This window comes from Erpetoichthys calabaricus, chromosome 15, assembly GCF_900747795.2.
Source record: "Erpetoichthys calabaricus chromosome 15, fErpCal1.3, whole genome shotgun sequence".
NCBI lineage: Eukaryota > Metazoa > Chordata > Cladistia > Polypteriformes > Polypteridae > Erpetoichthys > Erpetoichthys calabaricus.
This window is the reverse complement of record NC_041408.2, coordinates 55,534,299-55,822,656: the sequence shown is the minus strand read 5'-3', so window position 1 is coordinate 55,822,656 and position 288,358 is coordinate 55,534,299. Positions and strand designations below refer to the sequence as shown.

Below are 288,358 nucleotides of genomic sequence, written 5' to 3'. Positions count from 1 at the left end.
TGCTGAATTTCATCCAGTGGTGCATCAGCCATGTTTCTTTAAATGCCGTTTGGAAGTGTTCAAGGTAGCAGAATCAGGTGACTGCAGTGACACACTGCGATGACACAGACCTTGTCAGTTGTGTCTCTGGAGATCATTCCACTAAATGAAACAAATATAAGTGTGAGGCAGAGATGCTTAAAGGCATCTGACAGAGTTGGAGTACACATGAAGCAGGGGTTGGTGTCCTGACATAACAGAGCGTCAATAGGTCACATCACAGATGAATTTCAGAAATTGGTTTAAAAGCCTTTTAGATAAGTATATTAGAAATGTGAATAGTTTTGGTTAAAAGTAAAATGCACTTACCTGGTGCTTCAATGGGGGTTAATGCAATGGCATGTGGTTTCTCTTCACGGGTCATGTGCAATCGTGGAGGCCAATGGGGAATGAAAAAATCAAACAAGACATCCCCTTAATATCTTTTTGGTTTCTCCTAGACAACAATGAGATTGGAAAGAAATAAAATGGAGATGTTTTCTTTTGTCTCCTGCTGCTCAGATGTTTCTTCTGAGAAAATAAAAAAACCCTTCAGCAGAGACTTTTAGCAGAGATCGCGTGTTTCTTGTCTTTTTTTGTTCATTTTTGTGCCATTTATCAATGTTCCTGTTATTATTCTTTATTATCTGTTTTGCTGTCAATGCCTGTGTGGATTGTTCTCCATGAGAAGGGACCACCTGCTAATCACTGCCTGGAAATTCCCTACACTCCATTATAAATATGGAGGGTCTTCCGTAGTTGCTGGTGGTCCATTTTGAATACAGTAGGGAGTGAAATGTCCACTTGTGTTTTGCTGTGCTTTGTACTTTTTGTGATTTCTGGATTTTTTTTACTTCATTTTGAATTCTGCACTGGGACTGTGTTTGCTTTGCATTACTTTGTCTTCTCCAGCAATTCCTTTTGTGCTCTACGGAGCCTTCTTGTGTTACATAAGATTTTTCTTAAAAATAAACGCTTTATTTTATAAAGGTTTTTCAAAGCCCTTTTTGTCTATAGCTGGGGTTTTGAAGGTAAATCCCCACAGAGTGGGCAACTTTGGAAGTATTTATTGAACTTATGTGCTTTTGGGACTTCTAGTTCATGACAAGATGTATGTCCTCAGGGTGTGGACCAGTCAAATGTTGAGGCAGTCATCAAGTGCTACAAAGAAAGACACTGAGCATTAGTTTAGTTGTCGGCATATGCATGTAAACAAGAACGCTCTTAATGTATAGTTCGTCGTGAAGTTTAGAAAGTTCAGAATTAATTACTGATAGGATTGAATGTGCAACATCCTGGTGTGTAACTGCATGTACGTGTGCACGAATGTGAATGAGAGGAAATAGAGTACATTCACCTGGTCAGCAAGTGAAGTATGGTGGACATCTCTACATCTTCAATGACTGGTTAACCCAAGAAGATGCACCTTAGGATGGCCCGGTGGGAAAAGCTGGCTGTATGAAACTGCTGTGCTTTCTACGAGAAGTCATATTTTGACCATCTTTGGACCTCTCAGGATTCTTTGAGCTGCTAAGTAAAGAAGCAGTAAGGAGAAAGGTCCTTGTATTGTAAATATATAAATATAGTAAGATTCACCTCTGACAGACTGTGTTTTTGTGAAGGTAATGTAGGCTTTGGGTGGTGTGCTTTTGGCATTTGTTCTGTTTTATTTTTGCATTGGATTTTCACTTTTTGATTTTCAGAATGTTTTCCTTTATGCACTTCTTGATACTTTTTTCTTTTAAATCATAGTTTGAGTTGGAAACACTATATATATTGTACAGTTAGATAGATAGATAGATAGATAGATAGATAGATAGATAGATAGATAGATAGATAGATAGATAGGCAGCCTTAGCCATTACCTGGCTGGGAGGCCAATAGAATGGAAGGACCGGGGGATAAAGTGTCGCTAAGGCAATACCTCCTCTTTTTTTTTTTGTTGTTCTTTATTTCACCCTATACATTTTCTTGCATTAGGAATTTGTTAGTTTTCACATACCCCTTTGGGTCAGAGCACAGAGTCAGCCATTGTACAGCGCCCCTGGAGCAATTACAGGTTAAGAGCCAAGGGTCCACCAGAGTAGGATCTCTTTTGGCAGTGACGGGGATTCGAACCGGCAACCTTCTGGATACCAGCACATATCCTTAGCCTCAGAGCTACCACTCCACCCTGTGGTTGCAGCACCATGGATTTCCACAGGGCATTCTGGGAACTGAAGTTTGGTGCAGCCCTGTTGGGTTCCATGGCAGTTGCCGGGAGGAGCTGCAGAGCCATTCAATAGATTTCCACCACACCTAGGAGTGATTCCAGGTAATCCTGATGAACCACCTGAAGCACTCCCAGGTGCTGAATAAAAGGAGCCACCTCACTCCATTTGGATGAACCAGAGGCGGGAGGAGCTGGGCAAAACTTACTGGGAGAACAGTGGAGGCAGAGGAAGAAGAAGGAAAGGAAAAGGACTGTCTTTTGGCATTTGGCACTATGGACTGTATTGTTCTGTGGGGAGTGAGGAAAAGTGCTTCCCAGCTGTGAATAAAACCTGTGTGTGGTGTGGCAAACTCATGTCTCTGACTGTCTGTGTTGGGTTAGGGCGGTCGTACTCGCCCTGGTGGTCACAACAGATAGATAGATAGATAGATAGATAGATAGATAGATAGATAGATAGATAGATAGATAGATAGATAGATAGATAGATAGATAGATAGATAGATAGATAGATAGATAGATAGATAGATAGATAGATAGATAGATAGATAGATAGAAGCAATGATATACTTCTGGGCAGTGGGTAGTGTTGGGACAGTGTGAAGCGTGAGGGCACAAGCTGAAGGATCAAAGCGAGTCCAGAGGATGGTGTGAAGGGGCAGAAGGTGTAGGAGGGAGATGGCCCACCAAGAACGCTTGCACTGAGGCAGATGAAAGTATGTGCCTAACAAGACACAAGGCACATGAACGGTGACACCTACCTCTAGGGAGGAACAGACAGTTTCACCAGAGAGAAGACGCTGGATCCAGAGAGAGAGGGAAGACTCATGAGAGGACCAAGTGAAGCCGGTGGACAAAAAGCAAGCCTTCTGTTGGGAAACAAGCATTTGGCAAACTGTGTGTTTCAGTGGGACAGTTGGAAAATTAACTGTGTTAACACAGCATTCAGCTTGGACTTCACAGCACCAAAGGCTGCGTCTTCCACTGTTATGTTTTAATGGAGTATGGAATGTGCGCTTTTCTTTTTAAAAGGTTTTCGCTCCTGATATTTTTAGATTCTTATGTACTTTTATCTTCTTGGTAGATTTTATATTATCAGGTATAATACAAGTTACTGCTGATTTTCTTGAAATTGCTGCTGTGTCTTTCTTTGTGTGTTTACTCATCACCCAGTTTAAAGAAACCTGCTTGCTATTATCTTAAATTTCAAGAGTTCTCAGACTCTTAATAATTTCCAGTGGTGTAGTCGGATATTTTAACTGTGTTTAGGTTAGATTACCTATCAGTGTGACCAGACACCTGTCACAATTGCTGTTTGTAATAAGTTAAAGTAAAGCATGATTCATTCTTAGGACTTTATTGTCTGGCTATGGCATTCAGGATAAGGTTGTATTGATTAAAATATAAATAATGAAACAAATGAATACTAGTATTATAGTACTGCAGACCACAACTGGTGAATGAAGTAAGAAAACACATCTGAAGTGGAGTTTTGTCCAGTTGGCTCGCTGCTGTTATGTGATGAGGAGTGTGCATTGCAAGGTTGGATTTGCTGTTTGCTGTATTTATTGTTGAGTCCGTTGGCATTGTGTTTGTTTATGTTGGGTTTATTTCTGTGTTTATTGGTTGCACTTTCTGTTTTGTTTCCATACACTAGGCCTGTTTCAAATTTGTATATTGCTTTTGATTTACATTTACTTATTTGGTTTTATCCGAGGTGACTTACAGCATTTATGATAGTGGAGCACAGGCAGGTTAAGTGACTTGCTCAGGGTCACTCAGTGTCAGTAGTGGGATTTGAACCCACACCCTCAGGGATTGAAGTCCAAAGCGCTAACCGCTACACCACACTGCCTTTTGAGTTAAACTCTCCAAAACTTTGTAAAGGTACAAGATTACAGATCACAAACGTTACAATCAAATCTGTTTGAAGCTACTATTTTTACAGGATTCACTACAGAGTGAAGTTATAGTTATACCCAAAATAACCATTATTAATTGTTTGTTTGAATTCAAAAGAATACATTTTCCTGTAAAATTGTGTTTTCCAATGACAATCAAGAAAGCTAAGGTCAGTCACGAGGAAAAGCAGAAAGTGATCTGTGGCAGGAAGGTTTTACTCCTTGGCAATTGTATAGAGTATGATCAAGACTACAGACCACCACTGAATTAGTATTAGCCTGTGGTAAAAAAAGAATACAATTATTTGTAATAGACCAAAAGACACAGTAAGAGTGTTGGGACACCCATGGGCAAACCCCATATAACTGAAATATGTTTTGGTCAAAGTAAAGCACGTGAAAATGCAAAATTGAGTGTTCACAGACCTGAGTCCTATTCAGACTGTACAAGATGGCGGTTCTTCTGGTCATATGGCTGCCAGCCAGGAAGAGGCGGGTCCAGGCAGTCGGACGCTGGAAATGACATTGTTGGAGGAGAGCTGTCAGTCTTCCAGTCTGCAGAGGGAGGAAAAGAGAGAGAGAAAGACAATGAGAGAGAGAGAGAGAAAGAGAGAAAGAGAGAGAGCAAGTGCCATCGCACAGCGCCACCCCTGGATTGGTGGAGAATTACCATCACCTGTGCCCTTAAACTGTCTCTAATGCAAACATGTGAGTGACGTATCCAGAAACAGGAAATTACTCAATTAGTTACATAGTATACTTCTGAAACATCTGATTATCCAATGGCACCTTAACAAATAATTAATAATAATAATAATAATAATAATAATAATAATTATGGGCGGCACGGTGGTGCAGTGGTAGCGCTGCTGCCTCGCAGATTAGGAGACCTGGGTTCGTTTCCCGGGTCCTCCCTGCGTGGAGTTTGCTTGTTCTCCCCGTGTCTGCGTGGGTTTCCTCCGGGCGCTCCGGTTTCCTTCCACAGTCCAAAAACATGCAGGTTAGGTCGATTGGCAATTCTAAATTGGCCCTAGTGTGTGCTTGGTGTGTGTGTGTGTCCTGCGGTAGGTTGGTGCCCTGCCCGGGATTGGTTCCCTGCCTTGCGCCCTGTGTTGGCTGGGATTGGCTCCAGCAGACCCCCGTGACGCTGTGTTTGGATTCAATGGGTTGGAAAATGGATGGATGGATGATAATAATAATAATAATAATAATAATAATAATAATAATAATAATAATATATTTTATTTATATAGCACCTTTCCCATGCTCAAGGCCCACTGCCTTAGGAAAGTTCACAGGCAAAGCCGACCGACACTGCTAGTATTTAACAAATGCTGGTGAATGAAACAGCTGAATAAGACTTTCTAACATAAAGATCTCTGGCTTCAGTGGGTGAGCAGCAGGATCAAGAACAGGATCCTGACACACCCAGACAGCCAGTGAATCCTATTGTCATCAGCGGCACATTGGCACCCCTTGCCAAACGGGGACCCTAAGCGGAATCTTCTTTGGGGCCCGCTTTAGTGCAGTGGTAATTGATACAACGTTAGCTAGCTTACTGGAAGTTGAACAAATTCAGATATCTTAAACACACCTACCAATACAGCATGATCTGCTTCTTCATGCTTTCTTTTATACCTTTATGGTGCTCCTGACTGGTGTTGAGTTGAAGCCATCTTTCTGCTCGTTAAGTGGAAGATTACAACAGATAACTGTCAACGATGTTAATTTGATGATTCCTGAAACAACAATAGACCTGGGGACCTGGGTTCGCTTCCCGGGTCCTCCCTGCGTGGAGTTTGCATGTTCTCCCCGTGTCTGCGTGGGTTTCCTCCGGGCGCTCCGGTTTCCTCCCACAGTCCAAAGACATGCAGGTTAGGTGGATTGGCGATTCTAAATTGGCCCTAGTGTGTGCTTGGTGTGTGGGTGTGTTTGTGTGTGTCCTGCGGTGGGTTGGCACCCTGCCCAAGATTGGTTCCCTGCCTTGTGCCTGTGTTGGCTGGGATTGGCTCCAGCAGACCCCCGTGACCCTGTGTTCGGATTCAGCGGGTTGGAAAATGGATGGATGGATGAAACAACAATAACTTCAATAGAGTCAAGCTGTAGACCTCTAGAGCTCTGCTCCATTTAGGAGGTTGTCACTTTGCATTATACGTCAGGGATGTTACTCGACTATGCTATTGTTAAGATTAGGGTTGTGGATGGAGTTATCTGATTCAAGTCAAGTAAGCCAAGAGACAAAATTATGCAAATCTAATTGGCTATCCAGCAGAGCTCCTGAATTGAGGAGGTCTGCGAACCACAAAGGTGTTCATACAATCACGGGACCCCAGTGCAGTGCATGATCTGCATAAAGGAAAGGGTGGCTCTGCAGTGCTCTTAGGAATCAACGTTGCGAAATCAGCCAGATTATCTCTTAAAATAAAGTCCACACCTTACAATAGAGAATGAGAGAAACACCTCTGCGTCCAAAGGTGGGTGAACGCAGGACAAAGCTTGAGACAGTGAGGTAGAACTGTGGGGTTTGGCCTTAGAGTTCATAGAGGGTGCCTTTTCACGAGCCACGAGCTGCTAAGAGATTCAACGGAATGCACGCCGACTCTTACAGTTTCCATTTGTTCTGTCTGTACAGTCTACTAGCCAGCACACACACTCCAAATGCCAGTATCTGCTTCATGCTTTCAGAGGGCTTCTGAAAACAGGACGAGTTCTCTGTCCCAGCAAGTTTCCTCCTAAATCTGACTGGACTTGCACAAGGTCATAAATACACTGCAGCCCCTGGTGATCATTATCACTTGTTATGGAGACAGCAGTGACAGCTCTAATAGCTGTATATTGGGAAAAAGAAGTTCATATGGCACTCCTAGAGCTTTACTTAAAATGGAATTTACCCTCCCCTCTGGGACCCCTTCACTGACCTTCCCCGCCCCATTCCAGGTTTTTATTTTTAATCAATATTGATGCGTCCAGTTTACTAAAGTTAAAAAATGGTGTATCCCTTCTGGCTCTAACAAGTTGTGTGAAGCCCAGAGAGGCTAACTTTAAAAAACAATCAAAAAGGAACGATTGAAAAGACAAAAATGGAGGCCATTAACAACAAGCCACCCAGACTCCAGGCCAGCACACAATCCCAGACTTTAGCGGTCAAGTGCTGAGCCTGCACCTTAACTATACGATACCAGAGAGACTCTATCGGCCGGTTGTCATTTAGGTGCGAGCCTTTTTACATCAAGTAAGTGTAATAAGATGTAGCACCTTTTCAGCAAATGATCACACACTGTTATAACAAGGCTGTATTTTTTTCATGTCCACAAAATAGTCTTAGAAAACCCTTTGCAATCTTGGGGCGGAGAGGTGGCTCTGAAGCTAGAGATCTGTGCTGCCAATTAGAATGTTGCCATAAATGGCAGAAGTGGTTCCACTCTATTGGGCCCTTAATCTGCCATTGCTCCGTCCTGGCTATGATGTTAACCTGCAAGCAGGTCCTCCGACTGGCAGAGAGAACTCAGAGGTTGGTGGCAGGATTGGCACTCCAGCCACCAATAAAAAACCTCACACTGTTCCACTCCATCTGAACTAGTGAGGTGTTGAGGTGTTGCATGGCTGTGCTTGGGTTCTAATTTGGGATCGTGAGGTGGTTCGTTGCGTGGCGCTGTATCAGTGAATGCTCCTAAACTCTCCTCTCTCTAACCTATAAAGTGCCTTACATGTTGAATCATTGTCTATGTATTACTTTGATGTGTGATTTGAAAAACCATTTCTAGAGCTTTGAGTGTCACTAGGAGCACAATGCACTCGATAATCATGAAATGGAAGAAGTTTGAAACCATCAGGACTCTTCCTAGACTTGGCCAAACTGAATAACCTGAACAAGAAGGGCCTTGAACAGGAAAGTTACTAAGGACCCAATGGTCACTCTAACAGAGCTTTAGAAGCTTCAGAAGTGATCTGCAGAACCTGTCAGAAGAATGACCATCTCGGCAGCACTCCATCAATCAGGAGTTTATGGTAGAGGGGCTAGGCAGAAGCCATTCTTGAAAAACATTTCTATAAAAGCCTATTTGGAGCTTTCCAAACAGCATTTAAGGATCCTCTGGTCTGATGTGACAGCAAATGAACTCTTTAGGCAGAACTCCAAGCACTATGTCTGGAGAGGATCAGGCAGTGTCTAGTACTATCACTATGGTGTAGCATGGTGATGGCAGCATCATACTAATGGGGTATGGGGCGAGGGTTTGCTTCTGAGTGACAGGGACAGAGAGACTAGTTAGAACTGAGAGAAGAGTGAAAGCAGCCAAATACAGAAGAAAACCTGCTCCAGAGTGCACGTGATCTCCGACTGGGGTCAAAGACCCGAAGCATCCCGCCAAGACAACACTGGGGTGACTTCGGCATGGCAGAGCCGAAGCCCACACTTGAACCTATAAGAACATCAGAGGAGAGACCCAAAGGTGACAGCTTACAGATGCTTCCCATCCAGTCTACCTGCCAGGTAGAATGGGCATAAACTGGGCAAATCTAGGTGTGCAAAGCTTATAGAGGCCTGACCAGGAAGGCTTAAATCTGAAATTGCTGTTAAAATATACTTGAAAAACCTACGGAACTTTTGATTTTTAAGAGATTTGCAAACCTTGCTGAAATCATGTATTCACTTTGTCATTATTGGTTATTTTGGGTAGAATTAGAAATGTAGCCATGTAAGATGAAATTTACTACACAATAAAGTGTGCGGAAAATGAAGGGCTCTGAAAGGTTTCTCAGTCCACTGTACATGTTTACATCATCTATAATGCTTTTAACACTTTAAAGCACATGAAATAAAATTTAATAAAACTACATTCCCCTACAGTGACACTCACATGGTATAAATTCATCTGCAGGTTTTGTGGTTAACAGTCTAATGCCTACCCACTGTGCCACGCCAACCACCAGTAAGTGGTGCTGCAGGTTCTCAGATTACAGGGTAGTTAGACAGCAGTTTTTTAACATAAATAAAATAACATATTCAAATGATTCATTGAAGTGTTGCACATATCTTTTTAACTTTTAAGAATATTTAAAAGGGTTAATAACATGCTTTGGTCACAAAGAACCAGGGGTGGTATGCTGAAGACAAGCTGTCGAATTCATTTCATTTTGTGTCTGATGCCACTGATGTCTCCAATGCTCTGTACAGTATGCTTATCCCATACAGACGGGCGTCTCTCATTATTCAGTCAGCTTGGTTATAAATCACTTTGGGTCAAAGGGACCTGATGCTTTTGGGTCAAACTTTTATCATTAATCATAGCAAGAAAAATTAAAGGGGTTTTCTGATCTCTCTCTGTCCTATTCATGAACATAACCCTCTTGGTGCAAAAGTCCATTATATGTACAAAAAAAAAAAAAACGGAGCCCGCCAGCACTTGTCATTAAGTGTCCTTTGGCAACATGCAGGAATTTTTGAGCAGACAGTATCTTCGCAGCTACAAAGTCCATTTGTATGTTTTCCGACAGCCCAGGGGGTGAATAGCACAGCTAGCCATCATTAAAACAGGAGCAGGACAAAAAGTGTGCAGACAGATCATCAGGAAACAAATACATGAGAAATAGGGGACGATCCATCACCACCATACTCAGAAGCTTGAGGTGATGATTGACAGGGCTGCGTGAATATGGTTTGATTATTTCATTGAGGTTTCATTTGGATTTTATGTAATGGAATTAACAATGTAGTCCAAATTATTGATGTGGAATGAAAATAAAATTAGAACATTACATTAGAATATTAGAACAATGTAGACAAGAACAGGCCATTCAGCTCAACAAAACTCGCCAAGTCCTACCCACTTAATTCTAAAAAACATCAAGTCAAGTTTTGAAAATCCCTGAAGTTTTACTGTCTACCACACTACTCAGTTACTTATTCCAAGTGTCTGTGGTTCTCTGTGTGAAGTAGGACTTCCTAATGTTTAAAATTTGCCCTTAACAAGTTTCCAACTGTGTCCCTGTGTTCTTGATGAACTAATTTTAAGGCCATAGTCTCGATCCACTGGACTAATTCCCTTCTTAATTTTAAACACTTCAGTCAGTCCTGTGTCCTCTTAATCTTCTTTTGTTTAAACTGAAAAGGCTCATCCCTTTTATTCTTTCCTCATAATTCCTCCCTTGTAGCCCTGGAGTCAGCCTAGTCGCTCTTCTCTGGACTTTTTCTAGTGCTGTTATGTCCTTTTTGTAGCCTGGACACCAAAACTGCACACAGTACTCCAGATGAGGCCTCACCAGTGTGTTATAAAGGCTGAGCAGAACCTCCTTGGACTTGTACTGCACACATCAAGGTGCTATATAACCTGACATTCTGTTAGCCTTCTTAATGGCTCCTGAACAGTGCAAAATCCTACAGTCAACTCAAGGAGACTCAGGGGTAGTGGATATCTAACCTCTAAGCAGACATTACAGGAAGTACCCAGAAGTCCTGGCAACAGAGTGGCAGGTGCAAGGTGCAAAGGCGGCTTTCGGGGGTTTGCTCATTGAACTGCAGCATTATTCCCTGTTACGTGGTTTTGAGATGTATTGAATTATCTTGACAGAAGGGTGCAACAGCTTGAGATACCAGACTTGGTCAAGAAGGAAACAAGGCATAATGGTAGAGCACATAATATGTGACCATATCATAATGTAATGTATATCATTTGCCTTGCATGTAGCACACTAGTGCCCCCAAAATGATTGATAATGATGGATGGGAGGGACATGCTACACCTACTGGTTACTGTATAACCAAGCGAGGTTGGGAGCATACACTGAGACAGTGCATTGCCGTCCACCACATGACAAACCACCTCAGGGTCCCAAATTAGGACCCGAGTGCAGGTATGCAACAGGTGACACCTCAGCACCACACTAGTTTGAATGGATGGGAACAATGTGAGGTTATTACACTGGCTGGAGTGCCAATCCTGCCACCAACACCCAGGTTTTCCCTGCAAGTTGGAGGACCCGCTTGCAGGGCTGGGTGCAGGTTGATGTCATTGCAGGGTAAGTGCCTTACTCAGGGGAATCACTTCTGACGTTTATAGGATTCAAACGATCCCCAGCCTCAGAGCCACCACGCCACCAGTAGTACAGCCAAGTCTTGATAAAAAGACTTTGTGTTATAAGATTTTGTCATCAAGTGAGGGAAGGACAGAGTTGACAGAAGACATTTTGGAGCACCATCTGGATCACCCTTTTAAATCTGTTGATGGTTCAAACAAAACAAGTGTTTGATGGCACGTTAAAATCAACAAAACAAAGAGTAGCTCTCATGGCTTAACATATCCAATGATTTAACTTTGGAGGAGCTCTGCCCGGTGGTTTGCTTGGTCCAAAATGAGAATCCACCTTCTGGAGACACCCAGACTTTATAGGGCTTGGATAAGAAGGGGTGTGGGTCAGATGGCATCACTGGGCATCCTCTGAGCCCTGTGGATGGACCACATAGATAGTAACAGCACTCCCTGTCTACCATCGATCTATCCATCACCACAATACTCAGAAGAATGATGTGATGCCTGACTGGGCTGTTCGATATGGTTTGATTACCTCATTGAGGTTTAAATCCTACAGCCAATTCAAGAAACCTGATGGAGTGGATACTTTGGATGAGCCTCCTTGGATGCAACGTTTCTTTCCTTTATGGATGTGATTACAACTGATATGTAGTGCTCATGTTCTTGAAAGGTTGTGCTCTTCCTTTGCATCTCATTTCAGTTTCAGTGTGGTCATTGGGTATTGGAGTCAGAGGTGAGGAAGAGAGAAGGCTTTATATGACAGTATGGAGATAACTCTCTGACCTGGATAGGGAGGTGGCCTCGATATACTGGTGCTGATTTTCTAGTGTGTCTCTGGAGTTCTCCAATGTTGGTGCTGAATTAATGTTAAGCTATTGGGACGAAGCCCCAGGCATGTGTAGCTTGTCCTGTTGGAGTAGACATACAAGATAGTTCCTGAACAATACTACAGTCAGGCCAATAAGTATTTGGACAGGGACACAATTTTCATAGTTTTGGTTCTGTATGCCTCCACAATGGATTTGAAATAAAGCAGTCATTACATGATTGAAGTGTAGACTTTCAGCTTTAATTTAAGGGGATTACCAAAAATATCATATGAGCTGTTTAGGAATGACAGCCATTTTTCTGCATATCCCCCCTCATTTTCAGGGGCTCACCAGTATTTGGACAATTGATTGATGTGCTGTTCCCCAGCTAGGTGGGAGCAGGCCCCTCATTATTTCATTAGGTAGAAGGTCTGCAGTTGATTCCAACTGTGGAGTTTGCATTTGGAAGCTGTCACTGTGAACTCTCACTATAAGGTCCAAAGAGCTGTCCATGCAAGTAAAAACAGGCCATCATTAGGCAGAGAAAACAAAACAAACCCATCTGAGAGAGAGCAGAAACACCAGGAGTGGTCAAATCAACCATATGGTACAGTCTTAAAGAGAAGAAACACACTGGTGAGCTCAGACACTACAGAAGGCCTGGACAACCACAGAAGACAACTGTGATGGGTGATTGCAGAATTCTTTCCTTGGTGAAGTAGAACTCCTCCACAACATTTAGCCAAACACTCTACAGGAGGTAGACCTTTCATTGCCAAAGTCTACAATTAAGAGAAGACTTCATGAAAGTAAAGACAGGGTTTACCACAAAGTTCAATCCACTGCTAATCGTCAGGCATAGGAAGGACAGATTCGACTTTGCCAGAAAATATTTTTAAAAATTCAAGCTTTGGAACAATTTTCTTTGGACAAAGGAAACTAAGGTCACTATGTACCAGAATGTTGGAAAGAGAAGAGTATGGAGAAGAGAAGGAACAGCACATGATCTGTAGCATACCACATCATCTGTGGAACATGGTGGAGGGAGTGTTATGACATGATCATGCATGGCTGTGAATGGAAATCGGTCACTGGTGTTTATTGATGATATGACTGCTGGCAGAAATTAGCAGGATGAATTCTGAAATCTGCAGGGTGACACAGTCTGCTCAGATTCAGACAAATGCTGCAAAACTGACACGACAACACTTCACAGTCCAGATGGACAATGAGGCAAAACAAACTGTGACAGCAAACCAAGGGAAAGAATTGGAATGTTTTCAATACAGAATTGTATTTGTCTCCAGTGGGAAATTTGGCTGTAAAGAAGCTCTTTAAATAAATAAATAAACATATATGCACACAATGGTTTGTGAACATAACACAATAATGACTAAAAATGAAGAAAAATGTAAAAAGAAAGAAAACTCCTGGCTTGGCAGTCCCAGTCCCACTGAGGGACTAAAAGCCATCAGCGTGTCAGAGAGAGAATGTGCCTGATTGTTCCTAATGGCACTCAGTTTTGGTTTACTTCTCTCCTTTGCTATGACCTCCAGGATGTCCTGAGTGTGTTCCATAACTGATCCTGCCTATTTAATTTGCTTGTTAATTTGGTGGGCCTCTCTTGAAGTGATGTTACCAGCCCAGCACACCACAGCGTGTATTAAATGTCCCTGAACATCACAGAGTTATAGAAGATGTGAAGGATGTCACTTCCCACATTAAAGGAACACAGTCTATGAAGAAAAAACAGTCCGCTCTGCCCTTTCTTATATGGCTCCTCTGTGTTCTGTGTTCAAGCTGTCATTAATGTGAACCCCAAAGTACTTGTAGGAGTGGACCAACTCCACAGCTACTCCCTGAATAGTGACCAGACATTGAGGCTAATTGGTTCTTTGGTTTTGCTGATGTTAAGTTGCCGACAATTCTTAAAGTTCTCCCTCTGACTCCTCTCCTCTGTCTCATCCCCTTTATTGATACACCAAATTAGTGCAGTTGTCATCTGAGAGATTCTGCAGGTGACCTGACCTGCTATTATGTTTATAGATGGGGTGTATAGAGTGAAGAGGATAGCAGACAGGCCGTGTGCTACTCCAGTGTTCCTCACACAGTCTTTGAGTTCTGCCTGACAGACAGTCCATCATCCAGGACACCACATTCTCATCCACATGCATATCTACGAGTTTACCCCTAAACAGGGATGATGACTGAATGAACAATTCACATCAAACTGAATTTGCAGGGAAGTTTCAGTGTTTCATGTTGGAAAAAACTTGCAAATCCAATTGAGGCTTTCCACGTGGTGTTTGTTCTCCTGTATCAGCATGGTGGTGCATTTTGGTGTGTCTTTTTGTGCAAAACGTTTAAACTGTCATATACTTGAAAACACTCTGCTCTTTTCAGTGGTGACGTCAGTGACAGGCATTCATGGAATTGATTTTTTTCTGCTGTGCCTCAGCTTACATGCATTATGCTGCAGCAAAAATGAAAATGGGTAAACATGAAAGTATGATGGTCTTGTGGAGTAATATGCCTTGTTTTCCATCCCCAAGAAAAACTGTACAATTGCATAATTAATTTTAGTGTCAATTTCACAAAGCTAATTGTCAATCAAAACTCAGCCATTTCACTCATCACTAACAACAAGCAGAATTTTTCTAGGTACAGTAATTACACGGAGCATGTGATAAACAAAATGGGAATAAATACTTAAAAAGGACAAAGCTGAGGGTTGTTATAAACATTAACAATACCATAATACCATATAAACAAGAACAATAATTTGTTATTACTTATTTTCCACAACATCTGGTGGTCCTTAAGAGAGAAACACCACTGCAACAGAGATATGAAAATGCAGGAGAAGACTAAACAGATCTCCTCAGGGACATTTGGCAAGGCCTCCAATGCTAAAGCAGGCCCTGACTTGACCCCGGCATACTGCAGGCTCTCGGGACCACTCACTGCTTTAGTAAATTCTTCTTGCTAATGGTAGTGACAGTGATAAAAATGGTAGGGATTAGAGGTCAATTAACCCTAATTTTAATGGCCTATGGGGAGATGCATATTGTGCAAGATGTTTGAGCTTCACGCAGCTTTGTAATAAAAAAATCACTTGGACAAAGTCAATTTTTAAATGCATTACATGCAATTTTTCAGTTGATATATGTGCTAAATTTTAAAAACATTTTGCAGCTGTGATAGTTTAATAAGCAGTATCAGTAAACAGATTTTTAAAATAAAATGTTTTGTTTTAGGGCAGCATGGTGGCGCAGTGGTAGCGCTGCTGCCTCGCAGTTAGGAGACCTGGGTTCGCTTCCCGGGTCCTCCCTGCGTGGAGTTTGCATGTTCTCCCCGTGTCTGCGTGGGTTTCCTCCGGGCGCTCCAGTTTCCTCCCACAGTCCAAAGATATGCAGGTTAGGTGGATTGGCAATTCTAAATTGGCCCTAGTGTGTGCTTGGTGTGTTTGTGTGTGTCCTGTGGTGGGTTGGCACCCTGCCTGGGATTGGTTCCTGCCTTGTGCCGTGTGTTGGCTGGGATTAGCTCCAGCAGACCCCCGTGACCCTGTGTTCGGATTCAGCGGGTTGGAAGATGGATGGATGTTTCGTTTTCTTTAATTCCTCCTCACTTAATTGGACAGTAGGGAGAGACTCTTAAAGACCCTTGTCTAGGGCAGGATTCTGTCCACGAATCCACTCGGTTATGAGCAAATGGAATCATGGGAAAGAGTGGCAGAAAATAACAGATGGCTCTTGTGCCTTTTATTTATTACAAGAATCAGAAAGGAAAAACACGTAACTCCAGTTCTCACGTCCTTGCATTGGCTCCCAGTTAAATTTAAGGCAGGTTTCAAAATACTCCTTTGAACAGGCTTTAAATGGTCAAGATCCTGCTTACTTATTTGAACTTATTATTACTTACAAACCAGAGCTCACATTAAGATCTCAAGATGTCAGCCTGCTTCAGATTCCAAGGATTAATAAAATAACAGTGGGAGATCGAGTTTTTACATACAGGGCCATGAAGCTATGGACTGGTCTGCCTGCAAAATAAGAGGAGCCCCTTCAGCCTCAGCATTTAAATCCAAGCTGAACATTTCAGGTTAGCATACCATGACTAGAGCTGCTTTTAGCTATGCATACTGCATCTCTGTTATTGGTCATTAACACTAAAATATAAGCAATTTGATATTACTAAACTGTTACTAACCCTCCCTCTGTTTTCCTTCTTGGTATCCTCGCTCTACTGCCAAGTTGTTGGCCTGCCTATGGAAAAGTCATCTTAGTTAAAGGAGCACTAGGAGTACACATCAGGTAGAAGAGTACTTTTATCAGATTGGCCATCCCAGCAATGACTCAGCTGTTGATTGGTCAGTAGGGGGAGGCAGCTGGTTGGCCGAGGTCTCCAGGACTCTGACTGTGTCTGGTTTGTCCAACTCCTTTTCGACAATCTGGCTGTGGTTCTAAAATTAGCTGATGGACAAATCTTGTTGTTTTTCATTGATGTTAATTCTTTTCTACTTTGTTTTTGATGTATTTGAACAAATCTGCATTCTTATATGTGATAGTTCTATATTTAGGGAGTGGTATCATCTATTCTTACATTTTGCGTTGAGAGTTGTTGTGGTGCTCAGCGCCTGCCCTTAGTGAGGAGTCCTGTGCAAGAACAAAGTAGTTTGTACTGTTGTGTTGAATTTCTGAGGTGGCCATGATAGCCTGGCCATCAGCTCTGTGAACAGAATTACTTGTGTTCTGTTTTGTGTCTTGTATTTACCCCATTGTTGTGACACCCATCGCACGCCCAACCTGCCTGGAAGGGGGTCTCAATCTGGAATGCATTTCCCAAGATTTCTTCCATTTTTTTCCTTATAAAGTTTTTTCTTTTCTTTTTTGAGAGTCAAGGCTGGCAGGTGCTGACAAAAAAACAGGGCCTGTTCAAGCCCATTGCGGCACTCCTTGTGTGATTTTGGGCTACACAAGAACTACATTGTTGTTGTTGCTGTTGTTTGTTTGCTTCTAAACCCTAATCTGAAGCTATCAACGCCAGCTGACCTGTGCCACTCAGCCATGTCACCTCCCATTTCAAAGGGGCTTCTGAGAACTTGAAAAATATCTTCTGTAAGAGGAAAAATTCTCATTTCTTAGTGTGTGTTTGTTTTTGCAACACCAGCATGATCTTTGCATATCATCCATCAAGATATCCCATTCTGGAAACCCAACTCTTGTCTTGTTTTGTTCTCTGTTATTTTACACCACATAAGTGGAACTTTTTATTTTATTAACATCTGGGTGTAAAATTTGATCGTTTCATAGAAATGGCAAGGAAGACAACAGATTTGTGTAAAATGGCCACTAACAACTTAAAAATGCATTCAGCCATCTTGTCAAAAAAGTCAGCAAAAGAATTTATCTATAATCATTATTTGGCTGACACCTTTATCCAAGGTGGCGCAGGCAGAGTGGTGGCTCTGAGGGTAGGGATTTGCTAGGCAATCAGAAGGTTGCCACTTCGAATCCTGTAAATGCCAAAAGTGACTCTACTCTGTTGGGGCTTTGAGCAAGGCCCTTATCTGGCAATTGCTCCATCCTGGGTATGATGTTAATCTGTATGTAGGTCCTCCAACCTGCAGGGAAAACCTGGGGTTTGGTGGCAGAATTGGCACTCCAACCAGCATAAAAAACCTCCACTCCATCTGAACTAGTGTGGTGCTGAGGTGCTGCACTTGGGTCCTAATCTGGGATCCTGAGTTGGTTTGTTATGTGGTGGGTGTCTCAACACACTATATCAGATTCATTTATCCAAGGTGACGTATAACATTTGAGATACTTCAGGCTCCATTCTTCTGTTCTTCCCAATTGGAGCACAAGCATTTGAAGCAACCTGATCATGGTCACACAGTGTCAATAGTAGGTCTGAACCCTCAACATCAGAGTTTGAAACACTACACCACAATGCCTGCTCATTCTGTTTCTATCTGTGGAACACGGCACTTTGAAAACCCTCACTTCACTGAATGAAAGCTCAGAACTAAACGTTTGATTCCAAAACTACATTTGTAAGCTTACCGAGTTCTCCTGATGCAGGAATGATTTTTTGTTCCTACTGATCACTGAGTAGGAGGCCTGTTGGCTCAGTGTCTGTTGCTACTGCTTTATTGATCAGGCACCCTGGATTGAAATCCTACGCCTAGCCATTGCCTCTGTGGAGTTTGCCCCTTTTCCTTCCACATCTCCATAGATGATTCTGACTTGGCCCTATGTGGGCGTGCAAATGAGTGAGCCCTGTGACTGACTGGTGACCCCATCCTGTGTTACTATGTAGTGTCTATAAAAGTATTCACTCTTTGGAAGGTAAGAGTAAATCCAAAAGTAAAGGCAATTTGGAAATGATGAGGTGATGGCAGCAGATAGGAGCTGACACAATACATTTGCAAAGGCTTGTGGGTAGTTCAAATGAACACAGTGCAGTACTCTGGTCATAGTCTAGTAGAGGCCAAGGTCAACTGAACATGGACGCTCTGCTGCGGGATTGCACCACGTTGAACAACATTGCATAGAGAGATTTCTTTGTGCAGAGGGAGTGAAATTCACCAAAGTTGGTTGGCTCAGTATGGAAGTGAAAACAGCACGACTCAACAAAATGGGTAGAACAGTTTAAAGTGGAAAGTACAGGTGTAACCAGCCAAGCTTGATGTGGTTGACTATCACCCACACAAGGCCAGATTGTGCCTTCATCAGAGAAGCCAAAACGGATTACGTTGTCCAATGTTGTTGCCCATTTGGATATCAGCTATGGATCTGTACGTGCCATAGTGTATGATGACTTGGGGTACCATAAACTTTGTGTAAGATGAGCACCCAAACAGCTCACTGATCTGCACAAGCCAACATCCTTCAGTGAATTTTGACAGGTTTCACTCCCTCGACCCAAAGAAATCTCACTATGGCGTGCTGCTCTTCAGCATCAATGATAAAACAGATTTCTGCGAAGTAGTCTAAATTTATCACAAAATAATTGATCACACAGATATTCACCCTCTTTAATATGACACCCCTAAATCTTCACTGGAGCAGCCAACTGGTTTTAGAATTCACAGAATGAGTTCACTGGAGATCACTTGCCTGGGGTTCATTCTGTTGTAGTCTAAGTCTAGCATGTGGTAATTCACCATAGCGGCTTAACGTGCGCAATGGACTCAGAAGCAACTCGGCGAAAAGGTGACTGATGAGCACAAGTCAGGGGGCTGAGACAAGAAAATATCCAAGTCATTGAAAAGCCCTTGAAGTCCAGCTAAAGCAAGTGTATGGCACAGAACAGACCATCCACAAATGAGAGAGGCCACCAAAAAATCCACAACATCTCAGAAGGAGTTACAAGCTGCACTTGCTGAGATTGGACAGACTGGGCAGACAGCCAGTCACACCAGGCAATGAGAAAAAATGCATAGGACTTTGCCAGAAGGCACATGGGAGACTCTGCAGTCATCTGGAAGAACGTCCTGCTGTCTGATGAGACCAAAATTGATCTTTCATCAGTATAAATGCCGTGTCACACTGCACGTCATCGAAATGACACCATCCTCACTGTGAAGCATCGTGGTGGGAGCATCTTTCTGTAGGGGTGCTTCTCTGCAGCAGGCACTGGACTTGTGAGGAGAAAATGAATGAATAACAAATTGGGACATCCTTGAAGAAAACCTGATGCTTTCTGCAAGAAACCTGCACCTTGGGAGATTTATTTTCCAGAAAGATAACGTCCCCCAAATATAAAGTTATGTGCGCTTGGGGAACAACACGAGGGCGCTAGGCAATAACACTTTTCTCTTCTCCTCTCCCGTCTGCATGTCTGCAGAAAGGAGGATTGACGTGCTGCCAGTCATGATGTCACTTCCAGGGTCACTCCACCTGAACCCTTCTTTTCCTCCCAGAAACCATCATTACTGGAAGAACAGCCATCTTGGACAGACTCGATCTATTAGGTAAAAGTCTAACCACGCGTTTTTTTTTGTGCCTTTTGCACCAATTCAGTATATGGGGTTTGCTGTTAAGGTGCCCCAGAACTTTTATAATTGTCTGTCTTCTTCTTACAACAGGAATGTCTTCAAAACAGCAACATGAATGTCCCAGAGTGGTCAAGTCAGAGTCCGGAGAAATTGAGAAGTTGTGGCTGGAATTGAAAAAGGCTGTTCAGTCACGATTAACATGCATCCTGATAGAACTGGAGCAGTTGAACAAAGAAGACAAATGGCGGAAAAGATCAATGCTCAGATGTGCAAAGCTGATAGACAGAGAGAGACCCGAGCACACAGACTCAAGGCCGCCATGACTGCCAATGGCGCATCTACTGAATACTGACTTCAAGGGATGAAATACTTAGAAAATCGACTATTGTGTGCTTTTAATTTGTAATTAATTTAGATCACTTTGCAGAGATCTGTTTTCCCTTTGACATTAAAGAGTCTTTTTATGTTGACTATTGTCAATAATGTCCATTTAAATCCATTGGGATTCACTGTTGCATAACCATAAAATGTGAAAACCTCCTGGGGGATGAATACGTTTCCTAGGCCCTGCATGCCTTGTGCCCGATGTGGCCTTGAATTGGATTTAGAGGTTATGTTAGATGATTGCTCCATGTGCTGAAGCGGAGTGTTACCTGGTTTGGCATAACCCAATCCACTTTTTCACTCAGAGCCCGTGGCACGTTGGATTCCAGCAAGTATTGTAGCCAGTAGGCTAAGCAGGTAAAGGGGTGAAACCATAAGGCTGCAGCTTTTAAATCTTCAAATGCTACAAATGCTACATAAAACAGTGTTAGAAAGACAGGGCAAACCCAGGCCATTAATAAAGATGCTATTGTCACACAATGGGAGACGGCCTCAGGGTTTGTTAATTGGTAATTCCACTCCCAAGTCAAGGGTTGGCATTGACACCTAAAGCCTTTCCTTTCCTTTCACCCTCAGACCAGCAGGCCAACCCTAATGTCACTTCCACTTCCACCTACTTGGACCCACCCCTTTCTTACGGGGCCAACATAAATGGGCACCCCCAGAAGATGTCACTCGAAAGGTCTGCCTCTGAAAAGACATCACTTTGGAACTCTGGCTGTTACTTTTCTAGGATTTCAAAGCTTGTTTTATTTTGCCAGCTTTCACCAGTTATATGGGAGGGGAGCCCACCATCTGGTGCCTTGAAATTTTATTGTTGTTCTTGAATTTTATTTCATTTTGAAGAAAAGGACGATTGTTGAAAGGACTACATACAGGTTGTAACCACCAGAGGGCGCCACTGAGTCCCAAAACCAAGACACAGTAATACTTCTGAACACCATCCATCCATCCATTTTCCAACCCGCTGAATCCGAACACAGGGTCACGGGGGTCTGCTGGAGCCAATCCCAGCCAAAAATAAGCAATATTTATTTCTCCAGAATATGTTTCTACAATCCATCCATCCATCCATCCATTTTCCAACCCGCTGAATCCGAACACAGGGTCACCACCTTTCCAAAACCAGATGCATAATGTACTAAAATAAACCATTTTTCTGCCTGTCATCCTCTGTTGAGCATTGCCCACTGCCTCCCAGCTCTGACTCCCTGATGTGAGGTAGTGGGCTCCCTTTTAAGCTGGAATGCCATCAGTGCTATGCCGTGTATGAGGTCCCTCCCCTGACACCGCACTCTATTGGTACCCAGGGATCCCAATGGGGCTGCACTTCTGGACTCCAATTCCCAAGAACCTCTGCGGGTGTCCTGAGTGGGTTGCCATTTGAAGATCACTGCCACCTGGCATATGGGGGATGGAACAGCTCACGACTCTTGGCTTTCGCTGGTCCATCCATTATATCATCTCAGGTAGACACAAAGTTATTATTCTGTCCCGTCAGCCACTTCATCTGTCTTTTGACTCTGGCCTCTTTTGACCATCCTTCTTCCAGGTCAGGATACCCATTCTCCTCCTACAAGGTAAACTTTACATCTCTCTATTGAAAGGGTAGTTTAAAATAAAGGTTACTAATGTTAGAAAGATAAAGCAGATTCAGACCATTTTAAAGGTGCTATATACAGCAGAGGTTTGCTAATGATGCAGACATAACCAACATCAAAGTTGCCACATAAAATAACAGTTATATTAAAGACGCAGACCATAATTAATAAAACCATTTGAAAATAAGGTTATGTATGAACAAGACAATGCACAAAACAAAATGAAGGATTTCAGATACTAAAAGGACAGAGAAGACACTGAAGAGAATGTTCCTTTGGCCCAAACTTCACCCCAGAGACGCCACAACACCCACCAAAGCCAGGTGTCTACGTGATGTCGGACTTGTGATTGAAGCTGTCCTCATTTGATTTGCTAGGTGAAACCTTTATCTGAAAGGTCAAGTCAAGAGGTTCTGGCAACAAGTGACCTTCTGGCTGAAACCTCAGATGCTGACAAGCAGGTTCATGCCTTCGTTATTCTTAGTGAGGAAAGAAGCAATTAATTACATTTCAGCTTTAAATCTAGATGGGTTTGCAAGTGTGTAACACTGCCTACAGCACAGCAAAATGTAGCAAAGTCAACAACAAAGGCTTGTGGTGAAAGACATGCATCTTTGCTGCAGGCCTCACTGGAACTCAGGACTCAGAGTGATGTGGACCTCACCTTTTACTGAAGATAAACAAGAAGATTGGGAAATCTGATACATGAAACTTTTTTTTCCAGTGCCCCAGGTTTGACATTCTTGTTCCTGGCCCTCACAAATCTGATCCCATCTTAAATGTATCTGCATGACATGTGAAATGCAGACAGCCTGAAAAGTTCACGTTTGCTTGGAAGAGGCTGACATGGGTTTACGGGAAAGCAAAGAAACTCATGATGGAGTAAGGGTGTGATGGAAGGGCTGTATTAAAAAATAGAAACCATCGCTATTGAAAGGAGAAAGCACCCACCCTGCCCACATCAAAAGGAATTACAAAGATCACAAGACATATGGTGGAAATCAAAGAAAGGTTTGAAGAGATGGAGCAAGGTCCCAGTCCCATTCCCTTCACCCATGGCATCATGGAGTCCTAGTAGACTGATTCTTGTTCTTCATGGCAGAAGTCAGGCTGGTCTATTAAAAACAAGTCATGGGTAAAGGGTTTGGGGGGAAAAAATAGGTTCCCTAGTCCCTAATAGAGGACCTAAGGTTACCCCAAACAATAAAATGATGTGCACGGCCATCCTATAATTTAACTCTGACAAAGCACCCGAAGTCCAGGCCTGGGAGGCATGTTGGGGTGAAGGTGCGCTGATGCAAGGATGAAGTAATAATAATAATAATAATAATAATAATAATAATAATAATGTCAGTACATTTATGTAATGCTTTTCTCACTACTCAAAGTACTTTACATGGTGAGTGAGGAGCCACTTCAACCACCACTAATGTGCAGCATCCAACTGAATAATGTGATGGCAGCCATTTTTGCACCAGATAGACACACACATGAGCTGTTAGGTCATCAAGTGAAGATAAAGACAGTTAGAGACAGGGGGCAATTAGGTGAGCCAGAAGAACTAGACCATGGTGGGCAGTTTAACCAGGATATTGGGAGACACCCTACTCTTTATGCAGGATGCCCAGGGAAGCTGAGCCTATCCTGGCAGCACTGGACAGAAGTCACAATCCAGCCAGTTCACAGTCTTGCTGGGCTAGTTTACAGTCACCAACTGTTTTATCATTGTGGGGGGTCTTGGGGTGACCCTACTCTAAAACATTTCTGTGCCCAGGGCCATCTCAACATATGGGTACAATGGGCACTGGCACCAGGAGCATAGGGGTCCAGGATGTTCCTGATGCCTGTGTATGTTTCTGTTTTGCTATCAAAACAGGGGCTCCATGATGCTGTTAAGACGGCCCTGAGCTTGTGCACAAATGTATTGCTATGTAATAATAATAATAATAATAAATAATTACATTTATATAGTGGGGCGACACGGTGGCGCAGTGGGTAGTGCTGTTGCCTCGCAGTTAGGAGACCTGGGTTCGCTTCCCGGGTCCTCCCTGCGTGGAGTTTGCATGTTCTCCCCGTGTCTGCGTGGGTTTCCTCTGGGCGCTCCGGTTTCCTCCCACAGTCCAAAGACATGCAAGTTAGGTGGGTTGGTGATTCTAAATTGGCCCTAGTGTGTGCTTGGTGTGTGGGTGTGTTTGTGTGTGTCCTGCGGTGGGTTGGCACCCTGCCCGGGATTGGTTCTTGCCTTGTGCCCTGTGTTGGCTGGGATTGGCTCCAGCAGACCCCCATGACCCTGTGTTCGGATTCAGCGGGTTGGAAAATGGATGGATGGATTTATATAGTGCTTTTCTCACTACTCAAAGCACTTCAGTGAGTGCGGAGCCACTCCTACCACCACTAATGTGTAAAATCCATGTGGGTGATGTGACAGCAGCCATTTTTGTGTCAGTACGCTCAGCACACATTAGCTGTTAGGTGACGAAGACTAGAGAGACAGTTAGCCATTCAGAGACAGGGAATAATTAGGGGGCCTTAATGACCAGGCCATAGTGGGCAATTTAGCCAGGACTTGAGGATACTCCCTAATCTTTACGAAAGATGCTCAAGTACCTTTAATAACAACAGAGAGTCAGGACCTGAGGTTTAGGCTCACCCGAAGGACAGTGACCGTTTTCACAGCGCAGTGTCCCTGCCACTGCACTGGAACATTAGGATCCACATTCAGACCAGAAGGTAATCGGCTTTACCAACACCTCTTCAAGCAGCAGCCCAAGCTTTTCCTGGTTGGTGTCCCAAGAAAGCACTGGCCGGGCCTGAACAGGCTTACCTTCAGGTGGATGACCTCTTCTGAAATGCAGGTGGTATGGCTGCTGGTGCATGCAGAGTTGTAAAGGTGCAGAAAGTGAGAGGAAGTGGAAATTATAAGTATAAGGAAAATGTTTCAGATATCTGACATCTGTAGATGGTGGGAAAGCATTTCCTTCCTGGTTGGACTCACTGCAGGCAATGATGCAGCATTGCTTATTTAATACTTTCAGGGCTCCCTTTGATCATTTCTCCTTGTGGTCTTGTGACTAAACCAGTATGTTTGCACACTGCACCTTTTTTGTCAAATAGACCCACCCTGCCCACACCCCACTTTACATCGAGACATCTGTGTTAGAGAGAGAGAGCGGAAAGCACCAAATTCCTTGGTGTGCACCTGAAAGGGGTCTGGCTGAAGATGTCTAGCGGCAAGACCCCTCTGTGACTGCTCCAGGCACCGGACCCTGCGACATCATTCAGGTGCCTGTGGCAGGAGGTGGAAGTCACAGAGGTTTGGAAGAGTTCACCTTCCAAGTTAGGAAGTAGCGTTGATGTTCAATGTTATTAAATGGCATTTATTTTGAATTGTCAGTTTCATTGCTCCATCTTTTATAGATCAGGGTGTAAGCCATTGTCTTTTTTGTTAGGTTTAGCTGCAGCATTTAGATTGTTTCTAGAATGTGTCAATAAAATATGAATTTGTCAAACATAACAGAGTAAGGTTTAAACTATAACAGTGTCTGAATGAACTATTACAGTATGTGTATTACACTGTGGCAATATATTTAACATAAGAGTAATACACATGGATGCCATTCTTTTTTGTTATCAGGGTTTGTTGCTGCTGGCAGAGGACCTGACAACACAACATCTTTGACCAAGAAGACACATTACTCACATGAAAGAAAAAGACCCTTGACAGAAAACACTACTGACCTAGAAACATGTTGTGCATGCTATAAAAGAGAACGTTCGGATTATTCAGAATATTGTTACTCATGTGCATATGGGGCACAACTTCACTGAAGGGTAATGCCACCCTGAGCCAAGGGTTACACTGTCTTCTAATGTCTCTCCTCTTCCTCTATTCACAACTCAGAAGACTGACAGCTTGAAAGACCTCTGATGCCAATTCCACTTTCCAGTTGCTTGCGCCTGCCTCTTCATGCTTGATAACCACCCGCCATCTTGAGTCAGTCTAACAGTAGACTTGTGTCTACAAAGATGTTACTCTGACGGATGTTAAATCAGTTTTGTTTTTTTTCTGCCAGCAATTATACAAGGATCACTCTTGGTGTCCCAGCCCTTTACAACCTTTTTGTTACAATATTTATTGTCAACCATGTATGCCAAAGGAGCACTTTGGGGGTCCTAATCAGGAGGTAGAAATAAGGGTTCAGAATGATGGGACACCTGACTTAACAGCCTTTTCCTTTTCACCTTTAGAACAGAGGAAGAAAACTAGAAGGAGCAGGGACATCATTTTCGGCACAACACACTGCCATTTAAGAATGACATGGGCCAGACGTCAGGGTTCGGTATTGAACTGGCATCCAAGAAAGACAGAGCAGAGTCCTTGGAAACATGAAATCCAGGCTGAGGAAGTCGTTACTTAGACTATACAGTTGTTTTGTCGTGTTTTATTTTTTATTTTTACAGAAGTGAACTCACAGTTCAATGGGACTCCTCCAGCACAGACCCCAGCATCTCATCTGTGTCACCTTGTTTTGTTGTACCTTCAATGATACAGTGCCCTCCATTATATTTGGGACAAAGACACATTTTTCCTTGAGTTATCCTTCTGCTCCAAAGTTTAAAATTACAAATCAAACAAATCAGACTTTCATTTAAGGTTATTTGCACACATTCCGATCATAGCATGTAGAAATGACAACACTTTACCTACATGGTCCCCTCATTTCAGGGCACCATAATGTTTGGGACCATTGGCATCACAGGGGTTTGTGATTCGTCAGGTGGGCTTCATTGCCTCATAAGATACCTCGGCTTGCTGCTACCCTTTGGAGTCTGTACAATGCAGAAAATGCATATGAGACAACTAGACAGAAACATTTTAAATGGGAGTTGTTTTGTTTTTATTTAGCAAAAAAATTGCCAATGTGGTAAACAAATTTACCTGACAAGATTTCCTAAAGTAAGGTAAAAAATTGTAGAAATACAAATTTTTTGATAAGTCAATAATTCTTACAAAAAAGGAAAACAAGATTTAATGTCATGATTTAAATACTTTTCATTTGCTTAGTTTTAATTTCATGCAGGTAGATGCCATTCTTCAACAAGAGCTGTGCCAATGAAAGTCAAAGATGCCATTATGAAGCTGAAAACAAGAATAAAACCATTGAAGACATCAGTAAAACCTGAGTATGACTGAAATCAACTGTCTGGAATATGTGAAGAAGAAATAACACACTGGTGGGCTCAATAATCACAAGGGGGCTGGTAGGCCAAGGAAGACCTCCACTACTGATGACAGAAGAACCCTCACTATGGTCAAGAAAAAGCCCCAGACGATCATGCACAGTCTTCAGGGGGCCGATGTGTGTGTGTCAGAGACAACTATCAGCAGAAGACTTCATGAACAGAAACACAGAGGAGACACTGCAAGATGTCTGTTACAAAAGCAGGATGGGAAGATTACAGTTTGTGAAAAAGGACTTCAAAGAGCCTGCAGAGTTCTGGGAAAAGCTCTTGTGGACAGACGAAACAAAGATGAACCTTCATGCCTGGTTGGAGACCAAAAGGAACTACTCAAGATCCAAAGCAGACCACTTTATCTGTTAAACATGGTGGTTAAGGTGTTATGGCTTGGGCATGTATGGCTGCCACAGGTCCTGGCACACTTCTCTTCATTGATGATGGAACTGCTGACAGCAGTGGCACAATGAATTTTGAGCTGTACAGAATCATCTAAGTGTCTCTACACTCATTGGCACTTCATCCCACACAAGATAATGAGCCAAACATACTGCTGAGGCAACCCAGGAGTTTTTCAAAGCTAAACAATGGAAAATTCTTGAATGGCCAAGCCAGACACACAATTTAAACCCAACTGAGCAGGCCTTCCATAAGCCTTCTATAAGCTGAAGAGAAAACTAAAGGGGGCAAACCCCCAAAACAAGCAGGAGCTGAAGATGAACTTGATCAGAGTGATGGCAAGAGTAAAGTATGGAGACCAAAACGAACTGCCCAAGAATGAAAGCAGATCACCTCATCTGTTAAACACGGTGGTGGGAGTGTTATGGCTTGGGCATGTATGGCTGCCACAGGTCCTGGCACACTTCTCTTAACTGATGATGGAACTGCTGACGGCAGTGGCACAATGAATTCTGAGGTGTACAGAAACATCTGATCTGCTCAAGTTCAGTAAATGCCACCAAACTCACTGGAGAGCGCTTCATCCTACAACAAGGTAATGAGCCAAACATACTGCTGAGGCAACACAGGAGATTTTCAAAGCTAAAAAATGAAAACTTTTTGAACAGCTAAGCCATTCACCCAATTTAAACACAACTGAGCAGGACTTCCATATGCTGAATAGAAAACGTAAGAGGACAAGCCCCCCGAAAAAAGCAGGAGCTGAAGATGGCTACATTAAAGGCTCAGCAGAGCATCACCAGAGAAGACCCTCAGCACCTGCTGATGTTTGTGAATCGCAGACTTCAAGCACTCATTACATGTGAGGGTATGTGACAAAGAACTAAATATGACAATGGCTTTAATAGACCTGCCATTGCTGTGTCCAAACATTATGGTGAACTGAAATGGGGAGACCGTGTAGAAAAAGTGTTGTTGTGACTGAAATGTCTGCAGATCCCCTTAAATGAAAGTCTGCAATGTGCACTTTAATCACAATGTCTGAATTGTTTGATTTGTAATTTTAAACCTTGGAGCAGAGGGGGAAATGAAGGAAAAAGGCGTCTTTGTCCCAAACATGATGAAGGGTCCTGTACTTAAACAGTCTTTAATGACAGCGCAGTACCTCTTCTGCCTCAGACCCCCCTTAACATTTAACAGCTCTGTCACTTTCTGACTGACCTGCATATTGTCTTTAAGTATATATATATTGTCACACATGTGGGCATGGGAGGTAGCTAAAGGGCTTGAGTGACGGCAGTTCTGAGGCATGCCGGGATGTGGCAGAGCGCACTGACTCTTTTTCTCTCTTCCCTGTAGACCATTCCCGGGAGATTCCATCTGGCTCTTTTGACGTCACTTCCGAGACCGAGCCAATGAAAGGAGACCTTACCGGCTCCGGCCCCTGTGATGTCACGTCCGGGCTTGAACCAATGGCTAAAGAACTTGGGCTCGATCCTTATGACCTCACTTCCTGTCTTCCCCTTTAAAAGCCTTCCCCTTTACCCTATTTGTCAGTCTTGTTTTGGACTCAGTTGTATGCACATCAGTGCTGTTTATTTGATAGAAAACGACTTTGCAGCCAGGATACCATATTATACGGGTGGCTGCCCCAAACCTTCATCTGAGTATGTCTCGTTATTGTGACTATATATATATATATATATATATATATATATATATATATATATATATATATATATATATATATTTCTATAGGCACATAATCAGCATAAACTCCCATCCTCTGTCTCTTGCTCTCTCTATAGGCACACCAATGTCCTCTTCCAAACTAAACATATTCTGGTTATATTTATTGCTGACTCTAAGTTGACCTGTCATGAAGATGTTTATATGGACATAGAATGTTACCTTCAGGACTGGTTCCTGTTTTGTCAGCACCAGTCATGGAAAAGCAGATTAAGAAAATGGATGGATAGATAAATTACAATTTAATGTTACGAAACTAAGATATAAAAGTTCACTTAGCATCTGTTAGGAAGTTTTTAAATTAACTGCTATGACTTCACAATCATAGTTGATGTATGTTTCATGTACATGTCATCTGAGATTGATTTTAATGCATGGTGTTGTATTCATTGTCTCTTGTTTGTATTCCACTTCTGTTGCTAGTCTCTACAAGACAAGAAGTTAAGAATCTCACGGCGCCATGTACTCTGCGCATGATGATAACCATGAACTCGAGTCTGAAGCCTTCTGAGACTCGAAAATCCTCTGTATCCAAACTCCTGCCACACTCCACATAAAAAATAAGCCCACTTGCTTGGACTTCAGGCCTTGTTTATTCTCGGGGTGAATGAAACCTACTAAATTGAAAAGAATATCTGAATTGTGAGGTGTGAATGACTATGTTAATTTAAGTTTGGCTAACACAATGCAGTTGAGTGAGGTGCCCAGTGTAAGCAGTTTTATAGAACCAGAAAAATAAAACAACAAAATACTACAGAAAATAATAAAGTTTATTGGATGTTGATCATTTCTTCTCCTATATCCCAAAGACATGTGTTAGGCTGATTTGAAATTTACTGGTCCAGAATATTTCTACATGGGTTGATCAGATATCGCTAGCTTTACAGTATCAGCATTCTTGTTCCAGAAACGTCCTTCAGCTTCAACGTCAGCCTCAGACATCACAAAGGAGGGACTTTAAGCCCAGAGTTACACGAGTTTTGGCCCTTGATGGACTGGTCACTCACTGCTTTCTGCTTGATGCAACTGGGATCCCTGCGATCCTGAATTAGAATGAATCAATCTTGGCAAACGGATGAGGCTGTGGAATTTTAGTTGAATAATAAAATTATGGAGTAACCCCGACCCATTACCCAAAATCTGCTCAGTTCGTTTTCACCCTGAGGTGTTGCAACACTGAAGGCAGTCAGCAGAGCTTGGTCTGTTTAAAGCAACTGTGAAATGAGCTGCCAATCCCCTTAATCAACCTGGAGTGCCATCCGCGGTGCACATTCCTATTTAAGAGCCATTAACTGTCTGAAATGCAACTCAAGCACATCTCATTAGATTCTTCAACAGATTAGCCCGACTATTAGATCATCTGCTCCTGTAATGACCCCAGAAGTGTGGCGTGAAGCCGAGCGCCCTTGCATGTGACTTGCTAGCTGCTAATTCCTAGATCTCTCTCTCTCCCTGAAGTGACTTTGTCAGCTTAGACTTTGGCAGGTTTACTACTTTCTATCTCCGTTATTTTTAAAACCAATTCCTATTTGTCAGTGCTCAGGCGATAGTCGTTACTGCTTAAGCATCTTTACTCTCACAGCGGTGTGCCAAGGAAGTCAAGGCTGTGTGACGCAGGAGAGGTTGTAACGGCCAGCTACACCACCAAGACCTGTGGCCTGGCAAGCTGAGGGCATTAGACCTGACAAGCTGTACTTCTTTCAAATAAACTTCACCAATTGACGATCAAAAATAAGCCAAACAACAAACTACCGTATATGCTCATGTATAAGTCAGGTCTTGAAACCCGAAAAAACGATCATAAAATCAGACCTCGACTTATATGCTAAATGCTACACTCACTTTATTTTATTTTTTTACATCTTCTTGCCTGCTCCAATCTCGCATCAGTTTCTCAGACACATCGAATTTTGTTGCAGCAGCGCAGTTACCAAATTCTTTTGCTACTTCAACGACTTTTAATTTAAAACCAGCTTCATATTTTCTTCTGATCAAATGTTCCATTTCAGATAAGGGATGCTCTTACGATAAAGGTGTATGAGGGTGTGACACAAACGTTGCTTCGGGTATTCGGGCACAATAGAGAGAGACAGAGAGAGGTTAGAAGCACCGGCTGACACAGCGCATCGCCGCAGCCATTTAGAAAAAAAAGGCCGTGTGCTCCGTGGTTACTCTCTCAGGTGCTGCTGTATATGCTGCTAAAGGGGCTTTTACAAAGTACTGAATGAAGGGTCTGTATACTTATATGAATGTGAGGTTTCAGCTTTTAATTTTTAATAATTTTGCAAACCTTTTCAAAACTTTGTCATTATGGGATATTCAATATGGATTGATGGGCAAAAACGGCACATGAATCCATTTAAAATTAAATCTGCAGCACCATAGTAATAATAATAATAATTCTTTGCATTTATAAGTGTGCAGATAGTTGAAGGGGTCTGAATATTTTTTGTATCCATTTTCAAATCCAAATCAGAGGTGAGGTGGGCTGCCGCCTGTCCCAGCAGCATGATAATGTGAAGATCTGGGGGTACTCGGACTTCACAAACAGTTTGCCACATCACTATATACTTTTTTGTTTTTTAACATGATGTGAATTTTCTTTCTACCTGCAAAAGTAAAGGAGATCAAGAAAGGGGCAAATACTTTTTCACAGGCCCGCCCATAAATTGAACATAATCAACAAAACAGAAAAAACCAAATCACTGAAGCTCAAAAAATGTTGTGCTCATGTAATTCAGTGGGAAAGTTTCTTTTTTGTTTGAGAGACTTGTAAATGCCATTCCAGTGCAATAAGTTCACACTGAATGCGTGTCACTTGGTGAAGGCCATGAGATGCGCTTTGGCTGTTAGAGCGAGAGGCTGATGATATTGGAAGAGAAGGGCTTGCAAGATATGCTTTGTTGTTAAATGGACCGTAAGTTGGCTTATACAGCTCCTGGGGCTGAAAAGAAGGTTGGTGGAAGGAAGTCGGCGCTGACAGAATGGCACAATCGGACGGCTCTTGCCATGGCCAGGCTGGCGTACACTGCCGTGCCCTGCAGTGGCTCTCATTTGGATTAGATTTTCAAATACAATTTCTCTGTCTCTCTGTCTCACATACACGTACAATACACAGCTCCAATTTTCTGCTTCACTGGAGCTTTTATGTCTTTTTCTTGTATTCGTTTCTGAAAGAAAAATACTCACAAACAGTCCCTCGTGTGGGCATTAAAAATGCCTGTGATTGGCACCTGTGAGAGATAGGAGGACAGAGCCATTCTTCAGCAGGGCAAGCTGACATGAGGTTTTGATTAATTGTCGCTGAACAATACCTTCTGGTTTATGCTCCCATCTTCTGATCCCATCGTGTGCAGAAACAAAAGCCATTTCTTTTGAAAACTGGCGGGCCCAATGCCACTTTTTGTTTTTTCTGTGATTCTAATCAGCATCCGATTTTTTGCCAAGGTTTTTACATCGATAGTACAGCAGATCTCTTTGTATCTTATGCTGTGGCTTCTATGCAGAGTTTGCACATTCTACCTTTGTCAACACGTATTTTGGTTTCCTTTCTTATTGAAAATCAAAAACTAAAATCTCTCATTCATTTAAGCATTGAAAGCCTTTGATGTGGCTCTCCAAATTGTGGTTGGGTGCCTCCTGTTTTCTTTAATTCGAACAGTAGAAAAGCATTTGATAAGAACAGGCCATTCAGCCCACCAGCTCACATCGATCCAATCCTCGTAATTCACCCAACATAACATCAAGTCGAGGTTTGAAGGCCCCAGATGTCCTGCTGTCTACCACACTTCTTGGTCACTTATTTCACATGTGTGTTGTTCTCTGTGTGAAGAAAAACTTTCAAATGTTTGTGCAAAATTTACTCTTAACAATAACAACAACATTTATTTATATAGCACATTTTCATACAAATAATGTAGCTCAAAGTGCTTTACATAATGAAGAAAAGAGAAATAAAAGACAAAGTAAGAATTAGAATAAGACAACACTAATTAACATAGAAAAAGAGTAAGGTCCGATGGCCAGGGAGGACAGAAAAAACAAAAAAACTCCAGACAACTGGAGAGAAAAAATAAAATCTGCAGGGGCTCCAGGCCATGAGACCACCCAGCCCTCTCTGGGCATTCTACCTCACATAAATGAAACAGTCCTCTTTGTATTTAGGGTTCTCATGGAAGGACTTGATGATGGTGGTCATGTAGACTTCTGGCTTTTAATCCATCAATGCAGGAACATCATGGTGCTTTTATTAGGTGGTGGTGGTGCAGGTCGCCACCACAAAAAAACGGGAAAAGAATCAGAAGAGAGAGTAGGGGTTAGTACGGATTCTAGAGCCACCATGAATAGTTATTATAATGAATTGAATATACAGAGTATCAGGATTAAATGAAGGTGAAGTTATCAGAAAGCCATGTTAAAATAATGTGTTTTCAGCAGTTTTTTGAAGTGCTTCACTGTATCAGCCTGGCGAATTCCTATTGGCAGGCTATTCCAGATTTTAGGTGCATAACAGCAGAAGGCCACCTTACCACTTCTTTTAAGTTTTGCTCTTGGAATTCTAAGGAGACACTCATTTGAGGATCTGAGGTTACGATTTGGAATATAAGATATCAGACATTCCGATTTATAAGATGGAGCGAGGTTATTTAAGGCTTTGTAAACCATAAGCAGAATTTTAAAGTCAATCCTGAATGACACCAATAACCAGTGTAGTGACATCAAAACTGGAGAAATGTGCATGGATTTTCTTTTCCTAGTTAAGATTCTAGCAGCTCCATTCTGCACTCGTTGCAAACGATTTATGTCTTTTTTGGGTATTCCTGAGAGGAGTGCGTTACAGTAATCTAGTCGACTGAAAACAAACGCGTGAACTAATTTCTCAGCATCTTTCAATGATATAAGAGGTCTAACTTTTGCTATGTTTCTTAAGTGAAAAAATGCTGTCCTAGTGATCTGATTAATATGCGATTTACAATTCAGGTCACAGTCAACAGTTACCCCTAAATTCTTTACCTCTGTCTTGACTTTTAATCCTAATGCATCAAGTTTATTTCTAATAATCTCATTGTATCCATTATTGCCAATCACTAAAATTTCTGTTTTCTCTTTATTTAGCTTGAGAAAATTACTATTCATCCAATTAGAAACACAAGTATGACATTGTGTTAGTGAATCAAGGGAATCGGGGTCATCAGGCGCTATTGATAAATACAGCTGTGTCATCAGCATAGCTGCGGTAGCTCACGTTATGCCCCAAGATAATCTGACCTAACGGAAGCATGTAGATTGTGAAAAGCAGCGGACCCAGGATAGAGCCTTGTGGAACACCATATAGGATATCATGTGTCATAGAAGTATAATTACCACAACTAACAAAGAATTTTCTCCCTGCCAGGTAGGACTCAAACTAATTTAAGACACTGCCAGAGAGGCCCACCCACTGACGAAGGCGAATTCTAACAATATTGTGATCAATGGTGTCAAATACGGCACTCAGATCTAAGAGGATGAGAACAGATAAATGGCCTCTGTCTGCATTTACCCGCAAGTCATTTACTACTTTAACGAGTGCAGTTTCTGTGCTGTGATTTGTTCTAAAACCTGACTGAAATTTATCAAGAATAGCATGTTGAGGTCGTCATTTAACTGCATAATGACTGCCTTCTCTAGAATTTTACTTAAGAAAGGCAGATGAGAAATGGGTCTTAAATTTTCAACAGCAGCGAAGACCCCTGTATCTAATTATGGGTTTACTATGTCAAGAATATTATCAATTAGCACGCCCGATATTTCTTTGAAAAAATTTGTTGGTATTGGGTCAAGGACGCAGGTGGAGGGTTTCAGTTGAGAAATTATTTTATGTAAATCAGGTAAATCTATCCTGGTGAAAGAATTTAATTTGTTTATAATGGAGTACTGGGGCTTAGGAGGATCCGCAGTGTTGGGGAGATATACTATGTTATTTCTAATATCATTAATTTTTTGATTGAAAAATACAGCGATAGCCTCATAGGTTTCACTGGAAGTATTTTGGAGGCATTCCTTTGAGTTACCTGGGTTTAGCAGACGATCAGTCGTTGAGAATAAGACTCTGGAATTACTAGCATTGTTATTTATAATCTTAGAGAAATAGTAGCACCTCTCAAGATGGACTGTGCTATTGTATTCTGTTATTTTAACCTTTAATATTTCATAGTGGATAGTTAGTTTAGTTTTCCTCCATTTACGCTCAGCTCTCTGGCATGTTCTCTTTAGATCAGACACTCTTTGGGTCTTCCGTGGTATAACAATGCTAGAAAATTTTTTAACTGCCTTTTCAGGTGCAACTATGTCAACAGCAGCTCTCGCCTTAGTATTCAATTTTTCCACATTACTATTTACATTCTCCTCGCTATTATAGTTGGCACTATAAACGGTCTGATTGCTTAGAATGTTTGTAAGTTTTAAAGCTGCTGATGAATCAAAGAAGCGTTTTTTAATAATATGCTTCTCATGAATGTTTTCTATCATTATTTCTATATTAAATAGTAAAAGAAAATGATCTGATAGACCATTATCAATGATCTGCTTTACATCAACTTTTAGTCCTTTAGTAATTACTAAGTCTAACGTATGACCTGCTTTATGTGTAGGCTGATTAACAAGCTGTCTCAAATCAAAAGAGTCCAGGATGTTCATAAATTCCTTTTACTTTTTGGTCACACTGATTATTTATATGAAAGTTAAAGTCGCCAACTATTAAGAGTGTGTCATAGTTCGTAATTAAAATTGACATTAAATCTGAGAATTCCTCAAAGAAAGACGTGTTAAATTTAGAAGGTCTATACACGGATAATACTAGAAAGTGAGAATCTCCATGAATAACAACAGCGAGATACTCAAAGGACTTGAATTTACCAAAACTGACATCTTTACACTTTAACCGGCTCGAGTAAATGTTTGCTAGTCTGCCACCTCTCTTTTCTTGGCGAGTAAAACTGTAATCCGGAGGTGCAGATTCTATTAAAACAGCTGCGTCGTCTGAGCTAAGCCACGTTTCACTTAATAAAATCAATTTTTCTATCACTAATAAGATTGTTGATAAAAAAAGTCTTGTTAGTTAAAGCTCTAACATTTAATATTGCCATATTTAATGTTTCGGAGGAGCAGAGATGAATACTATGTGCGTTATTGATGTTTGGAACAGAAACTAAGTTATTTTTATTAGCGCCGCTCTGTGTGCATTTTTTATTTAATCTATAATCTGTTTTTATAGTTTTAATACGTTGATCATCTAAAGTAGTAATTGTAATTAAATTATTGGTGTTTATGCCGCACTGCCTAGATTTTTTACATGCATTGAGATTGGTTATTAGAGTATTAATGTTGTGCACTTTCATGGAAGACTTTGTTAAGCAATTATCATGTCCTAGCAAAGCATTAGCATTACGGAAGGGGTTTAGAGTAGAAATAGACAGTCAAGAGAGACGAATTACCTTAGCGATGTTTTTGGAGAGGACCCGGGCGCCAAACCTATTTGGATGCAGGCCATCCCACTTGAAGAAACGCGACCTTTCCCAGAATAGGTCCCAGTTGTCGATGAACCCGATGTCTTGATTCTCGCAGAAGCCTTTCAGCCAGTTGTTTAATCCCAGCAGACGACTGTAGTATTCGCTTGATCGTCTAACGAGAGGTAGTGGACCCGAAATGAAGATCCTTGCCGATGGGGTCCTCTTGAGAATTTCCGACTGTTGGTACCTCACGTCGTTTACGCCAGCATCTAATATAATGGATCTCACTGCCCTGTTCTTGTGCTTCTCGTAGACTGTCGGCGCATGTCTCATCACATCTCGGACACGAGCACCGGGAAAACAAGAAACAAAAGATTTCCCATTAGGGCATGTGATATTGAGATTTCTTACAATCGAATCACCCATTACGATTACATCACCCGGGGTTGAAGGCAAACTGGGGACGCGGAGAGGGTCGAACCGGTTCTGGGTCGAGATGCTCGCCTGTGCTGATGGAGGTGTTCTAGCCTTGAAACCCCGCCTGCATTGCTGAAACACGCCGAGGTCTTCATCGGTGGCGTTGTCACTCCAATGAGGCACAGGGGTGAAGCTTACTTGTCCTTGGAGGTAAGCGGCACAACGTGGAGTTGATGTTACTGAAACCCGGCGTGTAATGTCGATTTCAGAAGGCGAGGATGGTGTTTCCAGCGGCCTAGCCTTCAAATCCCTAAAGTACCTTCGTCTGGACAGGAGTTTCTGGATCTGGTTGTCAAGAGCCTGGAGTTCTTCTATGACAACAGCAGCAACGTGATTCATCTCACTTTCGGCCATTTTCTGCTACTGCTTCTGCTTCCGCTTCATGCCCTAGGAAAGAATGAGAGAGATTGATTAGAAAGAGTTTCAACAACTTTCCAACTGTGTCCCCATGTTCTTGATGAACTCATTATCCACTGGACTAATTCCCTTCATAATTTTAAACACTTCAATCATCTCTCCTCTTAATCTCCTCCTACTTTAAAGGCTCAGCTCTTTTAATCTTTCCTCATAACTCGTCCCCTGTAACCCTAGAATCAGCCTAGTCGCTCTTCTCTGGACCTTTCCCAGAGCTGCTATGTCCTTTTTGTAGTCTGGAGACCAAAACTGCACACAGGACTCCAGATGAGGCCTCACCAGTGTGTTATAAAGCTTGAGCAGAACCTCCTCGGACTTGTACGCCACACTTCAAGGCGCTACATAACCTGACATTCTGTTAGCCTTCTTAATGGCTTCTGAACACTGTCTGGTAGTTGATAGCATAGCGTCCACTACAACTCCTAAATCCTTCTCTTAAGTGGTACTTTGCCATTTTCAGGCCCCAAATTGTGTATTCAAACCTCAAATTTTTACTTCCTATGTGTAATACTTTACATTTAATGACATTAAATTTCATCTGCCACAAATTAGCCCAAGCCTGTCTGCTGTCCAAGTCTGTCTGTAATGACTCAACAGATTCCAGATTATCTGCCAGTCTACCTACCTTTAAATCATCTGCAAACATAACCAGCTTGCTATTCGTGTTTCTGTCCAGATCATTAATCTTCTTTTTCTTTCAGCTACTCCCATAAGGGGTAGCCACAGTGGATTATCTGTTTCCATATTTTTCTGTCCTCTGCATCTTGCTCATACATTAAAAACAGCAGTGGTCCCAGCACTGCCCCCTGCTGGATATCCCTCTTAACATCAGCCAATTCTGAAGAGGTTCCTCACACCATCACCCTCTGCTTCCTGTGTCTGAGCCAATTCTGCACCCAGCTAAAAACATCACCCTGAACTCCCATTTCTTTTAATTTGATGCCCAACCTCTCATGTGGCACCTTATCAAATGAATTCTGAAAATCAAGATAAATCCTATCATAAGCTCCACTTTGATAGAATTCCAACATGTTAGTAAAACAGAATCCTCTCCTTGTCTAAACCCAGGGCCATCTTAATGTATGGGCACTGGCCGGGGGGCCCACAATGTTTCTGATGCCTATGTATGTTTCTATTATGCACTCAAAATCAGGGGCCCCAGTGCACTACTTTACACAGTGGGGCTATGATGCTGTTGAGACAGCCCTGCACCCATGGTTACTGTTCAGTTAAACTCCTGTCCATGCCATGTGTTGCTCAATCCTCTCCTTAATAATTCCTTCCATTGATTAAAAGTCATTCACATTAAGGTCAGTAGTTACTTGGATTTGCCCAATCTCCTTTTTTATATAATGGAATAATATGTGCTTTAGAATTTACCCAGTAAGCAGTAATTGTTGAAAAATCTTTGCCAAGGGTTAATCTATGTACTCACTAGCCTCCTTAAGCAGATGATCCTTGAGATGGGTCTTGAACTTGATTGATGTCCACCTGTGGCAAACTGAAGTGACTGGACATCATTTAGAAATTCACCCACCTGGGTATAGAAGGTCCCACAATTCACACTGCATGTCAGGAAAATAACCAAGCCATGAAGTCCAAGGAACACTGTGCAGAACTCCACAGTCATATTGTAGTGAGGCCTACAGTAGATGTGGGCAAGGGGATAATCCCATTTGTAAAGTCTGCAGTGTTCCCAAGAGCACAGTGCTCTTAATAATTGTGAAACAAGAAATTCTTCCTAGAATTATATATCAGGCCAAACTGAGTAACCAGGCAAAAAGGGCCTTGACCAGGATAGTGACAAAAATCCAGTTGTCACTCTAACAGAGTTTCAGAAGTCCTCTGCTGTTATGGGAGAACCTGTTTGAAGAAGGACCATCTCGGCAGCACTCCATCCATCAAGTGTTTATGGTAGAGTGGCTAAATAGAATTCACTCTTGAATTAAAAGTCATATGACAGTTTAAAGGACTCTGAGAACATGAGGGAAAAGATTCTCTGGTCTGATGAGACAAAAATTGAACTCCTTGAGCAGAACCTGAAGCACCATGGCTGCTGAAGACCAGGTTCTACCCATCATCTTCCTAATAGCAGCTCTACAGTGAAGCATAGTGGTGGCAGCATCATGCTTTGGAGGTGTTTCTCAGCAGCAGGGACAGGGAAACAACTGGTCAGAAGTGAGGGAAGGAGGAATGTATCCAAATAAGGAGAGGCTCTTGAAGAAAACAGAGTGTGTATGACCTCAGATTGGGGTGATGGTTCACGTTTTAGCATGAAGAGCTACATGCCTACAGCCAAGACAGTAGCTTTGGGACAAGTCTGTGAGTGTCCTTCAGTGTCCTGACCAAAGCCCAGAGCTTCACCCCATAGAACGTGTGTGGTGAGACCTGAAGATGGCAATTTACAGTCACTTCCTATCCAGTCTAATTGAGCTTGAGAGGACCTGCCAGGAAGAATGAAATAAACTGCCCAAATCCAAGTGTACAAAGCTGAGAGTCTTGTAGTGGGGCCACATAGGGGGTTTTATTTGTGTGTACGTATGCCCTGTTGAGTGATTGTTAAACGTGAATAACAACACTGGTCGTGCCGATTCCTGTTTGGACATTGGGGTCGGTGCCTTTAAGCTGGTTTGCACTGATGTGGAGGGGCTTGTGGAATTTCTAGTTTTGGGTTTGTATGCACTGTACTGACAAAAACCTGGAAGAGAAGGATGTGGCGGGACTTTTTTGATTGTGCCATTTTCCAGTCAACTTCATCATTGGCAGCTCCTAAACCTTTTATAGTATTAACTGGGCATTTATAGCGGAGAAGGATGGCACTCAGTCACCAGGACTGTGGTGGGTTCTTTTTTGCCCCAATCCAGTCCACCGATGCTCTTTGAGAAGACCATTCTTCTGGTCTCTAGTGGTAGGACTGGATTCACTATCCAAGTTCTGGGAAGCAGTTTATTAAAAGGGAGTGTTCCGCACATCTTTCCATCCTTTACAATTTCAGAACCACTTCCATCACCTACAGTAAAGACTTTTTCCTGGACTATAAATACTGTATCATCATATGGGGGTTTTGTTCATGGTGGTTGTTTAGTACTTTTGTCATTATTTTGCTTTACCGTGTTTGTAAGCAGTTATTCTAGTAAATAAGGAATATTTATATATTTGAGTGTTGGATGTGTTTAATCTGGATTGGCATGTTCCTGGGTTGCTATTAATGTTTGGGTGTCATGGTGGAAATACAGTTGGGCTTAGGTGTAGGCGTCACCCACTACACCCAACCCAGGTGGGTTGTCATGTGGTGGGTATGGTGACGGTGTGGTGACGCGCTATCAGCACATGCTTCCAATCTCTTAGGTGATGGCCTAATTCTATCTGTCCCTCATTTTTAAAGCCTAGTGGCTTCTTTGCTACATAAATCTGGTGGCAACCTCCTCACTTGCTAGAAGTTGGGGGTTGCGTTACTGCTATTGCTGCCAAAGGATCTTCTATAAAGTGCTGAATTAGGAATCTGAAAATGCATGTGAATGAGAGATTTCAGTTTTTGATTTTGAACAAATTTGCAAACCTTTCTGAAGACATGTTTTGTCATTATGGGATATTGAGACTGATGGGTAAAGATACCAAATGTATCCATTTAAAATGAAATCTGCAACATAATTAAGTGTGCAGAACTCAAAAGGGACTGAAAACTTTCTGAATCCGCTGTAAGTAAATGGCACAACCTTGCAAGCTATCTGCTACTATTGGATGGCATATCTGCGCAGGGGCTGCCCAAAGTTTTACAGATAGGCGCCATAAATACCCGTGAATAGATAATTACAGTTTTATAAAATACCAATGGGTTCCTGATTTTACAAGGACTCTTTCTACATATTGATCTGTCAGCACCCTACTATTATTCATTAAAGATTACTTATTTTCCACATTATTGGGAACTTTTTCAAAGCCCAAAGAATTAATTGTACATGCAAAGAACCCTTCTCAGAATGAAAAGGTTATTTGTCAAGAAAAGGTTCTACAAAGAAACACACCACCCAGTACAGCGCCATTTTATAACCTTTAATGTTAAGAGTGTGGGTACAAATCCTGGATGGGAGATGAACCTAATATCTGCAAACACTCCCTCTCACATTCATCCAACTTTGAGACCCTCACTAACCAAACAGGAGGTCTAAACTTAAGCTGTGAACAATAAATCGACTCCAAGTCAGTATAAAGGTTTGGGGAACAGCCCTGCATATTATTTCTAGTGGACATGTCAAAAGAAATTGAAACAGATAGGTTCAAAATAAACATTCAACAACATAAGCAGGTAAGAAGGGGTATTTATACAAAAAACAAATGGCCACACGAAATGACATGGGTGGAAGTGACATGGAACAGCCATTTTGGGTCCTGGAATGGGGTAAGTATTATTTTTCTTCTTTGCTTCTGAAGAGAGAGAGAGAGAGAGAGAAAGAGAGAGAGAGACATTAGTACCCTTCAGTAACCCTTCATCTCGTCACCTTGGGGTTTGCTGGCTGCCTCCTAATCGCGTGTGTGTGACAGCCCCCTAACGCGGTCATGAACGTGGGCAGAGGGACCTGTTTAGCCCCTAGGAGCCTGCCTTTTGAAGTGTGCTAACAAACCAGAATAAAGTATTTTAACATTTATCATAATGATATTCTTCAGTAAACTATGCATACTCTGAACTATAATATCGTGATAATGATTAGTCAGCTCACAGCAGTTCTAATAATACAGCATGAACTACTGAACATTAAGAAGCCACTAAAATAAGCTGATGCAGGACACAAGACATTGTATTATTTTCTGAATTTTGATCATAGAATATCACACAGACTATGCCTCAAAGAAATGTTTTTTAACTTGTCGCCATTAGGATGTTTTTGCTGTTTATACCAACCTTCTAGTAGCAGTGCTTTGGTGACTTCAGTGTGCCCCCTCCTCTCGGTTACAGTCATTCACTTGGATTATGTAAGATGATTAGAGCTCTGCTGGAGCAGGAGACCTTCTGAGAGCTGCACTACCACATGGGATCAGAGGAGGCATGATGGGATGGCAATGACTTGTTTAAGCTTTGCGGCTAAAGATGTAAAAATAAAAACTGTGGTAAGTCAGGCTATGGTGAAGGAGAGGTTAACCTAAGTAATGAATCCTCATCAGTTTAGGCGCTGTGTATTAATTAAGTTATTGTTCAGTGTTAATTACTTTATTAAGGTGATGTGTTGTTAAGGAAAGGTATTTCATATATCAGAGACTGAGTATGCTAATAGGCCTATATTGAAGTAATTGACCTTTCCCTGTAATTTTAAAACCTTGGAGTTTAGTTTTATTTCTATTGGATTCAATTGCCTTGCATGCATGTAAGTGTTGCATAGTCCTAGAAAACTGTAAGCAATAACAAGGCAGCTCTAAATATGGAATAACCAAAACATGCAGATCATGGGACACTACTACAGTAGTGGCCAAAAGTTTTAGCAGTGACACAAATGTTGTGCTTTGCACAATTTGCAGCTTCAATTTTTGTGGTGGCAATTCACATTGTTTTTATATTATTGTGCAGAGTGATCAGATGCATATTAATTCATTGCAAATAGCTTTATTAGCATAAAAAGTTAACTTTATCACACAAAACCATTTTCACTTATTTTGGCCCTAGCACAAAATGATCAGCTAAAAGCGCCCAGCAAGTGTCAGGATGGTCTCCTCCTGAGGAGTCAGCTACAGAATCGTGTTGCCATCAGTGCAGAGATGGCTCAGTATTGGCAGCAGGTGGGTGTGAGTGAGGTGAAGACTTTTAGACAACGGCCTTGTGCCACGAAGGGCAACAAAGAAGCCACTGCCTTCCAAGAGAAAAATCAAGGACAGACTGAAGTTTTGCAGGAATTACTAGGATTAGACAGCAGAAGACTGGTGTAAAGTTATTTTTTCAGGTGAATCCTCCGTTCAACTGTTTGGAACATCTGAAAAATCGATTGTCCAGAGAAGGAAAAGGGAAACACTACCGTGAGCCCTGTGTCATATGTACCAACAGTGAAGTATCCTGAGACAATCCATGTGTGGGGTCACTTCTCATCCACAGGACTCACATCACAATTCTGCAGAAGAACACTGCCATAAATAAAGAATGGTATACAAAACATCCTCCAAGAGCAACTTCTCCCAACAATCTAGGTGCAATTTGGTGATGACCTGTGCATTTTCCACCATGTCACAAGGCAAAAGTGATAACAAAGTTTCTTGGGCATCATATCATTGAAGGTTTGGACCCATGGCCAAGAAACTCCCCAGATCTTAATCCGACAGAGAACCTGTGGTCAGTTCTCAAAAAGCGAGTGGACAAGCAGAAGCCCAGAAACTGTGATTGACATAAGCATTTTAAAGACAAGAATGAATCACCTTCAGTCAGGATTTGGCCCAGAAGCTGATATCCAGCATGCCACAGCGAATTGCAGAAGTTATGACTAAGAAGGGTCAACACTGTCAACATTTACGCCTTACATACATTTGATGCATTTGCCAATAAAAGTTTTTGAAACTCATGAAAAGTTTATCATTTGTTTTTCAGAATACCGTAGAAACATGTTAAAAAATCTGAAAATGCTGAAGCAGCAAAGTTGGCAAAACATCACATTTGTGTCACAGCTAAAACTTTTGGCCACTACTGTATGTATTGTGTTCGCCGGGCTATGGCAGATTTAGGTATGGGCGACATCTTACGGAGGTTGGCACGGCGCGTTCGCACCGAAAAATCTGCAAATCTGCCTGAGCCGGTCAATCGGGGCGTCGTTTATGAAAGTCAAAGTGCGCGCGCTCTGAGCACCAGTGGTCGTCGTTTATGAATGCTAAGGGGCGCGCGCTCCGTTAATTCCGCGGTATGTATAAAGAGGGGCGCTGTTTATGTAACTGAAGGGGCGAAAAGGGGGAACCCACGGTAGTCGAAGTCTGATACAGATTATCAAGGGGTGCCGTTCCCCACCACAGTTTAGGGCTCTAAATTCAGCATAGCAAATACCTGAAGAGTAAAGAAACTACGAGCCAACGCATTCGCTTTCAGCACCTTGGACAGAACTGCAGTGGCACTCGGACTGCTGCTCTGCTTCACACGTTCTATCAAACATTAGATTTGCGACTTTGAATTACTTAAGGGTATTAAAACTACTGAAGTGCTTATGGTTTACATTGTTTAATTATATTTTTAAATATATAATTTGACTTCGTTATTTTAACAATCTTGTTAACTGTGCAAGACTATGCCTGTGTTACCCTAAACAAAAACGTCGACGTTATATCTTCATTTTTAAAATCGATGTGAAAATGAAACTAGTAATTACTTGCACAGTGGTGCGTTCAAAGGCCTTTTGCACGGACTTCGTATGTCTTTCACACGACCTTAAACTTGCAACGTCCGCTAAACTTCGACGAATTGTTGCTCTGACTTCCTCGAAAAGGAATCGCAGACTTGGGCGACAGGCAAACAGAAACGTCTTTATCTTTATAATATCCGTTTTTGATGCAATATTTGGACTTCATTTAGCTTTGAAGTTCAGTATATCTGCTTGTACCATTCTATTTCGCATAATTGTATGTTTTTTGCGTTTATAAAGCGCTTCAAGTAACAATACACTTAATTAAAACTTTAACTGCACTCTTAAAAATTCTGGTTCTTTAATGTCACTTTGTGGTTCTTTATTGGTTTGAGGGGTTCTTTGTAGAGCACAAGGCACCATTTCAGTCTGGGAAGGGTTTTCTGCATATGATGTTGGTTCTTTGTGTTTTGAAAAACTTCCTAATGTGTAGAAAAAAATCTTCGTGTATGTTAGGCTACCAACAGAGCACCAATGGATAAAGAAAAGCTGACCTTAGGCTGTGTGCTCTTATGTCTCGGGAGTCCTTTTAATATCATGACCCATTGGTATTTCACAAATCTCTGACATTTATTCATGGTGGATGCTATATGCATCTAAATAAATAAAATCTTATTTGGACCTTCATGTGGGAGGGTCTTTTGAGAGTCAAAAATGGTTCGCAGAGGTGGCGAACCTATGGCACGCGTGCCAGAGTGGGCACTCAGAGCCCTCTCTGTGCGCATGTGTGCCGTCGCCCCAGTACAGAGTTCGTTACTAGAAAGCCAGAGGGACTTGGGGCCGGGCTGCTCCTTTCCCCCTCTCCACGCGCGCCTGAGGACATTTCTCACATCACCCGCCCCTCTGCTCAGCAGCCCAATGGGAGCGCTTGCTCCTTCTCCTGTCTGGGGTAAGGCGGAGGGCTCACATGCAGCGCGGACTGCAGGCTGTTGAGTCTGTGGCGAAGGTGATTCCCGTGGTGGGGTTGGAGAGAATCTAGGTTGGAGGGGATGTGGTATAGCGGGTCTGCAGCTCAAAATTGAAAAGGCCAGTTTTAATAGATAATCGCCTGATCATCGTGATGAACGACCTGAAACAAGAGGCTACATTCAGGGAAGAGTTCTCTGTAGGTGACGTTGAGTTTTGAAAAGCACACTCTCACAATTTTTTGCATTCTTTTCGTGCCATAGTGACATTTCAAATTCTGTACCCACATTTGAATTGCGAGGCCGACTCCATAAGCCATATGTTAACAGTGTGCTTTGTAGGGCAGCTTGTGATGGCATTTGCTGTGAATGTCGCTAAATATCCCCTGACTGACCTATTCCGGGGGGTGGTGCAGTGGTCGGGGTGCAGCCTCACAGCTCCAGATACCTTCTTTCTCCCCGATTATGAGTATGTTTGATTCTTCTCGGTGTTTAAGATTCCTTCGTGTGATTTATAGGTCGAGTAGCACAGAGAGTGCTGCCATTGACCTACAAACGGCGCTCCTGATTTGTGTCCATGCACTATTCTCCGGACAGACTGAATCTAAAGCACACTTGGATAGCACGTCCTCTTTGGAGCATTTCTCTTCTATACAGAGAACGTCAAAGTGTTTTTAGAAAAGCACTGCAGTTTGTCCTTCTGCGGCACTCTTCTTATTTTTCACAATGAGTAGTTCTCCTCATTCTGCCTCCTGGTCTCCCATCTGTCGCACCTCTTCAATAAATAAGATTATCGACTCCAGCGTCACGCTAACCTAAATGGAGCACCGTAGGATATTTTAGTTAGAGATTAGGGAATAAGACGGGGTCAAGGTCTGTCTTCGAGTCATTAAAGTCAGAAGGAGGAGGAGGAGAAGGACGCTCATCACTGCGTTCTCAGAGAGGCTTTGGACTCAGATCCATCAAACTGTACATGTGGTCGCAGCCAAATCGAGAAGGAGACCAACATGTCCCTGGCGAACCCTTTGCAACAGCCCAGAATCCCGTGGAAAAACAACAGCTTTGCGCTGTTGAATAAAGACCAGCCCATATCCGAGCAAGGAGAAACCATCATTGGAGCGTACCTCTTAACACTCGGTGAGTAGGAAAGTCCCAGTAGAGAATTCTTCATTACCACAGTGAAACTTCGATTTGTTTCGCAGAAAGCGGGACATTTTAAAAACATCGGTCAGCTCGGCGCGCTGAATAGGTCTGACCTGACCAGACACCGCATTGTCCGATGCGATTTATCGATGCAAGCTGTTCAAGCAAATGTGAAACAAATGCATCGAAGAATGACGTATAGTCTGTTAAATGGCAAACAGCTGGTTATTTGAATATGGCACCCGTATGAGATTTATACTATTTCTTAGTAACAACTTTAATATCTCATTTTTATGTTTAAATTAAAAACGTTTATTACGGTGTTGGGCTGCTCTCTTCAATGTATGTAACTAATTTTGTAATGAGCCGGGTGCTCAGGTTTCGCCACGACGATGTGTTTTAATCAACAGAGCGAGTAAGAAAATTAAAAGTCTTAGCAAAAAAAAAAAATGTCCAGGTGAAGGATGCGTTCGTTTATAAAGCGATCTGAGGTGCAGGGGGTTTTGCATTGACATTTCAATAACATCGGGCGGCACGGTGGCGCAGTGGGTAGCGCAGCTGCCTCGCAGTAAGTCTCGTCCCAGGTGGAGTTTATATGTTTTTCCCGTGTCTGTGTGAGTTTCCTCCTGAAGCTCCCGTTTCCTCCTTCTGTCCAAAGTCATACCGATCAGGTGAACTGATGATGCTAAATTGGCGGGTATGTGCGTTTGGTGTGTGTGTGTGTGTGTGTGTGTGTGTGTGTGTGTTCGCCTGTCCTGGGGTTTCTGCCTGCCTTGTGCCCTCTGCTAGCTGCGGATAGGCTCTATCACCATCTCCATGACACTGGTCTGGGTTAAGCGGGTTAGACAATGACATAACACTTTAATAACACTGTCAGGTGATATCCTTGTCAGTTGTGACCCCCTTAGCTCATGTGAGTATTTGGGATTCATAGTCTCTGCTCAACAGGGGACCCTCTTCATAAATAGCACTTTACTAGGTTGTGTGGTTCCTTGTGGAACCATTGCTTGACAAAGAACCATTTCACTCTGAGAAGATTTCTTTGGGCTTTATAAAGGTTCCTGTAATGTGGACAGAGCATAAATCTTTAATGTGTAGGAGGCTAACCAAGCAGGATACTAACAGATCAAGAAAAACTGACCTTAGTCTGTGCGATTGCATTGTAACTGCGCTGACAATCAGCCAGGGATGAGTCAGCACCACTTTGAGCTGGCATTCCATCATGCCAATGAGCAGCTTCAAGGCCAGTGGCAAGCCTGCAGTGTTACAAAGAAGAGTCCATCTAGTGCGCCAATGGTGAGCAACCCTTTTAAGTGATGAGCAAAAAGTGAATCATTCTGGCACTCGGTGCTGGGGCTATACAGTATTAAGCAAGAGTCCTTTTAAAATCAGGTACCCATTGGTACTTCACAAATCTGTTATAATCTCTGGTGGCACAGTGGTGGCACTGCTGCCTCACAGTAAGGAGTACGGGGTTTGCACTACGGGTTCTCCTTGTGTGAAGTTTGTTTGTTCTCCCCGTGTCTGTGTGGGCTTCCTCCAGATGATCCTGATTCCTCCCACAGTCCAAAGAAATGCAGGTTAGGTGGATTGGTGTTACTAGACTGGCCCTGGTGGGTGTGGTTGGGGTGTGTGTGGTGCCCCGTCCAGGGTTTGTTCCTGCCTTGTGCCCATTGCTACCTGGGATAGGCTCCAGCACCACCCAAGGTGAACCTGTTCAAGACTAAGTGCAGGTTAGAAAATGGCTGACTGTTATAATCTGTTCATTATTATTTATGGGTCCTGTTATGGATCTAAATAAATAACAGCTCCTTCTAGAACCTTCATGCAGATGGCTGTTTTGGGAACCAAATATTGTTTCCCTATAGCAGGTTTTTTTTTTTTGTGACCCAATCTTGTCCTTTTTGATACCCATTTGTCTGTTGAATTCCCTGTGGAGAATCCACCTTGGAAAATTGTGGCCTATCCTCGGATTGGGGTGGGGGGGTGCCCCCTTTTAAGACGCATGAATAATCATAAGAGTGTATGGGGGTCTTGAAAAACACACAAGCATTTTAGTCTTTTTGCCAATACTGCAGACATGTGCACATCCTCAGCTCTCTTTTTATTTTTTCTTTCCAAACTGATGTGGTCCCTCCAGAGGAAGCCTGTGTGGTCCGAGTGGGTCTGCGTGGATTATTGTGCTGCTTGGGCATGTGGGGTTCTCTAAAGTTTATTCCCTCACCCTACTAGCATTTAACTGACATCAGCTCATTTTTTTATTGTCTAGCCTGCTTATCATCCAGTTCAGTTTCTCCGGGGTGCCAGTGCCTATCCCAGCAGTACATGGGCATGAGATGTGTGCCAACCTTATTTTTATTACCACAGGAAGAACTTTTTGCACAAATCAAAAGTAACATTGTGAAACATTCCGGTTCTGTAGAGTTATCTATTCCATTCCATAAGCGCTGCCACTGAAGGAGCGCAGGTTGTTATTCGAGGATGATTGCTGCAGCAATGTCGATTGCTTTATCAACCGATGGTGGCCAACCATGACCCATTACCATTCAATAAACCGTAACTGAGTCATGACCCATAGTTTAAGAAGCCCTGCTGTATGGCATTGTTATGAAAAATCACTTCAGCCCTGTTTTTTAAGTGCACTTAAGGAATCTCGAGAGGCATTTCTCCTGCTGCTTTCCCTTGACACTCATTGGGATTAATAAAGTATCTATCTATCTATCTATCTATCTATCTATCTATCTATCTATCTATCTATCTATCTATCTATCTATCTATCTATCTATCTATCTATCTATCTATCTATCTATCTATCTATCTATCTATCTATCTATCTATCTATCTATCTATCTATCTATCTATCTATCTATCAAATTGGCACTGGTGTTACTAGCATGTCTGCCGGGGTGTACATTTGGGCAGTGTGAGGAAAGGCCGCTAAATCCCAAAAATAAGCTCAAACTTTATTTTGTAATGATTTTTGCAAGTGACAGACGCCACTGATACTTCGATTCTCTTCCCTCGGGCGGCGCGCCCTGTAACACGCGATCTCGCGGGACTCTGAATACGTGATTTTGGATTCTGACCCTGCGCGATCCGTGCTAAGCAGGAGTCGAGCTAATGACTAACCAATCGGTCCTCTAACGCCAAGGGGTCTTCTGCCTCATCGTGGGCTCATCAAACCTGATTCCTGTTTATCGTGTCAATAGGGTTAAAAATGTAGTGTCGCTATGCAAGTTTACTGTCAATTGTTTTTAATAGTAGGCTACTGGTTCGGTCACTAGAAAGAATAAACTATATCGCTCTACAAATGAAATATCTGGATGTAACAAATTATATCAGTTTTTTCCACTAGACTGACTTAAGTACATCAAATTTAAAAAATGCTTGTATTTACTAAATATAAGGTTGAAATGCCTTCTCCCAGTATGTGGACTGTAACACCCGGGGAAATAAGACTATTGATTTACTGTATGCAAACGTTAAAGACACATACAGCTGCCTGCGCTTGGGAAAGCAGATCATAACCTGGTTCTGCTTCAGCCTCACTACAAACCAAAAGTGAGGGTCCTACCTACAACCACACGATCTTTCAGGAAGTGGACCCCGGAGGCTGAGCAGGCTCTGAGAGAATGTTTTGGAACTACTGACTGGGATATCCTGCAGGGATCACATAGTGAGAACATTGAGGAGGTTGTTGACTGCACTACTGACTACATCAACTTCTGTATGGACATTGTAGTTCCAGTAAGAACTGTACGCTGCTATGCTAACAACAAGCCATGGATTACAAGTGACATCAAGGGCCTTTTGAACCAGAAGAAAAGGGCTTTTAAAGGCGGTGATCAGCATGAGCTCAAGCGCGTGCAGAAGGAACTCCGAGTCCAGCTCAGGGCAGCGAAAGAGCAGTACAGGAGAAAGCTGGAGCAGAAGTTGCAGAATAACAGCATGAAGGAAGTGTGGGATGGGATGAAGATCATCACTGGCTGCAGCTTGAAGCAGGGTGCCACCATCGAGAGAGACGTGAAGAGAGCAAACCAAATGAACAACTTCTTTAACAGGTTTGACCACCCTAACCCACTCTCACTCTCACCTCGGAGTACTGCACCCTCCACACATCCTTCTGCTGATACCAGCATAGGAGAGTCATCCCCACCCACAATTACAACAGCGCAGGTGAGCAGAGAGCTGAGGAGACTTTGTGCCAGCAAAGCAGCGGGTCCAGATGGAGTATCGCCACGACTGCTGAAGGTCCGTGCATCAGAGCTGGGGGTTCCTCTACAGCGCATCTTCAACCTGAGCCTGGAACAGGGGAGAGTCCTGAGGCTTTGGAAAACATCTTGCATCACCCCAGTCCCAAAGATATCACGTCCTAGTGAGCTGAATGAATTCCGGCCTGTCGCTCTGACATCACATGTGATGAAGACCATGGAGAGGCTGCTGCTTCATCACCTGAGGCCACAGGTTCAACAGTCTGCAGTTTGCATATCAGGAGAAGGTGGGAGCGGAGGATGCCATCATCTATATGCTACACCGATCCCTCTCTTACTTGGACAGAGGCAGTGGTGCTGTAAGAATTATGTTTCTAGACTTCTCTAGCGCCTTCAACACAATCCAACCTCTGCTCCTTAGGGACAAGCTGACAGAGATGGGAGTAGATTCATACCTAGTGGCATGGATCGTTGACTATCTTAAAGACAGACCTCAGTATATGCGTCTTGGGAACTGCACATCTGACATTGTGGTCAGCAACACAGGAGCGCCACAAGGGACTGTACTTTCTCCGGTCCTGTTAAGCCTATATACATCGGACTTCCAATACAACTCGGAGTTCTGCCACGTGCAGAAGTTTGCTGACGACACTGCTATCGTGGAGGAGTATAGGAACCTAATCAAGGACTTTGTTAAATGGTGCGACTCAAACCACCTACACCTGAACACCAGCAAAACCAAGGAGGTGGTGGTGGATTTTAGGAGGCCCAGGCCCCTCATGGACCCCGTGATCATCAGAGGTGACTGTGTGCAGATGGTGCAGACCTATAAATACCTGGGAGTGCAGCTGAATGATAAATTAGACTGGAGTGCCAATACTGATTCTCTGTGCAAGAAAGGACAGAGCCAGTTATACTTCCTTAGAAGGCTGGCATCCTTCAACATCTGCAATAAGATGCTGCAGATGTTCTATCAGACGGTTGTGGCGAGTGCCCTCTTCTACGCGGTGGTGTGCTGGGGAGGCAGCATTAAGAAGAAGGATGCCTCACGCCTGGACAAACTGGTGAGGAATGCAGGCTCTATTGTTGGCATGGAGCTGGACAGCTTGACATCTGTGGCAGAGCGACGGGTGCTCAGCAGGCTCCTATCAATTATGGAGAATCCACTGCATCCACTTAACAGTATCATCTCCAGACAGAGGAGCAGCTTCAGCAACAGACTGCTGTCACTGTCCTGCTCCACTGACAGACTGAGAAGATCGTTCCTCCCCTAAACTATGCGACTCTTCAATTCCACCCGGGGGGGGGCGGGGGGGAGGGGGAACGTTAACATTATACAAAGTTATTGTCTGTTTTTACCTGCATTGTTATCAATCTTTCAATTTAATATTGTTTTTTGTATCAATATGCTGCTGCTGGAGTATGTGAATTTCCCCTTGGGATTAATAAAGTATCTATCTATCTATCTATCTATCTATCTATCTATCTATCTATCTATCTATCTATCTATCTATCTATCTATCTATCTATCTATCTATCTATCTATCTATCTATCTATCTATCAAATTAGGTCCCGAGTGCAGCTGTGGCATCTGAGGTTTCATTTTACGGTGGCTAGAAGTGCCAATCCTGCCACCAACCCCTCGACAGATCAAGTAAACCTGCACCTGAGTGATTGTAAGCAGCAGACATCCCTTTAAAACAGAAATTTAGGATTTGGCAAATCAGGTATCATCGATTCAGTGTAAAAAACAAAAAACAGGCAAGCAATGGTTCAAGGAGAACCCACACATCCCAGAAAAGTGCCATTAAAGACTCTGGGCACCTTACATCAGCCTTGTGCCAATTTAGGGGTGCCATTAACCTAAGTGGCACCTCTTTGAGGGATGTGAGAGGAACACCAAGAAGTAGTGAATTGAACCCAGGAGGGTGAATCCCAGCCACTCACCCAGTGGCATAGTGCTGCCCGTTTATATTTTTACTTTTTGTTTTTAGCTGTTATTATCCTCAGTGAAAACAAACAAGCATAGGCTGAGTTGTCTTGGCAAGGGTTCCTATCTGGATTGGCATCCTAGAGCGGCTTTCCAAATTGGCATTTGTCTGGATGTAGAAAGGCAGCAGTGTGTTCCAGATCTCTCCACGCAACAGTTGCAAAGTAGAAAGAGAGCGCGTCAAAATGACTAATGGCAGTTTTCTGTTTGATTACATTGTAAGTATGGATTGATGGATTTGCATATGTATGCGAGGTTATGAAAGACTGAATTGAAGAACAGCTGCTGTGGCCATCCGCTTAGAGCTCAGATTAAAGATGTCCAAAGAAGATTTATTTAGTTATACAACAAGCACTTTCTGTTGGTGTTTGAGTCTAATTATTCACGTGTGTGGTTTTTGGGGGGGCTAGCTTAGGCCAAAGCCTCATCTAGTAGTTGGGGATTGGCTGGGTTTGGGTGAGCTTCTTCTGAGCCGGCCTGCTTTTGTGGTACTTTGGGATGACTTGTGCCCATTTTGTCATTATTTTATATACTTTCTCTTTATTGAAAACGTGAGAAGCAAGCATACACACAACTTTCAATGATTGTAAATATATTAAAGTTCAAGGATCAAGAATCTTTTATTGTCATTCCAACATCCACGTGCAGAAGCAAAACTTGGTACTCAGGTCCTGGAAATTAAACAGTGCCTCCGATAAGTATTGATTCTTTTGGCTTTCTGTTTAAAAGGAATGTTTACAGACAACAGGGCATATAGTCCAAAGTAACAAAATGTGTGTTGTAATGGATGGCACACATGGGCTGGCTTCCCAACTAGGAATGAGCAGGGACCCTTACTGGACTGGGAGTCCAGTGCAATGGAAAGACACAGGGAAATGTTGTATTAGAAGGGAAAATATTCACCAGACACTAGATGGCAGCATCCCTGGACTTCGGTACTTGTTTGGATACCTGGAGGGCATGCTGGGAACTGGAGTCCTCCATTACAGTCCTGTTGTGTTCCATGGGTGTTGCAGGGGTTTACAATCCCAGCTTTTTGGGACTCTCACCTGATCCGAAAGTGCTTTCAACAGACTGTGTCCTAGTACTGGAAGTACTCCTGGGACTGAGATAAAAGGAGCCGCTGCGCCTCAAGTCGATGAGCCTGAGTCGGAGGGAAGCGTGCGATGCTCATCAGGAGGATGGAAGGAGAAGGAGGAGAATCTTCAGTTATACTTGCGGGATGTGGCTGGTTGGTTGCCTCTTATTTGAAGCCAGAATTGTGTAGGGCCAGATTGTGTCTGTGGTTTGGAGCTCAGTGGCGCCCCCTTGTGGTCACTGTGTACATGTAAAAGTTTACAAATGTTTTGTTACTTATCATCCTCGATATAAGAATTAGCCAAGTGTACACTCTTAGAAATAAATGTGCCAGAGAACCTTTATTTGCAGTATTTATACCCTTAACAGATTCCATAAAATAACCATGAATAGATGATGGCAGGTTTGGGAAGTATCAGCAGGTGTCTGATTTTGAAAGGATTCCTGCTGTCTATAATCACACAGTCTAAGTTCAGGTTTTCTTGATCTGTTCATATCCTGCTCGGTAACCTACTATACATTAAAGATTTCTGTGTTGTCCTCATGTTATGGACCTTTTCAAAGCCCAAAGAACCAACTTCACACTCAAAGGAGCCTTCCCTAAATGAAATGAATGTTCTTTGTCAAGCAATGGTTCTTTGATGGACCACACAACCCATCTGAAGTGCCGGTAGGGCGCCGTTATTTTTCAAGACTGTACGCCGCACCTTCAATGAAACACTTTTTCTTTTTTTTTCAGGATGGCTGTCATGGTTTGGCAATAGCATTGTGATTTTTGTCCTCTACAAGCAGAGGGCAACTCTGCACCCCACAGACTACCTCACATTCAACCTGGCTTTGTCAGATGCAGGTATTTCCGTGTTTGGATATTCTCGTGGCATCCTTGAAGTCTTCAATGTCTTTCATGACGACGGCTTTATTATCACCTCCATCTGGACCTGTCAGGTAGGTGTGTGCTGCTTCAAAAAAACAAAACAATGGAGGCTGCTTTCCAAAGGCGCGTCTTTCAATGTGGCTGATATGAGCAACTTCCTTTGAACAGGTGCCAGCGACGGCTTCTACTGTAGGTCTCTTGTTTTACACTTTCATTTCCGACATAATTAATGGGCAGTTTCATTGGTGTTTATCAAATCTGAACGAGATACAAGATGGCTATTGAAGCCTGTCTAGTCATCAGCTGTGCAAACAGTTTCCTGTGTAATGTCAGCAGTCATACCACCTGCACTTCAGAAGAGGTCACCCACCTGAAGCTGAGCTTTGCCAGCACTTGGGTGGGAGACTGTGATGGTACAGGTTGGCTCCACTCTTTCTGTAGCATTCGGGAGCCTCTCGAACCTGCTACCGTACCCCAGGGATGAGCCTAGCAAATGAGGTCACAACGCACAAAGCAAGTGGTAGGTGCATAAAAGTGCTTTTATTAAAACAATTCAAATAATAAATAACGCATAAAAACGAATGATGGTGGAGGGTCAGAAAAGTTCCAATAAATAAATCCATTAAAGACCAGAGACAGCATGCCCTTTCAAACCTGGCGCCTCCTCCCCTTTATCGGAGATGCCAACTGACAGGTGCGGTCAGCCTTCATATCCTGTCTCCATTCCCTGCCGCCCTTCAATCGGCATGCATAGGGCAACCTGATGAGCCACCCACAACGCTCACACTCGACCCTTGTGGGAGACTCCATTAATCGGGCCACCTCTTCTCCCCACTGGCAGGGCTGTCTTAACAGTATCATAGAGACGGGGATGCTGTGCTGTAAAAAAGGTGCAGTCGTTTGGGTGAGACCTAAACTGAGGTTCTGACTCTCGGTGGTCATAAAAGAACCCTGAACATCCTTCATAAAGGAAGTCCAGGCTAAATTGTCCAACACGGCCTGGTCATTCTGGCCCCCTAAGCATGCCCTGTCTCTGATTGGCTAACTATCTCTCAGCACCTAACAGCTAATGTGTGGTGAGCACACAGACACAAAAATGGCTGCTATCGCATCATCCAGGTGGGTGCTGCACATTAGTGGTGGCTGAAGTGGCTCATCACTCACAATGTAATAATTATAATAATAACAATAACAATAATAATAATAACAATAATACATTTTATTTATATAGTGCCTTTTCCATGCTCAAGGTGCTTCACAGAGTCTCATAAAGAAACAGCAAGTGTGTGTAACATTGGATGCAAATTTTTCCTGAATAGAACTCTAAAACAGATAGATATAGGATACACAAAGCATTAAACAGAGTAAAAGATAAGAAAGCAGAGTAAAATACTAAATTCGCTTCTAAAAGCAAAGCCTGAACAAATCACATCATTTGTGATATAACACACACACACACACACACACACACACACACACACACACACAGATAATCATGAGCGTCTGGACAGAGAGGTTACCTGAAAGAAGCTGCAGAATGTCAGGGTCAGCTAAACGCCTTTCTGAACAGATGAGTTTGAAGTTGTTTTTTAAAAAGAATGATTTGGGTCAGCTGATCTCATTAATTTCAGGAGGTCACTCCAAAGTCTGGACGCTATACAGCTGAAGGTCCTGCTGTCACCCACAGAGTGCAGGTTAGTGTGGGCCACAACAAGATCAGAGGACCTTAGTGGGAGACTAGCGATGGAGAAGCTCACTAATGTAGTCCAGCGTGAGGCCTTTTAAAGCTTTGTAGATTATTAATAAAACGCAAAGCACTTTGAGTAGTCAGGAAAACCACAATAAAAATGTAAAGAACTGTTATTATTATTAATCTACTACTACATACATGATCCTGGCACAGAAACCCCCTGCTATATAATTCTGAGTCTTTGCTTTATAGCCACATTCATCTTGTTCTATAATGCCAACTGCAGTATAACTGGCTCTCAAAATAAAGATCTACTGATTAAATCACACTTGAAACCCCAAAGTCTCCCCGTCCTGTGCCTGGGTGTGCAGGTTACCTAATGCTTTTCTCATAAGCAGCTTCATGACGCTCTTGCTTGGTTTTTCAAGATAAAAGGGTTTTCGAGGTACGTATAAGCAGCACTTTCTCGGATCGTTTGTTTCCCACTTGTAACAGGACCTCATGCTCTCCTTACAGGTAGATGGCTTCTTAACCCTGCTGTTTGGACTGGCCAGCATCAACACCTTAACAGTCATAAGTGTTATTCGATATATCAAAGGCTGTCATCCCAACAGAGGTAAGAGCTGACTGAGAACCTGAGAACATTAAAGACGACAACATTCTGCTTTCTGATGGCTGCATTTACTGTACACACATTAGGTGTGCATCTCCTTATTTATTTAACATTTTATTGAATTGATTAAAATCAAACAAAATTCCATACAAGCAAGTCAAATTTTACAAAACGTCAAACCCAACCCATGAGAAAAAGAGCTAGGCGATCATAGTGAAACTTTAATAGTAGAAAAGATAAGTAAGTAAATAAATGGAATAAAAAAGGGAAGAGAATCCACCTCCTCAATTTAAATGATTATTCTATAATTACATTATATCTTGCCTGAAGAAGGGGCCTGAGTTGCCTCTAAAGCTTGCATATTGTAATCTATTTAGTTAGACAATAAAATGTGTCATTTTGCTTGGCTTTTCTCTACAATGATTATTCTAAAATGTTATTAATTAGATCCTGCCAGGTTTTAAAAAAGTTTTGCACAGATCTGCTGAGTATTTCATTTTTCTTCCAGTTGACCAAGATAAGTCTACGTGCCAATAGTGAAGTAAAGGCAATTACAGTTTGTTTGTCTGCATCTCTTTAATAGCTACTCCACTAGTTGAGACATTGGATTTAGTGCTCGTAAGAGAATTTTGGAATTTTTCAAGTAGAAATCTTTTCTTCATAATCAGGGTATATATAATTTAACATGTGACACTGCATTCTAAACGTAAAGAATACTTTATACTGTAAAAATGATCAGACCCGACATACTTAAAAAGGTTTGAGGCAGCCACCTGTATAATATCCCTGGCTGCAATGGGTTAAGTTTTCCAGACAAGTGATTGGTTTGGGGTCCAGACATGAACTGACTAAGGTTTGGAAAGATGGTGGTTTTAAATGATTAACCCAGAAGTGATGAAGGGGAACCAGACATGACCTTCTTCTAACGTCATCTTAGGGGTCGGAACAGGAAGTGGTTTCTTTCTGGGGACTAGAAACGGGAGTGATGTCTTCAATGTTGAGTCAGATAGGTTTTCCTGTGGCTGGTGTGCAGAGACAACTGGAGAAGGTTTAGTGCACCCCGCCACCCCCTGGCCTGGTGTGGAATTAACTTTGCTTGGTCAATACAACGTCCTCCTACTCGCATGTGCGTGACAATACATTAAAAAAAAATAATTAGCCTGTTTTTGCATTTTAATAATGAAGCTAATACGTCTCGACGTGGAAACACATTGAAAACATACAGAAAATGTCTTATTTTAACACCCATAAAATGTTACTGAGTATTGATCTGCATGTTGAGATTGCCCACATGCTTCGAAACTGCGTGGAAGGGTGGAAGAAAGATTCTTAGCCCTTGCAATCCATTGGGGTGCCAATATTATTTTTGGAGCATAAGAAGTAAACAGACGCTTGATGGTGCAGACATAAACAAAAATGGCCTCTGTGATTATAGCAGATGATAACAGTCTGGGGAGCTCCGTCCTTCTCAAAGGTTTGCGTTCAAATGAGATGCCGACATTCGGGAGTGTCTCCCTTTTATACTGGATCCACCTGAAGGGGCGTGGTTAGTTATCCTCAGGGAGCGTCTTCTTTGGGCTGAATATGAAGAAGAAAGAGACAAGTCTGTTAGTGGTAGAGCCCCCCTCTTGCCTCAGCGGGGTATTACATACCTGTGATGAGTCTTTGAGGTGTCCCTCAGATGCATATGTGTGACACAGCGTATCCATGCTGTGTTAAAAAGGAAAAAAAAAAAGCAAAAAGCAAAACAGTGTTGCGAGATTCAGCCATTTTGAAAGCAGATTGGCTGTTCAGGCCATTTCGCACAGGACCCTTTCAGCCCCACTGGTGCAGATTCACCTCACCAACTCATTACCATTATTGACTCTGAAAGTTGATGTTCCAATGTGAATTTCTGTCTCTGTTCTGTAGACATTTTAGGTAATAATCACTGAAAAAAGTTAGACGTGACATTGTTTCACCATATGGAAGATTATTTTGTTATTTCACAAAGATATTGCCTGCCGGAATGATAATGCATGTGTATGCTTTGGTGGTCTAGTGAGAGAAAAATTGCAATCCAGTAACAAGAACTTAACAGATGTTACAGGCCTACATTTAGTTTAAATCAGGTTGAAATTAATTCAGTTTAAGTGCAGATGTCTCAGAATAGGCAAAGTGATACCACAAAGCTGTCATTCCTGCCATACAGTGCCAGAGTCATGACTGCACATTCTCTCTGTATATTTCTCATTAAAAAGTTTAAGTCTTAAAGCACAAACACGCAGCTCCTTAGTCCTTTCAAGATCAAGGTTCCAGCCCCAGTGGCTTACAAATACCAGCAGGCTGACATGCCTCATGTGCTTGATGCTTAGCAGATGCTGAAGCTGTCATTCTTCTTTTTCCTATCAGGTACTCATCTTCTGCAGTTTGCTTCACACACAGCAGATGTCTCAGCTCTTCATTTTCTTTCTGCCATGTCACCTTCTCGACCAGTTTCCTTAAGCAGTTTTCCATAGGAAAGATTCAAACCCCACTAGCCAAATTTTTTTCTTCATTAACATGTATCACGTCATATGATTTTAATTAAGCCCAAAATTAAGGTACTAGCCCCAGTGGTTTTTGATATTGTAATATATTTTACCTTCTTCAATGTCACTTTGAGGTCTGTCGTTAGGGTAGCATCCTATGTTTCTAGGGGTGTGACCTAGGGGTTGCTGGTGTGTCAGGATAAAAGGTCAACTCGCAGCGCATTTCCTTATCCGATCTACAGATATAATACCTTTAACTGCTACTCTTATGCTGCCTGTAACATTGTTCAACATGACTGGTTTGGTGGTGGGTCAGTGATGGTCTGGGGAGGCATATCCATGGAGGGACGCACAGACCTCTACAGGCTAGACAACAGCACCTTGACTGCCATTAGGTATCGAGATGAAATTCTTAGACCCATTGTCAGACCCAATGCTGGTGCAGTGGGTCCTGGGTTCCTCCTGGTGCACGACAATGTCCGGCCTCATGTAGCGAGAGTATCCAGGCAGTTCCTGGAGGATGAAGGAATTGATACTATTGACTTGCCTGACCTCAATCCAATAGAACACCTCTGGGACATTACGTTTCAGTCCATCCAATGCCGCCAGGTTGCACCTCAGACTGTCCAGGAGCTCAGTGATGCCCTGGTCCAGATCTGAGAGGAGATCCCCCAGGACACTATCCGTCGTCTCATTAGGAGCATGCTCCGACATTGTCAGGCATGCATACAAGCATGTGTGGGCCATACAGACTACTGAATATGATTCTGAATTGCTGCAATAAAATTTCGGCAAAATTTCTGCTGCATCATTTTTTCACTTTAATTTTCGGGGTGTCTTTGAATTCAGCCCTCTGTAGGTTGATAATATTCATTTCCATCAAACGATGTGGCATCCTTTCATTCCTAACACATTACCCAGTCCATATCAGTAGAGATATCCAGTAGGATTTTTTCTTCCATTGAGATCTGATGTGTTTTCAAAGTGTTCCTTTAATTTTTTGAGCAGTTTATATATAGGCACAATGCAGTGTAATCAGTTCAGTCCAGATGTATTGTTATATGTATAAAGTACAATTAAACTCTTAACATGCACTGTTCTTTACAACGCTGCCACTTGATATGCATCTCACTCTGTAAGCCATGCAAAACAACATCACAGAATATAAGAGGCAAAAAGTAGCAAAAAAACGATCATAAGATTTGCGTGTGCATCTGTCTATTATTAAACACCATGGCAGATCATAACCATGCAAGAAGCAGAACTGCAGAAACAAAATTAGGAAAATGGAAGTGTAGGAAGAAGAATTAAACCTGCATAATGGGGAATTGGATGAGGTGGCACCAGGGTTCCCTTGACCTACAGACTGGGCAGACTAGGCCTGAGGGTGCCCACATCACAGATGCAGAAATGTTTGAACAGCCAACAACCAGTGATGTGTTTGACCAGCTTGGCACATTCACCTTGGCACTGAGTGTGTAGACCAGACAACTGATGCCTCCCACCTGAGCAAACTCTCATCCATTTCTCCCACCTCCCATGTCATCCCACAGACTGGCACATTAAACAGACTCCTCACACTCGTTCAGTTTCTCATTTTTTTTTTATCTTCCTATTTTTCTCACTTTGAGCTTATTTTGTATATTTCATGATGATGATTTTTTTTATTACTTTTATTACTATTACTATTACTTTTTTTTATTACTCGCTTCGCTTGCCAACCCCTCCTCAGCCCCTGTTTGCACTTTGCGCCAACAAATTTGCGTGTATGTCACTCACGTTTGTGGATTTCACTTTCACCAAACAACAAATCTTTTAATTCTTGCAGATACACCTCTTCATTTTGAAGAAATACTACTTCTCCCTGATAGCATCACAAATAAGACAATATACAAGTCTCTGACTTAAAGTTTAAAACCAAACAATATCTACATACTTATGTCATATCACCTATGTCCATATATTTGATCTCTTTTCGCTTTTGCCTTTCCGTCAATATTGCATTGAATTTTGATTCCGTGTTTGGACTTACATTGTGACAACGCAACGTATAACTGCCCGTGAGTGAATATCGTTTCTTTCTCTCTACAAGAATTGGGTCTGACAATAGCATTTGCACAAATGAGAAATGATTGAACCGTTGTGCGTGATTATATGGGCAGGACTTTTCCAAATCTCTTTGCATAAGCTCTTGTCTCGTGGGGCTTGAAATTTTCTCTCGCGGGATTTCACTTTCACCAAACAACAAATCTTTTAATTCTCACTGATACGCCTCTCCATTGGGAAGGAACACTACTTTTCCCTGATGGCAACACGAATTAGACGATCTACAAGTCTCCGACTTAAAGTTTAAATCCGTACAATATATTCGATCTCTTTTCGCTGTTCCATTTTCTCACCGAGTAATCATTTCCGTTTGTTTGCGCTAATGCGATCTTTACTATCATTTTTTTGAGACTTTTGAATTTTCGTACTTCCATTATCTCTAACCTGCTCTGCATGTGTACTGTGCCAATGTTTTTGAATTCTTTACAACGTTCTACTTTGTCATTTACTCTTTGTGGCCGTGGTTGAATCTCCTGGCACAAAGACTCTCAGACATCTCACGGGATGTGTAAGTGTCTCTCTGAGAAAATCACGTATCGTCTCCTTCTAAGATTTGTTTTTATAATAGAGAGACACTATTGTTAATTTTGTTGCATACCCTGCACTATGTCCTCCTTCATCACTTTTTGGTCATTTACCATGTCTCTATTGTCTTTCATTCTTACTCAGATCACACCTAAACAGTGTGATCCAGAATAGTTCCTTACCCGGCCGAAGAACCCATATAGTAGCTGGAGGACCCTGACGGCCAGATGTCTTGACCTGGATGGATGGTGTTCCCTTTCCCTGATGTGACTATGAAATCAAAGCCTAACAGGCCTATATACTCCCCCGAGTAGACTACATGATGGCATCCTTTGGTTGGATCACCCATGCACTCACCCACATGGCGATCTTGGAACTGTAGTCCCATTGGGCAGTCCTGCTGGGTGCCAACAGTGCCACTGAGCAGAACTGTCTAGAATGGGCTTTCCCATTCTACGGGTGTTCCACCTGACCTAGGTGTGCTTCCTCGGTGTAATGTCGTGACACTGAAAGAACTCATTCAGGGTGTCAGGTTTGGGAGAGGAGGAGGACAAAGCTCACCTGAGGAGTTTGGAGGGAGGATTGAAGCATTGTGCATGTGTGTGTGCGTCCATGTGTACCTTTGAAGAAGTCTGTAACGGTTCTGCCTTCAAACCCAAAACGGTATTTGAAGATGGTGCACCAAGGGTCCGAGGTTACAAGATGTATCCCTAGTGTTCACAGGTGACTTAACACATCATAGAATATATCCAGTCTTTGCAACATATCCATTATTTTACATACAGTAATATCTTTATAACAGCAGCCAATAGCACATTACAAGTAGAAATGGTGAACAGGAAGGCTACGTTACTTACACAGTGGCTCAGATGTACAAATGGAATTGACAGCCTAGTGATTAACAGCCCACTTGCTTACCCATCAGCCCACTCTACTTAGGGGTCACAAGCCTTAACCAGGCATCAGGTCATGGATACCTTCTAGGTTAGAGACTGAAACTCCATTTTCAAATCTGAATACGCTTGATTCTCAGTCACTCAGGGCACCAGTGCAAAATAAAGATGCAGTATATGTTTGAAATTTGTTGTGTAAATGTTATTTAATTATTGTGTCTCTCTCTCTTTTTTTTTAACAGCGTATTGTATTGGCAACAGCAGCATTGCAGTTTCACTTGGACTAATCTGGGTAGCTGCCTTCTTCTGGTCTGGAGCTCCACTGTTTGGATGGGGAAGTTACAGAGGTCAGATTTCAATTCTTTGAAACGATTGTTCACCTTTATGGCTTTTCAGGATTGTACTTGTATAGGAAACTTTCATGCTGTGTAATTTCTTTAGAGCAGGAGTCTGTTTCTCCTCGTGCGTTTCTGGAGTTTCAATTTTGTTTTTGACATTTCTGTTAGGATTGCGATTGATCTCATTTTCATCTGGATCACTCATGTCTTGTCTTTGCATGAATGACTATCCCTTCTGATTCTTCAATTTGATTTCTCCCCTTTTTGAAAGGACTGAGATGACTGCTCATTTAGGGCCATGTGCATACTGTACATACAGTATGCATAAAATCCATCTTAATAATGGAAGAAAGTGCTAAATATGGTGCCCTGAAATGGGAGGGACTGGTTAGAAAAAGTATTGTGTGACAAAAATGTCTGCACATACGTACCCTTAAATGAAAGTCTGCAATGTGCGCTTTAATCACGGCTGTAGTTTTAAGCTGTGGAGGAGAGGAGTAAATTAAAGAAAAATGTGTCTTTGTCCCAAACCTTATGGAGGGCACCGTATGTAGAGTTCATATATCTAAGGATGTTAGTATGCCATCTTCTGCTGATAATGTAAAGTGAAGTGTGGAATGGCATCTGATGTGAAAATGTGGACTTTGAACAAGATGGACAGTCCAGTTGTACAGGATAAGAGAGGGGCAAAGATGAGCAGACATTTCTTTATGTGGTTTGGCAAGAGATTTGTTGGCGACTATGCAGAGGTCTGCTACACGGCAGATTGACTTATCTTCAAATCAAAACCAAAAGTCAACTCCAGAACTGTTCATAGCTAAACATTTTTAATTTTTTGAGTACTTGCCTCTCAAGGGGTCTTTCCTTTCAGAGGCTTTAAAGACCCACCTCTCCCCTTCATTTATAGCTCAATAATCTTCTCTTCATTTGAAATATACAGAATTACGGGAATGCATCTTTCCTGCTTATCTTGTACACCACACTATGTTTTCTCAAAGTATTAAAAATATATTTTTTAAAAATACCTGCATTATGGAAGTTTTAAGCATACGAATGGATGGCAGACATGTGGATAGTGCAGCACGAGTTATTTGAGAATTTTTCTTTTTCCTTTTTTCCATGGATACTGCACACCATTTTTTCCATTGTCCAGAGTTGGTCAGTATTGGGTCCCATTTTATCCAAATATTTGTCATGTACTTTCTCTGTGAAAACATGTGATCACCACTACAAACTAAATGAGGTAAAGTAATATAAACAAAAAAAGATCATTTTTGGGTGGAGTATTCCCTTCAGTTTATACACAAGCTGTTGCTGCTGCAGTCTGTGCAGCCATCTTTTAACTCATAGCCGCCATGATAATATGGGTCACGTGACAGGTGCGTCACATGCCTTGCAGCACCATAGCAAGCAAAAGTCATGAATTAATTTATTACCTATATTTTCCTACACTGTTCCTTATCGTTTTCCAAGATCTTGCACTTGTTTTGATGGGCTTCTTGAGTCCTAGAATCTCAATCTGAACCTCTCAATTAAATATTACTCTTGTTATTTCATTTTTCTGACTTTTATCGCCTTTTTTTTTATTCACGACAGCTGCTAATTTGACTTCCCGTTGTTAGGGCAGCCTCTCGCGTTGTTAGGGGCGTGTTCTTGGAGGCTGTGACCTCTGGTTAATGATGTTAAAGGTTAAAAGGTCGTCTTCTGAAGCACTTTGCTCTCCGAGTTTGTGGAATCAAAACAACTAATTTTGTGCCTTTAAATCTTATTACTTTTGCCTCTTTGGTTTTTGAACTTAGTTTGAATTTCTGACTTAGATTTTTGTCTCTGTGTTATCAGTACGGCTGACTTCTCAGGTTTTGATTATTTTTCAGTTTTTCTCTTGATTTTTACTTAAATACTCTTACTCGTTTCCATAGGATAATAATGATTAGGGACACACAAAATGGCAGGCCCAATAAAAAGAAAACCAAACACTCAAAAGGGAGACACAATTACGTCACTGTGATAACAGTAAAATATAAAAACAAAATAAAAATAAAAACAAAAATACAAAAAAGTGTTTGGACCTTTTAGTACTTCTGCAATTTTACCGAAAAACAAATTATGTAGTCATCAGTAAGCAATGAAACTCAAAATGAGTTTAAATGAGTAATCATTTTGTGCTAGGAAATAAAAAAAAATGAAGGAAATATTCTCTTTGCATAAGTATTCAATGTGATATTTCATCAAGTCACCTTTTGCAGCAATATCTCTTAAGGCAGCACCAGGATGCAACCAAATTTGAATGGAATGACCAGGAGATGTCGTTTAAACAGATTAGGGACCGTAAACTGAAGACTAATAGAGAGAGAGAAATCATGAAAACGTATTAATACACAAGCACTGCAGCTGAAAAGCAAAAGCAGTAACTCACGAGACGTGAAGTCAAATAAAGAATTAATGAAAGCAAACATGACAATCAGAACCCATCAAATTCACATAATTACAGTTCTGCTGCCTATGTAAAATGGCTACTGTGATGCAAAATAGCAGGACAGGAAACAAAACAAACAGTGCATCATTTACAAATAATTAATAACCCTATGAACAAGGAAAACAATATTTACAATTTAAAAACATGAGACAAGTCAAGAATCACAACAGTAGCTTCATTAAGTCTTTTTTGTTCAGTGTGTCTTTGTTTTGGCCAATACTCCCACGCAGGTTGGCCCACTTTATTTAAACCGAATGTTGCTCGTGTGCCTGATTTTTAAATAATTCCACAAATGTTTGACATCAGGGCTTTGACTAGGCCACTTATGGAAACTAAAGTTTCAAATTTAAAATGAATTTAGAATTGTGCCCATATTTATCCAACATCTCATAATCACGCCTAGGAATTGCACTGAAAGTCTGACCAGAATAAGAACTTGTCCATCCCCAGAGCAGCACATGAAATAGTTCGCGTTTCAGAATGAATGACGTCATGATTTCATGATTCATGATGACGTTTTGCAGTTTGCATGGAGACCCTAACCCTCCCCACAATAATAATGATGATAATAATGTTTAAAGCAGTAGGAGAAGAAGAAGAAGAAGAAGGTAGGACACTGCACTAAGCTGCATGTAATTTGTTGCAGCATTGCAACAATGTCAGGAATAATACAGTGTGAATCCATGAGCACCTATGTGTTGATACTATGATATCTGTTTGTAGCACAAGTCTAGCATTTAATATAATAAATGCTCCTGCCTTTATGGAGTCATATACATAATATTTATTACAAACAACAGATAAATAAATACAATACAACTAATCGATAGATAGATAGATAGATAGATAGATAGATAGATAGATAGATAGATAGATAGATAGATAGATAGATAGATAGATAGATAGATAGATAGATAGATACTTTATGAATCCCAAGGAGAAATTCACATACTCCAGCAGCAGCATGCTGACACAAAAAAACAATATTAAATTAAAGAGTAATAAAAACGCAGGTAAAAACAGACAATAACTTTGAATAATGTTAACATTTACCCCCCCCCCCCCCCCCCCCCCCCGGGTGGAATTGAAGAGTCACATAGTTTGGGGGAGGAACGATCTCCTCAGTCTGTCAGTGGAGCAGGACAGTGACAGCAGTCTGTCGCTGAAGCTGCTCCTCTGTCTGTAGATGACACTGTTTAATGGATGCAGTGGATTCTCCATAATTGATAGGAGCCTGCTCAGTGCCCGTCGCTCTGCCACGGATGTCAAACTGTCCAGCTCCATGCCTACAATAGAGACTGCCTTCCTCACCAGTTTATCCAGGCGTGAGGTGTCCTTCTTCTTAATGCTGACTCCCCAGCACACCACCGCGTAGAAGAGGGCGCTTGCCACAACCGTCTGGTAAAACATCTGCAGCATCTTATTGCAGATGTTGAAGGACGCTAGTCTTCTAAGTAAGTATAATCAAGGCTCCCATTAAAGCATTAGCACAAATGAACTTTGTAATGTGCAATAAAACCCCACAAACCTCCTAAGAAATAGTGAAGTGATAATAAAATGAAAAAAAAAAACAAAATCAATAAACACTTAGTGCAGCAATAATGCTGGCAAATCAATCTAACAACATTGTTTAATCGAGTAAAGAAAAATTTGACAAGCTCCCATTGTATTTACAAAATAAAACTTACAATTAGTTACAGCACATTGACTCTTAAAAATATATACAAAATACTTAAAATCCTCATAAAAAATAAAACCCTTTAAAATAATTAAAACCTACCATGTAGAAGTCAACATTTGAGGCACGTAGATTTCGCTTCCTTACTGTTAGAATGCCATCGACTGGCAGCTCACACGCTCTCCTAAATCCTGGTGAAGTTAGCAGCAGTTTCCTAAATCAAGTCTCATGGACTAGGAGTCCCAAGCACATAAATCCCAGTAAGCTCCAAAAGCACATCCAAAAATGCCCACTAGAGGGGGATGTCACCATCAAACCCTGGCTATTAATAAGAGCAAGCACTGAATCATTATAAAAGATTCACGCTTCACAAAAAGTATTCCAATCACAATGAAGTTCTGCGGAGCACAAAGGCAAAATGGAGTTACCTGAAACACAAGGCAATCCATGCGAACAAAATTGCAATAGAGAATCCAAAGACATAATCAAAAGGAACAGAGTAGAAGGTCAATTAATCAGTTAATCACAAAAAAGACAATAAAGCATAAATAAACTCACTACTCCCAAGCGCATTTGAAATGAATCACCAGGAACTGTGGGAGACGCTCCTGATTTGTAGGGCGCAGGGCAGTAATTGGGCCTCTTGGAGGACCACCCACAAAAGACATGGAACTTAACACAGACAACTTATAGACAAGATCAAAAATGAAGAATAATGCACATAATCAACAAAAGCAACATTAACATAAATAAATGGAACAAAAAATAACAGGAAAGACATGAAACAAGACTTTGGTATGTTAGATGGCTTTAGGAAAATTGAGGAAATACTGTTACTCCTAATTCTAATATTAGGATCAAATTCACATTACTCTGAGATTTTTTGAGCCAGGTAGGACTGAGCTCCTACTCTGAAGTGCTTGATACATAAGGGCGTAGCTCTTGCTTTGACATTGAAGAGTCTTCCTCTGTTGTTCCATATCTAAACAGCCAAATTAAACCTACCATGTTTCAGTGTTGCAGAACAATAGAACATGAACACTTCCAAGGGGGTGAATCCTTTTGTCTTTTAAGACTTTTAGTGACATAAAAACATTGTCACATAAAAAACATGGGGCCACCCAAACATTGTAAACATTATGCTTTTGAGCACTGGTGAGGCCTCCTCTGGAGTCCTGGGTGCAGTTTTGGTTTCCAGGCTATAAAAAGGACATAGCAGCGCTAGAAAAGGTCCATAGAAGAGGGACTAGGCTGATTCCAGGTGTAGAGTTATGAGGAAAGATTAAAAGAACTGAGCCTTTTATGTAAAAGGAGATTAAGAGGTGACATGATTGAAGTGTTTAAAATTATGAAGGGAATTAGTCCAGTGGACTTTAAAATGAATTCAACAAGAACATGGGGACACAGCTGAAAACTTATTAAGGGAAAATTTCACACAAACATTAGGAAGTGTTTCTTTACACAGAGAATAAGTGGCCAAGTAGTGTGGTAGACAGTAAGATTTTAGGGACTTTCAAAGCTTGACTTGATGTTTTTTAGAAGAATTAAGTGAATAGAACTGGCGAGCTTTGTTGGCCAGAATGGCCTGTTCATGTCTAGATTGTTCTAATGTACTCTGAAGTAAAAGTATTACACAGAACAAGTTTCATTGTTCAGTAAAATTAGACAACAGATTAAGAGCTTCAAAATGTTTGTAAGGCACTGTGAATAACATTTCAAAAATGAAATGAGAATAATCATACCTTCTCATTATGTAATGCATTCCTAATGGAGAGATGCTATATAAACTGAAATGGACATGCATACCATAAGAAGCCCTTAATCATCACATTTCAGCTTGTAATTTCATGTCAGATTTTGTGACAAACGTGAATATGAAAAACACAATACAAAATAAAAATGGATTTGTACAGCTATGTGCCATAGTTAAAACAGAAGAGAAGCAGCTACATGTTCAGTGTGATCGTATTACTTGGTATTCACCATTCCGTTTGTTTGTTTCTGTCTCCAGATCGTGGATATGGAACCTGTGAAATCGACTGGGCCAAAGCCACCTTTTCCACCATCTACAAGTCCTACATCGTGTCCATCTTCATCTGCTGTTTCTGCCTGCCAGTCACTGTGATGATCTTTTCCTATGTGTCCATTATAAACAAAGTCAAGACCAGCCACGCCTTAGCAGCTGCGGGGGACCTTACTGAAAGACAGCGAAAGATGGAGAGGGATGTTATGAGGGTGAGTGAGATACATATGCGTGCAAAATGTTTTTGAAAGAAAGACTCACAAGTCAAAGGAATTGTGGCACATTTTCTGTGGAGAGAGGACAACTTAGTTAGGAGAGTCCAGAGAAAACATTACATTCAGTTAGACCCTAAAAGGTCTGATTGGAAGGTGGCCACCATTTAGGCTTTTCAGAGCCACCCAGTGTTACGAATGTTGGCAAGAAGAGGCCATTCTGTCCACAGATGTGACAGGGCAGGTTAGCTACAATGCTACCAGTTCCTTTGAGGATCCTCTTGAACCCATCACTGTCAACAACATTACTGAGATGAGCCAGGCAAATAAGGACACACACAAGGCAAGGGGTAAGTGTATAAAGATGATACATTGCTTTTATTAAAATCAAATACACAAACACGTCCAAAAAGTACAGTGCTCTCTTCCACAATACATCAATAAATAATCCTTTTAAAGAGTGATGACCTGCGAGTTTAAAATTTAAAACTGCCACTTCATCTCCCTGGGTCCTCAACAACCTAACCCCCATCTTGGCTGCCTCGAGCTGTGTCAGCCAGACCACTCAGGGTCAGTTGTCCTCTCGTCATCCTCCTCACGCCCCTGGCGTGTCACAGATCCGCTTTGATCACACCCTCTGCTCCAGACAATCAGGGGCGACAATCTGCCCATAGAGCGCTGATCCTTTGGTCCATCACGGGGCTTACGACCGCGTTGTCTCTCACACACTGGCTGGTGGGCTTGTCCTGCCTCTCGACCAGGATGCTGCTCTCAAGGCTCTGTTCTTTCTTTCTTTTTCTAGTTTTCTCTCCCTCTTTCTGACCCGTGTAGGCTCCTTATGTACTCTGCTGCCTAATTAGGTACAGCTGCGATGAGTTGTGCCCCCTGTAGCATCATCAAGGTGCCTGACTAATCTGCATGTGGTCAGCCAGCTACGCAATTAACCACAGAGCTAAATGCACTCATGCACACCCGCACCCAACTGCCGCCTGCACCTTCTTGGGGCGCTCTTTTTTATTTAAAATTTACCTGATGCCACGGACCACTTATCACAACAGGGCATACCCAGTCCTGTACCTACTGAGCTCTAATCTATTTCAGAGGAGGCATTTTTCTCCTTCCTGTGTTCTAGTGACTGCTCAGCTAGGTTCTGGATGTTATGAACAGAGTGTCCCAAAACACAAGAGTTCCAAAAATGGCCACTAAAGGGAGAAATATGCAGCTAGATACAGTATAAAGACAATTATCAAATCAGGATCATTATCAAATAAAAAGATGTATTCTTCAAAAGTGCTCTTCAACAAAAATAAAGCTCCATGGAGCACAAAAGGCAATAGTAGTTGCCCAAAACAATAAGGCAATCCACTGCAAACAAAGTACCAATACAGTAATAAAGAGAATGATAAAAAACAGAGCAGAAGACCAACAAAACCGAGTGATATCACAAAAGCACAAATACAGGAAAAAACACAAATAAACTCATCTACACCTTAGTGCGTTCAAATGAACCACAAAGCTCTGTGGGAAAAACTCGCCTTTATAGGAATGAGGACCGTGATGGGCTGGTGGTCCCGCCTCTTGGGGAACCACCCACAAAACACAAGGCACGTAACAAAGTCTTAGAAACAAAATGAAAAACAAGGAATAATGAAAATAAGTAACCACTTAAATAAATGAACAAAAGGGACCTGAAACAAGGATATGAACCCCAGACACTGAAGGAACCCTGGCTGAAATACAACGCTGAGACCATTTTGATCTTCAGCTCAAAGTGTGAACTGCAAGAGTTTTTTTGTTTAATTCCCAAAATGAGAAAGCCAAAACTAAAAAGAACTTTTAAAAAATAACCAATTACTTCAGTTAAGTACTTTTGTTATTAAAGAAAATGATTTGATTAACTTAAAGGAAATTCCTATAATTTACAATACACAATACTCTCTAACTGTCTGCCAGCTGATCAGGCATTTTCACTGGCGGGTTGCCTGCATAATTTTAAGGTATTATAATAACAAGTTAGCATATAATTTTTTGTACTTCTCTCATTTAATCTTTTTTTTGCACCTGGTTTTGTACTTTAACAAATGAGATAAAACATCCATCCATCCATTTTCCAACCCGCTGAATCCGAACACAGGGTCACGGGGGTCTGCTGGAGCCAATCCCAGCCAACACAGGGCACAAGGCAGGAAACAATCCTGGGCAGGGTGCCAACCCACCGCAGGACACACACAAACACACCCACACACCAAGCACATACTAGGGCTAATTTAGAATCGCCAATCCACCTAACCTGCATGTCTTTGGACTGTGGGAGGAAACCGGAGCGCCCGGAGGAAACCCACGCAGACACGGGGAGAACATGCAAACTCCACGCAGGGAGGACCCGGGAATTGAACCCAGGTCCCCAGATCTCCCAACTGCGAGGCAGCAGCGCTACCCACTGCGCCACCGTGCCACCCCGAGATAAAACATTGTCTTAATATTAATCTGGAACAGATTCTTAGATTTTTCTGGTCTCAGATGTTCCGATGGAGGAAGTGTTAATCACGTTTCACTGGAAGGATGTGAACTACAGGATGACAGGAGATTCAGGCCTACAACAGATAATCAAACTTGTTTACGCTCCATCACCAGGTGCTAGGACCACAGCTCTTAAAATGCCTGCAGGGTTACCCTTAAGAACCCTAAGGCCACCATTTCTTACTTGTTTCTCATGCCCATAGTCTTGGAAACACAGATGAACAAGCTGGGTATTCCTCTATACCCAGCTCTAGACATGTTAATATACAAACAACATGGACAAGAATATCATCAATAAGCTGGTTAACTTCGCAAATGATACCAAACTAAGTGGGAGGGCAGATGATGGAGAATCAGCTAAATTGTCAGTGATTTACCCCTCTGCTCCACAGTTTAAAATTACAAAAAAAAACAATTCAGACATAATTAAAAAGCACATTGCAGACTTTCATTTAAGGGGATTTGCAGACATTTTCGGTCACTGCACATTTTTCTACAGGGTCCCCCCATTTCAGGGCACCATAATGTTTGGAATAATTGGCGTCACATGTGTTTATGATTCCTCAGGTGGGTTTCATTCTTGCTTCTACCCTTTGGAGTCTGTAGTAGCCATTGTTCAACATGAGGACAAGAACTGTGCCAATGAAAGTCTAAGAAGCCATTATGAGGCTGAAAAACAACAATCAAACCATTAGAGACATCAGTAAAACCTGAGGATGACCAAAATCAATTGTCAGGAATATCATGAAGAAGAAAGAACGCACTGGTGAGCTCAAGAATTATAAAGGGACTGGTAGGCCAAGGAAGACCTCCACTGCTGATGACGGAAGAATCCTCAGTATGGTCAAGAAAAAGCTCCAAACATCTGTGTGACAGATCATACACAATCTTCAGTGTGTCAGAGACGACTATCAGCAGAAGACTTCATGAAAAGAAATACACTACAAGATGTCAGCCACAAAAACAGGACGGCCAGATTACAGTTTGTGAGAAAGGACTTCAAAGAGCCTGCAGAATTCTGGGAAAAGGTCTTATGGACAGACAAGACAAACATGAACCTGATCGGAATGATGGCAGGCAAGAGCAAAGTGTGGAGACCAAAAGGAACTGCCCAAGATCTAAAGCAGACCACCTCATCTGTCAAACATGGTGCTGGGGGTGTTATGGCTTGGGCATGTATGGCTGCCACAGGTCCTGGCACATTTCTCCTCACTGATGATGGAACTGCTGATGGCAGTGGCACAGTGAATTCTGAGGTGTGTTGAGACATCTGATCTGTTCAAGTTCAGTAAATGCCTCCAAACTCAGTGGATGGCACTTCATCCTCCAACAAGATAATGAGCCAAACATAATGCTGAGGCAACACAGGAGTTCTTCAAAGCTAAAAAGTAGAAAATTCTTAAATGGCCAAGCCAGTCACCTGAATTAAGTCCAATTGAGCAGGTCTTCTATATGCTGAAGATAAAACTGAAGAGGAAAAGCCCCCCGCAACAAGCAGGAGCTGAAGATGGCTGCATGAGAGGCTGCACCAGAGAAGACCCTTAGCACCTGCTGATGTCTGTGAATCGCAGACTTCATGCACTCATTACATGTGAGGGACATGCGACAAAGAACTAAATTTGACAACAGCTTTCATAGACCTGCCATTGCTGTGTCCAGACATTATGGTGTCCTGAAATGGGGGGACCGTGTAGAAAAATGTATGCAGATATCCTTAAATGAAAGTCTGCAATGTACACTTCAATCATGTCTGGTGTTTGATTTGTAATTTTAAACTGTGGAGCAGAGGGGTAAATGAAGAAAAAACATGTCTTTGTCCCAAACACTGTAAGTCCCCAATTCTCTTCAAGCAGATCTGTCCTTAGAACAAAGTAAATGTAATGTACAGTAAAACAACATTTATTTATAAGCATTTTTATACAAAAAGTGTAGCTCAATATGCTTTACAAATAGAAAAAGAAATATTACAATTATGAAAACAAATGAAAAGTGGAAGAAACCCAGTGACCGTAAATTAAATTAACACTGAATCGTCAATTTCTAAATCTCTGATGGTTACAATGGTGAAACTCATCGTCTGACTCAGCAGCTTATTTTATACTGCAACAACCAGAAAAGTGGAAACTCCAACCAGTGTGGAAGGTGAAGAAAATAAACCAGGAAGGCAGCCCTTAATTTGTACATCTGATTTTGAGCCCTATGAACTCCAGGACCTCCAAACGAGCTCAGAAATATTCACATGCATTCCAGGACCCCAAAATCTGCAAAGATATGTGGTTTTCATTTTTTATAATATTAAAATAAACAAACTTTATTAAACTAGGATACTTTTAAAAAGTAAGTGTAACATTACATGTATCTGTTTTTTTACAGAAGTTCTAAACTGCACAATGAAAAAAATTATGGGATAACCCCTATCTCATACATACAGTACATGAAAACACTTTTATGTATGTATGTTTTCATGTACATGCGGGATACTTTCACATATATATGAGACTTCATCTCGTATGTACGTGAAAGTATCTCGTACGTACATGAAAACATCTCGTACATGTTGGATATTTTCACGTATGACCAAGATAAGGGTTAGCCCATGATTTTTTTCATTGTGTGAGTCAGAGCTTCTGTAATTTTTTGATTGGACAATTGAAAAACAAAAGAGTGTGCACAAATCCAAATAAATGGCCAGGTCAGTGGAGTGAAAGAAAGCTGGTTCATTGAAAGCAATGGGAGTAAGGCGAAGGGAACGAAGACGCATCAGACGAGGCTGAGAAGAGCGAAACCTCCAATACAAGTGTGGGCAGTGGAACAATTTAAGACTACAAGATATCCAAGCGAAATGTTCATTCATGCAATAAATAGTAAGCAGAACTGATTTCATGTGTTTTTTATGCAGTGGGCCTGGTGGTTGAAAGTCAGTTGTTGCCATTTTTAAAAACCACACTTTCTCAGTAACTTAATGTGATTTTTCTAATGCCCCCCCCCCCCTCCTTTTTCTTTCTCTAGGTGTCCATTGTCATCTGCACAGCTTTCATTATAGCCTGGTCTCCCTATGCTGTCATCTCTATGTGGTCTGCCTGTGGCTTCCATGTGCCTAACATGACTAGCATTTTCACCAGACTTTTTGCCAAGTCAGCCAGCTTTTATAATCCAATCATCTATTTTGGCTTGAGCTCCAAGTTCCGCAGGGATGTCAATGCGCTACTTCCTTGTACCAAGGAGGGGAAGGAGATGGTCAAGCTCAAACGCGTTAAGCACCTGAAGCCAAAGCCAGAGGCCAACCTCGCACGGCAGGAACGTAAATATGTTGAAAACGTGAAACAAGCACCCAGCCCAGATTCAGGTGTTGGAATTCCATGCAACACGCCTCCTCCACAGAACCAAGAGGTCATCTTCATCCCACTACAAGCCACACAAGAAGCTCCAGAATCAGAATGTGAACGACTGTGAAAATGTGCAGAGAATGTCCTCCAGGGAGTGAGGGTCTGTAGAATCTGCTGGGTGTTTGGTTCAGCGCTGCTAAGAAATCAACTGAATAAAATCATCAAAAATATTAAATGTGTGACATCACTCTGTCTAGAGCATTGGTTCTCAAACTGTGGGGCAGGCCCCCCTGGAGGGGGGCGTGAAGTAACAAAAAGGAGTGCGCAAAGATGTGAAAAAAGAAAACAAGAATCGAAAATATGAAAAATACATCTATTGAAACGAAAACAAATTAACTTAAACTACATTCTGAAACTAGAACAATAAATATAGAATTAGATAAATGTCGATAAAAGTTAAGTAGGTATACAGTGATCCCTTGCTATATCGCACTTCGCCTTTCGCGGCTTCACTCTATCGCGGATTTTATATGTAAGCATATTTAAATATATATCGCGGATTTTTTGCTGGTTCGCGGATTTCTGCGGACAATGGGTCTTTTAATTTCTGGTACATGCTTCCTCAGTTGGTTTGCCCAGTTGATTTCATACAAGGGACGCTATTGGCAGATGGCTGAGAAGCTAGATTGCTTACTTTTCTGTCTCTCTTGCGCTGACTATCTGTGATCCTGACGTATGGGGATTGAGCAGGGGGGCTGTTCGCACACCTAGACGATATGGACGCTCATCTAAAAATGCTGAAAGATTATCTTCACGTTGCTATCTTTTGTGCAGCTGCACGGTGCTTTGCATACTTAAAAGCTCGAAGGGCACGTATTGATTTTCGACTGCTTGTTTTTCTCTGTCTCTTCTCTCTTTTTCTGCTCCTGACGGAGGGGGTGTGAGCTGCCGCCTTCAACAGCTTTGTACCAGCGGTGCTTCGTATACTTAAAAGCCAAACAGCCCTATTGATTTGTTTGCTTTGCTCTCTGTTTCTGACAGCCTGTGCTCCTGACACGCACTCCTTTGAAGAGGAAGATATGTTTGCATTCTTTTAATTGTGAGACGGAACTGTCATCTCTGTCTTGTTATGGAGCACAGTTTAAACTTTTGAAAAAGAGACAAATGTTTGTTTGCAGTGTTTGAATAACATTCCTGTCTCTCTACAACCTCCTGTGTTTCTGCGCAAATCTGTGACCCAAGCATAACAATATAAAAATAACCATATAAACATATGGTTTCTACTTCGCAGATTTTCTTATTTCGCGGGTGCCTCTGGAATGCAACCCCCGCGATGGAGGAGGGATTACTGTAATAAAATATGCATCTATGATATATCATTAATTAAAAAAGAACAAATTGGTATTAGTGGGCTCCTTTCAAAAAAATGTTAGGGGGGGCACGATTAAAACTGTTATGAAAACTCGGGTCACAAATACTTAAAGGCTAAGAAACACTGGTCTAGAGCATGACCATTAAATAGACCATTATGTTCAGATACACAGAAGCTGACTGAGAATATGTGAAAAATTACAGAAGAGAGTGGCATTAAACACAAGGAATTTATTTGATTCTTAAGCAAATGGCCACTGCCAACCTTTGAGACACTAGCTGCTTTACTAATTCATTGGTAAGAGGCCACTCCCTACCCACTGTAGGTGCCATAGAAAATGTTAGTGGTTAGTGTTAACTATTGTTCCAGAAACACTTCCAGAAATGCCCACTAAAGGGAGATATCACCATCAAACAAGGCAATCATAGAGTCTTTAATAAATAAAAAGATTTATTCTTCACAAAACTGCTTGTAGCAAGAATGAACCTCCATAACAGCACAAAAGACAAGAAAGGAGTTGTGTGTAACACTAAAGTCAATCCAAAGCCAACAAGGCTCGACACACATACTCAAAGAATCGTCAAAATACTGAGCAGAGAGTCAAACATCTAAGCACAAGTAAACTCACCACTCCCTGGCACATTCGAAATGAACCACCAGGGGCGGTGAGAGACCCTCCTGTAACACCAAAGTGAATCCAACGCAAACAAGTCCCAACATAACGACTGGGGTTTGGGGATGCTGCACTGCCCCCTGCTGATCACATAGTATAAAACACATGAAGGGGTGAGTTGCATGATCTTTCTTCACTCCTGATTCTCAAACACATTGTCTTATTGTATTAATACATTTTCACAGTGTTGTCATACTTTATGCATTCAAACATGACAATGTTGTACAATATGAATTATAAGCGTGTTTGGTATTTACACATGCATGGATAAGGTGTTCTTATTCAAAATAGCACAGTTACAATGGTGGGTAGTATAAGTACAATAATGAATATGCAAACCTGCTCTGAACAAGTGTGTTTAGAAGATGGATGGATAAATGGATGTGTGTGTGTGTTGCAAGGGACATTCACGCTCAGTTGAATTCACTTCATCCATCCACTTTCAAAGCTGCTTAATTACAGTATATTCAGTTGGTCACAGTCTATCCTAGCAGAATTGGGGTAAAAGACAAGAAATCAACCCAAAGTGAGTACCAGTCCATCACAGGGCGCACAGGCTGAAGTGGTGACTCTGTGGCTAAGGATCTGCGCTGGTATATGGAAGGTTGCCAGTTCAAAGCCCATTACTGCCAGAAGGGATCCTACTCAGTTGGGCATTTAAGCAAGACCCTTATCCCGAAAATTGCTCTAGAAGTGCTGTGCTCTGACCTCCAAAGGTCAGGCAAAATGGCAATTCCCCCCAGGGAATTAATAAAGTACATCAAATCAAAATCAGACCCACTGGAAAAACAGAGAATCACTGATTAACATGTGGATCTCTGGCATGTGGGATGAAAATCAGAATATCCGCCCATCATATAATTTGGAGTGGCAAGGCAGGAACCAACCCTGTATGAAGCGGCCAACCTTACCTGGTGCTTAAGGATGGAAAATAGCACAAAAAATAATAAAAAAGGACAAAAAGAAGAGGCATGTCAAAAAACAAAGGTAGAATCATAACTTCAAAAATCTATAGCCTGATGACAAAACCAAAACAACTATTAAAAATCGAAGCTGAAGAAAGCCAGCGATAAGACCTGTAACCAGGAAAGTATTTTAAAGAAGAACTTGCTAAACAAAGCTTTGCATTTTGTACGCTGTCTTCGATGAGGAGAAGGCATCATCGTTGACCTTTTACCCATCATGTAGACAAAGACACCCACTACTCACTTCCAATATGCGTCTGAGGCAGCTAGTAAACAACAGCCATAAAATGGCGGTGCCCATGAAAATCAAAATGGTGCAAAATTATTTTAACTACTTTCAATTTGAAATGAAACATACACTGCAGTATTTGAATTCTATATATTTCAACCCCTAAAATGGGTGTATAATAGCAAAGCAATTCATAGTAAAAAAAAATAATATAAAAATCCTATAGAACAGAACTAAATCAGAGGACCTCATTGGTGAGCTTGTCTTTGTTCTTTACTGTTGAACAGCACTGTAGTCTTACGACTCTACCCCGATTTCTTAATGATCTATTTAGTGTCTGTACTAATTCCTTCTAAAGTATGCAGTAGAGGAAGACTTAAACTGTATTAAATGTAACAGATAAATGGTAACACCTAAGCTGCCGGTCTGTGACTTAACAACAGCCTTGTTTTCACTCAGACCTTCTCTTCAAAGCCAGAGCTGCATGTCCGCTTTGTGTACTGAGGCTCACTCTTCTGATCTTTTTCGTTTTTTTTTTTACTCTTTCACTCGAGACCCCAGCTTTTCCTTTGCATGCAGGCGGTGTGGTTAACCTCACTGGTAGGGCCGAGGGCCCGACTTTAGGTGAAGAGTGTGTAGCTGCACAATGGGAACCTTGTGAGTCGTGGCTGGTATTCTAAGGGGCTCAGTGACGGAAAAACAAACCATTAGCAATGCCTCCGAGGAGCCAGGCTGAAAACTTCCACATTCCCACATAAATGCTAAACATCCTAATTATCCCCGGCTCACATGCAAATGGAGTCCAATGTCAGCTTCATGCTGAAGCTTCTGCAAGTCCTGATGAGTCTCTTAAATAGCAGGTAGTGGCAGTGCCAAGGTGAGCTCAGAGCACTTCCTGTCATTAATCAGCTAAGACGCTTGCAGTGTGATGTGAAAAGAGCTCACGACAGGCTTGTCATTCTTGTGTGCTCTAAAGTCTCAGACTGGGGTACATGCCATTATTAACAAGTGACAGCCACTGCTTTAGTCATTAAGCTGTGCCATATCTGTGCATAAAGGCTGGCTTTGCAGCTAATGCGAGAGACATCTTTGAGGACAATTTGCTCACAAAGACAATGAGACTCATACTTTTCTATAGGTAGTTTTTTTCTTAATATATATATATTTTTAATTCTCTTAGGTCTGGTTAGCCATTTGACTTTTTCCATTACATGGCAGCAGCATGCTGAAGAGTATCCCACATACATCTAGGAGCTTGACTTTAGACAACATTGGAAAGGACAACTTTCCCTTGATATTCATACACGCGCCCTAACACAGGACAACTCTATTTAAAGATCTAATTAGAGTTAGGGATATAAAGTGAAATCAAAGAAAACCTACGTGATCTCAGGTATATGAAATGAGGGCCTGGATCTATAGATAGATAGATAGATAGATAGATAGATAGATAGATAGATAGATAGATAGATAGATAGATAGATAGATAGATAGATAGATAGATAGATAGATAGATAGATAGATAGATAGATAGATAGATAGATAGATAGATAGATAGATAGATCTTTACAACAACAACAACAACATTTATTTATATAGCACATTTTCATACAAAAAGTAGCTCAAAGTGCTTTACATAATGAAGAGAAGAAAAATAAAAGACAAAATAAGAAATTAAAATAAGACAACATTAGTTAACATAGAAAGGAGTAAGGTCCAATGGCCAGGGTGGACAGAAAAAACAAAAAAAAACTCCAGAAGGCTGGAGAAAAAAAATAAAATCTGTAGGGGTTCCAGGCCACGAGACCGCCCAGTCCCCTCTGGGCATTCTACCTAACATAAATGAAATAGTCCTCTTTGTAGTTCGGGTTTTTCACGGAGTCACTTGATGCTGATGGTCATACAGACTTCTGGCTTTTAATCCATCCATCATTGTTGGAACATCATGAAGCTTTGGGTAGATGGTGGTGGCACACGCCACCACCAACAGGACACCGGAAAAGGAAACAGAAGAGAGAGTAGGGGTTAGTACAGATTTTGAATGAATAGTTATTATAATGAATTGGATATACAGAGTATCAGGATTAAATTACAGTGAAGTTATGAGAAGGCCATGTTAAAATAATGTGTTTTCAGCAGTGTTTTAAAGTGCTCCACTGTATTAGCCTGGCGAATTCCTACTGGCAGGCTATTCCAGATTTTAGGTGCATAACAGCAGAAGGCCGCCTCACCACTTCTTTTAAGTTTTGCTCTTGGAATTCTAAGGAGACACTCAGTTGAGGATCTGAGGTTACGATTTGGAATATAAGGTGTCAGACATTCCGATATATAAGCCGGGGCAAGATTATTTAAAGCTTTATAAACCATAAGCAGAATTTTAAAGTCAATTCTGAATGACACAGGTAACCAGTGTAGTGACATCAAAACTGGAGAAATGTGTTCGGATTTTCTTTTCCTGGTAAGGATTCTAGCAGCTCCATTCTGCACTAGTTGCAAACGATTGATGTCTTTTTTGGGTAGACCTGAGAGGAGTGCGTTACAGTAATCTAGCCGACTGAAAACAAACGCATGAACTAATTTCTCTGCATCTTTCGATGATATAAGAGGTCTAACTTTTGCTATGTTTCTTAGGTGAAAAAATGCTGTCCTAGTGATCTGATTAATATGCGATTTAAAATTCAGATTACAATCAACGGTTACCCCTAAGCTTTTTACCTCCGATTTGACTTTTAATCCTAATGCATCCAGTTTATTTCTAATAGCCTCATTGTATCCATTATTGCCAATCACTAAGATTTCGGTTTTTTCTTTATTTAATTTGAGAAAGTTACTATTCATCCATTCTGAGATACAAGTTAGACATTGTGTTAGCGAATCAAGAGATTTGGGGTCATCAGGTGCTATTGATAAATACAGCTGTGTGTCATCAGCATAGCTGTGGTAGCTCACGTTGTGCCCTGAGATAATCTGACCTAATGGAAGCATGTAGATTGAGAAGAGCAGTGGACCCAGGATAGAGCCTCGTGGAACACCATATAGAATATCATGTGTCTTTGAGTTATAATTACCACAACTAACAAAGAATTTTCTCCCTGCCAGGTAGGATTCAAACCAATTTAAGACACTGCCAGAGAGGCCCACCCATTGACTAAGGTGATTCTTAAGAATATTATGATCAATGGTGTCAAATGCGGCACTCAGATCTAAGAGGATGAGAACAGATAAATGGCCTCTGTCTTCATTTACCCGCAAGTCATTTACTACTTTAACGAGTGCAGTTTCTGTGCTGTGATTTGTTCTAAAACCTGACTGAAATTTATCAAGAGTATCATGTTTATTGAGGTGCTCATTTAACTGTATAATGACTGCCTTCTCTAGAATTTTACTTAAGAAAGGAAGGTTAGAGATGGGTCTATAATTTTCAAGAGCAGATGGATCGAGATTATTTTTCTTAAGTAGGGGTTTAACTACAGCAGTCTTAAGACAGTCTGGGAAGACCCCCGTATCTAATGACAAATTTACTATGTCAAGAACATTATCAATAAGCACGCCCGATACTTCTTTGAAAAAATTTGTTGGTATTGGGTCAAGGGCACAGGTGGAGGGTTTCATTTGAGAAATTATTTTATGTAAATCAGGTAAATCTATCCTAGTGAAAGACTTTAATTTGTTTATTATGGGGTACTGGGGTTTAGGAGGATCCTTAGTGTTGGGGAGATATACTATGTTATTTCTAATATCATTAATTTTTTGATTGAAAAATACAGGGATAGCCTCACAGGTTTTACTGGAAGTACTTAGGAGGCATTCCTTTGAGTTACCTGGGTTTAACAGATGATCAATTGTCGAAAATAAGACTCTGGGATTACTAGCATTGTTATTTATAATCTTAGAGAAATAGCAGCGCCTCTCAAGACGGACTGTGTTATTGTATTCTGTTATTTTAACTTTTAATATTTCATAGTCAATAGTTAGTTTAGTTTTCCTCCATTTACGCTCAGCTCTACGGCATGTTCTCTTTAAATCAGACACTCTTTGGGTCTTTAGTTGTTCTCAGGGGGAAATTTGCCTTTTTACTGAAGCAAAACTTCTTCTTTCGGCTGCTCCCATTAGGGGTAGCCACAGCATATCATCTTCCATATCTTTCTGTCCTCTGCATCTTGTTCTGTTACACCCATCACCTGCATGTCCTCTCTCACCACATCCATAAACCTTCTATTAGGGCTTCCTCTTTTCCTCTTCCCTGGCAGCTCTATCCTTAGCATCCTTCTCCCAATATACTCAGCATCTCTCCTCTGCACATGTCCAAACCAACGCAATCTCGCCTCTCTGACTTTGTTTTCCAACCGTCCAACTTGAGCTGACCCTCTAATGTACTCATTTTTAATCCTATCCATCCTTGTCACACCCAGTGCAAATCTTAACATCTTTAACTCTGCTACCTCCAGCTCTGTCTCCTGCTTTCTGGTCAGTGTCATCATCTCCAACTCATATAACATAGCTGGTCTCACTACAGTCCTGTAGACCTTCCCTTTCACTCTTGCTGATATCCATCTGTCACAAATTACACCTGACACTCTTCTCCACCCATTCCACCCTGCCTGTACTCTCTTTTTCACCTCTCTTCCACAATCCCCATTACTCTGTACTGTGGATCCCAAGTATTTAAACTCATCCACCTTCGCCAACTCTACTCCTTGCATCCTCATCATTCTACTCACCTCCCTCTCATTTACAGCACACACATGTATTCTGTCTTGTTTCTACTGACCTTCATTCCTCTCCTCTCTACAGCATATCTTCACCTCTCCAGAGTCTCCTCAACCTGCCCCATACTCTCACCACAGATCACAATGTCATCAGCAAACATCATAGTCCACAGGGACACCTGTCTAATCTCGTCTGTCAACCTGTCCATCACCATTGCAAATAAGAAAGGGCTCAGAGCAGATCCCTGATGTAATCCCACCTCCACCTTGAATGCATCCGTCAATCCTACCGCAGACATCACCACTGTCACACTTCCCTCGTACATGTCCTGCACAACTCTTACGTACTTCTCTGCCACTCCCAACTTCCTCATACAATACCACAGCTCCACTCGAGGTACCCTGTCATATGCTTTCTCCAGGTCCACAAAGACGCAATGCAACTTCTTCTGGCCTTCTCTATACTTCTCCATTAACACCCTCAGAGCAAACATTGCATCTGTGGTGCTTTTTCTTAGCATGAAACCATACTGCTGCTCACTAATCATCACCTCACTTCTTAACCTAGCTTCCACTACTCTTTCCCATAACTTCATGCTGTGGCTCATTAATTTTATCCCCCTGTAGTTACGACAGTTCTTTACATCCCCTTATTCTTAAATATTGGCACCAGTACACTTCTTCTCCACTCCTCAGGAATCCTCTCACTTTCCAAGATTACATTAAACAATCTGATTAAAAACTCCACTGCCATCTCTCCTAAACATCTCCATGCTTCCACAGGTATGTCATCTGGACCAACGGCTTTTCCATTCTTCATCCTCTTCATAGCTGTCCTTACTTCCTCCTTGCTAATCCGTTGCACTTCCTGATTCACTATCTCCACATCATCCAACCTCTTCCCTCTCTTGTTCTCTTCATTCATCAGCCTCTCAGAGTACTCTTTCCATCTGCTCAACACACTCTCCTCACTTGTGAGTATGTATCCATCTTTATCCTTTATCACCCTAACCTGCTGCACATCTTTCTCAGCCCGGTCCATCTGTCTAGCCAATCTGGTCCTTTTCTCCCTCCTTAGTGTCCAGCCTCTCATACAACTCATCATACACCTTTTCTTTAGCCTTCACCACCTCTCTCTTCACCTTGCGCCTTATCTCCTTGTACTCTTGTCTACTTTCTGCATCTTTCTGACTATCCCACTTCTTCTTTGCCATCCTCTTCCTCCTACTCTCCTGTACTTCCTCATTCCACCACCAGGTTTCCTTTTCCTCCTTCCTCTGTCCAGATGTCACGCCAAGCACCCTTCTTGCTGTCACCCTTACTACATCTGCTGTAGTTTCCCAACTGTCTGGTAACTGTTCAATACCACCCAGTGCCCGTCTCACCTTCTCCCTAAACTCAAACTTGCAGTCTTCCTTTTTCATCTTCCATCATTTGATCCTTGGCTCTGCCCTCACTCTTTTCCTCTTCTTGGTCTCCAATGTCATCCTACAGACCACCATCCTATGCTACTTAACTACAATTTCCCCTGCCACCACTTTGGAGTCTTCAATCTCCTTCAGATGGACTCTTCTGCATAGGATGTAATCTACCTGTGTGCATCTTCCTCCACTCTTGTACGTAACGCTATGTTCCTCCCTCTTCTTAAAATACGTATTCACCACAGCCATGTCCATCCTTTTTGCAAAATCCACTATCCTCTAACCTTCTTCATTCCTCTCCTTGACACCATACCTACCCATCACCTCCTCGACTCCTCTGTTTACTGAAGCAAAACAAATAAATAAATTGTATATTATGACAAACAACAAACCACCTCTCAAGTACACACAGGAAAGAATTTGTGCTGAGCAATATGTTGGCTGAAAGTCCTCAGTGTTGGTGTGTCAGAGAGAGAGGATGTGCAGCATTGTTCATAATGGCCATCAGTTTTCTCCTTCACTACTACCTCTAGCGGGTCCAAAGGGTATCCCATAACTGAATCTGCCTTCATAATTTGCTTGTTGATTCGGTGGGCCTCTCTTCAAGTGATGTTGCCAGCCCAGTACACACTACAGTATATAAAATCATACTGGCCATCACCAAGTTGTAGAAGATGTGAAGGGTGTCACTACCCACATTAAAGGAGACTGTGTTCTCCTAAGGAAAAAGAAGAGCCTACTCTGCTCTTTCTCATATAGTTCCTCTGTGTTCCAAGACCAGTCTAACCTGTCATTGATATGGACCCCCTAGTACTTGAAGCAGTGCAGCACCTCCACATCCATCCCCTGAATAATGATGGGATGTAAGATGCTGTTTGGTGTGGTGAAAGTCAATAAGCATTTCCTTGGTTTTACTGATGTTAAGATGCAGACAATTCCTTCTGCACCAAGAAACAAAGTTCTCCCCCTGACTCCTCTCCTCTATTTCACCCCCTTTATTAACACACCCCATAAGTGCAGAGTCACCTGAGGAGTTCTGTAAGTGACATGACCTGCTGTTATGTTTATAGTCAGAGGCATACATGGTGAAAAGAAAAGGTGACAGGACCGTACCCTGTGGTGCTCCAGTGTTGCTAACACAGTCCTTGAGGCTTACAAACTGTGGTCTACCAGACAGATAGTCCATCATCCAGGCCACCCCAGGCTCATCCATATCTCTGAGCTTACCCCTTAACTGGGATGGCTGGATGGTACTGAAGATGCTGAAGAAATTGAAAAACATCATTGTCATAGTGCTGCCAGCTTTTTCCAGTCTTGTGGAGCAGAGAGCTAATTGTATTTGGCATTCCAGTCTTTGTCTGATATGCCAATTGCAGTGGACCCAGGTGGTCTTTCACAAGAAGACTCATATAGTCCAGAGCCAGGCTCTCCAAGTTCTTCATGACTGCACTGTTCTAGTACTGAAACCTAAATTAAAATGTGAGCTCCATAGATGTCTTGCAATTTGAGAGTGCACCTAGAGGAAGACTGACATCCCAGCCAGGTTGCGATACAGCCATGGGACTTTTAGCATTGGGAAAGGTGTCATAATCTATCATTCCCTTACAGAGCAGCAATGCAGAATAGAGCAAGCAGCCCAGTCACCTAAACCTCCTCATCTGATAGCCGTCAAGCAGATGTTGCCTTTAGCAATCAGGTTCTTACTGAACTAAGGAAACAGATATGCAGGTTGAATTCTGGACTGGCATCCCATTTGCTGTTGGTTCCTGCCATGGGCCATGTACTACTGGAATAGGATCTAAATCCGCTCAACTCTAAACTGGATTAAGAGAGTCTGGGAGTGCTTAACCACTCATTGGCAATGTGGTACAAGGATCCTTGTGAAGAGAACATCATCCTGAACTAATAGCAAAACATCTAATGACCAATTTGTTAGCTGCTTATCTTCAGACAGACATGTCAATGTTTTTCTTAAATATATACCCAGAGAGATATATCTTTATAATTATATTTTGATGGGTGTATCAGTGGCAGAGTGTGGCCAGGGGCAAAATCACTAAGGTTTTTTGTAAGGCTGTCATAACAACAGGAACAGCTGCCTTGATATTCTTTCATTCAACATCCTGGGACCCCATGCTGGGTCTTGTACCGGATCTGTGGGCTTCTCTCTCTTGCCAACAATCCACCCATCCATCCATCTTCTAACCTGCTTATTCATCTGAGAGTCACGGTATGACGATGACAAATTAAGAAGCAATGGCCACAAGGGAAGAGCCACCCTGGATACTGTTTCAGGCACTCCCAATCCACCACCACCGAGACTCTCATATTGACTAGTGTAACTTACATGCCTCTGGAATGGGGGAAGAATGACATACACAGGGAGAACATGCCAACTGCACTCAGGCAATGCTTGGATTTGAGCCATCTGTGCCAAGTACAAGCCTGAACTGAAGTTAACAGGTGAAAAATGGATGAATGGATTCTGAATTATTAATTTCTTAGGAATATACGATGTCTTTACCTACTACCATAATGCTGGGCACCTTCGAATTTAGTATTATTACTAAATAATAATACATTTTATGTGAAACTGCCTTCGAAGGTACCCAAGGCCACTGTTCAACGATACACATAAAATCAAACAGTCCAATATACAAACAAAATTAATGAGAACAACAAAATGCAATATTAAAAAGAAAGGCTTTAAATCTAGATTTAAAAGAGAAAATGAGGAGCACGCACAGAGCTCCAAAGGCAGGGCATTGCATAGCCTTGGCACTGATACACTAAAAGACCCTGTTGGCCATAGTGTGCAATCTGCATAACATAATGGAATGGTTAATTAGGAAAGAGTCAGAAGAACGAAGTGAATGTAATGGAGTATGGGGACAAATTAAAGAAGACTAGGAGCCGGAACATAAAGAGCTCTAGAAATTAAAAGGAGATGTTTATATTGAATACGGAAGGGAACAGGGAGCCAATGAAATTTTAGAAGCATAGGACTAATATGCTACCAGGGTTTTAAGTGGATAAACACCCTTGCTGCTGAATTTTGTACATATTGTAATTTGTTTAGACTCTGAGCAAGGATCCCAAACAGCATCGCATTGCAGCAGTCAAGTTGCGAGGTGACAAAAGCAGGAATTAGCGACTCAGTTGCAGTTTCAGAGAGGAATGGACGCACCCTTGAAATCTGCTTAAGATAGAAAAAGTCAACCATGGGAACATTATTACAAAGGGGAAGTGAAAAGGGGTTCTGCTGTTTGGCAAAATGGCCTGTTCCTGTTAACACTCCTCTTATGTTCTTCTCATCCGATCCTCATGAATTCAAATTAAACATGAGCTCACGTTGGTTCAGCTAAAACAAAGTCATGTGGAAAATGTTGTTTTTGTGTGATCATCACAGCAGAGCTCACATCGCCCCAGGACAGAGAGCAGGAGGCAGAGCTGTCTTCAAAATGTGCAATTCAAAGCTGAAGGCAAAGAAATGTAATTCCAGCAAAGCTACCGACAGGGACGTCCATATAAATGGCTTCCAAAATACATGTTCAGTGTGCTGATGGCAATCTTCCTTCACGTCACAGCTGAGCTGATGTGCAGCCAAGAAGGGTGGCTACCATTGGGACTGTGCTTCTGAGCAGACCTTTTAGATCAGCCTAATTATCCTTTTGGATTTATTTAATTACCCTCTATGTCACTCTTACATATTTACAGACAAATGCGCAGTATATCTCTGTGGATACCAAGGGAAAATGTGAAAATGGACAGGAGGGGTTAATTTAGACCCCGTTGATCAGACGATTTCAATGGGAACAATTTTGACGAGAACAGACCATTAGCCCAACAAGCTCTTCTGTTCTACTCACTGAGATTGTCCAAAATAACATCAAGTTGAGGTTTGAAGGTCTCCAACGTCCTAATCTCCACAGATGGGATTTTTGGTGTGTTTGCCTTGCCTTTTCAGGCAATCCCTTTGAGCTCTTGGGAGCTTTGAGTATTGTAGAGTGTTTTGATTAAATAAACATTTAATATTATAAAGAATTTTCAAGGCCCTTTTTGATGTCTAGTCGGTTTCGACAGTAAACCCACAATCCCAGAGGGCATTTTTTGAACTTTGGTGTTTATGGGATTCCCCAGTCACGCCTTTTATAGGCATTTGTTTTGGTTTGCACCTTAGTTTTTATTTTAACAGGGTTGTTTCTTGTTATATCTTTTTGGCACCATTTTGTCTGCACGTCATCATGTTCCCATTCTCATTCTTGTGGGGGGCCAGATTCGGTGGAGTCACTGGTACTTTCACTATAAATATGGTAGTGCGCAGTAGATTTGGTATTCCTGAGTGGATATTCCAAAACAAAACTTTAAAAACAAAGCAGTAGTTCCCTTCTTTTCCAAGCAGGCCCTAGTGTTAGGATTCTCGCATTGGCTCTGACTTCAGTTTGGTTCTTTCCTTTGTGTTTGTCTTTGCCCATTGCCTAGTTCTGACTGTCATCCTGGCTGTAACCTTTGGGTTCTTTTCTAATCTCATCTTTCACCTCCCAGTTCTTTTATTACCGCTTACATATACCACATGTCGTGGTTAATACGCCTTATCACAGGGCTACTCATTTTAAGATCTGAGTTATGCTTCCACTAGAGAACTAACCAAAGTTCTCTGAAAAGAAATTGGGGGAAAAGACAAAATCGCTGACAAAAACAAACACAAAATACAAGTACAAGTGTAGACCAGAGAAAACTTACACAAAGAAGGTATGATTTGAATAGAAAAATGATTGGAATAAAAAACAGCGCTCAAATCAGAAATTAACTTTTTGATGTAATTTTAAACCTGCTTTAAACTTGTTGCATTGCTGACAAAAGGTACAACCTTAGAGGACACATGTCTAACAACATGGGAAGCTTCTGAATAACAGGAACACAAATTGCAATTATCCTTGTGAACCACTAGGGGGGCGTTGTAGCACCTCCAAACTCCTAACACAGTCTCTGATGACAATAAAGAGATGTATTGGCACAAATACCTTAATGCACTCCACAGCTTTGGCAATATGACTCTCCCCTTCTCCACTCCACCCGAGTGAACTTCATCTGACAACACTCCTGAGGGATGTCACCACCCAGTGTATTGGGGAAGCACATGGCCATGAGAAGCAGTCTTCCCCTGTCCATCCATTATAATGGCCTCAAGAATAGCTAAGGTAACATTAATCAACCTGGTTGAGATGCCCGTCCTCCCACACCCTTCCATCAAAAGGGCCTACCAGCCAAGTAAGGAACCATCCATCCCGGTCTTGGGATGCCATTATGAAACAACAAAAATGGTCCAAATAAATCTATAGAATTGAAACCAACCTGCTAATACCCTAACTCATGGTTCAAATGGATTGTAGTGTATAAAAAAAGTCTAAGAGCTCACAAAAACACAGTGGATTTAATTTAAAAAGTTAAAGATATACTACAGATTATAATATTTTTTTGCTTTGCGCCCAACCCCACCATAACCTATCATCTATGGAAGAGAAACGAAAGCTTTAGAATTGTCAAAAATATCGATCTCCGGTTTTCAACAGATCTCAACGTTTCTACGGTCCCCTGATATTGAAAACATTGATGATGAGTGTGTGTGCCTGTCACTGTCTGTGTGTCTGTGTGTGTCACAGTTTCTTCAGGACAGTCTAGAGCAGGGGTGTCGAACTCCAGTCCTGGAGGGCCGCAGTGGCTGCAGGTTTTCATTCTAATCACCTTCTTAATTAGTGACCTGTTTTTGCTGCTAATTAACTTCTTTTGCCTTAGTTTTAATTAACTCGACTCAGACCCCTTAGTTCTTTCTATTTCCTTAATTAGCAGCCAAACAATAATGAGACACAAACAGGTGACCAGCTAACCACGTTATCTGAACATAAAGAAAGGTGAGGGTCTCGGTAAGGTTGATCTCTCAGGTCAATAATCAGAAACAGAAAATCAACAGTTTGGGAAATGTTTGCTGTAGCAAAATGAGAGCAGCAGCAAGCCGTGGAATTAAGTAACAGGTTTAATTAACAGCAAGAACTGGCTTCTCATTAAGAAACTGGTTGGAGTGAAATTGGTTGGAGTCTGAAACCCCAGTTTACCTGGTCATCTGTTGGCTTGTTTCACGTCTCATTTCTGTTTGGCTGCCATTTAATGAAGAAAAGAATAAATTGAAAGGATTGAATCCTTAAAAACAGGGCTATTAAAATTCTGGGGAAAGGAGTTAATTAGCAGTGAAAACTGGTCACTGATTAGGAAAAGGGTTAGAATGAAAACCTGCAGCCACTGCGGCCCTCCAGGCTTGGAGTTTGACACCTGTGGTCTAGAGCTAAAACGACTAGACGGAAAACTCGAAACTTAAGCCTGTTATGACCTGATGATGCGCTGATTAGTTTTTGAGCCAAATCGTGCAAGAGAAAGATGCACTCTAAAGGAACCCTCAAATACCGTAATTCTGCAATTAATTTATGAATTCTTCTCATCAATTGCTATCATAATGACCTATTTTATGATCAGAAATATCAGAATCAGAGCAGTAAATAGTTACTGATATGTTATAGAATAGTTTGGGTAACTGGGTTCCTAGGGTACAAAGCCTACCGACACTCATGTCCAAATTTTGTTGTCATATCCTTTGTAATTTATTTCTTGGTTCCAACCTTTCCTTTTGCTTCTATTCCATCTCTATCAAATCACAACAATAAATAATACAAATAACAATGAATTAAAGCAAATAATTCATCACATTAATTAACGGGTTCCTGACACAGCCAAAGAGAATGCAGGACACGGAGAGCATGCAAACATCATTCAGACAATACCATTTATTTTTGTATAGCCCAAAATCACACAAGGAGTGCAGCAATGGGCTTTAACAGGCCCTGCCTTTTGACAGCCCCCCAGCCTTATCTGGGAAAAACTCCCAAAAAGCACTTGTAGGGAAAAAATGGAAGAAAACTTGGGAAAGGCAGTTCAAAGAGAGTGCCCTTTCCAGGTAGGCTGGGTGTGCAGTGGGTGTCAAAAAAGGGGGTAAATACAACACAATACACGGAACAGAACACAAGTAACAAGTAATATTACAAGTACAGAGCAGAATTTAACAGTATGTGACATCACATCATGGGATTCGGATTTGTTCAGAGTCCTGGAGACCTCAGCCATTGAGCTGCCCCAAACTGGCCATAGTGCTGGGCCAGCCAGTGTGATGCAAGGACCCCTGTACCTGACGATTCCTGCGATCCTCCATCATGACTTTACCTTAGGCAGACAAAACAACTTGGCAGTAGGGCAGTGGCACCAAGTGCCACATTTGAGCATCAAGAAGAGAAACAGAATAGGTGAGGGTTAGTAACAAACAGTGACCAAGCAATGATCTCAACCCTGCTCCTGAAGCTCAGAGGCGGTTTCCCTAACTGCTGTGGTTAATTACTCTGCCGTTTCAAAGGACGTTAGGGTTAGGGCTGGGTTACGGTTAGCTGATAAAGTTATACTCTTTCATTACCTAACACAGAAACCAACCTCATCTTCAACTAGTAAAATGCCTGAAGGCAACGATTCCAAAAAGCACGGCCTGCATGTCATAAGAGGAGGACTGGCCCATAAATCATGTGCGGTTTTCTGCATAGCTGTGCAGAGCTGGTAATTTGTACAGTAGAACTCTGCTCTACCTATTTTTGAATCTGTCTCTGTTTGTTTTTAACAAAGAAAGGAAAAGTAGTGGATGGAGGTACGGGTGTCTGATTTATGGTCAGGAATGCCAAGGTTCCTTACATGAAGAACGATGGAAATGCAAATTATCCACTTCACATAAACTGCAGCTGTCAGTTTTGAAATTCTTTGTATATAGCAAAGCTACCTACAATTTACTGCACTTTTAAAAATACATCTGGCCCAGAAAATTCATAACTCTTATTGCTACTAGCTGACATTTTCTTATTTTAACATTTTCAATGGCTAATAAAATGGCATTGAAGTTGATGATCAAGAACAACTGCCTTGCAGTGCATGATCTGTTAACAGAAATACACAATGGATGACTGCCTTTTCCAGTAGGATGGTAATCCCACTTTCTATGTTGTCCAGTGGCCTTTCTGACATGAAAATTCTGGTGGGTTCACACACACCTGGGTGAGGGGAGCAATTCGAAGGGGCAAAGCCATCCTGAGAAGCCATGTAGTATGTAGAATATGTGTTTGTGTGTGTGTATACAGTGTGTGAATGTGAGTGAGTGTTCGACCACAAGGTGGAACTGGCAGCATTTTTTTTTTTGAATAACTGACCAGAAGATGAAACATGAGTCAAAACAAAGCAACGTTTGAAACTGGGCTGTCAAAACTATCAGATGTCAACACTATAACCACAGTTTTAAATCACTAAATTCATAGAGTGGTAAAAACAAATCACTCACCAAAATCCTTGTTTTTGTTTTCATGCAGGTAAGTGAATTGCACTGACCTTTAAACTGTCACACCAGTGAGATATGAGTCGCACCCCCCCTCCCCACAAACAGCACTCTAGCAATGTCTTACTGCATCATGGAAATGAATCTACAAAATTGTGGCACCTGAGGGAAAAACGAAATGGCATCAAGGAAGATGCAAAACTACCTTAAAGCTACACTACCAGTTCAAAGTTTTAGAACAGCTCAGGTTTTTGGAGTTTTTATGGAAAAGCATGCAATTTAATATCTTAAAGTTTCAAGAAATCAAGTGTGATGGATAACATTCATCGATGGGTGTCCCAGCCAGGATGGATTATGGTTCCTTAAGTGGACTGGAGGCCAGCCCTACACCACCACAAGAAATAGGGTAAAGATGCCAATGCCAAAGTGGGTACACCGGTGTCCCGGCTGGGTTGAACCCTGGGATAATATCCAGCCGGGATAAGGATAAGGAAGACAACCCGGCAGGACTGCAAGCTCCTTGACAGAATGGGAGACAACTTCCTTGGGTAATGTTACCTCTGTGGATACGCACAAGGCACTCTGGATATTGTAGTTCCCTAGAACAGCCTTGTTGGGTTCTGCCTGGGCCACCGGGGGTGCTTGGTCATAGCCTGATGGAAGTGCTTCCAAGTCTTGCAGAAGTCCCAAAAAAAAGCAGGGATGAGGAATCCCTGTAGACTTCAACTGACACTTGCATTTTTTGACCTGCACCGTTAAGCTGTTGTCCTGTGAGGCAGTGTGATCACGCAAGCTGGTGACCCCCAGAAACTTGTCTTCTGATTGGCTTGTGACTTTGGGTCTGCAGATCTCTTCCTATCAGAGGTTCTTCCAGTTTCCAGTTGCCTTTGAATTGTGTAGGACACCACTGTACTCACTGACACCTTGATTTCTTTTGCAGTTTATCTAAATGAAAGGTCTACACTTCTAAGGGTAATAATGCTCTGCCTCATGTTTTTTGTTAATTGTCATTTTCTTGTCATTACCACTGAACTATTGTCCAAGTAGGACTTTAGAGGGTCTACTAACACAGTCTGTTCCAACTCTGCTTTAAGACAGATTGAGGATTTTTAAGTAATCAACAGAAGTTGGGACACCTGTGCAAATTCTTTGCTTCAACTTGCAAGGCTTCATTTAGTTCAATTGTTACAAAACATCATTTGTGCAGTGCTAGCGCTCCTGCTTTGCAGTAAGGAGATTGTGGGGTTGCTTCCTGGCTCGTCCATTCATGGAGAGCACTTTGAGTAGTGAGAAAAGTGCTATATAAATGTAAAGAGTTATTATTAATTATAGGCTGTAACCTTTTAGTTGCTTCCCGAAGAAGGCCCATTTATCCATACATCCATTCATTATCCAATCTGCTATATCCTAACTACAGGGTCACAGGGGTCTGCTGGAGCCAATCCCAGCCAACACAGGGAGCAAGGCAGGAAATAAACCCTGGGGAGGGCACCAGCCCACCGCAGAGGCCCATTTATAATATTCTGAAATTTCCATTTTTTTCAGTTTTTGTTAACCTAAACTTTAAATTTAAACCTCTAGTAGTCTACTGCTTACCTACTCACCATTTTAGGTCATTCATTGCATTTCAATTGATTAAATTTGAAGAAAAACTGGGAAAATTAAGGTGTTCTAAAACTTTTGACTGGCAGTGTGTGTAAAAAATAAAATGTGATATTTGAATACTTTGAAAGTTAAAATCTCATAATTTGTACTATATAGCATAACCCTCTAAACCTCAGAAAGATACAAATAATTAACTAAAACTGCCAAATTTAACAATGAGTGAATGAGCGAGAGAGAAAGAGTGAGAGATGATCAAGTGCTTAAAGAGCAGCACTTACGAGACTCGCTCCCCTGCTTACATCTATTTGGCTGCCAGTGACTCTAAGGAAGGATCCTGGCTTGGATTGATTCACAGAGCTGGGGAAATGAGTGTAGATGGTGTTGCCTCTCATGTCAGTTTAGAGATGTGACATGAACGTTTAGACAATGGAGGAGGCAGAGGAAAAAAAATCATTGGAGCCTCAGGAAAGGAGCCATGGAAGATCGGAGTGGCTGCATTGTTATTGTACAGTATGGTGGCTAAATAAAGTAAACCACACACGAGACAGACATCGAGTTTCACAGTGTATTAATTTATCAGCACCAGTGACGATAAACTATCAGTCATAACACATCACACCAAAATAAAATCTATCAACATATTATATTGCAAGACAACTACCAAAGGACATGGTTAAGATTTCCTAATATCAACATCAAACACTCAACATAAGAGATCGGAGAACATTTAGAATGAAATTGTTTTGCTTCATAAAACAATGCGAAAAATAAGTTGTGTTTCACTTTCAGAGAAATTTATGCCACTCACACAAGAAGGACGGTGTTTTCACACATTAATTCAACATACGTTATCCTGTCTTTTAGTATTTAATGGAAATGTATTGCTCATGTATTGCTCTTGTCTTGGCTTGGTTAGGAGCTTTTTAACTCACCACTCTAGCAGAAGCCATATTTTCACTATGAGAAGCTGTGGAGACCAGCATGAGTTTGACAAAACCAAACTAGGGAGCAGCTCTAACCTTGCCAGGTCATAAATTAGAATTCCAGTTTACGCTGGATTCAGAAAAGTATTTGGTCCTGTTCACATTTTTCACATTTTATTAAGTTGCAGCTTTATACTAGAATTGTTTAAATTCATTTTTTCCCTACATTAAGCAACACTTGATACCCTGAATGCACATCTGTCTATAGAGGGTGCCACAGCTAAAAACGTGTATTGGAGCAGAAACCCAAGCTATTGATTGAAGGAATTCCCAAAAGAGTTTAGAGACAGGATTGTGTTCAGGCTACAAAAGAATTCCTGCAGCATTGAAGGTTCCCAAGAGCACAGTGACCTCCGTGATTCTTAAATGAACGAAATTTGGAAGAAACACATTTCTTCTAAGCAATTGTGGGAGAAGGGCCGTGGCAAGAGAAGTGACCAAGAACTTGATGGTCATTCTGGCTGAGCTCCAGAGAAACTGTGTGGAGATGGGAGAAACTTCCAGTAGGACAACTATCCTGCAGCACTCCACCAATCTGGGCTTTATGACAGAGTGGCCAGGCAGAAGCCACACCTCAATAAAAGACACATTGAATCCCACTTGGAGTTTACAGAAAGACACCTAAAGGACTTTTTTTATTGTAAGAGACAAAATTCTCCACTCTGATGAAACCAAGATAAGCAACTCATGTTTAAAGGAAATCAGGTTCTGCTCCTCGCCTGCGTAATACCATTCCAGTGGTGAAGCACGGTGGTGGTAACATCATGCTCTGTTTGGCTTCAGGGACTGGGACACTAGTTAGGGGTGTGAGAAAGATGAACAAAGCAATGTAAAGAGATAGTCTTACTGAAAGCTGCTATAGAGTATCTTGGGATGAAGGTTCAATTTCCAACAAGACAAAGATTCCAAGCACAAAGCAAAGACATCATAGGAGTGGCTTAGGGTCAGCTCAGTGAATGTTCTCGACTGGCTCAGCCAGAGCGTGGACTTAAGAACCTCATCAAATGTCTCTGAAGAGACCTGAAAACTGAAGTCTAATGACAGTCTCCAGCCATCCCAAGAGAGCTTGAGAGGATCTGCAGGGAATAATGGCAGAAAATCCTCAAATGCAGTTGTGTAAAGCTCGTCACATCCGAACGAAGAAAACTCCTGGCTGGAGCTGCTGAAAAAGTGCTTCAACTAACCATTGAATAAAAGTGATTTGTGCACTGAGCTGGAAAGTTTAAATAAACTGGGTGTTGTGTGCAAAACTCGTCTCTCTGCCTGTATGTGTTGGCTTGGGGTGGCTGTATGCGCCCTGGGCTTTCACAATACATAAATAAATAAATAATGTATGTATATATATATATATATATATATATATATATATATATATATATATATATATATATATATATATATATATACATACATACACACACACACACACTTACACACACGCAAACACAGGTGTGCAAAAGTATTCAGTCCCCTTGAAAGTCATCATAATGTTCTGCATGACAAAAGATTTGTACACATATTTATCCCTTCATCATTTTGAATGTGAACTCTTATGATGTAACAATACATTTTCAAAATGAAAATAAACCCTTTTTGCTGTAGATGTTTAACTTAATGAGAAAAAACGCCAAAGTGAGTGTTTGCCTAAGTATTAAACCCTTTTGATCTTATACCAGTCTTAAATCTTTTGGGGTATGTCCCAGTTTTGCACTTTGTTCAGCAGTGATTCTTCACCATTCGTCTTGGCAGATTTAATAGAGATCCTTTAAGCTGCTGGGATGGCGTCTCTGGACACCAGTTTTCAAATAGTGCCACAGACACTCTATAAAGGGAGAGATCAGGGCTTTGATTTGGCTATTCCAAAATATCCACCTTTTTGTTTTTGAGCCATTCCAGTGTCACTTTGTCCTTCTGTTCAGGGTCATTGTCATGTTGAAAGATGAATCTTCTCCCCAGCCATAGGTTCATAGCAGACTGGAACAAATTCTCCTGTAGTATTGTGCAGTATTTGTGTTTACCCAAAGTCCCTTCAACTTTGACAAGATTCCCAGTTCCAGCTCAGGAAAAGCATCCCCATAGCGTGATGCTGCCACCACCATATTTCACTGTAGGTATGGTGTTTCTTGAGGTATGGGCAGTGGGGCAGTGTTAGTTTTATGCCACACATACCTCTTTGAAGTCTGGCCAAAAATGCTATTTTCATCTTATCTGACCATAACACCTTCTCTCACATCTTAACTGGGTCTTTCTCATGATTTGTAGTAAATGCCATTCATGCTTTTATGTAGTCCTCATTAAGGAATGGCTTTTCTCTTGTCACCATCCCATAGAGGCCTGTTTTATAGAGAACTCCTGAAATTGTGGACCTCTGCACCTTCACTCCAGTTTCAGCCAAAGAGCATCATGGACTTCTGAGAGTGACTGTTAGATTTTTAGTTGCCTCTCTCATCAGTCGACGTCTTGCTCTGATGCTTAGTTTTGAGGGATGGCCTGTTCTAGTAGGAGTCTGGGTGCTGTGATGAATCTTCCACTTTCCGATGATGGCTCCAACGGTGCTTAACAGGACATCCAAACTCTTCGATATTTGTTATTGTCACCATTTCTTACCTTGAGCATTTCAACGACTTTGTTTCTCACATCAGCAGAATGCTCCTTTGTCTTCATTTTTGCAGTGATTGTCCAACAAAGACTATGGCCCTTTACAAAGGGGGCTTTTTATATCCAGAGAGATAGAAAGGGCTCACAAGTAGGACCTCATTATTTTTAATTAAGGCTGTCAAATAAATGACAGTCACCTTTGTGTCATTTGTGATTCATTTGTGTAAATCTGGAGCTTCTAAAGCACAAAAGTCTAAATACTTAATGCAAACACAAACTTTGGAGTTTTTCTTCTTCAGTTAAATATCTACAGAAAATTGTTTGTTTGGACTTTTGAAATGTATTGTTACAGCATAAGAGTTCACATTAAAAATACTGAAGGGATAAATATATGCACAAATCTATTGTCATGCAGAAAATTAGGATGACCTCAAAGGGGATTAAATACATTTGCCAAACACTATATACTGTACATTTGTTTTTTTTAATCAATATTGCCTTATTGCAAAACCATCATTTATAATATAAAATTAGAAGTGAGGACTTGCTTTCAGTCATACAAGCACATCACCCACCTAATAAGCTTAAAAACAAAGTGTTTCTTCTTCAGAAAGCTTTTCAGATCTACAGTATAACTGTAATCAATCATCCAGTCAACGATTTTAGATTTCACCCGATGTCATCCTAAACAAAATACTGCATACACAAGCTACAAGAAGCCTGCATCAAGCTGGTTTGCGCCCACTCCTCTGTCTCATGAGCCTGGAAGGAATTGAGCCCCCTCATTGCCCTTTGAAGATGGGAACAATTGCCATGTAAACACACTGTGAAAAAGCACAAAACAGCAAGCTCTTGAAAAAGCCACCGTGGAAATGTTTGCCTGCACGCCCCCGCATGGAAAGTCTCTGTCAGTGAATAAATAAAGGGCTCCTTTAGATGTTACTTTTAATGATCTCACTGATGAAAGCATGGCATTTCACTAAAATCCTATGCATCTGTTTTAGAGAAAAAAAAAACAAAAATGCCCAGGCAAGAACAAGCTGACAGACATGTGATAAGACACTCCTTATAGCGAACCATTAATTTTAACATTACATACAAATACAATGTTAGTCGGCACAGCTCCAGGAAAATGTGCGTCTTCTGTTGGGGAATTCATCTGCTGGCAGACACTATGATGAGTAAGCTATCCTAACATGACACAGGGGGCGCTGCTGAGAACCTCTAGCTACTGGAGTACTAAAGTACTATCTATCTATCTATTATATAGTGAACTTTCTTATCTATCTGTCTATCTATCTATCTGTTATATAGTGCCTTTCTTATCTATCTATCTATCTATCTAGTATATAGTGCCTTTCTTATCTATCTATTATATAGTGCCTTTCTTATCTATCTATCTATCTATCTATCATAACGTGCCTTTAATATCTAGCTATAATATAGTGCCCTTCCTGTCTATCAATGTATCACTCTGCAATGAGGTGACGTTCTGGTCCTGGAGCTAAGGTGTGCCTTGTGATGTACAGGTGCCTCAACCAAGTCTCTTTCCTGCCTTCCTGCCTCCAGCCTCCCCTTAACCTAAATCAAATTAAATGAGTTTAAGAACGAGTGTTGTGTTGTTGGGGAGTGAGCCAAGCGAGAGCACAATGCAGGCTATAGCGGGTATGGCTCTCCAGCTGAAGCTCCCATTGGGGAAGGTGCAAGGTGTGTGCCAATGCCACAGTTCTGCACTGTGATTGTTAAGCTCCTTAAGACACAGAGCTGACAGAACAACAGTTGCCATCGATATATAAGGTGTAGAACCGTTTTCTCTTCTTTTTCTTTTTCGGCTGCTATCGTTAGGGGTCAGGGCAGGAAAATGTGGAATTTTCCAAAGTGTACTCTGCTGCCAATATACATCTTCAAGAAAATGAAAAACAGGTCAGTGGATGCTGAAAGCTTTTCTATTAGAGGGGGATTTGATGAAATGGCTCATTAATCTCAGCCTCTTATTTCTATAAAGAGGTTACTGTTTTTGCAGAGCCCATTCCTTTAAACTGAACATTAAGTATTTACTAAAAATGTTCGACACGGGAAGCCCATTCTGCATTTTGTACCTTAGGTGAGTTGTCATTAAAGGTGAAGACATGCAAGTCAGAATCCTGTGCCAGACTGCCATCTATGTGGAGTTTGCATGTTCTCCCCAAGTCTACCTGATTTATTTATTTTTTCTCCAGATCTCTCCTGTCTTCCTCCCACATCCCAAAGACCTGTGCTCTATGTTCCTGTATGATTTTCAGTGTGGTTGTATGATTGCTGATTCCTCCGTTGTCTTTACCTGATGCTGCTACAATAGGCCCAAAGACCCCTTACCATCCAGAATTATGTTTAAAATAGAAACCCACAAATATAGAAAATAGAGTACCAATTGAAAGTACATTTCTGTGACAAAAAGTGTAGGTGCAACCAGAAACAGCAGTCAGATCTGTATAAAAACGCCACCCAACCTCATGTGCAAATAATTAACTTTGTATGATGATGACTGCCACTAGAGGGCAGCACATCAGGCTCACGGCAAAAATTGGAAAAGGGTCAGATTAGGGTGATCTATCTATCTATCTATCTGATTGTGTTTTCATATCTGTCAATAACTGGTTGTCAGTGATAAAAATGACTGGGTGATTCATATTGTAGCACTTTCAGTCACTGAGGCTAAGTGGTTAGCCATGTTGGCCAAAGGCATGTGACAATAAGATGATGCTGACAATGACAGCTGTAGGAAGACACTCTAACCTGTCCTGAAAAATGTGGAAAGTTCAGAGAAACAAATGTGGCTGCTGTCAATGCTTTCTAACATCTTCAGAGAGCTGATGTTCTCTATAGACTGTCAGGTAACAACTATGACAAGTCGTTTTCAGAGTGGGATTGCGTTCTAAGAATCCATTATGGCATGTGGTAGCGGCCACTTGTCATTTGGACTGGAGTCAATCTGCCTGGACTGGTCTCCAGAAAAGTCTTATTTTTACCTTGGTGCTGATCACTTAGAGATACACACATGGAGAAAATACAGGCATGATTTTTAAACACCAGACCCCCCCATCACACACATACACATGCACCATCATGCCCCCAGAAGAGAAAGCACCATCACTTGAAAGAGCTTCTCTCCTTTGCTTCTTGTTTAGGGGCAGTTAACAAGGACATATTGACACTTTTGACTTTTTATGGCAGGACTACCTGAGGACATTTTCAGAGGAGGCAATTCTTAATTAACTGCTATCTGCTAGGAACACCAACATGATTTCAACACACATCCCTGGCAAACCATTTCTAAGGACCTGTCATCGAAAGCACCCAGGTGGATATTAAGAGCTGCTAAACAGTGTGCTTCTGAGATTCATTACGAATATCTGCTGCCATAGAGGATCAGTTCTATAATGCTTGGTTAGAAATGTCACAAGACACTATTCAGATTTTGCATGGCTTTTCCACATGATGCAGAGCTCTCTGTTTACATTCCAAATAACCTCTGACCCTGGGTGTCACTATTTTGGACACAGAGTGACACTCCTGCAGGAAGCATCTTATGTGGTACATTCCCTAACTATCTATGGAGACAGAGCTGGAGGTAGCAGAGTTAAAGATGCTAAGATTTGCACTGGGTGTGACGAGGATGGACAGGATTAGAAATGAGTATATTAGAGGGTCAGCTCAAGTTAGATGGTTGGGAGACAAAGTCAGAGAGGTGAGATTGCATTGGTTTGGACATGTGCAGAGGAGAGATGCTGAGTATATTCGGAGAAGGATGCTAAGGATAGAGCTGCCAGGGAAGAGGAAAAGAGGAAGGCCTAAGCGAAGGTTTATGGATGTGATAAGAGAGGACATGCAGGTGATGGGTGTAACAGAGGAAGATGCAGAGGACAGAAAGATATGGAAGAAGATGATCTGCTGAGGCAACCCCTAACGGGAGCAGCTAAAAGAAGAAGAAGACAGTGCCTTTCATATCTTTCCCTCATTGTATCCATTTCATACAGAGCCCTTGTAGAGACTGCATACCCGTCTGTGTAAGTATCTCTTATAGCGCCTTTCATAAGCATCTGTTGTGTTCCATACCTGGTTTTCCCTCACTCTCACTCTCATATGATGTATTTCATATAGTGCCTTTCACATTTATCTATACATATTTCTATGCCTCATGTATTGCTTTTCATATCTATCCATTTCTTTAGCTCATATACAGTAGTTCCTTTCATATTTGTCTATTGCATTTCATAGCTATCTCTCATATACTGGAGTGTTTTATATCAATTTATCTCATAGAGTGCCTTTCATAGCTAATTATTTCTCACAAAATGTTTACTTCTATCCATCATTTTATCTCATATTTCATATATATTGTACTGCATATCTACCTATCTAAAGCTAATATAGTATTTTTCATATCTGCCTTTTTATCTGATATACCTTTCTTATCTATCTGTCGATCTCATATTATTCCTTTCAAATCCATCTATCTCATACAATATCTTTCAGGTTTATCCATCTATTTATCTCATAAAGAGCCTTTCACTTCTCTCTGTTTGTCCGTAGTATATTCCATATGTAAACATCTTGTATAGTACCTTTCTAGTACATATCTCTCTAATGTAGTGTTTTTCATATCTATCCATTTATTGTATATTGTGCCTATCTACTGCATTTTATATCTGTTTCTAATGTAGTGTTCTTCATACCTGTCTCCCTGCCTCTAATGTAATGTTTTTCATATGTATGTTTCTATCTGATAGAGTACCTTTAATATCGATTCATTAATCTCATATTATGCCTTTCATACTTCTCTCATATAGCATCCTTCAAATTTACTTCATAAAATGCCTCTCACATCTCTCTGTGTCTAGTGAATTTTATATGTGCCTATCTCACATAGTAGCTTTCAAATCTATCCATCTATTTATCTCATACATTACCTTTCTTTTCTGTCTATTGCATTTCCTATCTATTGATCTATCTATCTATAACATAGGGTTCTGCATTGAAATGTTTGTCTCACATAGTACCTTTCACATCAATCCATTTATGTTATATTATAGATATCATGTCTATATTTTGCATTTCATAACTATCTCTAATATAGTGTTTTTCATATCTATCTATGTCCATCTAATACAGTGTTTTTCATATGCATGTTTCTACCTGATATAAAACTATGTATCTATCCATTTACCTCATAGTATGCCTTTCCTATCTATTTTAAATATGTAATAGTTATCCATCTATTTACCTTATAAAGTATCTTATACATTTATCTCTCTATCTGTCTAAAGAATTTCCTATGTATGTATCTCATACAGTGTCTTGGATATCTGTCTGCCTGTGTATCCATCGCCTAATTATTATGCTGGCAGGAAAGAGAAATTCAGCACAAGCACTTCAATACTCATTCATCTTGAAAATGAAATTTCAAAGCCTTAATAAGCCTTGTCCCTTCAAGTATCCTTCTCTGCCACTGGACCATCCTGAATCCCTAAGCTGAATGTGCAGTAAACCACCAAGTCTTCAAGATACCAAAGAGAAGCTTTTACCTTCAGAGTCTGAGCCTGCACACACACTCCCTTCAGCTCCTGCGTCATCCACCGTGACACCCAGTTTAGTTTGTCCCCACAGTGGCGTAGTTGGTTACTTTTTCTCCGTATGGGTTAAACGTGATAAAATTAACACATGCTTACATAATCATTGAGTTCCTGGCGTGAAATGTGGAGGCAAAGTGATGAGCTGTGAGCTTGAAGTAGTTGTACCTGCTCAAATCAGCTGGGCTTCGTTTGGCTTGATGATGTGCTTCTCAGAACGCTGTATTAAGCGTCATTGCGGTTCACTCGTACTGCACACCACAAGAAAACAGTGTATTGTATCACATTAATAGCTAAACGGCACTCTAATTATTTTAAGAGCATGGAATTCTATAACGCTTCAGGCACTAAAAATGTTTCCAGAAGTGTATGCTTTACAAAGGATGTCATTATAATAACAAAATTATGTTACCAGGTGCAATTAGAGATGATTTGTGTTCTAACCAGTCATTCCCGTGTTGCCGTTTTAAGTAGAGCTCACAATTTAAAAAAGGAGTGGAACTGGACCGGAATTCGAATTAAGCGGAGAAGCCACGCCCACTTTCAAGGCGGGCAATCAAGGCGGGTAATCAATACGAGGCCTGGAATGATGGGATTCGAGCTGATCACAGCGCAGAGCCGTGCAAAGTGCAACGTCGTGTACCACCGCCCGTTTGTCAAAGGTAAATTAGCCCGACTCCTAGGAGTCACTGCTGTGAGGCGTAGTGCACAGTAGTTATAAAAGGACATCTGTGGTGCTGGGAATAAAATCTGCAGAGAACTAAAACTCGACGTGTGTCTTAATTCCAATGCAACTGGTGTGTACCTAGAAAGAACCATCAAGTAAATGTAGTGAAAGCAGAGAGGGCTTAAAATATATACATTTCTGTTATATTGAATTGTAAATAATTTATTGTAATGAGCACTATGAAAAATACAGACGAATCTTTCTCTAAATAAAAAAATACATTTGTGTCACTTATGTAAATTATTTCAAAAACTTTGAAATATTCTATAGCTCTGTAGTTAATTCCAGACGATTATGGCAACATGTTAATATTAAAACTTACATTTTACAAAAATAACCAACAAAAACACCTTATATTTATATATATATATATATATATATATATTGTCATGCATGCACGCATGGGGAACAGTTTAAGGACTCGACACACACCACGTCAAGTCGTGCCAAGGGAATCGGCAGCACACTAACCTCTCTCTCTTTCAAAGAGCCGCAATGCTTCCGGGTTCCTTTCTTCCCTCTGGTCCCCATTTGATGACATCAGCTACCCATCCTACACCATGATTTTCCCAGCATCCCACTGGTTAATTTCCAGCCTGTCCTCATAAATTGTCCGTCTTCCCCTCTGTATATGTCTTTGAGTTATTTGGAACTATTGACCTAGCGCTTTTGTTACAGTATACGGGGCTAAAAACCCCAAACCTTTATATGTCTGTGTTTATTTCTTACAGTTGGCATAGGCGGCAAGATAGTGCCCGGACATGTCTGAAGGGCAGGACCTCAACACAGTCCTCCAAACTTTGGCCACTAAGACAGAGCTTGCCGAAACAAAGAGACGGGTGGCGGTGGTGGAAGCAGTGAAACTGGAGCCCGCACTGCCTCCACCACCTCTGATCATACCTCTTACGGATATGGATGATCTCGAGTCGTATCTCAGCATATTTGAGAGGACGGCAACTCATAATCAATGACCACGGGTGGAGTGGGCGTCCATCTTGGCTCCGTACCTCAAGGGCCCTGCGCAGCAGGCCTATCATGAGGAGGAAGCTGCCCAGTACGACCTCTTGAAGGCCGAGCTTTACAAGTGCTACAGCGTAACCTCCGGCCAACAGGCAAGGGCATGGCAGCAGTGGAGATTTGACCCCAATCTCCCCACTCGAATACAGGCATATGAGTACTGGGACAAACTCAGGCGCTGGCTACGGCCAGATATCCACCAAGCCCGCCTGGTGGTCGAGCAGGTGGCCTGCGAGGGGTTGGTCCATGCGACTACCTCGCCCAGCAGGTCTGGAGACACCCGTTCAAGGATAAGAAGTTTTCTGGAGGTCTTGGAGCAACAACTGGCGGTGAACAAACAGGGGCGTCTGAGAAGCCAGCCTGTGGGGTCTGACAGGAACATGTTGCCACCCCTGAACCCACCGATCGTGTTGTGGAGACTCTGGTAAAACCGAGAGACTGGGTGCCCACCCCGCCACGCTGTTTCAAGTGCATATCATTCCCACCTGTTCCCTCAACGTGGAGCCCATGGACTGCAGCTACGCAAAGGGAGGGAGGTACTGTGCGCTGACGAACCCCCTGGTAGTCACAAATACAGGAGTGGTGTTGTTAAATGGGCACTTGGTTGTGGCATTGTATGACTCTGGGAGTAACATCACCATTGTTGCTCACCATTATGTACTACCACGACTGTGGTTCACTCAACAAACGAGTATAACTTGTGTGCATGGGGAGACCAGGTCCTACAGGTCTGCGAAGTGTGTTATAACCTGGAAGGGTCTATGCCAGCGTCATTTAAAAGAGAACAGTGGAACGATGATTCCCTGAAGTTTGCCTGGAATGCCATCATATCCACAGATGACATTTTGTCGCTAGATTCCATACCACCGGGACCCTACTTTGTTTTGGATAATGAGTTGTTGTATCGAGTTGCGGAGCATGAAGGTGAGGTACGGAAGATGCTGTTAGTTCCATGGACCTCTCTTTATTTCCTCAGAAAGAACGAGGCTCCGCCGCAGTAATACAATCCAAAGAGCTGCAACACTTCAGGATTCCTTTCTTCCCTCTGGTCCCCATGTGAGGACATCAGCTACCCATCCTACACCACAATTTTCCCAGCATCCCACTGGTTAATTTCCGGTCTGCCCCCATAAATTGTCCATCTTCTCCTCCTTCTATGTCTTTGAGTTATTTGGAACTATTGACCTAGTGCTTTTGTTGCAGTATACGGGGCTAAAAACCCCAAACCTTTATACATCTGTATTAATTTCTTACAACATATATATATATATATATATATATATATATATATAGTACAACATCATTTATCCCTGCTGCACAAAAAGAAAATAAAAAGGGAAGATGAATTACAATGAGACAGCTAAATAAACATCATGAAGAAAATACCTTAAATATACTGCTTAAAAACATTAAAGGAACCCTTTTTAATCAGATTATAGAATCAAGTTAATGAAACTTCTGGGCTATTGATCTGAGAGGCGGTTGTTAATCAGTTTCAGCTGTTTTGGTGTTCATGAAATTAACAACAGGTGCACTAGAGGGGCAACAATAAGACGACCCCCAGAACAGGAATGGTTTAACAGGTGGAGGCCACTGACATTTTTCTCCTCATCATCTTCTCTGACTGTTTTTTTCACTCGTTTTGCATTTGGTTAGGTCAGTGACACTACTGGTAGCATAAGGTGATACCTGGACCCTACAGAGGTTGCACAGCTAACTTCTCCAGGATAACACATCAATATGTACCATTTCCAGAAGGTTTGCTGTGTCTCCCAGCACAGTCTCAAATACATAGAGGAGATTCCAGGAGACAGGCAGTTACTCTAGGAGAGCTGGACAGGGCCCCTCGTAGAAGGTTCTTATCCCATCAGCAGGACTGGTATCTGCTCCTTTGGGCAAGGAGGAACAGGATGAGCACTGCCAGAGTCCTACATAATGACCTCTATCAGGCCAGTGGTGTGAATGTCTCTGACCATACAATCAGAAACAGATTTCATGAGGATGGTTTGAGGGCCTGGCACTATGGAGCTTGATTGGCATTTGCCATAGAATACCATAATTGGCAGGTCCACCACTGGTGCACTGTGCTTTGCACAGATGACAGCAGGTTGACCCTGAGCAGTGGGTCCTGGGTTCCTCCTGGTTCACGACAATGCCCGGCCTCATGTGGCAAGAGTACGCAGGCAGTTCCTGGAGGATAAAGGAACTGATACCATTGACTGGCTCCCACGCTTGCCTGACCTCAATTTAATAGAACACCTCTGGGACTTTATGTTTTGGTCCATCCAACGCCACCAGGTTGCACCTCAGATTGTCCAGGAGCCCAGTGATGACCTGGTCCAGATCTGGGAGGAGATCCCCCAGGACACCATCCGTCATCTCAGCATATGCCACAGTCCCCCAGCAAAACCTCCAACGTTGTCAGGCATGCATTCAAGCACATGGGGGCCATACAAACTACTGGGTACGGTTTTGAGTTGCTGCAATGAAATTTCGGCAAAATGGACTAGCCTGCCCCATCATTTTTTCACTTTGATTTTCCAGGTGTATTTGAATTCAGCCCTCTGTAGGTTGATAATTTTCATTTCAATCAAAAGATGTGGCATCCTTTCGTTCCTAACACATTACCCAGTCCATATCAGTAAAGATATCAGCAACATTTTTTTTTCCCATGGAGATCTGATGTGTTTTCAAAGTGTTCCTTTAATTTGTTGAGCAGTTTATTATCGTATACATTATGTTCAAACAATAGTAAAATAACTGAAACGGGAACTCACACTTTATGTATCCTCAGCCCAACTTACTCGCGAGTGATGAAACTGCAGGGGCAAAGATCAACAATTACTAAGAAACATACAGAACAAAAGTAATCCGAAATAATTGTATCATGAACTAAATTTAACATCATTTTTCTTGGGGGCGGAGAAATAAATAAGTTAAATAAAACCCCGTTACACTTTGGCCCCTTGTTGCTCGGATTGGCTCCCACTCCGACGACATTAAGGTTGGTCACACGTCTAAGTGTAGCCTATTTCTGTTAAACTGGGTGTCTAGGAGCTGTAGTGTAATGATGAATACTGGTGTTCGTACGTTGTTTGTTTTTAATGGTTTATTTGTATGACATTAAGCAAATCAGATGAGATAAAATCTATCATCTAATAAGTGAAGTTCTGTTTGTGTGTGTGTTTGTTCTCTGTTTGAACTTATCTCTATTACATTTTGCACAAATTGACCATTTGTAAATGGATGGTGGAATGCTTTGTTCCAAAATGTAGTTGGGTACCCCTTCTTGTGTTTTCCCGACATGCAGATCCCCGTTGAATCCATCTCCACTATACGTTTTGCACAGATTCCTCATTTGCACCGGGGAACAAGGTGCATCCTATCTGGATATCCCCTGCTAGTATTGCACAATCTTATGTTTTTTCTTACCTTTACATAATCTAACAAGTCATGCTGAATTCAGTTTAATCCATTACGACATCGACAGCTTTGGCCTCAATGTAGGAACAAGCTTTGGACGGAGCTCCAAGGCTATAAAAGATAGATAGATAGATAGATAGATAGATAGATAGATAGATAGATAGATAGATAGATAGATAGATAGATAGATAGATACTTTATTAATCCCAAGGGGAAATTCACTAATTTACTTACTTAAAAGGACCCATTCGTACAATTGCCAGTTAAGCCTAGGCTTCATTAGAAATGTTGGAGGAAATCCTGAATAACCATTGGAAATGCTGCACACACAGGGGAAAATATGCAAAGTCTACGCAGGATTGGGTCTTGAAACGAGGGTGATGGATTCATGAGGTAGCAGCGCTAACCTCTGCGCCACCCTATATATAAGCTAGCTAGAATGTATTTATGTTAAAAAAAGTTATTTGAGTTGTGAGAAGCATGTGGACCGAAATGGGCGCATCGTTCGATCATTCACGTCCTTGCTCACTCCCTCACATTGCCCCTCATTAGCTCCCTACCTCAGTCACGCACTCGAGCCCAGAAGGCGCGGTTGCTGCACCAGGGTGGGGTGAGCAAATTAAAAAGGCCCCGCCTAATATCCCGTTACAAGTTCGCGTGCGCTCCGCCTGTCTCTTCAATGAGCATTTTAGCAGTCGAAGGTTCGGGCTGCTGCTGCTACGGCGATCTCTCTTGGTCTTAAAAGCCTCTGGACTTACAATAATGACTATGACAAGACTGGCAGTCGCGAGTGTCTGACTGATTAAAGCCACGCCGCAGATCTGGAAGAGAAAGAGTCTTTCTGCTCGGTAAGCGTCCTACTGATTTTTAACTATGTATGACTGAGTCAAGTGCTCGCTAAAGGGACGACGTTCTCCGCCTGTCTGTTAAGGGTTCATTTTGTCTTCACCTGTTTTTTAGAGGAGTCAGAGGCCCCCAAAAAGTATGCACTGCAGCAAAGCAAATAGATAAACGATCGCCCGCTTCTGTCAGACTTTAAGATGAATATATAAACAGCATCTGCCGTGCGCGTGAACAGAAATGCTTAACAAATCATAAGCCTTCATAACTGTAGGGAGGGAAAAAAATCATAGTCAACAGAGAAAATGAAAATGCGGGCTCTGCTCATCTCAAGGTAAGGAGCAACGCATCTTTAGAATTTTGCTGCTGTATAGTGCCCACGAAGAACTTAAAAAGTAAAACAAGTTTTATATAAATATTGGTCATCAAATGAATGTAAAGCTACCCTCAAGTGAACTCACTATTAAGCATCAATGGAACGATGCGAGATGCAGGAAAGAGCCGAATGAACTGCAGCACCTCAGTTGTAATGCTGACTTCAAGGTTCGATCGACCTGCACACAAACGTTTCAAAAAGCGCTGAAAACCATGAAATGTTACATATGTATGTGATGTTAACTAAAGGTGATGCGGGACGTGTTTCAAAAGCTGCGGTAAGCTATGCCGAGGCAGTGTGGCGTAGTGGTCAAAGCTTTGGACCTCAAACTCCTGAGGTTGTGAGTTCTAATCCCGCTACCGACATTTGTGTGACCCTGAGCTACTCACTTCATCTGCCTGTGCTCAAACTGAAAAACAGAAGCAGTGGAGCCAGTTTTATCATAAATGCAGCCAATGTATGTGTATCGCATGTGTGCCTGAGAAATAGGTAGAAATGACCCGAGAGTCCAATAGCGTAAACTAATTGTAATGAATTCTGGGGTCCGGTGAAGGTTTTGATGCTTTCTGCCATGCTCTCGATACTGTGATGGGATAGGAGAGCCTCCTGCGACTTTATCACGCTCTCGGAAAATTCAAGCTTTTACAACTCGCAGAACATTGCCTTCTTATTTTCTACTATTACGGTATAGTCAAACAAAGTATTATTAATAAACAGTTGCGATTACTAATAAAAGATGTCGACATGCTTTATCTCGTGTGGGTTTTTTTTCCCTAATTGGATGTTTACTGCTAACCCCTGAAAGGAGCAATTCATATAAACGGGAAATAACGTCCTTTGCCTATCATTGGAAAATACGTTATGGTGACAAATGCGTGGCAAGGTCGCCCCCTTAAGGACAAGCTGGTATATTGCGTGGATTCCATACGCGTGCATTTCTATCTCACCTGGAAATGCACATTTGTTTGAGGGGAACTGGGCGTTGAAGAAGACTGCTTGCATGACGAGATGTAGATTTAAAAACCCGGCAAATCCGTTTTACACGTTAAATCGAGGCATTTTTACCGTACGCGTCAATACCATTCAATCGTCCATTTTATTGTCTGACAGCGAAGACCAACCGTAAACGAAGCACCGGTCCATGCAGGGCACTGTCATTTAGGGGGTTTCAATAACCGAACACGGACCATTTAAGGAAGGAAAATAAAACGGTCACGGTGACATTGTTCAATAATACAGGAAAGGATTTGGATTTTTCGTTTCAAACGTTGTTTTGCTGTCGTAAAAGCGCCAAAGTAGTTCTTCAGAGCGATGTCATCCATCCACACGAAGCATCCCTAAAAAAGTTAGACTCTTAAAAGGCTCCATAAATAACCTCGAGATGATAACACTCTGGCGAAATTGGTTCGTGATTTTAAAAGTACTCTTCCTGAATAGCTAGGTTAAGATTTTTTGACCCGTTAGTATCTTCAAGGTAGCCCCATATACATAAAAGATTTATGTTTTCTTCACATTTCGAGGCCCAACTATACACTTTTATTATGCCCCAGTACAGATGGTCTACATCGGCAGGTCGCAGCCTGCAATGGCAGCGCACCAAGGAGTCACAGCGGGAGCCACCTTTCAACTTGGCATCAAATTTAAAGTGTGTAGTTGCTTGACGACACCGTCAACCTTATTGCAGAAATCTGGGGGCAGGTGGCCCGATCCATGTTCATGTCTATTCAATCTGTATTGCATAGATATTTTATTAATTGAAAAATAAAGAAACATGCACTGAAATAAATAAATAAATAAATAAAAGCCCAAACATTAATTATTTTTTATACCCACTTGACTCGGTTCAGGTTCGTAGGCAGCCGCTGCCTTAAATATTCTGGGAGGGATATTCTTTAGAAAATGATCGCTACTGTAGACAAAGGGCCGCATAAGCCACAATAAGCCTCCGGATGTCCATGCATATTCCAAACCCAGTTATATGCGGGGCAGGGTCACGGGAAGCTGGAGTCTATCGCAGCATGTTTTGGGACACACACACACCTACAACATCCAAGGAAAAAACTTAGAATCCTCAATCCATCCAAACTGCATGTCTTTGGCCTGTGGGAGGAAAGCCATGCAGAAACGGGCAGGTCATGCAAACTCCACGCAGGGGGTCACTCCTTGAAGCAAGGCAGCAGGGCCATCACTGCGCCACCCGATGTGTCAGCACAAACTGGACACCGTCAACACTTCAGTCGGCTGATTATACTGCATGGTATACAGGGGTGGGGAAAAGTAGGTTTACAGTTGTTTGTAGGCAAAAAGGCATGCAGATTATGGTTAGCTTTATTGGTTCAAAAGAATGTCACAGTGGCACAAGGCACATAGGTTCAGTCTTGTAAGTGCTCAAATAATAATACAAGAATAAACTGTGTTTCGCATACGCCCAAATGTAAACCTGCTTTTGCCCACCTGTGTGTGTGTGTGTGTGCGCATATATAGTCATGAAATATTTAAAACGCACAGACATCCATATAGTTAGCCGCTTGACTTCTCAGGCTCGCAGGGAGTCGGCTTCCTACCCCAATGCCGGCCGCACACGACTTTCATGGTCAAGTGTCCTACGCAAACTACCAGCTTTTGTTAATCTGTTGTTTAGCTGCCCATGATGAAGCTATTTGTCGTAGGAGGGATGAAGAACGTCCAATTACATGTCCCGGTGTCTGTGTACTGAAAGAAGGGCGGATCAGCTGCTAAGGTTCTCCTTTTTTTACACAACCGAGCTCAGGTTTTAAACGCTGAAATAAGTTTAAAAGCAGATGTTTAAATTAATGGTTGATAACGGAAAAGTATTCTGATAATTATACATGGCATGGTAAATGAGACAAGCCTGACTTTATAGTACTACCCGAGGAATTTAGAAGTATTTTGTTTAAGTCTGACATGGTGGTCCTGGACACATGGATTGCTGTAATGCGCAACCCTTATTTTTGTGAACCCCAACACATTCCTACACATTGAACTTCAGCACGTCTTTAATGCTTTAAAAGGCTTGGCCCCCCCTTGTCATAGAATTGCTTGTTTTCCATCAGGTGCTGACTGCGGTCGCATTTGGGTTTTAACATTGCAGACAGCAGACCAAACCCGGCAGCTCCTACTCTGCATGTGGTGCTCCTTCTGGGTCATTCTGTCTTTCCGAAGCGGAACTGGCCACATAGTTCAATTCCAATGCCTCCAGCCATCTCCACGTTTTGTTTTTAGTTTGCTGTTCTAATTTTACGCTCCCGATCAGGATGCAAACCTAATGCTTCATTAAGACAACGGCGTGACCTAGATTAGACCGAGTGGTGCTGTGGACTGTGTCTCGAAAGTGAAATTAGAAGAAACTCGTTGCGGGTGGCACAGCAGACTAAATCCAGCAGCTCCTGAGCTACATGTGGTGCTGGGTGGATTGTAGGTGCTAAATTGGCCCCTGATGGGTGCTGGGCGTGTGTCGGTGTGTTCGCTCTGTGTTGCTCCTGCCTTGCTCCCGATATTTGCTGGGATTGGCTCCAGTGTCCCTGCTCAAGACACGCAGGTTTGAAACTGGATGCCATGAGTGGGGTGATAGCGTTACTTGTGCACCGAGTCTCGCAGTACCTTCATTGGACTGACCGCTTCATTGAATCAAATTAAGAAAACCTTTGATCGTTGCCTCCCCGCTCACCCTGACCTTTTGTTAGTTTGAAGACTTTCATATTTAATTAAATTTGGAAGCGATTAGACGTAGTTATAAACGTAATGACAGGGCTACAACTGCATACTTAATCAAAACGCTCATCCACTTGGCTTTAAAACCGAGGGGGCAGTTCTTGAAGTTTCTCAAAGCCAACTGCTAATCGTCTTGGGTCGATCTTTATTTTATACAGTGCCTTTCACTTCACACCTTCTTCAAATTACAACGTAATGAAACACAACGCTCAACACTCTATTTTGAATGAGCCCGTCGTTGTTTATTTGTATGCCAGGGTCAGGCAGGCGGTTTCATGCCGAATGTTCTTTCGTTTTTTCTGTTCCTAACCGAACCAAACCCCAACTGCCGTCTTCCTCACCTGGTAGGCACAGAGAGAGGTGCCGATACTTGCTGCTTAGTGACCCGAGTGACCCCTCATTTCTCGGATGGATCAGTTTCTCGGCTGTTTGTTTCGGTCGCTCATCGTCTGTCAGTCTGTTCTGAAGCATCTCCTGCCTGTCCCTGACAGGCTCCATTGATCGCTGTGCGTTTCTCCCAGAGGCCTCTTAACATTTCGGCGCCCCAGGCGGCTGCCTAGCTCGCCTATACCTTTTAGCCAGCCCTGCTGGAGTTTTAAGTGTAGTAGAATATTATTTACCGTATTTCTCATTTATTCAATCAGTCCTTCATTATCAGAACTTGTTTACTTAGCGTGCCCCAGGGCCATCTTCAGGTATGGGCACTGGTCCCTGGGGCCCACAATGTTTTTGGTGGCTATCTATTTTTCTGTTTTGCTATCAAAAGGAGGGGACCTACCATACTACTTTGCTGGGGGGGCCTATGACACTGGTAAGATGGCCCTGGGCCAGAACTGGGGCATGTGTGTAGCATGTATGTAGGAGTAATGTGCATTAACTGATGCCCACACGTAGAGCCTGTCCTCATTGGTTTAATGCCTGCTTTGTCTCATCATTGTCAAAGTTGGACCACAAATTCTTCTATGTCGAATCTCTACACATTTTTTTTAAACTGAATTTTATATTTCATAAACATTTGTGATGTTCTTTTAAACATCTCTGTGTAATACACTACATTTATGGATAAACTCTGTGAATGTAATAGTGCATAAACCTCTCAATGTTGCTTTTTGAACAAACCCAGTGCATTTTGTTTGTTTTCTAAGTCCACATTGAGTGTTTAATGCACTTTTACCAGGATTGCGTTACTTCCTCTTATAAACGTCAGGCTCTCTTTGGTGGGGTACATTCTTTTAAAAGTCCTGGTTCTTAACCCTCATCTTACTGACTGGGGTCTTTGGGGACCCCAGAGGTATATAATGTGTTATATCTCACAGGTGCTTTTTTTATCATTCCAATTTTTTTTATGACTTTGCCAAACAGTTTCTTCCTAATAATGTCACATCATTGTTTTCTATTTTGGCTTTGATTATTGCTTTTTTAAAAATACAAATGTCAAAAGTACCCAAAAGTACCTAATCTCACCTATGAAATTTTAAGAAATATATCCATTTAGGGTGGCACGGTGGCACAGTGGGTAGCGCTGCTGCCTCGCAGTTGGGAGACCTCCCTGGGTCCTCCCTGCGTGGAGTTTGCATGTTTTCTCCCCGTGTCTGTGTGGGTTTCCTCCGGGCACTCCGGTTTCCTCCCACAGTCCAAAGACATGCAGGTTAGGTGGATTGGCGATTCTAAATTGGCCCTAGTGTGTGCTTGGTGTGTTTGTGTGTGTCCTGAGGTGGGTTGGCACCCTGCCCGGGATTGGTTCCTGCCTTGTGCCCTGTGTTGGCTGGGATTGGCTCCAGCAGACCCCCGTGACCCTGTGTTCGGATTCAGCGGGTTGGATAATGGATGGATATCCATTTAGTCAGTCACTGTTTCTAATTGGTCCTAAGTTAGTGTGCCACATTATCAAAGGGCATAGGGCCACTCTGTTAGTCATTTAGAAGGAGACGGGCACCGCAACACCTAGAGATCTCCACAGCTCCTCTGTTGACAACTTGAGCTACTGCTGTTCCTAAGGTAAGAGACGTTCCAAGTCTAAAATAAAATTCATAGTTTCATAATGAAATGTTATCATATTACTAAACGAGAATGGTAAACCGGATATGGACGCAGGGACATGGGCCGTGGACGCAAAAGACGTAGTGCGCAGGTGCCACACAAAGCCCCCCTCCAAGCAACGGAAAATAAGAAATGAGGCGCCAGGCCCATAGCACACAAAAAAAAGGAGTCAGACGCAGGCGCCACACAAACCCTTGGCACATAGCGCCACACGAAGCCCATAGCACATGAAACGGGACGCACACAAAAAAGAGGCTTCAGACCCATGACACACAAAGCCCCCCTCCACTAACAGAAATAAGAAATGAGGCAACGCGCCCCTAGCGCACCAAAAACAAAGGAGTCAGACGCAAGCGACAACACAGCGCCACATGAACCCCATAGCACACGAAACGGGACACACACAAAAAAGAGGATTCAGACCCACGACACACAATGCCCCCCTCCACTAACACAAATAAAAAATGAGGCAACTCGCCCCTAGCACACAAAAAGAAAGGAGTCAGACGCGAGCGCCACACAAAGCCCATTGCACACGAAACGGGACAGACTACGGACATAGCACACGAAACTGGATGTACACAAAAAGGAGAATTCAGACCCACAACACACAAAGCCCCCTCCACTAACAGAAAAAAAAAATGAGGCAACGCGCCCCTAGCCCCCCTGCCCAGAGTGAAACGAGAAACTTTGTATAATAATGTTAGATGTTAACGTTTACCCCCCCCCCCCCCCCCCCCCGCGTGGAATTGAAGAGTCGCATAGTTTGGGGGAGGAACGATCTCCTCAATCTGTCTGTGGAGCAGGACAGTGACCGCAGTCTATCGCTGAAGCTGCTCTTCTGTCTGGAAAGTGATCAATAAATATAAATAGAAAAATAAAAGTAGAAAAGCACACATACACATACGGCACACAACCCCCCCCCCCCCCCCCCAACCGCACCAGATCAGAACGGGAGAGACTACGAACCGTCATAGTAGGAAACAAAGTAAAACGTCATAAAGAAGTTAAAGTACAGGGACAAACACATAGAGAGCAGGTTACAGAACAAAGCCCCCCTGCCCAGAGTAAAACGAGAAAGACTGCGAACCGTCTGACATGCCGCAAGCAGGATAAAGCGAGGTCAGAAATAAAACACAGAGTAGATAGATAGATAGATAGATACTTTATTAATCTCAATGGGAAATTCACATTCTCCAGCAGCAGCATACTGATACAATAAATAATATTAAATTAAAGAATGATAATAATGCAGGTGAAAAACAGACAATAACTATGTATAATAATGTTAAATGTTAACGTTTACCCCCCCCCCCCCCCCCCCCCCCGCATGGAATTGAAGAGTCACATAGTTTGGGGGAGGAACGATCTCCTCAATCTGTCTGTGGAGCAGGACAGTGACAGCAGTCTGTCGCTGAAGCTGCTCTTCCGTCTGGAAAGTGATCAATAAATAAAAATAGAAAAATAAAAGTAGAAAAGCACACATTCACATACAGTCATACACGGAGCTGCTGGAAACGAAGTAAAACTTTATAAAGGGATTAAAGAACGGGGACAAACACATGCAGAGCGAGTTACATCCATCCATCCATCCATCCATTTTCCAACCCGCTGAATCCGAACACAGGGTCACGGGGGTCTGCTGGAGCCAATCCCAGCCAACACAGGGCACAAGGCAGGGAACCAATCCTGGGCAGGGTGCCATCCCACCGCAGGAGCGAGTTACAGATGATGAAAACTGAAATGCAACAGCTTCAAAAAAACCTAGGCACGAAACACATGCACACCGAGATACAGAATATAAAGGCAGAAACAACGACAGTTAAACGTCCACACCACACAGCGCAGGCGGACCCGTACTCCATAATGCATAATAGTATGGACGGAGCTCCATTTTAACAGTGGGGGGCCCCAGAGTGACACAGGCAAACGCTCCGTATTAAACGTGCGTCATCCTCACACGTGGCTGCCCAGCGGGCACGGGTTCAAAACGCCGGGGGTAGGCGAGCGAAGCGAGCAGGGGACGGAGCCCCCTTGTAGAACTATAAAATTATAATGTTTCCATTCTATTATAAAAATAATAATGTAAAATAGTTTGCCATGAAGACAGGGAGTGAGTGAGGGGAAAGAAAGAAATTATAACATGTTTTGAGGCTGCAGTGCGGGAAGGAGGTTTCTTAGAGCTCCAAGATGTACATGTCTGGCTGTAATAAATCTAGAATATATCTGTATACAGTAATGTAGATTTTGTTAACACCAGCATTTGTTTTTTCAGGGGATAAATGGCGAGCACATCAAAACAGGCCAGATTTGGTGTTGATGAGGCTCTGAGACACTTTATGGTTCTTTACTGGGTTGTGTGGTTAATCATAGAGCCACTGCTTGCCCAAACACCAATTCAATTCATTCTGGGAAGGGGTCTTTGCATATGAAGTTAGTTCTTTCCACCATTATGTAGGAAAATTTTAAAAACCTGAAATCTTTAATGTATGGTCAGCTGCCTAGCAAGCAGTGCCAGTGTTCGGTTATTTTGCACCCTAGGCCAGGCTGATTAGTGTGCCAATCGACTGTTCGGTAGCTAACTGTGCATTTGGGTTTCTCCCTGTATGATCTGTGCCCAAGGCGTATGCCGAATGTACCTTAATGGTGGCGCCAGCCCTACTAGCAAGCTGCTGACAGATTAAGAAGACCAGTGACATCGTATGCAGCAAGAGTCCTTTTAAAATCCTCACCCATTTAGTATTTCACAAATCTGTTACCATCTGTTCATGGTTATGCACTGAATGGAGCCTGTTACGGCTCTAAATAAGTTAAGGTTCATTCTGGAAACTTCATGTGGATGGGTCTTTTTGGAAACCAAAAATGGTTGTTCTGGAGACTGTTCCGGCACCTTTTCCTTTTAAGAGTGCACAATATTTTCCAGAAGAATGGATGCTCCTCAATAGCTTTTTGTGGACAGGACAGGTGGTCATCAATGTCTGACTCTCCACCTTGTGCGACCGACTAACATGCTTTTGCAATGAGGGAACAAACCTTTAGTCTCATCATTAGGTGTTGGTTTGAGAAATGGACAAGCGTGCTGCCTGAAAACTCTTTTTCTCTTTGGCATGCTTAATTTCTGAGATTCACAGCAAGGATTTGTATCTTCATCTCTGTATTATTTTTGCTTTGTGTCCTCCCCTACCATAACCTATCATCTATAGGGGAGGAGTAAATGCTTTCGATTTGCCAAAAATTTCAATCTCCATTTTTTTTCAACGGATCTCGACATTTTAGGGTCCACTGATACAGAAATCATATCTTGATGGTGTGTGTGGGTGTGTTACGGTTCCTTGAGGATGATCTAGACCTAAAACAGCTGTATGGAAAAGTACCAAACTCAAAACATAAGCCTTTATGAGATGACGATGTGCTGATTAGTTTTTGAGCCAAATCATGCAAGAGAAAGAGGCCCTCTGGAGAAACCCTTAAATACCGTAATTCTGCACTTATGAATTCTTCTCATCAATTGCTATCATAATGACATATTTTATGTCCAAATACTGGGAGTGTAAATGACCAATTGTAGGTGACGTCTGTGATTGACAGTTGTACAAAGCACAGAGGGTGTGGCTTTTCTTTTGTATGATTGGTGGTTTGATGTCTGTGCCGGGTGGGCTATGTCACGTCCGGTCATTTTCTAACCAACTCAGACCAAGATTGAAGGAGTGCTGGAGCCCATCCCAACTAGCAGAGGGTGCAAGGCAGGAAACAAATCCTGGACAGGGTGCCAGCCCATTGCATGGTGACCACACACAGACCACTCCAATTCACCTAATGTGCATGTTTTTGGACAGTGGGAGGAAACGGTGGCAGACACAGGACAAACATGGTCTTCTCAGTCTCCTTAATGCAAGGTAGCAGTGCTATCACCACACCACTGTGCAGCTCATGGGTGGGATATGCTTGCTGCACAATACAACTTTTTTTGGATGGGCAGCCTGTTAAAGCCGGGACATACTATTATCATTCATTTATTTTTTGGGACACAGTCTGAAATAAGGGACTGTCCCGGTCAAACTGGAATGCCCGGTCACCCTACCCTCTAAAAAATAGTTAGCCACAGTTCCTGTCAAAGACAGGTAATGGTAAATATTGTTTAGTTATTCTATCTCTTGCACCCGTCTTCTGTATTTGTGTGTGTGTGTGAACCTCTCTTGACCGGCACATCCTCTCTCACAAGCGTTCCCGTAAAGCCTATTTCTGAGACTCTGTCATTATTCTTGAGATGCCTTTCTTGCCTCCTGTTTCGTTTCACACTTTGTCTTTGAAGGTGATGCTCTCACCATGCGCCTTGTGTGTTTCACATTTCTGACTGATCAGATTGCTCTGAAGGACCAGACACACAGACCTTAATACTACCTGGTTCTTTAATGGCACTTTCTGGTTCTTTACCGGGTTGTGTGGGAGTTCCTCATAGAGCCATTGCTTGACCAAGCACCATTTCATTCTGGGAAGGGTTCTTTGCATATGAAGTTGATTCTTTACACTTTGGAAAAACTGAAATCTTTAATGTATGATAGGCTACCTAGCAGGACATGAACAGATTAAGAAAACTTGAACTTAGCCTGAGGTATTGTAAGCAAGTGTCCTTTTTCACACATGACTCATTGGTATTTCACAACTCTGTTACCATCTGTTCATGGTTATTGACTCTATGGAGTTTGTTATGGATCCAAATAAAGGTTTGTTCTGGAACCTCCATGTGGATGGGTCTTTTTGGTAACCAAAAATGGTTACCCTTGGGCATCGCTCTGAAGAACCACTCTGGCACCTTTATTTTTAAAAGTGTACGCTTGAACTTAAACACAAGGCTGTTACCCACCAGAACAAACTCCTGCATGAGACATCTTCTATATAATAGTACTTTTGAGGTCAGTTAGTCATTTTCAAACAGGGTCATAGGGGGTCTGTTGGAGCCTGTCCCAGCTAGCATAGGGCACAAAGTAGGGAACACACCCTGGACAGAGCGCCATTTCATCACATGGCGCACACACACATACACATGCACAAGGGCCAATTTAGGATCGATAAGCCACCTAACCTGCATGTCTTTAGAACTATGGGAGGAAACCCATGCAGACACAGGGAGAACATGCATACTCCGCACAGGGAGGACCAGGGATGTGAACCGTGGTCCGCATACTGCGAGGCAGCAATGTTAACTACTGTGAGGTCCATAATGTTAAAGACTGTCTCCAGTTCAATCTGGCGGCGTAGCTCAAAGTAGCTCTGCTGTGTCAGCTAATCAGTTGCAATACCAGCATCCTCCTTAGCATTATGGGTAGATTCTGCACCTTTTTATTTCTTCAGTAAAGGATGGCTGCGTATTCTTTTACCGTTTGCTTATCTATTACTTTGTGACAACAATGAATGGATCAACCCAACTATGCAATAAAAGTAGAAAAGCACACATACACATACGGCACACAACCCCCCCCCCCCCCCCCCCCCCCCCCCCAACCGCACCAGAGCAGAACGGGAGAGACTACGAACCGTCATAGTAGGAAACAAAGTAAAACGTCATAAAGAAGTTAAAGAACAGGGACAAACACATAGAGAGCAGGTTACAGAACAAAGCCCCCCTGCCCAGAGTAAAACGAGAAAGACTGCGAACCGTCTGACATGCCGCAAGCAGGATAAAGCGAGGTCAGAAATAAAACACAGAGTAGATAGATAGATAGATACTTTATTAATCCCAATGGGAAATTCACATTCTCCAGCAGCAGCATACTGATACAATAAATAATATTAAATTAAAGAATGATAATAATGCAGGTGAAAAACAGACAATAACTATGTATAATAATGTTAAATGTTAACGTTTACACCCCCGCATGGAATTGAAGAGTCACATAGTTTGGGGGAGGAACGATCTCCTCAATCTGTCTGTGGAGCAGGACAGTGACAGCAGTCTGTCGCTGAAGCTGCTCTTCCGTCTGGAAAGTGATCAATAAATAAAAATAGAAAAATAAAAGTAGAAAAGCACACATTCACATACAGTCATACACGGAGCTGCTGGAAACGAAGTAAAACTTTATAAAGGGATTAAAGAACGGGGACAAACGCATGCAGAGCGAGTTACAGATGATGAAAACTGGAATGCAACAGCTTCAAAAAAACCTAGGCACGAAACACATGCACACCGAGATACAGAATATAAAGGCAGAAACAACGACAGTTAAACGTCCACACCACACAGCGCAGGCGGACCCGTACTCCATAATGCATAATAGTATGGACGGAGCTCCATTTTAACAGTGGGGGGGCCCCAGAGTGACACGGGCAAACGCTCCGTATTAAACGTGCGTCATCCTCACACGTGGCTGCCCAGTGGGCACGGGTTCAAAACGCCGGGGGTAGGCGAGCGAAGCGAGCAGGGGACGGAGCCCCCTTGTAGAACTATAAAATGTAATGTTTCCATTCTATTATAAAAATAATAATGTAAAACAGTTTGCCATGAAGACAGGGAGTGAGTGAGGGGAAAGAAAGAAATTATAACATGTTTTGAGGCTGCAGTGTGGGAAGGAGGTTTCTTAGAGCTCCAAGATGTACATGTCTGGCTGTAATAAATCTAGAATATATCTGTATACAGTAATGTAGATTTTGTTAACACCAGCATTTGTTTTTTCAGGGGATAAATGGCGAGCACATCAAAACAGGCCAGATTTGGTGTTGATGAGGCTCTGAGACACTTTATGGTTCTTTACTGGGTTGTGTGGTTAATCGTAGAGCCACTGCTTGCCCAAACACCAATTCAATTCATTCTGGGAAGGGGTCTTTGCATATGAAGTTAGTTCTTTCCACCATTATGTAGGAACTATGCACACCTCTGTCAGAACGATTTTAAACAATATCTTTTTCTCTTCTGGACAACTAAAAGGCATTTTTATGACCTCCTAACATAAATACCTGGCTACTTGAAGGGAAAAACCCCTGACTGAGCGGAGATATTTCCTATATATTTCTTGATTTTTTTTTTTTTTTTTTTGGGTTGTTTCCACCTCAACTAATATTAATGACAAGGAACACTGCCATTTTTCAGCTGAAAATGTACTTCAAATGATATTCTGACCATGAAAAATACTAATGGCATAAAACAAAATTAATTTCTTTAAGAACAACAAAACAATAGTTTTCAAAATGACTTTTTCCCCGAATCCAACAGAAACCATTTGTGGTAGAGAAGTTCCAATTTCAGAAATGCTTTTAGCACTCCTACATCTAGAAAGTACACTGATTTGTGTGTTTTTGCACAGGGAGGATTCCATTCACAATACCTTCTTGTTTCCGGTATTCGAAGTCCAAACCACAGTCGCCAATGAACATGATTTCTGCTACTGCTCCTCTGGTTGAGTTTTACCCTCTGACTCCATGGCTTCCTTTAATGATAGACCCTGGACTAGTTCTGGAGCCATGGCCTTGCGTAACAGAAGCACTTCCAGGTCCTACATAAGCCCCCCAAAACCAGAGAGGTGTATTCCCAACAGCACCCTCTGTCAGCACTCGGGGACCCCGATGGGGTTGCCTCTTGACACTGAGTCCCAGGTGCCCCCACGGGGGGTCCACACTAGGGCCAAACCTGATTAGTACTGCCCCCCTCTCATACTGGGGAATTAACTGTTCAGAATCCCTGGTCTTCTGCAGTCCCAGAGCCTTCTTAACATAAGGCACGATGGGCACTGACACAGGAGCATAGGGGCCCTCGATGTTTCAGATGCCTATGTATGTTTCTGCTTTGCTGTCAAGACAAGGGCCACAGTGCGCTACTTTGTTGGGGGCCTATGATGCTGTTAAGACAGCCCTACCCAGTCCATCTAGTATTCTTTCATCCTGACTGAGATTAGAATCAATAATCATCCCAGCCAGGTTGTGCCCTTGTGGTATAGTGGGTCCACGGCTCAGAAGAAATGACCAGTTTTAAAATAAATAATCGCTGCACTCGTGGCTTAAAGAGGGAGCATGGTAGTGTGGCTGGAGCGGTTCCCAGGTGAGGTGCGGGCTTATGTTTCCACACTGATGTCCACAGGTGCCTGTGATTGATGCCGGGGCTGCTAATCGCCACACCTGTGCCACGTCCCCATTTTATACATAAAAGGAGTGCAAGTGTGGAAGGGAAGAAAAAAGAAAGTGAAAGAAAAGAATGGAGGTTGAGGGAGAGGAAGGCAGGAGGCGAAGGAGCCAGTGCGTGAGTTAGTGAGCGAGCGAGCAAGAGCAGGCTCACTGTATTAATGACAGGCAGCTGGGAGAAGAGCCCCTTAGTAGAGGGTTTGGCTGACACTCGGGGGCAGAAAGAAGTGGTCGCTCCTGCTGAGCCCTTAAGAGGAGCAGGAGTGACTGGAAGATGGTTGGCTCGCCACATAAGGCAGTGGGAGTTGGAGGCTTGGGAGGTGGAAACGCCAGTGTGAGCACCCTGGTCACAGGGAACCCAAGTCTCAGTCTAGTGAGAGCCCTACGGTGCCAGGGATCGAAAGGCTACCAGACCAGAAGGAGAAGGTCCACTGCAGGTAGGGTGACTCCCCTGGTGCAGGGCCTGCATGGGAGAAGCCGGGGAGCCGCCAGCTAAAGAAGGCACCGGGTTTTTACAGGACTGCTTCCAGCCATTATTGTTGTTTTAACCTCATTTTTAAATGGAATATTTATTGGATTATTTTAACGTCCACTTTGGATCACCTGTTTTTAATGGATTATTTATTTATGGACATTTTGATGCACTGTTTTTTTTTTTGGTTTTTAATAAAAACACTGTTTGCTCTTTGCACCTTCCCCTTACTTCGTTTGGTGTCCTCATTGTCCAGCTCATCCGGTTACATTACTGACGGTGTCGGGTTGAAGAGGCTCCCAAAATTAAGAAGGGAGCATGGAGTAGGACCCGTATCGTCACAGCTCTCCTGTCACGTGGTCTTTCTGTTACAGTCTCCAGGCTGGGCAAGGATTCCCCCATCCATCCCAGTCGAGACTCCAGTCCATCTACAACAGCACTTGCATCAGGCACAGTGATCATTTCTGCTGCCCCTCTGCTCCACAGGCCTAGGTTTAAATTCTGACTCTCCAATTTCTTGGTAGAGTTTGCATGAAGAACTTTCTTAAGTTGATGTAGTCTAAATATTTTAGTTTTAATTTAAGTCCCACACACCAGTCATTCGTAGGTGACTGATGACTCCAGAAAGACTGGTGGCCTACATTGTGTTGGTTCCCAGCTTCTGCAGGTTTTGGACAACAGGTGAAAGTTCATCCTTAACAAACCAATAAGAGTTTGCCTAAAGCTATTTAATTAGTGCATGGAGGCCTTTTGAGGTTAACCTTTAATTTTAGCTTTCCTGATTTGTGATGAATTTTCTTTGAAGTTTCATTTCACTGTCAGAGAGACACACTGGAGAAGTTCTACAGAGTCCATATTTTGACACCGATGAGAGAGCCAGCATTTGAACCTGCCTCCTGTGATAAACACAAGTCCAACCTCAGGGTCTGTTCTTGCCGATGAGGTAGATGAGACCTTTTTCAAAACCCTGTAAAAGTAGGGAAAGATGGCTCAAAGCTTTCTTTGAATATGCCTTCTGGGCTGCTGCCTTTATATGTTAAAGGAATTCTTCCTGCTTCTCATCACTGGCTGGAGCCAAACTGACTGATCAGGCCAACCTTGGACCACTTTGACACTACCACAACCTAAATATTCAGACCTTCAGGACCCCAGTGGAATGATCTTACTGCTGGCGCAACTCATGCAATGCTTTGTTTTCATTTTTGTACTTCTGATTGTTACTGCTGATAGGTGTAGGAATCTGGGCACATCTCATATCGGGTGGTGTGACAGCTTGGAACAAAGACGTATGGAAGGGAAATATTTCACACTATGGGCTCCGTGGTGCCTGAATCTCCTTTCGGACAGAAACTGCCCCTCAAGTTGTCGCTCTCTATTTAAACGTCATTTGAATTAACTTTACAAATGCTGAGCTAAATACGATCTCCAAATTACAATCCACAAAGATGTAATTAATCCAGACACGAGTCTGCTGTAAAGTAACTCAGAATGGCCGGCTTAGGGCTGGCTTATGCTCCTTCCAGTGTTGTGCGACTTCACACCTCACAAGAACTAGCTCAAAGTTCAGTTCACACAGCTTAAAATGAATAAATGCACGTTCATAGTTCACCATTTCAATTTTGAACTAGTTCATGTTCAGTTCATTTTGTATATTTTAAGGGCTCGTTTATACTTCACGTTCCAAACGCATACGCGCACGCATTATGGCTGCCACACGTTCCCAGCATTTGACGCTTCCTCTGAGCAGGTCCTCGGAAATTAACGCAACTCGTGCGCGAGTTGCAGTACCAGCAAAAAGTCTGGGGGCGCAGTATGATAAAAGTTAGAATGTGACGTCCGTGTCTCTGTTTACTGTCCACATGTGACAGAAAGCTGCTTTGAGGATCCCACAGGATCGATGTGCGCACTTCGATGTTTGATGAATGGTTCGATGTGGTGAAGCAAAATGCTGACATACAGATGCATTCGTGGTGCTTTTATATTCAAGCGTGGCATATTCCCCATCATAATGACACGATACATTTTAAAAGTCTCACATACCGTCTTTTGTGCTGTCTTTTTTTTCTGGGGCTTTCTCCTCACCTGACAGCAGCAATCGCCACACAGAACCCATTAAAAGTATGATATTCCAACTCTCTGCACATTTAGCATCCTTAGATTTATACTTTATCACTTTCATGATGAAATACATTAAAGTATGTATGTTACAGATAAATTGTTAATTACGTTTAAATAATGAACATTGTTAATAATTACACACATGGGGGTGACATGGAGGCAGAGTGGTAGCTCTGCTCTCTCACAGGGAGTCACGTCATTGCTATACCCTGCCTGGAGTTTACATGTTTTCCTGCTGCGTTTCCGCAGTGTGCTTCAGTTTCCTTCCAAAGATATGCAGATTTAGTGACACTAAAACGACACAAGTATATGTGAGTGCTTGTATTCACCTTGCGATGAGCTGATGCCCCATCTTGGGATTGTTTCTGTCTTGTGCCCAGTGCTTGCTGGAATGGATACATCCCTGAATTGATAGATTTAATCATTAAACATCCTTTTCAAGGATATTGCGGTAAGGTGTCATCAGAATTTAACGGGTGTTCCAGGCAATTCACAACACAACAAAGCCGAACCTGTTCTCACTGTGATAATATCTCACACTGCCACCTGCTGGATTCTTCCAGATGTACGTAAAATATGCGCGCAAGTACAAACAGTAAAACACTTGTGTAGCAGTAGCATCTGCTGGAGCATGCGTTGTTGCATGACGTATAAACCCGGCCTTATTGAGTGTGAATAAATGACCCATGAGTTTACTTTTTCAATTTCACATGCCTTTTTAGGCTATTACAGTGTTCTTGAATAAAATGCAATAATTATGAAGTCTTTTTTCATTTAAATACACTTTATTAAATTATACCCAGAAACAAGCTTGTATAACCATATATGCTAATATCCTCCTGGTCAATAAAGAAATTAAATAGATGCAAGTATAATATAAATTACTGCTGTTTCCAACCGTATGATATAAATGGTGACTGTCGAACCAGCGTGTAGGTGAACTAACCGATTACGCTGCCGATCAAAATTCGCATCACATGTCCAATGGGGACACATATAAAGTGGCCTCGCAAAGTACGTTTTCCTAAAAGCGAAAGTGGAGCTTCACCAAGTGCTCGTGTCACAAGCACAAGCAGGCAGACACAGACGGGGCCTATTTGATTTTATGTTATTTTTTCTGAATACAAATGGCAAACAATTCATACAAAATAAGCACAAATACGGTATTCAGATAAATATTTGTAAAAATCCACTATTTGGATTCAGCTCCACACCTACATTACAGGGTTAAGCAAAATGTTTAATCTGGACCGAAATCAGGTCCAGAATGTCCCCTAAAACTGAACTAGCTCACGTTCAAGTTCTTCACCTGCAAATAAGTTACGCTACGTTCACAGTTCTTAGAAAAATGAGCTTGTTCAATGAACGCACTCTTTTTTGAACTAGTTCATGCACAACACTGGCTCCTTCATCTCTGTGACTCCACCAGTCTAAAACTGTCAGGCCAAGTTCCTTCGGGCTTGGTTTACCAGTTGAGTCTGCCTATTCCTTCTTCACATTTTGATGGTTAAGCTGGAGCAGTGGTCCCCATTTTTTTTTTTTTTTTTCACCTGTTGCTTGGCTGCATTTGGGTGCTCTGCATGCTCCCTCTCTCTCTCTAAGCCCCAGAAACGCTGCCAACCATCATCCACCACAACAAGGTGTGGATTTCCCCCTTTGGAGAATCACAACTAATCTGCATCAGTGTTCCCACTGGAGCATCACCGATTTGGATCATAACAGATCCATGATTTTTGTTTAAATTTGCTCTCCACAACCCATCTTAAGACGCTCTGCAACCTGAGCGTGACCCAGGTTCTGTTCTCCTTCTGTACCAGTCTCCATGACCCAAATGCACACAACATAAGACCCAAAATGGGTCACGACCCATACTTTAAGAACCTATGTTTTAGAGCATTGCAATTTAGTCAAATCTTACCATTGGCTGTTTTAGTAACCCACTTTAGGGATTACATATAATGCATCTGTTCAGTCATTCTAGTCATCCTATTACACCAATTAAGACAGGTTGAAATCTAAATGGTTAATATAGACCTCAGTGTTAACGTTTCCAGTGCAGCATGCAATGCTTCTCACTCTGTTGTATGCCATTTGGTATGGGAATTGACAAAGCAGTGTTAATGTTTGTGATCCATCTGTTGGAATGACAGAGACATAGCAACCAGAAGAACACACAAACACTTATCCTTTTATTTAGGGCAGGGGTCCCCAACTCCAGTCCTGGAGGGCCGCAGTGGCTGCAGGTTTTCATTCTTACTTTCTCCTTATTTGGTGACCACTTTTGCTGCTAATTAACTCCATTCCCTTTTCATTTTAATTGACTTGGTTTTTTTAAGATTTGCTCCCCTGAATTTCTTCATCATTCCTCTGAATTGCTTCATTTCTTTCCTTAAATGGCACCCAAACAGAAATGAAACATGAAGAGAGTGAACCAACAGAAGACCAAATAAGTCAGGGCCTCAAACTCCAACCAGCTGCTTAATTAGGAGATGATTTTTTGTTGTTAATTAAACCAGTTCTTTAATTCCATGGCTTGTTGCTGCTCTCATTGTGCAATGGCATACAATTCCAAAATTAACGATTTTCTCTTTTCTAAGAGCAGCACTGTTAAAATGTGGACCTGAGCAGATCGACATTTCTAAGACCTTCACCTTCCTTTATTTTCACGTATTGTATGATCGACACAGTATTATACTGGTCATGTTTTGGCTCATTTTATATCTCATTATTGTTTGACTGCTAATTAAAGAAAAAAACAATTGAGGGGTCTGAGTCTTCAAGAGCAAGTCAATTAAAATGAATTCAAAGTAAGTGAATTAGCAGCAAAAACAGGTCTCTCATTAAGAAAAGGGTTCGAATGAAAACCTGCAGCCACTGCGGCCCTCCAGGACCAGAGTTTGAGACCACTGATTTAGGTGGATAAGAACTTAACAGTGGCTTCTTTGGATCTTAACAACACTTACACAGACCGCGCTAAATCATCCCTCCCTGTCCAGGGTGGCATATTAAGGATTATAATGGGTTGGCACCTTGGCCAAAAATTGTTCCAATATGCTTCATGTTAAGCATGTTAGGAAAATGGATAGATGAATGGATATTCTGTCCCACTTAGGCCACCTCAGACCATTCCAAAGTGAAGTTATTTTAAGAGGCCCAGTTTCACAGATGCCTTACCCCACTTTAGTGATGTTTACATGTGTCATTTAGACCAAGAGAAGCCTTTGGTGATGTCTTGTTATATAACGTGGCAAACGGATGATTTATGGGTAGTACCTTATCTTACATTTTTCTTTTTTTCATTCTTCTGTCCTTTGTTGGTGACATGATTACTCCACCATTTCAAATCTCAGTTGCTCTGATGATACACGTCCATGCTGCCACTTGTACTGCCTATAGCTGCTCTATTATGCCGTTGTACTGTCCTCTTGATTTCTTGTTAATGGTGTTCAGTATCTAAAGCCAGCATTGGTATGTTAAAGACTTGCATAATCTTCAAACCATGGGATGTACTGTAACTAGTAGTGCTAATACTGTTAGGCGTACAGAATACAGTGAAATTCTTACTTGAATGTCTAACCAAAATGCCATGAACAGCTATGAAACTGTTTGGTTGGACTATCTATTATTTTCCTAAACCTGTCTCTTCTTGGTCACAGTCTTTGATTGATCGTACAGTACTCCTTTTTTTGTTTGGGAGTCTGGATGCTTTTTAGTAACTAGCAAAAGTGATTTCACCAAGGGAGCTTGTTCTCGATGGACAAAATGTGTATGGAGTTGTGTGTAAGCTGAAGGCCCATGGAATGACAGAAGCTCACATTAGAGAGTGGAGCCACTAGGGGAGGAAATAGTCTGAAACTCTTGACACAAGTTCAAGGACAGAAGTCCTGGGTTCAAATCCTCCCCCCCCCCCCTTTTTTTCATTAAACAGGCTTCTGTCAAAGCTAAATCACAGAGCACAATTTGTAGACTTTTCCTTTCTTCCTCCATTCCTTCCAGGTGAGTTTTGTCCTCTTCCTCCTCTCTCAACTCTGTTTACTTGAACAGGGTGGAGCAGATAATTTAAAGCCTGACCTGGAATGTGTCCAGCGCCAGAACATTGCACTGAGGAAGCACTAACGGTCAGGTAGAACTTCCATAAAGTATGGGAGTCCCTCTGGTGGCACTTGAGGAACCCAATAGGGCTTCCATTAAGGACTAAAGGTACCCTGCAGCCCTGTGGGAATCCAAAGTGGAGTCACACCAGAGGAGCTCTGCCACCTACTATACAGGTGCTGGTCATGAAATTAGAATATCATGACAAAGTTGATTTATTTCAGTAATTCCATTCAAAAAGTGAAACTTGTATATTAGATTCATTCATTACACACAGACTGATGTATTTCAAATGTTTATTTCTTTTAATGTTGATGATTATAACTGACAACTAATGAAAGTCCCAAATTCAGTATCTCGGAAAATTAGAAAATCAATTAAGACCAATGCAAAAAAAGGATTTTTAGAAATGTTGGCCAACTGAAAGGTATGAACATGAAAAGTATGAGCATGTACAGCCCTCAATATTTAGTTGGGGCTCCTTTGGCCTGGATTACTGCAGCAATGCAGCGTGGCATGGAGTCGATCAGTCTGTGGCACTGCTCAGGTGTTATGAGAGCCCATGTTGCTCTGATAGTGGCCTTCAGCTCTTCTGAATTGTTGGGACTGGCGTTTTGCATCTTCCTCTTCACAATACCCCATAGATTTTCTATGGGGTTAAGGTCAGGCAAGTTTGCTGGCCAATCAAGAACAGGGATACCATGGTCCTTAAATCAGGTACTGGTAGCTTTGGCACTGTGTGCAGGTGCCAGGTCCTGTTGGAAAATGAAATCTGCATCTCCATAATATTTGTCAGCAGCAGGAAGCATGAAGTGTTTTAAAACTTCCTGGTAGACGGCTGCGTTGACCTTGGACCTTAGAAAACACAATGGACCAACACCAGCAGATGACATGGCACCCCAAACCATCACTGACTGTGGAAACTTTACACTGGACCTCAAGCAACATGGATTCTGTGCCTGTCCTCTCTTCCTCCAGACTCTGGGACCTTGATTTCCAAAGGAAATGCAAAATTTACTTTCATCAGAGAACATAACTTTGGACCACTCAGCAGCAGTCCAAAGGCGAGATGCTTCTGACACTGTCTCTTGTTCAAGAGTGGCTTGACACAAGGAATGCGACAGCTGAAACCTATGTCTTGCATACGTCTGTGCGTGGTGGTTCTTGAAGCACTGACTCCAGCTGCAGTCCACTCTTTGTGAATCTCCCCCACATTTTTGAATGGGTTTTGTTTCACAATCCTCTCCAGGGTGCGGTTATCCCTATTGCTTGTACACTTTTTTCTACCACATCTTGTCCTTCCCTTCGCCTCTCTATTAATGTGCTTGGACACAGAGTTCTGTGAACAGCCAACCTCTTTAGCAATGACCTTTTGTGTCTTGCCCTCCTTGTGCAAGGTGTCAATGGTCGTCTTTTGGACAACTGTCAAGTCAGCAGTCTTCCCCATGATTGTGTAGCCTACAGAACTAGACTGAGAGACCATTTAAAGGCTTTTGCAGGTGTTTTGAGTTAATTAGCTGATTAGAGTGTGGCACCAGGTGTCTTCAATATTGAACCTTTTCACAATATTCTAATTTTCTGAGATACTGAATTTGGGACTTTCATTAGTTGTCAGTTATAATCATCAACATTAAAAGAAATAAACATTTGAAATACATCAGTCTGTGTGTAATGAATGAATCTAATATGCAAGTTTCACTTTTTGAATGGAATTACTGAAATAAATCAACTTTGTCATGATATTCTAATTTTATGACCAGCACCTGTATAGGCAGGACAGCTGCCAATCTGAGGCAGGGAGCAGCACCCATCCAGGTCAGGAAGCCCATCCTTTTGAGGCTACTTTGGGGTGATCCAACCATCCATTATATTGTCCTTCCATGCCAGCCTCCTAGAAGAGGGGTAGAGTTCCTTCAGAAGATGCTCTTCTATCTAATTACATCTTCTATTTTCATGGTGTAAGGGACAACCTGCCAGAATACCAACCCATCCATGACAAGAGGTAAAGACACTTCAAGATGGAGATGGTTGTCACTATTGAGCACAGCACACCACTAGGTCAATCTAAGTAGTGTTTATTTATAAGTGAGACTCAAGTCTTTCTTGATTTCTTTTGTTATGGCAAATTTGTGGTCAAACATCTGACACAGATTAGAAGTAGTTGTGTTTATGTGGGAATTGTGATGGCAAGATGACTGGGTCAGAGCATCTCCAAAATGGCAGGTCTTTTGGGGCGTTCCTGGTATGCAGTGGTTAATACCTACCAAAAGTTGCCTAAGGAAAGACAACTGATGACCAGATCATGAACACCTGAGGCTCACTGATGTGTGTGGGAAGCAAAGGCTAACCTGTCTGGTCCAATCCCACAAAAGAGCTCCTGTAGCCCTCAAATTACTGGAAAAACATAATGCTGGCCATGAGAGAAAGGTGTCAGAACTCATAGTGCATCACAGATTGCTGCATGTTGAGTCTGATCAGACTGTCCGTGCTGACCGCTGTCCACCACTGAAAGAGCCTACAGTGTGAATGTGAGCATCAGAACCGCACCATGGAGGAAGACCGTGTGGTCTGATGAATCGTGTTTTATTTGATTTTATTAATATCAAATAACATTCCATACAAATAAATCAAGTTTTACAAAAATAGTTTCGAAACAAATCAACCCCCACCCCTGAGAGAGAGAGCTAGGCCAGCAGAGTAAAACTTTTACGCTAATAAAAATAAATGAAAGTAAATAGATACATTTAATAAATGAATAAAGATAAATGGAGTAAAAGAGGGGAGATAATCTGCTTCCTCAATTTAAATGCTTATTCTAAAATGTTATTGATTAGATCCTGCCAGGTTTTGAAAAAGTTTTGTACAGATACTCTAAGTGCAAATTTGATTTTTTCCAGGTTCTAATAGCTGACTTAAAATGGGAGAGTTAGGATTGTGCCAATAGTGCAGTAAAGGCAATCGTGTTTTATTTCAGATCATGTGGATATCCAGGTAAGTGTGTCTGTCCTTTACCTGGGGAGCAGCTAGCAGCAGGGTGCACTATGGGAAGAAGGCAAGTGATGCTCTAGGCCAGGGGTAGGCAACGTCGATCCTGGAGTGCCACAGTATGTGCAGGTTTTTGTTCTAACCCAGTTCCTTAACGAGAACTTAATTATTGCTGATGAAGCACATATTGCTTAAGTGACATTTTAATGCTTCATTTTAGTGGTCTCGCTTGTTAAGGTTCTCCAACCTTAATTGCTTATTTCAATCTTAAACTGCTGCATTCAGTGTTTTAATTGCTCCTTATTAGCAATAAGATGTAAAAGACAAAGCAGCCAGCAGTTCTCCAGCTAGCTTTTTTCCAATTACATCTATGTGTGTTCACATGCACGGTTTGATTTAATAAAACACTTAATAGAAAAATGTGACAGACTGAAAATGATCTGTTTTAGGCTTCAAATCATTTGGATGATATCCTTGGAAAGGAAAAAAATCTACGATATTAAAGCCTTACATTGCACAGACTAATAAGCCATAAAATTAAATAAGGTCTATGATTGGTTTCTAATTAAGCAGTTGGGTTGGAATGAAAACCTGTAGCCACTGCGGCTCACCAGGACCGACATTGCCTACCCCTGTTTTACATCTTATTGCTAATAAGGAGCAATTAAAACACTGAATGCAGCAGTTTAAGATTGAAATAAGCAATTAAGGTTGGAGAATGAAACAAAAAAAAAAACAAAAAAAACATCAATATTCCTGATTGTCGTCCTCTAGTACAATGCACTAGGGTGGCACCAACTGGAAAATTGTGGTCTCAAAATTAGATTGTGGAAAGTCCAGAGATGAGCTACTTGACTTATTCCAGGCATGCAGAATGTGAGCTATGCAGAGAGCTTGAGGGAGGCCAGTCTTATCAATGAATAAACTGACATTAGAAGATAACATGATAGATGTGTTTTAAATTTATGGAAGGTGCTTTCTAGATACTACTAAGAGTTTCTCTAGCTGTGTGAGGTCTTTGGGACAAAAAACACAACCCGAAGACTCCCTAGCAGTTTTAGTATATTCATGAACTTGGAGAGGCATCCACTAACTCTTAAGAATTACTCTGGGGAGAGGTTGCAGACCCACTTGTACTTGTTGCTCCACTTGCTTTCGGAAGACGACACTGGTGTTACAGTATCACTGGAATAGGAGTCCTATTAATCTATTACCCCCATATAGACAATGTTTTTAGTGAAAACATCAAGCCTTGACCTCCATTGCTGAGGTGTTTCAGTTGCACTTTGCTGAGCTGTGGTGATTGCTTCATTTTGATGTTGTTTCTTCATCAGTGTCATTAGCACAATGTTGTCGTTGCGTGGTGGCGTTTGCTGCACGCAGCTCCTTCATAGTGAGAAGTGAGGTGCAAGCAAGCATGCATGTGTGCGTCATCTAGTGGCTGTGGTTGAGCATGAGTAGAGCCGACTGCTCCGTACTCGCATACATACGTCTTTCCTTTATATATGTCTAATGTTAACCAAAGGTTGGATTCTTTTTTGCTCTACCGTGCATGAAATAAGAAGTGCAATAAACAGTAATATTTTGATTAAAACTTGATTAAAATTTTCTAAAAGCTTGATCTACAAGAAAAATTAGTCTCTTTGTTGTGTTTTGGAAAAAAAAAATCCCTTTTATTGTCAGAACAAAGTAAACGATTCACTGGGAAACACATTTTTTGCTGAGTTAGATCTTACACTTGTTTTTTACTAATTAATTTAGGTGGTGAATCCAGAAATGACCCCAGTTTTTTGCTATCACATCCAGTTTTTACGATACAGGGTACCCCCCATTTTTGTCAAAAAACATACAAATTTTACATACAATGAAAAAATAATGAAATAATAACTTGAATGTACTGTTTATTTAAATTTCTTTTGTTCATACAAAGGATTTATTGCTCTCTGACATTTTTTTACAGTAGAACATTTTGAAAATTAATCGGGTAAGCGGTTAAGGTAAAAATTTACGCTTATAGCTTTTCCTGGAGTGTTCAGTGTTAGGACAATCCCGCCGGATGCTCCAACAATAGTCAGCCATCATCTACCCTGATACCGTCATTCCATGACCTTCAAACCTTGGTGGAATCGTTCACCTTGCTCATCACTTACTGCACCAAGGAAGTTAGAAAGATGGCTATGCAGAAAATGCGCCTTAATACTCCTATTGCAACCAAGCATTTTGTAGCTCTCCAAGAGTTTCTGGACAATTTCTGTGTAATTGTTTGCTTGTGCGTTTCCAAGAAAGTTCTCAACATTGGCTTTGAATGATAACCAGCATTCTTTTCGACTTCTGACATTGTCCTTTGAAATGTTCATCTTTGATGAGCTGCCGAATCTGTGGACCATCAAACACACCGACCTTTATTTTTTTCAAATGACAGGCTAGGAAATGCCAAAATGAGGTACTTGAAACAGTCTCCTTCAGTTGGCAAAGCTTTAACGAACTGCTTCATCAGACCCAGTTTCATGTGCAGAGGTGGGAATATAAAATTCTTTCTATCAACAAGTGGCTCATGTAGAATGTTTGGATCACCTGGTTTTAGGGCAGATCTTGGAGGCCAATTCCTTTCCACCCAATGCCTCTCACGAGCTCGGCTGTCCCACATGCACAGATAATGGGGATATTTGGTGTATGTGCACTGCTGACCAAGAAGGAAGCATACCATTTTAAGGTCAACACAGATGACCCAATTGTGTTGGTGATACTGCAACAACTCAATGACTCTCTTTATGTCTGCATATTCTTCACAAAGAGAAACTGAATGGCCAGTTGGGACTGACCCAAATATATTGCCATTGTGAAGGAGGACACGCTTTAAGCTCCGCTTTGAGCTATCGATGAATAGTAGCCATTAATTTGAGTTATAGATTGGAATTCCCAATTCCTCCATTAAACCAGATATGTTATGGCAATACACAAAGCCACTGTCAGTTCTAAAGTTCTGCAGAAATGCAATTTCTCTGGTTCGAAAGTACGATACCTTCGTTCCTTTTTCAAGTAAGTTTTTCTCACACAGTCTTGATGCTAGGAGTTCTGAAGCCTTCTTCGATAGTCACAAATCATGTGCCAAATCATTCAATTGCTGATCAAATCCCTTACGAACAGAGTCCTCTTCAATTTCAAACTCTTCATCATTGTTGTCACCTAGTTCATCATCATAATCATGTTCTTCAAGAGAGGGTAGTGTAACAAAAACCGGCATTGGGATTTCATGTGAATGAGCCACTGGGCGTATAGCCAATGGTAGACTAGGATACTCTATGTTACATTTATTTTTCTTGTTTATATCCTGAAGTTTTCACTATACAAAAGTAACAGTCACTGAAATGATCTCCTGGCTCTCGCCAAACCATAGGTATACCAAATGGCATCTTATCACGTGTTCCCTTTGTCCACATCTGTAAACCCTCAACACACTGTTTGCACACCTTATGAGGGGCCCAAGACTTATCTTGATCACCAAGTTTAACTTTGAAATATGCGAAATAGGCTTGCTCTACAAATGTGCTGATGTTCGCCCTTTGACTGGGAATGGTGAAACTGCCACAGATATAACAAAATAAATCAGGGTTGGTTAGGCACTTACAACGAGAAACAGCAGAGCCAGACATGATCTGAAAGATAGGAAATACTTGTGTAAGTAGAAAAATAGATTTTGCTTATTCACAACGTAGAGCAGCGCACAACCTCTGACCACACTGTCTTGCGTGTAAATGAATAGCCTATACAAATCCACGCTACAGTAATCGCACGAATATAAGCGGTAGAGAAAAAACCTGACGTGATAGAAGAAAACTAACTGCACTTTCAGAGTCCGCATACCTATTTTAGTGTAAATAAGCTTAAAAATTGAAGTCAACAAAAAATTTGTTCAAAATTGCTCTCCAGTGTGATGTTGAGCTGAAAACCTTTTTCTGAATGTATGTGCTTTCTCTTCATCTCCACGGTCATTCTTGCTAGCAGAGTGCACGGTGGAAAAGAGACATTTTAGAAAAGAATATAAAAACTCTGACTGCACCACCCTGCTCGTCACTCGTGGGTGTAGTTAGCTAAAGTTATTTCATCACATTTCCCTCCTGTACGATTTAACCATGAAGAATGGCAAACCTTTATTTCAGAAAAAGGCCTCGGGCACGGATCCTGAATACCTGATGGCTCCTGAGATGTACTTTTAATTTGACAGCCGCCGATGTGCCCAAGTGGAAATGGCCAGCTCACACCTGGTCGCCTCCCAGATTTAATGGAGCCATTAAAACATTACAGCTTGTAAAATCACCTACCCCACAATTGAAAGGAAATGTGCACAGGAGGAGAGCTGCCCCTTTTGCATTAGGGAATGACAGGCATGATATTAACTCCACCTTGAGTGGCTTTATATGATTAGAAATATTTTAGGTGGTGTGTGGGAGGCCACGCTGAATGGCATGCAGGTGGCTCCTTGCACCCTGGAGGTCCGGTTTCCTTGTTCAATTCTCCATTGTTTGTGGTTATCCCTAAATTATACACATTCCAGCTCCACGCTACTGCTAATCTTATTGGCGAGTGTTGGGGCGTACATCTGTATAACGCCTGGTTGGGTGTTCTAACCAGTGTCCATACTAACAAGCGGAGACCTTGACTTGCTTAGATTTAACTAATCTAAAGCCCACTAGCTAAAGAATATTGTTCTTCACAAGCCTCTAGAGAAACGCTCCTGAAAAAGCTCAATAACACTGTTCTAGGTCATGGGTGTTATTAGAAACCACACTGGTGACGTACATTTACTTAAAGGCCGACTTACTGCATTCAGTTCTGTTGAAGTTTAATTGCCCGGAGTTTAAACCCAAACACTTAAGCTGTTCATAAAACTGAGCCTTCAGAATTCTTTCAGTTAAAAAATAATTCATATACTCAAGGACATCAGTGAAAACAAAGGGCAAGGACATGCAAGGAGCAATCCTTCACACAAAGGATTGTGCAATACTGAAAGAACCAAATCATTCAGTTGAAATGAAAAATTGATAGGGTGGCATGGAGGTGCAGTGGTACAGCTGCTGCCTGGCAGTAAGTAAACTGGTGGTTTGCATTCTGGGTACTCCCAGCATGACCGGCGAATTACAGTAGGTGGGATGGCAATGTTAAACCGGCCACTGGTGTGTGTGTGTGTGTGTGTGTTCACTTTTTGTTGGGCTGGTGCCCTGTCCAGGGAGTGTTCCTGCCTTGTGCCCGATTCTTGCTGGGATAGGCTCCTGCTTCCCTGAGTCCCTCCCCCTTGAGGTTTGGAAGATGGATGGAAAAAACTGATAACTCTTTAGCAGTTATGTGGATATGATATTGGGGTAAACTTGAATGTTAGTTAACCAAACAGACCTGATGGACTGAATGGGGCCCCCTCCTGTTAGTTTTATGTTCTTATGAACAAGTTCAGAATCGAGCAGCCTTGGTCTCTATAGGATGTTTAGAAGCCAAACAGCTGCTGGCCTCAGTCATACTGTTGACGTTTAAACAGATTTCCGATTTCTGTTGTTCCTAAAGTGCCCTCGGGTCAAATCAGCTCCTGATAATTGCTTTTAATTGAAGAGGGAGGCTGAAAATCAATCAAACATTTGAACTTTTAAGCTTTTAATCTCCTTGAAAGAGTGGATAAAGTACCTTAATCTCCACTTAAACTGTTTCCTCGATGTTTATCAATGATAAATGATACCTTTAATATTGAACACTATTGAAAAGCCAAGTGGATAAAACTTTATGTCCCTCTAGGAAAATGTTGTTTTTTTTTACAGAAGCTCTTTAAATACATACACACACCAGAATGGTTAAAATATAGAAACTCCTCACTTGGCTGTCCCAGTGAGGTGTTCATTATGCAGGCGTATTGCTGTTGGTATAAAGGACCCCCGTCGTGTTTCTTGACACACTTCTGCTGAATAATTCGTTGGCTGAAAGTCCTCCAGGTTGGTGTGTCTCAGAGAGAGGATGTGTAGCATTGTTCATAATGGCACTCAGTTTTGCTTTAATTCGATGTACTGCCTGCACGAAGTAACAGGAGTTTGAAATGACGAGGGCAAATAACAATATGCTGGTTGAAACTGTGATGATGTGAAATAAGCAAATAAAGCCGGAGAATGTGCATCAGTCATCGAAGACAGGATACAGTGTGTGGAATTTCATAGTGAAAACGGGACAGATAATGAGGACCAAGTCAAACAGACGTTAAATGAAGTCGTCAAAACACGACAAGAATAGGTATCCGAAGTATACTGTTATGAATGAAGTTTTATGTCCATTTTCTCCTGGGCTTTCCTTGTGGTATATAAATCCTCGAGGGGCCCCTTTTGGGAATTCAATGCTGTAGTTAGTTTCTTGACTGGAACCTTGGTTTAAAAGTTAAAATGTATTTAATGTTTTTTAATGATGAGTGCAGGCATTTTGTGGAATTTGCTCATCGTGATGTGGGTCCTGGTTACTACAGGTATGGCATCAAGGGTCACGACATTGTGGGGTCAGTGGTTAAGGATCAAAAAGGTTGTCTCAATGGACATTTTGTATCCAAGAATTGGACAAAAGAGTACGATTGCAATTCTTTGTGTTTTTTGTTTGTTGAAATTATGATGTTCTTGGACTTGGATTTAGTTTTGACCACATTCCTTTTTGACTTTGGGTTTTGACCTTTTTGTCTTATTTGTCATCTCGGTTCTTTCTCCTGTTCCTCATTCTACCTTTTTTTTTTTTTTTTTTTTTTACAGAGGAATCTGTAATTTTAAACAATCAGGGAATTCACATTTATACAGCCGTGTTATGCCCTGTTATTGACGTCACAATGTGCACATTGCCAATTCTCTTGCGTGGTAACTGAATATCATCTGCCAATTTAAAATGACAGCACCCATAACAAAACAATACAGCAACACAGAAGAATTCATTTTTATTCTCATTACGAGCATTGTGAAATAACAACATAGATAAAACATAAGGATTCTTTGGTCTTCAAAGCTGAAACGATGTTGGAGTTGGGGGAATGTAAAAGACCAGCAAAAATGTAAGTTGCCAGCCAAACCACGACACGAAACCAGACTACAGCTATGTAGATGGAGACCTCCGATATACTCCTTCAGATCTTGTCAAGCCCCATTTTTCAATCTTGCTCTCCTAGATCTATCAGCAATGGTGATCAATGGGTCATCCACTTCATACGTTACAAACTTGTGTACTCTTGACTAAATTCTGTGGAGCCAGGTGGCTGATGGTTGCTGTCACTCTCCTCTTCCTCCTGCTTAAATCCTGGCTCGGTTGGGGGGTCTGACATCTGCCCTGTGTTTTCCTCTTAGGTTTTTCTCAGTTTGTTTTCTTTTTATCTTTTTAACAAGAGAAATTTTGTGTGTATGGAATTGTATTTTACTGGTGTTAATGCATATTTATTTTATAAGAAACTTGTTGGTATCAGTTCTATTCCACAATTTTTTTTTTTTTTTAACTTCAATAAATTTTTGATCATAAAAAAAGAAATAGTAGACTGAGATTGAATATGAGAACAACAGAACTATGACAAACGATAGGGGAACCATGTAGTCCATCAAGCCAGTTTGTTTAGCTGATAGGTAAGCTGTCCCAACATCTCATCCTGATTCTTCATAAAGGATGTCAAGGTTTCTGCTTCAACTCCACATCTCAGTAGTCTGTTCAGAGACCAACAACTCTTTGCGTAAAGAAGTGTCTCCTGGCTTCAGTCCTAAATGCACTTGCCCTTAATTTCCACTGATGTCCTCAAGTAGTTTCAAACAAGCTGTCAGCTTTGTAAATTTTGCCAACTCCCTGCATTCTCTAATTGTTGGAACAATTTCCTCAGCAGTCTACCTGCTATCCTGGATCTTCCCATAACCAGTGAATTACACTTGGTGATGCATCAGAAGTGTAATCCACACTTCTGGAAACCTTTCAGCACAAAGCAGCTTGTACTGTAGTCCATGTTACCAAGTTGAACTACTGTAGCTGAACCTCAGTGCCTCTCATATTATCTGGCATTTTAATGTGGTAGATGCAGCTTTTACTTGCTTGACATTTGACCTTACTACTCAAGAATGTCTTGTGTTCTTATTCACATGCTGCCTTCTGTTGCCATAAATGAACTATTAGCATACGCTGAGACGTTTTACATTTGTAAGATTGTATTTTAAATTATTGGTTGTGCATTTAGGGTTAAACACAGAAGTTGAACAGCACTTGAGTTTTTCATACCTGGTCTTGTATGTCCTTGCATTTTGAAGTTTAAAAGAGCAGACTGTAGATATGTGATATTCATAGCTGGACTTGCAGATTTGTATATTTAAAATTTTTAAATTGGCAGATGCCATGTGAGCATTACTGAGCTGCTCATAGCTCTCCTTCTATAACTCTCCATTCATCAGTTAGAAACTGTAAATGTCAGACCAGGATGTTGTTGGCCCTGCAATTAAGTACAGTGAGTAAGTAAGTACAGTGCAAAAGGTTATATAGCGCCTTGATGTGTGGAGTACAAGTCCAAGGAGGTTCTGCTCAACCGTTATAACACACTGGTGAGGCCTCATCTTGAGTACTGGGTGCAGGTTTGGTCTCCAGGCTACAAAAAGGACATGGCAGCACTAGAAAAGGTCCAGAGAAGAGCGACTAGGCTGATTCAGGGCTACAGGGGATGAGTTACGAGGAAAGATTAAAAGAGCTGAGCCTATACAGTTTAAGCAAAAGAAGATTAAGAGGTGACATGACTGAAGTGTTTAAAATTATGAAGGGAATTAGTGCAGTGGATCGAGACTGTGACTGGAAAATGAGGTCATCAAGGACACGGTTGGAAACTTGTGAAGGGTAAATTTCACACAAACATTAGGAGGTTTTTCATTACACAGAGAACCACAGACATGTGGAATACGTGACCAAGTAGAGTGGAAGGCAGTGGGATTTTAGGGGCCTTCGCAGCTCGACGTGACGTTATTTTAGAAGAATTTAGTGGACAGGACTGGTGAGCCGTGTTGGGCTGAGTGGCCTGTTCTTGTCCAGATTGTTCTATAAGAGTACAAAAGAATTATGTCAGGGTGACACGTGGCCAGGCTTATCTCCCGGTCTATGCTGTTTAATTATTCATAGCTAGTTTACAAAGCCTTGTGTTAAGAAGTTAACAACGGTGCATGCATTGACGGGGTTGTTCATAGCATCCCGCTGCCAATTCCAGCTAAACATGGTGGGGGGAATTCGTGCTGCCCCTCTCTGTTACTTGCTCTAGTGGCTGATCAAGCTTCAGACTGCAAGGGTGCTTTTGTTTTGCAGCCTCACTCCATTTGCTCCTCTTGCTATATTGTCAGACAAAAACATGTTAGAAGTTTGTTCCTTTTTTCAATTTCTTTCTAGGTTCTCCTCTATCGAATCTGTTAATCTTACACTCATTTTGAGTGGCTTTGGGTCACTGAAGTAAATTCTGATGTCCAAATTTTTCTATTCCATTTTATTGTGATTATGAAATATTTTTGTGGACAGTTTCATCTGCCATTTTGTGTTTTCACAGTAGCCACTATTTTGGTACCCCGTTGTTATGACTAATGCCAGGCTATTAGGGGCGTGTCCTCTGAGGTTGTGACTTATTGGGTTGAAAGGTCATCCATGAAAACACTTCCTTATCTGAGCGCAGATTCAATACACCAAATCTAAAATCGCTCTTCTAATACTCACTAACTTTTTGCCTTTCAGGTATTTTGATTTTTGCTGTCGTTCTTTTCCTCAGTTTTTGTCTTATGTTTTTACTAAGATGCACGGTATTTTTGATCTCCTAGCTTTGACCCTTTTTCTGACTAGACATACTGTAACAGGACAGTGGCTGCCCTTACACACCCCACAGTATTCATAAGATAAAAATAATACACTCTGTAGAGGAAGGTCTCTTAGGAGTCGTGAACCATTATACTCCAAAAATATGATTTTATTCATTCTCATGTTATTACAATGCCATGGTTAGATGCGGGCCTGCCCTTTTGTAATTTTTTTTTCATAGAGTGGGTATAAAAAAGACCCCCCCCCCTTCAAAATATTTACATTTTTGTTGATTTGCGGCCTGAAATGAAGACACAGCTGGAGAAATATTTTTGTGTGTATTTCCTCAATGCTCATAACAGCCAAGTGAAAGATATAATAGCAACAGTTCAGATTAAAAAAATGAAATAGAATTGCTGAGATGGTTGAAAGATCACCCCCTGTGTCAGCAGTTTGTTGGACTTTAATTACAGCTTTTGAAGTTGGGGGGGGGGGGGGGGTCTTTTCTATACACACTGTACATCACATGACACAAGATGGCAATGTTTTATAGAGCATGGTGGTTCACTGTTTCGAACTTTGAGGAGCATCCATTCTTCTGGAAAATATTGTGCACTCTTAAAAGTAAAGGTGCCAGGTTAGCTCTTCAGAACGCAGCCAAAGAGGAACCATTTCGGTTCTCAAAAGATCTATCTACATGAAGGTTCCAGAAAGAACCTTTAACTTATTTAGAGCCAATGAATTTGCCTTTTGATTTAAGGTTTTTAGTTTGGTATTTATGACCATTTCTTCTTTGATCTTTTGTTACCAAACCCCTACTCATTTTTTGACTTTTCAGTTTTCCTTTTGCGTCGCCTCCCAGTCCAACTTTTAACCGTTCATTTTAGTAAAGATCTTCCTTTTTTCTAGCCAGGTAGCATGTTGGGTTAATCATAGTTGGCTTTTAATGTCCCTGTACTAAGAAGTTAAAGTCCATGGTTTAAAGAAATATCTGTGGTTACTCAGAGCTAGCCTTCTACATCCGTGTCTTGAGATATGAACAACTGCCACAGTTGATAAAGAATATAGCTGGGTTGTTCATATGGAACAAGACAGTGATCACTTTTTGAAAGGGATGAGGACGTCAAAACGTAGCCAGGAGTAAGTAATATAGTCGGGGGGTCACTATGAAGAATGGAAACTAATCGGATGTCAAGTTCAAAATGCAGGGTTTGCCTAACTACCCCCCTATACCACATCACTCACTGGGCTCTCTGTTTTGTTCGTTCTCTCCCTGCCTCTACCCTCCACACTTTACATGGCAAAGTATCCTATAAACCTCTGCCCTTGATTTCTCTTTGGCCCCGAGACCTTTCTCCTTTCTCCTCACCCCTTTCATGGGATGCAGTTTTCTCCAGTGTAAGGTTTTGTTTTAGAAACCCAAACTAGCAGCACACCCGGTTCAAAATTCTACAGAGACTTGATCATACTCCCCTCAAGCAGCTTCTGATGGGCCTCACTGCTGATCCTCTTTGTCATTTATGTTCCCTTGGTTTACCTGGCACTTTTCTCCACATGTTCTGCCACTTGTCTGTTCTTTTTGGACACACGTATGTCACTTACTGTCTTCCTTCCTTTCCTGCAGTATACCTCAAATGTTTCTTCTTTTAGACCTTTCTAGACTTCTGCTCAAACTCTGTGGACACAAGTTATTCTGTCTGGCTACCCTGGCAGACAAACACCTGAATGTGCCACTGTTGACAACTGGCAGTTCTCCTTCTACAACTTAATACGTTTGGAGTTGCCTGTAGTGCGGACTAATGGTGCTTCCAGTAATGCAATTGAGTCCTGGTCTGCTGTGGCTCAGTTGTGTAAATCTCGGCTCGTAACTCCTTTAGATTATTTATTATTATTATTATTATTATTATTATTATTATTATTATTATTATCCCTTGGCTCAGGCTGGGTGTGAGCGGGTGGGTTGGGTTACTTTGTATACTCTGTCCGATTGACATATCCTGTCAATTTGTCTTGTCTTTTCCCGTTTCAAATGATCTTCTCCAATCGGCGAGCTATCGTGACCCGCGTCACTCACACATTCGCTCCTCATTTCGCTCTCAACTGGAGATGATGCTGTGGACTGTGGTCTCGAGGAGTCTAGGCTTTCGCCCCTCTGTTCCAGGTCAGTCTCTGAAAGGCCGTACCTTGAGCTTGAATTTGGGCTTGTCGGTCTGGGCTGGGGTGTAGCTTTAGTTTTCTTTTCCATTTCTTTCTGAGCCCCTTTCTTGCCGACCATGTTTATATATGCTAATAATGTAAAAAATAACACCGCTGCTAACGGAGCTCTGCTTCAGATGTCAATCTCTCGCAACGGACGAGGCCAACGACCTTCTTGTCTTGTCTTAATAAAAAGTTGACCACAAAAAAAAAAAAAAAAAGTTCAAAATGCAAGGCAAAATCAAAGGTCTAAAGTAAGAGACTCGCACGCCAGCCAAACTCAGATATGTAAGGGATGCGTGTTTCAACCTTTAAACAGTCACTCCAGTCAGTGCCGGTGCTAAATTATTTTGCGCCCTTTGGCCAAGCTTATTAGTGTGCTGACTGTACCGTAGCTAACATGTGCGGTGGGGTTCCCCCCCCGGGGTCCCCCCCCCTTATGACCTGCGTCCTAAGCGAATGCCTAATTTCAGTGATGTCTCATGCTTGGGTGTTTCCAAGTGTATCGGAGATAAATCGCCACTCTAACACGATTGCTCCAAAATGGTGCATCCTGTAACATTCTTCAGCAGAATGGTAAACATTTTTCACTTTCTCAAATTGCTACATTGTGAAAAACTGTTATTTTTGGACTTATATATGTTCAGAATCCGTAAATGGATGCATACTTAATGAAAATTCTTCCAGGAACACCTACAAGAAAATTAGTGAAGACTGCTACTCATAACATGGGGTTATTCATAGAAGACGTTATGAAACTCTATACTGAGAAGTTAAAAATGGTACAAGGTGTGTTAAACAAGGAGGGTATATTCATACCTGGGATTATATAACGATGCATCTAGAAGATAAATTTGTGCATGCTATGAAAGAACATACTTTGAGTTATTCAAAGTTGGCTTTATAAACCATTGACTTAAGAAATTTAAAAACTGCTTGCTGCAAAATGACATACCTGGAATTGTCTGTAGCATTTCCATGAATAGAGTGTGGTTAGGCGTGGTAATGACAGTCTCGAAGGCAGTGAAATGTTGGGACACCATCTGGGTTGTCCTTTTTTATTCGTCGAAGGACAAGAAATAAAAATGGAAATAAAATAACATAAATGGCATGTCTTGGTGCTTTCCCTTCTCGGCTTCACAAAAAGGCTCACAGTGGCTTGGTTTTGACTGAGCTCCATCCTGCAGCTTGCTTGGGCCAAAAGTGACACCTCCTTCTGGGACATCTGGGATTTATGTTGGTGGGACAGGAAGGGGCGGTGCTATTTGCCCTCACCGGGTGGGTTTTCGACACCATGTGGGAAGAAAGAGAAGACATGATTAGCGGTAACACCCTCTCTCGTCCTGGTGGGATGTTACATACCTGGACAGAGCCTTTGAGGGAGTCCTCCAGCGCCCATGCGTGACAACAGAAAATGGCTTGCTGGAATGTTTTTTTAGATGCTTTCCCACTGCAGGAATGAGGGAACCCAGGAACTTGTGTAGCATTCCTATTGCAGGAACTCTGGCCATTAGTAGCTCCTGGTATTTTTTAGCTCCTACTCCAGGGTATGTACTTTTTTTTCCTCACGTAGATACTATTGTGCGTACAGCTCAGGCGATGAATTATGCAGATTGGTTGACCATAAGCACTGGCCCCATCTTACAAATCTGTTAGAAGTTTGAACTTTGGAGAGGTGTCGGTTATTGCATCACTGTCCAACCACCTCCCTGGTGTGTCACGCCACACATTGCATTGAAACAATAATCTCCCCCCCTCCTGTGAAGCAATAAAGGGGGGTCCTGTGATCTCCAGATCGCAACCTCCTTCACCCTGTCTCACTCTTTTTTACACGTCACATATTTTGCATAATGATTACACAGTTCCTGCTGTGCAGTTGGAACGCAATACATGAAAGTGGCCCAGGGTCTTCATTCTACAGGAACTCATTGGTTCATTTAAACAAAGTTCCTGAGGTGGGAACCCACTGGCTCTTTATTCAGCAGTAAAAATCTGTACAAGCTGCAAAATAAAATATCGTGGTTTATTCCTAGATGGTCTTACATTTAGAAGTTTAAATAGAAGATGTTCAAAAAGACAATAGTGGAAGGTCTGCATAACACATTTTATTGACTTGCATTAAGATGTTAAAATCTAGAACTTTCACTCATGAGTATTTGGTAATGGCCTTGCACTTATACAGAGAAAATGTCAAACAAGAATGCAAACCGATGTTATAGAAAACATTCTAAGATTATTTTCATTGGGTGTGGAATTAATTGTACAACTTTTTGGGCGGACAGAAAATGCATATAGAACACATGCAGACTGAAAATGTATGTATTTGCTTGCGGATATCCGCCAAAACAATGATAGGTTAGTATTTGTTTCCAAGTTAAGAAGTGTGAAACATGAATGTCTAATTATGAGAATTATTAATTTTGATATCATTTATTGTTTGTAAATGATTTTTTTTCCACTGCTGAGGGTTGATCATTGTCTTCCTTGTCTCAAGAGAAGGGGTCTCCAACTCTGGTCCTGGAGGGCCGCAGTGGCTGCAGGTTTTCTTTCTAATTGTTTTCTTAATTAGTGACCAGTATTTATTGCTAATTAACTATTTTGTGTTCATTGTCAACTGAATTGCTGTTTAAGACTCAGACCCCTTAATTATTACCGAGGTGCTCAGGTCCACAAAACATTTTGACAGTGCTCGGAAAAAATAATCAACCATTTTCAAAATGTCTGCTGTGGCAGAATGTGGCAACAACAAGCCTTTGAATTCTATAACAACTGAACAGCAAGAGTGGGCTTCTAATTCAGGAGCTGGTTGGAGTTTGAGGCCCCAACTTATCCAGTCATCTGTTGGCTCGCTTCAAATCTCAATTCTGTTTGAAGAAAAATGAAAAGCAATTCAGAGGAACAATTTTTAAAATCCATGACAATTAAAATGAAGGGAAAAGCAGTTAACGTATATACTCTCGTATAAGTCAGGTCTTGAAACATGAAAAGTCGATCATAAAATCAGACCCCGACTTATACGCCCGTTCTGAAATACGACACTTAATTTTTTTTATTTTAAACCTCTTCTTGCCTCCTCCAATCTCGCATTAGTCTCTCAGACGAATCGAATTTTGTTGCAGCAGCGCAGTTACTAATTTCTTTCACCACTTCAACGACTTTTAATTTAAAACCAGCTTCAAATTTTCTTCTGATTGAAAGCTCCATTGTAGATAAGGGATGCTCTAATGATAAAGGTGTATGAGGGTGTGAGATACAAAAAAACAGAAATCAGTGCAAATGTTGCTTCGGAATAGTTTGGGTATTACCGAGTGGTCACGTAAGCACAATACATAGAAAAATAGGCAGTGTGTTCCGTGGTTACTCTCTCAGGTACGGAAGCGTATTAGGGCCACGAAGAAGGAAAAAATGGACACAGTGAAGAAAAAAAAAAAGGTATATGTCGAGAATAAAATCGAGGAAGTCCGTTTAAGAAGTGCACAGCAATTAATAACTGGGTCAGGGAACGCTTAACACAATACATTTAATGTGCTACATTACTTATGACGGGGTTTGAGAAAATCTAGTAAATTTAAACATTGATTTAAAAATGATGTTTTACGACATTCTAACTTAATGACAAAATAAACTACGAGAATAAAGTCAACATGTCGACTTTAATCTCGACATAAACTTCGAGATTAAAGTGGAAATACCAAGAATAGAGTTGGCATGTCGACTTTATTCTTGAGATACTTTTTTTTTTTTTTTTTTTTTTCGTGACCCTAATACGCTACTGTACTCAGGTGAGCGTTAGCATATCATAATCTCTTGGACGAATAACGTTAGTCTTCTGCATTTGAATTATATAAAATATCAGACATTATTTGGTAAAATCAAGCCCCGACTTATCCACGGGAGAACTTAAACGCGAGTATATACGGTAATTAGCAGTCACTAAATAAGAAAAAGGTCCAGGACCAGACTTAGAGACTCCTGCTCCAGCTAGTTACACATTTCCTTGATCATTGTGTCAATTAAAAGTGACAAGATGCCAGTTCTTTTCCAATAAAAGCATTACACTCTATCACAGCAATTCAATGTGCTTGAACGAGGTGTGAAGGAAAAAGTGTCTGCCAAACGAGCAAATATATCAATAAGCTCAAAGACTATTGAAGATCTGTTTGAAGAATTCACCTCTCTGCCGTGATGTACTTGTCATGGCAAAGCGACGAAAAGGGCTAGTGGTGGAAAGGAAGACCTCCGAGGCTTGTGGAGGCCTGAGATGCCAATCCTAACATTTGTTTCGAGCCAGCATGCTGTCCTTTGTGTTGAGCTACTGCTTGTTCCAAACGTTTTTACTGATTACAGGTGCAGGAACCTTCCGAGAGGCGAGTATTAGGGCTTGTTGTCACAAGAGCTTGAGTTTCTTTTTTGACTCGTGTATTGACATGCCCCTCGGACTGCCTGTTCTCAGGTTTCTCAGAGTTTTGCCTGCACTCAGCTGCACAGCTTTCATGGTGTCTTGATGACCCCCCCCCCCACCCCCCTTTAAAAAACCAACATTCCTACATGCACCTCGGGGAAGATAGTCTGTCAACCTGATAACTCTAAACTGTGCATGGACTTTGCAGGAATTTCCAAACTCCCTTCACTGAAGTGTTCTCCTTTCATGTTAGAAAAAGTCATCCAGCACTTCACTTTCATTGAAGGGCTAAAGAAAACTGGTAACAGCTTACTGAATAAACCTTAAGAGTTTTCTTGGAAAAACGTTTTAGTTTGATTTCCAATACCAACTCAAGAATGACAATAAAATTTACTGCAGCTGCTTGATATCAGAAATGAGGCACCTTTTAACAGGGAATAGAATGAAAATGAGAGCACAGTAAAGTAAAGATTTGGGGGCATCACTGAGCCCCAAATCCCAGACCCAATAATACTCAACACGGTCACGGGTTCAAATAATGGATTGTTTTTAATCCAACAGACACACAATCAGTGAAACACGGCTCAAAAATGCCTCCAGTTGAGTGTTGCTAAACGGATCCAGAACAGCTTCTGGTGACCTGGCATGACTTGTGGGGAGTGCTACCATGGTAGTGTGCCCCCTTGCAGCACTTCTGGACTTCAATACCCATGAACCCCTGCAGGTGTCTAAGCTGGGACGCCTCCAGCAGACCACTGCCACCTAACATGGAACTGCTCCTGGCCTCCAGCTTCAGCTTGTCCATCCCCGGCACCTTCCATTTTAATCCTGAAGTCATGCCGTTGTCCAGCTGGGATGCCCATCTGTCCTCCATGGCACTCACAATATGTATAATCAGGTGTGACATGTAAGCTTATCCAGCCAGCCATCCATCCATCCATTTAACCAAACACACTTAATTTCTGAGCAGGATTGCAGGGCAGCTGGAGTCTATCCCAGTAAGCACTGGGCACACTACTGGAATAAACCTCTGATAGGACAACAGGGTGATCACAAACAGACACCCAATGACAGTTTAGCACTGCTAGTCCACCTAACCTGTATGTATTTGGTCTGAGGGAGGAAAGCCATGTGGACCCAGAGAGAACATGCAAACGGCGCACAAGGAGGACTTGGCTTTTATGGGTGGCTTTTTTTTTTTCTTTTTTTTTTTTTTTAAATTGTGGCCTTTCTAACTTCAATACTGCAAAAAGTTGTAAAGATAGTTGGAAGAATGAAAGAACAAACCACAGCAAATGCTTTGTTGAAACTGTTTGATTTTAACTTGCATAAAAATAGAAAATATAACAAGGTATTTGTACAGAACAAAAAAAGAAGAAAAACCAAGGAGGACTTGGGACAGGAGCCTTGGCGTCTTTCTTGCGAGGCAGCACTGCACCATTGTGCCACCCACAAGTAGGCTTTATATTCAACTAAAGTCTGGCAGTTCTTTTGTAACTTCCTTAGTCCTAAGCAGGGTCCTGGGGGTCCGCTGAAGCCTATCCCAGTTAGCAGAATGTGCAACGCAGGAACAAACCCTGGAGAGGACGCCAGTCCTGAGCAGGCTCAACATACACACATGCCAATGTAGTATCGCCAAACCAAGTGGTCAAAATAATTATTGTGAATGCTGTAACAACATTTTATTTCTATAGCATATTTTCATACAATGTATGTACTTAAAAGTGCACTACAAGATGTCAAAGAAATCATTACTAATAATAATTCTTTACATTTATATTTATTATTTCTTACTACTCAAAGCACTCTCCACACAGGGAGGACCCGTGAAGCAAACCCACAATCTCCTTACTGCAAAGCAGCAGCACTACCACTGCAGCACTTCTTTAGCAATTACATGCAAAGAAAAACAAAACCTGATAAGAATAATAATGAAGAAATTGTATACAAAAATAAATAAATGTACACTCCCATAAGATCGATATCGAATTCAGATAAGTCAAGTCCTTAAACCTGAAATTGTTCTTTTTTGGTCTGTAAATGACAGTCCATTGATAAGGTGAGATAGTCAGTCAGTCAGTCAGTCAGTCAGTCAATCAGGGAGGGCCGAAAAACAAAATGTAAAAAAGCTGAAGGAAAAAAAAACCAAAATCTGCTCAAGGTTTTAGGCCAAAAGACCGCCAAGCACACACCGAGCCTTCTGCCTAACATAAAAGTTTGGAAGTCGTTCTTTATTGGATTTTTTTACGCTTTGCCTTCGAGAATTTGGCGCCGTGGGCTTCATGGCATTCAAACATCACAGGTGGCTTTACGGGACTTTGATCAGGTGGTGGCAACGGCAGATACGGCAGCTGTACTGCATTATAATTCATTGTTGCACAACTGTAAAAGCGCTCATCTATTGGTTTTAAATCTCACCCTTTAAAGGGTTTCAGACGTGGGTGCCTGGCAGTGTGTCGAGGTCTGTGTTAATCAAGAGTTACTAATTCAGGGAACCATGGAGTTGAGCAGCATCTCGGGATCGAAACAGATCAGTTTGGGTGTCTTCTGCTGCAGATGTACCAGGAACGGCTCACTGCATGGAGGCCTGGGGTTTACTGCAAGAGTTGCACATCTCGGTGGGCGTCGGAGCACATAAGACATGACAATACACTTCAGTTAACCAACAGGAGCTGCAGACCTGCTAGGGCTGAGTTAATTCTGGTCGGCTAAAGACAATTGATGACCACTGCCACCCTCGCAAAGATTCATTGCTGGACCAGTTTAACTCGGTTCAGGGTCATAGAGGCCAGAGTCTATCCCAGGAGCAACTGGCATCATCTGATATAAGTATAAAACAGGAAGACTCCAGCTCCATACTGAAGCAATAAAGGCCAACTGACTTTGAGTCTTTTTATTTTTCCAATGTGAAATGTATCTTTTTTTTATTTACAGATGTATTCTGATACAGTCCATCCCTAACATCTTATCTACTGTGTAATAATACGCTAGCATCTGTGTGTCTGCTCCCTTGGAGCAATCTGATTGGTCAGTTTGGCTTTGGTGATGTAAAAAAAAAAAGAGGAAGTGCAAGTGTGAGACAAACGAGGAGGCATAAAGGCTTAGGGGGCACACTGAGAGTCGTCATTCAAAGAGGTGAAGCGTAAAAGCCGACGGGAGGTGAGCGAAGGCGCCTCAAAATGACAGAGACTGAGAAGCAGGCCTTACTGGAACACAGTCGAGAGGGGGTGTGAACATCGACAGGTTTAGACACACGTGGATACGGAGGAGAGTGGTATACGCAGGGAAAGGGAGATCAAATATTTTATGTATTCTATTACATATGGCTAGGGCCAAATAAACATGCAGTCATGTAAACTTCACATAGCATCTGTTATCATATTTATGCCATAAATTTGCAACGTATCTAAAAAAGCCTAGTGTTTATTTAAACGTGTACAAATAACGTATGGTGTCTGAATGGTTGGCATCAAGAAAGGCACTATAAAAATCATTTTGAAACCTGAATTGGAGAAGTCTGGTCAATTAAAAAAAAAAAAAAAAAGTGACGCCATATAAAAATCTGAATAGCTTTAGAAGAAGAAGAATGAAATCCAACATGCCGCCCACATCCAACACATTTTAAAGCATGCTTGCTATTTAATTTTGCCGTTATGTAATCATTGAAATAATAATAAACTCTGCCAGGATAGTATGAAACCCACAAAATGTAATGCATTCTGTGCAATATTGTGTACCAGTAATGGCACACTGCACGATAACGTGCATTGAATACACTTCAGCATTCCTAGTTTTCATCCTCTTTCTCTGTACGTTTAGCATTCATTTGCTCAGATGTTGATGTGTTTGCTGCTTCCTGAGCAGATCTTCTTTTCTCTACCATAGCGGCCTGCTTCTTCTCTTCTTTCGTCGGCATCTTTTCACGTTAAAACTGATTAAGTCATTGTTTGTATTGCAATTACTTAGTACGTTTTCTTTAATTTTTCCCTTAAGCTGTCACTTAAGTCTTCAATCTGCCTCAAGAATGATTTAAGATATGAAGAGGTAGGGGGAGTGACAGCGAAGGTGGTAGGGAATGAGAATGGCGCCTGTACATGTGCGCCGCACGGCCGCCCTGCTGGCTGCTGATGAGAATTGATTCTACAATTAAAAAAAAATTAAAAGAGGAATAACCTTGGAGGTCAATGAATACAGCAGTAGATGTCACGTAGTATATGTGTACTAAATTTCAGGTCAATAGGTCAAACAGTTTGTGAGCTACAGGTGATTTAAACTCCTGGACAAACAAACAGACAGCCACGGTGGATAATTTACTGACGGTTAAATTCACCCAACCATTTTTTAACCCACTTCTTCAATCCAGGTTGACCTGCAGCCGTTACTGTACGTATCTCAACACCCTTAGACTGAAGGTGGGAACCAGCTTTGGACAAATGACAGTTTAATGTCATACATTTTTATATGCAGTTGTGCTCAGAAGTCTACATACTCCTGGCAGAATTTGCAAGATGTGTACCTTTTTTATTATTTTAAGAAAACACGAGTGATCAGACAAAACACATTTCTTGTATTTTTAATGAGTTTCAAATGGAACTGTTAGGCCTCACAGATCTGACCCTGCACTCTGACCTCCAAACGTCATGCGAAAAGACAATTTCCCCTCAAGGATTAAGTTTATCAAATCAAAATATCATTAAATAGACCATAGCAATGATGGAAATGATAAGATAGTCCTGTTCAAAAGTTTGCATACCCTCAGTTCGTCTTCTTGTGCATTGCTCCCTTTAGCGTCAACGTCTCTTTGCAGGCTTCTGTGATAGTTGTGGATGAGGCCCTTTATTTTCTCAGGTGGCAAAGCCACCCAATCCTCTTGGCAAAAAGTCTCCAGGTCCTGTAAATTTTTTGGTTGTCTTGCATGGACTGAGATCTCACCAAAGTGGCCCAGTGATGTGGAGGTCAGAAAACTGTGATGGTTGACACCACTGAAGGGTCCACTTGAACATTTCATTTTGGACCACTCTTGTGTTGGAAAGTCCAAATGCACCCCATGCATAAATTCTGGGCTGGTAAATATGGATTTTCCTCCAATATTTTCTAATATGATGACACAGTGGTAGCACTGCTGCCTCGCAGTAAGGAGACCTGGGTTTGCTTACCAGGTCCTCCCTGTGTGGAGTTTGCATGTTCTCCCCGTGTCTGCATGGGTTTCTTCCGGGTGCTCCAGTTCTCTCCCACAGTCCAAAGACATGCATGTTAGGTGGATTGGTGGCACTAAATTGGCACCTAGTCTATGTGCGTGTATCTTTGTTTGGCCAGTGATGGGCTGGTGCCCAGTTCAGGGCTTGTTCCTGTCTTGTGCTAGCTGGAATAGACTCCAACACTGCCACTGTGACTCTGATCTGGATTAAGTGGGTTAGAAAATGGAAAAAAATGATGTTCTGAAAACCTGTCGCATTCAACTTACAAACAACTTTGACTAAACTCTGTATACTGCTGTACCTCACGCATCCCCACAATGACAGAGATCCACCTCCATGCTTCATGGTAGGGATGGGGGGCCACAATGACTCCTCTCCAAGCATAGCATTTATGGTTCAATTTTGGTCTCAACTCTCCAACTGATTTTGATTCTAGAAGTTTTGAGACCCCTCTAGATGCTGTCCGGCATATTGAAAGTAGGCCGTTTTGTAGTGTTGGTGCTGCATTGGCTATTTGTCTGGCAACTGCAACCCCTTTTTGTTCGTGTTTCTCCTTAATGTGCCCGCTGATAGAGCCGCACCACTTTGTTCTCACAGCAGCCTGTGTGAGTGTGTTGGAGTGGAAAAATTTATAATTGTGAATTATTATGTGAATTGTGAATTTCCCCTTGGATTAATATCTATCTAACATGGACTTACATGTATTCATTATGTAATTTTTAGTAAAGTTTGTCATTGCATTTTATCTGCACTCAGTGAAGGGTGCTGTACAGTTCAGATGAAGACGCTCTCATTATTGTAATTTAAAATCCAGTAGATTATAACCACATCATTAAATTGGAGTAATTTTATACTTGTCCAGTTAGCTCAGTTTTATTGAAAGTAAATTCTGTACTCTAACTGTACATACGTGTGCATTTTTAATTCAAATCCATTTATGTTTACTTAAGCATTTTGCTTTATTTTGAGCTCTAATTCTACTGACAAAGGTTATTCAGGCGGTACGGCAATGGCTAAAGCTTTAGGAGTCGACTCCATGCAAACCTGAGCTGGATTAGGATTTATAAAATAAAACCTATTGAGCATTCCAAGAAACGGGCACAGACCTGTGTGAGGCCTTCATGAGGGCTACTTCAAAGTTCTGGTGCTACGGGAGCTGCCAGCTTCCTGAGATGGGCCTATGAGCCTCATTGGTGAGGTGAAGGCCCTGCTGATCTAAAGTAGCCATTACGACGCACGTGTTGCACTTGTTTTCATTGTCAGTTTAACTTGTCAGTTGGCATCCAACTGAAATCAGTACATTTGCTCAAGAAGCAATTATAATAATAATAATAATAAAATTTTTTACATTTATATAGAGATTTCCTTGATACTCAAAGCCCTTCAATGAGTGGGGAGCCACAAAAATGTTGCATCTTACCTGAATGATGTGACGGCAGCCATTTTTGGGCCAGTACACTGTCACTTTAGCTGTTAGGTGGTGAAGTGCTGAAAACGATAGCCAATTAGAGAAGGCGGGTGAGTAGGGGCCCAGAATTAACAAGCCACGGTGGGCAATTTAGCCAGGACATTGGGATACACCCTACTCTTTACGAAGGATGCCCAGGGATCTCTAATGACCACAGAGAGTCAGGACCTCCAAAGGATGGCACCATTTTTACAGCACAGCATCCCTGTCACTGCATTGGGACATTGAGATCCACATTCAGACTACCGGGTACATGCCCCCTGCTAGCCTCACTAACCCCTCTTCCAGAAGCTTTAAGCAGATGGTCTCCAATCCAAGTATTGGCTGGGCCTGATCATGCGTAGCTTGAGGTGGAGGACCTCTTCTGAAGTGCAGGTGCTATGGCTGCTGATATGAAAACAGTTAATGAGAACAATGTCTGCATGTAAAAGTGTCCTGAGTCCCAAAGCAGGCCTCTGCACCTACTAGAAGCATGTGCTTACGCATGAAGTTTTGACTTTTTGGATCACATCTTAACCTCCATTCTCTGGTTTCAAGAGATTAAATCAGCACTCCGCACCTGCACTCAGTGAAGAATGCTATGCAAAAATAAACTGAAGTGAAGTTGAATTGTATTATGACAGAAGTCTAGTAACACACGCCAGAGGGATTTCATTAACAGTTGCACAAAGCTGGACATTTGTGTTCTGCGTACAAACAAAGTAAATATTTCTATACACACGCGAAGATCTAGAAGTTTGTTTCCCTGGTCCTCCAGGAAAACTGTTCTGCCCAGCGGCCTGTTCAGGAGGTCATGTGAGGGTTGCAGCCATCATAACTGTACAACGCTCCTCACGTCGTTCTTATCAATGGAAACGCACACAGAAGAGGTAAGGACCTAGGGGCCTCATTTATAAAGCTTGTTAGTACAAAAAGAGGCTTGAAATGTGTGTACGCAACTTCCCACCCAAACGTCAGGAACATGATGGGGTACATGCCTGTATTTACAGCAGCTTTGACTCATCCGTACGCAACATGTCGGAGAAACTGGGAAATGATGACACCCTTGGTCATGTAGGGAAATGCAGCCAATCCAGCTAAATGATGACTCCCATGTATAATAATTCACATCACCACGCTGTTGTTATAATCTGCATTGACATGACAAACGCATTAAAGCCCAAATGTGATGAATATAATGCACAGACTGTATTTCAGTTCCCTTTTAAGATGGCCAATGCTCCATTTTTCCACAGAAGAACTTATATTTTTTTACTACTTGTTGTCACTTCCCAGGAAACTGGCTGACAGGTCAGGAATATCTCCGACTGCCCCACTGTGCTGGAAGTCATTAACTGACTAGCGCGGAGCAGTATCCAGTTTTCATATGGTATCAGTGTACGAACACCAGGACATAACACGTTCTTGCCAACATAAAAAGTCACTTCGCAGCCGTGTCCGTTTCTCCTTACATAATCAGTACCCTTTACTGCCCTCGTATTGCAATGAAAATGGCACCTAGCGAGAATGAAGCTGCTTCTGTTAGCTGTGAACAGTGACATTCCATTAACACACAAGCCATCTGTGATGCCAAGATGAGACTGACAAACGTTGTGACTGAGTGGCCTGGTTCAGCCTGTGATTCATTTATTTTGATGCAAAGTAGCTCCAGCAGATGTGATGGTGCAGTACATGGCAGCTGGCTTGTTGGTGAGGTAACTGGCTGACCCCTCAGTGTTTCATATGGCCTGTACTATTTACTGTAATATCAATTATGTCAATGCATGTGCCAGGTGATAGTGGCTACCCGCTCAAATGCTGGTGGAACCTTACACTTTTTCCTGATCCCCAGAACACAGAGGAGTAGCGCTATAATGCCACACATGCTCTGGCACTCTCAGTTGTGGAACACAGCCAGATGCTTGAATCCAGGAGGCGGGGTCTTTCAATGTGTCAGGTGGGAGGCTGCTCTACCAGCCAATGAAGCATCATGATTGTATGTATGAGGTCAATATGCATGCTCCATATATGGATGTTTCAGTGCAGCATTCGAGGTGCATTCATGTAAACGTATTAACAAAATTTATAAAGTTTAAATTGTGTAGAAATGTGCAGATCACTAAATCTGTGTGTTAATATTAATTATAAATGAGGCCCCAGACGAAGAGATCTAATCAAAACAAAGGTAGGGTTGTTAAAGGGAAAGTGTTGTCAACACCAAACACAAGATGGCTGAGTGGTGGCTCTCGGGCTAAGGATCGGCACGGTTATCTGGAAGGTTCCCAACACAGGGACTGGGGTTTGAGGTGCTGCACCGCCCCCTACTGGTCACATAATTTAAAACACATGAACAGGTGAGTTGCACAGTTCTTGTTCACTCATGATTCTCTTGAATTCGTTTCATCCATCCATCCACTTTCAAAACTATGTAATCATATTCAGTTGGCCACAGCCTGTCCTAGCAGAATTTGGGCACAAGACGAGAAATCAACCCAGAGAAAGTGCCAGTCCATCACAGGGCACACAGAGAGGAGTGGTGGCTCTATGGCTAAGGGTCTGTGCTGGAATCTGGAAGGTCGCTGGTTCAAATCCCATTACTGTCAGAAGGCATCCTACTCCATTCAGCCCTTAACCTGAAAATTGCTCCATGGGTGCGCTGTACGATGGCTGACCCTGTGCTCTGACCCTCAAATGTCATGCGAAAATATAATTTCCCCTCAGAGATTAATACAGTATACCAAAAAAAAAATGAAGTTGAAGATTTAGAGCAAAAAGATCATTAACTAGAAATGCTTTTATGCTTGAAAAGAATCACTAACAGAGGTTAAATATTTTATCCACAAGTAGCGTATCCTTCAACCTGTTGAATTAAATTATGTCAGATGCCAGGATCTCCAAGTCCACAACCTGCCAGCACCAGAGAGCCACATCCTAGAGATGGGACTCACAAAATACCAAACAAAATGATGTCGGAAACGATGCAAAGTAATTTTAACAATTCAAAACAATTGCCAAAACCAAACACTGAACTCTGATTTGAATTAGCCATACTTTGAAACCTATAATTGATATAAAACACAAGTTCAATGTGAATAATGTGATGCAAAAAATGTAACTCCCCTAACGCCTGCTCGCGATACAACAGTAACATAACTAAGAATGGTGGAGGAAAGATAAAATGTATTTAACATTCATTGTCATTTGATATAGTCCCAGGAAAACCTGGAAGAACACCAGACTGTGTGGTATCTGCAGACCTCACTCCGATTTTCAAGGTCCTCCATCGCATCAAATGAGGGGATCTAGCAGACTATAATCTGAAGAGCAGTGTCACTGTACACCTGGTCGAGCCTAAGGGGGTCTACTGGGTAATTAGAGCTAACTGCCGAGTCAAGAACTTCCCACTGTCCAAAATTTTGATCAATTAGATACTACATTTACATTTTATACAAAGTGACTTACTTAAGAAGTCAACCTAATCGAGTAACAGCAGTCTGGGGACTGTTTGGGAACAAGTGTTACAGGACAAGGGTACAGAATTAGTCCTCACAAGTGAAGAGCTCAGAACAAAATATAAGCAAGTTACACTTCTTTAGTCTCATTACCTAACTGCTAACATCAATTAGACAGAAATTCAAACCAAACAAAAGTCTTCAAACGCTTCTTAGACACCAGAAAGGAGTTGGAATTTCGAATGAAAGTGGGCAGCTCGTTCCACAAGCTAGGAGCTACACATGAAAAGCATCTGGGCTGGGATTTGATGCCACCACATGGTGTTCATCAGCAGACCTGAATGGTCGAGAAGGAGCACAGGACCACACAAGTGTTTCCGTATATGCTGGGGCTGACCCACTGACTATTCTGTAGTCAAGGATTTGAACTTAATGTGTGCTGCTACGGGGATACAATGTAGTGATCGGAAGATCGGAGTGACATTTGCCCCTCTTGGCTGGTTGAACACCAGAAGTGCTGTTGCATTTTGAATCCTCTGCAGTGGCTTAGTGACGCACACTGGTGGTTCTGTCAGCAGAGAGTCGCAGGAGTCCAGATGTGACGGGACCAAAGCCTGGACCAAGAGTTGTGGAGACCTGAGGATACTTAGCTAATTTATTAACATGAGATGGATGGACCAAATACTTTGCCTAAGGTTTGGTGTTTGTCAAATAGGAGTAGTCCATTCTAGGGAGGTTCCAGTTAATCTGTGCATAACTGTAGAAGTTTAGAGCTTTTGTTCTTAGAAATTAGGTTAAAATAACCCCAATGTTAGGAAAAGAGGGTGTGGTTAAAAGTTGCTTCCATCCATCTGCTAAGAAATTCTTGGCTGGGGTGGATAAAGCAATTACCTCATCATAGTAGTCTGATCTGCGATGGGTTGGCAACCTGCCTGGGATTGGTTCTTGCCTTGTGCCCTGTGTTGGCTGGGATTGGCTCCAGCAGACCCCCGTGACCCTGTGTTCAGGTTCAGTGGGTTGGAAAATGGATGGATGGATGGATAGTAGTCTGATGGAAAAGTGTGTGTGTGTGTGTGCGGGGGGTACAGGGTGGTGGTGGTGGGAAGATTACTCTGTGGAGTTTTTGCACTTTTGATGTCTGTGATCACAACACGAAATAGAGGGAGCAAGGCCTGGTCTCTAAGATCAGGGGATAAAACATAGCATGAACATATCTGACTGATTAGGGGCTCAACTCTTGGAGCTAAAGCCCCAAGCAACTCTCCACTCCCACCCCACATGATGCCTCTTGGAGAAAGACTAAGAATAATCATCGGACAGGCAGAGGTCAAGTAAGGCAGGAAAAAAAAATTAAAAATGACTGCCAAAACCGCAATTCACAATCCAAAAAATCAAGTTCAAAAACATGCTGCCTCTGGTCTGATTTTTTTTTTGCATACAAAATAGAGAATGGCATCTTGTGGCGGGGTGGGAGGAGGGAATGTAAGGTTTTTGTGTTTGATCGAATATGTGGATATGTCATTCTGGGGGACTAGTATGACGACCTCAAAAAGCATCTGAACATGTCACTAGCAATTGACACTGTCATTACAAACAACCCATACAAAATGGCACTTGGTGACTTCAGCAGAATAATTGTAAAATGATTCTAAATGTCATAATAAATGAGGATCATGCTGTGCCCACCAGGGGGCGCCCCCAGAGCCCAGACACAACTCATCCAAACACAATGTTAGGCTAAATAAAAGGTTGTCTACTATACAATCATTTCCTTACAGGAAACAATAATAACGCACAACTAGTCACCTTTAGTCTCCTTCCACTTCCACCTCTCCTCCACGAGTGTCGCCCACCTCCACCTGACTGTGACTCTCTGGTGCAGACAAGGTGGTGTCTTTTTTTTTTAATGCCGGACCCTGGAGTACTTGTGGGATCCAAGCATTGCACACTGGAAACACTTCCGGGCCAGGCGGGAGTTCCCTAAAGCAGGGACAGCATTTCCCTGCTGCTCCTCCTGGAGGCACCCAAGTATCCTAACAGGGCTGCAGCTCCCAATATGCACTGTGGGGTTACAAATAGGAGTTCCAACAAAGGGGTGCTTCCACCCTGTGTACAGGAGGAATACATGGCCCTGGGAAGCAGCCTGGATGTGGTCATAGTGACCATGAACTGGCATCCATCTCCGCACAATTATCAGTTCACTGCAAGTCTAGTTCCGCCAGTAGTAGCCGCACAGGCTTGATGGGCTGGTCATGTCACATGATCTCGCTAGAGACAATGATCGCGCATACCAGTGGGAAAGTGATGCATACTTCAAGAGAACCAAACCTAAATAGTCAGTTAAACAGGAACAGTACAAACTGATCTAGTTTACTGAAAAGTGTCCTGTGACAGATAATATTTTTTCCAGGACTGACAATGAAAAAGATGGACAGTCCTGGGTAAAACAGGGACAGATGGCAACTCTACCTGTCCTTCTATTATGGCCTACCAGCCAGAATGCCTAGCCATCCACTCCGACACTTCCACATACTACAGAAATGAACCCAAATTGCCACAACCTCCATTTGTTGTTGACCCCATTAAATCCAGATTAAGACCTTTAGAGGTGCCCCCATAAATCTCAAATTCAAAATATGAACTGCAAAATAAAACTTTATTTTTCGAAAATTATTGTATATCTGGCAACGCTGCTCTTTTACTAATTTTGTTGTATTCCCAAGATTAATATGTGTCATTAACCTTTTATTATTTTTATTATTGTATATATGTGTATGCAATTTTTTTATTTAACATTGGAGCCCCCTTTCCAGCTGCACCATTTAGTCCATGGCAAATGGAAAATTTCAGTGGTACCCCCCTTTCCTTTGATGCCCTAAGCAATGTGCTTATTTTACTTTAAGGTTAATCCAGCCCTGAAGGTAGTGAGGGCCATGGCATGTTCCGGAATGTTGTGCCGTTAGTCCATCACAGAGCACACTCCCTCATATGTGCACCCATGCTCACTCTCGCCAGGGGTCACCAACTAGCCTAACATTGCCACCTAGATAAAAATAATCCACACACATGGGGAGAACACGCAAACTCAATGCAGTGGCTAAAATCCCCAGGACTCTGAAGTCATGAAAAAAACAATGCTAACTGCTGTGCCGCCATGCCTAATGTCGCAGCTTATTCTTACTTGTTAATTTGTGCATTCTGAACCAGACTCTGAACGCATGAAGTGTGAATGTCAAGATTCAGCCTCAAGTGTCCAGGGGTCCACCGCTGAGACTCGAGACATAGCAGGAGTCAGGAGTCAGGAGAGATGAAATGAAGCTGAAGAAAGAGCATCCTATGAGTGACCCACGCTAAATGGACATTGCGTGCTGTGCCAAGGTGGTCACCGGCTTCAGTTGGTTGCATTTACCATCTCACTATGTATCATTCAATCATTCACCTTGTCTTTTACTACTACAATTTTTTAGTCATGTATAGTCTGCTGAAGGTCTGTGCATCGGAGCTGGGGGGTCCTCTACAGCGCATCTTCAACCTGAGCCTGGAACAGGGGAGAGTCCCGAGGCTTTGGAAAACATCTTGTATCACCCCAGTCCCAAAGGTATCACGTCCTAGTGAGCTGAATGACTTTCGGCCTGTTGCTCTGACATCACATGTCCATGAAGACCATGGAGAGGCTGCTGCTTCACCACCTTAGGCCACAGGTTCAACACACCCTTGACCCTCTGCAGTTTGCATATCAGGAGAAGGTGGGAGCAGAGGATGCCATCATCTATATGCTACACCGATCCCTCTCTCACTTGGACAGAGGCAGTGGTGCTGTAAGAATTATGTTTCTAGACTTCTCTAGCACCTTCAACACAATCCAACCTCTGCTCCTTAGGGACAAGCTGACAGAGATGGGATTAGATTCATACCTAGTGGCATGGATCGTAGACTATCTTAAAGACAGACCTCAGTATGTGCATCTTGGGAACTGCACGTCTGACATTGTGGTCAGCAACACAGGAGCGCCACAGGGGACTGTACTTTCTCCGGTCCTGTTCAGCCTATATACATCGGACTTCCAATACAACTCGGAGTCCTGCCATGTGCAAAATTTCGCTGATGACACTGCTATCGTGGGCTGCATCAGGAATGGGCTGGAGGAGGAGTATAGGGACCTAATCAATGACTTTGTTAAATGGTGTGACTCAAACCACTTACACCTGAACAGCAAAACCAAGGAGCTGGTGGTGGATTTTAGGAGGCCCAGACCCCTCATAGACCCAGTGATCATCAGAGGTGACTGTGTGCAGAGGGTGCAGACCTATAAATATCTGGGAGTGCAGCTGGATGATAAATTAGACTGGACTGCCAATACTGATGCGCTGTGCAAGAAAGGACAGAGCCGGTTATACTACCTTAGAAGGCTGGTGTCCTTCAACATCTGCAATAAGATGCTGCAGATGTTCTATCAGACAGTTGTGGCGAGCGCCCTCTTCTACACGGTAGTGTGCTGGGGAGGCAGCATTAAGAGGAAAGACGCCTCACGCCTGGACAAACTGGTGAGGAAGGAAGGCTCTATTGTTGGCATGGAGCTAGACAGTTTAACATCTGTGGCAGAGTGACGGGCGCTCAGCAGGGTCCTATCAATTATGGAGAATCCACTGCATCCACTAAACAGTGTCATCTCCACACAGAAGAGCAGCTTCAGCGACAGACTGCTGTCACTGTCCTGCTCCACTGACAGATTGAGGAGATCGTTCCTCCCCCAAACTATGCAACTCTTTAATTCCACCCGGGGGGGTAAACGTTAATATTTAACATTATACATAGTTATTGTCTGTTTTTCACCTGCATTATTATCATTCTTTAATTTAATATTATTTATTGTATCAGTATGCTGCTGCTGGAGAATGTGAATTTCCCATTGGGATTAATAAAGTATCTATCTATCTATCTATCTATCTATCTATCTATCTATCTATCTATCTATCTATCTATCTATCTATCTATCTATCTATCTATCTATCTATCTATCTATCTAGTGGCAGAAATAAAACCTTAGTTTTTACAGCTTGCATTCTGTCACATCTACATCAAAAGGTATTCACGTGTTAAGAAGTTCTTTTTATCGTCCTTTCAGTCACTTCACAGAAAAGTGTATTTATGCTCCTGTCGGCCTTTGTTCACAGCAGAGTTAAAAAAAAATGAGAACAAAAGTATCAATGACGCCGTGTTTTTCTAGAGAATAAATAATAATTATCTCCTAAAAATAAAACCCACAAATCTGGTTACGGCAATAAGTCTGCGTTTGGCTTTAAGCCTGCTCTATAGACTTGAAGCTACAAGCTTGTTCCTGTGCCATTCAAGGAAGGAGCCAAGGGCCGCAAGGGTGCAGCTTTTCAGCTTCTTTAAATGTTGTTGTTTAAGAGGATGAAAGCCGACTTGTTGATGGTTCCTCAGTTCCTTTTTACAGGAAGGACGCGGTAGATTACAGTGATAGATTAAAAAGCTGATACTTATAAAGCTGGGAGTTTGGATTGACAGCATTCTTTTCTTTTATGGCTCATTTATAAGAAGAGCTGGTAGGATGTAACAGTCAGACTAATATGGCAACACAGTGAGGGGCATCAGAAAGTGACAAATGATATTTTTTTACTTTGTGTTGGGTATACAATAAGCTGTGATGTTTAATAAAGTAGACCCCTATAAAGTGATATTCTTTACAGACTGGCTGTAAAATGCAATACATTTTATAAATATATAGTGGATTCACTTTCTACACACTTTGTTGTGCTGTAGATTGAGTTTTAAATGGAAAACATTGTCATTGCTGCCCATCAGTTTACACTCAATTATCCATAATGACAAGTTAATTCCATGTTTTACAAATAGGATTATTAAAAAATCTTTAAACTGAAATCTTTCATTCCTATAAGTATTCAGACACTTTGAAGAAGTTCCTTTGATGACAATTGCAGCTTCACTTTTTCTTGGGTAAGGGTCTACAAGCTCTGCACACCTCGACTTGGCCAGTTTAAATTAATTCTTTCTTCCATTCGTTAGACTAAATGGGAAGAGTCTGTAAACTGCCAAATTCAGGTCTCTCCACAGATGCTCTATGGGGTGTTTGTCCCAGCCAAAGCCCAGACTATCGGGGACTTGTCCTGAAGCCACTTCAGCATTGTTTTGATTGAGTACTTCAGGTCAACTGTTGCCCCAGTCTAAGGTTGTGTGAATTCTTTAGCAGGTTTTCTTCAAGGACCTCGCTGTATTTGACTCCATTCTTCCTTCCCTCAGTTCTGATCAGTCTCACTGCTACTAAGAGGCACCCCAGTAACATGATGGAGTTACCACCATGCTTCACTGTAGGGATGGTATTAGGTAGGTGATGAACAGATGTACTGTAGTCTTGGAGCTCTGCCCAAAGAGTTCAAAGTTTGTGTCATCAAACCAGAGAATCTTTTTCTCAGGCTCTCACAATCCATTAAACTATCATACTCAAGAGTGGCTTCCATCTAGCCACTCTACGACAGACACCTGCTTGATGGAGTGCTGCTGTGATGGCCGTCCTTCCGGCAGGTAATCCCATCTCGGCTGAACACTTTCGAGTCTCTGTTAGAGAAATCATTGGGTTCTTGGTCACCTCCTTGACCAAAGTTTCCCTTCTTGCCCAGTTACTCAGTTTGGAAAGATGGCCAACTCTAGCAAGCATCCTAGTGGTTCCAAACTTCTTCAGTTTCACAATTATTGAGACCTGTGTGCTTCTGGGAACACTCTGTAGAAACACTCTGTTTGCTTCTGGGAACACCCTTACCCTGAGCTTACGCCCCACCACAATTTGATCTACAGAGAGTTCTTTAGACTTCATACCTGTATCTTGGTTTTTGTCTTGGCAGGTCTAGTGGGCATAACTGAGCTCCAACCCCTTGTTCAAATAAGCCCTTTTATTAAACTGAGTACCTTTCCCAATGCAGTGTACTCTTCTTTCTTTTTATTTCTTTTCATTTCCTTTCCCTCCACTTCTCCTAAGAGAGCTTTAGTCTTCTTCCTTCCTACTCAGACTCGCCAAACAAAGTGGAAGGCTCTTTTTATTAAAGCTTACCCGGGAGTACTTCCAGTGCTCAAAACCATTGTCTCCAGCAAACACTTCCAGGTCAGGCAGAACCACCCTGGAATAGGACATTCATCTCTCGATAGGTCCCTCTGGCAGCCTCCCATGGAACCCAACAGGGCAGCCTTAAAGGACCACAACTCCCATGCTGCCATGCGGATGTCCATATAGGAGCTCACCACAATGGATGCTGTAATCTAGTGTATGGGGGGAAATGACCAGTACATGGGAGGCTCTCTCGTATTGTCCCCATTTCTTCTGGCATCCTGACTGGGAAAGGGACTGCTAACTATCCCATTTGGGGTGCTTCTCCACTCAGGCTGTTCACCTACTATGTTAACCTTCCAGCTGGGTAAGAGATTCCTATCCATGGCTGCTGAGATGCCACTCCCAGTTCACTAGCTGCCGCAGTGCCCCTGCATTTCCACCTTCTAGCCAGGAGGTGGAATGTCACGCCTCTCTTCCTGACTATCTGATATAGTGGCCACCCGGCCAGTAAGGGAATCCATTATATTGCATATGAAACACACAGCACATAATTAAGGTGCTATACAAATAAAATGTATTATTATTAGTCACAGTCCATCATAGTTTATCCCCATATCATGCACATTTCACAGAGTGAAATATTTTTTACTTCCATGTTGTGCAACTCTATTTTAAACTTCTCATTGCTGCCACTATGTTGTTTACAGTTGCCATGGCAGCTGCCAGTCACATGATGTGTTTTGTCATCACTACACCCCTATAAAAGATGGTGGGAGGTTTCTCCTTACATCTAAGTGTTTAGAGAATTTGCTTTTACATCCAAAGTCTCTACTACAACTTACTTCATTAGAGAAAGAATTTCTTAAGGACATCTGCTCTCGTGTTTTTCTGACTTCAGCTTCTATATTTCATTTTAGCTTGTTGTCTGTGGAATTTGGCTTTCTGGTTCTTACCTTAGCACTTACTTCATCGACTTAACATTTTGGGTTTGCCCACCAAATCAATTCTATCTCCTAATCGATTTATTTTGCCGTTATCCATCAGGGCCACAATATGAGAGACGAAATGGGGGTCCTGCTGCATCTTTTGAAGGGCAGGCAGCAAAGGTGCTGTCAAGTATGGGTGGCTATTTTGCAACAAGCCCAGCTCTGTTTAAGGGATGAGTCGTTACACCCAAAGACTGTGAATAACACATGAAGACAAAGCATAACGTAATGTACAGATGCTCTTTGTGGCACTGCTACACTTTAGCAGTATATTGAGGCTCAGGGATGCAGGACAGTTTGGTGCCACCAGATAAAGGCCTGTGCAGACAAACTTAAAACTGGCAGAGTGTTGTTAATGAATCAAGAAGCCGCTACAGGGTGTTGCCCCTGGCCAGGCCTGAGGTAGAAAGCTGCCTTGTTCCCCACCGCTCAATGAGCTTAGCATCCGAGAGGGGAGTTGGGGTAAGGGATCAACTGATAGTCAGGATGTTCAGCCAAAGGAGGACAGGGAAGAGGAGTGAGTAGGTGACTGGGAGGGTGCTTTTCTTGGGTTCTTGAACACTGAATTTAGATGATGGGCAAATGGACATACCTGCCCCTCTGTAGTGTAAAAGAAATAATACTGACAGCAGATGGAATGTAACACTGAGAGAAAAGCCAAACCTGTTATTGTTAGGCGCCATTGCATCGATTCTGACTCCTAGCTAGCCTGTGTACAACAGAATTAAAAACTGCCCCATCCTGTGCCTTCCTCACAATTTCTGACAATTTTGACCCCATCACTGCAACCACTGTATCAATCCATCTCATAGGGGGTCTTCCAGTTGTACTTCCTCCAAGACAGACCTGTTTGTTCCCTTGGCGGCCCATGGTACGTTCAATATTTTTCGCCAGCACCACAACTCGAAGGCATCCATTCTTCAACAGTCTTCCTTATTCATTGTCCAGTTTTCGCAATCATAGGAAATGATTTAAAACACCACGGCTTGGATCGGATGCACCTTTGTCCTCACAGGGTACATCTTTGTTTTTAAACACTTTTGGAGAAGTCTTGGAGCGCAGGTTTTCCCAATGCAATATGCTGCCTAATTTCTTGACTGCTGCTTCTGTGGTCAAGTAAGATGAAGGCCTTGACAACCTCCGTCTTCTCTCTGTCTGTCATGATGTTACTTAGTGGTTCAGTTGTGAGGATTTTTGTGTTTCATTATATTTCAGACAGTGTTTCTGTCTGAAACAACGTCTCCTTTGCTCACCCCATAAGGACCTTGCTGCCGGAGGAGACATCCTCCCGACCAGCACAGTCCAGATGCTGCCTTCTCTCCATCTTCCACTTTAACCTCCGATCTTCACATCTTCCTCCTCTCCCCTCTTTACACTTCTAGGGGTGTCAGTGTGCTGCTGCTGATTGGAGCCTCCAGAGTGTTGATTAGGCAATCGACTGAACCGCATGCATGTGCAATTTAATGCATGTGTGGCCAATCACTGTGTCCAGCAGGGGTGCAGGCTCCCTGGGAATGAGTTTTTTTGTAACTGTGGTGTGTTACATAACCCGAATCTATACATATAACATAAAAGGCGATACCCCTCCCTAGTGACATTGTGGTAAGAAATCACGCAGGACAAAAAACTTTGTTTAATGTCGGCATACACTGCACAACAACAGTTTTTGCGGATCGTGACAGGTACCTACCTATAGTTTTGGTTTTACTGCATCACGTAGGAACTCTGAGAAAGACATTTATATGTTTACTGACAATAACGTATTTAGTCGCAATGTTTCTCATAAGCTATTAAATTCAACAGAATTAAAAGTGTTTTGCTCCTGATTTTCTTTTGTATTCAATGTCTGGTGCATCACGTTGCAGTGTCCAACAGTAGTCCACAAGCATTAACGGATTCCAGTTGCCCTGGTACAGTAGAACCTCTGGTCACAAACGTTTCCGAACACGTACAAATCGGGTTACGATCAAAACGTTTGCCAAAATTTTGCATCTGTTCACGACCACACACTCTGGTGGTGAAAAAAAACACTGGTGGCCAGTTTCCCTACGCGAGTTCGTACGCGCCAATAATTGCCCATTCTCCGTTTCCCATTTTCTTTTGTTTGCGTATACAGGGCCTAACACAGCAGCTGATGTTGCAAAAGGAGTTATAATGTTAACCAAGCAGTGGCCTCAAGTGCTGGAAGAGGTGGAAAAACTGTTGCTAGTGTGGTTGAACGAGAAGCAACTTGCAGGGGATAGCGTAAGCGAGCCGATCATATGCGAGAAAGCCAGGAAGATTCATGGCGATTTGCTGAAAAAAAATCCCGAAGGTGAGGAATTTAAAGCCAGTAGAGGATGGTTTGAAAAGTTTCACAAGAGAAGTGGCATTTAATTTTTTTTCCCTGTGCTTAAAACTCATAAAAAAAAAAAAAGTGTTTACAGCGAGTGGTTTGTAAGGGTGTAGCGTGAACTCTTACAATGTTAGTTTTCTCTGTTGTTCATGGTTTTCTCAGTGTTGTTATTCAATGTTTTTACATTTAGTTTACTATTACACTGTGCATTCTATGGTATAATTAACTATTTTTGTGCTTAAAAAATACTTATTTACATACAGTTTGTACAGTCTGTAATGGATTAAATGTATTTACATACAATCTTAAGGGGAAATTACGTTTGGGTCGCGATCAAATCGGGTTGCGTCCAGAGTTTTGGAACGAATTACAGTCGTGACCAGAGTTACCACTATATTGTTTCTCCATCATAGCAATGTCCTGGTGAAACCTTTCACCGTGTTCATCACTAACAGCACCGAGATTTGCGGGAAAGAAGGTTCAAGTGTGAGTGGAGGAAATGAATCTTGAGTGACATGTTGCACTTCATTGTCTTGTATGCTTTGAGAGGTTTGTCTACAAGCTGAATGTAGTTTGGGGCTCTGTAATTGCCCAGAAAATTGTCAACAATGTCTTTGAAGGCTTTTCAGGCAATTTTTTCCGGTCCAACTAACAGATCTTCAAACCGCTTGTCACTCATAACATGTCTGATCTGGGGGCCAACAAAAATGCCCTCTTTGATCTTGGCGTCAGTTATTCTTGGGAACATCTGTCTTAAATAACAAAAACCTTCACCTTCCTTGTTCAGTGCTTTCACGAAATTCTTCATGAGTCCCAGTTTTATGTGAAGAGGAGGCAAAAATATCTTTGCCGGTTTGACAAGCGATTCATGTGCCACATTTTTCTGTCCTGGAACTAACTTTTTACGGAGTGGCCAGTTCTGTCGAGAATAGTGTGACTCTTTGGCACGGCTGTCCCGTTCACAGATGAAACAACAGTGCTTTGTACAGCCGAGCTGCAGTCCTAGTAATAGAGCAACGACTTTAAGATCTCCACAGATATTCCAGTTGTACCTGTTATACTGGATGTGCTTCAGCAACAGTTCAATATTGTCATACGTTTCATTCATGTGTGCTGCATAGCCAACAGGTACTGAAGGATAAATGTTGCCATTGTGTAACAGAACAGCTTTCAGGCTTAACATTAACGAATCAATGAAGAGATACCACTCTTCCGGGTTGTGATCACAACCCAAGGCCAAGAACAATCCTTCAATGTCACAACAGAAACAGAGACTGTTGACTTGTGCAAAAAATCTGGTTATATCATGATGTCGGCCTCGAAACATAGAAATTTTCGTACCTGGAGACAGCAAACACCATTCCTGCAATCTTGAACCCAGCAGCTCGGCTTTTGCTTTTGACAGACCCAAATCGCTCAATTCGGACTGTGTTATCAGATGTGGATCGCCTGATGAGCACGGTTCAAAATCCAGGTCAATGTCACTGTCAGTACCCTGCATTGCAGTTTCTTCATCTGGTTCGTCTAAGGTCCAATCCTCTGGTGGTTTCGGAATTGGAAGACTATCGTCATGTGGCACGGGTCTCATTGCTGAAGGCAGATTAGGATATTCAATTGACTTCTTGTTTTTGGCAGAGAAACCAGACACATTAGTCAAACAGAAGTAACAGTCCGTCACATGGTCTTTCTGTTCTCGTCATATAATCGGAACAGAAAACGGCATCGTCTTTCGAGTGCCTCTGAGCCAGGCTCTCAGACTGACGGCACATGTCACACAGCAAATGTGAGGCGCCCATTCCTTGTCTTGATCACCAATTTTTTGCAGTCGAAACACAGATGATAAGCTTTCTTCACAAGAGCAGTCATCCAACGTCTCTGAGGCGCAAGTGTATATTCGCCACAGATATAGCAGAATGTACTGCGGCTGTTACGACATTGACGAGACATATCGCCCGACACCAAAACGTCTATAGCATCAAGCTTACTTACTGTTCTACTGCTACAGATACTATACTTTACTATACTGATACTTTACATACACACTGACTATCTATAATAACCAAATGAGCAGGATCGGTGTGCGCAAGCCACCTTTACAGCATGCTGAGACAGCGTCAAGCTCGTTCAGACCTGCCCAGACATACCCAGGATCACAACTTCCACAGAACAACTTCCAACCTGGCCTGATTCCATACCTGGACATGCCCAGGCTGCACAAACCGTTGTTGATAAGTCACTTACGGGAGCGAAAATGTTTGGATACAAATATAAGAAAAAATCATGACAAAACCTGAAGACTTCTCTGAAACGCTACATGATGGGTAAATTTTGATGTGATATTCGTGATCAGCACCCAAAAATCTATAAGAAACACCAAACAGTGTTCAAGAAGCAAAAACTTTGTTGTGCAGTGATATCAGACAAATGAAGCCAATGACAAAACCTGATCCGGCAGTGGGGGCCTAAGACGTAGAGTCTGTCGGTGTCGTTGGTGCAGTGGAAGGCATTTTCAGGAACAGATGACAGTATCTCCCATTCGTTCATTGGCTTCAAAGGTGTGCCAGGCAATGTTCCAAGGCTTTATACTTTTTCTTCACGTGCAGGGCCCCCCTTAGGCAAACAAGAGGGTGGTGCTTAAACAGGGATACAATTCCATGCTGACTTAACAGACAGAAACAACACACCATTACAGCATCTCACAGTCTGACTGCACACTTTCCAGTTGTCCCAATGTGTCTTCCGTCATATTGCTTGCCTAGCAGTCTTTTGTAAGCCCCTGTGTTTAATGTGGCTATGGGTCAGCTGTGCATGGGAGCAGAAATTAAATGGATAGATCTGCACAGAGCATAGTGACAGATTAAACTTATGCTTACAATCAACCCATCAACCACCAGAGGTGCTCCGCCGTGGTACCACCATCCACGCACCTGCACCCCCTCCAAAGCCCAAGCACTTCTTAATGTATTCATTTATTTAATAATTGCACAACTGCCACGGACCATGTGATGTGTTAGAGCAGTATATTGTAGGAGAGCTTCTTGTTGTTGTTTGATGGTTATATTTTCTAGTTATAACGTCTCAACCAAGGTTCACCTCCTGACTTGGATTCAAGTTCATGTTTTATGTCTCTTTTGTTCATTTTTGATCCTTAATTTCGATTATATTAATGTTACCTTTCTTAATTATGTGCATTTTTATTCATTTGTTTTTATTTTGTTTATGTATATAAGCTGCCTGTGTTGTGTTCCATGTATTTTGTGGGTAACACCCCAAGAGAGAGGGCTGCCTGTTGATCACCTCCAGTAACTGTTCTTCGCCCTATAAATCCAGAGGCTCTCCCACTGTCCCTGCCGCTTCATTCTGAATGTGCCTGGAAGTGGTGAATTTACTTGTGTTTATTGGATTATTGCACTTCTACATTCTGAGTTGGGACTCATTTGCTTTGGATTGTGTCTGGTGTTACAGGCAACCCTTTTTTTGTCTTTTGTGTTCCTGTGGAGCTTCATTCTTGTGACAAGCAGTTTTGTGAAGAAAAAATCTTTTCCATCCATCCATCCATCCATCCATTCTCTTCTGCTTATCCGAGGTCGGGTCGCGGGGGCAGCAGCTTGAGCAGAGATGCCCAGACTTCCCTCTCCCCAGCCACTTCTTCTAGCTCTTCCGGGGGAATCCCAAGGCGTTCCAAGGCCAGCCGGAAGAGATATAGTCCCTCCAGCGTGTCCTGGGTCTTCCCCTGGGCTTCCTCCTGGTTAGACGTGCCCGGAACACCTCACCAGGGAGGCGTCCAGGAGGCATCCTGATCAGATGCCCGAGCCACCTCATCTGATACCTCTTGATGCGGAGGAGCAGCGGCTCTACTCTGAGCCCCTCCCGGATAACTGAGCTTCTCACCCTATCTTTAAGGGAGAGCCCAGACACCCTGTGGAGGAAACTCATTTCAGCTGCTTGTATTTGCGATTTCGGTCTTTCGGTCACTACCCATAGCTCATGACCATAGGTGAGGGTAGGAACGTAGATTGGCTGGTAAATTGACAGCTTCGCCTTGCAGCTCAGCTCCTTTTTCACCATGACAGACCGATGCAGAGCCCGCATTACTGTGAATGCCGCACTGATCTGCCTGTCGATCTCACGCTCCATTCTTCCCTCACTCGTGAACAAGACCCCGAGATACTTGAACTCCTCCACTTAGGGCAGGATCTCGCTACCAACCCTGAGAGGGCACCCCACCCTTTTCCGGCTGAGGACCGTGTTCTCGGATTTGGAGGTGCTGATTCCCATCCTGGCCGCTTCACACTCGGATGCGAACCGATCCAGAGAGAGCTGAAGATCACGGCCTGATGAAGCAAACAAGGCAACATCATCTGCAAAAAGCAGTGACCCAATCCTGAGTCCACCAAACCAGACCCCCTCAACGCCCTGGCTGCGCCTAGAAATTCTGTCCATAAAAGTAATGAACAGAATTGATGACAAAGGGCAGCCCTGGTGGAGTCCAACTCTCACTGGAAACAGGTTTGACTTACTGCCGGCAATGCAGACCAAGCTCTGGCACCGATCGTACAGGGATCGAACAGTCCTTATCAGGGGGTCCGGTACGCCATACTCTTGGAGTACCCCTCACAGGATTCCCCGAGGGACACGGTCGAATGCCTTTTCCAAGTCCACAAAACACATGTAGACTAGTTGGTCAAACTCCCATGCACCCTCCAGGACTAAGGGTGTAGAGCTGGTCCACTGTTCCACGACCAGGACGAAAACCACACTGTTCCTCCTGAATCCAGGACCCCCGAATAGACTTTTCCAGGGAGGTTGAGGAGTGTGATCCCTCTGTAGTTGGAACACACCCTCCGGTCCCCTTTCTTAAAGAGGGGGACCACCACCCCAGTCTGCCAATCCAGAGGCACTGTCCCTGATGTCCATGCAATGTTGCAGAGACGTGTCATCCAAGACAGCCATACAACATCCAGAGCCTTGAGGAACTCCTGGCGTATCTCATCCATCCCCAGGGCCCTGCCTCCAAGGAGTTTTTTGACCACTTCCGTGACCTCAGTCCCAGAGATGGGGGAGCCCACCTCCGAGTCCCCAGGCTCTGCTTCCTCATTGGAAGGCATGTTAGTGAGATTGAGGAGGTCTTCAAAGTACTCCCCCCACCGACCCACAACGTCCCGAGTCGAGGTCAGCAGCTAACCATCCCCATCATATGCAGTGTTGACACTGCACTGCTTCCCCCTCTTGAGACGCCGGACGGTGGACCAGAATCTCTTTGAAGCCGTCTGAAAGTCGTTCTCCATGGCCTCCCCAAACTCCTCCCATGTCCGAGTTTTTGCCTCAGCAACCACCAAAGCCGCATTCTGCTTGGCCTGCCGGTACCTATCAGCTGCCTCCAGAGTCCCACAGGACAAAAGGGTCCTGTAGGACTCCTTCAGCTTGACGGCATCCCTCACCGCCGGTGTCCACCAATGGTTTCGGGGATTGCTGCCACGACAGGCACCGACCACCTTACGGCCACAGCTCCGGTCAGCTGCCTCAACAATAGAGGCACGGAACATGGCCCATTCGGACTCAATGTCCCCCACCTCCCTCGGGATGTAGTCAAAGTTCTGCCGGAGGTGGGAGTTGAAGCTACTTCTGACAGGGGGCTCTGCCAGACGTTCCCAGCAGACCCTCACAACACGTTTGGGCCTACCAGGCCTGACCGGCATCCTCCCCCACCATTGAAGCCAACTCACCACCAGGTGGTGATCAGTTGACAGCTCCGCCCCTCTCTTCACCCAAGTGTCCAAGACATGTGGCCGCAAGTCCGACGACACGACCACAAAGTCGATCATCAAACTGAGGCCTAGGGTGTCCTGGTGCCAAGTGCACATATGAACACCCCTATGTTTGAACATGGTGTTCGTTATGGACAATCCGTGACGAGCACAGAAGTCCAATAACAAAACACCACTCGGGTTCAGATCGGGGGTCCATTTCTCCCAATCACGCCCTTCCAGGTCTCACTGTCATTGCCCATGTGAGCATTGAAATCTCCCAGCAGAACGAGGGAGTCCCCAGAAGGTATGCCCTCTAGCACCCCCTCCAGGGACTCCAAAAAGGGTGGGTATTCCGAACTGCTGTTCGGCGCATACGCACAAACAACAGTTAGGACCCGTCCCCCCACCTAAAGGCGGAGGGAGGCTACCCTCTCGTCCACCGTGGTAAACCCAAATGAACAGGCTCCAAGTCGGGGGGCAATAAGTATGCCCACACCTGCTCACGCCTCTCACCGGGGGCAACTCCAGAATGGCAGAAAGTCCAGCCCCTCTCAAGGAGATTGGTTCCAGAGTCCAAGCTGTGCATTGAGGTGAGCCCGACTATATCTAGCCGGAACCTCTCAACCTCACGCACCAGCTCAGGCTCCTTCCCCTTCAGAGAGGTGACATTCCATGTCCCAAGAGCTTCTGTAGCCGGGGATCGGACCGCCAAGGTCCCCGCCTTCGGCCACCACCCAACTCACACTGCACCCAACCTCCTTGGCCCCTCCCATAGGTGGTGAGCCCATGGGAAGGGGGACCCACGTTGCCTCTTCGGGCTGTGCCCGGCCGAGCCCCATGGGCGCAGGCCCGGCCACCAGGCACTCGCCATCGAGCCCTACCTCAAGGCCTGGCTCCATAGGGGGGCCCTGGTGACCCGCGTCCGGACAAGGGAAAACTCCGTCCAAAGTTTTCATTCATCATAGAAGGTTTGTTTAACCGCTCTTTGTCTCATCCCTCACCTAGGACCAGTTTGCCTTGGGTGGCCCTACCAGGGGCATAAAGCCCCAGACAACAGAGCTCCTAGGATCAGTGGGACACGCAAACCCCTCCACCACGATAAGGTGGCGGTTAAAGGAGGGGGGAAAAAAATCTTTTTTTCATTTTTTTTTATTTATAAAGACTCGCTGTTTTCCTTCTTACTAATTGAGGTCCGATAGTGATGTCCCCCTCTAGTGGGCGTTTCTGGAAGTGCTTTGGAACTCCTTAGTGCCTGGGACTCCTAGTGTGCTACATTTTATTACAGTATGTTTGTACAGTTCAATGACCTGAAATATAGCAGGGTAAAGTAACGCTGTATTTTTATATAACCACTTGATGACGAAGTGCACATCTTTCAATAGCGCAGAGGCCATTTTATATTATTATGCAATGAAGTAGAAGGCTGCATATTGTACTGCTTATCAACAAAAGCTCACAAAATTACATGGTTGGACTGATGATCCCATGAAGTGAATTAATGTCAAATTCTGTCATGCCAATGCTCTCCGCGTTTATAAAAGACCCCAGCAAGCCAAGTCATCACCTGCATAGATCCCTTTACTTTGGCAGGTGATACTGCAGCATGGACGATGGATATCTCTTGATAAACTGACAGGCTGAACCCTTAGGCAAAGCATATTTTAAACAAACAGTTGCACTAACAACATTTCAATCTTCTGTTTTGACAGCCATTAATCGTACTGAATACTTTGCACAGTCCTAATGTTTGAGGCCTGTAAGTGAGTTGTTGACGTGATTATTGTTTTTTCTTTTGTGAGAGCTCTTAAGAGCAAGAATTCCAAAGGACTTGTTTCACATGGCACAGAAGATTGGTAGAATATGAATAAATATATATACACACACACATATATATATACTGTATAAAATGTGTGTTTGTAACGTAAATATCTAATCAGCTAATGACATGGCAGCAACTCAGCGCATTTAGGCCTGTAGACATTGTCAAGACGACTTGCTGAAGTTTAAACCGAACATCAGAATGGAGAAGAAAGGGGACTGAAGTGACTTTGAGCATGGCATGGTTGTTGGTGCCAGACAGGATAACCGCTGATCCTCTGGGATTTTCACACACAACCATCTCTAGGGTTTACAGAGAATGGTCCGAAAAAGGGAAAATATCCAGTGAGTGGTAGTTCTATGGGCAAAAATGCCTTGTTGATGCCAGAGGTTAGAGGAGAATGACCAGACTGGTTTGAGCTGATAGGAAGGCGACAGTAACTCAAATAAGCACTCGTTACAATTGAGGTCTGTAGAAGAGCATCTCCAAACACACAACACGTTGAACCTTGAAGCAGGTGGGCTACAGCAGCAGACCACCACACAGAGTGCCACTCCTGTCAGCTAAGAACAGGCAAATAAGGCTACAATTCTCACAGGCTCAACAAAATTGGACAATATAAATAACATGCACACACACAATGTATTCAAAAAGTATTCGAACCCTTTCACTTTCTGCACATTTTATTTTGTAGATTTAATTTTAAAATGAACACATTGTTCTCCATCAGTCTACACTCAATAATCCATAATAAAAAAGTGAAAAGAGGTTTTCAGAAAGGTTTGCAAATTTGTTAAAAATCCAAAAACTGAAAATTCTAATTTGTATAAGTATTTAGACCCTTTGCAGCGGCACTCCACATTGTGGTCCAGTGCCTCCTGTTCACATCAGTTATCTCGGAGATGTGTCTAGAACTTGATTGGAGTCCACCGGGGGTATCATTTAGAATGGCACACACCTCCAGTATATTGAAGGTCCCATAATTCACACTGCATTTCAGAACAACAACCAAGCCAGGAAGTTCAAGGAACTATCTATAGACCCCCAAGATCAAATTGTGGTGAGACAAAGATTAGGCCAAGGGTATACAATCATTTCTACAGCTTGTAGTGTACCCAGGAGCATAGTGGCCTCCATCTCCAGAATTGTGAAATGGAGGACATTTGGAGCCACCAGAACTCTTCTTAAGGGTGGCTGTCTGGTTAAACTGAGTAATCTGGTAAGAAGACCCTCAGTCAGGGTAGAGACAAAAAACCCAGTCACTCTAACAGAGCTTCAGAAGTCCTCTGCTGAGATGGATGAACTTGCCAGAAAGGACGACCATCTCAGCAGCACTCCATCATGTCTGGGGTAATGAAGCAATGAAACACACCTGAGACATCACAAACATCTGTCAAGGCCAATTGTCCCAAGCATTATGGTGCTCGAAAATGTGATGGCCATGTATAGAAAGTGCCGTCATTTCTACATTGTGTGACTGAACTGTATGCAAACACTCTTCAATGTGCTCTTTAATCATGTCCACATTATTTGATTTGTAATATTAAACGGTGGAGCAAAAGGGGAAATCAATGAAAAACTTCTTTGCCCCAAACATTGTGGAGGACTCTGTGTTTTCAGGTCTCTGCGGAGATGTTCAAACCCTAAGCCATTCCTTTGTTGCCTTTGCTTTGTGCTTGGGGTTATTGTTCTATGGGAAGGTGACACTCTGGTCCAGAGCACTCTGGGGCAGGTTTTCTGTACTTTTCTGCATTCTGCTTTCCCTGAACCCTGACTAGTCTCCCAGTCCCTGCTGCTGAAAAACAACCCAGAGCAGGATCCTGCCACCACCATGCTTCACCTTTGGAATGGTATTGTGCAGGTGATGACCAATGCATGGCTTCTTCCAGACATGACACTTAGGATTGAAGTCAAGCAGCTCATCCTTGGTTTCATCAGACCAGAGAATCCATGTTCTCATAGTCTGAGAGTCTTTTAAGTGCCTTTTTGAAAACTCCAAGTGGGCATTCAGATATTGTATGGCCGCTGTGCCATGAACTCCAGATTAGTGGAGTGTTGCAGTAGTGGTTGTGCTTCGCATGTTTCTCCACACAGATTCTTTGGAGCCCAGCCAGAGTGACCACTGGGTTCTCGGTCAGCACCCTTACACTGGTCCTTCTCCTCTGATTGTTTAGTTTGGCCAGATGGCCAGCTATATGAAGACTCGTAGTTTCTCGAAATGTACTCCATTTAAGAATTATGGAGGCCACTGTGCTCTGGTTTAATATACGTTCAGATAAGTGAGCAGACCTCGGACATTTAAGGCGTTGTATGTTAAAAGGAGGATTTTGAAATCGGACTTGAGAACTGGAGTTATGTGTTTAGTCTTTATGGTTCATGTCAAATTCTTGTAGCAGTATTTTGAATTACCTGAAAGCTGCATAAAGAATAATTTGAACAGTCCATGAATAACATATTGCGGTAGTCAATTCTACTAAAAAAAATGCATGCATGAATGAATTTCTCAGTATCCTGCATATTTAGAAAACATCTTAATTTTCTAACATTTTTACAATGGGAAAGAGGCTTATTTTGGAGAGTTTTGTGATGTGTGTTTTAAACGATATGTTAGTGTCAGAGGTAATTGCTAAATTGGAGGAGATTCTGTTAAACAAACAGTGAATCCATCTGAGTTTAAAGGTGACAGAATGTTGTTAGGGTCAGCATCATTTCCCCCTATAAATAACATTTATTTCTGTTTTTGTTTTTTTTGTATTCATGGACAAATAGTTCTCATCCATCCACTCTCTTAACTTACTGACACAGTTAATTAGGGACGGCATCTGAGAAATGTAACTTATATAATTGGGTGTCATCTGCATATAAGTGAAAATTAAAGTAAAGTGAAATCAGTAAAGGTTGTGACACTGAGCCTTGTGGGACACCATATTTAAATTCTGAGTATTATGATAAAGTCCTGTCCGCACATTTCTGTACATACTGAAATTGATTTGATAAATAAGATGTAAACCAGGAAAGCACCTTGCCTGTGAAACCGATTGAATTGTCCAGCTTGTATAATAAAATAGAATGATCAATGGTGTCGAACTCTGTGCTGAAATCTATCAACATAACTACTTTGAAATGTCCTTCATCTGAGAATATTAAAATGCCATTTACAGTGCAGGTTAGTGCTGTTTCAGTTATATGACCGATGAGGAATCCAGACTGGAATTTCTCAAATGCATTGTAAGGTGAGAGTGAAGCTGAGTGGTGACTACTTTTTAAAGTATTTTAGAGAGAAATGGTACATTTGAAATTAGTCTATAATTATTAAGTGTATGTGAGTCTAGCTCTGGTTTTTTAAGTAATGGTCGGATAACTGACACTTTTAGGAACTACACAATTCAGTACTGATTATTGCTAATGCTAAGAATGGGTGCTGCCAGAACATTCATTGAGCTTTATACTAGTTATGTTAGGACTGGTCTAAGGAACAAATAGTAGATTTTATTTTAGAAATTAAAGTTATGGCTTCTTGTTTTCTCAACAAATTTAAATTATTAAAGTGGTGCACAGGGTTTGCTAATCTAAGTTTGCAAGGATCTTAAACTGTCAATTTTTCATCAAAGACGTCCACTACTAATGACTGTAGGCATTTTTAGTGTAGTTTAGAATTCCAAATTGTTAGATTTACCACTGTTCTAAACAGTACACCACAATTACAGTATTATTGTTATCTATTAATCTAGAATAGTAGCCAAAGTACGCTATAAATTCAGCTTTTTTTAAAGCTTTTTACCACTCTCTGTCCACATAACATCTGCAGCTCTGTTGCTCTCCATTTACATTCCAGTTTTTAAAACTCAAATATAAGAGCTCAAGTATTCTTATTAAACCAGGGGAAGTTTCTATGCATTTTAATCACTTTGTTTTGATGTGAACTACTGTATCCAAAGCCTCTTTCAAAGTCACATTATAATTTGATGTTTGCTGATCCAATTTGTTTTCCACAATTATGCTTTCTGAAAACATCTACAAATTTTGAATCAAAATTAAATCTAAATGTGTCCTTGCTGTGATCAGTGTGTATACTGGTAATGGCAAAACCGAGTCAAGTGTAATTAAGTAGTGATCAGAATATTTAGCTCTAATGTGTAGTTATAACTATGAGTTGCGTCGTTGACAATCTGGCAAACCCCTATTGAGTTTAACATGTAAGTAAAACATTTGATGAAAGTGTCAGTTTCCACATCAATGTGTATATAAAATCCCCCATCAACACTGCATAAATGCTACATAAATGGTCATTATCTCACATGGTCATTATTTATGGCAAAATCAGATTAAAGGCCACCAGATTCAGTCATGAACATTGAATATGTCCCTGGTGGCCTGTAGACTAGCACTACAATTGTGCTAGAGTCTGTTTCAATATCTACAGTAATACAAGTGCCTCAAAGGATGTGAACTCGCCTAACAGACTTATCTCAAGGCCTCTCAATGTCTCTTGATTTACAAAGGAATGTATAACCATTTGGTGAAGCCCTGGCCAAAGGAACAGAGTCAGATTTACTAAAGCCAGGTTTCAGTAATAAGATGCAAATCAGATTTTGTACTTAAAGCTGCTTCGTTTTACCGACATAATTATTTCTAAGATAGTGAAAGTGTAGTAAGAAGCGTTGTTAACTGCAAGAATGTTTGTGTACTGGTGATGTATTTTTTGTTTAAATTTGAATTAAATTAATAATAAAGGTATCTCCAGTGGAGGATCTGATTTTTAATGCTTGGTCTAATAATTTTCTTTATTCTTTGGTTATCAAGGGATTTATATTTTGCTTCAATGCTAAATATATAAGATGCCCCAGAACAAGGATTCTGAGTAGCAGCTATAGGATAACAACGGGTGGGATAAACAACAGCCTGTGATTTAGGATCATAAGGCTGGGGCCTGGGCTGTGCTCTGGTCAGTTAGTAAGGCTGTTCTGCTGCCATATTTTGGGATAAAACTAAATATCTCCTTCCATCTCTATTGAAAAATTTAAGTCTAAGGACTAAATCTAAACGTAAGGCCATGCTCTTAGATCTTCTCGGTTAGATCTCCTTACAGTTCCTTGTACCAAATTAAAGACACATGGGGATTGCACATTTCAAGCCGTTCCTTCAGGGTTATAGAACAGTCCTCCACTGACATTGAGATAAACTGATCAATAGATTCTGCTAAAGTGTGAATTTGAGTAGCGTTGCCATCTATGGGTGTTTTATGTGGTCCTTGTTTTGTATTTTCTTTTGATATTGCATTTTATTCTGTGTTTTATTGTTCAGCACTTTCTGACTTCTGTCTGTGATAGATGCTTTATAAATGAATTTTTACTTAATTTGCTTTTACAAAAATTATTCTAATTGTTCACAAAGGCTATGCTTTAATTTTTATTTGGATTCTAACCAGCAGTGAAGGGAATGCAATAAGCTATAAATTCCATCCTTTCTATATAAAAGAAAGACTGGGCCAGACAGGACTGATTTCTGACATTTTCTTTAAGCTTTGGTGCATAAAGATATGAAGTTCCTCTTTAATACCTAAGATTGCTGCAAAGTGATACTGTTAGTGAACCCACAATTTTATTAAATAAAAGTTTATTTCCACAAAAATGCTCTGAAGCAAAAGCAACTCCATAGAGCACAAAAGCAAAATTGAGTCACCTTAAAACAAAATGCAATCCGGGTGAACAAGTTTCAAATACAGAAATCCAGAGCAAGGTCAAAAACAGACCAAACAGGTCAAAAACCCAGAAATTCACAAAAGCACAGATTAAGGCACAAGTAATCCCACCAGCAAATTTGAAATGAACTGCTAGGAAGTGTGGGAGACCCTGTGATTCTACTGGGTGGAGGAGAGTTACTGATGGTAATTAGCAGGTGGCCCCGCCTCTTGGGGGACCACCCACAAAACAATTGGAACATAACAAAGGCAGCTTAATTACATAGACAAAACCAAAAAAAGAACGGCGCACATGAGCAACAAAAGTATCAAAAATTAACAAAAGAGACATGAAACATGACTTTCAACCCCAGCGAGGGGAAGGACTATGGCTGAGACATGACGCCTCTCTGCGATGGTCCAGGTTGGCTCCATGTCCTGTGACAGCTTGAGCCCAGAACAGTCGATGAGGTAACTGAGGATGAGCCGGGCAATGAGGACACACAGTACAGCAAGTGGTAGTACTTTTATTACAAAAAACTCATCAGACAAACAGGGGTTCAAAAAGTGCAAAACTTGTGCAGTCAAATCCTCAATAACAACAGGTGAATCAGTGGAGGTTAAAATCCAATAATTCATTAAACAGTACTTAAAATGAGGTTAAAAGTCCAGGCCAAATCTGTCCAATTGTGAGCCACAGTGCTTCCCTCTTAAAACCGACGTCTCCTCTGCTTACCCCCTATGGGATCCTTGCAGCAAGATGAGACGTCCACCAACAGGCGCATGTCAACCGCTAATACTGGCTCAGGCCTCCCCTTTGGCGTCTGTGGGACGCTGAAATCCAGTCACTTAGATTTTAGAGATGGACTTTCAATATCATCTAGACACACAAGTTAGAGGACTGGTTCTGTACAAGTCTTGCATTATGTATGTTGAAAATGTTGCCAGGTAAAATATGACATTTTCTTTTTTTTTCTCCGTAGCTGTGACAGCACGAGGCTGAACTGTCATCACGTTGAATGCTGTGAACACATCCACCATGAGCAAGTCAACTCTGGGAGTGGTCTTCTTCGGTAATCCCTTTAATTTTCTATGAATGCTAATGTGGGACCTTCCTTAACTAACAACACTTTAAATAGCACCTTGCAAGTTCAGGCCTATAATATTAATGGTTTAAATGATTTTTATGACTCGAGGACTGGCTGGTTAATGTTGCTTAGTCAGGGGTACACAGTAAGTTAGAGACCCAGGTTGGATCAGCCTCCCTTATGAATTGAAGCAATGCAATTTGTGGCATAGCTGATGAGGTATAGAGAAGTTGGGAGCATGCGCTGATACAGCACGTTGCTGCACCCACCACACAGCGAACCACCCAGATTGGGACCTGAGTGCAGCTGTGCAATAAATAAATTCTTTATATTTATATAGCACTTTCTCACTACTCAAAGCGCTCTCCACACAGGGAGGACCCAGGAAGTGACCCCACAATCTCCCACAATCTCCTTACTACAAAGCAGCAGTACTACCGCTGCACCACTTGTGAGGATGAGTGACACCTCAGCACCCATCTAGAACAGTGTGCCAGCAACCTCCAACCCCCAAGTTTGAGGACCTGCTTGCAGGGCTGGATGCAGATTAACGTCATACCCAGGACAGAACAAAGGGCATTTGCTCAAGGGTCCAACAGAGTAGAGTCACTTCTGACGATTTACGGGATTTGAAACGGTAACCTTCTGATTGCCGCCGCAGATCCTTAGCCTCTGAGCCACCACTCCACACTCAGGTACACTGAGCAGAAATTTCTGTTTTCTTTGCAACATGAAAATCTAAAATATTCTGAATATTCAATTAATCTTTGTTTTATGTATCATAATTAATAGCATGTAGCTATTTACAATCCCCGCTGAGCAGCTAAATAAAAACATCATAGCAAATGTAAAAAAATGAAACCTGTGAGAGTCTTAAGAACAAGCATGTAAACATAACTGCCTGCATATAACACAGAATGGGCACAGTGGTGGCACGATGTGTCACCAGACTAAAGAACAAACATCTCTATTGATTGGATTCATACAATGATGAGTAGGTGTAGGTGTGGCATGTGATTCTAACTGAATTAGATTTTTTTTCTTTCCAAGAATATCATCTAAATGATATGAAGCCTAAAACAGATTATTTTCAGTCTGTCAAATTTTTATTAAACCAAATAGTGCATGATGAAACATGGAAAGAAGTCATTTCAGTGTCCAAAAAGAGATGGCCAGCATCGATGAATTTCACTAGACTTGATCTTGCTTCTCTATCACTGCAATGTGTTGTTTGAAATTTTCACCATGTTCATCATGACTGCACCAAGAATAACAGGGAAGAAGTCCAAGTGTGAATGCAGAAAGTGAACCTTTAGGATCATGTTGCACTTCACAGATTTGTAGCCTTGTAGTATGTTGTCAACCAGCTGGATGTAGCTTGGTGCTCTGTAAATGCCAACAGCATTGCTGAACGCCGTCCATGCAATTTCCTCAGGCTGCACTAACAGATCGCCGAGGCACCAGGCACTGATGATGTGTATTGATTTGGTGACCCAGAAAAATTCCTTCTTCAGTCATGGCATCAGTTATTTGTTGAAACATCTGTCTCAAATATCAAAATCCTTGAGCATCCTTGTTAATTGCTTCCATAAAATTTTTAATCAGTCAAGTTTTATATGGAGAGGAAGCCAAACTATCTTTGTGGTTTATGTAGCACACCAACCTCCAACCTCATGAGCAGATTGCTTCTCTTTGGTAATGTGTCTGGTATGTGGACCAACAAAAATATCTTCTTTAATCTTGGCATCAGTTATTCATGGAAACATCAGTCTCAAAAATCGAAATCTTTCACTTTTTCTTGTTCATCGCTTTCATAAAATTTTTCATACATTCAAGTTTTGCATGAAGAGAAGACGAAAATCAACAAAATATGGACATGGATGCTTGAGGTACGTGGTCAACCAGCTAGCTAGTTTGGAGGTGACAAAAAAACTCTTAACAACTTCCGAGAATGCCTTCCATGTGATTTCCACTGGGCCTACTAGCACATCTTTGAATTGCTTGTCATTGATGACATGTCTGATTTGTGGACCAACAAAAATTCCTTCCTTAATCTTGGCATCCGTAATTTGTCAAAAAATCTGTCTCAAATATCAAAATCCTTTAGAGTCTTTGTTCATCACTTCCATAATCAGTTAATCACATAGTGCATTTAACCAAACATGTGACTCGGACGGATCCCTCCCCACCTTATCCTAATGGAACTATAAGTGTACTAAATCTTCCTTGTGGCTGTTGTTTATGATCGCTTTGAGATTTGGTTGACCATCTGTCTCACAGGAGAATCTCCGAGGTCATCAGGTGGGGCCCCCTTCTCTCAATTGGTATTTCATAGAATATAAGGCCCAAGACACCGAGAAGGTTTTAACAGTGCGTGTAACGTCTTATACACGCCCCATCCTTTCCTGATGACAGAAGCCCAGCCAATTCTATACATCTCCCTTAGTTTTAATTTTACTAAAATAATCTAAAAACAGTATTACAAAATAATAAAACCAACAAATAAATCCACTTATTCCCATACGAGTCTGCTCCGCCGACCTCGGAGAGAAACTCCAGTTGGAGTCACACAAAACAGGCTTGTACAATGAGGTGAACTCAGATTGGAGTCGTGCTGGACTCACATGTATTATTTAAAACGGTCTTACTACTACTCAATAAGTTAAAACCTATAATTAATAAATAAATCATAAAATTGTATGTCACACAACACACATTCACCATGTCCCTTAAAAATCATAGCTAATTATCACTATCTTAACATACTCTTAAATAATAGTAAAATACCCAAAGCATATTGTAAAACCCATAGCTATTTTGACATACTGTTAACCTCTAAAATACTGTACAGCAAAAACATACATTTAATAAAAAAAACCTAATAGTCTTTTCTCCACTCTGTATTATGCTGCCTTACCCATATCCAGTGGCTCACTTCTTCGACTACATTACTCAGTTTCTACATCTCTTTCTTAAGCTGACCTGATGAAAAGCCGAATTTTCCTGTTAGTGATGTCCCTGATTTTGCTATGAAGCCGCAGCAACTCGCACTTGCGTAACCCAACCTTTCAATTTAGCTTTAGCTGCCAAATCTGCATACTTCAATTTCTTTCTTTCATGTGCTTCTTCTAATGACCCTTCCCATGGAACTGTAAGCTCAATGAAATAAACTATTTGTTTATTTTCTAACCACATATTTGGCCACAATTTCAAATTTTTAATCAGTCCAACTTTTATATTGAGAGGAAGCCAAGCTATCTTTGTGGTTTATGAGGCCCACTATTCTGCTCTTACAGAGCGGCCAGATCTTTTTAATGTAAAGGGACTCTCTGAATTGGCTGTCCCATTCACGGTACTCAGTCCATCCGAGCTGCATTCCTAGTTGTGGCTCCTCGTCTTTCAGTGACCACAGGTGTTCAAGTTGTAGTTAATGTACTATGTGTGTACATCATAAAATTGGCAATTGCAAAAGAATACTATATAACAGGATTGTGATCAGCAGGCCAACATCCATAAGATACACCCAAAAGTGTTCAGGAAGAAAACTCTTTTTCCAGACTGGGTCCTTTGACGCACTTTCATAGAAAACCTTATTTAAATTATATGTGTTTTAATTCTTTTTCTCTCTTTCTAGTTTTGGTGTTGATGTATGGTGAGGGTGCAAAGGAAAATGGACAAAAGAGTAAAAAGCCAAAGCAAAGTAAGTACAAAAGTGGGTTTTATGTGTTTTAAAAGTGTTTTTGTTTGTTTTGTTAATATTTGAATTTTTTCACTGTGATGTACTGGCACCCCAGCTGGGGCTGAATGTTCCAACAATTGTGACGAGGACAGGCTGTTCAGCCCAACAAGCTCATCCATCCTTTTCACCTAGATTGTCCAAAATAAATGAAGTTGAGATCTGAAGGTTCTGCTCCACCTCTCGACTTTGTAATTTATTCCATGAGGTTGTGGGTTCTTTGCGTACAGAAAAACCTTCTAACATTTGTGCAAAATATGTTCTTAAGCTTCCAACCACATCTCCGTGCCCTTACTGGACCTTGCGTTATGTACAATGCTGCCACATGAGTCAGATAAGCGGGTTTCGGAATTTTAGGTATAACTGTGAAGTCATCTGGACCAGGTGGTCAGTAAAGCACTGTGGAGAGCCTTGGCTTGTTCTTAAAGCATCAGGCGCGAGGGTTTGAAGCTGCCTTGGATAGTATGGTTGTCCACTGCAGAGCCCTAACATGCAGACTGTGTGGGGCCAATTTATAATCTCCAAATCACCTTAATATGAGGGAGGATGCTTGAGTGCCTGGGGAAAATCCAGAGAGAAAGTCACAGTGACCAGGCCAAGAGATGAGCCCAGGTTCCGGGAGGTGTGAGGCAGCACTTTTAAACACTGTGCCATCATACCACTCCTCACTTTACCAAGAGCCAGAGCTGGTGGCATAGTGTTTTGTCTTGGTAGAGTAATATATTACTCTAATTTACCTTTTTGTATTATTAATATGGGGGGGTGGGGGGGGAGTGGTGGGCGGGTTTAGAACAAGCAAATTTATAGACTCTCTGTCCAAACCCTACAGCCAATAGGGCATCACATTACTTAAAGGCTTCTGATACAAGCCAATTCCAAACAGCCATACTTCAGACCAATGGGGACACACAATAACTTTCACACCTGCTCCCTAAACCATTTGTTAAGCTGATGTTTACCATTTAAGTAATTTGGTTTTCCTGTGTGGGTTGATTGAGAGAGTCCTGCAGAGAATCACTTGCCAAACTGGTTTGAGGCTCTTCCCTAACAATGTCATAAAATTACAAAGAGACTCAGTCCTAAAAGGGGGTGTAACCATACAAATAAAGACATACAAAATATTTATTAACTTATATGCAAAATTTCACACCACAACACATAGGGAGGAACCAATCTTGGCTGGGGTGCCAGTCCATCACAGTGTGCAGTCACAGCCTCTCCTCTGACTACCAAACCTCAATCTTTGAATGCCAATCAGCCTAACCTGCACATCTTTTAAGATTTAAGAGGAGCTGGGCTACCTGGGAAATAACCAGTTGGGCAGAATGATGGAGCTGGGACCTGAGCACACCACAGTGTGTTGTGATGTCCACTTCCATTTCTTGTCCTCCTCAAAAAAGCTTGGCGATGGCTCCAGTTCTCAATTATTCATCCATCCATCCATATACCTATTTTCTTGCCCAAACCAAACAATACAGCCATTAGGAATAAAACAAGATCCATTTCACAGCAGCAGCCTCACTCATTCAGCAGGACAGGTTAGACATACCAAGTCATCTAACATGGCAGCTTGTAACTCCTTCAGAGTGCTCAGAGGTTCTTTGGTGGCCGTCTTAGTCTTTTGTGCTGTAGGCAGATTTACAGCTCTTCCATGCTTTTTCCATTTCTTAATGATTGGTTTAACTGGACTCCGAAGGATATTCAGATTCAGTTTTACCCATTCATAAAAACATGATGGCTACAGACTTCTCAAATTGTCAACAAAGAGAGCTGCATTCCTCACTCTAGCCGTACTGTGCTGTGAAAAAGTACAAAGGCTTACAGTAACTGGCCATGCATACAGTAGAGGTGCGGACAAGTCTGTCTGGTTTGCAGAGAGAATTAGAGGTAGGTAGCCTTTCTTAATTTACTGTTGTGTGTGTTTATTTTCGAGTTCATCCAGTAAACATTACCTAAGACGCTTTTTGCCATTTAGTTGTGTTGCTATAAGATATTTAGATTTTTTTGAAGTCACAAACGTGAAAATGAGCATAACAACGGCAATACCCAATGTATAATACACTGCAGTCGATACTGTCGTGATCAATTTTGGAGTCCTATTGCTTTTTCTGTATTCCGTGCCATTTTGCGTAAGTGTTGTTAGGATCGCAACCCACATTTCTAGGGGTGTGGTCTATGGGGTCATGACCTCAAGTTCATCAGCACAACGAGATGGAAGGTCAGCAATGGCACCAATCTATTTCCGATCTGCAGATAAGTCCTTTAAACACTAAAAAAGCACTCTTTTTGCTAACCAGTTTTCATGCCTTGCCTGGTTTTGACGTTGATTCTTGCCAATCATCTCGGTTTTCTATTTGTTTTGTTTTGTTTTGTTTCACGCACCTTCAAAAAAATGAGTTACCCATTTCCGAGCCAGGACAGATGCACAATGGAATCTGATGGCAACATCGGAAAATCGACTCATGAGACTGCTCACACAAATTCCTGATGCGACCGTACGATAACTTCAGGCACCACAACCCTTTCATACTTTGCACAAAAACAATGGCGAGGCTGCAGTTGGCGACTACAAATCAGGCCAAAAGCTCCCGGTGTATGCCTGGCATAACAGGACATGCCTTGGGAATGAGAAACCCCTTTCAGTCTCAAGGGATCTATACTTTTGCTCACCTAAAAAAATGTTGTAGTCTGCTACAAAAGGTGTCATCTTCTAAACTATTTTACACATCCGGTTGACAATTGCAGGAAGTAAAAGCTGCAATTCTGAGCTGTTGTCTTGTATTCATCTTTAGAGCTCAAATCCAGATGTCTCCAGTGTATAACAAAAAGTGCTGCTGTTCCAATAGTTTTAGAGCAGATTGTAGTAGCCTTAATGGTTCAGAACTTCCTAAAGTGGTTTACGTAAACACTGCCAGCCATCTTCAAACCAATGGAAGGAGAGCCCAGTAAAATATTCACCTCTCACTATGAGAGCTCCTGTCCAACTCCAGCACAACTTCAGAATTTGATCAAACTCCTGAGCGCCGGTGGGACCAATTCAAATGGTGGGCTTGAGTTCTTGCTCACCATGCACCTCATCTTGTGGAGTCAAGTGTGGTTATTTTATGTATTTGCTTCCTTTGTCTTCACAGACATACCTCAGATAGACTGCGATGTCCGAGCTGGGAAGATCAGCCTCCCAGAATTTCTGGCCAAGTGCCCAGCAGGATGCCTGGAGACAAAAGAGCCGGTGTATGGCACTGATATCTATGCCTCCATCTCCAGTGTTTGTAACGCAGCAGTCCACAGGTCTTGTATGTTTATTCATTTGCATAAGTGTCTAATCTGACCAAACCTCATAGGAGTGGGTCAGTGTAGAAGGAGTAAAGGCTCTATTTTGTCCGTCTACCTAACCAATGTGGCTCTTGACTTGTAACTATGACCTTATTCCTGAATTAGCTGCTTGAAGGTTAAGTGTGTGGATTCCAAGACACATCATTTAAATGGGAGGTCATTCCCAGAGTGTTTGAGGTTCATGTAGCAGCCTTCAATGAATTCACAAATAAAAACGTGGGCAGCAGACCTTGAGTTGTTACAGAGCTGCAGTCGCTGTTTGGGGCTGCTGTTGTAGGACTCTCATTGACTCTTAAATGTTTATGTCACTCATATCTCATGTGCTGAACACTGACTGGCCTGCCTGTGTGTCAAGTCATGTTAAGATACTTGCTGATTGCTTGAGTATCACCTATAGCACTTTTTAGGGATGAGCTCCTTATAGTACTGCCATATGTGCCAGTGACATTCTCAGTTGTGGTAGCACTTGATAAGATCTTTTTGATTTTGGGCAGTTTAGTGGCACAGTGATTAGTGCTGCTGCTGCCTCCTCATGGATCCAGCATCCTGTGTTCAAACGCTCCTTCTCCTCCTCCTCCTGGTCGTCATCTGTGTGGAGTTCTGTGTCTCTGATTTCTCCCTACCACATTATCTGCAGGTTAGAGAAGCGGAACTTTCAGGAGTGTGTGCTCTAGTGGGTACAGATTGCCTGCCGTCTTGCCCAGGACTGTTCCCCGCATAAACTCGGACCCTTCTCAACCCTGCACTGGTTTAGGTGTGGATTTTATGGTTTCAGCTGCAGTGCGTTCATGGCCGGGTTTACTGCTGATACAAGTATGGATTCTCCTGAAATCTGTGGGCAGTTTCATATTGGACGGGCATAAAAGCTCTGCCACCACAGGCAGGGCAGACGCTCATTCCATCTTGGGAACAGCTGGGTCTCTAAGCCTTTGCATTCCTGTGGTTAACCAGTGAATGTTAAATCCCTGCTGAAATGGCACCACCCGAGTCATCAGGGCCACGCTGTGCAAGCCTTAGCATCCACAGATCTCAGCTAAGTGAACATCAATAATAAACAGTCCATGTAACAATTTACAGGCCATGAGCTTCAATGACTCTTCAAAAAATTTTAATGGACTTCTCTTTTATAAATCTTAAAATAGCTGTCAGAGGAGGAAATGATGAATATTCCAGCTGAAAAGGACATTATTATATGTTACTTACCTGAAGCAGTTCGTAGCGATGGTTGAGAAAAATTTTTAATCTTATGTTTTCCTAGAAGAATGGGATCCAATGGTGAGCAACCTCAAACAAAATCAAAAATATCCAGGAAAAAAGTCCACGCTACTCATGTCACATAATCCATACATTAAGTCATCCAGTTGAATGCTTACACGGGTTATTCACATGGGATTGCACTTTTGAACTGAAGACAGGGCCCTTGACCAGTGAATAGGAGGGGTGGGGGCTGGCGGGTCTTCATTTCAAAGGCTTGATTCCATGTGAAGGGGCTTCCTGTTTGTCGAATACTTTCAGCTTCCAGACTTATTTCTTTAACTAGATTATAGCAAAACTGTACGTGTTTTGCCCACTGTAAGCATACATGAGCTGACTGGACAATGTGATGTCCCGATTATGTGATACAAGTAACATGAAACGCCTTCAATAATTTTTGTCACCATTGGGTTTTGTTCTAGCAGAAACTTTTGTTATGCTGTTCTAAATAAAAACATGATATTACAATTTTTCTCGGCCATCACTGCAAACTACACAGGATAGGTAACATATAATGTTTCATATTTGGGTGGAGTATTCCTTAAGGCCAGAAGATGAACTGCTGTGACTGCAGTGCACACACACTACCGGAAGGGCAGCGGGCAGATTTTAGTCCCAAAGCGCCTGCTCGGTAGTTGAGTTCGGTGAAACTCGGAAACCCGAACACTCGCCTCAGCATGGCGCCAAACATCGGGGGTCCACGGTATGTGGACGCTGTAATATTTTACATATTTGGGGGTTCCATGACAGAACCCATCAGGCGTAATTTGGATTTCATCATTTATTTACCTGCTTTTAATTTCATTTGTGCCCCTTTTGTATGTTTACATATTTACACATTTAAATAAATGTATTCATTTTAGTTGAAAGTTTTTAATATGATTTTTTTATATTTTGCATATTTGGATGTTCCATATTAGTACTGTTTGGTTCTAATCAATATTTGTGTTTGTTTTAATTTTGACATCTATTTACATATTCGCATATATAATTACATTGTTTACTTTTAGTTTAATTTTTCTTAATATAATTTTTTTCATTTACAGTACCCTTTGGTTTAAATTACTTTTTATTTATTTTATTTTTGACATTTTTCTTATTTAATTAAATGTATTAGTTTTAGTTGTATTTTTATATGTATTTTTTTTTACCTTTTGCAAATTTAGATGCTCCTTAGTAATACCTCTTGGTTTTATTTACTTTAATGTTGTCGTTTAGTTACACATTTGCATATTTAATTAAATCTATTCATTTTAGTTTAATTTTTGTTCTATTTTTTACATTTTACTTATTTAGATGTTCCATTGCAGTACCCTTTTCTTTTAATTAATATTTTTATTTTAATTTTGCAATTAGATCACAAGTTTAATTTAGTATTTTTTATTTATTTTAGTTTTACAATTTTTTTTACATATTTAAATAACTATTAATTTTAGTTGCATTTTTAATATACTTTTTTTACATTTTACAAATTTAGATGTTCCATAGCAATACCGTTTGGTTTTAATTAATATATGTTTTTAAAATTTTTTATATATAATGCATTTAGTAATTTTAGTTGAATTCAACTTAAAATAATTTTTTCCATTTTGCATATTATAGAGGTTCCATAAATGTACTCTTTAGTTTTTAATTCATGATTTTTTTTTTATTTTAATTTTACCTTTTTTTTATGTTTGCTTAAATGTATTAATTTTAGTTGAATTTTTCTGGCATAATTTTTCACATTTTTCATTTTTAGATTTCCATGGCAGTACGGTTTGGCTTTAATTACTATTTTTATTTATGCATTTATTTTGCAGTGGAATAATATCTAATGCTGGAGGGAAGATCCTCGTGAGGAAGGTGGCAGGCCAGGCCGCCTACAGGGGCAGTTTCTCCAATGGGGTCCGATCCTTGTCTCTTCCCAAATGGCGCGAGTCGTTCATAGTAGCAGGTACATCTTAATGGCTGTCAGCCAAGCTTTTCTTTGAAAGATGCCAGAGTTGAAAATCACAGAGGAGCAAACACACCTAATGTAAGGCACTCTGTCCCAGGATCAGAGGCCAAAAGGCGACCAGTCTGACATGCCTCTACTGCCCCGTTGTGCTGTCTAAGTGCCAGCGCGTTTGTGCTGCCTGGAGGCATGAAACGGGGATGGCTTCTTGTGATTGACTAGACGAGGTCACATTGTCTTCCTGTTGTCAAAATGGCCGCAGTTTGATGGCTGTTGACACTGAAGATGGTTAGGACAGGCAGCTCTTGGCGTTATTACTGCCTGTAGTTACAGTAGTCTGTTCATTCTCCTCATTTCCTCATTGTTCTTCTCTGCGTATGCTGCAATCCACCCAGATCTTAAAGATCTGCATTCCAGGTTTGCTACTGAGTGTGTTGTACAACAGACTGGCATCCAGTTCAAGGTTAGTAGCTACCTCTTTCTCTGTTCTTCTGAAATAGTTTGTGATCTTATGTGTCTTTGCAATGAAGATGCAGGTTCATCACATTCATAGACTGGAGGATTAAGACGTTGGTGCTACAATCGTACCATTGCCTAACAGAGCCAAGGGTTCTGGGTTCTCTCTTTGCCGGACCATTTTAACTTCTGCTGAGGTGACACTCGCTACACTCTGTGTACGTGACAAGATGACCTTAGAGTGCCTTCACAAAGTGTGCAGACCCTTTTACTTTGTACACATTTTGCAATATGTCAGCCTTGTATTAAAATTATTTAAATTAATTTTTTTCATCATCAAACAACAATCAACACCCCATAATGACAAAGCAAAAACAGGATCGCATGAATTTATGAAGATTTATGAAAAGTAAAAAAACAAATGTCACACTGATACAAGTATTCAGACCATTTACTGAGCACTTGGATGAAGCTTCTGTTGTGTTGCATTTCAGCCAGTGTTCCAGTGTTCCTCCCCAGGCTGGGGCTCAAACGCCTTTACAGGTCTTTATTCTTCATTTTTGATTCCTTCATTTGTTTTAATAAGTTCGGCAATTAAATATCTGTGTGTGTTTTTTTCTGTGTGTGTGTTTTGTGGGAGGTCCACCAGGAGGTGGGGGCCCTCTACCCTCCACCTTATAAAGGCCAAGGATAGGCCACAGTCCCCTGCGGTTCATTGTGAATGGGCTTGTGGTGTGGTGAGTTTAGTTGGATTTGTGATTCTTATTGTGCTTTTGTGATACACTGGATTTTTGTGACCTTTTGCTCTGTTTTTGACTTTTGACCTCTTGGATTTTGTATTAGGACTATGTTTATTTTTGCTTTGTGTTCTTCAGAGCTTATTTTTGTGCTGCAGAGAATTTTATATAAATACATCTTTTTATGTATATAGATTTCTTGTTAGACATTCATTTGACTAGCCGGGGTTGACAGTGTCCCCCTAGCCATGAGCATTTTTGTGTGCTGTTTGGTACTTAACTCTCAAGAACTCTCAAGTTCATAACAATTTGGCAGTGAGGATAGCCTGGTGAATCTTTGAGTTTAACATGACAAGCTTTGCTCACATGGATTTGGGGATTTTGTGCTGTTCATTTCTGTAAATCATCTCAAGCTCTGTCAGGTTGGATATGACACCATCAGCGGACAACTGTTTTTCAGGTCCCGCCAGTGACATTCAAGTCCAAGATCTGGCTGGGCCTCTCAGAAACATTCACAAAATTGTCCATAAGCTGCCTACGGTGTTGCCTTTGTTTTTTGCTCAGGGTTATTGCCCTGTTAGTAAGTGAACTTTCAGCCCAGTCAAAGGTCTGGTGCCCTGCTAGAGCAGGTTTTCATTAAGTATATGTCTGCACTTTGCTCTGTTGAACTGTCCCTCATGCCTATCGAGTCTCTCAATGCCTGCCACTGAAAATGACACCACAGAACAATGCTACCAGCAGCATACTTTGCCATTTGAATGGTATTGTGCAGAAGATGAGGAGTGCCTCATTTCCTCCAGATTGGATGCTTGAAATTGTCACTAAACAGTTCAATGTTAGTTTCATTAGACCAGAGAATCTTGCTTCTCACAACCAGAGTTCTTTAGGTGCATTTTTGTGAACCCGAAGTGGACTTTTAAATGCCATCTGACTGTAAAGCCCAAATTAGTGGAGTATTGCAGTAACAATTGGGTTTTTTTTTTTTTTTTTTTGATGTTTCTCGGGAACTCAGCCAGACAGAACATCAGATTCTTGGTTACCTTTCTTACTGAAGCCCTTCTCCCCTGATTGCCCAGTTCACCCAGGTAGGCAGCTCTAGGAAGAGTTGTGGTTATTTGAAACTTCTTCCATTTAAGAACTATGAAGGTCACTGTGCTCTTGAGAACCATCAATTCAGCAGAAACTTTTTGGTAAGCTTTCCCAGATCTCTGCTTCAACCCAATCCTGTCTCTAAGCTCTATAGGCAATTCCTTCGACCTCATGGCTTGTGAGGTGGAGTGGTGGCTCTGAGGCTCGGGATCTGCAATGGAAATGGGAAGGTTTCCAGTTCAAATCCCATAAATTGATTCCACTCCATTGGGCCCTTGAGCAAAGGCCCCTTAACCTTCCATTGCTCCTTCCCAGCTATGACGTTAACCTACCACTAGCCCTACAAGCAGGTCCTCCACTGTTTAAAAACAAAAAAAAACAACTCAACACTGCTCCACTCCATTCACACTTGTGTGGTGCTGACATGTTGCATGGCTGCACTCGGGTCCTAATTTGGGATCCTGAGGTGGTCTGTCGTGTGGTGGGCAGCGCAATATGCTGTATCAGTGTATTCTCCCAACCTCACTCTATCATGGCTTGGTGTTTGCTCAGAGGCACATTGTCAGCTGTAGGACCTTCCATAGACAGTTTGTGTGCCTTTTCTAATCAATTGAATGGACCACAAGTGGACTCCAAACAAGGTGTAGAAACATCTTGACAGAGGTTAATAGATTGACAACTGCCACAGCAAAGGGACTGCATGCATGTGTCAACATGAGATTTCAGTTTTGTGTTTTTGATACATTTGCAAAAACTCCTCAAATCCTGTTTCCAATCTATGGTGTTGAGTGCTGCTTGACACTGGAAAAAATTAATTTAAGAGATTTTAGCACAATGCTGCAACATAACAAAATGTGAAAAAAAAACAAACAAAAATTGAAATGGTCTGAATATTTTCTGGTGGTGTTGTATACCCCTATAATGTTTAGCCTGCATTTGACCCCCAAACTGGCCACGGCTGCTGTTTTCTGGGACTCTTTCTACCCCCAGGTACCCAGTTTGTCTCTCTCAGATATGTAGCGCAGGTCCATTGGCAATGTGAAGTGTGGGCCTTTGTGAGTTTGGACGTGTCCTGCATTTGACTGGCATGCCATGTCTCTGCTGGCTCAGCTCCTGTGACCCAGTGATGAAATAAATAAATTAATAAACATCCATCTGCTTCAGTGTTGTGGGTAAAAGAAAAGCAAATGCAAAAACGGAGAAAAGGGTGGCTGGCATTAGTGGTATTAGTGATGGGATGCTATAACACAGTCGTTGTGTTTTTCTTTTTTGTGTGATCTCTGCAATGCAGCCTCAAAACTAAAGGTGTTCCTTGACTGACCGAGTGGCTAGTTGGAGTCACACAATGCAATCTCACTGCCGTGAATGGGGTTTTGTAGAGTGGCGGGCACACTTGACGTAAAGCGTGCTGCTGTAGGTTACAGTGTGATGACTGAATGATGAGGCGTGTTGGTGACAACAACATCTTCAGTCGCTCCACTGCCACCACCATGCTGTGCTCACTGGTTCTGTTGTTCGTCTTTGTCTTTCTCAGAGGGGAAGGCTAAAAAGGGTGTGACCTATCCGTCAGTCCTCGAGTTTGTCTCTGCAAGAACCTCAACTGGGAAAACTGGTATGGAAAATACTATGTCCGTTATTCTAAAATGCATGTTTTGTAAAAGTTTTCTGTTTTTGGTAACACTGTAGTTTAGGGACTGCAAAATTGCATCCATTTCTCATTTATTCTTAACTTCATAACACTTACAAAGCATCAGTGAAGTGTTTATTCACCTCTGCAATGTGACCTTCTAGTAAAACTTCACTTTGGAGTGGTCTGAGGTGGCTTCACTGAGACACATTTCTCTTGATATTCCATATTTATTTATTACAAGACCTGTGAATCCTTCATATTAACAAATCATTTTACCAGCATGTCAGTACGCCACACAGCACATAAATGAATAACCCATCGACTGATGTTTTAGAAGTGTTATGAAGAACAAAGGAAGCCTTTGTTAAGGTTGTGTTACATAACAGTCAATGAGTAATAGACACATTTTTGAAGTACCTAAACTAAAGTGTTACACTTTTTTTGTAAAATGTTTTTCCTACTTGCCTTTTTATAAACTGCTCATAAAATTAAGGGAACGCTTTGAAAACACATCAGATCTCAATGGGAAAACAATCCTGCTGGATATCTCTACTGACATGGACTGGGTAATGTGTTAGGAACAAAAAGATGCCACATCGTTTGATGGTAATGAAAACGATCAACCTACAGAGGGCTGAATTCAAAGACACCCTGAAAATCTAAGTGAAAAAAAAGTGAATAGTCCATTTTGCAGCAACTCCAAATCGTACCCAGTAGTTTGTATAACCCCCACGTGCTTGTATGCATGCCTGACAACATCAGGTTAGGGTCTGCATGCTCCTAATGAGACGATGGATGATGTCCTGGGGGATCTCCTCCCAGATCTGGACCAGGGTATCACTGAGCTCCTGGACAGTCTGAGGTGTAACCTGGTGGTGTCAGATGGGCCGAAAGATAATCTCCCAGAGATGTTCTATTGGATTGAGGTCAGGAGAGCGTGGGGGCCAGTCAATGGTATTAATTCCTTCATCCTCCAGGAACTGCCTGCATACTCTCGCCACATGAGGCCGGACATTGTCGTGAACCAGGAGGAACCCAGGACCCATTATACCAGCATAGGGTCTGACAATGGATCCAAGGATTTCATCCCAATACCTAATGGCAGTCAAGGTGCCGTTCTCTAGCCTGTAGAGATCTGTGCGTCCCTCCATGGATATGCCTCCCCTGACCATCACTGACCCATCACCAAACCGGTCATGCTGAATGATGTTACAGGCAGCATAACGTTCTCCACGGCTTCTCCAGACCCTTTCATTTTCTGCTCTCATCTGTGAAAAGCACAGGGCACCAGTGGTGGACCTGCCAATTCTGGTATTCTATGGCAAATGCCAATTGAGCTCCACGGTGCCGGGCAGTGAGCACAGGGCCCACTAGAGGACGTCAGGCCCTCAGGCCACCCTCATGAAGTCTGTTTCTGATTGTTTGGTCAGAGACATTCACACCAGTGGCCTGATGGAGGTCTGGCAGTGCTCATCCTGTTCCTCCTTGCCCAAAGGAGCAGATACCAGCACTGATGATGGGTTAAGGACCTTCTACGGCCCTGTCCAGCTCTCCTAGAGTAACTGCCTGTCTCCTGGAATCTCCTCCATGCTTTTGAGACTGTGCTGGGAGAAACAGCAAACCTTCTGGCAATGGCACATATTAATGTGCCATCCTGGAGAAATTGGACTACCTGTGCCACCTCTGTAGGGTCCAGGTATCGCCTCATGCTACCAGTAATGACACTGACCATAGCTAAATGCAAAATGAGTGAAAAAACAGTCAGAAAAGATGAGGAGGGAAAAATGTTTAGCAGGTGGAGGCCACTGACCATTCCTGTTTTGGGGGTCGTCTCATTGTTGCCCCTCTAGTTCACCTGTTGTTAATTTCATTAACACCAAAGCAGCTGAAACTGATGAACAACCCCCTCTGCTACTTAACTGACCAGATCAATAGCCCAGAAGGTTCATTGACTTGATGCTATACTCGGATTAAAAAGAGATCCTTAAATTTTTTTGAGCAGTATATTTTCCAGATTAAAAATAAATGAGTGAATTGCATGAACACAATAGCCAGCTAGGAGTTGCTACTTGATTTTGATCTTCAGTGATATTTTAGTGGTGTTGAGTTGTTTGTAATAAGCTATCCCCATTTTGTTTATGCAGATCCCAAAAAATCGGAACAGGAAACAAAGAACACAAAGCATTCTGGGACCACTTTGGAGAAAAGCTCAGAACAAGGTAATACTTTAAGTGGTTGCACACACCCGGAATGAGTGGTGGTGTAGCCAACAATGTTGTCACTAACTTTGTGTGTCTATAAATGTGTATTTTGTCTAGTTAATTTACCTGAAATGGTTTCTGTGTAAAGAAAAAAAAAATCTGTTTATCTGGACTTCTTTAATCCATTGCTCTCTTTGTTATTGTAGCAGTACAGAAAGACGTCAAGGCTACGTCAGTGGCAGTAATTGTGCAGACAACCACAACACCGGAGCCAACAACCTCTGAAGTGACCACCAGCACCACCAAACCAACAACTCCTGCAACGACTCTTCCTCCTCCTCCTCCTCCACCAACCACCTCTGCAGCAACATCTACTAGCACAGCCAAACCTCGGGTCGTCGCACATAAAATCAGAGAAGCAGGTAGGTCATCATTAAGGAATATGAAATGGCGGGTACTGAAACCTGTGAGGTTAAAGTGACGCAGTTGTGATGCTGAAATGTCTTTGCGCAGATTAATAACTCAATTCTTTTTGTTATTGTTATGGCCACCATTTATTACCCACCATACATAACATAAGGGTGATGCTGAAGTAAAATGTAAGTTACACTAGTGAGACAATCTAGTCAGTGTTATGAAGAAATAAACAAATGAATGTAACATCAAATGGCATGATGTGAAAAAGTAATTGCCGCCTTCAAGTTACATGTAGTTATTGCTTGTATCAACTTTTTACTGCAAACACGTTGTATAATTCAGAATCGCAACACTGCTTAGAAATTGTAGCACATTTAAGAAATGACATAAATAAAGTAAGTCTTTATCAAATATTAGATTTTGTTTGAAGACCGGAAGATGTGCTCTCTTCATACAGAGAAACAAAGACGCGCAAAGTTAGTTAGGAAGTAGTGTGGTGGTGGAGAGTAGAACTTTAGGAACCTTCAAAAACCAGCTTGATGTTATTTTGGAGAAATTTGGTTGATAGGACTGGCAAGCTTGTTCTTGTCAAAAAATAGAATATATAAAGTTTATTAATCCCATGGGGTGATTCAAAATTGAACCAAATTTGGAATAAGAGAAACAAATTAGGAAAGAGCAAATGGATTTTCATAGCATTTCATCTGGTAGGAATGATTAAAGGTGTGACCTGGAAAGAGAGTTTTATGCCCAACCATGATGCATATTGGGAAAACTAATATTAATAAGTTAACAGAGCAAATGACAAAAAGGTGTGAGGAGAAAATAATGAAAAAATGTAGGGGAAAGAAACAAAGCAAGGATGCCACACAATATGTCTTTGCCTTGATGTGGAGTAATGAGCAAGAAGATAGCAATCTGAAGAACCAGAGAGATGAGAGAGGTTGGGAGCATGCAATGATAGCACATTGTCGCACTCACCACACGATGAACCACCTGGATTGGGACCCGAGTACAGCGGGTGATACCTCAACACCACACTGCAACAGTGTGAGGTTTTATACGGTGACTGGAGTGCCAATCCTACCACCAGCCCTGTGAGTTGGAGGACCTGCTTGCAGGTCTGGATGCAGGTTAACGTCATACCCAGGACAGAGCAATGGCAGGCTAAGGGCCTTGCTCAAGGGCCCAAAAGAGTAGAGTCACTTCTGGCATTTACGGGATTTGAACCAGCAACCTTCTGATTGCCAGCGCAGATACCTAAAAGGAAAGTTTATAGGGTCAGGATAATGGTAGCACTTGGGCTGAGACAATTTTTTAATAACTTACGACTTATGAAGTCTTCTGAACAGCAAAGCAGTGATTCGTGGGCACGACATAATAAGTTATGTGACAGCCTGAGATGATAATCCAGTCCATGCAGAGAAGTAACTTGTGTAGATAAGAGCCATTTGTTGGACATCTGCAGAACTGTGTGCTCACCATGCAGTAACTTGTATGAATGAGAGACTAATGAATTGTATAAATGAGGGGAGAGACTAAAAAATGGAGAAGCCTAGTATGGAGTGAGGACAACGCTTTAGGAGATGAACTGTTAATCATACACTGCTTTATAACAAAGGCTTGTTTTGCCCTTATTAACGTTTACAAAGCATCAGTAAAGTCCTTCTTCACGTCTGTGTAGTGCGGCCTGTAGAGAGCCAGTGACACGCTGGTGACATTACTGGTGAATACGAGAGCTTCATTTGGTCTCATTAGCCATTAATTATACTGACGTTTGCAATGCTGTGCGATGTCTTATGTCTGTTTATGTCACCTGAGACCATTCTAAATTGAAGATCTTTTAGTAGGCCGTATTACACACATACAGTCTCAGTGAAAAGGGTTCACCTCCCGGAAGTTCTCACATTTTATTTGTTATACAATATTGTATCACAGTGGATTGAATTTGACATTTTGGACACTGATTAACAGAAAAAGCCTCTCTAATGTCAAAGGTAAAACACATCTCTGCAATTAATTACAAATATAAAACACAAAATTATTGATCCAATAAGTACTCACTCCTTTAAATCGGAATTTGGTAGATGGCAGCCATGACAGCCTTGAGTCCGTGTGCTCAGGTCTCTCTCTTTCTATCAGCTTTGAACATCTGGACACTGCTAGGTGGTCTGTCAGGTTGACTGTTGATCGTGAGTGAAGGGCCTTTGTCAAATCCACCCACAAATTCTCAATTGGACGGAGATCTGGACTCTGACTTGGCCACTCCAGGACATTCAAGTTGTTGTTTTTAAGATATTTCCACGTGGCTTTGGCTTTATGTTTGTAGTTGTTAGGTTTCTTGCAGATTTCCCCGTATTTTGCTGCATTCATTTTACCCTCACAAGCCACTCAGGGCCTGCTGCAGAGAAGCATCCACACAATTTGATGCTGCCATATACCATGCTTCATGATAATGTTGGGCTTACATCAAACCTGGCATTTAATCTGGTGGCCATAAACTACAATTTCCACCTCATTAGACCTTAAAACCTTCTTTCAGCAACTTCATAGTCTCTCACGTGCCTCCTGCCAAACTCTAGCAAGATGTCCTCTACGTTTTTAAGCTTTGTCCCTCTCCTATAAAGCTGTGACTGGTAATGCAGTTGTTGTCTGCACAGTCTCTCCAATCACAGCCGCTGTAGCTTGTCACTCCATCAGAGTTCTCATCGGTCATTTGGTTTCCTCCCTCCATCACTCACTCACTCACTTGTCGTCAACTTGTGTTGTCAGTTTTTGTGGATGGCCTGCTTCTGGCAGATTTCCAGCACTCCCAGACTCTTTCCATTTCTTTGTGATTGATGTAATTAGATATTGGAACTTGTGCTTTTCAATCAGCTTTTCATGGACTTCCTTGGAGTGTTCTCTTGTCTTCATTGTGTACGTTAGGCCACCGTACTGAGTTACCACGTCATCCCCTCCAGCAATTGACTGAAAACCCAAACAGGTGACCTCCATTTTGTGACTTCTAAAACAAGTTGGCTGCTCCGGTGATGATTTAGGGGTGTCACATTTAAGGGTGTGAATACTTAAGTGACAATAATTTTGGGTTTTATATTTGTAATTAATCTAGACTACATTGCTTTCACTTTAACATTAAGTGATCTTTGTCTTTTTGTATTGCTTGGTGTCAAAAAAGCCAAATTCAATCCACTGTAATTCAAAGTTTTATAACAAACAAATGTCCAAACTTCCAAGGTGTTGAATATGTTTATAGCCTCTGGCCAATAGGGGGCACCAGAGAGCACCCACCCCTCAGATACAACTACTGGCAACACAGTCTTTGGTTAATAAAAGGCAGACGGTGAACCTTTTGCGGGCTTCCTTTTCCAATTGCGTAGCACAAAACATTGGTCTTTCTTATACGTCTTCGGTGGGCTGATATCTCCTGCACACCTTCCAGTTGAGTATTTTCCAGCTGCAACACCCCAGGTGAAGTGGTGGGCTCTCTTTTATAGCCGAGCCTGAAAGTGCTTCCAGAGCACAATCTATTGCACCCATGGAAGCACTTCTGGGCCAGACAGGACCACAATGGTCCTGACAGACAACCCCAGGCGTGCCCCCACAGCACCCAACAGGGCAGCCCTGCTGTAATTCATACTGGGTCACGCCAGACGGGATGCTGCCACCTAGAGTATGGGTGGACGCTCTGTCTTTAGCATGCAGTCACCCAGAGTCCTGTCCTGTCGGGCTCCCAAACCCACCCAGTGTATCCTTTCATGGCTGCATTGGAGGCCATCGTGAGTGTAGCTGCTGCAGGGTCCTTCTGTAGCCACATCCTGGCACGGCTCCCTTGATGACCTTCCTTTATCAAGGCCTCCACTCTTACTGAGGCTTTGTAAGTGTTAAGACCAAAAGAAGCCTTCATTAAGGTCTCATTATATAGCAGTTATCATAGATGAAATTTAACAGACCCCACTGAAGCGTTACCAGAATGCGTTTCTCTTGTGCTATTGTAACGTCTCATTGTCAGGAAATACCTTGCATTAATGAAAATGAATTTAATGACTGGTAGAGTGAGTGATGGTAGAAATGGAGCTCATGGTTTGCCAACCTTCACCAGCTGCAGAAAAAGAACATTGGCACGAGAGTCAATCCAGAGAAACAAAGATATTTATGGAGCTCAAACTGACATTTCTGTTCTGTCGTTAACTTTCAACCTACTGCTCTTCCTATAAAATCTATTTTTTCCTTTTTAGCCCCCCAGAATTGGTCATTTTAGGCTGTAGATAACCAAGGAATTATTTCCTTTGTATTTTTGCTTCAGGGAGCAATCAGCAGCTCTTTGCCTCTCTACTCGCAGCAGCGAGCTCAAGTAAGTGCATCTGCGCCAGCCTCGTCCGAGGTGTTGGGAACCACTCTGGTACTGAGGGTCTTGGGTGCCTCCTGGTGTTGGGGATGTTTGTTTGTCACTTTGTCAAGACACGACACTGCGTCAATCTGTCTGTTTTTTCTTTATTTGTACATCAGGATATTTCTCCAAACTTTCATTTGAATCATCTGTGTCTGCAATTTGTTTTATAAAAAAATCCTTAATGAATGTAAAATGCTAAGGATCAGTTCATCACTGTGCCCTTCGATGAAAGGGAGGTAAAGCTAGCTTGACGTTTGACATTCGGACTGTTGGGCCGAAACAAAAATAGCAAAGTCATTAAAGCCGTCTATGGAACAAAATCACATTTTCTCACAATTTGTTTCCGAGCGTTCCTTTCTTTTTTTAAAGAAATGTCCCTATTGTTTGTAAAAATCAAAAATAGCCCTCAAGACACAAAAGTCCAAAATCGGTCCAAAATACACAGCAGCCATAGCACCTGCACTTCAGAAGATATTATCCACCTGAAGCTAAGCCTGTTCAGGCCAGGCCACCACTTGGATGGAGAAAGGTTGGGTTGCTGCTGGAAGAGGTGTTGGTGAGGCCAGCAGGGGGCGCTTACCCGGTGGTCTGAATGTGGAGCCCAAAGCCCCTGTGTGGTGATGGTGACGCTGTGGTGTAAAAATGGTGCCATCCTTTGAATGAGAAGTAAAACCGAGGTCCTGACTCTCTGTACAGAGTAAGGGGTATCCCGGTGTCCAGGCTAAATGGGCTAACATGGCCTAGTCATCCTGGCCCCCTAATCATCCCCTGTCTCTAATTGGCTTTCTCTCTCCCACCTATAGTAGGTAATGTGTGCTGAGCGTCTTGGCACAAAATGGCTGCCGCCGCATCATCGAGGTGAATGCTGCACATTACTGGTGGCTGAAGTGGCTCCCCACTCATTATGTAAAGCACTTTGAGTAGTGAGAAAAGAGCTATGTAAATGTAAAGAATGATTACAAAATTGGCAAAAATGTAGAAAATTCTCCTTGTGAATTTTGTGACGGTCTTTGTTTTTCTGATTATTTTAAATATTGTTTTTAAAATAACATGTATAACTTGCACCATGTAAAATCAACTGCGTAAAATGTAAAACGGACATCAAAGTGGATTTTTTTTTTTGAACACCAATGCCTAATGTGCATTTAACATCTCACATTTTGCTTATCTTTATTTAATCAAAGACCTTTAAAATGTCCTGTTATCATTTTAAACTGCGTGTCTACCAGTTGAAAAGTGAGGCTGTAGCGCCAGGGGGTCTTTTTAAATGACATTTTACTCATCTGACCAATTTTGGACTTCTATAGAGATATATTAGGGACATTGAGGAAAAAATGAGGACTTTTAATGAATTAAGTGGGTTATAAAGGCATTGCTATTTTTGTTTCAGAGATGTGAAGCCTCAAACTCCGAATGTCAAACGTCAGGCTAACTCCACCTCGGTCTCAAAGAAAAACACATCCAAGAGTATTCGTTCTTTGAAAAATGAAATTGCGGCTATTGCTTCCAAAAAAGAACAACGCTTGTAGTGTTGTAGCAAAAATGAATATTCATATCATACACCAGAAACATGAGCAGACTTTACAGCATGTGCTCTGTGACTCCCTGCTTAGCTGTTCCACGAGTCGGCCCTTTCGACGGATTAATGAGACAGCCAAGCTGAGCCAAGCAGACCAGACCAGACACTTATGATCTTTGTTTATTCCATACCTGGACCCAACTTTATCAAGTGTCTCAGAGTAAGAAACCGGTCCTAAGAATCTCAGGGTGACGCAAATGTGGTCCACCTCTTAGGAGCAGGAGAGGAAAGCATTTTATCAGTGTTCCAAATTTTGGAAACTCCTCCTGACTTCACCAGGATGTAATAAAGCTGTCACAACTCACTAGGAACTGCCTGAAGATGGCGTTCAAGCAGAGATTGGCATGCACCTCCTGGAAAAGGTCGAGTGGTTTAGAAACGCTGGACAACAATGAACACATTCAGCAGGTTTCACTCCCTCTGCCCAAAGATATCCCAGTATGGCACGTTGTTCAGCACTGGTGCAGTCCGTGGGTTCATCTAGACCAGGGGTTCTCACAGTTTGCTCCCTTCCTTGTATCTTAATAATGACAATTAAAAATGAGCAGAGCAGACACCCAGGCAAACAACGCCGAATCATGAAAGGCTGCAATTACTTAAGCGTCAGACCCACTAATTAGCAAATAATGGATTAATTAAACAATTAGAACACCCGGGAAAATACAATGAAGATCAAGATGAAAATATTGTTAAAAGGAAAAAAAATTGCTTAGTACATTTTAATTTTTTTTTTTTAACCAAACTTAATTTTCTAATTTCTATATTGTTCCCAAAACACAGAATCTGAGCAATAACAGTTCACTTAATTAGCCCAGGAGTCCAATTAAAAACAGAATCTGGTTGGAACAAAAACCTGCAGGGACAGTGGGTCCCCAGGACCGACGTTAAGAACCCCTGAACTAGACTAACAACAGAACTACCCACAAGCCACTGCTAACGTGTTGCACTGCATCTGCTTCTATCTGTTACGGCTACCATGTATTTTCAAATTGCCTTTACTTTTTGATTTACCCTCGTACTTTTCCTAACTTCTGAATGTTTTTGAATAAATGAAGAGAATGCAGGGGCGGCACGGTGGCGCAGTGGTAATGCTGCTACCACGCAGTAAGGAGACCTGGGTTAACTTCCCGGGTCCTCCCTGCGTGGAGTTTGCATGTTCTCCCTGTGTCTGCGTGGGTTTCCTCCCACAGTCCAAAGACATGCAGGCTAGGTGCATTGGCAATTCTAAATTGTCCCTAGTGTGTGCTTGGTGTGTGTGTGTGTGTGTGTGTGTGTGTGTGTGCCCTGCGGTGGGCTGGCCTTCCTGCCTTGCACCCTGTGCTGGTTGGGATTGGCTCCAGCGGACTCCCGTGACCCTGAGTTAGGATATAGCAGGTTGGATAATGACTGACTGATTGACTGAAGAGAATGCAAACTCCGTTTTCCCCCCTGAGGTTGGATTTATCAAGTTTTAGGATAAGGTGAGGACTAAATAATTGTTAGTTAGTTTTATATATTGGGATATAACTGACAGAGGGTGCATTTACTTTTTCACAAGACTGTACAGATTGCTCCAGGAACGAGTTAAACTGCATTCACATTGCGGATTACTGCAAATAGAAATATAGACACTTCCATTAAAGTACTACTAGCATCTATTAAATTGAATAGTTTTAATTAAACATTTAATTGAATTATAAGCCATTTAAAACAACTAAATTTATTATAACAACTGACTAAACTTTGATTAGATCAAGTCTTAAATTTCAGCCAATTAAAATTAATTTCAGCCAAATCAATTGATTAATTTCAATAATTTTGAGATTGGGCAACTTCCTTTAACTCTATAAAGTCCAATGTTCCCAGAGGGTACAGGAGTGAGTCAGCGGTGGGATTTCAATCTGGACTTTGAGGTCTGAAGGGGCTCCTGCATCCTGGGGGCACACAGACTTTACACCAAAAGCACTTTAGCAGCACAGCACAGTTCATTCAGGCTCAGCATAAAACAACAAGGTTGATCGATTCAGGGGTAGCTTTTACTAAAGAAAACTCCCCGCTGTGACGCTCCAGAATTCCCAAAGATGCATTTTGAGGAGCTCTGCTTCAAGACAATATGGGGAGGAGTCCTTGAAACCCTCCTCAGCCAATGATTCGGTAAAACTAGTCACGTTTTTGGGGGTTCAACTTTTCTCCGTAGTGCCGAATTTAAACAATCCAAAGAAACTTTTTTTATAAATTCACATTTGCTTGTCTGTTTTTTTTAACTAATTCTGCATAAAGCGTCTTGAACTAAAATGCAGCTAATTAGGTTTTTAAACATGTTTCTCATTCTCAACACTATCTTCAGGGCAGGCCCAGAATCAAGGAAAGCCACCTCCACAAGGTACAGTATGCCTTGACGTTCTCTTGATGCCATGTCGGTAAACACCTCCTCGGCACGACTAACTGAAACATAAACTTTCTTTAAAGTATTCAGGGGCTCGTCCAGCTACGCAAGTAGAAATGTACCTCGCACTAATCCAGGTAATCACGTCTCTTTATCCTGATGCTCTTGACTCTCTAACTCTTGTTGTTACTGTTGGTGTAATATGTATGGATGGAGAGTGGACTTGTCAGGAAGGCAGAGGCATGGCCACCATTGCTTTCTGTATGGTTTAATGGCGGCCTGTGTCTGTACACAGCTTTTTAACAAATCATTCATTAGAGGGTTGGCTCAAGTTGGACGGTTGGGAAACAAAGTCAGAGAGGAGAGATTGCGTTGGTTTGGACATGTGCAGAGGAGAGATGCTGGGTATATTGGGAGAAGGATGCCAAGGATAGAGCTGCCAGGCAAGAGGAAAAGAGGAAGGCCTAAGAGAAGATTTATGGATGTGGTGAGAGAGGACATGCAGGTGATGGGTGTAACAGAGCAAGATGCAGAAGACAGAAAAATATGGAAGAAGATGATCCACTGTGGTGACCCCTAACGGGAACAGAAGAAGATTTGTTCTGTATGACGTTCCATTATACTTCAAACAAACCACAATTATGCCTTTTCCCATAAAAATTCCACCTCATAGGACTGATGACTACAGCCCCGTTGCTTTGACATCTGTGGTCATGAAGACCTTTGAGAAACATATGTTAGCCTATCTGAAGGGGCCCCCTTGTTGGACCCCCCTACTGAGCCAGCAGATCACTGGATATTGCAGCCAATATGCACATCCTGCAATGCCCTGACAACCAAGGCCAAGTTCAAACAATCCCCCCGCCAGACCCCTGGGTGAAGTAATTCCATAACAGAGAGCTGATCATACTTTTATCAATGCAGTGCACGGACAGCAGGCCATTTGATTTTGGCACAAGATCTTTTAGACTTGTGCGCTTTGGTGAAAACATCCCTGACTGTCACAGGCCTCCTGGCCGCCCACCCCATAACACCCCTGTTGACAACCCACATAATGATTCTGGCTGTGGACCTCCAGCTCAGCATTTAACACAATCATCCCTGACCTCCTCCACTCAAACCTCGCCCAGTCTTCTGTGCCTGTCAGCGGATTAGGAATTTCCTGACTAATAGGAAACGGCAGGTGAAAGTGACGTCTACCTCCCATAGAGTCTGTGCCTGTGCCCCTCAGGGATGTGTGCTCTTACCACTGTTCTTCTCATTCTATAATAATGACTGCACCTCTAAGGACCCCTCTGGCACACCCCTCACATATGCAGATGACACAAGCAGCTTTGGACTCATTGGGAATGGTGATGAGAATACAGATAGGAGGATGAGCAGCTGACCTTTTGGTGCAGTGAGCACAATCCAAGGTCATCTCAATGGTATCACAGGGCAAAGTAGTGTGCTTGGGCCCCTGTTTTGACAGCAAAACAGAAACATACATAGGCATGAGAAACATCACGGGCCCCTGGCCAGTGCCCATACATTAGGACAACCCTTGGACAATCTGGATTTAAACATGCTCAAAACCATAAAGGTGTTTGTGAACTTCAGTGAGGGTCCCCCAGTGTTATCTCCTCTTACCATATTACTAGTAATATGTCAGCAGTGGAAACCTCCACATTTCTTGGATCCACGTTCTCATGTGACTTTAAATGGAAGACCAATATGGAAGCCATTATATAAAAAAAGGCACAGCAGCTCATGGGCTTCCTGTGACCATGAAGGGAGTTTGATCTACTGCAGGAGTGCAGGTTCAGTTCTACACAGCGACCGTCAAGTCTGTTCTCAACTCATCCATCACAGCGGGGTTTGGATCAGCAAGAACAACCAACAACAGTCAGGTCTGGTCTGCCAAAAAGGGCACCAGTCCTACCACCTTACAGGACATGAAGTGGGCAAGGAAAATCCTCACCGACCACTCACATGTGCACCATGCAGCCAGATGTTCACAATCCTTGTTTTGTATTTGTGTTTGTTTTTATCAATTGCGATTCTGTTTGTCATGTGACTATACATGACTACAGAGTTAAAAAAATGGAGTGAAAATAGGGGACACAACTATGTTAAAGAGTCTGGGCTCCATCTTGGAGAGCCTGTATAACTGAAAAGGCTGAAAAAAACAAAACCAAAGTATACAACAAGTTGTGGATTACGCCTTTATAGACAGGAGCTCAGTATTAAATTGGAGCCAGACGGCCAGATCCCGGCTCATATAGTCACTCGGCAGGAAAGGGCGGAAAACGGAAGTGATGTCAGCAGTGGAGTGGCTGTTGTCATCCGTTCTGGAGTGGGAGGAATACAGAAGGCATTAGACCACAGTGCCAACCCCCCCCCCACCATCACCAGCACCCTGAAGCTGCCTCCCATGTGAATGCATGACATATAATTCTGATTTCCTTCTTCTTTTTCCAAAGAAAACGTTCATCGGAGGATGATGTGCAATGCACCTTGTGCTATTTTAAAGCTGGAATGATCTTATTTGTAATGTTCTCATTCAGGGCCTCATTCTTTTCAGTGACATATCCTCATGTGGAGACGCTTGGCTGTGAACTCAGGGGGGCCCTTAGAGTTTCAAAGTACTATTTCTCCATTACGTAATGGGCTCTCGCTTTTCAACTTCCACTACTCCCTGTATTAATGAATGAATACAGAAGTATGAGTGCTAGGGACAGGTCAGAGACGGGTTCATGCCCTGTGCCTGATGGTGCCAGCATAGGCTTTGCCCTGTCCTCTCTGTGGCCTTATAGTGAAACATACACGTTTGGAAAGGAATGAAGAAATGCTTCTGAGCTGGTCTTTTTCTGATAGAATTTTGACTCCTGATAGATGCAGCTTACTTTTAATTGTAATGTGGTGGATGCCCAAAGAGTAGAAGGATGGGGGAAGGCAGCTACTTTGGGACACTGCCTCCCACAGGACACTAGATGGCGATTTCCCTGCAGCATAGCGGTGCCCCGGATTCCCGCAGAGCATCATGGGATCTGGAGTTCGGCTTCACAGCCTTGCTGGGTACCGTGGGTGCCACTGGGAGACGCTGCAGGAAGACCTGGGGATTTTAATGTTTCATATAAGCCTGGAAGTACTCCCAAGTCATGAAGCTGGAAGCCCCGAAGTACTTCTGCGCTGAAGAAATACAAGTTCCCCAGCCGACAGAAGCACTTCTGGGTCAAGGACTATTTAAAGGACTGCTATGAACCCAGCAAGTGAGGTGGAGTCAGGAGGAGTGTGAAAGAGCTTTCTGGGAGGTGTGGAGGGGAGCTCTGAATGTATTATTATTGTGATTAGGTATTGATTTGTCTATTTATTGGTGGCGGTGGTGCTTGAAGGGCACTATTTAGAAAGAAGATATTAAAACAACTTATTGCTTTAAACCTGTGTCTAGCATATCCGTCTGTTGGGGTTAAAGGGGTGATAGCAAGCCCTAGCATCTTACAGTAGATACAGGTGGTGACAAAATAAAAATTACAGGGTGCCATTAAAGAAGAGCGTACTGCTCCCTGGTCTGCTGCAGTGTGCCGCCATTTATGAATGCACAAAGAAGTACGGAAGGAGGGTCAGTTCCACACGGATGGACAGGCACAGGGGTGTGATATAAGAAGACCACACTTCGTCTCAATGTCAATCAAATATACAGAGAGAAATGGTGCAGTGTTATCGACATGGAATACCTGCTCTTGTTACCAATTGAGAAATGGCGAGTTGAATGCTTCTCTGCATTTCATGATAACGTCTCACAAATCCACAACCTGGTCTCCATTTAACCAGGCTGATCCATAGTATAATGGAGAGAGGAGCCAGCATTGTGAAGGCACTAGAAAATCCAGTGACTGGTCCAACTACCAGCACCGTGTGACATGACAGTTGGAAAAACTCCCTGGAGCTTGACAAGTGATCCCTTAAACTTGAGCTCTCCGTTGACAGCCTAACTCCAGCTGGAAATGTCCCAATGCTCAAATATTTTACACAACCTTTCCTAACTAAGCAGGGACCCACACACCCTACGAGTATCTAAATAATTGCTTCTTTATTAAAGGATGGACTTAATCTTCATTGTTCTGATGGAGTTGAGAACTTTGAACCTGTAAGGTGCTGTGTGTATGCGAGTTCCTCATCTGGGTGTTGGTGCAGCGCTGCTCACGGTGACTTCACTTTTCATGTCTCCTTGACCTTACACGTCTATTTTTCATTTCCTTCTCCTCTGCAGGCATTCGGAGACAAGAACCTGCTGTTGTGTACAAAAGGCCCCCTGCAGCTGCTGCCAGTTCTCGTGAGTTCTGTTTTCCATGTTATTTTTGTTTTATTTTATTAGCTGTGTGAAACTATGAGGTGCCATTGTGTGGAGTGTAGTCAGTCAGGGTTGGTCAGCTCAGAGTTAGAGAAGGGGGAATCTCAGCCATGGTTTCAGAACCCCATTGTAACACTGGACAATAAAGATTTTGCTTCCTGAACACTACTGGGAGAATCTTCTGAATTTTGGTCAACTGATCATAAAAAAATCACCTTTAAATTTTCCTATCATGTAACGTTTAATGACAATCTCCCATTGTTGAGGTTTCCCCTCATATTATGAACATACTTTAGGAGAATGTGAAACATCTGTGGATCTCTACAAGTAGTGGCACTGCCACTTGGAACGGCACTCAGATATACCAAAAGCTTCATCTGTGAATGGGACAGCCATTTTAAAGAGTCTCATCCCATTAAAAAGAACTGGATGCTGCTGTGGAAGTAAAAAAAAATCCCCCCAAAGAAGACAGGACAAGTTCAATCAATTAGATTTTTATTCAGTCACAGATGAGTACCTGGATTCTACGTTGCAAGGCAGAAGAGCAGTTACATTTTTTTCTATTGGCTTTTTATAATTTCTTCTTCCTCCCCCTTCCCCTTATTATTCAAAAATAAACATAACATTTAGTTTAGCATTTTGTTTTAGTGCACTAATGGGCCATCTGTTCTTATTTTTCTCACTGATCAGATAGACCCTAAAGAAGGAAAGGTCAGCTCTCTTGTGTCAAATAGACGCGGTCCAAAGAAACTGGAAATTGTCTTTGGTCAGCTTACTGCACCCTGTCTTCTGGCAGACGCTTGTATGAATAACCTGCCGTTCTAGCAACACGGCTTTGTCAGCTATTAACCCTTAGCAGCTTGCAAGCAGTTATTTTTTGTTTCACACTGCACAAAAGCAGAAAATTGTGGCATGTTAACCACTTGTCAACTCAATAAAGAGATTTTCACCTCCTCTTCATGCAAAACTTGGACTGATATTTCAGACTGAGGCCAAGAATTAAGAATGCTGGTCCACAAACCAGACACACCATGAATGACAAGCGGTTTGAAGATCTGCTTGTGTGGCCAGAGGACATCGCATGAAAGGCATTCAAGGATGTTATTGGAAACAACGAAGCACCAAGCTTGTCCAGCCAGCTGATAACTTGCTTCAACCATACAAAACTATGTCGCTCAAGATTCATTTTCTGCATTCACACTTGGACTTCTCTGCTAATGTTGGTACAGTCAGTGATGAACTTGGTGAAAGGTTTCAACCAGGACATTGCAATGACGGAGAAGCAGGGTTAGCACAAGAAGACCCATCTGTGTTGGCTGTGCATTGTTAGACACTAAAATGAAAATCATCAGATGCGGAGTACAAATGAAAATCAACAGCCATGCATTTTTAGCTTGAACTAATGCAGTGCATCAGCATCATTAAGTGGTTAAACACACTAAATAAAAGTTAATTTCACGTTTCTTCAAAATCCTACATGATACATTCAATTTGGAATTATATTTAAAGATGACTGTCACAATGACGAAAAACCTTTTCAGGAAGCAAAGTTTTGCAAAAGAAAGGTTCCCTCCGATTATAATCAGAGTTTAGACACAGTTAGCTTAGCACAACTAAACAAGAAGAATGAAACTGAAATCCGGTTGCCTTGAAATCTCCAAATCCTCATTCAGCCAACAAATCCAAGACTGTCAATTGGTCATTTGTGTTGGTATTAAACTGCTGACAGACTGCATGATGCATGCACTGTAAAATTAACGAAAATCTCGAAAATAAAAAAAAGTCTACACTAATGTCTACAAAGCCAACATTTTGGCTTCCATTCTGCCAGTCTTCACCTTTCTGGAAACAGACACGTGGTCAGCAATCATACGTGTATTGAAGGATCCCATTTTCCGTGGGTGCATCTGCTTAAGAAGTACAGTATGGGGAAGAGAAGAAGACAACTATTGAAAGTATTGTTAAATTTAATGTGTCATTTATGCACTGCAGACAAGTATCATGCCGAACATATATGGTAAGGCATTTTACTGATGAATTAATATTAATATTTATGTAATTAATTCTATATTTGTAATATTAAAATGGTCACAAAGATTCCCATACTAACTGATCTGTTCACGCTTCGCATCATTTGGGAGAAGCATCGCTTTTTTGGAATACTAATGACAATACAAGCGCACAATGCCATTTATTGATATTTGCACAACAAATGCATCACTTCTGCTCTCCCACATGTGGCGCAAAGCTGAAGAATGGCCCATACTAAGCTTGTCTGAGACAATTAAAAGACTTTGTTTTGTGAACGTAATGCATTTTATTGATACCTGCAAAACAAACTGCACTAAGCATTGTGCTTGAGAAGATAAGTTGTGAAGTAATTCTGGCCTTAAATTGCTATGTAGGAGCTTCATGTTCAGCAGATTCTTTCAATAACAGGAGCACTACCACTTGTGAATTCAGAAGCCAACTGGTTGGCATTACCCGCTGGTAGTGATGAGTGAAATAAGTTGCATGAAATTGAATTTGCAGTAAAGCTCTGTAGTTCTTTTCACAAAACGTTTTGCAAAATAAATTGTTTCCCACTTCCTGCAAAATTCATGCCATTGGCACAAGAAGAAAGGCGTTTAGCTCCTGTCTGGAATCATTTCAGGTATTAATTCTGCATGCATCTGCCATTCATTTAGCATTCAAATAAGACTCTCTAGTGAAATAAATAAAATTAAAAAAATAAAGTGGCGGGGTCCTTCAGTAACAGAGTGCAGTTTGACAGCAGTGACTTTCCACGTGCTAAGCGTTCCTGTGGAGAAAACCCAGTAAGGTGCAAGTAATGGTGCGTTTTGGCACGTCTCCCTTTGAAAAATACGCTCCGTCGTATGAACTGACCACCTCTGCGGTGATGGGGATGAGACACATGTATAGAATTTGATTGCACTGGTGAGGTACGGATTAACAAGCTTAACACAAATACAGAAAAGAAGACCAGGAAACCCACAAGTGTGAACAAGGCCTTAATTAGCAGTATTCCAAGTTTATCACAAAAAAAGAAACTTTAAACCTTACAAAAAAACTCTTTAGCGAGTTTTGTATTTCACAATCGTGAAGTCACCCATGAAACAAATTTTAATGTCAATTTCACAAAACTGTTTGTGAATCGAAATCGGTTGCCAATCATTTTTTTTCCTTTCTCTCTTTCAGCATATAATCGGGTGAGCCAGGCCTCCCTCGAGAGGAGCCAGCACTCTGCCCAGTCCAACCCCAGTAAGTGCTTCTTTGTGCTTTTCTTTGTGGTGGAAAGGAAACATGGATGAGTGTGCTTACATATATTAGAACTGCTATGTAGATAAAGCAACTCAGGAATTTATGTTTAAAATTGAATTACACTAAATGATATTTACTGTATGTACAGTCAAAGTCACTGAGATCACACGTTTTTGCCATTCTGGTGTTTGACGTGAAGTTGTATTTTCACGATTTTATGCATTGCGCTGCTGTCACACGATTGGATGATTAGATAATTGCATAAATAAGTAGGTGTACAGGTGGTCCTAACAATTTGCTCAGTATGTGGAAATAATACCATACAGTTGCATTGGGCTCAAGAAAGTGCAAGTGCAAATTTAGTGTCACATGTATGGCGTAGAACAAAACTCTTACTTGCATGTCAACACCCAACATTTCTGGTGAACTGTTCACAACTGACAGTATTAGGCTGCCTAGGACGTGTTTCTTCACCCGGGAGACGCTCACAGAAATGATGTTTAGAACCCCCGACACTCGCTAGCCTGGGCTGCTAAACAGATGCCACGATGGGTGGGCCAGCTAAGGTGGTAGTTGTTCAGAAGGTGGTCTGGGCTCATCTCAGCTTCTGTTATTTAGGACAGCATAAACAGCAGACCACAGCACCTTCCTGGTGAACTATTCTCGGAATTTTAAAAAAAAATAATTTTAATTTGTAATGGAATGGAGACCACTGTGTACCAATGTATGTATGCTTAAATGGCCTGTGTGCATGGAGTGAGTGCTGTTAATATCAAATGACCTGATGGCCACTCAAGCTGTGTCCCATTGGCTCATCGTCACCATTAATTTTCTATGAAACTTAAAGTTAATATATTAGTACTAAATATTAGCTGATAAACATTTAATATCAAACCTTACTTGTTAATATGAAACAGCCTGAAGCTGTTTGAACAGTCATTTCAAAGCCTTTGTCTTGTTGGCTGATTGTTGCCATGAACTTTTCTATGTTAATAACTGTTAATGCTAAATATTGCCTGATAAACACTTAATATCAGATCTTCCTTGTTAATATCAAATTTCCGGGAAGTGTTTTAATGGCAAGTGAAATTCATCACCACCATTAATTTTTCTAGCCCTGCATGCTATGTCATGGTGTGCCGTGGTATCAACGACAAAGCCGACCGTGCAGGAAATCCTAGTTATTTACTTGCCATTTTTGATCTTTTCTTCCATATAAAGCTTTGCTTTAAGTTACAATGAAATAAAGAAAAAGGAAAGCTTCTAGGAATTTTCGGCTGGCCTGAAGAATTGACATCACTCCAGCTGCTGTGCCCTGGTCCATCTGACTAGTCCCACCATATTAAATATCCCACAGGATTCTGACTTCCATTCTTTTCAGGTTGAAGGTGGCCACCACATGCATTGGAGGCTCTTCGGTGGCCGTGCCTGCGCCCATCTTGCTTGCATGACTCCAGGGCCCTTTGGTAATGCGCTGGCGTCTGCTGCTGCTGCTGCTGCCGCAAGCTTCGCATTTGCTTGTTTGAATTTTGCCTCCAAAGCAGCTTTAATCTTTCCTGCAGCTTTCTCTAGAAGGGACTGGCATCACAGTTATCAAAGGCCCGACTGGTACACTGGAATCAGGAAGCAGACAGGTATCGCCATCCAAGACGTGGGCAGTAATAACACTAATTAAATAACAGCGAGGCAGCCGTCTAGCTTTGCCCTCCTTCCATCTTGCTACTTACAATTAAAATAATAGGACTGAGTGACCTCCCTTCTAGTTACACTGTGCAGCCTTCATCCCAAATACAGTTGGGGCAGTGTGCTAATAAAAACAAAAAGGAGTGATTTGTACATTTGAGTTGTATTCAAACAATCACAGCAAAGAGAAAGGGATTTTACAGTTAACTCAATCGACTGCATTATCTTTTGAAGATCTGATATTCTGAAACGGATGTTCCAAAAAAGTTGGGACAGGTGTAGTGTAGGACTAATAAGGTTGTGACACATTGAAATAACAAGGTGAAGTGAAGCAGCCGAGTCAGTCGAGTGCTAGAACAAGGCTGTTGAACACCGGGCCTGGAGGGCCGCAGTGGCAGCAGGTTTTCATTCTAACCCTTTTCCTAAACACTGACCAGTTTTCATTGCTAATTAATTTCTTTTCCTCTTCATTTTAATAGCCCTATTTTTAACAATTCAGTGCTCTGAATTGATTGCTTTCTTCATTAAATGACAGCCAAACAGAAATGAGATGACAGATGACCAGCTAAACTGGGTGCTCCAAATTTCAACCAATTTCACTCCAACCAGTTTCTTAATGAGAAAACGATTATTCTTGCTGTTAATTAAACTCATTATTTAATTCCATGGCTTGTTGCTGCTCTCATTCAGCCACAGCACACATTTCCAAAACTGCTGATTTTCTGTTTGTGCTAAGAACACCATCAAAATGTTTTGGCGACTTGAGAGATCAGCCTTACTGAGACCTTCACCTTTCTTTATTTTCAGATATTGTGTGATGAGCACAGGTGAGCTGCTCATATGGTGGCTCATTTTGCATCTCAGTATTTTTGGCTACTAATTAAGGGGAAAAAAAAAACGAAGGCACCCGAGTCAAGTTAATTACAATTAAGGCAAAAGAAGTTAATTAGCAGTAAAAACTGGTCAATAATGAAGAAGAGGGAGATAGAGGTTAGGAGGACATGCTGATACAGCGCATTGCCGCACCCACCACATGACAAACCTACTCAGGCTCCCAGATTAGGACCCGAGTGCAGCACCTCAGCACCACACCAGTTCAGATGGAGTGGAACAGTGTGAGGTTTTTATGGTGGCTGGAGTGCCAATTCTGCCACCAACCTCCAGGTTTTTCTCTGCAGGTTGGAGGGCCTACATGCAGGGCTGGATGCAGATTAACGTCATACCCAGGATGGAGCAATTGCAGGTTAAGGACCTTGCTCAAGGGCCCAACGAAGTAGAGTCACTTTTGCCGTTTACGGGATTCGAATGGAAAACTGCAGCCACTGCAGCCTTCCAGGACCGGATTTCGACACTCGTGTACTAGAATATAAGGAGCCTCCAAACAGGGCCGAGTCCTTCAAGAGCACAGGTGGCCAGTGGCTTGCCAAGTTGACAACAGATGCATCGGCGAATAATCCTGCACTTTGAAAACAACGTCCCCCCCAAAGACAAACCGTAGAATTTTAGGGCATTTCACCCTCTAAAACAATTAAAAGATTCAAGGAATCCAGTCAAAATGTGAAGGGCAAGGTGTAAAACCACTTTTGAATGTGCGTGGTCTCAGATCCCTCAGACGTCACAGTCTTACAAAGCATGATCATGTGTCGGTGATGGATATCATGACGTGGGCTCAGGAATACATCAGGCCACACCTTTAGCATGCAAAGCAGAAGCCATACATCAGCAATGTCCACAAGTGCAGCCCACCTCTCTGGGCTTGGTCTCATCTGAGATGGAAAGTAGCACAGTGGCATCATGTTGTGTGGTCCGACGAGTCGATATTGGGGGTCAGGATAACAGCCGTTGTGTTCTCTGGATAAAAGAGGAAAAAAGGACCATCTATGTGGTTATTAGTGTCTGGTCCAATAGGGGTGTGTCAGTGGCCAATGCATGGCTAACTTGCACATCTGAGAGGACACCATTAATGCTGAAAGATATGTATGCATTTTGGAGCAACACACACTGCCGTGTAGGTGCCATCTTTTATAGGGACATCCCTGCATTTCCAGTAGGACAACACCAAACCATCTTCTGCCCAGGTTACAAGAGCAGTGAGTACGGGTATGAGTTTGGCCTGCCAGCAGTCCTGACCTGTCTAAGACTGAGAATGTGTGGCACATTATGAAGAGTAAAATACGGCAATGAAGGCCCCACACAAAGGTGCAACTGAAGACCTGCATGATGGACGAACCAAAGTGTGTCTTCGGCTTCCTAACGCTTCATCGGTGTTATTAACAGAAATGGTGATGGGACTCAGTGGGAAACACTCAACTGTCCCAGCTTTTTTGGAACAAGGCGCAGTCATCATATTTGACATGAGTGTATATTTTCAAAATAATAGACAAAGTTACATTCACAAGGGAAAACGTCAAATAATGAGTTGTTGTAGGGTTTTCAATATGGTGCACGGTGAGCAGAATTTACAAATCACTCCCTTTGTTTTTACTAGAATATTCCATACTTTCCCAGATATTTTGGACTGGGGTTGTAGTGCAGTAAACACTCTGGACTGATAGACGCGCTCGTCTCTGTTGTTGTGTAATCACTAACCCTAACCTGCTAAGGTGTTCACGTCACATTCTGTGTTTCTCTACATTGAGTGCTTTATCACTTTCAACATGGCTCTCATAAACACGGGAACTGCACTTTAACCATGCCAGAGTATAAAATAAGAATGAAATTTATAATAAAGCATTTTTAAGAAGTTAAATGTCTATACAGTTAAAAAATATAAATAAACATTATAAAGCCTGTATGGAATGGGTGGCCCTACAATAAGGGAAATATGGGCCGAAATACAGCAGCATCATAATGTCAAACCTGCTTAATCCAGTTCAGGAATTAATACATACATAAATACTTAAATACACACTCATGTAATGCACTAAATAAAATGCATTTGCTAATTAACTCTTTTCACAAAATTCAGTAGTGGGGCATTGATAGGTAAACCTACAGTGCCCTCCATAATGTTTGGAACAAAGACCCATTTTGTCTTGATTTCTGTTCCACAGTTTAAGTTTTCAAATCAAACAATTCAGACATCATTAAAGCGCTGGCTTTTATTTAAGGGGATTTGAATGAGTTTTGGTCACGTTACACTTTTTCTACACAGTCCCCCCATTTTAGGGCACCATAAGTTTTGGGACAATTGGTGTCACAGGTGTTTGTGACTCCTCGGGTGGATTTCATGGCTTCATTAGATGCCTCAGCCTTCTGCTACCCTTTGGAGTCTGTAGTTGCCAATATGTTCAACATGAGGGCAAGAGCTGTGCCAATGAAAATCAAAGAAGCCATTATGAGGCTGAAAAACAAGAATAAAACCATTAGAGACATCAGTAAAACATGAGGATGACTGAAATCAAATGTCTGGAATATGAAGAAGAAGAAAGAACACACTGGTGAGCTCAGGAATCACAAAGGGACTGGTAGGCAAAGAAAGACCTCCACTGCTGATGACAGAAGAATCCTCACTATGGTAAAGAAAAAGCCCCAAACGCCTGTCTGATAGATCATACACAGTCTTCAGGGGGCCGATGTGTGTGTGTCAGAGACGACTATCAGCAGAAGACTTCATGAACAGAAACACAAAGGCCACAATGCAAAATGCAAACCACAAAAACAGGTTGGCTAGAAGAGCCTGCAGAATTCTGGGAAAAGGTCTTGTGGACAGATGAGACAAAGCTGAACCTGATCAGAGTGATGGCAGGCAAGAGCAAAGTGTGGAGACCAAAAGGAACTGCCCAGGATCCAAAGCAACGTGGTGCTGGGGGTGTTATGGCTTTGGCATGTATGGCTGCCACAGGTCCTGGCACACTTATCTTAATTGATGATAAAACTGCTGATGGCAGTGACACAATGAATTATGAGGTGTGTAGAAACATCTGACCTGCTCAAGTTCAGTAAATGCCTCCAAACTCATTGGACGACGTTTCATCCTCCAACAAGATAATGAGCCAAACATACTGCTGAGGAAACACAGGAGTTTATCAAAGCTAAAAAATGGAAATTTTTTGAACAACTAAGCTAGTCACCCGATTTAAACACAACTGAGCCGGCCTTCCATATGCTGAAGAGAAAACTGAAAGGGACAAGCCCCCAGACAAGCAGGAGCTGAAGATGACTGCATGAAAGGGCTTAGCAGAGCAGCACCAGAGAAGACCCTCAGCACCTGGTGATGTCTGTGAATCGCAGACTTCAAACAGTCATAACATGTGAGGATATGCGACAAAGTCCTAAATATGACAACGGCTTTAATGACCTGCCATTGCTGTGTCCCAAACATTATGGTGCCCTGAAATGGGGGGAGACCGTGTAGAAAAAGTGTTGTGTGACTAAAATGTCTGCAAACCGCCTTAAATGAAAGTCTGTAATGTGCATTTTTATTATGCCTGAATTGTTTGATTTGTAACTTTAAACCATGGAGCAAAGTGGGAAAATCAACAAAAAAGTCTCCTTGTCCCAAACATGATGGAGGGCACTGTAGGTAAATTTGTTAACTTTCTTATGCCAGAATGCTAAATTTCAGCTAAACTTTTTTTTTATATATATATATTTAACATTAGTTATCTCAGTTTAAACCGATATCAGCTTGTAGAATACACAAAGTAAATAAGATTGCAGCTAATTTAATTGTCTTTGACCTACTGTATGTTTACCCAGCAGCCATTTATTTTTGTTTGTGTCAAAGGTTCAAATTATTAAGTTCCTGCTGCAAACATTACAACAGTTGTGATTAGAACAGGCCATTCAGTCCAAAAGCTCACCCATCCAAACTCATGCAGATTCTCTACAATAACATCAAGTGTCTTTTTTTCCATGTCATCAGAGTCAAACCGCTGTCTACATGTTCAGTTCCAAACTTCAATAACGCCAATGTGACAAATTATTGCCTTTGTTTGCATGTTTTACTAGTGCATGCCCTCCGCTCATTTGTTAAAATTGGCTTTTAGCTTTTGACTACTAAAACTCATCATCTCCTAATCAACTTTACTTTATCGGTGGTTCACGTTTCCTTTCCGTCGTGGGGTCACTTGTTTGTTTCAGCAAGCAGTTTTATGGGTGGGAACAACCGCTGCTGTGGCCTTCTATCCAGAGGAAGGGTGATGATTGATGCCTTTTTGTTCTTTCTACATAGATGTCAGCTCCGTTGTTCCCGATTCTGGCCATACTTGGACAGAAGTGGAAAACGCTCACACTCCAGGTAAGGATTTCTCAGTGTTCTTGCAGAACTTGCTCATGACCATCAACTAAAACCCGATCTGGCCTGTCAGTTGTGTTAGTTAAACCACAGGGTTTGTGATCAAAGCTTCAGGCCTGTGGGTGAAGGAAATTGCCAATTAAATCAACACACGTCTTTGGGATGTGGATGGGAAATCGGAGTCCACAGAGACAAAACTGATAGAAGCCTTGTTTCCATTAACCTCCTTATTGCGCTTTTTTGAAATTGCAAAACAAAAATACAGTAATGGAAACGCATGATTTTCAAAAAAACTCTCAAAATTCGCAAAAAGGTTTTTATGCTCACTTAAAGTGGTTTTTCAGGGGATTCAACAAAGTAATAATTTGCAAAACTGCAATGGAAACTTTTTTTTTTGCATTTAGGTCACATGACCTGATGCAAATTTTCAAATACCTGTGCAAATGTGATGTGGCGAATACAGCAGTATCATGAGCACTACCATGTGACAACACAAATGTCCACGATCATTAATCTATCGTCAACAGCCGCCTGCCTTTCCTGTTAACATAATCCTGATACCCGTTACTTGGTCCATAAATAGGGAGCTGTCGATTTGCACCATACACCTGAGGTATTTTGTGTGCCTCATAATTGCACTGCGAAATCTGCCGTGACTCTTCCACATCAGGTAAAGTGATGCATCACTCATTAGTTTGGAGCATATGGCCCAACACACCCCATATACACACCTGTGAACAGTGGTTTTGCTCACACCAAAAGTCTCGGCAACATCCCTGTACTACAGAGAGGTAGCCAGTTTATAAAGAGCGATGGCTATGAGCTTCTCGATCGGGACTGGCTCCCTCGTGTATGCTAAGGCAGGGGACGTGACAGGGCCTATTGCACTGCATAATTCTATGAATTTTGATCTGCTCATCCTAACATTTTGTGTGCACAGCTCCTTAATAGAGAAGGCTAAAAGAAGTTGCACTGTGTCTTTTTGGACCTGGAGAAAGCATATGACAGGGTGCCTCAAGAGGAGTTGTAGTGTTGTATGAGGAAGTTGGGAGTGGCAGAGAAGTATGTAAGAGTTGTACAGGATATGTACGAGGAAAGTGTGACTGTGGTGAGGTCTGCGGTAGGAGTGACAAATGCATTCAAGGCAGAGGTCGGATTACATCAGGGATCGGCTTTGAGCCCTTTCCTGCCTGCAATGGTAATGGACATGTTGAAAAATGAGATTAGACAGGAGCAACCATGAACTATGATGTTTTCTGATGACATTGTGATGTGTAGCAATAGTAGGGAGCAGGTCGAGGAGACCCTGGAGAGGTGGAGATATGCTCTAGAGAGGAGAGGAATGAAGGTCAGTAGGAACAAGACAGAATACATGTGTGTAAATGAGAGGGAGGTCAGTGGAATGGTGAGGATGCGAGAAGTAGAGCTGGCGAAGGTGGATTAGTTTAAATACTTGGGATCAACAGTACAGAGTAATGGGAATTATGGAAGAGAGGTGAAAAAGAGAGTGCAGGCAGGGTGGAGTGGGTGGAGAAGAGTGTCAGGAGTGATTTGTGACAGACTGATATCAGCAAGAGTGATAAGGAAGGTCTACAGGACGATAGTGAGACCAGCTATGTTATATGGGTTGGAGACGGTGGCACTAACCAGAAAGCAGGAGACAGAGATGGAGGTGGCAGAGTTAAAGATGCTAAGATTTGCATTGGGTGTGACGAGGATGGATAGGATTAGAAATGAGGACATTAGAGGGTCAGCTCAAGTTGGACGGTTGGGAGACAGTCAGAGAGGTGAGATTGCATTGGTTTGGACATGCTGGGTATATTGGGAGAAGGATGCTAAGGACATAGTTGTCAGGCAAGAGGAACAGAGGAAGGCCAAAGAGACGATTTATGGATATAGTGACAGAGGACATGCAGGTGATGGGTGTACAGAGAACAGGAAGAGATGGAACAAAATGATTCGCTATGGTGACCCCTAACAGAAGCAGCCGAAAGAAGAAGTAGTTGATAAAACATCTTTATTTGCATAAAATCACTTAATGGAAACACAGACAATTCACATTTGTGTTTTGTCAACTTTTCAGAGGTTTCACTTCACAATGGAAACTGGGACTACAGACCCAGAGAGAACATGTAAATACCACATGGGCAGCAAGCAGGCTTAGTGATTAAACTGAGGATACCTTAGGACATTAGAAGAATCTGGACAAGGACAGGCCATTCAGCCCAACAAAGCTCACTAGTACTATCCATTTAATTCCTTACTATATATAATTAATAAGAAGAGATACCTTCTGTCTCTATCATAGTGAAGTATTGGGTTAATCTCACTGTTTGCTTTAGTAATGACTTGAATTTGAGTTTGAATTTTCACAATGTCTGATTCAACATCCCCTTGTCACTGAGTCAACAGACAGGTTTGTGTGTGTTTCTTTTCCTTTTTTTATCTCACTGACTTTAAGTATAAATCCATGATGCAAAAGATAATCAACTCAAGTCAATGGCACAGGTTAAATTAAAAATTGTTTTCCTTCAGTTCAGAGCTCTAAACCTGGAATCTCTGAATTTGATCGTTGGGTTCTCAGCTTGAGACAAAACAGTAAGTGTGTGAATTGTTAAACGTCTGCTTTTACTCCTTGAGTGTCCGGGTGCTGCAGCTGTTGGTGGTGATGGTGGTGGAATTCCTGGTATTTGGGATCCCTTAGACATTCTGTCGGGTGTGCTTGCTTCACAGCATGGGAATGGAAGGTGGATGATAAGGACGAGTTGATCAAATTTTTAAAAGTAGTAAGCAGACATGATATGGCGGAGATAGAGAGGTCATAACCTGAGAAGGTCATTTGATCAACCAATGTCCACATCATTCAGGTTCTCTTCAAAGTGTGATGCTGTATAATGAAACTAAGTTAATTAATCCCAACACAGCCAGACATGGACAATGCATTGAGATGGATGCTTCTGCATGAGGACCCCCATCCTGTCTAACTTCTCAGACTGCATGGATGCTCTTAAAGATGTACAGCAGCATGACAGTGGATCTCTGTGCTATCAGAGGACATTTATTTTATAGTGTGGTGTGTATGTAATATACAGGTTTATATTTCTGAAAAGTATCTATGCACAGGGTGACGCATGACTCTGAAAGCAGAGGTGTCATTGAATGCAGTGAACTCTCGGACTCAGATTTCTTACAAGAATTGTCTTAATGTGTTCTTTCCTGAAAGACAGCTTGGGATGAGCAAATATCAATATATGAATTAGATATTTTTACCTATGATTTTAGACCTGTGGCACACCCTGTCTGTTTATATATATATATATATATCTGTGTATGTATTACATAGAAATTTACATTACAATGCAATATTAATTACTCTTTCATGTGTGTGTGTTGTCAGTAAGACAGTATGCAGGCTCCAACCTGAAATAAAAGTGACAAAATGGTATTGTTAATGATTGAACAATAAACCAGAAAGGTAAGAACCAAGTATAGCAGTAAATAAACAACAAAACCTCAAAGCAGACCCCGACTCGGTCTACCTTACACAGATCTTGTCCCAGAGGACAGTTTCCATTTTAGGACATCCTCCTCCCTCTGGCAAAATGCCGTCCAATTAAACACCATCCTCCATCCTCCTTCCTGCCTCTGACTTCTGCAAAGCTCTCTGTCTGTCATCCTGCCTCAGATGCAAAAATGAGAGAAAAACCAAGCTGGGTGCCTCGGAAGGGGGCGGGGCAGATGTCAGTCATTTCAACAATGATGGCAAATACCCGCCCAATTTGTTTTATAACTGGCCAATCATTAGAAAGGAAAAACTCATCTGTCAGTCTCTTAGGCGGGAATACATTTTAGATGGCCAATCACGTACATCCCCTTTATAACCTTTTGTTTTTTCTTCAATGCTCCTGCATGTTACAGCCTTATCATGAATTTGCATTATTTGAAACTGGCTTTTTTATCATCGGTTTTTGAAAAGTGCAAAACGATGTGACATTAACTTTCATGACATTGAAACCATTGCTGATTTTCTTTTTTCTGTCATTTAAAATTGGAGCAGTACATTGCACATTTTAGGATGGTGATCCATTTTTCTGCTATTTTAACTATCTTTCTATTATAATAAAAAGAATCCTGGAACAAGATGTGATTTTCTCAGAGAGATACTTTCACATTCTGCAAGACGAGACCATGTGCCAAGAGTTTTAACCATGCCCAAGGCCAGAAATAAAAGACAAAGAGTAGATGACAAAGTAGAACGTCGTAAAGAATTCAAAAATGTTGACGTGATACACATGCAGAGCAGGTTATAGATAATGAAAGTACGAAAAGTCGAAAGTCTCAAAAAAATGATAGTAAAGATCACATTATCACAAACAAACAGAAATTATTATTCTGTGAAATAACAAAACAGTGAAAAGAGATCAAATATATTGTTCAGATTTAATTTTTAAGTCAGAGACTTGTAGATCGTCTAATTCGTGTTGCCATCAGGGAAAATAGCGTTTCTTCCCAATGAAGAGGCATATCCACGAGAATTAAAAGATTTGTTGTTTGGTATAAGTGAAATCCACATATGTGAGCGGCAGAGACCCGAAGTTGCTGGCGCATAGCGCAGGCCGGGGGGTTGACATGCGAAGCGAGAAAAAAAAAAAACTGTTCCTATATTCCAATAAAGGAAGTGCATCCCATACAAGTTGTTAAAATATTGCTAAGTAAATAGATGCCGTAAGCTGACATGTTTAATGTAGCATCTTATATATAACACATTGTTTTGGCAGAGGAAGGGTGGCATTTTGTGAGAAGAGGGAGAGGGAGGATGTCTTAAAGTGTAGTGGTCCATACTGGCACATCTGGTGGGCTTGTTGGTTGACAGTTCTCCTGAATTGCTTAATGTACACGGTAGCTGAATGGTCTGTTCTCCTAAAGAGTTTTTCTTTTCATCACCATAATTGAAAATGTTAGCCCATAGTAGAAAATTCACTTGTGTCAAAAGCTACAATACAATCGGCAGAGCTCCAGGAGAAACATCTATAGAGTATAAGCCTGTCACCATCTCTGTTACTCTTATTACTGTACTGTATAGTCACAGGCTAAAAAGTGCTGCAGTTTTCCAAGGGTCTGCCTTGCCAGGTTTCCACTGTGCTCCCTTGATACCTAAAAAGTCATACAGAATTCCTTCCCTGTGTTATCTTTCTTTAAGGTATTGTTTTCTTTTAAGGACAGCTAAACATGTTTATTTTCTCATCCTAACTAAATGTCATTTATTATATTAGCTCCCAGATCTGGAGAACTGGATAAAAGCCGCAAAAGTGTACCAGAGGTATCGGATACAAAAGGTGAGGAAAATTTTTTTTTTATTAATTCTATAGGGATGCAGTGTGCCCTGGTAGCCGAGGCACTGGCCTTTGAGCAAAAAGGCTACCTGTCCAATTTCAGCTTTTGACAAGATGTCAAAGAGTGCACTGCAAATAATGTACAGTATCTGAGCAAAGTGTCAAAGTAGTGATTTGCAGCAAACAAAATGGTGACAAAAAGCTACCGAAATGTTCTAAACCAGACCAATACACACCTGGGCTTAGATTTATTTAGATTTATTAAATGTGTGAATGCAGCTTTCCATACAAACAGTTTGGATTTATGAAAGAAAACTTGATGGGAGAACTTGCACATACATACGGCTACTTTGAGCCACCCATAGTCAACATCTTGGAGAAACTGGGTGGCATCCTTGATAGAGGAAGGAAATGCAGCTAAGTGATGGCTCCAGCCAATAATAATTCATATAGCGTGTGTTAACTTGACTAACATTTTAAAGCTCAAAAGTGTTGAACATGATGCACAGGCTCTGTTTTAGTTCCCTTTTAAGAGGGCCAATGCTGCATATTTGCACTGAACAACTGTTTTTGGTTTTTCATCAGTTTATATCGGCCACCTGTTGTCACATATCTCAAGGATCTGTCTGACAGGTCAGGAATATCTCAGCTAAGCTTCACCTCACCATGCCCGCTGTGCTGGATTCCACTAACCCACTGATGAAGCGTTGCATTCCGTTTCAATAGGGTGTTTTTGCCAACATAAAAAGACAATTTGCAGTAGTGTCTAGTTTTCCTAAAGTAATCGGAGCATTGCGAGAAGGGCACCTAGCAAGGATGACACTGCTTCTGTTAATCCCATTAACAGCTCTAATACATATATAGCCTACTCATACAGCTAAAGACAAAATCAAATCTGTTTTGTTTTATTTTAATGGAGTGAATCACAGATGAGTTGGAATGAATCGCTGGGTATGTCAGACTAGGCAACTAGATTTTATGTGAGGGCGCCACAACTGCCTCTCACTTACTAAGATTTTGTAAATGAAGGCTATGAAAATCGCAAGAAATGGGACATGGCCTTCAGATGAATTCGCAATTCCAAATTAGTGTGAATAGGATTGTGGATGGGTGTGTATATGTGTGGATGTTTGTGAAAAGACAGCTTATTTGCCTAAATCCCAAGCCATGGCTGAACAAGCCCAATGCCAAGCAAAGACTGCATTTATCAAACATTAGTAAAGTGCCACCCATAAACACATGAGCTCACACAAACAGAAAAGCCCAACATATATAAATGGAGTGAAACTTATGAACATGAAATTTAAAAAAAAAATGAAAAAACAGCAGAGGCTTACAAATTTGAGAATGACTCTTCAATAGCTAAGCCTATGCAGCTAACGATTCTACTAAAATAACACCATTGAAACACTGACCACTTAATATTAACCTAGTAAAGATAAAGTGAAACAGCAGGATGATATGTGATACGAGGACATTGAAATACACATTAACAAGGCAAATGTGGAGCTACTGAACTTACCTACAGAAGAGTTGAACTTGACAATTGTGGCAGCGGCTTAGCAACTTGCAGGGAAAACTTGGGAGATGGTGGCAGGATTGGCACTCAGACCACTGTTAAAAAAAAAAACAAAAAAACTTCACACTGCTCCAATGTGGTGCTGAGGTGTCCCCCATTGCACGGCTGCACTCGGATCCGAATTCAGGTGGTGGGTGCAGCAATGTGCTGTAGATAGATAGATAGATAGATAGATACTTTATTAATCCCCAAATAGAAATTCACATACTCCAGCAGCAGCATACTTATTAAAACAATATTAATTAAAGAGTGATAAAAACACAGTGCAAGTTAAAAAGTGCAAGGTGGAGAGTGCGAGGCAGGTATAACAGACAATAACTTTGTATAATGTTACCGTTTACCGCCCCGGTGGAATTGAAGAGTCGCATAGTGTGAGGGAGGAACGATCTCCTCAGTCTATCAGTGGGGCAGGACATTGGCAGCAGTCTGTCGCTGAGGCTGCTCATCTGTCTGGAGATGATACTGTTTAGTGGTTGCAGTGGATTCTCCATGATTGACAGGAGCCTGCTCAGTGCCCGTCGCTCTGCTACAGATGTCAAGCTGTCCAGCTCCATGCCAACAATAGAGCCTACCTTCCTCACCAGTTTGTCCAGGCGTGAGGCGTCCTTCTTCTTTATGCTGCATCCCCAGCACACCATCGCATTGAAGAAGGCGCTCGCCACAACCGTCTAATAGAACATCTGCAGCATCTTATTGCAGATGTTGAAGGACGCCAACCTTCTAAGGAAGTATAGTCGGCTCTGACCTCTCTTGCAAAGAGCATCAGTATTGGCAGTCCAGTCCAGTTTATCACCCAGCTGCACTCCCAGGTATTTATATGTAATCCGCACATGCTCCCAAACTCCTCCTCCTCATTACCCTATGCAGCTAAAGAATCTACTAAAATGACACAGTTCAAGCACTGACAAATTTAATACTTAGCTGGAAAAATACATTCATAAAGTCAAACTGTTAGGATGACATGCTAGGCTGAAAAGGACATAAACAAAGCCATTGAACTTACCTGCAGAAGAGTTGAACTTGACAAATCTGGGGAACTGAATCACTGCTTCAGTCAAGTTCAAAATCACACTCCATTTCTGTTTATTAAAGCACAATTTACAATACATTTTATTCAGTTGGTTTTTATTATGTTAATGTTTCATGTAATAAAACCATATTTATACATATACAAAAAAATGAAATTTAAGAAAGTTTTGGAGGGACAAACACTAGATAAGCACTGGTTGCGCTGTAAGTGCTCGAATCTCTCTACGTAGAAAATAAGTCTCATATTATGCCTTTAGAAGTAATGGCTTAAATATTTTTATCTTTTACCAAAGCTAAATCAGAATCCATGAAAGTGTAGCTGTCCAAACTAAAGCGAGAAGTCTGTTTTACAGAAAGCTGAAAAGGTTTCAAGCAAAGCACACACTGCATGCTAATAATCTTTATCAAGTCTCCGCACCGCCTTGACCTTTTATACCATCAGACCACCAAGAACGTTCACCTCATTCTCCCGGTGAATATCCATAATAACGGCAGCCTCAAGATTCACAGAACATCTATGTCCTACATTAAAAAAACATGTCTTTAACACGTTTCAGATATGATTGTAAAGAGCAGAATCTGATTCAGCACATGTCAAAAGATGTACAGCAAATGATACATTCCTAAAAAGGTGGAAAACAAAAAAGGAAAAAATATGAAAGGAAAACAAATAATAATACCCTGAACCCTGAGGTTGCCAGAGAGGGAGACCAGCAATGAAGTGAAGAACATCTTTTAAAATGACAGAATCTCCCTATAGGAAGACCAGCAGAGATATTTTTAGATGAGGCCGAGAGCAAGAATGTAGTCAAGACAAAAGTAAGGAAGAAGCCAGAAATTCTGAAGACTAATAACCCAAACAAAAATGTGAGACAAAAATCATAGTCAGAAATACAGTCAAAAGATCGAAACCAGAGATACTAAAAGTATTTCAGAGATCAAAGCACAAGGCAAAAAGGTTCAACTCGGATAAAGAACTCACCTTTCCAAGTGAAGTTTAACCCGTGGAGTAAATGCTCAGATGTCACGTCTTGCAAAGGTCGGAGCAAGCCTAGTAGCCAAGACACAAGAAGGTGCTCATCAGAGCTAAACAAAATGGTAGAAATAAATGAGCACAGCAGAAAGTAAGCTTTAAATATAAAAAAAAACACACAGGAATGGTCTCAACAACCTCCATTTAGAATGTCGTACCTCTAAAAATGATGAAAAGAAAAGCAGAAAATATCTAAATAAATGGTCCAATATAACACTCACAAAAATATTTTTTTCTGAAAACCACATGGATTATTTTTTATTGATAAACATTTCTAGCCCACTGTCAAATCTCATAAGCACAATGCTATTGTCCTCTCTAACTACACTCCTCTTATCCTGGAGCTCACATCACTCTACCCTATACACTCCACTCACCACTGATGTCTAAAACATTAGAGATGGTCATCTCCAATCCAATTGATTATTTCTTAGACACAAATTCATCCTTAGAGGTCTCCGCAGTGACACTCTGGGAAATGATGAAGGCTGTTTTATAGGGACAAGTGATTTCATTCTTCTCTCATAAAAACAGACTAGAAGGCGGCAGAACTGGTTGCAGAGATTTCCAGAACAGATCACAGATATGCCAGATCTCCTAATGAGGTTCTCCATAAGAAGAGACTGGCTCTACACTCCGAATTGAAACTCTGAACAACAAAAGATACTGAACAGATTATTCCAAAGTTGCAACATCATTGTTAAGAACACGGAGAGAAGGCTAATGAATACGCGGTTATAAAATATACATTTCTGACTGAATATGGACGTATCTGGTAGTAATTTTCACATTCACACAGATGCTCATTTTCTGACCAGGCACAGAAATTAAAAATGATTAAATAAAAAGCTTCCTTTCAGAACACAAATTTCCCATGACAAATTAAGGTAACCCAAATCCTAACCCTAACAATATGCCTTCGTTAAAACAAGCTTAGTCATATTTGGTTTTTATGGTTAATGACTTCTCCCACATCCAAAAGATGTCCCCCTTACAGTAAATATCACTACAAAGGAGTGGCGACCCACTGAGGGCTGGTTTCGGTGTTGCAATGGACACTGAGTAGGATCGGTTCAGGACTAGCGACAAACGTTTGCTTTACCGATTTCATTCTTTAAATGATTTGATTCTTTAAGAGACATTTAATTCATCAATAGAATTTGAGGTTGGGAAGTCCGTGGGGGGAGTGGCTCCCTTCTGTTTGCATTGCAAAAATACAATTTAATAATTCATGCATAATTACATACTATGTGTAAGCCTGTGCTGTAAAAAGCCTGGGCCCCTAAAAACTATTGAAATCCATCCATCCATCCATTATCCAACCCGCTATATCCTAACTACAGGTTCATGGAGGTCTGGTGGAGTCAATCCCAGCCAACACAGGGTGTAATGTAGGAAGCAAACCCCGGGCAGGGCGCCAGCCCACCGCAGGGCACACACACACACACACCAAGCACACACTAGGGACACCTAACTTGCACATCTTTGGACTGTGGAAGGAAACCCACACAGACACAGGGAGAACATGCAAACTCCACGCAGGGAGGACCCGGGAAGCGAACCCAGGTCTCCTTACTCGAGGCAGCAGCGCTACCCACTGCGCCACAAACTATTGAAATCGTCAGAAAAAAAAATTGAAAAGCAAAGTTGGCGGTTTCGTTTTGCGGACGTGCTCACCCCTCTTGTCTATCAGCAGCTAAGCGATGTTCTCTCTTGTTTGTCTTTCCTCGGCGGTTTCACTTTGACGACAGAGTCACATTCTTTCAGCTTCATGCTGTAGCTTCGTACTTCTTTCTTCTTCTGACTTGTTAACTTGGGGCCGCCTTGCCGGCTCTTTGAGTTTGTCACTATCTGATCGTACTTCCGGTCCGGACAGACATACAGACGCACACACTTCCACGTGTAGATGGACTTTGAAATGAGTTAATCAAGAACATGGGGACACAGTTGAAGACTCGTTAAGGGGAAATTTCACAAGAACATTAGGAAGAGAACCACAGACACATGAAATCAGTGACCAAGTAGTGTGATAGACAGCAGGATTTTAAACTCCTTCAGATCTCAACTTGATGTTATTTTGGAAGAATTACATGGATAAGATTGGCGTGCTTTGTTGGGCTGAATGGCCTGTTCTCATCAAAATTTTTTGCAATGTTTTAAGGATACAATATAAGATAATAATTTTATCATGCTAATAATTCATATAACATTGTCCTGTATTAATACACAAAGCATGACAATACAATTAAAATGCATAATTAAAATAAGACTAAACATCTGAGAACCTTAAGTGAATGGGAATTGTGCAACTCCTTCTCGGGTAATGAGTCAGTTCAGACTTGAAGGAGTCAGTGAATGGCACATGCTGCTGATGTCCATATGCCGCAAATTAAAAATTAGAATAATATTTTATAAGAATTTGTTTTGTGCAAAAAACAATCTATTGTATGCATAAACAGACAAACATTATTTGTTTAATATTATGTTTATAATGTATGTTTTGTTTAAAACAATATCAATAACAAGTTGTACAAAAAAAGCCATTGAGACGTTCTAAATGTAGATGTGCTGTTGCCGTATCGTACTTGTATGATGAATGAGAGACTCATCCATGAGAGGTGTCATACGCAGCCAATGATTCAATTCATTCTCAAAAGAAACACAAGTGAAGTAAATGAGAATCAAATCAGTCGGTCAGTATTTGGACGGGCATTTCAACTATTGTAATAACAGGCAAATTTGTACCCTGTATACTTGAAAGTATGGTTAAAAAAAAAAAGACGAATTTATAGGCAACGTGTTCAAAACAAAACTGACATAGACAGGCAGAAAAAGATTTTCTGAATAGACTTGTTCAAAAAGAATGAATCATTGGTGAATCCCCCCATCACTATTCAGCACTCCAAGACACCACACTGCAAGAAATGAGCATCGTGTTGCTCTGTCTGCAAATCACAGCCAGCTGTCAAAGTGTATTTGGGCCATCTGCTTTGCAAGGCACTAGAATGAAAATATGAAGTTTGTTTGACTGAAAAATGCTTTACTGTATGTAAAATGAGTGAAGTGGATTTACCTAACTGGGTGTAAAACCGTGAGCTCGTGGTGGGACCCTTCTCTCCCCTTTCTCCTCTTTATTATGTAGACTTTAACAAGATGCCTCAGGTCCCATACATGTAACACTCTTGCAGGTCCTGCTGTTCAGCACCCACCCAACACATCTACAGATTGAAACAACAGGCAGGAGGAAGCCACACTTTCAACTAGTGACGTATATTATATAGATAGATAGATAGATATTATATGACCAAATTATAAGGAAGCAGAATACAATTAGTGTTAATTATAAATATGAAGTTTGTTTGACTGAAAAATGCTTTATGTAAAACGAGTTAAGTGGATTTACCTAACAGTGTGTGAAACCGTGAGCTTGTGGTGGGATGTGAACGTGTAACATGTCTGGAATGGATTAAGAACATTCATGTTACTGTAGGTATAAGACCCAGTGGGGGCTGGGTGGTCTTTTGGCCTTGAACCCCTGCAGATTTTGTTTTATTTTTCCTGCCTAACTGGAATTTTTTTTGTTTTTTCTCTCCTCCCAGCCCTCTGACCTCATCCTTAGATACTTACACCATGACACTGTGTACAAGATGCTAATACTCTTCTACTTCATAGATTTATCTGTTTTTTAAGAGCATTTAGATTCATTTATTTACTTCTTTGTTACTTACTCTTTAATATTCTTAAAGCCTAATATTATTTGTTTCTCTTTTCTTGCAGATTTCTCTTTGTCATCTTTTAAAGTGCTTTGAGTAACACTGTTTATATGAAATCTGCTATAGAAATGAATGGTGCTGTTGTTGTGTAGCCCCACATTTTCCACATCAGCTACTTAGCTGTTTTGTGTTTTTGGGATGCAAAATATAAATTTTACATTTGTGGAAAAATGTTATATGTTGGTTTTTCTTTTTACTAATAAAATTCTCATTCTAATTTAAAAATATAACTAATTCACCATGTTTTGAAACAGCAGACAGCATTGATCCTTGGAGGCCAGAAGGAGATACATTATTCACAGGTAGGACCCTCTGTGGTGCACATTTTTAGCTTTCACTGTTTAGAAACTGTTAGCCCTTTTATGATAGAAAAAATTCAACTGTTAAAAGATTGACATTTTAAAAATAAATATTCATTTTATGTATTTTTTACTGTGTGGAGCTTTTGCAGAGATTGAGGGATGGGTAGAATGGCTGTCTTGAGGTATTTCTGTACACCACTTAGACTTTATTGTTTTAGAACATTGAATCCTGGTGGATTTAATTTTTTTGATATTGATCAACGGGAAAAGACTCTTCAGTGTCAAAATGAAAACAGAGCTCTGCAAAGTGGTCTAAATGAATTGCAAATCTAAAACACAAAATACTCACCCCTTGTTTTTTCTTGATTGAGTCCGAGGTGACCCTTCTCTCCTCTTTATCCTCTTTATTATGTAGACCTTAACAAAATGTCTCTGGTTCCATACACGTAACACTCTTGTAGGTCCTGCCGTTCAGCACCCACCCAACACATCTACAAAGTGAAAGAATAGGCAGAAGGGAGCCACACTTTCAATTAATGACGTATATTATATGAACAGATTATAAGGAAGCAGAATGCTATTAGTGTTAATCACAAATCAATTCAACCTGATAGCGCTAGATGGGTACTTTTAGGTGGCCCAATAGCTTGTAGTTACATTTGATTCTTCCTGGTCAGCTCATCATCTGAACAGGCCCAAGCAGCCTGCCTCTCCCAATATGGCTGCTAAGTCAGAGTTGTCTTCTCTTCATGGAGTACTGGGAAGAGAGAAAGGCAAAGTGACCAACTTATACCATTCCTATCTCAAAACCTGGACAAATGGGAGCGGGCAACTCCCTTGGTTCATCCAATCATGTTTCGTCACAACTGGACCAATGGGGCGTCATGATAAAGAATGGCCAATCGTATGGCCCTGCTTCACACCAGCTAGCTAGTTGTTGGCCTTTCTGCGGGGGGGTGGGGGGTTTGTAATGTCAAAACTGATTCAGCTTTACTAAACTGGTCCAATGCCATAAATTACACTCCCTAAAGCTTGGAGGGAAGAAACTTACAATGGCTTATTTTCAGAAAGCTGCTTCCTTCTTTTTAATAACTACTAATTCCTAAATGCCCATTTACAAATAATTGTCAAACTCTTGTACATAAACGTCTACACGTAGAAGTGTGTGTGTGTGTGTCTGTCTGTCCGGCCCAGAAGTGAGAGGTGAAGTCAGGGTAAGGGCTCCACCTCTGAGGATACACAAGCGAGGCCAACATGTCGGCAAAACATAACCTCCAAAGAAAGTCACTAACTTAGCCGCTAATACAGAAGCCAGGTGAACACATCTGCAAAACGAAATCACCGAAGATAGATAGACAAAGTCGCTTAGTCGCTAATACAGAAGTGAGGCGAGCACACTACCAAAACGAAACCACCGAAGATAGATAAAGTCGCTTAGCCGCTAATACAGAAGCGAGGTGAGCACATCAGCAAAACCGTATCCCTTTTACTTTTCCTCCCACTGCTAATACACAAGCGAGACAAATACATCGGTAAAACAAAACCTCTGAAGAAAGAAAATCGCTTAGCCGCTAATACAAAAACGATGTGAGCACGTCAGCAAAACGAAACCTCCTAGGAGAGAGACCCCCAGAGTAATTCCTTTCAGTTACCTGACATCTCTACATTTCAATTTTTTTTCTGACGACTTCAATAGTTTCTAGGACCCCAGGCTTTTTACAGCATGAGATTACACAGCTATATTAAATATTAATCTACACACCCCCCACTTAATATGACATCCCTAAATCAAGAATGGAACAGCCAACTGGTTTTGCTAGTTCAATGGAGATCATCTGTCTAAGATTTTACTCAATTGTGGTAGAAATACTCCAGCTGTGGTGAGTTTGTATGGTGGCCTAACTTACACAATGAAGACAAAAGAACATGCCAAGCAACTCCGTGAAAATGACAAGTAAGGAGAAGGAGATAAGAAGATATCAAAGTCCTTGCACAAATCTTGGAGTCTAGCGACGTTAAGAGATAGATCAAGTATGGCACAGCTGTGAATGTGACCAGAATGGGCCTCCCACCAAAACTCCGTGACCATGCAAGAAGAAAACTTGTGTCCATCCTCGGACTTGTGCTTTCAATCCTCTTTCTCACAGAGTTGCTCAGAGTGGTGTTCTGTCGTCATTGTGTAGGTCCAGCCACCACCTTCCACATTCAGGGGCTTTCAGCACTACAATCAATTAAAGCAGACGGGTGACCTCCATTGAACTAATTCGGTGACTTCTAAAACCAGTCGGCTGCACCAGTGAGGATTTCATGGTGTCATATAAAGGTGGTGAATACTTATTTACGCGATCGATTATTTGGTCTTTCATATTTGAAATTCATTTAGATCATTTAGCAGAAATCTGTTTCCACTTTGACATTACTTTTCAGTGTCAAAAGAGCCTGAATAGATCTGCTGGGGTTCGACGCTGTGCAACAATAAACTTCCAATGGAGTGAATTCTTACAAAAGGCTCTGCAAGCAGCACAATTACAAACCTGTGAAGTGCGAGGCGTTTGCACTTTTAGATCCACCGGAGGCCAGAGGCAGAAGCACACAAAAGGCCGTCTTTCGTGTCGGGACAGGCAGAAGGGTGTCTCCGTAATGCTGTCATATTTCAAGTGTTTGATTAGTAAAGCACATGGCCTTCCACATTCGGATTTGCATTTGATTGATTTAATACGCAGAAGGTAAAGCTTCCCTGTGTCGCCTTCGTAATCCCATTTGAAAGGCTGGCGCTGCGGGCGCTTGAAAGCCAGAGTTGTGTTTATTGAGCAACTCGGGCAGAAATGCTGGAGGCAACTATGCACTGGATCTGGGCTTTCCAAACGTTTTCCTTGGTGACACCCCAAGGACTTTCCAATTCAACACGCCAGCCTAATGGGCCTGCGTATTTACAAATGGAGTTTGCTTTTAGAAATGGAAACGAAAAAAACAAACAAACCTGCGTCTGTATTTACAAACTCCAAGCAAAGAGTGGCTCATGTGTGACTGGGAAGTTTTACAGATTTCACTGTTAGGCTCAGTGTGAGACAATTCAGTTCCCATTTCTTCATCATGCATTTTTCAACTTTTGTGTCTGATGCCTTTATGCTTATGACACACTAAACACAAAGACGTCGGGCAGTTCTCATCACCACGTCACATCGGTCCCATTTACTTAGATACTTCTCACTGTATATGTGTAAGCGTTCCACTACTCTGCCAGGCTTAGTCCACACTAATAAGGATATACTTTTCATTTTGATAGTTTTCCATTCACATTTACTGTTTTAGGTCGGTTTCTAAACGTTTATCCTCCACGTGATTGAAGTGTTTCAAATTATGAGGGGAATTCGTTCAGTGGATCGAGACTGTGACTTTAAAATGAGTTTATCAAGAACACTGGGACACAGTTGGAAACTTGTTAAGGGTAAATTTCACACAATCTTTAGGAAGCTTTCATTTACACAAAGAACCACAGACACTTGGAATAAGTGACCAAGCAGTGTGGTAGACAGCAGGACTTTAGGGACCTTCAGAACTCAAAATGAAGTGGAGAGGACTGGCGAGCTTTGTTGGGCTGAATGGCCTGTTCTCGTCCAAACGTTTCTAACGTTCACACTGAAAACGCGTACATCCTGCCCATTAGGCACACGTGGCTTATCAGTCAAGTGCAATATCTGAAGTATCAAAAGGACACAAAACAAGCCAAACCAACTTCTTTGTCAGGACACACCCTGAATCACCACGTTTTTTTAAAGTGTTACCTACGAGTACAAGGTTAGCAAATCTTTGATAGATAGATAGATAGATAGATAGATAGATAGATAGATAGATAGATAGATAGATAGATAGATACTTTATTAATTATTTTATTAATTAATTATTTGGGATATCTAGACTGGGAGTCCAGCCAAACCAAATACAGCAAAATAGTCAAGAGTTTCAAGGTGCAGTACCTGTGAGCTGATGAAAAGAAGTTAGGAGAGGACAGTAAAGATGAGACCACAAGGGGTCTTATCAGAACAAATTGAAGTCACTGGCTGATCACATGATAATTAGATGGCGGCATTTTTGAAGAAGTTTCATTTTTCCCATCCATACTGACATGCGAGACCCATCATTATTTTAAATTTGCACAATTTGGAAGTAGTGAGAAGTCAAGCAAAATGACAATTTATTGGCTAACTAATATGCAAGCTTTCAAGGCAACCCGGGTCCCTTCTTCAGGCAAGATGTAATACAGAAACTGGAGTTCCCTGTTTATATACACAACTAGGACAAGTAACAACATTGGAAAACCTTTAAGTGAGACATCTTAAATGGAAGGAATTATTAAGGATAAGATTGAGAAACACCTGGCAAGGATGGGAGTTATTCTGAAGAGTCAGCATGGGTTCAGAAGAGGGAGGTTGTGTTTTACTAACATGCTGGAATTCTATGAGGAGGCGACAAAAGGATACCATCAAAGTGGAGCAGATAATATTATTTATCTTGACATTCAGAAAGCATTTGATAAGGTGCCACATGAGAGGTTGGGCATCAAACTAAAAGAAGTGGGAGTTCAGGGTGATGTTTTTAGATGGGTGCAGAATTGGCTCAGACACAAGAAGGAGAGGGTGATGGTGCTAATGTTAAGAGCGGTGCTTCACAGGGGTCAGTGCTAGGGCCACTGCTATTTGTAGTATATATATAAATGATTTAGATAGGAATATAAGTAACAAGCTGGTTAAATTTGCTGATGATACCAAGATAGGTGGATTAGCAGATAATTTGGAATCCATTGAGTCATCACAGAGAGACTTGGACAGCAGACAGGCTTGGGCAGATTTGTGGCAGATGAAATTTAATGTCAGTAAATGTAAAGTATTACGCGTAGGAAGTAAAAATGTTAGGTTTGAATATACAATGGGCGGTCGGAAAATCGAGAGTACACCTTATGAGAAGGATTTAGGAGTTGTAGAGGACTCAACACTGTCAACTGGCAGACCATGTTCAGAAGCCATTAAGAAGGCTAACAGAGCGTCAGGCTATATAGCACCATGATGTGTGGAGTACAAGTCCGAGGAGGATATACTCAAGCTTTATAACACACTGGTGAGGCCTCATCTGGAGTCCTGTGTGCAGTTTTGGTCTCCAGGCTACAAAAAGGACATAGCAGCACTAGAAAAGGTCCAGAGAACAGTGACTAGGTTGATTCCAGGGCTACAGGTGACGAGTTATGAGGAAAGATTAAAAGAGCTGAGCCTTTACAGTTTAAGCAAAAGAAGATTAAGAGGTGACATGATTGAAGTGTTTAAAATTATGAAGGGAATTAGTGCAGTGAATTGAGATTGTGACTGGAAAAGGAGTTCATCAAGAACACACGGACACAGTTGGAAACTGGTTAAGGGCAAATTTTGCACAAACATTAAGGGTTTTTTCTTTACACAGAGAACCACACACGTGGAATAAGCTACCAAGTAGTGTGGTAGACAGTAAGACTTTAGGGATTTTCAGAACTCGACTTGATGTTTGTTTGGAAGAAATAAGTGGATAGGACTGGCGAGCTTTGTTGGGCTGAATGGCCTGTTCTCGTCTAGAGTGTTCTAATGTTGTTAAACGTAAACAATTAATAGACCTCTTCAAGCTAAGATTCATTTAGTAAAAGAGGAGAACAATGTATAGTTAAGATCTTTGGACAGTTATCTCTTGCCTGAAGAAGGGGCCCGAGTTGCCTCAAAAGCTTCATATTGTAATCTTTTTAGTTAGCCAATGAAAGGTGTCATATTGCTTGACGTCTCACTACATCCATAATGGCTAACACGGTATGACACCCTAGGACTACACAATTTGGAAAGCATTTTTGAAATGGTATGTTTTGGTGGTCAAAACAGTGTGGATGGAAAACCAAAATGAATTTTAAAAAGCAGATGCGTTTTCAAACGTACGAGGGGGGACCCAAAAATAACCGGAATTTTGTTGTTGTTAGGTTGGTACTTGTAGTACGTGGTTGGGCCGCTAGGGCGATCTAATTACACTCCTCACAAGTCAGTCTGCCAAGTGCCATCAGTCTGGAAGGTTGTGCTTGTGTTCAGTGAATTTTTTTGTAAAAGTAGGTTGCGCAACAGTGTGAGAAGGAAACGCCCTGATTTGTGGGAGTCGGGCGATTGGTTCTTTCATCATGACAACGCTCCATCTCACACTGCTCTCAGCATTCACCAATTTTTGGCAAGAAACGGTATGACAACCCTGAACCACCCACCCTACTCACCGGATTTAGCTCCGTGTGATTTCTTTTTGTTCCCTCAGATGAAAAAAGACTTGAAAGGAAGGCGTTTTGCTGACGTCGAAGAGGTAAAACAAGAAACGACCAGAGCATTAATGGGCATTACTTCAGACGAATTTAAAAAATGTTTCGAACAATGGAACAAACGGTTAGATAAGTGTATTTCTGCCAATGGAGAGTACTTTGAAGGAGACTAATTGTAGTTTGTACAGAAAATTAAATTAAACACGTTTTAAAAATATTTTCGGTTATTTTTGGGTCCCCCCTTGTATGTATGGACAAAGTGTCAGTGGTATTGTCTTTAGTAAAGTGGACAGCGTTCTGCGTCTTTAGCTTCACGTTTTCCAAATGTTTTTTTCTACACCCCCTCCCCCCCCTTCTTTTGGACCTTCATGTATGCGAAGCACTGATTTTTAAATATTTCCCTGGCACCCTGAATGTATCCTCATCTGACTTGGTCTTTAATGCGAAGATCCCTGACTTATTAAGTATTCATCACAGCAAGCGAAAGCTAGATTTGGTTCTCATTAAAGACCATGGACAATAACTGACATACTTCTGATTTTCCTTTCCTTACACTGGGCAATGAAGATTCCTGGACACTTTTGGATGTATCTTATGGATTCTGGTCTGCTGATCCTACAGAAGCTACCTTTAAAATTTCCTATCACATACCATTTTATTACAGTTGCCTATTTTTGTGATTTCTTCTCATAAGTGTACAATGTAAAAAGATGAAACAAGAAGAGAAATGAGTGTTGGGGGTCCCAAAGGAAGCCCTGTTTAATTGAATTTTCCACTGGATGAAAAGGGAAATAAAGCACACAGGCGCTAAAAATGGATCAGCAGTCTGCCATAGAAATAAAAAGAAAAGGTAACACACTCAGATTCAACGTCTTGGATGGCTACTGACTTAACACACAATGCCCGAAACAATAAGGCGTAAAGAAAAATAAACATGAAACCAACCTGTATTACATCTTTACTGTAACAGTTAAGGGGGGAAAAGGGAAATGGAGTTCAGTTCAGTATGTCATGCCTTGACCATCTGCTCCTACCCGAAACAATTGACGGGCTGCTGATGGGTTGGGTCAGGCCTTGTACACTGTATCTACCATCCTCTTCTAAAGACTTATAATCAGTTCTTTATCTTTTTAGACGACAGCAATTAACACGTTAAGGCTGTCAAGACAATGTTTGTCAGGATTTTGTAAGTCTAAGTCAGGTGGTGGCGCAGTCTGAGCTGGGCCTCATTCTGTTTGCTCTGTCATTGTGTCACTTTGTGCTGTGGCCAATAGAGGGCGCCCCAACCCGACACACAGGCAGGTGCAGGAGGCACAAGTCCAAGCGCACTGATTTTATTTTTATTTTTCCCTCGTGGGAAACGCCTTCCTTGTTCCCCACCAGTAAGACACATTTCTAGAAAACACAACACTCTTTCTCTTTGCCTTTCTTTTCTTTCCTTTGTCCTCCACTCTTCACCGGCAAGCTTCATCTCCCTCTTCCCGACTCTGGCTCCCCGAATAGTGTCCACTGGCCCCTTATATAAGGCACTTGGAAGTGCTCGGTGATGGACTCCTGGCAGTACAGTACTTCCAGGCGTGGTGGAAGGGCTGTTCTCCAGGGCTCAGCGTCTGCTTCAGCACTCCTTAGCAGTGCCCACAGACCCCCAACGGGGCTGTATAATAATAATAATAATAATACATTTTATTTATATAGCGCCTTTCCCATGCTCAAGGCACTATCAAACTCCAACTCCCATGGAGCCCTGCCGGAATACGGCTGCCACCTAGCGTTTCGGGGAGGTAATGTTCTGGCCATGTCTCCTTCCCTGCTCCTTCCGGCATGGAGGCGTCGTGGCTGGGAAAAGGCCCCGGCCATCCATGACAGTGCACAAGAGAACCCCACTTTTGTGAAGGGCAGCACTTTTTAGTTTCACTCTCTTTGAAAACTGACACTTTAATCAGTGACTTTTACACAACGGTGCATGAACCACAAGTACCTCATGCTCTGCAGACACAAAAGTAGAAATAATAATAATAATAATAATAATTTTAAAAGGTAAATACAAAAACACAATGTGTATGCATCTATGAATATCAATATAGGTAGTCGTTGACTTAAGACCAAGTTTGGTTCCAACGGACCGGCCGTAAGTCTGGATGTAAGACGGACTGTTATACAGTATGTATTTAAACCTGGCCGTATATTTAATACTAAGTCTAAGTCATATTGTTTGTTTGATATCCTTTTTTATCATCATTCTTAGCACATTGTGTAGATTTTCTACCGTTATTATTTTTTACTAGTGACAGCACACTGCACGATAACGTGCTGTGAATACACTTGACTTGAGCATTCCTAGTTTTCATACTCTGTCCCTTTACATTTAGCATTCGTTTGCTCCGAGGTTGATGCGCTTGCTGCTTCCTGAGCAGATCTTCTTTTCTCCACCCTAGCGGCCCGCTTCTTCTCTTCCTTCTTCAACATCTTTTCACGTTTAAACTGTTTAAGTCAGTGTTTGTGTTGCAATTACTTTGTATGTTTTCTTTCATTTTTCACTTAAGCTGGCACTTAAGTCTTCAATCTGCCTCAAGAGTGATTTAAGATATGAAGACGTAGGGGAAGTGACGGTAAAGGTGGTAGGGATGAGAATGGCGCCCGTACACATGTGCCACACGGCCACCCTGCTGGCTGCTGCCGAGAGTTGATTCTACAATAAAATAAAATAAAAATAAAAAGAGGAATAACCTTGGAGGTCAATCACCACCCCAAACGTGGTTAGTAGACGTCACATAGTATATGTGTACTAAATTTCAGGTCAGTAGTTCAAACGGTTTGTGAGCTACAGGGGATTTAAAATCCTGGACAGATAAACGAACAGCCAGGGTGGCGTGTTATATAAGAAGATGTTTTATTATTTTGTTTCATTATTACTGTTGATTGCATGGGTGCTGAACCTTTAACAGCTTCACAAATCCTTTCTTTGTCTGTGTGATGTTACGTCATCAGTGTGAGCCTCTCCCAGTGTGCATTGTGTTAACTGTGAGAGGAGCAATTGTACCGACAGAGTATGAACACTCGTAAGTTCAGTGTGGTTGCATTACCCCTTCATGGCGGTTCACACAAAGAGGCACATCATGAGTCTCAATGCAGATGCTTCAGAGGTTATCTCGAATCAAAGCCAAAGCGCAGCAGTACAACACGTGCAGCGAACACTGGTTACAATGGGATAACCAAGTCACGTGCGATCGCATTTGCCTACTTTCCTCCCTTATACTGCTTGATCGCCTTCATTTTTGTGTCAAGATCACTTATCTTTTTTCGTGTAATTGTAAGACAAATGTTACTGAACGTAGTCGAAACCACTGCAGGTCAAGATGAACGAGCCACGGCATATGGAGCTGGTGTGGTTTGCCTGTGAGACGTGGTAGTAGTCGTAAATCAAATGGTCGTATGATGCATAGGACGAATAAGAATATAGGAAAAATATTCTTATTTTTAATAATACTTTTTCATTTTGACTTTATATAAAAACAAACAAAGCTGCAGTTGGGCCTTCACATTAGCCATAATTCAGATATCCAAATATTATTTTTGACTAATATGAAGGCCCAAATGAAGTTTTGTTTGTTTTTATAGAAAATGAAAATGAAACAAATTAACAGCGTTACCTTTGTGACACTCCTCAAGCAACAGCACACCACCATAGGTGTCGTGACACCCAGCTTGAAAACGCTCCACTAGACTGTCACGTGGAAGGGCCTTTTAACCGCAGTTGATACAAAAGACACTATATAACCCAATAACAGAGATGAATAAATCACAAAGACGGGTTCGGACAATGACACAGTGGTTGACCCTTCATTCTATGTTCAGATCTCCACGTTGTCACAGTCTCTGTGGTGCTTCTCCTGTCTCTCTGTGGATTCTTCTTCCATGAATTATTGATGTGGATGAGAGTGTTTGTCCATCTAAAAGTTACTGTGTGCCCCGTCCATCCTGATGCTGCCCATATAGATGTTGACACCTTACTGCTACTAATCAATGGCGTCTTTACTATAGTGATGAGCAAATCCTATGGAGCTCACTTCACCATAAATTCAGCAGAATTGCAGAAATGTTCGGGAACCTCACCAAACTCCGTGAAATGCATTCAAGTCAAAGAGTAAGGGGGAACTAGAGCAGTCTTAAGTGGATTGTGTTGGTGCAATAGGCCATGGAGTCTAGGGAAGCGTCTGCCAACTATGCCCGATGGATTACTGGGGCCAAAAATGTGACCTGAGCTATTAGGCAGCAGTGCTAACTACTCTCAAACAACAAAAGACACACCTAGAACAGTAAACACAAATAAAGTACAACAAATGGCCACAAACGGACAATAAATAAGTAATCATTGCACTTCCAGACTTCCTTCACAGTAGACTTTGGCACTGCCACAAACTGATGGCACTGGACTGGCTTGTTCCATTTTTGGATTTCCAAACTGTCTGTGCAGACGCTTCACACGTTTTTCTTCCATCGAGAAGATTATAACACCTTATAAATATTAACAAATCTTTTGTTGTTCTTATTAATATTTAATTTTATGTACTTTTTTGTTTGCTTTGACCTGTAACTGCGCAATGTGGCTAATTATGCATGCATTCAGCTTGCATACAGAATAAGCCATGCTGCGCAGCAATGCATGAATGAGCGCAAAGAGATCAGTGTCACAAATTCTGTGGGTGCTCCTCATATTCTCATTATGGTCTGCTAACGTACCTCTCCAATGACAACACTGCACGATTTCTTTATAAACACATTGGGAGTAACAGATCGGGTGGTGACATTCTGCTGACATAAAATGTGACATGGAGAATGCTTACAGTATATGTATTCATGAAAGTTCTGTGCATGGCTGCTACACCTCTGTGATGTCATGCTGGCCACACGGCGAACTGCCAGGCAAACTTTCTGTGAACACAGTAAACGGTGAAGGCAGCGTACTCACTGTCAGCAATGCTCTGGTGAATTTCACTAATCAGGGCTAGACTTTACATTAATTACAAGTGGGGCATTACTCATATCCCCCAAAAATGAGAAGTAATAAGTTTGCATCAATAGTTTAACACATCGTTAACAATTGAAAACTCCACTTCATTGTCATTTTCAGATTTGTCCAGTTCTCAATGATATGCTCCATTCAATTATTATCTAGAAGAATATTTCTTTTTGGAGTTGGTGCGTGGTAATGCCAGCCAAGTTACATGTTGCTTGGTCGGCACTTGGACCCTGCTGTGTCTCTGCCATAGCTTTGCTCAGTGTGCGCGGGTGCAGCCTGAACGTTTCGGTTCCACCTTGAGGCTTGAAAGCTTGAGCCCTTTTAAGCAACTCATTGGTTGATTTTTTTATTTTTTGTGATACATTTTAAAGAGCATAAGAACTTCTACATCTCACTATTTTGGAGGATTTACCACAGGCGAGATTGCGTTGGTTTGGACATGTGCAGAAGGAGGGATGCTGGGTATATTGGGAGAAGGATACTAAGGATAGAGCTGACAGAGAAGAGGAAAAGAGGAAGGCTAAGAAAAGGGTTATGGATGTGGTGAGAGAGGACATGCAGGTGATGGGTGTAACAGAACAAGATGCAGAGGACAGGAAGATATGGAAGAAGATGATCCGCTGTGGCAACCCCTAATGGGACCAGCCGAAAGAAGAAGAAGATTATTAATGGTGTTAATTACTTATGATTTTGCATACTGAACCAAAATTGGAAGTTTATGAATTGTGACACGTGAAACGATTTGTTCAATAAGAATTTTCTGCAAAATAAATGTCGTTTTATGACCAGTGGAATTTGTGCTGATAGCACCTGTAAAAGAAAGAGAGGACAACGATAAAGAGTTGGGCTACCAAGATAGCCACCCTGTATAATTGGATGCTGCAAAAGTCAAAAACACACAATTATTGCGGAGTCGTCTCTGCAGATAGGAGTTCAAACAGAGCCTCTGGCTTTCAGCCCTCCCGGCAGGAAGAGGCGGGTCCAGGTGAGTGGACACCAGAAGTGACATCAGAGGTGTTCCAGCTGTCAATCATCCGCACTGCAGTGGGAGAAAAAGAGAACGCTTTTAAGACACAGCGCCAACCCCTGGTGTGGCAGTGGAATTACACTCACTAGAGCCCTTCCCCTAAGCGCATGTGTGTGGTACACATATATTGGTATTTTATCTGCAATCTTTCTTTCCATGTGCAAAAGCACCGGAAAATTGATTGTGGTGCAGAGCCTGGTCAGAAGGGGTGCGGATAGTGAGCGATTATTTGCAGACACTTGAGAGGAGTCTCTTTCTTGCAGTTCTTCTGCTACACACATAAAGGAGTGCAGCACACCACCATTTTGAAGAGGTGATTGGTAGTCTGCCTTTAAGTAACAACCGTTTAGTTTAAGAGATATTTTGAGTTTGCACAGCAGGTGTGTTCACTTCTCAATGGTCACTGACGAGAACAGGCTGGTCCTCCAGGTCGGCCACTAAGGCACATTAACAGCAGCTGAGAGGTGGCTGAAGGGTACATCTGAATGTTACCGGTCTGCCTCCTGGGCTTCGACTTTTCTCGCAGCTCTCTAACTGCCTGATTTCTTTAAAGGTTTTCCTGCAAGAGAACAAGACTCAGCCCCTCAAGCTCCGGAGCCCGCGTCGCAGGGCAATCCAAGTAAGTATGCTGCCTTTTCAGGACACGACGCACGAGACACAGTCATTAGAGTAGTGACAGCCCAGTCATGTCCAGCTGAACCTCCTGAAAGCGAGGGCTTAGATCTTCCATGGGCGTGTTGCTCTTCTAAAGTTGCTGACTCCTTTTCTCAGGGTTTCTAATTTTTGTGCATACTCTGTGGCAAAAAATAAAGCATTGCATCAAAAATCATGAAAGCTATCCTTCGAGATCCATGAAAGTATGAAATGTTTCTAAAACCACAGCGAAGAATAGAAGTGGGTTAGGTGGTCTTGTGAGATCAGTTCTATGGTTGGTGATTCAAATGACTATACAGTATGTTGGTCATAGGCCCGGCATCCCATGGCCCAGCCAACCATCTATACGGAGAGGTAAAGGAAAGTGTACAGTTGGCATCCCAAAACATCTCCGACATGCGCCATTCAATCATTTCCTAGTCACGTGTAATCATGCACTTCATGTCATGGGACAATGGAGGTAGGCAGACAGGCCTCACATGATATGTTGTGCAGTAATAATAATAATTAATAATAATTCATTACATTTATATAGCGCTTTTCTCAGTACTCAAAGAGCTATCCATGATGGGATCTCATGTGTCTGCTGCCATGCAGTCAAACTGCTCTTAACAGGCTGAACTGGGACAGACACCAAACACCATGACATCTGTTGTGCAGATTGTAACAATTTCCTGACGTGTAAATCTTGTGGACTTTATCCTCCATAAAACAAAACAGCTGAAACATGAAATGAGTTGGGAGTCCCAGATGGGAAAGACCCTGCTTATTTGCTGGGTTCTGGAATTGGGTAGCGAATGTGCTAACTAGTGACTAGTGCTAACTAACTCAGACAGTTGTGGCGAGCGCCCTCTTCTATGCGGTGGTGTGCTGGGGAGGCAGCATTAAGAAGAAAGACGCCTCATGCCTGCACAAACTGGTGAGGAAGGCAGGCTTTATTGTTGGCATGGAGCTGGACAGTTTAACATCTGTAGCAGAGCGACGGGCGCTCAGCAGGCTCCTATCAATTATGGAGAATCCACTGCATCCACTAAACAGTATCATCTCCAGACAGAAGAGCAGCTTCAGTGACAGACTGCTATCACTGTCCTGCCTCCCTGACAGATTGAGGAGATCGTTCCTCCCCCAAACTATGCGACTCTTCAATTCCACTCCCCCATTAAGCGCTCCATGGCCGCATGTCTTTCCTGTCTCTCCACACCTACACTACAAATCCGAGTAGCTCGTCTGCCTTTTTAAATATGTACTCCTCCATTTTGTCATTGCTCTGTGACACAGGGGGACACACAGTTTTTTTTGTTTTTTGTGAAAAGTGTTAGCCTGCGGTCAGCCATCTTTCGGCTCCTATCATTAGCTTATTCCTTTTGTCTTCTGCAGAGTGCAAAGTGGACATCGCGTTCCTGATGGATGGGAGCTGGAGCATTGGAAAGCGGCGCTTCAAAATTCAGAAGGAGTTCCTGGCGGAGATTTCTCAGGCTTTGGATGTGGGAATAGCAGGGCCCATGCTGGGTATCATTCAATACGGGTATGGAATAAAGGAAAGTGCTACCCCCTGTGTATCCAGTGGTACATGTGCACATGGTGCATAAACGACTCTGGTTTTACTGTTGTTTCACTTTAAAACATGTTTTAGTCTTCCTCATGCTTCTCTTTACCATTCAAAAATGTTTTGTCTTGTCTTGCTTGTGTGCCCACTCTTCTGCACTGACTTGATATTACTGGCACAGTGTGTCCCACAATGATACTCCTGCAGATTGGAGAACAGGTGGTGGTCCTGTGGTGCAAGGTCTGGAGAACAGGCAGGGAGTAACATCACTTCAAGTCTACAGTACCCCAAAACGGACTTTGCAAACCATGCAGTATTAGCAGAGACACTACAATGACAGCTTGACTCTTTTTGAAAAATGCCCACCGCAACCACCAATGAAAATTAGCACAACACTGACCTGTTATAATGGCCTTCCTAGGAATAGAATCAATATGTGCTACACAGTCAATGTCAGAATATTTGTGATTATGATCCTGCTGACTGGCACGGATGCTGAATTCATTTGATGTTTTCAAATAATCGTGCTTACAATGTCTTGATTGTTTTCAGGACTCTGGGTCACAGTTATATATTTCAACTCCAGTTATCAAACACTCCTTAAATTTCTCCCAGTCCAAATGCATTAGCTCAAAATTCACCTTATAACAATGGATGTGGTGAGGCTTCATTATCAGTTGTCCATGTTCTGTAAACCCACCATGCCCAGACCTTGCTTCATAGAGAAGCAAGTGGATTCAGCTGACCCATCCATAATTCCTTAGGATCTGTTAATTCACCCACCCTCTCTCTTTGATTCTGCATTACAATTCCTTCCATGATGGCAACATTTTCTTCTGCCTGCACTATCAAAGATCAACACGCCCTTAGGTCAACTTCTTATGTGGCAGAATTCTGATTGTGACATATAAAATGGATTGGTCCAGGTACATGTTGACAAGGTGAGACAGAATTTCCAAAATATGTTGTCCTGCAGTATTAGAGAGTCAATGATAGCACAACACCTGATTTTCCATTACAATTCCCTTCATGATGGCAACATTTTCCTCTGCTGGCACCATCAACAAGATTTTTGGGTTACCTTCAAGAGACATCCTGCCATTATGGAATGCTGCAGGTCATTCCTTGCTTGAAAAAATAGAATGGACTGGTTCAGATACACATTGTCAAAATGAGACAGAACCTCCAAAAGCGTACTGTGCTCTAGCGTTTGTAATTTAATGATAGCATGGCATTATAAACACTAATGCTATAAGGTTGTATTTCGCATATTTTAGTAGACAGAATCTAATCTTTGGCAATTTACAAAATCGGTAACATAGATTACCACTGTCAAGCCCAAAGGTTTTTGATCACCCCTCATAATTTACAATACTGCACATGAGATTACAGTGCTAACTCATAGTTTCAGGAAACTGGCTTTATATCTCAGCCTGATCACCAGTACGAGTGTTGCTTCTTCTCTCCACACCTACACTTTCTTGTCTAGGTGGTCAAGTTTCCATCCACATTCTGAAGGTCTGTTGTGTTAGGTTTATTAGCCCTGTGTGACTAAAAGTGCCCTGCAGTAGACTGGCTCCACGTTTAGGGTCACTTCTTGCCTTTTTGCCTGCTGGTCCTATATTGTGATAGGGGGATTGGTGAACAGAATTCACTCACTGATTGAGTCTGCAGGTAATTAACAACTCTCACCGGTTCTCATTCTCCTTCTGAAGGGATGATCCTGTGACAGAATTCAACTTGAAAGTTCACTCCAGTTCCCGGGACCTGAAACTCACAATTGACAAGATTGTACAGAAAGGAGGACAGTCCAATGTCGGTAAGTAAGTAGCTCACTAAAACATTCAGATGAAGCAAAGATTTTTGTATTTGAAAGTCCTTCACACTTTTCTCTTTAGGACTTATGGAGCCCCAGTATAATGTCTAAGCTCAGTCAATACTTCTGTTTTCCTGTTCTTTTCCCAGCCAACATTTGAGGATATACAATCCACGGTTGCAATACACTTGCACCCAGCACTATGGTCCAATATCTTCTGGCAGTCTAGCTCCTTCAGAGTTCACCCAGATATGACTGTCCACGTAGCCTACTGTTAGGACTATCCCACCTCACCCCTGACTGACCTAGCTGATAAAGAAGTTTGGTTCCCAGCCCTTGGTGATAGAATTGAGCAAATCTGCAGGTGGGAAAGCAGGATTAATCAGTTTTAACCTTTAAAATGGCTAGTGCCACAAGCTGAGTGTGAACATTCACACCATACAACTTTGATTATCCTGTGTTCTGTAAGCAGATGAAGATCAGCAACACATTCAATGCGTGTTTTGGTGCCCCAGCAGCATAGTTGCATGAGGTCTTGGCTGTGGATTGGACTCCCATTCATCTGATCAGCTCTGTTATCAGATGTTGTATAGCTCTAATTAGGTATGGTCTTGTTTATAAGGCAATTTTTCCTTTATCCTGAGCTCATACAATTAAAATTCTGTTTCCAAACATCCACTGTTTTCAGAGCTCATCAGAAGCAGGAGGCTATAATGTGACATGCTTGTATAAGTTAGAAACAGCTCATGAAATCTTAAACAACCTTCAGGTTTTGTAGCAGCAGTTCTGCTTAAATATTTGGTTTAAGACGGTTCTTACCTCTTATCAGCAAAGACGTACACAGCAACATCCCTAAAACTCTGGACTTACCCTGCAGCAGAATCTTTGACACTTTTCAGTTCAACTAATTATTCAATTTTTCAGGCAATTTGCATCTGAATACCACAGCAAGTATAAACAAGATACATTTTGCTTATATAATAGTAGGCTGTTTTAGCAGAGAGCAGGAAAAGCATTGTTGTTGTAAAAGTTCTTAAGTTACAGTTTAAGTCATACTTCAAATGTTACAACAAAGGTTCTGCTCTTTCCTCCTACACCTCGGTTCAAAGCCCACACCCACTCGTTTCTGGAATGGAATTTCTACATTTTTCCCAACAGATATGTGAGTTGTCCTCCAAGCCGTGAAAACTTGGTGAATGGCGATTGGTGACACTCAATCAGCTCTGCCAAAAGAGATCCTACTCTGCTGGGCCCTTGAGCAAGGCCCTTAACCTGTAATTGCTCCAGGGGGCGCTGTACAATGGCTGACCCTGCGCTCTGAGCCCAAGGGGTATGCGAAAAAACTAACAAACACTGTTGTAAGTCGCTCTGGATAAGAGCGCCTGCTAAATGATGTAAATGTAAATGTAAGTAGGGAACAGAATTTTGATTCACTTAACTGATTCGATTCTTTCGCATTTCTCATTTAATTAAATCTAATTCATCGATAAGATCTGAGGCTGGCGGCAGAAAAAAAAAACAAAACCTTTTGGGGTGGTCCCCTTTGGATGAATCACAAAATATATAATCAAATAATTCATTAGTTTATTATAAATACTGAATTACCGTATATGGGGCGGCGCAGTGGGTAGCGCTGCTGCCTCGCAGTTAGGAGACCTGGGTTCACTTCCCGGGTCCTCCCTGCGTGGAGTTTGCATGTTCTCCCCGTGTCTGCGTGGGTTTCCTCCGGGCGCTCTGGTTTCATCCCACAGTCCAAAGACATGCAGGTTAGGTGGATTGGCGATTCTAAATTGGCCCTAGTGTGTGCTTGGTGTGTTTGTGTGTGTCCTGCGGTGGGTTGGCACCCTGCCCGGGATTGGTTGCTGCCCTGTGCCCTGTGTTGGCTGGGATTGGCTCCAGCAGACCCCCATGACCCTGTGTTCGGATTCAGCAGGTTGGAAAATGGATGGATGGATGGAATTACTGTATATACTTGCGTATAAGTCGGGTCTTGAAATCTGAAAAATTGATCATAAAATCAGACCCCGACTTGTACGCCCATTCAAAAATACGACACTTAATTTAAAAAATTTTTTTACATCTTCTTGCTTCGTCCAATCTCACACCAGTTTCTCAGACGCATCGAATTTTGTTGCAGCAGTATAGTTACCAATTTCTTTTGCTATTTTAATTACTTTTAATTTAAAGCCAGCTTCATATTTTCTTCTGATCAAATGCTCCATCATAGATAAGTGATGCTCTTGCGATAAAGATGTATGAGGGTGAGAGATACAACAAACACAAATCAGTGCAAATGTGGCTTCGGAATAGTTCGGGTATCACCGTGTGGTCACGTAGGCACAATACATAGAAAAAAAAGTCGGTGTGCTCCGTGGTTACTCTCTCAGGTGGGTGTTAGCATATCGTAATCTGTTGGACCAATAGTGGGAGTTTTCCACAATCGACCGACATTATAAAATACCAGAAATTATACTGCAAAATCAAGCCCCGACTTATCCGTGGGAGAACTTAAACGCGAGTATATCATACTAGCCATGTTATCTGTCAAAGACATGTAATAAAATACATTTTAAAATATTTGATTTTTTTTGCCATATGTGTATCTTCGGGGAACCTTGCACTTCATTCCTCCATATCCATGTGTGTCTGAACATCTCCCACCACCCCCAAGTGTGTGTCCATGAAGTCTTCTTCTCTGGCTCTGTCATTTCAAGGCACCCTGCTTGCTTCCTGTCTGCTTTAATACTTCATGTCTTTCAAGGCGACTCCCAGTGTGCCTCCTAAGTCTTGTAATCTTCCTTGTTAGTCTCAAAACCTCTCGTTTGGCACTTCTTTTGAGCACGTCACCAAAGCCAAACTGACCAATCAGATTGCTCTTAGGGTCCAGGCGCACGCTATAGCTTTCTATTAGATAGTGGATGACACTGTTCTGCTTGAAAGCACAAAGCACATGAATTATAAGTGAACAACAACTGAGCGATTTGTTATTAGAAATGATTTAGCTTACTAATAAAATGAACAAGAATAGTGCACCTCATAATGATTCAGCTCAAGAATCAAAGGGATGAGCATCATGTGACTCATTTGTGGGTAATGAATCGGTTCAAAATTAAAAGAATCAATGAAACAAACACCGCGGCTCAACAACGTGCAGCTGAAACACCTTAGCGACGGAGGGAAAGACTTGAAGTTTTTACTAAAAACATTGTCTATCTCAGCGTTTTCAGCCTTTAAGTATTTGCGACCCGAGTTTTCATAACAGTTTTAATTGCGTCCCCCTAACATTTTTTTGAAAGGACCCCACTAATACCAATTTGTTCTTTTTTAATTAATGATATATCATAGATGCATATTTTATTATACCTACTTAACTTTTATCGACATTTATCTAACTCCATATTTATTTTTCTAGTATCAGAAAGTAGTTTAAGTTAACTTGTTTTGGTTTCAATAGATATATATTTTTCATATTTTCGATTCTTGTTTTCTTTTTTTCACATCTTCACGCCCCCTTTTTTGTTACTTCACGCCCTCCTAGGGGGGCCCGTCCCACAGTTTGAGAACCACTGGTCTATCTGGAGATAATAGATGGAGAGGACTCCTATGCCAGCGATACGGCTAAGATATGGCATTACCAGTGCATTCTTATGAAAGCCAGTGGGGCAACAAGCACAGGTGGGTCCACATCCTCTGCCCTGAGTAATTCTTAAGAGTTAGCGGATGCCTCTCCAAGTTCATGAATATAGTAAAACCGCCAGGGAGTCTTTGGTTTGTTATTTGTCCTGGAGGTAAATATCAAAGGCAATATATACTAGATTGATCGATAGATATCAAAGGCACTATATACTAGATAGATTGATAGATAGATATGAAAGGCACTATATACTAGATATATAGATAGATCGATAGATAGCAAAGGCACTATATACTAGATTGATCGATAGATATCAAAGGCACTATATACTAGATAGATAGATCGATAGATCTCAAAGGCACTATATACTAGATAGATAGATCGATAGATCTCAAAGGCACTATATACTAGATTGATAGCTAGATATCAAAGGCACTATATACTAGATTGATCAATAGATATCAAAGGCACTATATACTAGATTGATATATAGATATCAAAGGCACTATATACTAGATATATAGATAGATTGATAGATATCAAAGGCACTATATACTAGATAGATAGATCGATAGATATCAAAGGCACTATATACTAGATAGACAGATATCAAAGGCACTATATAATAGATAGAGATAGATAGATATGAAAGACACTATATACTAGATATATAGATAGATTGATAGATATCAAAGGCACTATATACTAGATAGATAGATAGAGATAGATAGATATGAAAGACACTATATACTAGATATATAGATAGATCGATAGATATCAAAGGCACTATATACTAGATAGATAGATTGATAGATTGATATCTAGCTATCAATCTATCTAGTATATAGTGCCTTTCATATCTAAGTCACTATATACTAGATTGATAGCTAGATATCAAAGGCACTATATACTAGATTGATAGATATGAAAGGCACTATATACCTGATAGATAGATAGATAGATCGATAGATATCAAAGGTGCTATATACTAGATTGATAGATAGATATCAAAGGCACTATATACTAGATTGATACAACTTTATTTGTCCCCTGGGAGCAATCTGGCTTGGGATCATCTTATATAGAGTATGCAGCAGGTTCTCATTCTTTGTTAACTAAAATGATAGACTACTTCTGTAAGCATTAATGTGTAATTTGCTATAGAAGGGTACTATATAAGAAAGTTTGCTTGTAGTAAACGGCTGCATTCTAAACTAACTATGAAAGTGGGCACTTTAGGTCCCATACTTGAACAAAGGCTGGCATAGTGGGGCAGTGCTGCCTCACAAAGTTTAATGACTTGTCCGGTCACATTCTCTTTACATGTGACCTTAGCGACGTTGTGGGTGACTCAGATTTTCCTCCCACGCCCTGAAGGCATGCAGGTTAGGTTCTCCGACACCTCCAAATGAGCCCTGAATGACAAATGGTATGGACAAGAGTGAGAGTGAGGCTGGCGGTGCCATCTCTACCTGCTTAAAGCTCCCTGGACTCTGCTCCAGCTGCCCCACAACCTCCTAATGGAGTAAGGCGCTTCAAACCCTCGATGAATGAACGTTTGGAGAGGTATGCTGTGACAAGCTGGTAACTTCCAGCATTAAAACCTTTTTAGCAGCTAACCCACCCTTTTAGTGAATCCCATTATTAGCTCCTAGCATTAAAACTGAAGTGGGCATTATCTATGACATGCCTGAGTCTCTTTATTTTGACAAGTGCTGAGGAATAACGTAATTGAGGGCTTTGGAGAGATGGATCTAGGGTGGGCGTGACTTGAATTTGTGGGGGCATGTTGTGATTTAAAATAACATTTTTAATCAACACAAAAGGGCGCTTTAATAATTTAGAGAATGGCCTTGAGCGCTTCAGTAAAGCCGACCTTCCTTGACAAATTCTTTTTTCTACAAACAAGTAATATCCTGTGAGCTTCACGTCACTCAAAGCAGGACGTATTTTTGTCTTTAAAGTGGAATGCACAACCTGCCAAGGCCTTTAACTAATTTTTTTTTTTTTTTAACAGCCTAATCCACCCAGCTAATACGTTGGCTCCTTCCTGCTCTCATTTTATGGCATCAGAAAGACCACAGAGTGTGATTTACCATTCCTGAACTGCTGCCATAGTGAAACTCGACTATTGTTGACCAGCATCTGTATTTTTTTAGGGCTGGATTGAATATTCCATTATTTTTATTTTATAATCAATTGCCAAGAAGAAGCGAATATTTCAAAAAAGAGAAACAAACTGATGTGAAATAAACTCACACGGTGCCGTTCTCACACTGCCCACAGCCCTAACCAGCTGTCCCACGCCATATCACCTGGGGCCTCATGTATGAACGGTGCGTATGCACAGAAATGTTGCGTACGAACGTTTCCACGCTCAAATCGCGATGTATAAAACCTAAACTTGCCATAAAGCCACGCACATTTCCACAGTACCTCATACCTTGGCGTACGCAATTTCTCCGCTCGGTTTTGCAGACTGGCGGCACCCAGCGTCAAAACAGTGCTACTGTTCCTGTGTGGTTACCCTTTCTTTTTTAGAAACACGTTCCTGACGCGGCTTTATAAATACACTGAAATTAACTGCATATTGTTTATTAGTGTAATGCATCTTATTTTAATTAACCTGTAGCAATATAATGGTCCAGGGAATAGCCATAGTATTCCAAATACATTAACTGCTTTAGCGTTGTTACACTCACTGCATCTTCTTCTTCTTTCAGCTGCTCCCGTTAAGGGTTGCCACTGCGGATCATCTTTTTCCATATTACTCTCACTGCACCACTCGGAGTATTTATATCACTGTATCTGAGTGTGAATCACAGCAGCAGCTGATCGGAAAGAGAATTATCGGTATACAGTTTCAAGTACACACTACCTCAACCACAGCAAAAAGCGTCAAAGCCTTTAATGTACGGACCTCGCGTTTCAGAAACAGTTTCATCCCAAGAACTACAAACGCACTCAATCAGTCCATCAAGTGCTCCTTGTAGAATTGTTTGTACTTATAAGTACAATCACCCCACTGTAAACTTGCACTACAGTTATAATATTGCACAACCTGCGCCACTTTATAAAGCGCGTATGATGACGATATCATTTTTATGATGAAATGCAGCAAAATATGTTGCTTATAGTATACAGATAAAACTTTAACGTCATTTAAATAATCAGTATTGTTAATAATTAACATGTGAGGACACCGTGCCGCAGCGCTAGCTAGTTCACGGATAGCTCCTGCCTTGCGCTGTGTTACTGCTGGTGCTGACGCAACACTGGAAGGATAGACGGATAGAATAATTAAACATGTACTACGAAGATATTTCAATGTTCCTTAAAAGTTTTGAAGAATCGTCGTTCAAAGCTTACAAATGGCTTCACGTCTATTACAGAGCTGATTGTGTGGCGATTGGGTATTTGGAGAAAGAAAAGTAAGGACAGGAATTGGAGGTTAGTACGTTTGAAAGAGACAGTACTTCTGTAATAAATTATTTCACCGAAGGTCGCATATGGAGCAGCAAGCCTCTTGCGTGAGATGTGAACAATCACTGCGCCACCGTGTTCCCATGTTTAATAACATGCTTTCATTCCTATCATGAAAATGATATCACATATACATCTCAGTATTTTAATTATTCAGAGAGCTGTAATATCACGAATGCAATGGATTCTGTGTCCTGTCGGAGAAAGAGAAAGAACGGAATCACGTAGTGATTCACACACACAGAGCACATAGAAGATCAAATACAGAACAAAGCATTTAACGTGCTACTTGAAAAACTAGTAAACGATTTTAAGATGAAGTTTATGATGTTCTACTTTAATGACAAAATAAACTACGCGATTAAAGTGGAAATTTCGAGATTAAAGTTGACATTTCGTGCTTTTTTCCCCACTGTGTGCCTATTTTTTTTGTCTGTACCCTAATAAGCTTTCATATGACACTCAGACGGTCCGCTAGGAGTCACCTTTTCACAGCGACTTTGATATCTGACAACTTCTTTTTTATTTCGGGCACTGTGCGACTTTGTGAACTTGAGCTTTCAAGTTTCTCTGACACTCTGTCACTCGATCAGCTTCCTTTTGTTGATTATACCACTGTTTAAACCAACAAATAGTACGTTTTTCTTTTGCCTCCACTTGGTATTCAGTGAAATTTATATTTTCCCCCGTGCTTTTCCCATTGTCTTTTCACAGAAGGCTATTTATATTGATTTGCATATTCAAAGAGGCGTAATTCTGGGAGGAGTTGGGGTGGGACAGAAGGCGCGTGCACGTGCGTTACTTTTCACGCTGATCGGGATTTATGTAGTGGAAGAACGTGAAAGTTTGCGTGCGCACAGATTCCTGCATCTGGATTTTTCTGTACGTACGCACATTCCCGCTTTTGTGCTTACGCCATGTTATAGTGTGAGTTCTACGCACAGCATTATACATGAGGCCACAGGAGCTGACTACACTACCACTGTTACACACGATGAAGTGAGTTCATATTTCATAGCTTTGTTAAATTTGCAAAAAAGCTCTGTAACATCAGTAGGATTCTGGACCCTTTTGGTTGTTCTCTGCATGTTCAGGTGATTTTTCTCCATGACTTCCTACTTTCCCACAGCCATTCGTGTCCAGTTCCTCGAGATCTCTAAACTGGTGCCATCCTAATCAGGGAGACTGTAGTTCTTGGCTCCTGTTGAAGTGCTGCTGAGTTTACAGCTCTCTCTATAACACTAATGGTGGAAATGGATGAATGTGCAAAGATAACAGAGCTACTAAAAAGTCTCCTTTTAACAGTGGAGTCCACTTTTGAAGGAGGTATATGTGGTCATACGGTCACATTACATTGGCAACTACACCAGCATGGCAGATGGTTGTCCTTTTGATGGAACAATAACAGTGTCTTAGTCTTCCTTGCCATGCTGATTTAACAAGAGCCTACCATTGGCAATCCAGGACTTTGAACCCAGGTTCACATCACACAAATTCTCCAACAATTTTCCATCCCAGACTTCATTCACATCATGTTAGGAAGTGTGAGGCAAACCATGGTACACTCGTGCAAGTGCTGGTCATGTAGTCTCACATACCCAGTGACTCAGTCCAACAAAATGAAATATCTGAAGTGGTGTGTGTGTGTGTGTGTGTGTGTGTGTGTGTGTGTGTGTGTGTGTGTGAGAGAGAGATAGAGTGTGCCGATGACTCCATATGCGGTTATCAGCCAACCATTTTAAAACTTCTTAAAAGTGGCCGCAATCCCGACTCCTGCAGGGTCCAATTCCATACTACATTTCACTTCACTGAGACCTTATGGTGAGGACATTGATGAATAGATCCAAGCTACTTTTACTGATTTGGAACTTTTAGATCAAATGCTTAAATAAAATGTGTTAACAAAAATAATATTTGGAGCAAACAGCCAATACAGAGGGCATTAAACACTGCTTTGACCTCCTTCATCCCCAGGCTTTACACTTGCCCTTATCCAACATAACCTTTGTGTCTGTGCATTTTCGTTGATTTTAATATTTTAGTTATATTACAGACACATTGTAATCTACTGTTTAGACTTGAGTGTATTCCATATAGTTTGTGTGGGCCAGCTGCTACAACATTGTAGTCTCCTTAGGTATGTAGTAAGCAGCCTTCATATCTATCTATTAGATTTATTGAAAGAAGTACGAATATACAACAAAAAAGATATCAAAAAGGATTTGCCTAAAAAGGCATTCCAAAGTAAACAAGATCCAAAACAAAACGCACAAAAATAATCCAAGAAAATAGTCGAGAAGTGGACCAAAAATCAAAGAAAATCACAATATTCACAAGAACCACCTAAATCCAGCAGTGCACTTTCAAAATGAACCGCACTGGACTTCGATTGCCAGCAGCTTTTATAGGGATGGGGGCGGTCTGTTCATGGTGATGGACAGGTGGCCCCGCCTCTTGGCCGATCTCCACACAACATACAAGGAGCATGAAAGAATTGCAAGATACCTAGATACTAAATAAAAACCAATTCAAATAAAAATAACAGATAATACATGATTAAAGGAATAATAAATGAACAAAACAACTTTTAATAAAATGAAGAATAATAAAAAAAATAACAAAAAAGATAAAAAGAGGCACTTTATACATGAGTATGCTTGACCATAAAAAAAATAATGGATTTTATGTGTATAATGCTTTATTTTACCATATATTGTTTTTCATACATATTTCTTTACTATATATTATATACTAGATTTCATATAGCTCATTTTATATCAGCTATACAATGTTTTTAACCCTGTCTGAAGTAGTGCATTTCAAAACTATTATCAATTATATATTACAATTTATTAAATTGTAGATTTCATATCTATCTATTTATTACATGGTGCTTTTCGTGCTTCTCAAACCTGTCTGTCTTATTACCCTTCATATCTAAGTTATGTTGATCATCTATTTTAGATCAGTACCATGTAATAATACATTGTATTTATATAGCGCCTTTCCCACGCTCAAGTGTAACAGTCCGTAGTAGACCATGTGATGGAATGGCCCCGGCCTCCGGTGACCCTGATTCAGGTCGAGCTCATTTACGACTTGTGTTATGCAGTGGTGTGTCAGATAGAACATCTTCATCCCAGCTCAATAAACTGGAACCCGAATCATCGTGTATTGATTGATTTGAGTGCAGTCAACCTTGGCTTGGATCTGAGGAGCTGGAAGGAAGCTAACAGACTATATAAAGACTAATTGAATTTGTTGTGTGTGCCTTAACATATGTACATTTAAAAACTCATACAAGAAGGGTCCATAACAAAGAAGGGTTTAAAACTTTGCTTGTAAATGATCTTCCCCCACCACCAAGTGAGCCTAACTGGACGTGATTATCCAGCATTCCTATTCTGTGTTATGTGCTCCTCATTCTCCTGCAGGTAAAGCCCTCTCCTATGCCAACAAATACTTCTTCAGCGAGGCAAGTGGGAACCGCGGTGGAGCACCTAACATCGCTGTGGTGTTGGTTGATGGCTGGCCGACTGACAAGGTGGAAGAAGCTTCCCGTCTAGCCAGAGAATCTGGAATTAATATCTTCTTTGTCACTATCGAAGGACCGGATGAAAATGAGAAGCAAAACGTGGTGGAAGCAAGCTTCGTGGACAAGGTAATGCGCAGTTTCGTTGTACAGTATGTATTGCTATGGACCAAGGTTATTATAATTAACGAAAACTAAAATCAAAACTGAAACTGTTATTAAAAAAACACTTTCGTAAACTGAAATAAAATAATTAACAAAACCAAAATAAAAAACTAAAACTAAACGAAACTATTAAAGTAGCTGGAAAAACTAACTGAAAAATAATAATAATTTACTGAAATATTTTTAGTTTTCGTTTTTGAATGCATATTCTTGCCGTTAGTCTTTAACCCTTGTAAGTTTTAACTCTAAACCAGAAAGTCATCCACCACAAGCCGCCCCGCACGTATTCATCCAGTGAACGGCGACTGGTGACGGAGGGCGGCTGTTCACACAGCATTTGCGGAGACAGAGAAAGCTGAGTGCGGGTGCATAAAGTGTGAGAAACAGAAAGCGATTTGTGTGCCGCCTTTCTTTGCCCTTGTTGCATATCAAGATGTAATTCAAACAGCTGAAATCAAAATGTGCTGGTCAACAAAAATTTTACCATCTGGACAGAAAAATCACGAGTGAGTAACATTTCAGTTTATTTCTCTGGTGACTGCTTTGTGTTGACAGCAATTCACCTGCCACTTCGCACAGGAGAAATCGTTTTTACTTTCTCATATACGAAGTATAAAGAAAGTATAGTAATCATGAAAAAATTCAACCTCGATATTTTGATGGATCTCGACGTTATAGACCTCCCAAAGTCCAAAAATACTGTTTTTTGGAGTTGTGTGGTCTGTGTGCGCATGTGTGTGTGTGTGTAAACACGATAACTCAAAAACGCAACTGGATAGATGGATGAAATTTGGCATGTGGTTGTTACACGACAATTGTAGATCTGTATTAACTTTTGGGCCAAATCCATCACCCAGAAGTGGTACTTTACCTGAACACATATGATTTTTTTTAATGCAGCTGAGAATCTGATTTATTCAACATTGCTTTTATAATAATTGTTCAATATATTATTAATTTGATTTGTTGGTGATGGTTCCTTAATGTACATAATGTAAAAATATAATCATTGTCTTGCGGTTTACTCCTCATATATCCATCCCCATATCTGAGTATACAAGCCGAGGGTAGACCACTCCCGGTTTTTGAAAATAAAACGGCACTGATCGAGAGACTGACTAGGTCATCATACAAGATCAGCATATTGTTGCTGACCAGTCACTTTTGCTTTACAAATATCGTTTAACAACAAATCGATACAAACAAAGGTAGAGAGTCTGACAAGTGATGAAAAACTAAACATACTAATGGGTTTTTGTATTTATTCTATATTTATTAATTTATCTTTTTTAGTTCATATTCACAACTCAAAATACCTGATATTGTGAAAGTAATCCATTATCAGAATTATATTTTAAAATATTTGTCTCTCTTTTATCAATGTTTTTCTCTCTCTCTCTCAAAATAGATAGTTGAAATATCACATTCTTTTTGTTCTTAACATCAGCCTTATCATACATATTGCATACCAGGGTATTTTAAAAGCCTTACATCCAAACCTGCTGCGGTAGGCTTCAGGTTTCCTGTGATCCTGCAATGGATGAACAGGTTTAGATCATGTATATGTTGTTCTTAATCTCAGACTCTGAGATCTCTGTTGTTTTATGCCCGTCCGTACTCCTATTACCTGCTCTTGCTCTGCTCATTATGGGTTTACTGTTCTTATGGTAGGCTATTCAAGTCTCACCACCTCTAACCTTCACACTACATGCTTGTTGTTCTTTGTTTCCCTCAATACAGCTCGGTGGGGTCTGCACACTCATTCAAGTCTAAGAACCCTGTTCTTCCTAAACCCCCTTGATTTTCATGAGAAAATATTTTAAAAATTATAAAATTGTGTAAAATTGTTCATATTCATTATCTAGTTTTGATTATGCTTGTTTTTATCAGACAAAAACACAACCAGATAGTAAACCAGGCAGTGTAGTAAGCTTCCACTAACATTAAACTCGTATCCAAATCTGTTAAGTGTACAGTTCTGTCCGATTGTGACACAAAACTAACTCCGTAGGCGCTCCAAGCCATAATTAATAAAACTAAAACATATATATATATATATATATATATATATATATATATATATATATATATATATATATATATATATAAAATAGAAATGTCTTTGTGAAATAAAAACTAAACTAAAACTAAAAATACACGATGAAGGAAAACTAAAACTAAACTGAATTTCCAAGTAAGGTCAGAAAAAATATAGAAATAAAAACTAGTAAAAAGGCAAAACTATAATAACCTTGCTATGGACGTACCCAACACCAGGAAGCATCAGAGTTGCACTTTGGTGGCCAGCCAGTGCTCAGCCACAAACCTACAACAACATTAGCACGTTGCTTTAAGGAGGCTGCTTCTGTGCCAGACATTGCAGGTTCATGGCTGACCGACGCCAGTTCACCACAGCACAAATTTGCAGAGCGAGATGCTTTGTGGTGTGAGCCCACAGCAATTCACATACAAAGTAAGTACAGCTTAACGGAGCTCAGACAAAGCAAGTGTCAGTTTGTACCGTGGAGAGGAGGCTTTGTGCTGCTGGTTTGACAGGGCGAGTGGCAGGAAGAAAGCCATTTCTTAAAGGACAACACAGAAATGGGAAGTCTTGTGGACTGATGAATCAAAATTTGTAATCTTCGATCCACTACATAGGTGGTGAAAGGATGGCTCCTCAGTGTGTGGCACCAACTGTCAAACATGGAGGGGGACGTGTGATGGTCTGCAGGTAGAACTGGTGACTGGCATTCTGAATCAAAAAGGTTACCACAAAGGTTTGGCTGTTAGAGGCTACTTTAATGAATGAAACATTTGAATAAATGTATTTTTTATTTGCCATTGTTTACTTGTTCTATGCCTTGATTCATGAAACATTAAGATATTAAACTGCATACATTTCCATAAAAAATGAAAAAAATGTGGTGTTCTAAAACTTTTGACTGGTACATACTATATATCTCAAATTAATTTCATGATTTCTTAAAAACGGCTCTCTGCTCCGTTTAAGATATGCAAAAATGTATTTCAATATATCCTACATTTTCTTTAATTAATGAACTTATTTCAAAATATTTGAATGTTCATTTCAGAGAACTACAATTTACTGCAAGATATCTCAAATACATTTCCAGATATCTCAAAATAACTTCAGTTATTTCATTTTGAGATATCTGCATTTCAAGATATTGTGAGATATGTACAATTTCAAGCTATCTTAAAACCGACATGAAGTCTCATTCACAGAGTAGAAGATTGTACGAGACGTGATTTGGAGATATCTCAAAATGCATTTCAGTGCTCTTAAAATGCCTGCAGGGTCAATTTGAGATATCCTGAAATGCATTTGCGGTAACATAAAGGAGAATACTTTGAGATATCTGGGAAGTAGTTTCCTATAAGTTAAGACATGAACTGCATTTTATGAGATCTATAATTCATTTTGAGGTATGTGTAAATATTAATTCCATTTCACATAACCATGGAGTAGCAATCGCACCCGGGACGCTGAACACACTCAGACACACACTCATAGCAACCGACACACACAAACACACAGAGTGCGACCAGGCCTGAGCCCTTGACAGTGAGCTACCAGACCACCGCATTTTAGAAAATTATTTGTGATAAATAACACAACTGAAATTGATATAGAAAACTAGGGGGCTTTGCCCCCTGCTCACTTCGCTCGCCATCCCCCATGCGGGTGCTACACGCTAGTCACTTCGCGTCTCTGCCGCTCACGTATGGGTAAGCAGATGTACAATTTAAACAGATTGTTATTTTCATGGGAACTGTTACATATGCATAATGGAACTAACTATTTTACATTATGGCGTGTAATTAACCATATTAAAAAATAGTAAAACGTAATAAACTGAAATAAAATTATGTTTCACGTTGCGTTAGAGATATTCATTGAGTTATGTTTTTTCTGTTTGGCTTTGAAATTAACACACAAATACTTTTTAAACTTCTGTCTTTGATATCTCCGTCTTTCGAATCTATTATCGCAAACAATTCGTCACATGTTGGTTTATTATAAACGTGATCGTGATCTTTAAAAATCCAAGAAAACTGCTTTGTTCATGTTTTGCAGATAAATTTCATGTGAAGTGCGACACTTTTGGACGTATGGATTTGTATTCATTATTGGCTGTAGAATTTCTAATATGTCCAATTGTTTAACTATTTCGATTCTATGTTGCATCACTTCTCGGTGATCATACATATAAACCTGACTGAATTGTGGTTTCTTCTAAATTAAACTTGTAGCTTTAATTGTTGTAAATCTACATTTTGAGCATTGAATGTTGAACAGATTATTGTAGATTCGGATATTTTGCCTGTAGTGTTTGTGGATTTCACTTTCACCAAACAACAAATCTTTTAATTCTCGCTGATACGCCTCTTCATTGGGAACAAACACTACTTTTCCCCGATGGCAACACGAATTAGACGATCTACAAGTCTCTGACTTAAACTTTAAAGCAGAACAACATCAACATACTTCTGTCATATCACCAATGGCCATATATTTGATCTCTTTTTGCTGTTCCATTATTTCACCGAGTAATAATTTTCATTTGTTAGCGCTAATGTGATCTTTACTATCAGTTTTTTGAGACTTTCGAATTTTAGTACTTTCATAATCTCTAACCTGCTCTGCATGTGTATCGCGCCAATGTTTTTGAACCTCTTGACGATGTTCTACTTTGTCTTTTATTTCCAACCCCACTTGGACCTTTTCAATTCCACTTGGTCCGGGATGATTATTACTTTCCTTATTTTCCGACTTTGCACTTAGATTATTATTGTTCTTTTTTGATTTCATTTCTCTCCAATGCTTTTGGGTCTCTTTTTGACATGCTGCCCTTTCTTCTTCGCTTAGTCGTTGACGTGTCATCTACAACGTATAAAATTACTGTCCAGAAAAGGGCTACATCGAAGGAAACAAATAGATTGTATATCTAAAAATACTGTCCAGATAAACGTCTTTATAGGATGAAACTGAGGACTTTTCCTAAAACTGTCTGACAAGAACATTCACACGAATGAGAGCTGAGTGGACCGTAGGCGTGTTTGAATGTGGCGGAGGACGTGACTTGAAGAAATCTCTTGGCAAAATCTCAGGATTTTTTTTATATAATAGACATAATCAAATTGGTAAAATAGAGAATATTTACAAAATAATGCAATCATACTAGAGAAAAAGCAGTTAACCATAACATCATAAATCACAATTTTTTAAAAAGAATGTAATCAGATTTGTAATAAAATGCTATATGTTTGCAGTTTTGTGACGCATGGCATTCAATTTTTTTTTGCTGTTGTTTTATTTGACGTGTTGGGGACTCGTTTGCAGTACAAATTAATTTACTCCTGAATGTAACGTGGACGTTAGTTTTGCTGTCCAAAGCACTCTACTTACTTTCTCGGTTATTCCTGACCATAGCAGTTCCCACTTGTTTTATTTGAACCTTTTACTTTCTTGCTTGCAGGCCGTTTGCAGGACAAATGGTTTCTTCTCTTTGAACGTACCAAGCTGGTTTGCCTTACGGAAGACGGTACAGCCCCTTGTGAAGCGAGTCTGCGACATCGATCGACTTGTGTGCAGCAAGACCTGTCTGAATGCTGCCGACATCGCCTTTGTCATCGACGGCTCTAGCAGCGTTGGCACAGGGAACTTCCGTACGGTGCTGCAGTTTGTGGCCAATGTCACCAAGGAGTTTGAGATCTCCGATACGGACACAAGAGTGGGCGCAGTCCAATACACCTACGAGCAGAGACTGGAGTTCTCCTTTGGCCAGTACAACAGCAAACCAGAGCTTCTCAATGCAATCAAACGCATCAATTACTGGAGTGGAGGGACGAGCACGGGGGCAGCCATCACCTTTGCCACAGAGCAGCTCTTCAGCAAGTCAAAGCCAAACAAACGCAAAATCATGATTGTCATCACAGATGGAAGGTCATATGATGATGTTCGTGCTCCTGCACTTGCTGCCCATCGCAGTGGTAAGCCTCTGTCGTATGTTGCGTGCCACTACATGACAAACTAGCCAAGTCCTTTGCATACCACAGGTTTAAAATACTGTAAGAATGTACGTGTATGCAATGAATCTTCTTAGTAAGGAATGATCATAAATAAGTTTTATTCTGTTAAGGAAGGATGCAAAATTATGCACCCAATATGCCTATATGGTCAGGTGGCTTTTCAAAATAAGTTGATCGATCTCCTAAATCGTCCTGGCTCCGGGATGTAATCAATGGAGTGAGAAACCCTGGGCTTCTACATTTAGCTTGGAATCTATGCCAAGAAACAGAAGAACTTAGTAAATTTGGCAAATGAGCAGTGGAAACCATTCAGCCCATCAAACTGTCCCAGTACTTCATGTAGTTGAAGCGGAAACCTTGACAGCCAGGATTTGGAGACGACGTAGAGTAGGCGTCAACTCACCACTCACGTTCAGTCTTTGTGCCCTTTGACCAATCTTGGCTAGGCCAGCAGCCATACCACCTGCACTTCAAGAGAGGTCATCCACCTAAAGCTAAGCATGATCAGGCCCGGCTAATACTTGGATGGGAGACCAACCAGGAAAAGGTGTTGGTGAGGCCAGCAGGGGGCACTTACCTTGTGGTCTGAATGTGGAGCCCAATGCCGCAGCGCAATGACAGGGACACTGTGCTCTAAAAATGGCACCATCCTTTGGATGAGAAGTAAAACCGACATCATGACTCTCTGTGGTCATTGAAGATTCTTCGGCATCCTTCATAAAGAGTAAGGGGTATCCCATCATCCTGGCTAAATTGCCCACCATGGCCTAGTCATTCCCCTGGTCTCTAATTGGCTATCTCACTACTTCACCACCTAACAGCTAACGTGTGGCGCAAAAATGACTGCCGTCACATCATCCAGGTGGGTGCTGTACATGAGAGCTGGTTGACGTGGCTGTATACTCACTGTGTAAAGCACTTTGAGCAGCTAGGAAAGCGCTATATAAATTGAAAGAATTATTCTTATTAGGTACTACTCATGTCCTTGAGTCTTCTACCAATGCAGCATTTCATTTGTTGCCCTGGGCTAGGAAAATCTAACTTCTCGTCCCCTGAAAATGTAATTTAAGGTGAATTTTGTGCCGAACAGAATAACAATCCAGATAATGCCTGAAAGTAATGTGGGGACTACCATGATGGGAATGGTGGAACACCACCCATCTAGAGGTTGTCTGGGTGGAGCAGCTCGAACATTCTGGCAGCCCCAGCTGACCGTGGTGTCGTGCACACAGCAGTCTGTTTTATAGAACTGCACAGTCCAGGTCATCGATCACCGATTTATGAATGAAGGCCCTTTGTAACCCAGCATGCACCTGTCATTTCTAGACTTGCATATAATCCAATTGCATTCTAAACAGTATGCTGTGTGTATTTCTTGTTGTTACAGGTGTGATTGCATATTCAATTGGGATTGCATGGGCAGCCCAGGAGGAACTGGAATACATTGCCACCGATCCGGACAAAGAACATTCCTTTTTTGTGGACGAGTTTGATAACCTCTATAAGTTTGTTCCCAAAATTATTCACAACATTTGCCAGGAGTTCAATTCACAGCCACGGAACTAACAAGCAACAGATGCTGTCACGTATTATTTGCTAATAGACTTTTCACCTTACTGGAAGCAAAGCTAGAAAATCACTGAAGAAAAAATGTTAAAATGTCTTCTGACAATTGTGTATTTGTCTTTGTTAAAAATCCTGTATCCCCTGGGAAGCTTTCTAGTTTAGGGTTTGTTCTGAACATCGGAATGACTTGCCTGTTAACAGCTTTCTTTAGAGGAAACAACAGCAAAACTGGTTTTGGCATTCAAGAATGGCTGACAGTAGAAGATGAGGATGATGGGATACATCTCTGAAAAAATGACTGGCGGTGAGGAGGAGCACCAACATGAGCTCTGCGATGAAAGACAGAAACACAGTGGACAACATGAATTGCAGTTAGCGTCTTCTCTTGTCAAACTTCTACTGGTAAGCTTCTTAAACTAAAGCTTGATTGTTAAAGAACTGAGGGGTCACGTGTGGAGAGTGCCGGGCTGCTTCTGATGCAGTTCATGAGGGGCAACAATGGCTGCAGGCTTTCATTGTAATCAGATACTTAGCTTGTTTATTTTTTGATTTGTGAATTAGGTGTTAACTAAAGATATGAAAACTTAAGAAAAGCCACATATTAATTTCGTGACATGCTGGTTCCCTTAAGTGGCTCTTGAACCTCTGCCGTGTCCATCAGCGTTTTTCAGTCACCGTTCATCCGCATTTTCCATTGAGGAATACGAGGCTGACATTTTACTTTACCGGACCTGAAAGAATAAAGAATAGAATGGAAACATCAAAGAGACAACATGTACATCTATAATCCAAAATTTTAAAAATAACTCCGGTTAACTAAATTGTGTAAAAAATAAAAAAACATACATTAAAACTATACATTGAATTAGGCAAAGCAGCACATTTATTGTAATGCATTTGCTACAAATGTTTGAGATGCACCAGCTGTTGGAATGATAAATGCAATGAATTTTATTACTACATGCATTATGAAATATATTCCAACAGAGGGTGCACTGCGAACGTTAACACTGAGGTCTATGCTGATTACTTTACTACTTTACAGCTAGTAGTAAATAAAAGAATAGTACATCACAATTTTGAATAGAATCTATATCTTGATGATGAGCCCAAACACTCACCCCGACTTGTGTCAGGAAGCACTGACATAATTAAGGAATTAAATAAAGGTAATTCTTTAAAGTAGTATTATTGAGCAGCAGGCACCCAGAATTTAAAGGATTAAGCAGTGGACTACTTCCACCATGGTAATGCACCATGTCACAAAGCAACAGGCAAGTAAACTGGCTTCATGACCATGACAATAACTTCTGTATTCTTCAGGGACCTTCTCTGTCATTACATCTGCAAATCCAAGTGCAGGAAACTCCTTTGGAGTGTGAAGCTGACAAATCTGCACAAAGTGTGTGAGGCAATCATGTCAACATGGACCAGAATCTCAGTGGAATATTTCCAACATCCATGCCATAAAAAGTAGACAGACAATGGTTTTAAATATTATATTTTCTTCACCAGAACTATTAAGACATATACTGCGATAGCCCAATAATGTAGGACCACCCAAAAAAAAAAGAAAGAAAGTGAAGTTAATATAATCAAATTATCTGAGTCAAAACTACAGACGCCAGGGCTGTGCCATTTCATTCTTTTTTTAAATTGCTTTGTTGAGATAATGGAATTATTGAAGAAATGCAATATCATTAGTATTTTTTGTATCCTTTTCTTGAGAGTTTCAGAAAACGAAACGTAACGTGTGCTTCTGTTGAGTTTGCTAACACTTGACAATAACTGGAAAGCCAGCAATGACGGCAACGGATGGAAACTCGTGCGATACGCACACAAACAGAAGCTCATCTGCATCGCGAGTTTCTGCTAGCTGTGTAATTGTGTCGTTTGATTCGGTGGGTGTCTACTTCACGTTGTTTTGTGTCAAACTGCAATGGCACGACTCCGGAGATCCGACCTGATTATTTTTGGGTAAACCCTCCGTCTCCTGTTGTGAGCTGATCACAGCACTCCATGTGCCACGTGTCATTTGGTCCCCTTCATTGGGGTCTCCTGTGTCTTCTCTGCAGAAGGCCCCCTTAGTCCAAAAACAGAGTCCACTTCAAACACAAGATCTTAAGTGACCCACAACCCAGTCATCATACGGCATCCGTTACGCTAAACAACAAGCTATAGGCTTCAGGAAACATTCTGTTATCTCGCTATCGTAAAGAAATCGTTTGGTTATCTCAAGAAAACAAAGTTTCATTTTCTCAGGATCTCAAAAAAACTATTCTGTTATCTGAAGAAAACAAAGTGGAATTTTTGGGAGATCTTGAGAAAATTATTCCATCATGTCCAGAAAAGAAACTTTTGTTTTCTTGACATCTCAAGATAATTATTCTGTTACCTTGTGCAAACATACAAAAACATTGAATTGCACTTCTTTGAGAAACTGATTCCATTATCTCAAGGAAATAAAAAAAGTTACACTGTACGTCTTTGCTTGGCTTCCATACTAAACAGTTAAACAGCCTGCTCTGAAAACACAGCGATCATATTTAAAAAATTTTTCAGTGCTTACCAGGCAGGGTCCCCAGTAAAATTGGGCTTTAATCCAACAAAACAGAAATGTCTTTTAAAACTAAGAAAATAGTCGATTTAACTGAAAAACTTCCCAGAGTTCCCAGCGTATTAACGATACGAAGCGTTTACAAGCAAGTAGTCAGATTAATGGAGATGAAGGCGATCAGGTCTGATGTGATCACACCGAAGCACACTAGTGTGAGTGAATGAGGAGGCTTGACAGCGCAAACCGAAATGAAGTACTAAAAGGGCGTCTGTGCTGGAAAAAAAATCGAAGATACCACGTCAGCCGCAGACATTCAAATAACGAGCTTTGTAACATTCTAAGAAATGCTGATGCCATTATGAAGATGGTTAGGACTGTTGAGAACACGACAACTAGGACATAGACAAGTAACAACAACGCGGCATACTAGAAACTGAGTATGGTGGTTTCCTGTAATTGTTAACAGCTCATAAAAGTAGGATGACAGCAGACACTTTTACACAAATAGCTTGTTTGGTCATCACGGCCAAGCATTCTGCACACACAACATCAAAATGAAGATCGTCTTTCTGCAATTGAATAACAAGGACTTTGGTGATCTTCTGTGAAAGGCCGATGCTGGTCGGCGTTGTCCTAAAACTTTAGAAGCCAACCAGATACAATATCTTGTCGTTAGGATGAAGATGTAGGCGAGTTTAAATAAATCGTTTCCAGTGGTCACTTCTGACGCCACCGGTGAGTGATGCTGGCCTACACGTCAGATTATTCCATTGTTTCCAAACTTTCCAGTGGGAGGAAAAATCTGCAGCCTTACAAAACTTTATTGAAGCCCCTGCTTTGTAAATGAGAACAGAATCGAGTGTTCTGTGAATATCAAAAAGTCTCTTTTGTGCTTCAGTATGGAAAAATATACCATCTATGCCATTTCGCTCCCTCACTCTTTATACAGTATATAATGACTATATGTCTATAAATATTTTGTTTTTTGTTTTTTTTTTAATATCTTAACAAATAACCAGTGTTAAAATTGTTTGGTTAGATGTCCTGAACATAAATCAACATTCACTGCACCATGTCACAATGCTCACCTCTGCAGGTAGTAGTCGATCCAAGTCAAAATATCAAACAATAAATTCCTTTAATAACTGGACATGTAACACAGCCAATCAGGGAGCTGGAAGCCTAACGCAATCCCCACCCCCCAAATGGGGCAACACGTGAGGCCAGCCATCCAGCAGCAGTGGCGTCACAACACAGCGAGCGCCTCGACGTCCACCACAAGAGCACACGCTTCACGGGAAAGCAGCTTCTGCATTAGCCTCGTCTGAAAAAGACAAAAGGAGCATTAATAGTCTTTTCCATGTTACTTGTATATTTGTTAATATTAAAATTGTATTTTAATGTGACAAATATCTATTTTGTGCTTTATATACAACAAAAAAATGACTGTAATCTTTTTGCAATAAAAAGCCAAAAATGTTAAATGTTTTCTTGTGCTTTATTGGATGGCCTGGGGGGGGGGGGGAAGATGTCTGCTGATGAATTTCTGCTTTCTGGGTTGTATTTGAATTTGATTTTTTAAACAGCATATTTAACCAAGAATATTATCAGCGTGTAGAAGACAGAAAAGTGTCTTGCCAGAGGAAACAGAGTGTATTGCACACGTAACATGAGAAATGGTGCAGCTCATTGGTGAGGTGCCTAACATGTGCAGTGACAAGCCCCCCAGGTCAAGGTCCTTGTCAGAGGGAGTAAGAGAGGCAGACACAGAGGTACAATTTGACAAAAAGGTGCAACAAATGGCTAAAACAGTCCCAAAAAGTGCTAAAAATGCACAATAGATACTGTATATCAAGCAACAAAAAAAAATATATAGTGAAAATTGCACCCACCAAATTATAGTTCCATCTGGGTATTTCATTCCCAGCACATTTAATCTTTAACAGGCTCGTGGCTCCAAACAACCCAGAACATCCTACCCTTCACCCATCTTGTCCTTTCTTGCCCCATCTCTCCTTCTTCCTTGCTGATAGGCTTTTACAGATTCTTCTAGCGACCAGCTGACAAGGGACCTGGACACTCATTCCCTTATCACATGTCCTGTGCCCTTTTAAGCCAGGGAGTTAACCACACGCTTACCTGTTCACCACTTGGCGCTAGTTCACGCTCACATACACCTCCCGACTCCTGTACATGGCTTCCTAGGGCCGATCAACTGCACCTCCTCAGCTGGCAAGAAAAGCAGAAACAGTTAAATGCACTTTTTAAAACTTTTATTGCCACCTCAAACCAGCAGCAGCAAGCAAGAGATACAACTCCCCGAGGGCCTTATGAGAAGACATGCCAACAATGCCATCCATGGCGCGCTCTGTGGCCTATATAAATGTAATGAATTATTATTATTATAGACGTGTTTGCTCGATCCAGTCCATGCCGTTTTTTGTTTTGTTTCGTGTTTTTCGCCTTCTCTACAGAGCACAGATGCTTTGCACTACTATCATACAGCAGACAGGCATTACTTACTCACACAGTCTCCTGGAATTTACAGGTTTTATACCATCTGAGCTACAGTTTATTGTTCGCTCCTGCAGCCAACACCACAACCACACTCAGGAAGAGCCCGTAGCACCGAGCTCAAGTGACTAAGCTGACCCTAGGAGAGTGCTTCGGAGACGGCGACGCAAGCAAGGCAAGAGTGGTGGGCTCCACGCTAGGCCCGCGCTACCCGACCACCGCTACCCAGCCTCTTCCTAGCCAAAGTTCAGTCACTGGAAAACAAACTGGATGAGCTAAGAGCCAGGATTACAGAGCAGCAGGAAATAAGAGAAGGCTGCGCTCTAATTTTCACCGAGACCTGGCTTTCAGACAAAGTCCCAGAATGCACCGTTCAACTACAGACTCATTCCGTGCACCGAGGAGACCGTACCGCAGCCTCCGGTAAGGCTAAAGGGGCGCTCTTTACATCCCTCCGCGGCAGTACTCGGCAAACTCCATGACATCATCAGCGCCTTAGAGACGGCTCATCCCGATGCTGTTTGTATTGCAGCTGGCGACTTTAATCGGTGCAATTTACCAACTGTACTTCCTAAATACCACCAACACGTGAACATTCTCACCCATGAGAAGAACACACTGGATCATGTTTACAGCAACGTACGCGGTGCATACAGGGCCGCACCCTGCCCCCACTTCGGACACTTAGACCACATCTCCCTGTTCCTGTACCCAGCCTACAGACAAAGGCCGAAACACACAAACCCTATCATTAAGCAAGTTAAACTTTGGACCCCAGACACTGAGAGCCCCCTGCACGACTGTTTTGCTCAGACAGACTGGGATGTGTTTAGGGTTGCAGCCACTCTAGAGGACTCTTCTATCAGCATATAGGACTATGCTGAGTACATGACTGGGTACATTAGCACCTGTATTGACAACATCGTGCCCACTACACCAGTCTGGAAGTTCCCCAACTAGAAGCCCTGGATAAACAGTCAGGTACGTCACATGCTGCGTGCCCGCTCTCTTGCATTTAGATCAGGCACTGAGACGGAGTACAAAGCTGCGAAGTACGGACGAGGAAAAGCCATCACAGCTGCCAAGAGGCAGTACAGAGAGAAGCTGGAGGGCTTCAATTCTACTGCTGACTCTGGAAGTATGGGGTAGGGCCTACGGAACATCACAGACTACAGGACCACCACTAGCACAATCAGCTCCACAGACAGTCTGCCGGATGATCTCAACACTTTCTTCACCTGCTTTGAGACATCCAGCAACAGCACAGAGTGGAGGCACACATACACCTGGACCACCCAACCCCCCTCCCCTCCCCCCCCAATGGTCTCTTCAGGTCAGGTACACAAAGCCCTAAGGAAGATCAACCCCCGTAAGGCAGTTGAACCAGACAACACCCCTGGGCAGGCTCTCAGAGCATGTGCCAACGAGCTGGCTGATGTTCCCTGCTCCATTTTCAACCTTTCCCTCAGTCAGAGAATTGTTCCATCCTGCTTTAAGACTACAATCATCGTCCCCCTTGCTAAAAACAAGCCCACCCACCTGCCTGAATGATTACAGGCCGGTAGCACTCACTCCAATCATCATCAAGTGTTTTGACAGAGTGGTGCTGGCCCACATTCAGAGCAGCATACTGGACACTCTGGACCCCCTGCAGCATGCCTATAGGCCCAATAGGTCCACCTCAGATGCCGTCGCGGCTGCACTACATTATTCCCTCTACCATCTGGAGAACAAAGACTCCTACATCAGGATCCTCTTTGTTGACTTCAGCTCCACCTTTAACATGGTTATCCCCCATAAACTGTCTGCACTTGGCCTGCACCCCACCCTCTGTGACTGGCAGGCCCCAGTCTATCAGGATTGGTAATAGGACTTCAGCCACCATTATCACAAACACAGGCACCCCACAGGGATGTGTCCTCAGCCCCATCCTCTACACCCTGTTCACCCACAACTGTGTCGCCTCCCACAAAGATAACAGCATCCTAAAGTTCGCAGACGACACCGCAGTGAAAGGATGTATCACCATTGGGGATGAGACGGCCTACAGGAGGGAGGTGAACAGTCTGGCATCATGGTGTGAGGACAACAACCTCACCCTCAACACAGACAAGACGAAGGAGATGATAGTGGACATGAGGAAGGAGAGGAGCCCTCACTGGCCACTGTTCATCCGAGGGCTTGAAGGGTGAGCAGCATTAAATACCTGGGCGTCTACATCAGTGAGGACCTCACTTGGACACTTAACACCACACAGCTTATCAAGAGGGCCCAGCAGGGACTGTACTTTTTTGAGGAGGCTGAGGAAGTTTGGTATGTCGACTAAGATCCTCAGCAACTTTTACAGCTGCACTGTTGAGAGCAAACACCTGCAGAGAGTGGTAAAGACTGCTGAGAAGATCACCAGGACCCCACTGCCCTCTCTACAGAGCATCTACAACTGCAGAGTCCGCAGGAGAACTGCCTCGATCCTCAGGGACCCAACCCACCCCCAACACGAACTGTTCACACTTCTACCCTCAGGCAGGAGGTACAGTATAGAAGTATGAAATGCAGGACTTCCAGGCTAAAGATCTCTTTCTTACCCAAGGCCATTAGACTCCTAAATAACTGACTGGAGTTTATAACCGTGGTTCACCTCATTCTTTCTACCTCACACAACTGTATTTGACTTGTCCATCACACACCTACCTGCACAATTACACTTTATACTTCTATTCTGTTTTTATATTTTATGCTGCCTATGTTACATATTACCTACGTATCTGCTACTTATTATTTATGTTTATCTTTATACGTTGGTTTTGGTATTTGGTGTTAATAGCAAAGAAAGAATTTCATTGTACAGGTGACGTCGTCCTACACCCCTTCATGTACACCTGAAAGGATGGAGTTATGTGCCATTTCTCAAACTCTTATGTACATTACGGAGGACGGACAGGGCACAGTTAATTCTAATCATCAGGGCACCTCTGTGAGGAACTGTAAACTGCCCTGCAAGAAGCTGGTGAGGGCAAATAAACCCCTGCATTGTTGTGAAGAGAGTTGCATCTCCACATGCAGTTTGATGAAGGCCAGAACACATTAAAGGTTAAGGCTGCTATTTTTCAAGTTTTTTATTAATTTGCCACATGAAATTGTGCATTAAAGTGAATGTTTTTAATAAACTTTAAAAACACCTTGTCTGTTCTTTCAGTTTACAACAGGCCTGAAGGGTACCAGCCAGGGTTCAAACATGAAAAGAACGGCTTAAACTTACCAAATGCCAGATTGTTATCTTAATATTAATCTGCATTTTGAAATTTCTTAAATGTTCTAAAACAGTGCATCCACGTTGCTTTAAAAAGGAATAAAAAAATATGTTATTGTGAGATTTGGCCATTTTAAAAGAAAACCAGCTTGGTACCGTCACTCTCCCACAGCAGCTCCAGCCTATCAAAGGATACGAATGACACACACGCGCCCTTGCAAAGTCCCATTAACGCTAACCTGGAATTGTCACATCAAATTAGCTTTACTCCTCTAAGTCTAGGAGAATGTGCAAACTCCACACGGGCATTGTCCAGGCACATGATTCACTCCCACGACAGCAGATCCATGAAGCAGCACCAGTACAGATTGTTCTACCTTGCCACTCTACATAAGAGCTACTGGTCTTCATACAACTACTATAGCAGCGTGTGGTCTTCAGGACAAGAAAACAACCTGAAGTCTCCCTAGCAGTTTTACTTTATTGATGAACTTGGAGAGGTATCAGCTAAATCTTAAGAATTACCTAGGGTAGAGGATGTGGACCCACCTGTGCTTGCTGCCCACCTGACTTTCGTAAGACAACACTGGTGATGCCATATCTTAGTTGAATCACTGGCAATGGAGTCCTATTAATGTATTACCTCCAGCTAGACAATGTATTTAGTGAAAACATCAAGCCTTTCCCTCCGTTGCTGAGGTGTTTCACTTGCACGTTGTTGAGCCGCAGTGATTGCTTCGTTTCAATGTGCTTCTTCATCTGTGTCATTATCACGACATCATTGTTGCACGGCGGCGTTTACTGCACACAGATCTTTTGTAGCAAGTGCCAAAAAAATATAAATGTGCATACATGCACCATCTAGTGACTGTGGTTGAGTGTGAGCAGAGCGGACTGCTCCATACTCACACGCACAGGTCTTTTATTTATATATATATGTCTAATACTCAGTTTGCTAGTAAACTACCTACTTAGTGCCATTATAGTTCAACAACAAGAGAAGGTCCTCACTCGTTGTCAGAAGCATGTGCCCCTTCACTAGCACAAAAGGTGCCCCTTTGTGACTATACTGTGGACTTTATGGAGCTCACATCCCTTGATGTGCTTTCATAAGAGTCACCCAGCAGGTGACAACACACATTCAAGTGTCATCAGATGTTGCCTGATGGATTGGCCGGCTCCGGCCTCAACAATGACCAATCGGGAACACGTTTTTTTTCTTTTCGGCAACAAGTAGTCGCTCACAGAGAATACTTCTCTGATGACTTATATGGAATAGAAAAAAATTATATATTAAGCATAGATAGCATGTTAGCATAAATAGCCATAAAAGTAATTAACAGCTTCTGAAGCATTAGATTTAGCATAAATTAGAATGTCAAGCAAAAAAGATATGTCAAGCAAATAGTTAAATAAAAGACATTAGTCATATTGCATTATTTTTAAGCTTGGAGCAGAATTACCAATTTAAAAAAGGAAGGATAGAACAGGAAAAGAATGATGTACAGAAACTGCCCGAGGACAAAAACAAGGGGGAATAAGAAAAACACCCGTTGAACGATACCAGTAATAAAATGCAGGAAAAATGGTCCTGGTAGGCATGCGAGAAACCAGCTGGAATAGTGAGTCAGCAGAAACAGCAAAGGCATTGATACAAGGTCAAGATGATGTCATGTATGAAAAATAAAATGAGTGTATTCATGTATTAGTATAAATAAATATAGAAAAATATCCATATTACTAACCGAGAATGGTAAACCGGATGGCATGGACGCAGGTACACGGCGATGGGACCATGAGATGTACTGCGAAGGCGCGTACAGCGCACGTCTCATACACCGCAAGCGAAGTCGTATCCACCGCGCACAAAGGAGTCACGGCCCAAAAACGAAAGAGCTCAACTGACGTGAATGAGAAATGAAGCAACAACGCGCCCATAGCTAACGACTAACGACACAGCCACACAAAAAAGAGGATTCTGCGCTGCAGCCCAGATTCAAACGGAAGAGGCTACGGAGGCCCCACAGGTCCACAAAGATAGTACGGAAGGTGCGGGAAAGTACGAAAGGCAAAGGCGCCCACACAGCATAGTGAAACCCGACATAGTACGGAAGGTGCAGGTGTCACCGCCATATTGTGAGTGGCACTACTGCGGAGTGAAGTTAGGAATAATGTGCTGCTTGGGATTGTACAAACCGCTGAACGCTTTACACCAGATTCCAACACAATACAGCTCAACGATACAAACACGAGCCCACCTGGATAAGATCAATGAACGCAGGCGCCTACAACGCACGTCTGAAACTGTGGAAGCAAAGCAGGCACGGGTTCAAAACGAACGCGGAAGCAAAGCAGGCACGGGTTCAAAACGAACGCGGAAGCAAAGCAGGCACGGGTTCAAAACGAACCAGCTCGACTGACGGATATACAAACACGAGCCCGCCTGGATAAAATCAATGAACGCAGGCGCCTACAACGCGCGTCTGAAATGTCGCGGGCAAAGCGGGCACGGCTCCAAAACGAACGTGCTTGACAAATGTATTTCAGGATACCCAACGCCGGGGGTAGGCGAGCAAAGCGAGCAGGGGGCGGAGCCCCCTTGTACTGTATAAGCATTAATCTTAGTGCAGATATTAATGCAAGTCAGGCCTGCCACGCAAAGAATTAAATAAAGGTACATGCTATATTTCTTTTTCATTAAAGCTTAGCTTCAACCGATAAATACAAAATAGCATGAAGGCCAAGGGAAAAGGGAAGTGATAAAAGCGTGACCAAATATGGAAGACGGAACATCTGCCCAGCCGAAGACCAATCAAAAATGAGCAAAACAGAAACTAAAAATGGACAATAAAACTATAGACTCTATTTGCCTATCCTGAGTTTCCTAATAGCCTTCATTTCAGGTAAAAAGCCTCGTGGTGACAATTTTTCGCCACGACACTTACTGGTCTGCTTTCAGTAGGCCTTCCATTCAAGTATTCATGTTCACCCTAAACGCTACAAGCCATAACTTTAAAGTATGTGATTACAACAAGGAAGTCAATGGAAACTATAAACTCTTTTAAGTTTAGGTTTACATCCTGGATATGCACATTTTCAAACCATTTTCTCAAAAGTCAAAATTGTTCTATGCAGCTTCAGATACCCGTTTGGTTTTGTGCCGATCAACTTCCTTATTTAAGTCTTAAACTTCACCCATGATGATCGCAATGAGCAGACAAGCAGGTAATGTATTCTTAACTCAACAAAAACAGTTCCAAGAATCTGTGATGAAATAATCATTTCTAGCTTACACTCATTATCAAAAAGGACACCTTAACTCAAAACTCATGTTTTCTTAAATTGAAACCTTTGCTGCTTCAAAGTGAACATAAGGCTTTTTCATTCACCTATGGACCTTGTTGCCTTTCATCCCCATTGGAAGCTGCCAGAACAGTTGAGGTATTTTTAAAATTTATGAAAAACGCTTCATTTTAGAACACGTATTTTTGTATCAAAATAATACACTGCAACCTTAATCATGGCAGTCTAACACCAAGTCAGTTAAACTTCAGGAATGAATAGATAGATAGATAGATAGATAGATAGATAGATAGATAGATAGATAGATAGATAGATAGATAGATAGATAGATAGATAGATAGATAGATAGATAGATAGATAGATAGATAGAGTATCTATCTCTCTATCTAGAATATCCATCTGTCTAGTTAAGAAGCAAAAACGATTGTGAATCAGCATCACCCACTTTGGTGCCAATGAAAGTGACAACAGTGGCACTGGAGAGGTTACAGCAAGACAACACCCAAATAAGGGATTGGCAGCCGCAGGCAATTGCTCTCTCCTTATCCTCGTGACTGATTCTGCTCTAGTTTTGCATTTTGGTAGTGTCCTTGTCACTACTAGTACCATGAGGTGGTACCTGCATCAATGTCATCATCAATTCCTTGGGCAGTGTCCATTATATCAGTGGTTTCCTCATCACAATTACATCCACTTTCACACATTTGCTTTTGACGTCTGAGGATATTTCCTCCACTCTCTGTGCAATGGTGTTGTGAACAAGGTAGACGTTTGCAAACTCTTGCTTCTTTCCTGGGCAAATGTTTTCAACCATCCTCATTACATAATCTTTAACAAAATCCCCCTCAGGAAAAGATTTTCTATGCATTGCCACTTTATAAGCTGCTCTTTTACTCTTTCCTTGTGTCTCCCTGGCTCGTGTGAAATGTCTTTGCTGGGAGCCTAGAACAGCTTTGAATCATTTTACTTTGTCCACTCACTGGCTGCTGAAGAACCTCTGATAGGAGTCTGGTAATGCTTATGGCAGATGGCTGGTGCCCTTACCCGGCCGAGACGCTTTTATAGTGGAAGGACCATCAGAGAGAGCAGGCTCAGGGGATTAGCGGTAGATGGCAGCCCCCCTTGAATTGCAGCAGTGCCACAGATTCCAAAAGGGCATGATGGGAGTTGGAGTTCAGCACAGCTCTGTTGGACTCCGCGAGTGCTGCCAGGTGGTGCCGCAGGGGCTGCGCAACCCTATTGCGCTGGACTTCCACCTCACATGGAAGTATTTCCGGATCACACTAATAGGCCACGAGAAGTGCTCCTGGGTGCGGCATTAAAGGAACCCGCTGTCACTGCTCCAGGACCCAGAGTCAGAAGGAAGAGGAGGACAAAGCTTGCCAGGAAGAGTGGAGGTGGACAACAGAGAAATGAAGAAGAAAAGAAAGTGATTTACTGCTGTTTATTGTGCTTGTGCAATGTGCTGCAGGTGAGAAACAAAAGGGAAGCATTTCCCACTGGAAAATAAAAATGTGTTGCTGAACTTGTGTCCTGCATCTGTCTGTGCTGGTTTTGGGAAGCGGAGCACCTCCTGTAGGCCACAGCTTCTTTACATTGAACTCTTTCATAATACAGTAGCTACAGTCTTCTGATACATGAAACAAGCACAATTGTTTTGGCTTTCAGTGAAAAAAATACTCCACTTTCCAACTCTCTTGAAAACGACGGCCCTCTCTATCAACCTTACTTTTCTTTTTTGCTTAAGCTGTGGTGAGGCGCAAACATTTCTCACTGCTAGCTAGCGGATAGTAGTGTCACGTTCATTTTCATTTTAAATCGAGAGTATTGCCTGAAGTTTATTTTGACTTTATTTTTCAGTATTTTGAATTTGAATTGAATGTAATGGTTAAAATGATAATGCACTTGGACATGCAGCATTTCTCAAATTCCCTGAACTTTTAACAAAGGATACCTACTGGTTTGTAAGTGTTGTATTGAAGATGTGAGAAATAAGACTGCTGTATGATTAATAACTGACGGCCTATTAAGATTACAGTTGGCTACTGCTGAGTCTCTTCTGTTTAGTGGAATACAGCTTGAGAATGACCCTAAATAAAATGCATCAAATGCATTCGATTCTGTTCTTTCATATTTTTTTACCTATATAACATAAAGTAGTCAGTCCCCAGATATTTTTACCTCATCAAATCTGGAGCCCCTTTAAAAAACAAACAAACAAAAAAAAAACCCCAACTTTTTACACCCTAGATATAAAGGAAAGGGGTGTGGGTCAAGCAATTAGCCACGTGGCGCAGCGCCTGGTCAAAACAACCTGTAAAGAAGCCCAATGGATCTATTTGCATAAAAGCTTTGCATTTTTTCCTTTCTTCAAAAAGACAGAAATGTCTAGCAAATACCATTAAATATTTTTATTATTCCACAGGATTTGAAGTTTGTTTTGATTCTGTGTCATATTGCGCTCCCCTTTCTTATATGGACCCGGTGCACGGCCATCAGTACCCACAATCAGTGTGTTCTACTTTTTTTTAGCAGATCCATTGGTTGTGTTTTGTTTGTGGTTATTGTTGTGCCTTCAATGCATTTTGATGAGTTTGGTGAAGCTCCCGAACATTTCTGCCAACTTCATCAGACTGAAGGTGAAGTAAACTCCACTCCACTAATGATTAGCAATGGGCAGCATTAAAATGTGGAGTGCTAAAGGGTAGCAATTCACTGTCATTTTCACACAATCTGCACATTAAGAAATGTTTCTTACAGTTGAGTCAATCTGGCACTCAAGTAATTAATACTGAGATACGATTATGGGGTCAAATCCATAGAGAAGGCTGAATTAAAAGAAATTACATTTAAAATTATGGCAAAAAGAGACATATTTCTAAATGTCTTAGAATAAGAGAATAAAAACTGAGAACTCAGTAAACAATGAAAAGTAAGAATGATCTAGTGATTGTGAAAATGACGAATAAAAATGTACAGCCACAGGACTGAATTACTGGTATGAGAGAAATAAGCAGTGGGAATCGCTTATGGAAGAACATGAATCAACTGTAAATTAGTGGGAGTTAATAACATTTAGAATGTTGATATTCTCCCTAAAAAAGGTAGAGAGGTGATTCAGAAAGTAAAATAAGAACTTGGAAAAAGAGAAAATAATTCAGAATACCTCTGTAGTTCAGGATGTGAAAGGAACAAAGCTAGAAGGGAACACACAAATTGAACACAGAAGAGCAAAGGGTTATGAAAAGAATGAGGAAAACAAAAAAGAAAGGGAAGAATGAGAATCATACAGATTAGTT

At 41.8% G+C, this 288,358-nt stretch overlaps 2 protein-coding genes across 7 annotated transcripts; both read left to right on the top strand.

Annotated features, from left to right (window-relative positions):
• Positions 1-46,740: 46,740 nt before the first annotated feature.
• On the top strand, positions 46,741-76,432 carry opn6a (opsin 6, group member a). Its single transcript, XM_051919383.1, has 6 exons — positions 46,741-47,128; positions 55,153-55,362; positions 57,498-57,593; positions 63,867-63,971; positions 70,128-70,351; positions 75,881-76,432. Exons 1-6 carry the CDS (start codon positions 46,999-47,001, stop codon positions 76,322-76,324), a joined length of 1,209 nt encoding a protein of 402 aa, XP_051775343.1. The 5' UTR covers positions 46,741-46,998; the 3' UTR covers positions 76,325-76,432.
• Positions 76,433-110,616: 34,184 nt separating this feature from the next.
• Positions 110,617-277,479, top strand: vit (vitrin). Of its 6 annotated transcripts, none has more exons than XM_051919376.1 (24): positions 110,617-110,789; positions 185,833-185,922; positions 189,572-189,637; positions 192,805-192,961; positions 196,063-196,196; positions 200,013-200,090; positions 202,253-202,327; positions 202,516-202,731; positions 207,033-207,080; positions 211,025-211,060; positions 211,147-211,200; positions 215,316-215,378; positions 218,595-218,657; positions 220,220-220,291; positions 225,517-225,582; positions 228,115-228,177; positions 230,853-230,915; positions 238,584-238,628; positions 251,539-251,604; positions 253,017-253,164; positions 254,901-255,004; positions 265,553-265,779; positions 271,317-271,830; positions 273,257-277,479. In XM_051919376.1, exons 2-24 carry the CDS (start codon positions 185,889-185,891, stop codon positions 273,433-273,435), a joined length of 2,571 nt encoding a protein of 856 aa, XP_051775336.1. In that variant the 5' UTR covers positions 110,617-110,789; positions 185,833-185,888; the 3' UTR covers positions 273,436-277,479. The 6 variants fall into 6 exon arrangements, with proteins under 6 accessions (XP_051775336.1, XP_028676724.1, XP_051775337.1 ...); XM_028820891.2 differs by having other exon boundaries at positions 238,581-238,628; XM_051919377.1 differs by lacking the exon at positions 207,033-207,080 and having other exon boundaries at positions 238,581-238,628.
• The last annotated feature ends 10,879 nt before the right edge of the window (positions 277,480-288,358 follow it).

Coding starts and splice junctions, on each gene's coding strand:
- opn6a (XM_051919383.1), top strand. CDS start 46,999: ATGTCCCTGGCGAACCCTTTGCAACAGCCCAGAATCCCGTGGAAAAAC. Junction 55,363..57,497: donor CATCTGGACCTGTCAGGTAG/GTGTGTGCTGCT, acceptor CCTTACAGGTAG/ATGGCTTCTTAACCCTGCTG. Junction 63,972..70,127: donor TGGATGGGGAAGTTACAGAG/GTCAGATTTCAA, acceptor TTCTGTCTCCAG/ATCGTGGATATGGAACCTGT.
- vit (XM_028820891.2), top strand. CDS start 185,889: ATGAGCAAGTCAACTCTGGGAGTGGTCTTCTTCG. Junction 200,091..202,252: donor AACCTCAACTGGGAAAACTG/GTATGGAAAATA, acceptor TTGTTTATGCAG/ATCCCAAAAAATCGGAACAG. Junction 207,081..211,024: donor ACTCGCAGCAGCGAGCTCAA/GTAAGTGCATCT, acceptor CACTATCTTCAG/GGCAGGCCCAGAATCAAGGA.